A 243,815-nucleotide genomic window follows, 5' to 3' on the forward strand; every position below is an offset into this window, starting at 1 on the left:
GGATTTCCGCTCCATCCCCATACACGTTAACAGACTTGCTTGCTTTTTTTTTGTAATGTTTACAAATATTTACAAAGTTACACTCACCAGAGGTCTCCTGTGTGCCCTGAGGGTCTTGGGTGAGTTCGGGGGTTACTGGTTCCAGGTCCAGTGTCACAAACATATCCTGGCTGTTGGGGAAACCGGTTTCTCCGCTTCCTTGCTGCTGTGAGCTACCTACAGTACCTCCATCGTCATCTTCCTCGTTCCCCGAACCGTCTTCCCTGTGTGTTTCTCCAGTGAGAGAGTCATAGCACACGGTTGGGGTAGTGGTGGCTGCACCCCCTAGGATCGCATGCAGCTCCGCGTAGTAGCGGCAAGTTTGCGGCTCTGCCCCGGACCTTCCGTTTGCTTCTCTGGCTTTGTGGTAGGCTTGCCGTAGCTCCTTAATTTTCACGCGGCACTGCTGTGTGTCCCTGTTATGGCCTCGGTCCTTCATGGCCTTGGAGATCTTTTCTAATACTTTTCCATTTCTTTTACTGCTACGGAGTTCAGCTATCACTGCTTCATCTCCCCATATGGCGAGCAGATCTCGTACCTCCCGTTCGGTCCATGCTGGAGCTCTTTTGCGATCCTGGGAGGACTCCATGACGGTTACCTGTGCTGATGAGCTCTGCGTGGTCACCTGTGCTCTCCACGCTGGGCAAACAGGAAATGCAATTCAAACCTTCGCGGGTCTTTTCCTGTCTACCTGGTCAGTGCATCTGAGTTGAGAGCGCTGTCCAGAGCGGTCACAATGAAGCACTGTGGGATAGCTCCCGGAGGCCAATAACATCGAATTCCGTCCACACTACCCCAATTCCGACCCGCAAAGGCCGGTTTTATCGCTAATCCCCTCGTCGGAGGTGGTGTAAAGAAACCGGTTTAAAGGGCCCTTTAAGTCGAAAGAAAGGGCCTCGTTGTGTGGACGTGTCCAGGCTTAATTCGGTTTAATGCTGCTAAAGTCGACCTAAACCCGTAGTGTAGACCAGGCCTGGGTCACCCTACAGCAGATGCTATTTTGCTGCCTGGGAATGGTGCCTGGCTGGCTGGAGTAGGGGAGGGAGGGCTTTTCACTCATTTTAAAGACACTGCCCTGGGATCCTGAACTTCTACCACAGTGTGGCTGCCAAAACAGGCTCCTGGTTTGTTTTTTCTTAATTTTATGTTGTAACTGTGTCAGCTTTCCCAGCCTGCCCCCAGCTGTGCGCTCTACGTGCATCTGGCATAAGCGTGTGGCCTTAGCCCTTGGCCGGCTCTGGGGCCACATCCACCGGCAGAGCGGGTTGAGGGCACGCGGTACAGCCGCAGAAGCAGGCTATGAGTAACCAGCGCCGGGGGAGCAGCTGCCCGCAGGCTGCCGGGGGAAGCTCGCACAGGAGCTGTCGTTCCGCGCCTTTTCCTGCCAGGGGCTGAGAGCCAGCGGCTCAACCAGCAACCCTGGGAGGACGGGGTATAGGACAAGTGTCTCTCCCTGTTTGCAGGGTCTGGACCCAGTTTCGCGCGGAACCCCCCAAAATCTAAGACGGAGGCGGAACCCCAGGCGCTCTCGCCTCCAGTGCGCATGCGCGCGAGTCCTCTTTTCCCCCTCCCTTCTGCCCCCTTACTCTCTGCGACAGTTGAGGCGGCGAGAGGCAGGATTGTAACCCCGCCCACTCCCGCGGGCAGAGAAACCGTCCAGGCGTTCACCCGGCAGCCTCTGCGGCTGGCGTTCTGTCACCCTAGCAACCGGCCCTGAACTAGACGGCTCGAGAAACCGCGCATGGTTCCGTCACATCCCGCACCAAGGCTGGCGCTGGTCGGCCGGCGGCGGGGGGGTGCGTGTGGTAGGCGCGGGGCGACCGGCCACGAGCGCAGGAGGGGATGGGTGGGAAGGTGCTGCCGTCTCTGGGGAGATTAGGGTGATGGGCGGCGCTGGGGCGGAGTGGGGAGGGGGGCACTGCCATCGGATGGCGGGGATCGGGAGGATGGCAGGGGCGGCGCAGCCGTCGATGGGACAGATGGGTGGGGGTGGGCAGAGAGGTGCTGCCATCACACTGGGTTAGATGGGCCGGGAAGGAGGAGGGAAGTGGGGGGAAGGCAGAAGCCTGGGGACTGTGGCTGATGGGGTGGGGAAGGGAGCTGTGGGGAAGGCTGCAGGGTGGCTCCATAGCCTAGGTCAGGGGTCGGCAACCTATGGCATGCGTGCCAAACACGGCACGTGAGCCGATTTTGAGTGGCACGCAGCTCCCTGCCACGGTCCTGGCCTTCAGCCCCCCTGCTCTCCCCTGCGGGGGCAGGAGGCAGACACTTGGTTCTGCAGCAGCCCAGCTTCCCCCCTCCCCCGCTTCTTCCCCCAGCATCGTGCTTTCCTGTGCCTCCTCCTCTCCGCCCCGGCCAATCAGCTGATGGCCCTTGCGAGGGGGAGGGGGAAGAGCGGCAGCGTGCACACAGCTCCGTACAGGAGGCAGAGAAGAGGTAGGGATGGAGCCTGGGGGAAGGGGGTGGAACAGGGCATATCCCTTCCAGCCCCCTTCCATGAGCTGCTCAGGGCAGGGGGCTGGGAGCACCCCCACGAGCCGAGCACCTCAGCCCTCTGCCCTGAACCCCCCCAACACACACCCATCCATCTGCCCTGCACCCCCACAGCCCCATCCGTCTGCCCTGAACCCCCACACACATCCAGCCTTCTGCCCTGCACCCCCCCACACCTTCAGCCCTCTGCCCTGTACCCCACAGTCCAATACCCCCAGCCTTCTGCCCTGCACGCTCCCATACCCCCAGCCCTCTGCCCTGAACCCCCCCACACCAACACACACACAGCCTTCTGCACTGCACCCCCACCGCCCCATCCCTCTGCCCTGAACCCCCCCACACACCCAGCCTTCTGTCCTGCACCCCCTGCCCTCTGCCCTGAACCTCCCCCACACCCCAACACACCCCCAGCCTTCTGCCCTGCACCCCCATACCCCCAGCTGTGTGCCCTGAACCTCCCCACCCCAACACACAACCAGCCTTCTGCCCTGCACCCCCACAGACCCATCCCTTGCCCTGAACCCCCCCACACATTCAGCCTTCTTCCCTGCACCCCCACATCCCCAGCCCTCTGCCCTGCACCCCCCACCCCAACACACACCCAGCCTTCTGCCCTGCACCCCCACAGCCCCATTCCTCTGCCCTGAACCCCCCACACACACTCAGCCTTCTGCCCTACACCCCCAGCCCTCTGCCCTGAACCCCCCACACCCCAACACACACCCAGCCTTCTGCCCTACACCCCACACACATCCCAGCCTTCTGCACTGCACCACCTTCCCCAGCCCTCTGCCCTGACTCCTAAACGCCCACCCCCAGGTCTGGGGTCCTGACCGCAGGCCCTACTCAGCCCGCTGCCGGCCTAGGTGAACAGAACCCCAGGCTGGCAGCGAGCTGAGCAGGCTGGTGGCGTAAGATCAGCATTTTAATTTAATTTTAAATAATGCTTCTTAAACATTTTGAAAACCTTGTTTGCTTTACATACAATAGTTTAGTTATATAATATAGACTTATAGAAAGAGACCTTCTAAAAACATTAAAATGTATTACTGGCATGCAAAACCTTAAATTAGAGTGAATAAATGAAGACTCGGCACACTACTTCTGAAAGATTGCCAACTCCTGGTATAGAGGGGAGAAGCTTGTATCAGCAGGAAGCACTGAAGTCGCATCAGATGCTCTCCTTGCATTTCACCTGCTGATTAGTTTCTCAGACTTCATTTCTTCTGTGACACTTTAATATTGCTGACCTGAGCTGATCATGATATTGGCTTAAAAATAACAAGATTTTTAAAACAATAAATGTGGAGTTGGTACTATGTGTCTTTGGGTGTGGCACTTTTCAAGCTTTGATCCACAACCATGAGAGCTAGAAATGTTTGGGGTTTTTTTTTTTTGTTTGTTTTTGTTTTAGAGAAAGCGTCGATTCTCATGTAGTCACATGAATTCAGGAGCTGGGATTTAAGAAGAACCACAAATTTCATGGGAGTTGGTAACACTGTGCTCTCCATGATTTGTCTCAGCCACTGGCAAAATTCTGGGGGAAAGTTTAAGGAGAATCTACTCAGCCCATTTTTAATTAAATGAGCAGGAAAAAAGTATACTTTCCCCATTAAATAAAACTAAATAAAGTTGTTTTGTACATGTACAACTGAAAGCTGCTGAACTTTAGACTTCGCATGTGGTCAATCCTCCCTAAGAATTTAGGCTGCAGTTGTCTTTTAATATTTTATTTTCATAATTATCAGTGTTTTAAGTGTTAAAACTAGGTTTGGTATTTTTCAGTATTAAATTTTTACTCACTTTAAAGTTGTCTGCTCACTGACAGTACTATAGAGTTGTGTTAACTATTGTGCAACTCCATATTGGTGCGTCTATAGCAATGGTTCTCAAACTGTGGTCAGGACCCCAAAATGGAGTCGCTAGGGCCAGTATTAGACTTGTTGGGACCCAGGGCTGACGCTAAAGCCTGAGCTCAACCCCCACTTGGGGCAGTGAGACTCAGGCTCCAGCTCCCTGTCCCCCCACCCAGGGTGTCAGGGCTTGGGCTCTGCCCCCCGGTCACGTAATAACTTTGTTGTCAGAAGGGGGTCACGATGCAGTGAAGTTTGAGAACCCCTGATCATTAGAATAAGACCTGCCACCAACCCCAGTAATAGACAAATGTAAATTTAAAGTTAAGTTTTTCAATCCTTAAGGATATCAGATACACTTAAAGCATCTTAGGTTTGGTGTAAATTGATTAACTCCTGATAAAAGTGTTTTTGAATTAAGGTTAAGAACTGTCAGTAATTAGTTATTTACGTAAAAGTGGCCAGGAATTATTTCTACAGCTCCAGACAGTGGTGCTGTTTCAGTATGAAATTGACTAGAAATGGGTGTTGAGCATCTTAAACACACTGAAACAACAAACAAAATATTGTGATATAATCATTTATTTTTTGGAAAAATTCCAAAAACAAGAAGATGAAAACCAAGAGGGAGCAGTTGATTATAAAAGAGGAGGCTTCTGTTTATACATAAATGCCTTGTAGTAAATGTGAAAGAAATTGCATGGGGAAAATTACCAAAAATCTCATTAAAGTTTAATGTAAAATATATATTTTTTAACGTTGCCAGAGTTTCTGTATAAAAACACTGTAATCTTATTTGTTCATTTTATTTTTAAGGCACTTTAGAAAAACCACTGACAAGAATATATGGAATTCTTAGTGATATCAAAACAGTTTCTCTGAAAATTTGGCTAATTACAGAATTATGGTTCGACTAACAGTGGATCTAGTTGCTAAAAGCATCAATCACAAAAACCGCAAAGAAGAATCTCTGGCACAGTACCTGAGGAAGATAACTCACCTGAACTTATCAGATAAAAATATTGATACAATTGTAAGAACTTTTTCATAAATCATGAAAATACTACTTTTAATTTTTTAACTCAGTTTTATAGCTGGGGTTTTAGGATGTTTTAGTGCTGTTTTTGATTATTTGTTAATTTTTGGGAGGACAATGCTGATCCCTATATTATATTTTAAAACATTATAATTGACCAGCTTTTTTAAAAGGTCTATTTGAAAACACACATTGTAGCATGCATTGCTGAATTTTTAAAAATAGATACTCCGGGAGAGCCTGCATGTACTTGGTAGTACATAAGATTAATTTGGAATGTACACCTTAAAGCTGTGATAGTACCTGTAGTTCTTGCAGATATTCACACACTTCAGTGTTTTTTAATTCCCACTGACCAACAAAATTGTTCTTCACCATTGGCCTTATTCTGTTTTCTTACGGCAGGCAAAACTCTCATTGAAGTCAGTTGGGATTTTTACCTGCATGAAAGTGGGGGGGTGTAACATATGTATCCAGCACACAGGAAGGATGTATGGGGCACATCAGCTATTTTACCTAATTTTTTTTATTAAAAGAAAAGTATATAAAAGCAATTGCGCTTAGAAGAAGAGTGATGCAATCAGTAGCTTTCTGCCTTTCAAATGTTAAACAATGTTTTGTAGTTTAAGAAAGGTTAAAGTTTAAAATCTCTTTTGTAACATTCCATAGAAGAAGCAAATATATAGTTATTGTTTTAAAAATGAAATTAGTTTGCTATCTTTTAATTTAATTTGAGACATTTGCCACCTTATTAAATTCATGAAAAATGTGAGCTGTAAAGCTTACCCAGTGCACTGATGCTAATTAGGGACCTTTGGGCATTGCTGCAATGCAAATAATACCTAATAAAAGTACTGTAACTAATTAATGACCAAGAGAGGAAGGGGAGAACAGAAACTCTGCAGCTCAGATTTTTCATTATTTTAAAGAGGTAGTAATAGTCTCAAATGCTGCTAAAATACAGCACTATTTTCATTTTTAAATAGCTATTTTTTCTTCTCTTGGGAATCTTATGGAAGAGTTGTTAACTTGTAGCAAATTCTTTGCACTTGCCTATGATTTATTCTCTGCATTTTGGAGGAAGGTTGGGAAGAGGAAGGAGAGAAACAGGATGGGATATAGGTCAAGTGAGGCTAATAAATTTGGACCAGTATGATGGTTGTCCAAAATTGCACAGGTTATACTTTTCATTAGTGAATTAATTTGCTCTTTGGTCTAACCATTTTAAAAATAATGGTACTTAATTTTAAAAGAGTAAACCTGCAAACTGTGAGCTCTATCCTGCTCCTTTTCAACATAAGGATGGGAGTTTTGCCATAGATTTCAATGGGGCCTGGATTAGTTCTGATTTCCCTCAAGATACTGACTAAACTCAAACCAGGGATGGATTTCTTAAAAACAAAGCATTAAACTCGGTTTTGAACTGTAAAGGTATTACACCCTGATCCTGTGGCTGGATTCTATGTAGGCAAACACCTGCACCCTCATGGAGCCCCACTGACGTTAAAAGAGCTAAGCCCAGGAGCAGGGGTCTGCCATGAAGATCCAGTTGCAGGAGAACAGGTCTTTAGATACCAATGTGACAGATGCCTTAGGAATACTTTGATATAAATATGCTAGCAGAATTTTATATATTTTTCAGGTTATTTTTAAGAATGTCTTTCAACGAAGGGTCAGATTCTGATGAAATCTTAAAAGAGGAAATATAGTAAAATACATTCAACGTTTTTATACTTTCTTAATTGAAAAACTGTTTTCCATTACACCAATGACAAGGTAGCTTTCAGTTTGTTTGAGGCAGCAATCCACTGAACAGATGTTTTCCTGAAATGTACTTGAAGAAGGCAGGGAAGACAATGAGATCATAAACTAAGTCATGTTCACAGGTTGGGGAGAGCCATGAGTCTCAGTTTCAATACAGCAAAGCATTAAAGAGAAAAATCAGTGTTTGCCCCAGGAGACAGTTGCTTAATTATGTTTACTATAAATGGTGAATTAAAGTTAGTGTTTGTCAGTGGTGAAAATCTACAGATAGATCATACAGCAGAATTGAATCTAAGGCAAAAAAAAAACAAGCTCCAGAAGTTGATTATAAGGGAGCTGAATATAATCATTTTATTCTTTCTTCCAGGATGACCTCTCTTTGTGCAGAAATCTTAATGTCCTGTATTTGTATGATAACCAAATTAGACAAATCCATAACTTGTGCTTTGCTTCAAATCTAACATACCTGTACCTGCAAAACAATTGCATTTCATGTATAGAGAACCTCACATCACTGAAAAAACTTGAGAAACTGTAAGCGAAAATTGTCTTTTATTTTGAAAAAATAAAAAAATGTTATTGTATGCTATGTATATATTAATAAGAAATTTAAGAAAAAGTTAATCATTGAAGTCCTGTACCTGTAAGTAAGCTAAATGTTGTCTTTCAAATCCGTGATAAAGTCAGATCTGACAGCTATAAGAAAGTGGTTTGTTTTTTGTTTTTTTTTACAGTGGTTGCAGGGAAAGGAATGATAAAAGCTAGGGTGCAGGGGAGAATGTTTGATGAGAATCAGATCTAGGAGGTAAAACCAAGCAAGGCCTACGTGCTTGAATATGTACCGCCACCTGGAAGTATTAAGTAGAGCATTTAACCTCTCTGGATGCTAAATGGATGCTGAATTGGGTTGCTCAGACCAACTAAAAGCTGAAGCTTGTGATCTATTTGTTAATATCAACTGATTGTTATTTAGTACCACCCAGAATGTGGTGGAAGGCAGGTATATCAATCCTAGAATGGTGAAGGCTCTTTTTCCTATGTACTGAAACAAGGTTCCCTCAGGTTAATTAGAGACACCTGAGTCCAATTAAGTGATGCTGGTGACCTTAAAAAGCCCCTCTTCTGGTGAGAGAGAGGGATGCCAAACAAGCTACAGCAGGGTTAAAGGGTATCAGTGAGAAAAAGCTTCTTCTAGGTAGAAGGCTGCCCTTCTCCCTATAGGGCAGGGGTAGTCACTCATTTTTTGTCAAGGTCCAAATTTCTTGGTCAAGGTACAGTCAAGATCAATACTCCAGCGAAAATAACAACAATAATGATAATAAGTAAATAAAAAGATTTTGGGGTCCATTCAAAAGCACTGGAGGTCCAGATTTGGCCCACGGTCCGCCTGTTGACTACCCCTGCTATAAGGGAAACAACTAAGTTTACTTCTGTTTGCGGAAGGGTTGGCAGCCAGATGCCAGCATAATAAGTCAACGCCTTGGAGAAGGACAAGGAAATATATTTCTTTTGTGTTGTGAGTGCTTAAGAGAACTACTTGTGCCTACCTTGAGGCTCATCTTGTAAGCATTGGGGAAAAAAGCCCAAATCATTCAAAACCTCCAAAGTAGGACTGATTTACTTTAGGCCTCTACTGCCAAAGCAGAAACTCGGGCTGATGAGGCAAAGGAGGAGCCTTACCAGAAATCATAAATACCCTTCATTGGCTATATAACATTTCCATTCAAGTGTTTTGTGACCACATACACTGTGTAGCAATGGATATTATTTGAAATTTATCATTAGACTTACTCTGTTTGAAATACTGTCTTCTTTTCCAGAAGATTTAACAAGAGTATTATTATCTATAGACTAATAGAATTAATAGACTAGACTTGCATCTATTAATCTATAAATAGTACAGTTGGATACAAGTCTGTTTAAATAGGAATTCTTCACTCAGTTGCAATTCCTTAACACATTAATTGCTACAGTTTAATAATGCCTGTAAGGGATTCATTTCTATTTTGAGACTTGAGTGTGAATCTGCTTTGTTTTGTTTTTCTTTTACCCTCAAACTGCGTTAAGTCCCATTTATGTTGTTTTCTGCAGGTATCTGGGGAGCAATTACATCACAGTAGTAGAGGGCTTGGAAACATTAGAAGAACTGAGAGAGCTACATGTTGAAAGCCAGCGGCTTCCTCTCGGAGAAAAGCTCTTGTTTGATCCAAGAACTCTTCATTCCCTGGCAGTAAGCATATATATGAATTTTCTGACAAGCAGTGACAATAGACCAGAGGTCAGCAACCTTCAGCACGCAGCCTATCAGGGTAATCTGCTGGCGGGCCGTGAGACATTTTGTTTATGTTGCCCATCCGCAGGCATGGCCCCCCGCGGCTCCCAGTGGCTACGGTTCACCGTTCCCGGCCAATGGGAGCTGCAGGAAGCAGTGTGGGCGGATTACCCTGATGAGCCACGTGCCAAAGGTTGCCAACCCCTGCAATAGACTTATGAAAGAAAGGAAGTGTGGATGGCTCAATATTTTGTACATTGCCCCCTTTTCCTTAGTTATAAGGCCTCCATTCAAGTGGGATCTGTAAAGGGTTGATTTTTTTTTCTCTCCATGTAACTTAGAAAGTAGCTAGGAAAAAACTGGAGTGCCATGCAGAGTCCAGCAACCTGTTTGCTTGTTTATTTGTGGAATGTATTTATTTATTTGCCTGAAGCTGAAGGATACATTTTCTTTATGCAGAAGAAATAAACAATGAATAAGTTGAAAAGAGAGAAGGGATTTATTATAGAGAAGTCAATTACTCAATTCTTGAATCCAAAGCTTGCAAACTTTTTCAGAGGTGGCACTTAGAGTTAATAACCCAGCAGCCAATGAATTTGGCAGCATTCTGGGGAAAATCCTTATGAAAAGATGAACAGTTTTTTCAGTCTATGAAATATAATCATGTTTTTCTTCAACCATCTTTAGAGTGATGTCTTTTGTCCTTTTTGTACAAAGTTAATCACAGTATCTATTTTTGCTCTTCACATTCGTTTCCTCTCCCATCTGTTCTTGTTTCTCATGGCTGGAAACAAGGAAAGGGCCAGAAACATGAGCCCAGTCATCTCTCCATGGATTACCAGCTATTGTTTTGCCAACCAGTAGTGGTCCCTGGACCACTGTTTGGGAAGTTTGGGGTTATTAATTGTGTGCACAGGAAGAATGGTAGAGCTAAAACTTCTGTCCTTTTCTGATATGCAGAGCTCACTCTTCAGATCCAGTTCTAGGAGGGATTTAGGTTTCTAGATTTGCACTGCTGAAAGAAACAGTCAATGGTCAAGCAATAATTAGTCCCTTTTCTAGCCTAGATTTAAACATGCTAGTTCAATATTCCTCTTTCCAGTTCCTAAACGCATAAGTGCCTTTTTTTCCTTTGACATAAAAGTATACAATATTTTGCTAATTTGGATAAATGTTACCTGAACTACATTTATTTTGGGGATAGAACCAGGGCCAACGAGAAGGGGGGGAAGCCGGTACAAATTACCAAGGCCCGGCGGTCCGGAAGGGGGCCCAGCTTCCCCGGCTTCCACCCTCCCCCCTCGTCGGCACCCCCATTTCTGCGGGGCCGGAAAAAATTCCGGGCCCGGCTTTCCCCCCTCTCTCGTCGTCCCTGTTTAGCCAGTCCGCCCTTGCTGAGGGGCCCGAAAAAATTCCGGGCCCAGCTTCCTCCCCCCTTTCGGCTCTGTTTAGCTGGTCCGCCCTTGCTGGGGGGCCCGAAAAAATGTTTTCACCGGGGCACGAACCTGCTCTCGGCGGCCCTGGATAGAACAGCGGGCTCACCATAGGTACTCTAAAAGAGTGTTACATGATGGATTACCTCGTGTTGTCTAAAAGGCCCAGGTCATGTTTATTCATTGTTGGACTCATCAAGAGGGTAAGTTCCAAAAGAAAGGCTAAGGCAATAGGCAATAGGACTGTGCATATGAGAAAGGAGTGTGCATATGAACAAGGTTTGTGAGATCAGGTCTGAAAGGAAGGCAACATAATCTAGTGGTTAGAGCAAGGAATGTGGGAGCTCTTCTGTAGACTTGGTGTGTGACCATGGGCAAGTCAATTAACTTCTGTGTCTCAGCTCTGCGTCCGGAAATTAGGGCTATTAATACTTATTGTGATGCTTTCATGGCCCTCTGACTTGTGAGGCACTACTGTACCACCAGCCCTTAGCACAAGGAGGCCCACAGGCAACACAAGCACTCTTCCCTAGGCCTTGCAGGCCCCACTGTCACTCAGGTACAAATTGAGAGATTGTGAAATCTACAAGAGAGGAAAACAACAGGAAGAAACAAACAGCAGGGGGTGCCCTATTTATGAATAAAGTTGAAGAATTGGTCTGGTATATCTTGGAGTGCAAAGAAACACATGGAATCCTTCACCTAGGAGGCAAACTGACAGCTTGCATGTGTCTGAAAAAAGGGTCACAGCCTGCTTAGCAGTGCATTGCAAGAATTTGGGGTGAGCAATACTTTATTACACATGAGTATCTTGTTAATTTAGTTTGGGCTCTAGAATGTGTTATAATTTTATTTTATATGTAATCTTTTGTTTCCAATACTTCTACTTGAATCTCTATTCTTTGTTAAATAAATGTATGCTTGATTTCACTATAAATAAAACTAAGTGCTTTGAATTAAGCTGAGTGGTGATCTAAAGTGAAACTGGTAAGCTGTTTCTTTGGAAGTAGTGGATTGGTGAATACTGTGAGTGTCCAGGAGGCCCAGGAGTTGGACACTCCAGGGAGATGCTCAGTGGGCTTGAGGGTTGGAGTGTCCCTATCACTAACCTGCAAAGTAACAGCAGGGCCTGCAAGGCCTGGAGTCAACTGCTGGTGTTGCTCGTGGCTGGTGGAGTTGGAGAACTGACCCCTATCAGGCATAAATGAGGCTTCCTCACGCTAAGGGCAGGTGGCAGCAAGTTGCCTTACAATCCTGAGTACCCCCAGGAAGCGTCACAGCATACAATACACAAATGACGAGACAGGGAAATAAGTGTCAGTTACCTTCTGCCTGAAAGGAACATCTGCAAGGTATGTCACCCCCTGGTGACTTACCTTAACTCCAAGACCTCAAGAACATGATTTTCAGTATAGATACATAGCTCCTTAATATTATCTACACATACATTTTGCAACAATTATAATGTCCAGGGGGCAACTGGTTCACGGTAGAGACCTCACATGCCACCCTTTGGTGAACTGTTATGCAGTATCTGATCCAGTGGATCCCTGTAAAGCCTTCTGCACCCCACGCCGTCTGCCAGTTGGCACCAAGAGTTCTTTGGGTCATACTTACCCACCTTTATACAGCAGTTTGAAACATTCAAATTAAAAATGCTATATAAATGCTAAGCATTATATTATGAAAACAGTAGAGATACAACATTGTTGCAGGTTGACTTCATGACCCAAAATACATATCCTTGTGGGGACTCTCAAGCCCCTATACAGAGGACATGCACATCCAGCATCAAAGGTTATGTGAAATATTAGACGATCCTGTGTAGTCTCATTTACATGTTTCAGCCAAACCTTACAAAATTCACAATGTGGCCCTGCTGACAGAATTTTCTCAAAGGAATTACTGTTACACTTTTGCAATGTGAGAAAATAATTGTATTTTTTTTCCTTTTTTCTTCCAGAAATCTTTGTCAGTGTTGAATATCAGCAATAACAATATAGATGAACTGGGAGAATTAGCACTTCTGGAAAATATTTCTCATCTTATAGCAGTTGACAACCAACTTCACCATGTGAAGGTATTAAAAAGAATGTTTTTTAATATTTAATATGAGTGAAATCAAAATAATCAGACTGATCATTATTATTAAGGTATTTTAATAGCCAGTTCAACATTTGTTTCATTCTAATAATTTATTGTGAGTTACGGAGCCTGATCCAAATCAGATTGAAGTAAATGGGAATCTTTCCTCAGACCTCAGTGGACTTTGAATCAGGCCCACAGTGCAAAGGCCCCATGGCATCAGAATGTTGGATTTGGCTTGTTTTTAATTAACTTGCAAGTAAATTTTACCACATTAAAATTTTTAGTTCTCTGTCTTGGGATAACTGCCATAAATCCCCACACATTAGTCAGCATTTTTATTGTAAATGAGTTAAGGCAGTTCTTAGATATTTGATCGGCTGGCCAGTGTCTCAGCCCTTCTTCTCATCTTCAAATTACACCAGATATTTTATTTCTGCCAGAATATCATAAGAAGCAGTGGTCATGAAAGTGGCTACTGAATTTCTTTCCTTTGGGAGACATGAAAACTATAGAACCCATTCCCTTTTTGGAGAAGGACCTTAGTGTCTTCTAAGCAAGAGCCCTTATCTTGCATAGTAGCAGTTATAAAGAAATCTACATAATGAGACAGAAAGTGAGGTCTTGAGTGCATTTACAATCTCTTTTTGCGGCAGTGAATGTAGTTTAAATAAAATGCATTAAACAAGGTTTCTGGATCTATATTTTCAATAATACAGTTTATCTTCTTAGAAGGGATTTGCCTTGTCAACTGTCATATACTTATGTGAGATGTGATATATCCTCCCCCCAACATTAATAATAATAAAAAAAAAAATAAACAGTATCTTTTCTCATATAGATATCACTAATGAATAACATTAGCACATGAGACTGAAGTTGAAAGATGTGATGAACGTTTTGTGATGTCCAGACCCACACAGGCTGGGGGCATCACAGGAGGGTACATTTTAAATAAATGACTATAGAAGGACATTGCATGAATAGGTTTAATATATTTTACTTAGGCCATAGACATTTACAGCAAAGGCTAATTTTCTTCTGAAATTGAGGGTTAGGTTTTTGAAACTGAACTAAATACTAAAGGCAACAATTCCAATTCTCTTAAAGGAATATATTCCTATCTAAATAAATAATCCACTGTTAGCCTTCTTTCTGATTCAGTAACTGAGGTCTGGTCTATACTACCCGCCTGAATCGGCGGGTAGAAATCGACCTCTCGGGGATCGATTTATCGCGTCCCGTCGGGACGCGACAATCGATCCCCGAATCGGCGCTCTAACTCCACCAGCAGAGGTGGTAGTAAGCGCCGCCGACAAAAAGCGGCAGAAGTCGATTTTGCCGCCGTCCTCACAACGGGGTAAGTCGGCTGCAATATGTCGAATTCAGCTACGCTATTCACGTAGCTGAATTTGCGTATCTTAAATCGACTCCCCGCTGTAGTGTAGATGTACCCTGAGAAAAGAGAAAAAGAGGAACAGCAAGCCAAATCTATGTTATTCAATCCTGTACATGTAATGTTACAATCCTGTGTAATAATATTATTCATACAAAACAACTAAAACTTACCTGGGAAGGAGAAGAAAATAAAAATAAGTGGGGGGAAGTGGTACATTTAATTAGTCAATCAGAAATTGAAGTTTGGAATATATCTTTACTTGTTTTCTGCAGCAGTGAATTTCATGGCTGATGTGGCTCATGTTTTTCTGGAAACTATAGTTAAAAGGATGGTACCTGATGTAATAATAAAATGAATAGTAGAGGGTTGCACATTTTATTCCTTCTGTAGGTTGAGCTCTTTCCCCATGCCAGTGACTCCTTGAATCCCTCCATTCCCACAAGCTCCATATGTGCCACCCTCCCATTCCCCTCTTTTTCAGGGACTCCTGCAACCTCCAACTTCATCTCTCATGCCAGAGGTTTCTCCCATTTACCCCCACCATTATTATTTCTTTTCTTTCTGCCTGGGAGAACAATTTAAAATTTATTGGGAAGAAGGGCAGAGATGAGATGAGGGGTGGTATTGGCTGCCATCAAGCAGATAATTACAGACCTGGTGAAGCTGATTGGTCTGCTAACTAGATGCCATGCGCTCTGTGTCCAACCCCTTTCCCCCCACCTTCTCTTCCCACCCCCATTTTCCCATGTCCAGTTTCCGATTTTAACCAGACTCAATAATGATGCCTAAACTGTTTATTGAAATTTTGGAATTGATTGAATGCAGCATTCAAAAATTATTGCATTCCAGACAAAGCCATGAATTTGAGTGTAGAGCCTCACTTTGCCTGGCCAGTTATGGTTGAGACACTGACCACCAGATTGTGATATTCAAAAATTGAATCACAAATTTTCCTTTCCAAGGCAAATTGCTGTTTTCAAAATGATTGTAATCAATTCTAAAACAACTGTCAGATGTAAAGTCAGCTTTCTTATCCAAAGAGGAACAGAGTGTATATGTAACATCAGGGTTCTCACTATGTCACTAGAGATTTGCAGCAGATTAAAGTCCATAGATTTCCTGCTTATAAAATCATCAAGGAACTCTCCAGTTATACAGAACTGCTCCGTTCATGGTCAGCATCAAAATGAAAGTTCTTCCAAATACATTTGTAGGAAGATAGCAAATCAGACACCTAAACATGTACAGTAGCTGCTTTAAGTTCAGATCCTTGATGGTTTACCTTTTTTAAAAACATACCATCATCATTATGGACAAATTACTTCTAAAAGGCTGCAGTTTAAAATATATATACAGGTTTAAAAATGTCAAGCTTGACAATTTTTTCTATACTATAACAGGAAATGGCCTCTCAGCCACATCAGAGCCTTTATATGGGAAGACACATAGTTTGGGACAGTTCTTTTACATTTATGTTATCACCCTTATTTTTCTCTCTATGACTTCACGGGAAAATATTTTTGTGTAACCTGTCTGGATATGTTAAATTAGTTAGAGAGATATAGACTTTGGAGCTATGACTCTCTGGATTAGAAAAGGTTGACGATAGGAAACAGTAGAAATATCATGTTAGTGATCCAGAACTGGAGTGAAAACAATCAGCTGCTAGGTTCAAATACTGCCTTTGAAATGACTTCTTATGTGGCGTTGAGCAAGTCACTTAACTTCTCTGCCTCAGTTACCTCTGTATAATGAGGCTAATAATAATTACTACATATTAGCAGTATTCCTGCTAAATCAACATGTCATTATTTAGCTTTTGTTAAGGAAAGTCTCAGTAGTGACACTTCTCTTTTCACTGGTGTCTTTTCACTGTTTCTTCAACATAAAAAAAATGAAAAGGAAAGTAGATTTTAAGTCTTTACTGTATATTTATAATTTAAATCAAGTAACAACAAGGTGCAAAGATTTGGATGGCATATTAAAGTTGTACTTTCCCGCTGTGCGGGAGAGGGGAACAGCAAGAAGACCAGATAAGGAAATCAGGTATTGTTAGATGTTGTGGGCAAAAGTTGGAAACAGTAGTGCAGGCAGAGGAGAGAGGGCAGAAGGCCTCAGAGTCTGTGCAGTGGTGAGAAATGACAGGCAGAGAAGAGGAGCGGGGGCTAGAAAGCCATCAAGGTTTTTGCAGAGTTTAATAGCAACAGTGAGAACATTAAGTAGTCTGTGCAGGAGAGGTAAATGACAGTGGGAATGGAATAGTAGTCTATGCAGGAGAAGAAAGTGTGAAAGGCATAACAGAACTAGGTGACATGAAGCATCTCCTCTACACCCTTTTCACTGTTGTATGAAGTTTGTCCAGTATAACTATATCAATTATCTTTTTCTCTGAACATAACATTTTAGTTCAGTTTTGTTATGGCAGCATAATAAACCCACTCCCCGCACCTGTGCTGTGCTTGAGCTCAGCATAATTGAGGATTAAGACTAATAAATTCATATACTTGAAGTTTTGGACAATTAAGGGAATTTTCAGTTTCATTAATAGACATGAGGGAACATGACCCTGTTTCAGATAAGTGAGGTTTGGATAATCAAATGGGATCTGAACTGCACTGACAGCAATTTTAACAAGACTTTAGATAATTTTCTTTAATTCTTACCAACCAACCAACTTTATTGTTGTAAGACCATAAATTGCTGTACACTGATGCCAGGAAGCTGAAAATAAAAACAACAGACAAGCTAAAATCTAATGAACAACTTTGATTTAAAAATCACATTTCTGCCTGAACATTTTCTACATACTGTTATAAAAGTAATACCTAATATTCAAATAACTGAAGATAATTAAAGAAAAATATATTCTCTATATTTGTTTATTTGGATTATTTGACAGTCTTTCCCTTTCCTAAGTGTAGTTAGCTAATTAGTCAGTTTTCATTTTTGTTTTTGTGAGTGTTCTGACACAGCAACAGGGAAAAGAAGATCATTTTTAAGAAAAAGAAAATGTTGTTATAAAACCACAAAAACTAGCAGGAGGCAGCCAGGTTCATGTACAGTACATGAAACTACTTACGGCTGTTTTTTTAAAATTGGCTCACTTATAAGTTGATGTATGCTTAGCATGCCTTTTACTAACATTAGCAGCACTGTCAAGAGATAACTTAGATAACCACAATTTTAAAAAAGCTCTTTTTATCAATAACACCTGGGATTTTTCCAAATTAAATATTTAAAAAAAAAAAATCTCTTTTCTACTTTTTCCTATTTCTGCTTGTTTGCTTTTTCATTTCTCTATGTCTGGACAATGAAAGTAAACTAGCAATTTCACTTTTGTTTCTAGTCAGGTTCACGCACACTACCAGGATGCTGTTTTGTTATGTTTGGGTGCAAATACTGAAAGGGATGTTTATTTGCTTTTAAAAAAAACCTGTTTCGATTAGAACTTTACTAAGTGCTGGAAATATTCTGTTGTTTTTATAAAAACTTAAATCAACAAACCTTTATTTTGAGAAGAATATGACCTAATGTCTATGTAAATGTTATGTTTGATATAGAAAATACTGAAAAGACCTATATAAAACCATCTGTATGTTCGAAGTCTTTAATTTATTCAACCTCTGGCCAGTATTGATTATGACAAGAAGATATCAAAAAAGATGAATTCATTCACTTCACAATTCAGTCAGGAGCAAGAGAAAAATTATAGATTTTTTCTCAAATAGATTATGACAGGTAGTCAGAATGGTGACAAATTGCTGTCTGTAGATGTAGTTAGGGCAGCTGAGCTAGACATTTCCAATAAAAATTGGAGCACACTGGTCAAATACTAGTTCTTAAATGGCCATCATTAATTGTGAAGAAGGTTATTGCCAGTACTACAGCAGCCTACTGAGGCACTCACACCTCCTATATGTGGAATATAATTTGCTCTTCAATATTTTGTAGCAGACCTCAAAGTGATAGCATGACATGATCATTTATCAAACAGAGACTGCCCAGAAAAGTGTCTGGTCCCTTTAGTACAGTTTATTGAAAGCTGGAAAGTGAAAGCACTTTATTAGAGACAGGAAGGCAATGAACAACTAGAGCATATCGAAAGGCTAATCATATTTCAGCACAGGATTAGTGTGTTCTTAGATAAACATACACTAGACTGAGTATGTTCTGGGTCATTTATCAAGTGAGTAACTGCTCATGAAAATCTACAGCACTCTGTACATTCATCAAAGTTTAGCTGTTTACATGTTATGGTTTTAAGTAATATACAGTTTTGAGTTCTAAAAACCTATATTAATTGTATTAATTCTTTTAAAGGGAAATCTAATACTTATTAAACATTTTTCAAGACAATGGCTGATTGCCCAGATACGAACAAAATAATAAATTATGCTGGCTAAATATTTTCTTTTTAAATAAGCCCAGGCAAAAATGTCTTTTTCCTAAAGTTATTTAACACTTTTTTGAGGGAGAGGGGGGTATACACTGAATCTACTAAACAGTTATGTTATCACAGTATTATGCAGACAGATACTGATAGAGTCTTCCTTTGTAATTAATGTTATGGAACTAACAACGTTTCCCTAGGTGGACTGTTCCCACTTGGGAAGTTCCACAAGAAGAAAGTTTTGTGTCTCCATACTGCAGCTGTCCCTCTCGGACTTCCTTCAGCACTCACTCTATCAGCATGGCTTCTCCAGGAACTGTTCTCCCCTGGGCTTCCCACAGGCTGCTACTCCAGATCTACCCTTAAACAGTTCCAAACTATGGAGTGGAGAAGTGGGTGTAAGCATTACCTTACCTGCAAAAGTCCCATGGGTTTTTGTTGGGAAGGAGGAGGTTCATGCTGCCTTTCCCTTTGTCCCCTTATTCTCTACCCAGGAATCCTAAACCACATGGTACACCTACAGAATGGCTTTCATCAGATTGGGAGGAGAGTGGAATGATGCAGTAGAGTATCATCTTCTGCATCCCCCCTGGATTTAAGTCCCCTCTACTCTCAGAGACAGAATAGATGATAGGGCACATTGTTATTAATTTTGCAGTCTGAATTTGAAGGAGGACCTATGAACTTGGATTAGCAGATATTTGACTTTTGCTATCAAGCCATGAAAATTGTCCACATTTTCTGGTTTATGAAATGCTGATCCTCATTGAGCAGATGTTTCTACAACTATGGTACATCAGTTCTAGTATTATCCACCCCTTCTCTCGCTCTCATACATAGCCTTTAGAATCTCCTCTCAAATGCTCTATACAGCCACATACTATATGGATTCATATTCAGAGTAACATTGGAAGGAAATTTTGGACCATGTGTATTTCAGAAGGTAGGCTCTTTGAATAGAATGCAGCAACTTACTAAGCACTTATGAATAGCCTTCAAATCTTGTTAACTTTAATATATTGAAGTTAAAAGACAGAAAAAGTTTGATCTAGGTCATATTGCCCTTGATTTACCAGACAGAAACCCAGACTGCAGAAAGGTACATTTTAAATGTTTCACTATTTGGGCCAAGAATGTAACTGACCACCCACAGATATATAGGGGAGTTACTATGTCTTGTGTAAATTATATTTTTCCAGCATGATTTGCCAGATTTTAGTTTTATTTTTTTAATCAATTTTTGCATGAAATGTCCACTGCCCTATGAATTTCTGAAGCCTGTACAGGTAGAATTATATTTTAAGGGCCTTTTATGATGCAAAAGGCTGTATATCTTCTCCTCCTATGTGTGATATAAAAACATATGCATATGTTACTCACATTACTGTCTTCTTGACTGGCTTTTCTCCAGTGTCTGGCATTTAAAAGTATGATGGCAAAGACAATTGTCTGCAAGTAACATTATTATATCCTAAAAAACAGAGGATCTTTCTTGTGTTCAGCTACCAAGTGCTAACATTTTTGTTGCCTGGCATCAGGACCCTATTCTGTGGTCTTCCCAACTAACCCAATAGAAGTTTCCATGCTCTCCCACAAGAGAAGCATGATGAAGATAGACCAGATTTTATGCATGTCTATAAAATACTGGTTTTCAGGCTAGCATTCTCAGCTAGAGCCGTTGTTGGACCTGAGCTTTCCTGTCATTGCTGATCACTGGTGCTCTGAGTTAGAAAATCTTTAACACCTCCAAAAATGCTTCTTCAGCAATCAATTTTTCCTGCATGAAAATATGGTAAGCACTAGGTGGAGGTCAATAGACTTATTCCGATAACGTCTCTGCTCTATTTGGCTTTCCAGAGGCACTGCAAAATCAACCAAAAGAAACTTCTGCCACCAGCCAGAGCTTTTGCAAAAATAGGCTCAGAGTGTATGGAAATCTGATTAGACAACATCAGAGCCTGGACTGAGCATTTACTATTTAAAATGATAGACAACATCTTACAGTTCTAGGATAATGAATGTTGTTGTTAGCACCAAGTCCAGTACAAGCAAAGCAAAACCATGGGACTGGTAACCTAATACCTTTATGGAAAGATTTGACCTACAGCTTGTTGCATTCCCCATCTCTTCTTGACCCGGAGTCCTCTTCTGTTACAATATGTCTGAACCAGTCCTACTTAGTACTGTTGCTTTCTGGCTTCTTTCCATAACCATATTCCTCCCATTTGGAAGCGCCTCAGCTAGTTGAGGATTTTTATCATAGGAACTAGTGCTAGACAATTGTCTTGGGATGTGTAAACCTGACTCTAGAGGGGAGTATCAGAAATAAAGAATCAAAACCAATGGATGATGATTGGCATGTCAGCTTGCCATCACTCACTTTGTATTTGATCGTAAATGTTTCTGTCACTGCCTTCCTATTTCTGTTATGTAAAATACTGTGCTGCATTCAAAAAGTGTCATACAAAGCCCCAGTCCTACAAACACACATACTTAATTTTACACCCAGAAGTCCAAAAGAAGACTTTTCAATGAACAACCAGCATGATTACCGAACTCTATCGTCTGCAGTCTCAAGATAAAGCAACAGTCTTGGTTTTTCTCTTTTCTTCTGTTAATTGCAGGATTTGGAGTTTGTATTGAACAAATGGACCAAGCTGTGCAGAATGGATCTTAAAGGGAATCCTGTTTGCCGCAAACCAAAATACAGGGACAGGCTTATTATACAGTCAAAAACTCTAGGTAAAAGAGTATGGTTAGAACTCTTTCCACTTAAAAAAAATAGTTGGCACATTATCTATTTTTGAATTACAGTGAAACTCCTATGAAACCAAGTAATGTCCTCCACATTAATGTCAGGTGGTAAATATAATTTTTAAAAGCTATTGTACAAGTTATATAGTTTAAATTGATTAATAAGCTAAAAAAACCCTGTTGCTTATTATGACTCAACTTATTATTATTAACAAAAGTACAGTTTACTAAAAATGAGTGATACTATGGCATATCCATACAATTATAATTCAAGCTTTTCTGTGTTTGTGGTCCCAAATTAGGCGATACTGATTTTTAAAGATATCTTTCATTTTTTTCCCCTTGTAGCATTACTGCAGGGTAGAGTTAAGGTAGTTTGGGTGTCTTAACTATGCATTTTATGTTGATGCTTCTTACATTGATGGAAGAGGTTTTTCTGTTGATGTAGTTAATTCACCTCTCCAAGAATGGTAGTTAGGTCAACGGAAGAATTATTCCATCAACCGAGGCATGTCTACATCAAGAGTTAAGTTGACCTAACTACGGCACCCAAAGCACAATATTTTTCACAGCCCTGAGCAATGTAGCTAAGTTGATCTATTTTTTAAGTGTAGACCAGGCCTAAGTTGTAGTCAAACAAGAAACTTAATTTGGAAATGTGGATGGAGTCAAATCATGCTAGAACTGTGGGTCCTACTGCACTACAGAGTAAGTGAAGTTATGATAAAGGATCAAATCGTGCTTTCTTACATCATACAGGTGGCCCCAAGAGGTCAGTGGGACTATTTGATGAGTAAGGCAGGCAGGTTTTGGTTGCAAATGTGTACTTCCTTATGCCCTTATAAATGTATATGTCCTGCATAAATGTATGCTCTCTTTTTAGACCCCTGCACTCTCACTATCACGTCTTAATTTGGATATCAAACATTCTCCTTGCAAACCATACAAATAATTGATAGTCTCTTTCCCATGCATTTGAAAACTGCCATGTTACACATTAAATTCATTTCTTTATGAATAATTTTCAAGATATAATCTATCACTTGATTTCTTTTCTGACAAAGTTAACTAAAATGTAAGCAATTTTTGGCAAAAGGAAACTTATCAGTGTACATAAGATATTTAATAGTTTAACCTTTTAGTTGACTAACTTTATTATGAAAAGTGTGTGTGTGTGTGTTTTCCTTTTTCCTCAGAATCCCTTGATGGGAAAGAAATAAAAGAAATAGAAAGACAATTCCTAATGAATTGGAAAGCATCCAAAGCCTCTAGGAAAAAAAGCAAGGAAGAGAGTATGACAAATGAACATGCAGCTTATCCACATTTCTGTAAGCAAACTAATCAAGTACTCCATTTACAATATGATCATTTACAACATTATAACAACCCTAAAATTTTATCTCTCAGCAAAGATGTTGGAAACAAACTTCAGGCTGAAGAATGGGCCAAGATGGAAGGTTCAGATTTAATTAATAAATTCAGATTCCAAAGCCAGAAGGGACCATTATGATCCTCCCATCTGACATCCTGTATAACGCAGGCCATAGAACTTCCCCAAAATAATTAATACAGCATATTTTTTTAAAAGCATCCAATCATGATTTAAACAGTATCGATGATCTTTCATGACCCTTGACAAGTTGTTCTAATAGTTAATTACTCTCACTGTTTAAAATCTATGCCTTATTTCCAGTCCGAGTTTATCTAGCTTCAACATCAAGCCATTGGATTGTGTTATATCTTTCTGTGCTAGACTGAAGAGCACAATACTAAATATTTATTCCCCATGTAGGTACTTATGGACTGCAATCAAGTCACACCTTAACATTCTCTTTGTTAAAGTAACTAGATTGAGCTCCTTGAATTTGTTGCTGTGAGGCATGTTTTTTAATCCTTTAATCATTCTTGTGGCTTTTCTCTGAACCCTCTCCAATTTATCAACTTCCTTTTGTCCACTCAATGCTTCCTAAATAGGTTATGACCATTGATTTTTAACATTCCAGTCATGGGAATCATCCCACCAGATTTCAGTAATACCAACTAGATCAAATTTATGCTCATAAATGAGGAATCCACTTCTACTTGTTTGTTACCCAGGCTCCTATCATTGGCATATGGGCAATTAAATAATTTCTTCTCTTCATGTCCTTTGGTTCCTTGATTTAATTTTGTTCTCAACATCTCAATTTTGTGCTGAGTGCTCATATCCTCCCTCTTTTTATCCTCCCCTTTTTTTTTATTAGTTTAACACCCTCTTGGCGACTCTAGTCAACCTGTCCCAGAGAAGATTGGTCTTGTTTCTAGTGAGGTGGAAGCCATCTAAACTATACAGCTCCCTCTCCCTATAGAAGGTGGACCAATGTTCCACAAAGCCAAATCCCACCTACACCACTTTTCTAGCCAGCGTTTCACTTTCAGAATCTTCTGCCTTGTGCCTTCCTTTGCTTGTGGGACAGGAATGATCTCAGAGAATATCACTTGGACATTCTTCAGCACACTTCCAAGTTCCCTGCGATATCTGCGAGACGTCCCATGACTCAGTGTCATTAGTGCTCTAACAAACCAGCACCAATGGATCCCTTCCTGTCAACTTCAAAGTCTATCCAATTTTAGAGCAACATCTAATGTTATGTTCTGGGAAGGCAATTCATTGTCCTGTTGTCTGCCTGACCCTTGCACAAAATTCTATTAATACTTCGGAATATTGAATCCCCAACAAGGATCATCAGTTTTCCTTGGACAGTTGAAGAAATCTTTGTGAGGAAGCTTGATTTTCTTACAGGTTGGGCTAAACTGCCATCCACAGTTGAGTCCCGTACATGTCTCCATTTCCGTGACCAGCTGGATCTTGAGAGGTATTTTCCACAGTTTCCAAGTTGAGGGCCTGGCATCTATTGGAAACTTCCAGCTACGTGGAATTCTTCCTGGTCTTCTTCTGTCTGGTGGCCACAGCCTGCCCATCCTTGTCGATCTTCAACCATGTAGACTGTCTCAGTGACCTCTTGCCTCTGGTAGTTACGAACTGCCAGTCTTCCTCTCTGACCTCCTCTGTCTCCGACTCCTTGGTGAGCAGCTCCTTTTTACCTGGGGTATTGATGTTTCCTGAACCTGACTGTCAAGGAACTCCTCAGCTTCTCTGATCAGGAAGGTGTAGATCTTCAGTTTTTGTTCTGACTCACCTCTATTTTAAACATGTCAGCCTCACGGTAAGGATAGGCAAATAGATTTTGAGCCAGTGATGGTGAATGTTCATGATAATTTTGTAAGGCTGATTTTCACACATAGAAGAATGCTTGTCCAACACTTTGGGATAAGTACACACACAATCAGTGCAGTGCAGGAACAGTGACCCGCGGCCACTGGGAGCTGCAGGCGGCAATGCCTGCAGACGGTCAATGTAAACAGTGTCTCGTGGCCTGCCAGCGGTTTACCCTGACAGGCTGCATGCAGCCCGCGGGCCACAGGTTGCCCACCACTGATGTAACTAGATATGAGAGTTGGCAAATTAGTTCATATTTAGTATTATCACTTGGTTTATATTCATTATAATAATTTGTCTTTGGTACTGTAAAGACACACAAGAGGATTCTGTCCCTCCCACAGGAAGTTTACAGTCTGAATAGGCAAATAAAATAAGAACACACCTCCCCAAAAATATATTTAGGTATTAAATTCAAACAAGCCTGAATTAAACTTTTTTTGAGGTTTAAAAAAATTAACTTTTTCAATTTTCATTTTTGTGTGCTTCTGCTTTTCTCGATTTCAAGTAGGACTGGACGCATAAATAAATAATTAAAATGATAAAGGCTATTTTTCACAGCATTTCCAACCCAACTGGATGCAGGAAGTACTGATATATAAGAAAGCTTGTGAAAGAGACTGTTCTTGCAAGATTTTAAGCCTAGTCATTAAAACTCAGGTGGCTCAAATAGCTTGTAAATAAGCATTTATACATAAATGAACTAATGGAAGTTCTCCAATTGCTTCTTGATAAGCTCTGATATGTAATTTTAGCGACAGGACTTATTGTGATCTACAATCATGCCATATCAAATTGCTCTCTCATGAGATCTCACAAAATAAGGGTCTGATTGTAGGAGGTGCTGAATAGTCTCACCTCCCACTAAGACCATGTCTACACTACCATTTAGTTTATTATTTGTACATAACAAAAAATATTAAAACTTGCAAGCCATATAATAACTAGCAAAATGTCATACTTTGTCTTGAAATATTACATTAATACTTAATTCTTTGTATCCTGCAGATGACTTTGGAACAGGCCATCCCATTGTTCCTGTTTATTACAATCCTTCTGGAAAAGGAAAACCAAAATTTGTTATTTTATCTGAGCTACATAGGTCTCCACATAACCGAGAAGAACCTCTGCAAAGACCCCAGGAAGGAAGTAATGTTAATGTTAGCAAAAAATTCAGGTATGTTCCCCTAAAAGATCCTGGGTCCAATTCTGCTATGTACACTTGTATGGCTCTCACTGAAGTAGTTGGAACTAAGGGTACGACTACACTATGAAATTAGGTCGAATTAATAGAAGTTGATTTTTAGGAAGCGATTTCATACAGTCAGTTGTGTGTGTCCTCACTAAGCACATTAAGTCAGTGGAGTGCGTCCACAGTACCATGACTAGCATCGACTTTCGGAGCGTTGCACTGTGGGTAGCTATCCCACAGTTCCCGCAGTCTCCGCTGCCCATTGGAATTCTGGGTTGAGCTCCCAATGCCTGATGGGGCAAAAACATTGTCGCGGGTGGTTTTGGGTACATGTCGTCAGTCGCCCCTCCCTCCGTGAAAGCAACGGCAGACAATCGTTTCGCAACTTTTTTCCGTGTGGGCGCCATACTGCTTTCAGCAGATGGTGCAGTAGGACTGCTAACTGTCGTCATTGAACGACCACTTCTGCTGCCACTCTGCTCTCCTGCTCTGGCCACAGACGGTGCAATAGGTCAGAAAAACTGGTCTTCCAACCACCGCTTCCGCTGCCACTCTGCTCTCCTGGTGGTCTCGCAGGTCCTCTATATGACCGTTGTCATTCGCCGCTTCTGCTGCAACTCTGCTCTCCTGCTCTTGTCTTGCCATACCACGGCAAGTGTGCAGCCCACTCAGCTCACCTAACGGACACCGCTGCTGTTGTGTCCTGGCAGCAGACGGTGCAGTAATCTGCAAAACTGGTCTTCCAACCACCACTTCCACTGCCACTCTGCTCTCCTGCTCTCCTGCAGACGCCATACCACGGCAAGCATGGAGCTCGCTCAGATCACCGCAGCAGTTACCTCGCACATTTTCTTGCAGTATGTGCAGAACCAGAACCTGCAAAAGCAGGCAAGGAGGCGACAGCAGCGCAATAATGAAAGTGATGAGGACACGGACCCAGACTTCTCTCAAAGTACGGGCGCTGGCAATTTGGACATCCTGGTGGCAATGGGGCAGGCTCATGCCATGGAACGCTGATTCTGGGCCCAGGAAACAAGCACAGACTGGTGGAACCGCAAAGTGTTGCAGGTTTGGGATGATTCCCAGTGGCTGCAAAACTTTCGCATGCATAAGGACACTTTCATGGAACTTTGTGACTTGCTTTCCCCTGCCCTAAAGCACAAGAATACCAAGATCAGAGTAGCCCTCATAGTTCACAAGCGAGTGGCGATAGCCCCCTAGAAGTTTGCAATGTCAGACAGCTACCGGTCAGTCGGGAATCAATTTGGAGTGGGCAAATCTATGGTAGGGGCTGCTGTGATCCAAATAGCCAACGCAATCACTGAGCTGCTGCTATCAAGGGTAGCAACTCTGGGAAATGTGCAGGTCATAGTGGATGGCTTTGCTGCAATGGGATTCCCTAACTGTGGTGGGGCGATAGACGGATAGGGAGAGAAATAGACTGCATATCCCTATCTTGGGACCGGACCACCTTGGCAACAAGTACATAAACCGAAGGGGGTACTTTTCAATGGTGCTGCAAGCACTGGTGAATCACAAGGGACGTTTCACCGACATCAACGTGGGATGGCCAGGAAAGGTAGATGATGCTCGCATCTTCAGGAACTCTGGTCTGTCTGAACAGCTGCAGCAGGGGACTTACTTTCCAGACCAGAAAATAACCGTTGGGGATGCTGAAATGCCTATCGTGATCCTTGGGGACCCAGCCTACCCCTTAATGCCATGGCTTATGAAGCCATACACAGGCACCCTGGACAGTAGTCAGGAGCTGTTCAACTATAGGCTGAGCAAGTGCAGAATGGTGGTAGAATGTGCATTTGGATGTTTAAAAGCGTGCTGGCGCAGTTTACTGACTTGCTTAGACCTCAGTGAAACCAATATTCCCATTGTTGTTCGTGCTTGCTGTGTGCTCCACAATATCTGTGAGAGTAAGGGGGAGACGTTTATGGCGGGGTGGGAGGTTGAGGCAAATCATCTGGCTGCTGATTACACACAGCCAGACACCAGGGTGGTTAGAAGAACACAGCAGGGCACACTGCGCATCAGAGAAGCTTTGAAAACCAGTTTCATGACTAGCCAGGCTACGGTGTGAAAGTTCCGTTTGTTTCTCCTTGATGAAAACTCGCCCCCTTGGTTCACTCTACTGCTCTGTAAGCCAACCGTCCTCCCCTCTCCCCTTCGATCACCGCTTGCAGAGGCAAAAAGTCATTGTTTCAAATTCATGCATTCTTTATTAATTTGTCACAAATAGGGGAATAACTGCCAAAGTAGCCCAGGAGAGGTGGGGAAGGAGGGAAGCACCGGGTGGGGTGTGAGAGGAGGAGGGGAGGGAAGGACAAGGCCACACTGCACTTCAAAACTCATTGAATGCCAGCTTTCTGTTGTTTGGGCAGTCATCTGGGGTGGAGTGGTTGGGTACCCGGAGTGCCCCACCCCCCCTCCCGCGTTCTTGGGCGTCTGGGTGAGGAGGCTATGGAACTTGGGGAAGAGGGCGGTTGGTTACACAGGGGCTGCAGCTGCAGTCTGTGCTCCTGCTGCCATTCCTGCAGCTCAACCATATGCCGGAGCATATCAGTTTGATTCTCCAGTAACCTCAGCATTGCATCCTGACTCCTCTCCTCTTGCTCCTGCCACCTGTCCTCTTGCTCCCGCCACCTGTCCTCTCATGTGTCCCTCCTGTCCTCGCATTCATTTTGTGCTTTCCTGGACTCTGACATTGTCTGCCTCCACGCATTTTGCTGAGCTCTCTCAGTGCGGGAGGACTGCATGAGCTCAGAGAACATTCCATCGCGAGTGCGGTTTTTTCGACTTCTTATCTGCGCTAGCCTCTGGGGCGGAGATGATAGGGGGAGTGTTGAAACATTTGCAGTTGTGGGAGGAAAAAAAAGGGAGAGTAGTATTTAAAAAGGCACATTTTTTAGAGAACAATGGGTAGACTCTTTCACGGTGAACCAAGCTGTTAACATTACATAGCACATGTACTTTCGGGACAAGGTCACATTTTGCCTCTTATTTTGAGGGCCTGCCAGTTTGATGTGAGAGATCACACACGCAGGGCCGGGCAACAGAATTTGTGCAGGCAGCCATGGTAAGCCACAGTCTTTTGGCTTCTTTAAACTTCATAACATGTGCGAATGGTTTCAAACAGCAGCGCCCTCAATTCCCATACCAAGCACCCGTTGGGTTGACCATTTAAAAGGAGGGGCTGCGGTTTTCGGGTTAACATGCAGCACAAACCTAACTAAATCCCCCCTCACACCCAATTCTCTGGGATGATCGCTTCACCCCTTCCCCCACCGCGTGGCTAACAGCGGGGATGATTTCTTTTCAGCCACAGGCACGCAGCCCAGCAGGAACAGCCACCTCTGAATCTCCCCTTAATAAAATTCCCCTATTTCAACCAGGTAACCATGAATAATATCACTTTCCTGAGGGTAACACAGAGAGATAAAGAACGGATGTTGCTTGACTGCATTCCAGTAGCTGTGCTGGCCGAGAATGCATCCCAAGTCTTCAGGGCAAATTAATCATTAAACATGCTTGCTTTTAAACCATGTATTATATTTACAAAGGTACACTCACCAGAGGTGCCTTCTCCGCCTTCAAGGTCCGGGAGATAAACAGTTCCTGGCTGTTGGGGAGAATGGTTTCTCCGCTTGCCTGCTGTGTGCTACTCTCATCCTCCTCATCATCATTATCTTCCTCGTTCCCAAAATTCTCATCCCTGTTGCATGAGACTCCCCCCTTGCAGGAGTCCACGAACAGGGGTGGGGTAATGGTGGGGGCATCCCCTAGAATTGCATGCAGCTCATTATAGAAGCAGCATGTCTGGGGGTCTGACCTGGAGCGGCCGTTTGCCTCTTTGGTTTTTGGTAGGCTTGCCTGAGCTCCTTAAGTTTCACACGGCACTGCTGTGGGTCCCTGTTGTAGCCTGTGTCCATCATGCCTTTGGAGATTTTTTCCAAATATTTTGGCATTTCATCTTTTGGAATGCAGTTCTGATAGCACAGATTCATCTCCCCATACAGCGATCAGATCCAGTACCTCCCGTTCGGTCCATGCTGGAGCTCTTTTGCTATTCTGGGATTCCCTGGTCACCTCTGCTGATGAGCTCTGCATGGTCACCTGTGCTGATCAGCTTGCCACGCTGGCCAAACAGGAAATGAAATTCAAAAGTTCATGGGGCTTTTCCTGTCTACCTGGCCAGTGCATCTGAGTTGAGAGTACTGTCCAGAGCGGTCACAATGGAGCACTCTGGGATAGCTCCCGGAAGCCAATACCGTCGAATTGCATCCACACTACCCCAAATTTGACCTGGCGATGTCAATTTCAGCACTAATCCCCTCGTCGGGGAGGAGTACAGAAATCGATTTTAAGAGACCTTTAAGTCGACAAAAATGGCTTCATTGTGTGGACAGGTGTAGGGTTAAATCGATCTAATGCTGCTAAATTCAACCTAAACTCGTAATGTAGACCAGGGCTAAGTGACTTCCACCAGTTCACTGGTATGACTTTCTTTAAAACATCATCAGCAAACATATTTCTTGAATGGTTCTTATTCCCAAACTGGGTCTCTTTTACAGCCTGCTTCTACTATAGGTTTTCCTTTGTAGTGAGAGAATGGTATGGTAGATCTCAAATCAATGAAGGCTACACTCAGAAAGACCTCAAGTCTTCTGGAATATGCTGCTCAAACAGTTTCACTTTTGTTTCTACTGCCTGTCCCTCCCTTCTCCCATTTATCTCCAGACTTCTTCTCCTTGTCCAGATCTATTCCGCCCCCAACAATCTTCTAGTCATTGAACTTTTTGAAACTTTGCACTTTTAGAGAGAGGTAAGGGATTGACTATGTGTACACAAATTTGCAGAGGGACAATAGGGTTGAGGTCTGTTATTTCTCACCTGTATATATTATTTATTTATTTATTTAAAATATTTTTGCTGTTAACAAGCATGTTATCTCTGGAGACACAAATCCACAGTTTGAGAACTGCAAAATTAAACATCTCTGATGGTATCTTCTAGACCAGGGATTCTCAAAGTGGGGGGTCAGGACCCCTCAGGCGGTCGCAAGGTTATTACATGGGGGGTCACAAGCTGTCAGCTTCCACCCCAAACCCCACTTTGCCTCCAGCATTTATAATGGAGTTAAATATATAAAAAAGTGTTTTTAATTTATAAAGGGGGTCGCACTCAGAGGCTTGCTATGTGAAAGGGGTCACCAGTACAAAAGTTTTTGAGAATCACTGTTTTAGACTGAGCACTGAGTGTACTGTGTAGATAGAAAGATTAACCTAAATAATCTATTCAGAAGCCCCTGGAACCGTATAAGATTGGATCCCTAATCCATGAACTATTGGAACTCATTTATAAAACTTTTCTTAAACATTTCATTTAATATATTGTCTCATACTATAGAATTAGAATTTATAATCCCTATTCCATTATAAGATATCTTTGAAATATAATGTATCTTAATTAAAACTATCTTTAGATAGGCTTTTTCCTCAAAAAGCATTTTATCAAAAAAAAATCTGATTTTTTAAATCATTGATTTTTATCCACCCTGTCCCAGACCCTTTGGTTCTGGTCTGCAGAGGTAGCCAGCTGAACCCCGAGAGTCTGATTGAGTCTTTCCACTACCCCATCAGTCGTGGGTATGCTGGGGTTGTACGAGTTTTGTGGAGCCATAGAATTTCAGAAACCCTATTGGAACACTTTGAATTCAAAATTTCTCCCTTGAGCTGTGTATAATTCAGGACCCAAAATCTGGTGAAGAATTCATTCACGAGAACCTCTGCTAGTGTCACAGCATCTTGGTTCTTTATTGGGTAAACTTCAGACCATTTTGTGAAGTAGTACATAGTTATATTGATTGCCAGACTCTGTTTCAGGCAGGGCCCAAGCACATTGACAGCAGTGTGCTCTTTTGGGGCCCCCCACAAGATACTGGACCGATCCCACGACAAAACTCTTTGGCCAGAAATGGAAAGAATGTGCTTGCAACAAAACGGAATGGTGTGGCGTCGACTTGCGTTCTGTGGAGGAATGGACGAGGACAAGCCGGACAAAGGTGACAAGATACTGCTGCACAGGGGTTCTCCCTGTCATAGGGGGACTCTTCTCTGCCACACAAACATTACATTTCTTGTATCAGTTTTCTACATCCTGTCTGCATTTCATCCAATAGAAATTTTCTCTTAGCTTGACTGTGGTTTTTGCAACCTCAAAATGTCCATCAGTTTTAAAATCATGACATATCAGAACCTTCTTTTTCAATGTATCTGGTGCAACCAGCTAGTACCTGTACCCATTGCCCATTGTTTTTTCCCATCTCCTGTACAATATTCCATCTTCAAACTCCGAGCTTTCTTACTGTGACCAGAAAGCTTTTACTATGGTCTGTGGAGATACTACATTCCAGTGTGGCTACCTTTGCCAAATGTTTTTCCAATCACACACTATCCTGATGTCCGTATCCTCTCTTTGGGAATCATTTAACTGCTCAGAAGTCCATTCTTGCAATTCTGCATCCACTGTTCCAATTGGTGAACCAGGAACATTTGTACTGCAAATTATAAGAGGAGAGGAGACAGACATCTCTTCCTGAGCACACTCGTTCCCTTGAGCAACAAATTCCTTGTTCTCCTGCTTAGAGCAGAGTTTGCAATTAGCCTCTCAACAAGGCCACCCGGACAAGGGTGTGTATTACCATGCTTGTTCCCAGGTTTGTGTGTAATTCTGAGATCATAACTGACATTTTTCCAACCAGATGGCAAGTTGTCCCTTAGGATTCCTGAATCTAAAGAGTAATTACAGGGATACATGGTCTGTCTTGACCACAGTTTTTCTTCCATACAAATAGCGATGAAAATGTTCTTTAGATTTAAGCACAGTCAGTAGTTCCTTTTGGGTGGTGCTATACATTCTCTCCAGAAAACTTAAACTTTTGCTGTAATAAGCCACCACCCTCTCAAGTCCTTTATGTTCTCTTGTCATTACTGTCCCTCAAATCGTAAGCACTAGCATCTATATCCAATATGAATAGGGGGGTTGAAACATGGATAGGCTGAAACAGGTACAGTCCACTCTGAAAATGTGAAATCACACGCTGCTACTCACTGAAATTGTTTTCCTTTTTCACCCAACTTACACTATGGTTTTGAAATATTGGCAAATCCACAAATAAGCCTTTTGTAATAGGAGCCCTACAAAACTTTGCACATCTATGAGTGTCTGGACATTTGACCAGTTTTGTACAGTTTCAATTTTCTTTTTGCCAGTGGAAATTCCCTCCTCACAGATTGTGTTCCCAAGGAAAATTACCTTTTTTTTTTTTTTTTTTAAACAACTCCTTTATTTGGATTCACACTGACAGCCTTAAGCTTATCATAGACTATTTGTAAATGTATCAATTCCTGCTCAAAGATTTTAGTATGCACCAGAGAGGGGCATGCCATGCAGCATGCTCTCCATTACTTTCTTAAATGTGGCTGGTGCATTACACAGGCCAAAAAAACTCACTTTAAATTGCCAGAGACCTTTTTCTTTCTGTGAAAGCATTTTTTTTCCTGTTGTTTGGATCCATTTCCACTTGCCAATACCCACTTTTAAGATCCAGTATGGAAAACCAGATTGAACCTGCTGCAGCATCCAGACTATCATCTATTTATAGTAAAGTGATTTAATTTAGTTTTGTATAGAAACTAGTGCTGCCATCTTTTTTTCTCAACTGGAATTGTGAGTGAGGCCCAAGGACTAGATGAAAGCTCAATCATTCCTTCCTTATAGATTTCCTTAATGGCCTGTAAAGCCTCTTCCCTCTTTGCAATTTGTAAATGGTCTGGTGGCTGTTTAATCCCATAAATATGAATGCACAGAGGCAGCTCTTGAAGAGTGGGAAGGCACCCCTCTTCTTGTAGACCTAAATTGATTTTAAGCCAAAGCTGAGCACAGTTAAATAGAAATCTGTATAGAACTCCCACTCCACTGCTGCAGAAGGCACAGTCATCCCAAAGTGACCCAGCATTTTTGAGACCATCTAGGATTTTTTCCTGTGACTAAATTGGTTTCTGAATCCAGTAATTCATTCCTTTTAGCCTTGTTATTTAATAATAGAGGACTCTAAAAATGGGGAAACTTTACATTAGGTGAGTTGAATATTAACAGAATGATGACATTTTTCATTGTAAAACAGTCGTCGTTTGACCCATCTAGTTTATCAGATACTTTTCCAAATGAATATTTCAATTTTTGTACAGTTTGGCTTATAAATTATTTTATGATGCTGTGCTGCTTAGAAGAGTTTCCAAACATAACATAATTAAAAAAACATAATATCAAGTAATTCACAATGTCATCTCTTAAAATGTTTTCATCAAGTAACCTGTCTTTTGAAGCCTTAGACAGTTTAGTATGTGAGGATAAGGAGAGGAGAACAAAGTGGCAATTTTGCTAATTTACAATCTGAAAACAATTGTTCCTTATAAAGACTATCCTTTACATGTTCAGATGGTGGAACACACTTTTTAAAAAGATGAATAAGGCTCCTTTATAGCTTCTCAGCAGCAGTTAGCAATTGAAAATTTTCCATCAGATCCATAGGCTTCTCTCTAAACAGCAGGCTTTTTCCTTAATTAATTAACTTCTAAATTATAAAGTCTTGGTGATATTTCTCAAAAGTGTGAGGAGATTGTTTACCATCAGCCATTCTAACAGAGAAAGAACAATGTGCTGCAGTGGGAATTCTGTAGCTGCAGGCTCCTGCCTCTTGGCTCTCTGCTCTCACAGTTCACTTAATGGCTTTGTTTTTACATCTGTCAATGAACCAGCACGTATATTCACTTGAGTATAAAGCTCAATGAAAGGGCAATACGTTGTTTAAAAACAAAGATTAGTGTTGCCCTAAAACAAGGTAGTAAAGTTAATCAGCCAGGGGTTTTATATATTTTCCAACAGCATAATTTGCTTGTGTTCAACTTTTGCACTATACGTCAAGCATGATGCTGATAGCTTAGCCTCTAACATGAGACATGAATGATACAAGAGACAAAAAATGCTATTTTAACTCATTCCAAATTAGTAGCCCTAAAATATTTTATAGAATGTAGGGCCTATGATTTTGTGACTCTTATACGCTTAAAATTTCATCAGTACTTTTAAGTAGAAATTATGTTGGTTATTATAAGAACATATGTTAAAAATGAAAACTGTCAAGTGGAAATACTCCTTGAATGTAAGCGTTGATAGTGAAATTGTATTTAGTTAGACTGGTTTGCTAAAGATAATAAATAGGCATTTTATATGTTAGAATGTGCAGCTTTTAAACAACTTCAGTTTATGAAAATTCCCAATAATTTAGCAAATCACGGTGAAATCCTGGCCCTATTGAAGTCAATATGAAGACTCCGATAGACTTCAGTGGGGGCAGAACTTCATCTTCAGTACTCTACTGGAATAAAATATCAGTATCTGCTTTATTGGTAAATGGAAATTAATACCATTTATTTAAGTGACGTCTTAGGAGCAGTCTATAGGTCTTTGTGATTCATATAAAGAGGGCTGTAATGAACTTCAGTCAGATCATCTATAGCGATATTTTCAACAATTAGTACTGTAAACAAGGCTTTTATTAATCCAAGTGATGGTGGAGCTCTGGCAGACATGCCCAAAAAAGATGGCATCACTACCTTACTATATGCACTGCTATAATAATAATTTGGTCTTGCGTAGTTCCTTCCAAATGAGGATCTCAGAGCACTTTACAAATATTATTGAAGTAAGACTTCTCTCTGAAAGCTAGGTCTGCATATCCTCAGTGTGGCATCATTGTCTATTTGTAGCTGTAGGAAGCAGAATCAAAGCTGATTGGATGGCTGATGAGGGACTAGCCCCCACCTTCTGGATACCTCCTCAGTTTTGTTCTGCCTTCTGTTGCTACTGGCTGAGTGGGAGAATCCAGTGCAAGAGAAAGAATTCAAAAATAAATAAATAAGAAAAGAAAAACCTGAAGAGACGGTTTGTCTCCTGCCTGGAATTACCACAGCAACATTAACCACCCCACCACTCAAGTAACAGGCTAAGAGGATGGTGGAGAAAGGTTCAAAAACAGAAGACCAAGGTTGTATTCATCCTGCTCTGTCTCTCTGCCGTAGTGTGCAGAAGGAGAGGTTTGTGTTTCGTTCACTGCAGCTGCCTCATTCATCAGGTTAGAAAGGTTTTGCTTTGGTTGCCTTACTCCAACCCAGGAGCCTGGTTCCCACCAGCAAGGAGTCTCAGGGCCGGATTTAGGGGCAAGCAACCCAGGCAACTGCCTGGGATGCTGGGCTTGGGGGGTATCAGGTTTAGGGTGCTGTTATTGTTGTTAGTGTCATAAAGGAATATAGAATGTTTGAAGTAAAATGTTTCAGGTATTCTGTCTGTGGATTTATTTTTCACTAACCTCCTAGAATGTTCTGGACATTTGTAGAATCTCATGGAACCTTCCAGACTTTCTGAGAACCACATTTTCCTCCAACCTCCTAGAATGTTGTCAGCCATGCTCTTGCAGGTATATAAGGGGCGAGGCGTCACCAGTCAGTCAGTGAGATCTAAGAACAAAGTGAAGTGAAGTGAGAGCCCAGCTGCAATATTGTGAACCTTGTTTTATAGCTCCACTGCTCCGGAGCTGCTCCGCGCTCCAGCTCCAGGCTCCGCTCCAAAGCCCTGATTTTTAAGACATGAAGAGTGTAAGTAGTGACTAATAAAGTACATATTTAGTGAGACGCCAGAGATATCTATCAAACCCCTATCTACTCAACAATATAAAAGAAATACTGTTACTTCTTTTGCCATGCTTAACATGTAATGTTTGATGACTTTCTAAGACTGTGGAACATAAACTTTTGCTATCCCTAAAACTGTCTGCTTTCCCCCGTAGAAAATAAAAGATGCCCCTGAAGAAGCCTTCAGGAGCTTAGTATAGGAAGTGAAAAGCTCAATTGCAATCTAGTTTGCAGCAAGGGGCAAATTTGATGGGAAAATATCTCAAACAGAACAACATAGTGCAGGCTTTAGGCAGTAGCAAGCATCCCAGTGCAGAAGAAAATGAGGAGTGAAGCGTAAATGATGGCAGTCCTTTTAATAAGGAATTAGTAGAGTTACCTAAAGATAAGGAATGGAGGAGAGTGAAGATAAAGAAGAATGTGGTTCACACAAAAAGGAGAGTAATGACAAAGAAAAATCTGGTTTATATGAAAAGGAGAGAAACGATAAAGAAGAATCAGCCTTGCATGATGGCAGATATAGCAGTGAGAAAAATTGCACACCACAAATCAATGCATCAGATCCTGCTTTTTGTGGCCGGCGATCCTAAAGTCTGCCAATATTGATCGTACAATTTTGAACAGGCCAAGCAAAAGCCAGGATATGATGTTTCCAGTAAATTAGCAGAAATGACACTTCTCAAAGTCACTTTGCAAAAGAGTGCTCGAGAATGGTGAGAAAGAGTATCAGTGTTGGCCAGTTTACTCAAAATCAACTTACAAAGTGTTCTGTTTTTGTTGCAAAATATTTAACAAGAATGCCAAATGATTGTGTGCGCTTTCTGCATATAATTACAGGCATAAGTTAGCTGAAGCTCTGAAGCAACATGAAAAGTCACCTGGCCATTTCTGAATAAATACAGAAAACCAGCACATTATTAATGTAGAAACTCTGCATTGGAGGAATGTGCTTGATCATCTAATCTCAATTACCCTCTTCCTTGCAAAGAATAATTTGGCTTTCCAGGGCTCATTGGATAAGTTGTTCACTGAACATAATGGTAACTTCATCAGTTTGTTAGAGCTCTTCGGGAAATACAATGATGTTGTGTGCATATTTACATGGAGTAGTTTGTAAAGAAGCTATGGGCCATTACTGCAGCAAAGCAATTCAAAATGAATTGATTGACCTTATGGCCAGGAAGGTGCTTGATAACATATTGACGCAGCTCAGCAAAGCGAAGTATTATACCATAATAATGGACTGCACTCCCGACATTAGGCACAGTGAAAAGATGTAATTTACAGTAAGATTATTTGATGACGAGGATGGGTGTATCCATGTAAAGGAACACCTTATCTGTTTCCAGTACATTGATAGACTCTACTGGAAAAGGCCTAACAGAGCTGTTTATGAATGTTTTGAATGAGAATAAAATAAAGCTTCAGGTCTGCCATGGCCAAGGCTACGACAACAGCACAAACATGAAGGGAAGAAACAGTGGCATCCAGACAAGGATCCTTGTGCTGAATCCAAGAGCTTTCTTTGTGCCTGGTGGTTTCCATTCCCTCAACCTGGTTGTGTCAGATGTAATGTCATCTTTAGATTCAGTATCTCTCTTTGGAATACTGCAAAGGATATAAGTTTTCAGCATCAACTATTAAGTGGAAAATCCTCACAGACAGTGTTACAAATCTGACTGCGAAGTCACTAAGCGACACTCACTGGGAGAGCCCCATTGGCAACATAGGGCCAGTAAAGTACCAAGCCCTGATGGAACTGGCGCAGTCGAGTAAAGCTGAGACCGGAATGAGACTTTAATGAGAAGCTGCCTTGATTTTGTTGTGGCCTACAGAGACAACAGATTAGAAGATGCCATCATTGCTGCCAAAGAAATGGGAGAAGACTTAGGAGTTGAGCCTGTCTTCAAGGAAACTCATATTCATTGGAAGAAAAGACACTTTGGTTATGAGGGCATAGATGAGATGATGGAAAGCTTGGAGGCAAAATTCAAGAGTTTTTTTTGCTCGCTCGTTAATACTGCTTGAATGTTTATCGAAGAAGAGTTTGGATAAATGAAGCCCCCAAAAAGACTTGGGGGCAGGGATTGTATGACTCTAGTAAGTTCCCAGTGGACAGGGAGGGGGGTTAGTTTGGTGCCTGCAGGGATCTTCCCTGATACCAGCCACGCGGTGGGGGGGAGGGGTACAGCGATCATCCCAGAGAATTCATGGCGAGAGGGGGGGGGGTTAGTTTGTTTTCTGGTGCTGCTGAATGTTAACAGAAAAACTGCAGCACTCTACTTGCCTGAAGGGGCCCAGACAAGCCCCCCCACACTGCCCCCCCCCCCCAACTGGCTGAGATTGGACACAGCTCGTGTGGAGTGCTGCCACTTCATTTCCCAATTCTGCAGCACTCTACAAGCTATGCTTGGTATGTGGGAAAGGAGGGCGCAGAAGCTTACCATGGCCGCATGCAAGCCGAATTCTGTTGCCCAGACCTGTGATCTCTAGCAGCAAAGCCACAGGCACTCAGCATTAAGAGGCAAAATGCGACCTTGCACAGAAATCACATGTGCTATGTAATGTGAACAGTGTTCGTCACCGTGAAAGAGTATAAGCATTGTTCTGCAAAATGTAGCTTTTAAAACAATTCTCTCTTTTTTCCTCTCCCTACAGCAGCTGCTGGAAAACAGACTGCCGCTTCAGCCCCTGTTCCACCCTCCCCCCTCCCCATGTTCCGTATCCTCCTCACCCAGACGTGTAAGAACGCGGGGGGGGAGGCTCCGTACACCTTCCCATTCCACCCCAGTAGACAGCCCAAGCAAAAGGCTGTCATTTTTTTAACCTTTTCTTTGTGGCTTTTTCCTTCCCAGCAATCCTCCTCCCAAATACCACCCGGGTTCCCTCCCTCTTTTTCTAATCTATTAATAAAGAATAAATGATTTTTAAATGATAGTGACTTTATTTGGTTTGAAAGAAAGCTGGGGGAAGGGGCAGGGTGGGTTCCTTACAGAAAATCAGTCAGTAAAGGGGGAGGGTTTTCATGAAGGAGAAACAAACAGATATTTCACACGGTAGCCTGGCCAGCCATGAAACTGGTTTTCAAAGCTTCTCTAATGCACAGCGCTTCATGGTGTGATCTTCTAATCGCCCTGGTGTCTGGCTGCGCGTAATCAGCAGCCAGGCGATTTGCCTCAGCCTCCCACCCCGCCATAAAGGTCTCCCCCTTACTTTCACAGAGATTGTGGAGCACACAGCAAGCAGAAATAACAATGGGGAGATTTCTTTGGCTGAGGTCAGAGCGAGTCAATAATGATCTCCAGCGACCTTTTAAACGGCCAAATGCACATTCTACCACCATTCTGCACTTGCTTAGCCTGTAGTTAAACAGCTCCTGACTCCTGTCCAGGCTGCCTGTGTATGGCTTCATAAGCCATGGCATTAAGGGGTAGGCTGGGTCCCCAAGAATAACTATGGGCATTTCAACATCCCCAACGGTTATTTTCTGGTCCGGAAAGTAAGTCCCTTGCTGCAGCCCTTTAAACAGAGTAGTGTTCCTGAAGACGCGAGCGTCATGAACCCTTCCCGCCCAGCCCGCGTTGATGTTGGTGAAACGTCCCTTGTGATCCACAAGTGCTTGCAGCACCATTGAAAAGTACCCCTTGCGGTTTATGTACTCGGTGGCTTGGTGCTCCGGTGCCAAGATAGGGATATGGGTTCCGTCTATTGCCCCACCACAGTTAAGGAATCCCATTGCAGCAAAACCATCCACTATAGCCTGCACATTTCCCAGAGTCACAAACTTTCGTAGCAGCACCTGAGTGATTGCTTTGGCTACTTGCATCACAGCAGCCCCCACAGTAGATTTGCCCACTCCAAATTGATTCCCGACTGACCGGTAGCTGTCTGGCGTTGCAAGCTTCCACAGGGCTATCGCCACGCGCTTCTCAACTGTGAGGGCTGCTCTCATCTTGGTATTCTGGCATTTCAGGGCAGGGGACAGCAAGTCACAAAGTTCCATGAAAGTGCCCTTACGCATGCGAAAGTTCCGCAGCCACTGGGAATCGTCCCAGACCTGCAACACTATGCGGTCCCACCAGTCTGTGCTTGTTTCCCTTGCCCAGAATCGGCGTTCCATGGATAGAATCTGCCCCATTAACAACATGATCTCCAAAGCACCGGGGCCTGTGGTTTCACTGAATTCTGTATCCGTGTCTGTGTCCATGTCCTCATCATGCTTGTCGCTGCGCTGCCGCCGCTGCTGCCTCCTCGCCTCGTTTCTCTGGTCCTGGCTGAGCATAAACTCCACGAGAACGCGCAAGGTGTTTACAATATTCATGACTGCTGTCTTGAGCTCAGCGGGCTCCATGCTTGCCATGGTATGGAGTCTGCAGTGTTCACCCACCCAGGAAAAAAGGCGCGAAAATGGTTGTCTGCCGTCCGTTGCTTTCATGCAGGGAGGGAGGGAGGAGGTGAGGCTGTACCCAGAACCACCTGCGACGATGTTTTTTGTCCCATCAGGCACTGGGATCTTAACCCACAATCCCAATGGGTGCGGGAGACTGCGGGAACTATGGGATAGCTATGGAATTGCTACCCACAGTGCAACGGTGCAGAAATCGACGCTAGCCCCGGTACTTGGACGCACACCACCGAAGTAATGTGCTTAGTGTGGCCGCATCCATTTCGACTTTATACAACCTGTTTTTCAAATCCGAATTATCTAAATTCGGATTAATCCCGTAGTGTAGACATACCCTCAGGCTCATTAAAACATATCTTTGATGGATGATGGCCAACAAGAGACTGACATCGCTTGCTATTTTATCGTTTGAAAATGCCTTTGGAAAGCCTTTGGATCTCTCTGATGCTGTGAGGACAAAGGCGAGAAAAGTGATTTTTTTGAACTAAAGGACTAGGGTTAACATTCTAAGGCTGTCACCTATTGTAACACTTTTTAATACTGGTCCATCCAATGTGGAACACAGTTCAGTTATTCTTAAAATTAAAAAGTTTTTATAAGCGTAGAGGAAACAAATTTTTAATTTGCTTATATATGGCATGAATAAATACAGATTTACAGATCCTAGCATGCAAATTTATTGTCTTATGACAAGGATAAATCATGCATGCAAATCATGCATCAAAGTCGTGAAATTGGCTACAAATACATGAAAAGTGAGATATTCAAAGGTTTAATAAATGGAGGGAGGGAAGCGCAGAAGATGTTCCTTGAAGCCTGAAGTGCCCTTTGGTCTAGGGCCAGCCCTGGGGAGTCTGACAGCTGCGCTGCAAATGTCTTGAAGGATGACAGAAAAATGAAGTTAACCTTTTGGCTGCCACAAGTGGTTACATCAAACGGCAATAGCCCAGCGTGGGAAAACCATAAGCAGGACCAGCTGAATCTGCCACAGAGCAAGAAGCGGCTAGTGAAACCATTCTGGGCACTCGTCCTCCCGCAGTGCAGATTTCATCATCCCTCTGCCTTCCTTCCCTCACTGGGCAATTTTGTCTCCTTTCCATAGCCCCAGGGGAATCCCAGAATTTTGCGCAGAGGAGAAAAGAAGGGAATCCCCCTCTCAGGAAGAAATTCCTTCTTGTGCTAGAGAGCAGCTCTTGGATTTGGCATGAAAAGTGCCTTTACCTCAGATCCTGCCATCTTTTTGTGTCTACTCCTCACAGTTTGGACTGCAAGATTACAGCAAAAGCAACTGGAAAAAGTCTAAGCCCGAAAAGGGGAGAGACCAATCTTCCCACAATGCAAATTCCAATACTAGAAACAGTGCCTGACTATGGGCAGTAAACTTCTGACCTAGTGGGAGACTATTAAAATTCAAAAACCAATGACCTCTCTCCATATTAGACAGACAGGTCCTGGATATGCATCATAGAATTTTCAAAGATACCAAATCATCATTTTTGCCCTTCTTGAATACCCTCAAATCCCCAAAAGATTTGAAAAATGCTAAAGGCCATAGATCAGATTTTTCAAATTGGCATGATAGAGAGAGATCCTGAGGCAGAGATGTTCTCTGGCTACTGCTCAGTTTTGTTTCTGGTACCCAAGAGTTCCAAGGAGGACAGAGTGGTGCTTGGCTTAAAACACCTGAACAAGTTCATAAGAGGGGGCAGATTCAGGATGGAGATTTTGAAGTCCATGGTGGCAACAGTCTGCCGGGTGGATTACCTTACATCAATCAATTTGAAGGAGACCTATCTTTGTATGCCAGTTCACCAAGTGTGCAGGAAATTTCTGCAATTCACTCATGGGACCAATCATTTTCAGTACAAAGTGCTGCCTTTTGGACTGTCATCCACACCTTGAGTATTTACAAAAGTCCTTGTTGTTCTGATGGATTTTTCTCAGACAGAAAGGGTTACAAGTCTATTCTCTCCTGGATGACTTTCTAGTGAGAGCCTTATCAAAGGAGCGGTTCACTCAAGCAACTAAACATTGAAACAGCAGGGATTTCTAGTAAATTTTGGAAAGCGTCATCTTCAACCAATTCAGCACCTATTTCATCTTGGAGTGTTGATAGACACATAGGCCCACACAATATATCTGCCAACCAAAAGATCAGATAAGTTGAGATCAGCAATTACTCTCGTGAGGAGGTGCCCAGTGATGTCGATAGACACCCCAATGGGTGTTCTAGGGATGATCGTGTCCTGCATAGGGACAGTGCCTTGGACAAGAAAACATATGAGGACTCTCCAGTTTCCTTCTGTTCCTTCCCTGCCATTTTCTGATATTTCCATCTTCAAAAGTAAATGTTCCATCATTTGTGTTGAAATTCCTGGATTGGTGGATGAGTCCAGAGAGATTCCCTGAAGAGATGGCCATGGTGAAGCCAGAGAGGTCTGTCATAACAACAGATACCAGTCTGGAAGGATAGGAAGCATTTTCCAAGAAGTTGTGGGTCCAGAGACATGGTCCTCAGAACAAAAGAAAAGCATAAATTTTCTATGCTCTTAAACAACTGACCTCAGCATTGCAGAATGTTATATTCTGGTAATTATGGGCAGTACATCTATGATGGCATATGTAAGCTATCAGGGAGTATGAGTTCAGGGATCTACAAAAGGAAGCAGCATCATGGATGCAGTGAGTGGAGGCCTGTCTACGGTCTGTCAGGGTCTTGTGTATCAATGACATCAGCAGTGTGAAGGCTGACTGGCTGAACAGAAGGAAAATCGATCAGGTGAAATGGAGTCTTCACAACTAATGCTTCCAGTTGATCATCAAAAATTTTGAAGTTCCGATCCTGGATCGTTTTGCATTTAAGGGAAACCAGAAGGGTCACCAATACTTTGCAAGCAAAAGGAAGCCAGGAGCCTTAGGCATAGATTCTCTGTCACTCAAGTGGCGAAATGGACTTACTTTATGCTTTTCCCCCAGTACCCATCTGTGATGTTCCCCTGGTGTTATGTGGACCGGTGATCTGCTAGGTCACTCCAGTCCTCAACTCTGGGAGCCAGCCTTATCCTGCTCTGCTGTGAGAACCCCCACTGCTGGGCTGTTCACTCATAGCATCTAGCATGTAAGCTGCTCCCAGCTACATGAGTGAGCACTTTTGGCCACCCGCTGCTTGGATTGTGCAACTGAATGACACTAGCCAATAGTTCCAGTCACAGACACAACCCTAGGAACCTCCGTCTTGCAGGGTCCAGTTATGCCCGCTGGACGCTGCAAGCTTATGTGAGTTGGTCAATTTAACAAGAAATGGCATCCTTCCCCAGTTTCCTCCTCTGGGCCCCCTCCTAAGACACATTTCTCTGTGCTCCCTAGGAAGGGTTCTATCCCTTGTTCATCTGCAAAACTCTACCAGCTAACAACTGGGACAGTTTCCTTAATCACTGACAACAACTCTCCTGTGCCAAACTACAGAACGTCACACCATCATCATCAGGTAATACAGAAAATCAGAAAGGAAGAAGCGAAAATTATCTTTGTGACCTCCCATTGTCCCCGGAGGACTTAGTTCCCAACCCTTCTACAGTGGTGTAGTAGAGCCAGAATGCACCAGAAGGACAATCCAGCCCCAGTATACCACTGTGCCCTTCCCTCTGCAGCGTAGGGGTAGGGTTAGAAGGTGAGACTGGCAGGGAGATGCTGCAGTTTAAGACTACACCACTGCTTGTGAACATGTCAGTGGAGCCACCATTGTTCTTCAATCCAAGGCCAGATTTATTATCCAGTGGTCCAGTTCTTCACAAGGATTTATCAAGTTAAATCTAGAAACTTGGTATTTGAAAAGAAGTTTCTAGAATGAAAGGGTTACTCTGCTGGTCTCATTGAAATGCTGTTAGCATATAGGAGAAAATCAACAACAAATCTTACTCAAGGATCTGGTCTAAATTCAAAGTTTGGCATAGAGAGAGACATATTTAGCATTAAGTAGCCAAAGTGTTTCATGTTCTGGAGTTTTTACAAGATGGTTTTGGTATCAGGTTGCAGCTAATACCTTAAAAGTATATGTTTTTGCACTGTCTGCAATTTTGAATATATCTAGAAAATCTTCCATTTTCCACCAAAGGGACATATAGTATTTGACTATCAAAATGACCTTTTTGATCACTATCACTTTGGCAAGAAGAGTGTCAGAACTGGGAACTTTGTCAGTTGATCCATCCTGCTGCATCTTTCACAGAGATCAAGCGGTTTGAAGAATGGGTCCCATCTTTATTCCAGTGGGACACCAGATTTCACTCAGTATGAGTGATGGCAGTCTCATGGACTGAGAAAGCAATGAAATCTGTAAAGCTGCAGTTTGGGCATAGATACACTTACCAAGTTTTACAAGATAGATACTCAGCCTTCAGCCAGTGCAGCCTTTGGCAGGCAGGTCCTGTATGCTGTAGTGATTCCTTAGAGTAAGGGAATCCTTTTTCTCTGTGACATTATTTTGTACCCTCCCTCACAGGCACCAACTTTTCAAACTGCTGGGGGATGGTCGACCCCCGGCTCTGCCCCAGTCCCTGCCCCCAACTCCACCTCTACTTTCAAGGCCTGCCCCGCCTCTTCCACCCCACCCCCGCCCCACCTTTTCCCACCCCTGCTCCATCCCATCACTACTTCTTCCTGCCCAGTTCCACCTCCTCCCCTGAGTGCGCCATGTCCCCGCTCCTCCCTCTCCCATCTTCCCTGAATGCCACGAAACAGCTGTTCGTGGTAGGTGGGATGCGCGGGGAGGGAGGAGGCGGCGTTGATCTGCGGGGCCCGCCGGTGGGCAGGAGGCACTGGGGCAAGGAGAGCTGATGGGGGGGCTCCCGGTGGGTGCTCTGCACCCACCATTTTTTCCCCATGGGTGCTCCAACACCTATGCCCTCCCTTGGAATTTTGTCACTGCTGAGAAAATCCCACAATGAGAACCTGTGGACCTACACCTGAGAGAGAGTGACAGAATTTGTGGTTGCTTACCTGAAAATGTTCCTTTCTTCAAAAGCATAGGTCCACAGATATAGCCCTCCCTGAAAAAGTGAGATCTGTTTAACTTATGGTTAAAATTCTCGGCAGTAGTTAAACGTTTCTTGTTCATGATCTTCTGGTATTGAGTATTATTTTTGCAAGGTGCTGATGCAGGACAAGAGATTCATTATTTGTCTCACAGCCCAGAAGGGCTAGTTTTGGAAGCATTTCAAAACTGAGAGGGTTTCCGGAATTTGGGAGCTCGTCCCTCATCAGCCATCCAATCAGCTTTGATTCTGCCCCCTACAGCTACAAACAGGTGATAACCCCACACTGAGGATCTGTGTGCATATCCCTTTGAAGAAGGGAAAATTTCCAAGTAAGCAACCACAGATTCTCCTATTGTAACACCTCACTCATGTATCTGCCCTCTCGCTCTTTTAAGAAAACTGCAGTATCTCATCTGAACAATAGTTTTGTGCCAAGATTGCTGCTAGCCTTGCAGATACATAGACCATTCCATTTTGGGTGCTATGCATAGGCAGATTGAATTTAATACTTAATCACTGACTTGAGGCAAATCCTGATCACCTTACTCACATTCCATTGAAGCTAGTGAGTCATGTGAATAAGATGAGGATTTGTCCACATTTTAAAATAAAATGTTTAATTAAAGAATATAAACAAGAAAAAGATAAACCAGAAGAATGTACCTTCTCAGAGCTATGCTGAGGAATGATATAATCAAAAGTCCACGTGTATTCCATTATTAGACCCAAGGGCTTGGGTCACGGGCAAGTCATCCCCATGCAGAAAGTGAGGATACTGAACAAATATATTTATTGTTTAATTGAAATTCAGTATCCGATCAAACTCAATCAGTGAACATTAATGCTGTTTTTTATGTGTTTGTCACTGTAAATAATTCTGACAGATGTTTCCTCTCTTTTCATACATTCTAGGTCATGTTTGACCCTTTGTATCTTAAAAATAGATATTAAATCTACATATAAGATCCACTGAGGATTGTGCATAGCTTGAACAATGAAAAAGCTAATTATTGCTTGATTACTTAAATAGGTCACTGAAAGAGCAATGAACATTAAATGAATAATCTATCTTTTTTGTTAATGTAAAAATAATAGCAATTTTGTATTGGTTAAAATGTTAGTTTTAAGTATGCATAAAGAAATGTGGGTATTGGGGGATGTAATTCAAAGAAAATAAATCATTGAAGTATTTTAAAGATACCTATTACTTCCCAATGGGATACAGCGCTATTAATTTTCCCTGAGAAGTTGTTGAAATTCTGATGTTGTAAAATTAAACTGTAAATATCAGTTTCAGCCCACATTTTCTTGCTAGTAGAATCAATATTTTATAGGTTTGCTATTCAGAAGGTGTGCAGAAAGTCCTGTTTTGCCTATGTAATATGTGTTTATATAACTGGGAATAATGGCAATATCTTTAAATGATGTAACTATCAGGAAATGAGTGGCGAAAACCCTAGTATCTGCCCTTGCACCTATGCAAAATCAGCTCTTCTAGCAACCAGCCATTTCCTGGATGCCTAGTTTAAGAGTTGGAAGTATTTGGGGTGATCAGTTTTACTTCCACATCCCCTCAGCTATTGTCACATGCTCCTTGTCAAACTCAATTGCATACCTGCAAATGCCTTTGAATTGTGTTGTCTGTTCTGTGTATTGTGGTTCTTTGTAATCCCCAGTATGAAATAAACTAAACATATGTATGATCACATACAATTATGTAACATGTTTAACATATATAAACATGTTTTCAGTTTATTATCTCCAGCTGGCTCATATAGTACAATACACACAATGCATATCCTAGAACATTTTTTGTGGATAATTGATAATGAGGTTATATTGATTATGCATCCAAAGCATGACCTTTGCAGTCACACTTTCATTTAATGTTAATTAATAGAATTAACTGAAAGAAAACATGGTTAATGTAGATTTAAGATTGCCTGGTGGTATCTCAGACCTTTCCAGAATGTTGAGTTCAGCAAGACTCAAACCTCTAAAAACCAGTTGAGGTACACAGCAAAGCAACCTTAACTCAGGCCCCCTGGAGCTCGCAATAGCCACTGGGAATTATCTACATGCACGCCACCTGGATTCATTTTGTTAGGTGCAGTTGTATTGAATGATGGAAGAAATAGTTGGAGCAGCTTGGCAAAGCTGTGATTGTAATATGAGGAAATATGAGCAGTCCTGCCCCTCTCAAGAGGGTTGGGTTTGAGCCCTTCTCTCAATCCCATGTCCTCCTGCCATCCCCAGAGTGTGTGATCAGAGGAGAGAGATGCATGTGTACTGTGACAGATACAATATGCCTCATTTCAGTCAGGAGTTCTTAGGATGTGTCAGTAGCAGTCCACAGGGCATAGGGATTGTCAGCAGCTGGGTGGGATGTAAGAGTGATCTGTAGGTTTAATGATGGCTAAGTGAAAGTAAACTGTTAAGTGGAATCCTGAGTGAAAGGTGAAGGGGTTGGTAAAAGGGTTGTAAAATTTATCAAGTGTGGTGGTGGTTCTATAGGCTGAGATTTTGAGTGCAGGGCAGGTAAAAGTAGCTCCTGTTCTGTACTGTTCACCTAAGCACAAGTTTTGCCTTAGGAAAGAGAAGGTGCTGAGACACTGTCCTATTTGCTATTCCCTGAATGTTCTGCACTATCTGCAAAGGCAAAGGACAAGTATGTGTGTTATTGCTGTATTGGGGCATCACTCAGAGGATAGAGCTAAAGTTGCATTGGCATGTACCTTACCTCTTTATCTCATGGTTTTCAGAGGTTTGAGTTTTGCTGAACTTGATGTTCTGGAAGGGCACAAGATATCACCAGGTAACCTTAATACTTCATTAAATAAGGGTTTTTTGTCTGTGAGTTTCCTAGTTTTTTTGTTTGTTTGTTTTTTTAACAGAATGAGAAATATTTTTGGTAGGAGTAGAGTTCATTAAGCAGTTGTAGTTATCACTTAGGTTTGCAGTTGAGGTGGCTAGTTAAAGGTAAAGGATGTTATGTGATTCTTAAGTTGTCTTCCCTTCTCCTGCACACTTCGTCAGATTGGAATGGTGATAGTGGTCATGCTTTGAAATGTTTGGAGGGTGAAATTGCTGACAGGGCAGGTCTATGGTCCAAACTCTTGGCAGTTTTATTCTATGTTGGTTACAGTAACTTTCTTCAATTGAGAGAAGACTGGTGTATGTCTCTCCTCCTCTCCCCCACCATCCCCTGCAACATATATCCCACCACCACCATTTCCAGCTAATCCCTTCCCATCTCATTAAGTCAGTAGTACTTTAAAAGCCATTAGCATGTAAAAAGTTGCTCCTTGCTATCTGGTGGCCTCTGCTGCTGCATAACATACCACAGGCAGCAACTTACTGAAGGTTGCACATTCCCTTGGTTATGTAGCACAAGCAGTATGCCCAGCCAGGTCCTGTGCCTCCACTAGGCCCCACCTTTCAGGTCCCCTCATCTATGCTTTGGCCAGGCCTCCATAGCCATGCCCACTCAATGCCCTCCCCCCACACACACTTCCTTTCCCCCACCCCACATGGGGTGGCAGGTACCTTAACTTTGTATTTCCTGGTTTTCAAATGGGAGAGCAGGCAGAGGGGCTCAGATTCCCCAGATCCCAGCCCTCTTGAGAAAAAGTAGAGGGGCTTAGATGGGATAGGGCCCCCCAACTCACATGGGGGGAAGGGAGAGGGACTCAGACTCCTCTAGCAGGTCAGGGGACCCAGTTTCAAGCACATACACATAGAGGGAGATTCTGATCGCCTCAGAGTGGCAGGGTCCCCAGATTCCAGCACACATACAGGAGGGTAAAATGTGATGCTGATAGGCTGCCTAATTCTCTGTACTGCTCTTACCAACCACCCTCAGCTAAACTAGTAAATGGACCATAAAAACTAATTCTGTACTTAAGTGTTTATTGAGGGAACTGAATTGTTCATGACTATGAACAGTCACCTGTGCAGCTTTATTTTACAAAAAAGTTTGAGATTCTAGACTTTACATGTGAAATCAAGAAAAGACTTTTATTTTAGACGTTGAGGAACAATATATGCAACAAAGCACAGGCACTTCTTAGTTGTATACCATTACTCCTTTTGACTGGAGCAGCTAGTCAAAGTTTGGGTCCCTGTGGATGTTCCCCTTGGGAGTAGAAATTGACGATGGAGTCTGGTATTTTCTTTGATGCAGTCTTGTTTATTTGCAACTGTGGCAGGGTAGACTAGGTTTGGAGGCCTTGTTGCCCTATATCACCCTGCCCCAGAACAGAGAAGAGAGAAGTCCTCCAGACAGTCTAGAGTGGCTGCAGAGGAGCAGCCCAGCAGAGGGGCTGATGGAGTAGCCAATCAGGGGCCAGAAGGGCCCTATATAAGGCAAGCAGCAGAGCAGAGAAATTCAGTTGCTGTGTGGAGCTCGATGAGGGAAAACTGGGTGCCTAGATGAACACCAACAGGACTGTGAACAGCTCACTGCGAAGAGCTCACCAGACAGAACCGAACTCAGGGAAGGCTGCCAAAGACCGGCGCCTGGCTGGCTGGATAGACTAGCAGCAGGACCATGAAAAGGTCAGTACAGACAGGAAAAAGAACAGGAGTACTTGTGGTACCTTAGAGACTAACAAATTTATTAGAGCATAAGCTACAGCCCACTTCTTTGGATGCATATATGCAGACAGGCTGAGCCTGGGGAACTCAGCACAGAGCCTGGCCAGACCGGAGGAGGGTACTGAGTTAGGCCCTGCTCGTCTGGTTGCTGACTGAGCTCAGGGAGGTCTGCTGACAAGGACACCAGCTGAGGGTATTGAGATGGACCCTGACAGAATGGTTGAAGAAGGCAGTGCCTCTGGGTAGAAGTCTAAGAGTTATGGTCCCATACCAGGGCCGAGATAAGAACTTGGACTGTATACCCCAGGATTGGGGACAGTGTATGCAGCTCTGCCAGAGGGCTGAGTCGCTGAAGCCGGGGGAGGGGGGTGTGTGCTCGCGAGAGGCTGGTACCACCCCAATATGAGAACTAAAACCAAAAGCAGGCTCACACCCAACCAACCAAAGTGGGCTGCCCATGAGAGGCGGGTGCCATCCTGAAAAGACTGTGATTGCAGGTATATCGGCCAGAGAAAAGGGAACGCTCATGAGAGGTGGGTGTTGACCCCATTAGAGCAAGGAATATATAAACCCCTGTTTCTCCGAACGCAGGAGTAACCGAAACCAAAAGGAAATCATTTCTTTGCTTACAGACCCAAGCCTCTTTAGCCACCACCAGACTAGAAGCCCCCTCTCTAGCTTCTTCAAAGGTAGGGGCACAATTGTGGGGGGGGTGAAGGCCCCCTTTGGCCCCTCACCAGAGCTGGAAATTTGGTCCAGCTGCCCCTCCAAATTTGAATGGTGTTGCAACTCCATATGCCTGGTTTCCCCCCCAACCTTTGAAGTCCTTCTGGCACCCGGGACACCAGGCATTCGCAGACCCCCATGGAGGAGCAGAGTAGGGGGGCACCAGGAATCCTCAGTCCCCAGGAAGATGTGAGAATTGGATCTGGGCTTTTGGTGGTTCTTGGGGAAGCAGAGATGTGGAAGGATGATAGGGTCTGATGCTCCCAAAACTGCCTAGGCCCTGGTGGGGATGGTGCTTTTCAGCTTGATCACCTCTCTGGATAAGAACTTAGGGCTGGATGTGGGGTGGGGAGACCAAAAGGCTGGGTGTGGGTGGAGACAAGCTTGGACCAGTATGTGTGGGAGAGTGTGGGGCTGGGTGTGGGGCAGCAAGAGGGGAGTATGCATAAAGCTAGGTGCAGGAGGTAGAGGCTGAGCACAGGGCTGGGTGTGAAGGCAGTAAGAGAGCTCAGGACTGGGTATGGGGGAGTAGCTGAGAGAGCTCAGGGCTAAGTGTCGGGGCAGAGAAAAACATGATGGGGTGAGTGTTTGGGGCTGGGTACTGGGGGAGAGTGTGGAGGAGAGAGCTTATGGCTGAGTGCATAGCAGGGGAGGGAGAGTTTTGCGTCCCTCCTTAGGAAAATGTGGGTTGTGCCCTTGATCCAGTCTCATACACCATGTTTGTCAGGCTGTCCCTCTGTCTTGCTTCACTTTTTCTTGTGTGTCTCCTCTGGTGTGCATTCACACACACACACCCCTGGTCAAACAATACCCTGTTGAACCCTCCGCCCCCACGGTGCTCATTTCTGGGCATATTACATTCTGCCTTGTTTTAGGTGGGTCTCCTTAACTTCCTTACAGCTATCTTGAATGCTGTGTTCATGCCTGTTAGTTTGAACAAGGATCCAAACCATTCAGTCTGTCCACAGCATCTAAATTCTTCACAAAATTCTTAGCTGTGGGGGCTGCATATTTAAGGAGACAAGGCATTGTGGGAGCTGCATATTTAAGGAGACAAGGCATTCACATCTATCCATATCTAGACAATTGGCTGATCTAAGTCATGTCCCATCTGGATGTTGCTGCATCAATGAACTTTGACCTCTACTTGTTCAAAGAGTTGGGCCTAATGATAGATCAACCCACTAGAGACAATAGAGCTCACAGGACCTGTAATCAATTCCAAATCAGCAAAGGCATACCTTCCAGAAGAGATTTCAATCTGTCCAGACAATCCTCTCCAACATCAAGATAAATCCATTAATACAGCAGAGAACCTGTTTCAAACTGTTAGGCCACAGATCAGCTTGCACTTACATCAGGGGTCGGCAACGTTCAGCACGTGGCTCACCAGGGTGAGCCGCAGCCAGCATATCCCTCGGCCTGCGCCGCTTCCCGCCGCCCCCATTGGCCCGGGACGGCAAACCGCGGCGAGTGGGGGCTGAGAACCTGCCGCGTCAGCAGGTAAATAAACTGGCCCGGCCCGCTAGGGTGCTTACCCTGGCGAGCTGCGTGCCGAACGTTGCCGACCCCTGACTTACATGATGCCACCAGCCAGACTTCCCCTGTATCCATTTTATGGCTGGCTGAAGTCGGTATATCAATCTATGAAACATCAAATGAACATGTTCATTTTAGTCACACATCATGTCCTGTAGTCATTAAATTGGTGGACAGATATTCAGAATGTTCAAAAAGGGAACCCATCTCCGCCCCTTCACCTAGTCACAGACACATCAAGAACAAGTTGGGGTGCTCACCTCAACCACCTCCAAATGCATGAATATGGTTCCAAAAGGAGATGAGTCTCCACATAAATGTCCAAGAACTCCAGCCAATCAGATTAGCCGTCAAGGCATTCCTCATAGCTTTAAAAATTCCACCATACATATCTTCACAGACAACACATCTTTGATGTATTATGTAAACAAGCAAAGAGGCACCTGTTCATCACCTCTATGTCAAGAAGTGATCAGACTATGGACATGGTGTCAACTTCATCTGATAACTCCAGCTGCTCTTCATTTTCCAGGAGTGAACAACAGCTGAACAGACATTCTCAGCAGATAATCTGTCACCAGTCATGAATGATCTCGGAAGCACTCCATCCTCACATCGATATTTCAACAATGGGGAAATCCCACAATAGACTTATTTTCCACCAAAGAGAAAACAAAGTGCTCGGCCTTTTGCTTCAGGGAGGCCTGAGCCCAGGATCCACGCAAGATGCCTTTTTCATACCATGGAATCAAGGTCTTATGCATGCATTTCCTCCAATTCCTTTAATATCCTGAGTCAGACAGGATGCAGCTATGTTGATCCTGATAGCTCCTTCTGGCTGAAGCAATTCTGGCTAATGGATTTCCTCCAAATGTCAACTCAGTGTTTAGTTGCACTTCCAGACTGTCCAGACATAATATCACTGAACAAAGATCAAACTCTTCACCCAGATTTGAAATTATTGCACCTGACAGCCTGGATGCTGGCTGGTTAAGTGCCACTGATAGATACTGTTCATTACAGAAGCAAGAAATCCTATAGCAAAGCAGGAAGCCCTCCAGAAGAAAAACTTACTCAAAGTGGGAAAGATTTTCAATGTAGGCAACCCAGTGCAACCATGATCTGTTGCATGTTCCTATTCCCAGGATCCTTGATTACATTCTGCAGTTAAAGCTCTTTGGGCTCTCAATTTGTCTGCCTTGCAGCAATTTTGGCATGCCACCCTCCTGTCCAGTCATTCTCATTTTTCCCCCCAACCTATTATCCAGATTTTTAAATGGGTTACTTCACATTGATCTATGATTAGGAAGCCCCCTCCTGAATGCTTTGTACACCACCTTACTCAAGATGGGCTTTTTGGTTAGCCAGAATGGTCAACAAACTACAAGCTCTCATGGCCAACCCTCCTTACACAACATTCCACAGAGATAATATAGTATTGAGACCTCATCTTAAATTTATTCCCGGAGTTGTTTCAGACTTTCATTTTAATCAATCTTTTAATCTCCCCAATTTCCAAACCCCCACTTCTCCCCTGGGGAAAAGAATCTTCATACTTTAGATATTTCCAGGGCCTTGCTATAGTACCTGAATAGTACAAAGCCCTTTAGACAATCCCTCCATCTTTTTGTTTCCAAAAGTAGCACTTCTGAAACACAAGCCATTTCTTCTCAGGGAATATCTAAACAGATTACCCAGTGTATTTCAGTCTGTTATCATAGGCTGATATCTCTTCTTCTCAATATCAAAGTTCATTTGACTAGCACTCAGGCTGCCTCGTTTTCATGCTTCAGAAATATCCCCATATCTGAGTTCTGCAAGGCAGCCACTTTGAGTATTCCCCTCACTCTTATTAAATATTATGCTCTTGACCTGACCTCAAGATCAGATGTCAAATTTGAGAGAGCAATGCTAGAATCACTATTTAGTTAGTGTCAGCTAGGACTCTTCAATCCCACCTTCCAGATAGGGCCCTGCTTGTCAGTCACTTAAGGTATGTCTACACTACGAAATTAGAAATTGATTTTTAAGAAGCGATTTTATACAGTCGATTGTGTGTGTCCCCACTAAGCGCATTAAGTCAGCAGAGTGTCCACCGTACTGTGTCTAGCGTCGACTTTCGGAGCGTTGCACTGTGGGTAGCTATCCCACAGTTCCCGCAGTCTCTGCTGCCCTTGGAATTCTGGGTTGAGCTCCCAATGCCCGATGGGGCAAAAACATTGTCACGGGTGGTTTTGGGTACATGTCATCAGTTGCCCCTCCCTCCGTGAAAGCAAAGGCAGACAATCGTTTTGCGCCTTTTTTCCGTTCAGACATCATACTGCTTTCAGCAGACGGTGCAGTAGGTCTGCTATCCATCATCATCCAGCCACCGCTTCTGCTGCAACTCTGCTCTACTGGTGCCATGAATCGACCTCGCAGGTCCTCTCGTCGTTCTTTATAAATATCTATTCTCGTGGCATCTGTGACGAACTGGGCCTGTTCTCACTGTGGTCTGTGAATGCTGACAGGGGAGTGTGGCTGGGATAGTCTGCATTGGAGGATGGGAGACTGCCCGAGGGCGCATACCTGAGTGTGTAACATGAGAACCCAGGAAGGGGTTGAAGGCCAGGTGACTCCTTAGCCCGGGAAACTGAACAAAGGCTGTGGGAGGGGTCGCTGAAGGGGAGTGTGGGAAGCAGGCTGGAGAGATGGCTGGGAGGCAGAGATGGCTCTGACCTCCCAAGGGGGGCTGGGCTGGGATGCCCTGGGACCCCAAGATGGACCTAACTGAGGGGGTCCCTGTTGTCTGTGCCTGCAAGACCTGTCTTGGACTGTATTCCTGTCATCCAAATAAACCTTCTGCTTTACTGGCTGGCTGAGAGTCGCAGTGAATCGCAGGAAGCTGGGGGTGCAGGGCCCTGAGTCCCCCAATACTCCGTGACAGCATCCCGTCATCTTCCACTGCAACTCTGCTCTCCTGCTTGTATCTCAATAGCGAATTTCTCCATGTTGTCTGTCATGGGCTCCCGGGAACGCGTGTTCTTCCTCGGGAAATGTGCACGGTGCTGTCGTCCTCCACCGCTTCTGCTGCAACTCTGCTCTCCTGGTGCCATGAATCCGCCTCGCAGGGCCTCTCGTCGTTCAGTATAAATATCTATTCTCATGGCATCAGTCATCATCCACTGCTTCCGCTGCAACTCTGCTCTCCTGCAGATGCCATACCACGGAAAGAATGGAGCCCGCTCAGCTCACCGCTGCTGTTGTGAGCATTGTAAACACCTCACCATTATCCTGCAGTATGTGCAGAACCAGGACCTTGTTGGGGTGAGGAGGCAACGACAGGTGAGAAGGCAATGACAGCGTGATCACGAGAGTGATGGACACAGACTTCTCTCAAAGTATGGGCCTTGGCAATTTGGACATCATGGTGGTAATGGGGCAGGTTCATGCTGTGGAATGCCGATTCTGGGCCCGGGAAACAAGCACAGACTGGTGGGACCGCATAGTGTTGCAGGTCTGTGATGATTCCCAGTGGCTGCGAAACTTTCGCATGCATAAGGGCACTTTCATGGAACTTTGTGACTTGCTTTCCCCTGCCCTGAAGTGCAAGAATACCAAGATGAGAGCAGCCCTCACAGTTGAGAAGCGAGTGGCGATAGCCCTCAGGAAGCTTGCAACACCAGGCAGCTACTGGTCAGTCGGGAATCAATTTGGAGAGGGAAAATCTACTGTGGGGGCTGCTGTGATCCAAGTAGCCAACGCAATCCCTGAGCTGCTGCTATCAAGAGTAGTGACTCTGGGAAATGTGCAGGTCATAGTGGATGGCTTTGCTGCAATGGGATTCCCTAACTGTGGTGGGGCAATAGATGGAACGGATATCCCTATCTTGGGACCGGACCACCTTGGCAGCCACTACATAAACCGCAAGGGGTACTTTTCAATGGTGCTGCAAGCACTGGTGGATCACAAGGGACGTTTCACCGACATCAACGTGGAATGGCCGGGAAAGGTACATGACGCTCGCATCTTCAGGAACTCTGGTCTGTTTGAACAGCTGCAGGAAGGGACTTACTTTCCAGACCAGAAAATAACTGCTGGGGACGTTGAAATGCCTATAGTTATTATTTGGGACCCAGCCTACCCCTTAATGCTATGGCTCATGAAACCATACACAGGCACCCTGGACAGTAGTAAGGAGCTGTTCAGCTATAGGCTGACCAAGTGCAGAATGGTGGTAGAATGTGCATATGGATGTTTAAAAGCACGCTGGCACAGTTTACTGACTCGCTTAGACCTCAGCCAAACCAATATTCCAATTGTTATTGCCACTTGCTGTGTGCTCCACAATATCTGTGAGTGTAAGGGGGAGACATTTATGGCGGGTTGGGACATTGAGGCAAATCGCCTGGTCACTGCCAGACACCAGAGCGATTAGAAGAGCACAGCAGGGCACGCTGTGCATCAGAGAAGCTTTGAAAACCAGTTTCATGACTGGCCAGGCTACGGTGTGATAGTTCTGTTTGTTTCTCCTTGATGAAAACTCACCCCCTTGGTTCACTCTACTGCCCTGTAAGCCAATCGCCCTCCTCCCTTCAAGCACCGCTTGCAGAGGCAATAAAGTCACTGTTGTTTCAAAATCATGCATTCTTTATTAATTCATCACACAAAAAGGGGGATAACTGCCAAGGTAGCCTGGAATGGGTGGAGGAGGAGGGAAGCATCGGGTGGGGTGGTGGATGAGGGGAAGAGGGAAGGACAAGGCCACACTGCACTTCAAAACTTATTGAATGCCAGCCTTCTGTTGATTGGGCAGTCCTCTGGGGTGGAGTGATTGGGTGCCCGGAGCCCCCCCGCGTTTTTGTGCGTCTGGGTGAGGAGGCTATGGAACTTGGGGAGGAGGGCGGTTGGTTACACAAGGGCTGCAGCATATGCTCCTGCTGCCATTCCTGCAGCTCAACCATACGCCGGAGCATATCAGTTTGATTCTCCGGTAACCTCAGCATTGCATCCTGACTCCACTCATCTTGCTGCCGCCATCTCTCATCTTGCTCCTGCCACCTCTCATCTTGGTTGTCCCTCCTGTCCTTGAGTTCATTTTCTGCTTTCCTGGACTCTGACATTGTTGCCTCCATGCATTCTACTGAGCTCTTTCAGTGCAGGAGGACTGCATGAGCTCAGAGAACATTTCATCGCAAGTGCGGTTTTTTTCACCTTCTTATCTGCGCTAGCCTCTGGGATGGAGATGATAGGGGTAGCGTTGAAACATTTGCAGCTGCGGGATAAAAAAGGGGAGCGTAGTATTTAAAAAGACACATTTTAGAGAACAGTGGGTAGACTCTTTCACAGTGAACCAAGCTGTTAACATTACATAACACATGTGCTTTCGGTACAAGGTTGCATTTTACCTCTTGTATTGAGGGCCTGCCAGTTTGGTGTGAGAGATTTCACATGCAGAGCTGGGCAACAGAATTTGGCTTGCAGGCAGCCATGGTAAGCCACAGTCTTTCAGCTTCTTCAACCTTCAAAACATGTGGGAATGGTTTCAAATAGCGGCGCCCTCCTTTCCCATACCAAGTGCCCATTGGGTTGGCCATTTAAAAGGAGGGGCTGTACTGGCCGCGAATGCATCCCAAGTCTTCAGGGCAAATTAATCATTAAACACACTTGCTTTTAAACCGTGCATTATATTTACAATGGTACACTCACTAGAGGTGCCCTCTCCAGCTTTGTGGTCCGTGAGCCCGCGTGGGGAGGGTATTGGCTCCAGGGTGATGAACAGTTCCTGGCTGTCGGGGAGAATGGTTTCTCCGCTTGCGTGCTGTGCGCTATCCTCATCCTCCTCCACCTCCTCATCTTCCTCATCCCCCCAAATCCTCATCCCTGTTGCATGAGACTCCCTTCTTGCAGGTGTCCATGGACAGGGGTGGGGTAGTGGTAGGGGCCCCTCCCTAGAATTGCATGCAGCTCATCATAGAAGCAGCATGTCTGGGGCTCTGACCCGGAGCGGCCGTTTGCCTCTTTGGTTTTTTGGTAGGCTTGCCTGAGCTCCTTAAGTTTCACTGCTGTGGGTCCCTGTTGTAGCCTGTGTCCATCATGCCCTTGGAGATTTTTTCCAAATATTTTGGCATTTTGTCTTTTGGAACGGAGTTCTGATAGCATGGATTCGTCTCCCCAAACAGCGATCAGATCCAGGACCTCCCATTCGGTCAGTGCTTGAGCTCTTTTGCGATTCTGGGACTGCATGGGCACCTGTGCTGATCAGCTTGCCACGCTAGCCAAACAGGAAATTAAATTCAAAAGTTCCCGGGGCTTTTGCTGTGTACCTGGATAGTGCGTCTGAGTTGAAAGTGCTGTCCAGAGCGGTCACAATGGAGCACTCTAGGATAGCTCCCGGAGGCCAATACCGTCAAATTGCGCACACTACCCCAAATTCGACCCGGCAACGTTGATTTCAGCGCTAATCCCCTCGTCGGGGAGGAGTATAGAAATTGATTTTTAAGAGCCCTTTAAGTCGACAAAAATGGCTTTGTCTTGTGGATGGGTGCAGGGTTAAATCGATCTAACGCTGCTAAATTCGACCTAAACTCAAAGTGTAGAGCAGGGCTATGAGTGGGATCCACATGTACAAATACTCAAAGAAGAAAAGTGACTTGCCTTGCAGAGTAACAGTCCTTCTGCTAAATGTTTTTTCACTGTGGCTCCCACGCACTGCCTTCATCCCTGCTTTTTTGAGTTTTCCTTAAACTGAGATTCTGAATTAGTGAGGGAACTGAGCTGTCGCTGTGGGTGCTCTACTGTTTATGCCATTGGTTGTGGGGAGGTGTGGATGCAGGTGTGTCTCAACACACACTGCTGTTCAGAGATTCTGATCTTGTGCCTGGATATCTAAAATAGGATCCACATGTACAAAACATCTTGAAGAACCATAGTTACTGTATGGTAAGTAACAGCTTTTCTCTAAAATGTTTCTAGTGTATGTGATTGGACATGTCCATTACCAAATATTTTGCAAGTGTGTGTGTGTGTGTGTGTGTGTGTGTGTGTGTGGTGGAATTTGATCCAGCTGAGTGCATATTTCAATGAACCCCATGGCTTGTTTCTAGAATGTAATAAATTTATTTTAACAATGAGTAAGAATTGTATAGCTGTAAAGTGCTCTGAGTTCAGATGCATTAAAATGTTTTTTATAAAAGTAAGTTTAAAATACTGTCAGCTTCTGAGCACACCATGTGTTGTCCTTCAAGCTCTGATCCTGGGTGACATTGCAGCTTCAACTTTCTGATGCAGTAGGCTGCATTAGCAAGGGAGCTAAGTGTCTGCGCTGAGACAGCTCTTCAGTGCTGGTGCCCTGGTTCACCCAGGAGTTGAGGTACCAGTGCAGTAGGTAGCTGAGTGGCTCTGTGCCAAGGCATTGGTTCTTGAAGGGCGACCAGGCAAGTTACTTGTCTGCACTGAGGCATCAACACTTGAACTCTCTATAATGCTGCTTTGACCATCCATACAATACACCAGCACGCATGTACATGTACAAAATTCAGTTCTGCAATCTCTACATAAAACTTAGTGATTGATCTACATTTGGTATTAACAAAAAAGCAGCTATTTTTAATCTGATAGTATAATCTCACTTAGATACATGGATACAAAACTATGCACAGAACTTTGTATAATACAATTATGAAGCTACACCAATCCTGTAACACATGATAAAATAACCAATAAATGTAGTCAGAGTTCAGGATTGCTTATTGATTGTTCAGGATGATGATACATATATGTGAGCTATCAGTATTAGAAAGGAGGTAGTCTGCGATTCAGAAGGGGAACTGATAAAATGAGTTCCAGAAAAGGTTTTGAATGATGTTTATTTCCTTGCTATTTTTATGTTTTGCCTTGGTGAGTTCTGCAGTCTAGCAAGCTTAACTCAGAGTTAAAGAACTTTTTTGTGGGGGATTGATATATAAGTGCACATCAGCACATGCTATGTTTGTGCATGTGTATGTGCGTGGCATTCATTCAGGGACAATGAATGGTAAATGTTAAACATGATTGTGACCAACGCATTTGGCTTAGAAAAAATGTGATTGTGCTTAACTGTATATTTTTATTTTGGTAACAGTCACCTGACCTTGAAAGACTCTCAAAGTTCACTGCTAATAAAAGATCTAGCGGAACCTCATCTCCTCAGTTAGATACCCCTGTAACCAGCGGCTGCAGAGACAACTACATCTTTCTGTTCACTTCATTCTCAACAGAATTTATTGCAACATCATAATTAGAGTATATCAGAGCCAGTGATGAAATGATCCAAGCAAGAGCCTAATATTTTAATTAAAAAAAACACTAAATATTTTGTACAAGAAGATTTTTCCTTTTTTGCTCACATAGGAGAGTGTGACCACTATTTTGCATAATACGTGTGGATGCATTAATTTATGCCTATTTTATGGTAACATCTTTTGAAATAAAAGGCTTTCAGTTTGGTGATAGTTTCATTTATATGAGAGAAATGCTATAACTACCAATTATACAGATTTTGCTTCCATTAAAATCTGAAAATTATTAATGGCTATTTGAATACAAATTTACATGGATAATCTTGACAATTATCAGTCTGTTTTGAACTTATATTTTTGAGAAATATTTGTTAAGATGTTTGTGGTGAGGCAACTCAATTATGGTGATTCCAGGTAATCTGCTTTCAAGCCTGGGCATGGTACAGAAACTGCAGCAGTTGCATCGATTTGACCTCCTGGCAATAAATGAAGACCAAGTGTCCATGCTGATTTTTCTTAGATCTATCAGCAGTCTCTGATGACACTGATCCTAAAATTTTGTGTAAATGATTGTGGTCCTGAACAACCTAGTTAAGACTGCTCTGAGGGGCTCCCTCTTCTAACAAAAAAAAAAAAAAGTCAGAGCTGGGCAATTGCTCATCTTGCCTTAGGGCTCTCTCTCTCATGTGAAGTACCACAGGATTCCATCTCATCACCGCTCTTGCTCAGTGTGAGGCTATTAAGGGTATGTCACCACTGCAATTAAAAACCCACGGCTCTGTGTAGGCTGACCCAGGCTCCTGGGGCAGGGGTTAAGGGGCTATTTAATGGCGGGTGTAGACATTTGGGCTCAGGCTGGAGGCGCATCCTAGAGCTTGGGCTCCAGCCCAAGCCCAAAAGTTTACACTGCCATTAAACAGCCTCTTAGCTCAAGTCCCATGAGCCCAAGTCGGCTGACACGGGCCAACTATGGTTGTCCGATTGCAGTGTAGACTTACCCTGAGAGTGTGAGTGAAGAATTATGGTGACTTTGATATGACATTGACATTTAGGTCTACATTTCATTTAGTCTGACCTGACTCATGTAGTTGAGTTATTTACTCACTAGAGAAGCAATCAGAAGAAATGGCAGAGATTATATCAGCCCTCTGATTGAGCAAGTTCGTTACTCGGGTTTGCAGTATGAGGGTTCTGTTAAATATTAGCAGCTCCAGGATGCCCAAGTTACAGCTGAGGGCAAGACTGATTTTTTTCACCCATGCTCACAAAGGAGAGCATTACCTTCTCTTTTGGATGCTGACCTCTCTTTGGGTATTAGTGCCTTTGTCATCTCAAGATTAGACAGCTACAGTATGCTCTACATTAATACTTTTAAGTAAGGCTGTTGATTAATCGCAGTTAAGTCACGCGATTAACTCAAAAAAATTAATCGTGATTTTAAAACATTAATTGTGATTAATCACAGTTTTAATCACACTGTTAAACAATAGACTACCAATAGAAAAGTATTAAATATTTTTGGATGTTTATCTACATTTTCAAATATATTGATTTCAATTACAATACAGAATACAACGTGTACAGTGCTCACTTTATATTATTATTTTATACAAATATTTGCACTGTAAAAATGATAAGAAATAGTTTTTTTCAGTTCACCTCATAGAAGTACTGTAATGCAATCTCTTTATCGTGAAAGTGCAACTTACAAATGTAGATTTTTTTTTGTTACATAACTGCACTCAAAAATAAAACAATGTAAAACTTTAGAGCCTACAAGTCCACTCAGTCCTACTTCTTATTCAGCCAACTGCTAAGACAGACAAGTTTGTTTATATTTACGGGAAATAATGCTGCCTGTTTCTTATTTACAATGCCACCTGAAAGTGAGAATAGGCGTTCGCATGGCACTTTTGTAGACGGCATTGCAAGGTATTTGCGTGCCAGCTATGCTAAACATTCATATGCCCCTTCATGCTTTGGCCACCATTCAAGAGGAAATGCTTCCAAGCTGATGACGCTCGTTAAAAAAAATGTGTTAATTAAATTTTGACTGAACTCCTTGAGGGAAAATAGTATGTCTCCTGCTCTGTTTTACCCCCATTGTGTGACGTATTTCATATTATAGCAGTCTCGGATGATGACCCAGCACATATTGTTCGTTTTAAGAACACTTTCACTGCAGAGTTGACAAAACGCAAAGAAGGTACCAATGTGAGATTTCTAAAGATAGCTACATCACTCGACCCAAGATTTAAGAATCTGAAGTGCCGTCCAAACTCTGAGAAGGATGAGGCGTGGAGCATGCTTTCAGAGATCTTAAAAGAGCAACACTCTGATGTGGAAACTACAGAACCCAATCCACCAAAAAAGAAAATCAACCTTCTGCTGTTGGCATCTGACACAGATGATGAAAGTGAACATGCGTCGGTCTGCACTGTTTTGGATCGTTATCAAGCAGAACCCGTCATCAGCATAGACGCATGTCCTCTGGAATGGTGGTTGCAGATGAAGGGACGTATGAATCTTTAACGCATCTGGCATGTAAATATCTTGCAACGCCGGCTACAACAGTGCCATGCGAACGTCTGTTCTCACTTTCCGGTGGCATTGTAAACAAGAAGCAGGCAGCATTATCTCCTGAAAATATAAACAAACAGTGATTGGCTGAACAAGAAGTAGGACTGAATGGACTTGTGGGCTCTAAAGTTTTATATTGTTTTATTTTTGAATGCAGTTATTTTTTGTATATAATTCTACATGTGTAAGTTCAACTTTAATGATAAAAATGCATTACAGTACTTGTATGAGGTGAATTGAAAAATACAATTTCTTTTGTTTTTAAAGCACAAATATTTGTGGTAAAAAATAAATATAAAGTGAGCACTGTTCACTTTGTATTCTGTGTTGTAATTTAAATCAATATATTTTAAAATGTAGAAAACATCCAAAAATATTTAAATGGTATCCTATTATTGTTTAATTGTGCAATTAATCACAATTAATTTTTTTAAACTCTTGACGGCCCAAATTTTAAGACCATTCGAAGCTGTAAGAATGTGGCTGTTTATTGAAAAGCAGAGCTTCACATCAAGAGCATGTAATAACACCAGTGCTCTGTAATATGCACTGGCTGCCTGCTAGTTTTCCGGATGCAATTTAGAGAGTTGCTTTTGTCTGATAAAGTCCTAAATGGTCTAGAATCTGGCTGCTCGAAAGCCTGCCTCTCTCCCTGTATGATACTTGTGCAGTTATCATCAGTAGAGGTGCTCAAGCTAACAGCCCTGTCTTTCAAAAGGGAAGGGAGCTAGTAGCAGGGTTTTGTTGAGAGGGGTCTTCAACTCTAATAATCACTTCCTCTTGGGTTTTGACAGAGCTCTAATTTGTTGATGCTCAGGACGTACGCCAAGGCCTAACTATTTGGGGGGTACTTTTGGTGAGGGGAACGGAGTAGCTGGAAAGGGCAGCACTATTAGATTTGTGATCCATCCTATTGGTTAATTTATATTGTTGGGATTAGTATGGTAATCATCATTATATACTAATTTTAGTTTGGGTACTTTATCTGTACAAGCACCTAGAGCTTCTGGTTAGGTGCCTTTTATTAGTCTGAATAAATAAATGGAAGTACCTTTCATCCAAGAATCTCAAAAAAAAATTTCAAGGTTGGGGAAACTGAGGCACTGATAGTAATGGCCACTGGAATAAAACAGGTTTCCTGATTCAGTCTTTGGCTCTAGCCATTAAGTCACATTAAGACCAAATCTTGCCCCCTTAAGCAAAATTCTCGCTGAAATCAAGTGGAAGTTCTGACTAAGTAAGGAGTTCAATATCTGACCTTCACAGATTGCACACATGTATGTGGTTTGTTTTATCTCTTGTCATTTGCCTGTCATCAAAAGAAATTACATGTTTCTGAACAACCAACTTAGCTTATTTCTATATCATTTAAGAATGGCGTTAAATGCCTACATTGAGGGGAGAATAGACCCAAAAGTAAGACATTAATGCAGAGTGGTGTTCTCATTATGAACCTGCTATTGCTCCTGTTAAAATCAATGGGTAATATGCCATGAAGATATGAAAATCTGAAGGTAGATGTATATGTCTGAAATCACACATTTGTAAATGCTATTATTTTTGGGTCAATTAAGCCAACATTTACTGGAGTGTGACACTTCTAATTTTAACTGTCTTTCGCCATGATACTCAGGTCAGGGGACAAAACTATATAAAAGAAGAAAGTTGCTTCTTGTATAAAGAGCATCCCAAAGAAAAAAGTCAATACTGTTGGGGAGTGGGCCTAATTGACAACAGCTGGATTACTGACTCAACGCAACATGTTAGCAAGTCATGCCCTGAGCTCTGTAGCAGGATGTTATTTGGAGGAAGTCTTTTTCAACCTTGTACTCACCCTGCCCTCCCCCTTCCACAAAAGTGACGGTTTTAAGGGTTTTGAGGGTTTTTTGCATTTGGGCATCCAATATGAGCTGGCTAGCGTTTGATTTTTTTCAGAGGTACTGCTCACCTGCAGCTATCACTAAAGACAACTTGAATTGTGGGCACTCAGCCAGCACCTATAGATGGAGGCACTCATTACAGATGTCATCGATTTTAAGACCAGAAAGAATCATTATGATCATCTAGTCTGACCTCTTGCACAACACAGGCCATAGAATTTCACCCAGGGATTCCTGCAGCTCGCCAAGCAACTTGTGGTTGAACTAGAGCATATCATTTAGAAAAACACCCACCAGTGAATTAGTGGACAGCTTTTAAAATTTTGGCCTAAGTGACTTGTCATATAGAAAAGCAGCGTGTGTGGAAGATACAAAATGAAAATACAGTGTGCTCTCTGCCAGTCTCTAGATCTTTCAAGAAACTTTAATATTCTGCTCCTACAACACAGACACAAACTACAGCTTTTGATGGAATAAGCTTTCCTCATACACATCTTAGATGCTTTTTGAAATTTGCAATTCTGTAAAAATGATAAACGAAATGTAAAGTTTTGGGTTTTGCCTGCTTTTTTGGCAGTTATCTTACATATGGTGATAACAAATTGGGAAAAACGAATAGTGAATTTGCCTACCCTTTTTTGTGAATCGCCTTATAATAACAAAACTATTGTGTGGTTTTCTAAAGTTAATAAATTCACTACTTTTATTTCAAGATGACTGGATCTATGTTTTTAGGATGGAGGGTAGAAAAATCCATGTTGCTGATAGCACTCCCTTCAATTAAGATGTGGTTGGAAAATAGCTAAATGTGACTCTCTCTTTTTTAAGGGACAGACATATGGTTATGGTGTTAAAAACAGACTAAATAGCCTCACTAGAGCTGGTCAGAAAAAAATCAGCAATTTTCTGTTAGAAAAGCCATTTTACAGACCAATGATTTTGCAAAATCATATTGTTAGCAGAAAGTTTCTATTAAACATATTACATTTAAAAAGTTCATGTGGAAAAAAATTCTGAAAAAATATTGAAATTTCATTTCAATGTAAAATTTTAATTTTTAAATATATTTTTCCCACGTCTATATTTTTCATTATTTGATGACATGGCAACCACCTACTAATTAGAGGAGCAGGTGTTTTCACTATCCCTGTGTTAGACTGATATTTTTCTAGGATGTTGAAAACAGATGCTTTGCCAATTAGTACATTGAGTGCCTACCTTGTTATCTTGTTGGAAGTGTCAGCGTCAAACTATTTCATTACAAAACAAATAGGCACATTGAACAAAACAAAAAAAGATAAAATGTTTTAATCTGTAGTAAGTAGCAGTTCCCCTTAATGGTTTTTTAAATAAAAATACAATACAATTTTTCAACTATTATATTATGACATGACTTGATATGAAATATATTCGTTAATACTACTACATCATGAAATAAAGTAAAAAATAATATAACAAAACAACAGATGGAACAAAACAAATGGAAATTCTGGGTTTTGACTAGCTCTGATCTTCACATGCTTACCTGTTCCCTGTGGGCCTTGTCCTGACTTTGATTTGCTATGGAACTTTAATTACCATCAGTAGGAGTTTTGTGCATGGATCAAAGCCAGTGTATGGCTTTAAGTCCCCTTTGAGACATATCTGCTTATTTTAATAAATTAGCTTTTGCTGTAGTCGAGGGAGTGGAATTAGTATTGCTACTGTATTACCTCATAAATGGACAAACTTACTAGCTAAATCCTGGTCCCAGAATTGGCTGTTGGGGAGGATAAATAAAGCAGAAAGAAAGCAGTTTGTATGTCACAGACCGCATGGCACTTACAAAACCAGAAGATTATCCTTTAATTTAAACTGAGCAGATTTTTTTATGTGGTAGCCACTGCTGGAAGAACTGTTTGTTAGTCCCTTTTCTTACCAAAATCACACTGTAAGTGAGGCTCCCGTTTAAACAGCATGTTCTCATTTAAAATAGGCCCTGGGGAGTTGTGGGAAGGGGAGGCATGATTTACCAGCCCTTCAAAAAGAAGGTTGCAGTTGCCTTAAATCTAAACCCTGAGCTGACGAGAGGAACATGCATTGAGCCAGGTTTGTCATTATAAATTAGGGTTCTCATGCCGGAAGAAAACCTAAGCAGGATAAGAAGCCGCTGTATTCTTCTCCTGGTACAGAAACGAGGCAGGGCTGATTTCCTGAGTAATCCCTGCAGCAGCCAGGGTGGGCTGTCCAACCAGGGGTCGATGCGCCCCCCACTGGCATGTGGTCCATTCTGCAATGAACACTAGGGTCCATGTGGGCTTGCTGCGACTGACGGTTTCCTCTCCAGGCGGCAATCGGCGAGTAAGCAGAGTTTAGCACAGGAACAGGAAGGCAGGCGTAGATTTAAAAACCTGTACCCAGCCACAAATCAGCCAGTGGCCCCACAGGGGACATGTGTGGGAGGCGAGGGGCAACGCGTCGGTTTGGTTTCATTCGGGTCCTATCTGGGCAGCACCAGCAGCTTACGGGACCCCTGTAACCATCTCTTCTAGGTGATCTGCCAGTTTGACCCACCGCGTGGGCAAAGCGCCTCAGGCTCTACCCTACTGGCCCCCTGTGCCTGCGGAGACGTTTTATCCAAATCAAATATTGGCGAATAACCTTTGTTTCCTGCCATCTCAGTTCACAAGAAGGGAGCAGGCAGGGAGCGCGGGCATGTGCATGATGAGCATCGCTGCCAGCGCCCATGTTAAGTCCAGCGGGCTGGGCGCTTCAGTGTAGGCTTGAAGGTTGGCTGGGGTTTCGGATGGCCGCAGGCTGCAGACTCTTATGAAAGCGATGAGTTTCTCACTTACAGGAGGAGTTTTTTGGGGTTGGGTTGGGTTGTTTTAATGCCATTGTGGGGTGGGGTGTCGATGAAGTGTGGGGTCTGTAACTTTCAGTAATGTTACTGCAGACGGCTACAAGACAATTTTCGACTGAATAAACTCCCTCTGCAAGAACGAGAATGCTACCATAGAGATTCACTTACATACAAAAGATGAATATTAATAATACATAATAATATAATAAATAATATCGGTTCTGTAGTATTCTTAGTATTTAATCTCAAAACAGTCTCGTTTTCCTTGCAACAGCCTGGAAAAGGTTACTACTTAATATTATTTCAGACTTGCACTAAGAGGGACTAGTGGTGATCACTGACGAGCCAGGAGAACAGAGTATGTAAAGGCAGCTCCTCACCTAAATCGCCACCGCTCTGAAGTAAATGGCGCTATGACAATACACCGCCTGAGGCTCTAGTCCAGCAAACACAAGGAAAATATCAAATGCTTTATACGATGCCCCCAGCTCTCTGCCTAGTGAATCACTTCAAATATGCAGATTTGATTTGCTTAATTTAAAAAGAATCATAATGAAGTAATTACTACTCACCTCTCAATATTAGGAGTTCCCTTCACAAGGTCCTTTACCAGGCAGGCATGGCTCTCAAACTAGAACATCAAGGGCAAAAATAAATTTAAAAATGTATCTTTTAGAGTCAAATATATTTGTCCTAAATTATTAGGACTATTTTTGAACATTCTGTCTTAAATAACTTATTTAAAATGGACAAGTCAGTCATATTAAAATAGACCAGCCATTTGAACTAATGGACATTGGTGAAGGAGAAAAACAATGAACTGTACTTTGAAATAGATCTAAAACCCAGTTCTTGTTTTCATCAGTCTGAGTTTTCTCTTCATAACTTTGACCAGTAAAAGGCGAAAGATTTATAAGATCTGAAAAGAAACCAGAGATTAACCGGTAATTAATTTGCTGGCTCAAACTACATTGTGTAACAAGCACAGAATGTCATATGTTTTATTCTTTTTATATGGTAGTAGTAATATAATCTTGCTACCTAGCGAAACAGGTCTGTTTTAAACTTATTGAAAGAGTCTCTTTGGATAAACAGGAAAAAGAAAGCTTGAAATAATATTAAATAAAGTGGTTCTGTTAGACAATGAGTCCAGTGGCGAGAACATGATGAGAGTAAAATCTTAGTTAATATCTTAGTTGTAGGAATACAACTATTTTCATATCACTGTAAACCAATCCAGTTGTACAGCGGATGGCAGCATCATTTTCAGACCGACAGCTGTCTTCCTATGTCTTGCCTTTGTTCTTGAAAGGTGGATCTGAAATACAGGTTGATAGAATTCCTTGCGTTCTGCACCCTACACGTCTCCGTCCCTCATCCTGTTAATGTAATGTCTAGCTCATTCTGAATGAGTTCTATGACAATATATTTTCATTTCTAATTAAAGAGCACCTCATAAACATTATATATATAGTTTAAAACGGCTATCTCCACCTATTTTTGTTGGTTTGAAATTTTGGGTTCTCATGAATACTGCAGGAGCCAAAGCCCCCGATGGAAATATTTGGCTTAGCCATACACCCCGTGAACCCTGTCCTCTAAATCATCCCTCTCTCCCCACTTCCTTCCTAATATTTCAAATTATAGCCAAAGATTAAGCTCTTAATTTTCTTGGCTTCAAAAGCGGTAACAAATCGTTCAGACTTTATTTTTCTAATAGGTCCAAGATTTGATTTATTGTGTCTATGTTATCACACAATCAAACTTCATTCAAAATGTTGTTCTGGGATTATTCTATACACTGCATATTTATTTTGAATGTCTCTTCTCATTAACGTTACTAATATTTAATTACTAGCCATTAATTTTGAAATCAAATATTCGCTCTCACTGTCCGGTCACTTTCTTTCTTTCTTTCAACTGTGGATTATTTTTTCCCTCGTATATTGGGTATTTTGGAAGAGTCATGACCCTGTTTCCTTTGGGTTTATAATATTAATATGAAAGGCGAAAGAAAGCTTATTAAGAAAGATAGAGAGCTGTGACTTTTCCACTGCTTGGAAATGCAAGGGTCACATCTACCAAATTATAAAAAGAAACAGCAAGGGAGTGAAAAGAAAGAACTTGCTTATTAAAAGATTGTTTAACCTCCAAGCCCAACGTTTAAATTACTCCCCTCCAGCAAAACTGTTACTTTATCCTAACAAAAACAATATTTATAAAGAACAATTTCAGCATTTGCACCTAGAGACTATAGTCATTCCTTTCATTCGCACAGAGACTCCCAAGGCCAGACTTTCAATAGAAAGATGATTAATTCATTGGTCTCTGAACTATTTCCTTTTTCTTGCATGAGATTACGTTTTTGTTAATGTTTTGTTGAGAGCATCCATTCGCACTGTGCTCCGTATCTCCTGCTCAGATGTAGCCATCAATAGTTTTTAACCCTATGTACCAGCTCTGTTTCTTTCTACGGAAAGCTCACGACAAACTTTTAGTTCAAATACAATCTGGCAGAGGGATCATTTTCTCAGTCCTGGTTAATAACTGCCAGGTTTGGAGAAAGAAGCAGTAATGACAATAGAAATTAAATACGCACAGGAAATGATCAGTCAGGGTGCGCTAATGACAAGCTGTGAAATCATACAGCTAAAACCGAAATAACCTAATGTTTTTAATAGGATTTATCGGTCCTAAGACCTGAACAAATCGTAGCTCTAGGAATAAGGGAGTCTGTTTCCCTCTTCCCCCAAACCAGAATTTCATTAAGATGGATTTCGAAATTATTGGAACGAAGCCCCTCAGAGCCATGTTTTGTAATAACATTTCCTGTTAATTTCATTCCTTTAAAGCTGTATTTTGATTGATAGGTTCCCAGTAAAAAGCTTGTGCCTAGAGGTCTTAAACTTTGCTCTTTAATATATTGCATGCGATGCACTAAAGCAGAGGAGGCGATTATTATTAATTATTTCACTTGTATTATAGTATTTGTTAATAGGACGGGGTTGGGAGCCATGATCTCAGTGTTCATTTATGCTAATTGACAGGCCTGTTTCTTTTGTCAGCTGTGGCAGGAGCCCCGTGCTGTTACGGTGTCACGGGAGTCCAGAATCCAAGTGTAGCAATGGGAGAGAATCTGCCCAGCTATCGGGCTGTGGCTGGCTGCTCTCAAATCCCCCAGCTCAGAGCCGCGGTCCCCCCGAAGGAAACGGAAAGGACCCCGTTTGCTTTCTTAGCTCCAGGGTCCCCCCGCCATTGCAACGCTGGAAGAAGTAAAGTAGCGCCAGACTTCCTTGGCCCAGATTTCCCAGGCTGGGAGCCAAACGGCCACTTCTCTCAGGTCACTGACGTTCATGGGCAGCTGTCCCTGGTCCTCTCTCTTTGCCCCGGGGAGACGCCTGGGGTGTCTCCCGGGAGGAGGGGTGGCCCCGCCCCACTCCCTTGCCGCTGGACTGCAGCTTGATTAATGACTCGTGGGGAAGTGGGCGGCCGCTCCCGTAAGCAGCGGGCTGCGGAGCGAAGGGGACTGGCGTTCAGGTGAGCTCCGGGTTCCCCACTGCAGGCAGCCCTCCCCGTGCCTTATAAAAGGCTCTGCCGGCATCTGTCTGTGGGAGACAAGGGACAATGTGACCGCAGAAGTAGGGAGGCTGCAAGCTCCGCGCAGACTAGACAGAGCTCCGCTCCCAGTCCGGATTGAATCAGCGCCCGCCAGCCCTCCCCTTCCTCCCTCCCTGCTCCGGGCAGCGCCAAGAGGAAAAAGTAAGTCACCCTTCAGTAGCGTACTGAGATCTCCCTAGCATTGGCTCTGGGATCAAGCTCCACGAGGGGTTTTGCTTTATGAATTCCAATTATAATATTTTATACAACACAGAACATCCTGTTTCAATTAATATTACATAAGAGTTAGAGCTGATTTACCAGTAAGTCCCGTTCAGACTCAATGCCTTGAGGCTTCCATCCTTGAGCTCGCCTCTGTTCCTGAGAGTCTGAAAGAGGAAAACATTTTGTTTAAAGTTGCACTGCTGAAAATCCTGTACAGTAAGAAGCAATGTAAGTTACAAAAGTACCACCATTGCTGTCAACTCTTTCTGTTTAGTGCAATAGTCAGATAAATGATCACGTGGGTCCAACAGATAAAAAAGGACATTTATAAAAGTTTTTGCTGGTCTCAATTATTTGAACGAACTAAAAATAAAAGACAAGCTTTTCAAAAGAGAAAGTGGTATTCAGGAAAGCTGATGTCTTTAGAGGAATGCGATCAGTCCAATAAAAATATCACTCTCCATTTTTTTATAACACTTTATATTAAATTAAATAGATTTTGCCGCAGAGCTTTTAAATTGCTGGCTTCACGATTTAAAATTAAAATATTCCTTTAGTAAAGCTCTTCCTAATTCATACACTGTATTGAAGTCTAACTTAATCAATGTAAGTTCCATAGTATTTATTGTAACAGAATAGATAAAACTGTACTAAATTGCACAATTTTTAGTAAAATTGCACAATTTTTAGTCCATTTAAATATCCCCTCTTTAATATATACCAACCTGATCCTTTGTTAGCTAACAAACATGCCCGAGAAGGGGGAAGGCTGTTAGGCAGAAGTTTGGGGTGGAGGTAGATAATGCAGATAAAGATCCCAAGTATTTAACATTGAATAGAATTACACCTCATTTCTTTATCATTTTTCAATTTTAAAAAAATCCCCTAAAAGTTCAAGTCAATGTCCAAAGCTAGAAAAAAATTGCCACATCTGTCCAGCCAAGAACTCGTTGTGTGTGCCAACTTTTGAATGTTTGTATGTAATTTTGTTTGTTGATGTACCAGAAATAAATGAAATCATTAGCATCTGAAAAAATCCCACAGGAAGGGAAGTTGTCAAAAGTAACCTTGTCTAAAATGTGGATTTAAATAGAAAATGGTATGCAGAACTGGGACAAATCTATTTGCAAAGAGAGAAACAGATTTTGAAAGGAAAGACTTGAGGTATAATGATAACACATTAGCCACAATTGGAATTTTTTTTTAAGACTTGTGATAAATATTTAAAAGGTAATATTTAACTTTTTTCTGCATATATAATAAAGGCCATTGCTGCACATTCTACATAGATTTCTATTTAATAGTGTGTATTACTTTGTGTGCACTTACATGTTGTGCAAGGCGTGTGTGTGTATATATTTAAATTGACTAATATATATATATACACACACACACACACATTGTGCAAAATGTATTTTTTATATATATATATATGTATATAAAACATATCTTGCACAATGTGTGTGTATAAATATATGAAACACGTCTTGCAGAATGTGTGTGTGTGTATATATATATATATATATATACACACACACACACACACACACATCTCATTCAGACATACAAGTATTTAATGTTTCATTGTGTAAGATCAAAATATTTCCACTTAAACGGTCTCAGACAGATAAAATGGACATCATCGGTTTAAAAAAATCAGTCTGAAATTTTTATACCTATTATTGTTGCAATTAACACCTGAAGAGTGCTCTAAATCAATTACCAAAATGTTCTCTCCATATTTTTCCAGTTTGTTTATTTTGTACACTAATTTTCACTGTTTTTCTTGTACAGTTAACTAGATAATCAGATTCCCTTGTTGTCTGAATGTTTCTCTCACACAGGAACAAGGGAGAGAAAAATATTTTGCAAATAAGAAAATGTGATTGTAAAACCACAAAAAATGGGCAGAAGGGCTTAGGAATGATGTAGTACCTGAAACTACTTTTAACTAGTTGTTGTTGTAAATTGACTAGATTTCAAATTGATGATGTCCATGTAACATCATACATTTAAAGCATATACAAGTAACACCTTAGACTATTAAAACAGAAAGATGTTTTTCTAATTTACTTTCACTATTTCATTTTAAGATTAGTCTGTACACAATGCTGTAATGTTTGGGTTTGCAAATACCTGTATGGCAAGGGAATGTTTTATTTGTTTAAAGCAAAAAAACAAACAAAAAAAAAAAAACAAAAAAAAGCTGTTTCCAGTGGAATTTTAAAAACAAATTAAATGGGAAATTTTTGCTAGCCATTGGCTTTATACATTTTTGTTTTCAAATAGACTGTATTTTGGAACATGTCTCTTTAAGAGGCCCATTAAGGAAGTCCATGTAGAAAATGTTGGGTGTGCAGAAAATGCAGGATCAATCCCAAGTATGAAATTTGAGCACACACATTTGAACCTCTTTGGAAACAATTAATCTATTGAGCAACACTTCATAACAAATACAGTCTAGCTCTGGGTTCAGAAAGCAGCTAACTCATTGATTACGGATGTTACTATAAACAAAAATACTTTATATTTTTTGTATTTTCCCATTTACACTTTTTTGGGTCTACACTACAGGGTACTGTTACATACTTGATCTAAAACCTAGAATCAGTGCACAGGTAAAATCTTGGCCCTACTGAAGTCAATGGGAGTTCTGCCATTGACGCCAGTGGAGTCAGGATTTCAGCAAATGTACTTTGTGGAGTGCTCCCCACCTCAGAGAGTGAGAACGAGAAAGATGAGGAAACTAGGTTTTTGGATATAAGTTACCAGGGTATAACTAAGCTCCATTGTACCAGTATAACTCTTTATCAATCCTCAAGTCTTTACTTACAAAAAGTTCACAGGGACTACAGTGAGAGTTCTTACTTACATAATTAATATTTTATTAATTTTCACAATGAAAGATTAACACCTATAGGGAGATTTTCCTCTGAATTACAAGCACTTACAACCCAAGTAAAAGTATTTTGTAAATAATAATAATAATATCATACTCTAAACAAAAATGTAAGTGAACAAGTATATTCAAACATATTATCTGATATATTCTTCTGAGCCAAACTAATTCCAAATCAATCACAGCAAAATAAACAAAATAACATTCATGCATGCACCCACATACACCATCATCAAATTAGAGAGGACAATGTAAAAGAGCTGAGCTATAAGCCTCATTCTTCTATTTCCACTTCTTTTTTTCTTTTCTGCCTGTTCCTCTCTGTCTCTTCCTCCCCATAGCCCTTTTGACTTTGTTCACTACTGTCATCTCCATCCTATAATATGATGACTTCAATGGGACTTAAGCATATGGTTAAATGCTTTGCAGAATCAGATTACAATGTCTTTGGATTTAACTTTTTGTTTGTTTTTGTTTACACAGGAGAGCACTAATGACTGCCGATCTCCAACTTGGGAGAACCAGTCCCTGTCATATATGAAATATCTGGCATACATTCAGTAGTTTTGCCTGAGCAAAGGCTGCAGAATCAGGTCCTTCAGGAGGTATTATTTTACAGAGAGTGGTGAATTGGTGAAAAGGACTGCCAGCTGAGATGGTGGAGTCAAGTATAGTAGTAATGTAGTTAAAGCAAAACTTGGGTTACTATATGGGACTGAATAAATTAAAGGAATATTAGTCAGTTTTGTGACTGGGATTATCTGACAGTCCTTTCTGAAAGTCAGGAAGGAATTTTTCACTGACTGTTCTGCGCTTCTCTCCAAATGATTTTTGTTTTTGTTTTCAAGGGCCAGTTTTATGTCCTCTGGCACAAAGACAAAAAAAACCAAACTGGAATAAAGTTTACATTTAAAATAAATTTAAATGTAGAGGACAGAACTAGCATAATGATCCTTAAACAATTTCAGACATGAAAGGATTCATGGCCTGTTTCTGGTCTTACATAATAATGGGTCAAATTCTGCCCTCATTAATTCGTTGCTTTCTGTCGGCTCTCCACCACTTCACTGAAGTATGGCCCTATGAGATTAGAAAATAGATTAGAAATGGGATCTTTCATGAGACATGTTTTTAAAATATCAAATAACAAAACAGAAATTATAAACAAAAAACTGGTATGCAGTGTTGTTGTAGCCATGTCAGGATATTAAACTTGTCTCTCTCACCAACAGAAGTTGGTCTAATAAAAAGATATTACTTCACCCTCCTTGTCTCTCTAATATCCTGGGACCAACACAGATAAAATAACACTGCATACTAACGCAGTGATCCACAGTTCTGCAGGTAGGAATCCTGCTGTTTGCTCTAGTTGACATCTTTTGGGGTTTCTATTCTATTCCTTATACAACAACCAATAGTGCAAGTGACATTACTGGCATCAGTCAAACATGGTCTTTCCTTCTTTCTGTCTTCCCTTTCTCAGGGAGAAAATCATGTGAGAATTTATATAATATATGATGTGTTTATATTAACAAAGACAAGGTTGAAGAAGTGAACCTTCCAGTTGAATGGAAGGTGTTGAGGTTTTGGTAGTTCCTAGATCCTGTGGAAGTTGTTTCCACAGTCTTGGACTGATTCCTAAGAAAGCTCTCTTGTACACATTCTTGCTGTAGACAGGTCCATTGTGTCAGAGGAATGAAGTTGTCATCCACAGTTCCTGTCCCAGTGTATTAGATGGCTTATGTTACACTTGAGTACATGCATGTGGGTTTGGGACAGAAAGGTTTTGCACTGCAAGTGAAGGTCTATTTGCTCTCTTGCTGAAGTTTTTGAGCTTCACCATGGGTTTGCAGCACTGTTACTGCTGCAGGGGTTGGATGGTTTCAGAGCTGCTCTTGTTGATTACAGGTCCCTGTCCACCTGGGAAGTCACAAATGGACTGTAGAAATGTATCTGAGAACAGCAAGGAGATCTCCAGCTCTTGTTTGGAGCCTGACTCACTGCTGCCCCCAGCATCTGGCAGTGATTCCTGCTCCTCCTCCTCAGCCGGACAACGAGTTGGGGCAACTGCTGGGAGACCAGCAGCTGCAAATGCTGCCCGGGAGCGTAGCCGAGTGCAGACCCTGCGCCATGCCTTTCTGGAGCTACAGAGGACCCTGCCCTCTGTGCCACCTGACACCAAGCTCTCCAAGTTGGATGTGCTGCTCCTGGCCACCACCTATATTGCACACCTCACCCGTAGCCTACAGGATGAGGAAGAGTTGCCTGGGGAGGGCTTGGGCACCCTGAGAGGGGATGGCTACCTGCACCCGGTCAAGGTAAGCGGCTGAGGGACAGCCAGAATCTTCATATTTACCTTGCTAAATCAAAAATAACGTCTAATAGGAGTAGTTCCAATCACCACAATCTTTAGGCACCAAGGACCAGATCCTCAAAGGTATTTAGGCTCCAAACTCCCACCGATTTCAATGATCCTGATCCAAAACACATTGGCGTTAATGAGAGTCCTTCCACTAATTTCAATGGGCTTTGGATCAGGGTTTAAAATACAAAAGCCCAAGCTCTTTAGCATAGTTAAAGCTGGCACAACTGAATGAAATGGGCAGCAGTAGGACACTGGGGCCTAGTGCAAAGGCTCACTGTTAAGGTAGTAATAGAAGCCCAGAGTATGGGTCACAAAATCTTTTAGTACCAATTCTAGTGACTATACGTGGGTATAAGATGATTCCAAACAGTACAGTGCTTGGTGCTATAAGTAGGGTTGTTCGCTTTCTCTCACTGATCCAGTCGCAGGTTTAGGTCAAGATGTTAGGTGGGGCACTAATTCTTCTTGGCTGCCTATGCATTCAATATATAAGGGCACTTTAAGGTCTCTTTGTTAAGCATTCACTCTAGTTTTTAACCATAGTGTTAGCTCTCCTTCAGAAAAACTTGTGAGGCTGCAGGGCAGGGGGGGGGGAAGCATTATCATGAAGGAGTAGTTTGGGATAAAAAAAAGTTCTCAAATGCATTGGACAGATGAATTTATATATCTTCAATTATTTTCCTTCAATTCTAATGTCATGGGTTTTTTTTGTTTTTTTGTGTGTGTTAAGAATACTTTGGTTTTTTTACATGTAAGATTCTGGTGAATTCAGGATGATTCAATTAGGACTAATCTTGAAATGTTCTCTGATTTCCCACAAGGTCCTTGAATATTAATTCCCAAGACAGTTAAGGAGAGTTCATGTTCATAGTACTGAAACTGTAATTGTTCATACTTTAAAAATAAATGTACATTTTCAGAGATGTAGGTTACTGGTTCACATGGCATTATAAGCACAAGAGATTCACTTAAATCAGTTAGAAAAAGTAGAGACTTAAGAAAACAAAACATCTAATATTTAATCCATTAAATCAAGTTTTAACTTGAAGTTGGCTATATTTCATGGAATAGTCACTATTTGTATTTCGGGACAGATTCTGCCCCTTACTGACATGACTCACCCCACTGACTTCAATGGAACTAGCTGACTGAGTGCAGTGAGCAGGATTAGCTCTTGTAATATTTGGAAACCATTAAAAAAAAAAAAGACAGAATCCGGGGAAGCATTTAATGAATATGGGCAGTCAAACTATACAGATGCACAGTTCTCTGGCTACTATAATAAACTGAATAGTTGGCTCATTTTCTAATCCTCTCAATAGTAATTTTGTTTTTAAATTGGTGTTGGTAATACAAAAAAGTATGTTGTGGTCAAATCACAGTATTCACTTTTAATAAAGCTCTAGATGTGAACATTTGAGATTATCAGATCTACAGTTACAATACACAAGCAAATATTTACCATACACAAATGTATGAAAGTTAAAATAAAAATGCAAGTACAATTTATATATGCTGAATAAGAAACATGATTACATTTAAAGATATTAACATAGATAATTTTCAGATACCTTAATAGATAGTGATCCATTTCATATCTCATAATATCAGATTTGTTGTAATAAAAATGTTGAGAAAGATATTTTATTGCCTTTCAAAGTGAGCCAAATATCCTTGTTTTTATTTTATAATTTTAAAATTAATAGACAGTTGTAGGCCTGGCTTAACATAAGTAATTAAACTAGAATTCTTTCAGGGGGTCAACAAGCATGTGGACCAAGGGGATTCAGTGGATATAGTGTACTTAGATTTTCAGAAAGCCTTTGACAAGGTCCCTCACCAAAGGCTCTTACGCAAAGTAAGCTGCCACGGGATAAGAGGGAATGTGCTCTCATGGATTGGTAACTGGTTAAAAGATAAGAAACAAAGGATAGGCATAAATGGTCAGTTTTCAGAATGGAGAGAGGTAAACAGTGGTGTCCCCCAGAGGTCTGTTCTGGGACCAGTCTTATTCAACATATTCATAAATGATCAGGAAAAAGGAGTAAAGAGTGAGGTGGCAAAATCTGCAGATGATACAAAATTACAAAAGATAGTTAAGACCCAGGCAGATTGCAAAGAGCTACAAAAGGATCTTACAAAACTGGGTGACTAGGCAACAAAATGGCAGATGAAATTTAATGTTGATAAATGCAAAGTAATGCACATTGGAAAGCATAATCCCAACTATACATATAAAATGATGGGGTCACCACTCGAGTAAGAGATCTTGGAGTCGTTGTGGATAGTTCTCTGAAAACATCAGCTCAGTGTGCAGCGGCAGTCAAAGTGAACAGAATGCTGGGAATAATTAAGAAAGGGATAGATAATAGGTCAGAAAATACCATGTTGCCTCTATATAAATCCATGGTACGCCCACATCTTGAATACACCTCTACCCCGATATAATGTGACCTGATATAACACAAATTCAGATATAACAGGGTAAAGCAGTGCTCTGGGGGAAATGAGTGACAGGGGATAGATCACTTCATGATTACCTGTTCTGTTCATTCCCTTTGGGCACCTGGCACTGACCACTGTGGGAAGACCGGATACTGGGCTAGATGGATGTTTGGTCTGACCCAGTAGGACCATTCTTACGGGTAAATCCTCATTTTTTGGAAGTTAGCATTAGGAGGGGAAATAAATTATCAGGTTAAAAACAAAATGTCTGTGGTAACTAAAATAGGTAAATGAGTCAATAAGCTAAAAAACCAAAATGTTTGAACTAACTACAACAAGGGGAAACACCCTAAAAATTTACAATAAACAAAATAAGCCTAAAACATAAAATAAGGTAAAGAATAAGTCACATATGAACAGTGTGTGAACAAAGCATGCTGTAAAAAAATTGGTTCCTACGAAATAACTAAGCATGTAATGCAATGTATAGTAAATGCAATGTTGTGTGTGTGTGTGTGTGTGTGTATCTATAAGGTTTTCTGTATAACTCTGGATGTGTGGTACACCCTAATCAACTTAGCATAGTTCTGCTGTATGCCAAATAAAAAATACCTAAGTAACAAAATCTAAAGTCTAAGTACATTCTTAGAAAGTCAAGTAAAAAATGGTCTTAAAAAAAATCCTAACATAGGGTTCCGTGACTAAGATTCCAAATTCCATTCATCTGGAGCAGGTAACTTAGTTTATTATACATGTAGTTTTACTCTCAAGGATTGCAACTCAGCAGTTTAGCAATGGCACTGAAAGAATTTCAATTTGAGGAGGTTTCCAGGGCACTGGAGGAGTGGGTTAGATTTAAAGGAGGTTCCTATGGACTCAACAGGAAAGGGATAGGGACTGGGTGGAAAATGAACTCCAGAAAATAGTATTAGACAAGAAATGCAAGAAAAAAATCCATGTTACTAAAATATAGTATAAAATTCTCTCCTAAAAATTCAGTAACATAAAAAAATGTACTTTTAATACCTATGGAAAAGAATGCTTGGTAGAGCACAAAAAAGGTCTGTTAAATGCCACTAACATTTAAAAAAATAAAACCCGGGGCAATCATAAAAAAAAAAGTAATTGCAGCTAAAAATATGTGCAAAAAAGCACAAAAATAAGCTCAAAGCCACCAAAAACATTGGCTAAAAACGTCACTTTACAATTTTTTTAAAGTAAAACGTTAAAGCATTTATGCAGAAGTTAAAAACTTTACAATGTGCTAAAAATATCAAGCAAGTTAGTACAATAGAAGTATTAAACATAAAAGTAAATGTAAAGATTGCTTAATTTTAATAATAAAACATGGTTACCACAGTACAACTTAGTGCATTCTCGCCTGGTTAAACCCTCTTAGTCAAATAATGTATGCAATGAAAGGTCAGGTGGTAACAACTACCACCACAATGCTTTTGTCTCCAAAAACCTGTACAGCCATTCTAAAAAAAAAAAAAAAGAGACCATTCCTCCCCCCCCCCCCCAAAATGGTCTGTAAATAATTACTGTAGGCCAAAACAAAACAACAACAAAACCAATACTTCTAATGATATAATTATAAACAATTTAGTCAAAATGACTAAGAAAAAAGGGGGAGGTTCCATTTAAACTTAACTGCCTCCAAATGTACAAGTAAAAAATGTAATCTGGGTATAGTTATCTAAAAAATAATTTGAGCAACACCAAACGTATTAAGCAAAATATTTAAAATACATTTTTGTAATTATGCAAGGTTTTAAAACCTAAACAAACACTCCTGGATTGTAAATCACCATTTGGTATGCTTAAAATTAATTAGCTTTTTAAAAATTCCACCAAAAATCCATTTAAATCTTTCATTCAAAGTTGCAAAAAACTAACCAACACACTTTTTAAGCAGCTGCCAATGTTTCCCAGCAATCTTTGCTGAATTACTATTTTTTCCCCTCTCAAGCCAAACACAAGTAGCTAGTTTTATCTGGCTTTATTACCTCAATGTTTTTATAAAATTCAATATCTTTTTACATAAAAACTAAAAAACATAATATATAGCAAAAACCAAAATTAGAAAAAAAAACCCTCTAAATCCTTTTATAATAAAACAGAAACTACAAAAGCTGCAGAAATATAAATTTAAAAAAATGCACCTCTACAAAAACAGTGGGGAGACGGGGAAGGGGGTTGCCACAAAAGTAGCAATGTTAAAAATATTAAGCCATAAAGTGGCTATAAATAAATAAATACCCCCCCCAAAAAACTGTGTATCTAAATCCCCTGAACTGCTTTGAAATCTTAATCACTAACTTTTATTTAAAAATATGAAATAGAAAAATAGGTTCCGTATATGTGACAATGGAAACTCAATTTTGAAGATGAAAATACACAATAATTTTGAAATTGGAAGATTAATGGTTAAATGCCCTGCACTACTTTGAAATCTCAATCAGCATGTCTAATATTACAAAACCAGGATATAGTGGTACCATATATGTGATAGTAGAAATTCAGTGTTGGATTTAAGACATGAGAGTGCTACTCTTACACCAGAACTCCTCAATGAAATTATGCCTATATATCCATGTTTGTTTATTTGTCCCTCTTATTTTACTGATATTAAATCTGAGTTTTCTTGATGGGTTCTGATGCCATTATAAACCATGGATGATATCCTGGCCCTACTGAAGTCAACCTCATGAGAATGACACTGAAGGTGCAGCTCTGCTCTGAAAAGTGTCATTGTACAAATAGCATCGTGTGGTGCCTTATTTATTGTGTCTCAGCTATTTCTATATCAAATGTCTAGAAAAGGTTGGCTTTTCTAATGCCCAGCCCTACAGAATCAACCCAGAATCCGAGTTCTTTCCTTCTCATGCATCCTAAATATCGTCCTCATTTGTATCTATGTAATTCCAATACCTGAAGTTATGCCCTCAATGCCAACTGTACAACCACAGTGCTGTCAGTAGATTTGTACAATGTAAATTATTTGCCGTGTAATTGGAAATAAGTAAACTGTTCTGATAATGAACAAGAAGAAATACATTCCAGCTTTCTCTCCTAGAACTGTGTTGGCTCTGCAAGAGCCAACAGGAATAAAAAATCGTGAGTGATCAGATATGATTTTGATAGGGAGCAGAGATATTGAGTTAAGTGCCATTGTTATGTAGTCAGTTTTCAGGCTCCGATACAGCAATTGATAGCATGTGGAAAAACTGAAGTCAACTGGGTTCTTCATAGATGCAGCAATCCGCCCAAACATTAGGATGACGGCCTAAGTGATTTGTCACCACAAGCTCAAAATAGAATTCCCGTTGCCATATACAGGAATGTTCTGTTTTTACCTAATATACAGCTACAACATTTGTTTACATTCTGCACATGAATACAATTTACCATTTTTTTCCTGTTGGTTCATGGGGATTTTCAGCAACTCTACATTATACAGTGAGATTACATTATACAGTTTTCAATAATTTTGTTCATTATTATTTGAGCACTGACATGAAAACCAAACATTTTTGGAGATAACCATAGACTTTTTTGTATCTATTTTATTGTGACTTCATTACTGTTTGAAGTTTTGCATTCATTTATATTTCAGAAATCATATCACATGTTTTAGAGAGACTCACTTTTTGGACACCTTGTTTGTATCCTGTCTTTCAGAAATGGCCAATGCGATCCAGGTTATATATTGGAGCTACAGGACAGTTTTTGAATCACTCAGTGCAAGCGGAAAATGCAAACCAAGGAGAAACATCAACAAATTCACAAAGCTAATCTACCTTGTCCTTTTTGAAAATTATGATATTTATTACACCAGATATATTTAAGTTAAAACACATTTTCAGACAAACTCTAATTTCTGATATATTGTTAATGGATGAGAGAGAATTGATTCTTAAATGCATGTAAAGCCACATCAAGTAAATGTGAAATTTAATTTGTCCCTAGCAGTGGTGGAGATTGGTGATGTCCAAAATGGGTGGGCAAAACTGACAGACAATTGCACTCAGAACTAACTTAAAGCAGCGGGCAATGCAGTGATACTCTTAATGCATCAATACAGAGTAGGTACTGTACCATACCCAGAACGAAGGATTCACAGAATATGTTATGTAGGAACAAATGCAATATAAAACTATATACAGTGCATTGCAAGTTTCAACTAAAAAGCAAACACAAGGATGTCTAAAGAAATACAAACAAGTCCAAAGAGATATACACTTTCTACACTGTGGATGAAATCCTGGCTCCACTGAAGTCAATGGCAGAACTCCCACTGACTTCCATAGGATCAGGATTTCACCCTAATAATCTAAGATCTTAAATTTCTGAATTTTCTCTGAAAATGTGAATGTATGTTCATTGTCATGTGAAAGGTGTCCTGTAATCCACACCCCCCGACACACATAAACAAATGCAAACTGCTTTGTAGATTAAATGTAGCAGTAATATATGTTTACAATATAAATTAAACATTGCTTGTACTGGTCTGTATTATGGTGTCACACGTTACATGGTTTGAAATGTACAAAATGTGTTTGGGGATTAATTCAAAGGTATAATTTGTTTGCTTACATAGCAGGAATTATTTACTTTGTCTTTAAGGAATGTGATGTATTCAAGAAAACTGAGCCTTTATGTTAGGCTGATTCACGACACCCTGTTCAGTTCAAACATTTGCTGTAAATAGGCAACTGTATCTGAAATTAAATACATAGTGAGATATCATTCAATAGTTTCCATTATGTAAAACTTTGTACATGGTCTACACAACTTACTGTTGATGCTAAAACTAACATTTTATTAAATATTCTTAATTAGAAACTTCTACATAAATTCAGCTAGGCTGCAAATTAATTTTTTACAATCTGCATCAGCTTAATTTCCGATTGCACAGGAAACAAACTTTTATAATAATCATACTTTGCACCTTTATAGTAACTTCCATCTGAGGCTGTCTTAATGATTTAGGCCTCACAATTCAATTTCACAGATTAATGAAATTAAGCACTGAGAGATCAAGTTTTGTAAAAGTGCCCACTAATTTTGGTGCTTCAATTTTTGTGTGTCCCACTTAGGACACTTATGGTCTCGCTTTCAGAAGAGCTAAGCATTTCAGTGGGAGATAAGAATGCTCAGCCCCTCAGCAATTTAGGTCCTAGGTGTCATCCAAAATCAGAGTGGACACCCAAAATCAGTAAATAAATTTGTAATAGTGGCCTAAGTGAGTTGCCCAATGTCATATAGGAAGCATGCAGCAAACCAGGAACAGAACACGGATCTCTTGACTCCCAGTTCTGTGCTTTAACTACAAGATCAGCCTTTTCCTTTAAAATATTTTGTTACAAAACTATTTTTCAAATATGTATAATTTAAAGATGGTGTATTAAGAAATTAATAACTACTGAACTTCATTGATAATATAACAAAGGTGAGAATTTCTCTGACAGATGGAACGTTCTTCTAACAACACAACTCCTGAAAAATGGCCTCTCAGATTCAAGATCTCTCTGAGACCTGTAATTCTTTTCACTATTTTTTTCTTATCAGTGTGAGATTTCTCCCCAAGATGCATAACAATACTTACTAATGATAGAGCCCTTTACAAGCATTAACCCTCACAACACTCCCATCAGATAGGAAAGCATTATTATTATTTATTTGTATTACCAGAGTGCCTAGGAACCCTAGACATGAACCAAGACCCCACTGTGCTAGGCACTGAACAAGCAGAAAAGATGGTCCCCCAGAAAGCTTACAGTCTAAGGCTACATGGACACCACGGCACTTACAGTGGCGCAGCTTCATGGCTGCAGCTGCACTGTTGTGCTTGTGGTGGAGCCACTCTAAGCCGACGGGAAAGAGCTCTCAAATCTGCTTCATGATTCCTGCCACAGAGAGAGGCAGTAGCTATGTCGGTGGGAGAAGCTCTCTCGCCGACATAGCGTGTCTACCCCAGCGCTTAGGTCAGTATCACTTACGTGACTTGTGCAAAGGTATGGCTCATCCACACCCCTGAGCGATATAAGTTATACCTAAGTAACCTGTAATGTAGACAAAGTCTAAGTAAAACACAAACAACAACAAATGGATGCAGAAAGGCCAACGGGGGAGTGCAAGGAAACAATGAGACAATAGTGGTCAGCATGAAAGGCAATGGTTTCAGCATACCAGTGGCTTAACTGCTGTCAAATTTTTTACAGGCCTCACTGAAAAGAAGAGTTTTGAGGAAGGATTTGAAGGAGGATAATGAGGGAGCTTTGTTTTTGGGGAGCACCTCCCAAGCATGAAGGGTAGCATGGCAGAAAGCACAAAGGTTCTTGTTTGAAACTTTAACAAGTGGGCAACGGAGGTTGGCATCATGGGCTAATCAGAGGCAGAAGTCAACCTTTTGATAGTGAATGAGATGAGAGGTAGGGTGGGGCTAGGTCATCCATCAAGAGTGTTGAAAGTGAGGGAAGTAGCTTATGTTTGATGCAGTAGCGAAGGGGGAGCCAGCGGAAGGATGCAAAGAGAGGAGTGATGTGGTAAAAGCAAAGGACTAGGGAAATGATGTTTGCAGCAGCATTCTGAAGGGAAATGAGTGGGACATGTCTGAATTTGTCAAGGCTAAAGAAAAAGATGCTGCAGTAATTGAAACATAGACAATGAGAGCCTGGACTAGAGTTTTAGCTGTGATGGATAGGAAACAGTGTATATTAGAGTTGTTATGCAGAAAGACTCAGAAAGATTTAGATACAGCCTGGATGTGAACAGACACAAAAAGAATGAAGTGACTCCAAGGCCACATAACAAATCAGTGACAGAGTTGAGAAGTGGAGGAGCTCTTGGCTCCTAGTCCTATATTCACTCCTCTATAGTAAGTTGCCCTTCCAGAGTATGTTACCGTTTTTACAGAAAGTTCATTTCCAACATGCTTTGTGATGAAATACATGCAAAATGGTAGTTTTACATACATATATATTCATACAGTAAAAGTTTATTATATTTTTATCAATTTTCATCATGGAAAAAGGCTAAAAAAGTGAAGTGCCACAGATTCTGTACCAGGACTGGTGGTTTTTAATATATTAATGATCTGGAAGAGGGGTTGAGAATTAAAATGATAAAATTTGCAGATGACACAAAATTAGTTAGGTTGGTCAAGTCTGCAGAAGAGTGTTTTTCCAAGTTCGGGTCATGACCCAGTACTGGATTGAGGCATGTAAGGCACTTGTAAGGCCTGTAAGCATGTAAAGCCTTGCTCAGCGACCCATTGGCTCTGGTCAGCACTGCCGACCAGGACAAAAAGTCCCATTGGCAGTGCTGCTCAGCTAAGGCAGGCTAGCACCTACCTGCTCCGACACCGTGATGCACCCTGGAAGCAGCCAGCAGCAGGTCCAACTTCTAGGCAGCGCGGGCACTGGGCTCTGCGGGCTGCCCCCGCCCCAAGCACCAGCTTCACACTCCCAGCCAATCGGAGCTGGGGGGGGGCGCAGTGTCTGCGGGAGAGAGCCACGTGGAGCTGCTTGCATTCCTCCACCTAGGAGCCAGACCTGCTGCTGGCCGCTTCTGGGGCGCAGTGTGGTCCGTGGTGCCAGGACAGGCAGGAAGCCTCTGCACCCTGGCTGCGTTGCTGACCAGAAGCCGCTGGAGGTAAGTCCGCTCCCCAACCCCTGCCCCAGCCCTGAGCCCCCCAAGTCCCAGCCCAGAGCCTGCACCCCCAGCCCAGAGCCCTGACCCCTCCTGACCCTAACCCCTCCCCCAGCCCAGAACCCCCTCCCACACCCTGAACCCCTCATTCCTGGCCCCACCACCTCAGCCCTCACCCCAACTCTCTGCCGCAGCCCTGAGCCCCTCCAATACCCCAAGCTCCTCATCCCCAGCTCCGTTGGGTCATGGGCATCAACAATTTTCTTCCACTGGGTCCACAGGAAAGAAGTTTGAAAACCACTGCTGTAGACAACTGTGAGGAACTTCAGAAGTACCTAACCAAACCAGTCGAATGGATAACAAAATGACAGATGAAATTCTATATTCAAAAAATGCAAAAGAATATCCACTGAAGAGAATTATTTGAAATTCTCACACACCTTATGGGGTTCTAAATTAATGCCATCAGTTAAGGAAAAAAGACATACGGTGAAATCTTGGCCCCACTGAAATCAATAGCAAAATTCACATTGATTTCAGTGGAGCCAGGATTTCATCCCTGGGCATCACTGTGAAGAGCTCAATGAAGAGCTCTGCTCAATGTGCAGCAGAGATTAAAAAAGGAAACAAAACATGAGGATGCATAAGGAGTAGGAGGGAGAATAATATGAAAATATTATATAAATCATGGTATGTCCTTACCTAGTATATTGTGTGCAGTACTGGTCCCCCATCTCAAAAAGCACATAGCAGAAAGAGAGGGAATTCAGATAAAGGCAATGTAGTGGAGTAATCACCCAGCTCCGGCCCTGGAAGGGTAAAAGCAGCCCTGGAGAGGGCTTCAGCAGGGTAAGAGGAAACAGCTGTGAGAAGCTGAGTGAGTCGCTGACCTGACCACAGCTGTGGCCAGCTTAATCAGGGCCCAGCTGGCCCTTATAAGAGGGCTGGGGCCAGAAGCTAAGGGGAGATACTCTCTCTCGCCTTTTGAGAGGGAGAGACTTGGCTGCTGAGCAGGGTACCTAGACTGGAGCAGGGCTAGGGGAAGGCCAGAGTAGCTGGGGAGCTCTGGCCTGGAAAACCCCCAGCTGCAGGTCTTGCTAAAGGCTGGAAAAGGTATGGGGGTTGCAGAGGCAGCAGGTCCAAACCCCCCTTGCCAATGAGTGGTATAGACTGCAGTCTTCCCCAGTGAGATGGGGATAGATGGTGACTTGCAGTAGCCACTGAGGTGAGGTGGGGCTAGGGGGCTGGGGATTCCCTGGGGAGGGGAGACCCTGAGAGACTGTGGGGTACTGCAGGGGGCAGAACCCTGAGAGAAGGGGTCTGGGAGGGACATGGGGGGCCAACAGCAAGGAGAGACACCTGGAGGCTGGCAAGTTAATTCCCGGGACGACCAGCAGGTGGCGCTGTGCCGGTGAGTTGTCACCCCTGCTATAGGCAACAAGAATGATTAGGGGCACAGAAAAACTCTCATGTAAAAAGCAATTGAAAGGTTTGGACTGTTTGTTTTAGAAAGCAGATGAACAAGAGGGCACATGGAAAAAAGTATACAAAAAATGATGTAGGAAAGTAGGCTGAATAGAAATTCCCAGTCTTTCTTAGAATATAAAAACAAGGGGACATTCAATGACATTTGAAGATGGATAAATCAAAACTGATAAAAGGAATTATTTTTTTCATACAAGGCTCAATTAGCCAGAGGAACTCCTTGCCAAAACACATAATTGAGGCCAAGAACTTAGCCGGATTTAAAAAAGGACTGGATATTTTTATGGATAATAATAATATCCAGTGTTATAATAGTAAATATTAAAAAAATAATAAGATTCAGGGGATAAGTCCACATGTGCATATATTAGGGTTAGAAGAAAACCTTTTCTTGCAGACGGTTATTCCATAACTACTTATTGCAGGGTTTTATGCACCTTTCTATGAAGCAACTGGGGCTGGCCAGTGTCAGAGACAAGATAGATTGACCTTGGGTCTGTTCCAGTATGGCAATTCCTATGTTCCAATGCCCCTAAATGAAACTTAATGTTTGGGTCAGAACAGTTTTGGTAAATATGCAAAGAAAGTCAAAATTAAAGGATGATTTGGTGATTTGATATATATATTTAATACATTGCATTTTTTAAAATGGCTTTACAGCTAACTAGCTTTTTTGTTTGCATTGAGTCTTGCGTTAAACCTCAAAAGATCTGATTTTTAATTAACTCTGCATGTATGGAGTAGTTTAAATGTTTTAATAAACCTTTACTGCCATCATCAGTTTCTCATTCAGTACGATATTACATTTAAACTAATCTACAGATAGATAGATCTAAACACATGCACACAAATAACCTGGATATTCAAAACCTAATACATAGTCCTTTTACCCCATACATACAGCTATACCCCATACATACACTATGCCCTCCAGTTAAATGTTTTCCCCTGTTAATATATGCCCTTCCAATCGCCAGCTCTTTGAGATCACTAAGAGGAACAAAACATTCATTCTATTTGTGCAAATTGAAGAATGGCAAAATTAAAACAAAGATGAATTTGCTATGGTGTTTACTTATATAAGACAAGAATTATAACTCACTGAAAATTGGTCTGTGTTGTTTGATATAAAAACAGTCTGTAATTGGCTATTACACAGAGTAAACAGAGCAGTTTCATAGCTATTCCTCTTACACCTATATGCTGAGACATCACTAAATTATTGTTTGTTTTTTTTTGGGGGGGAGCGGTTTGGGGGGGCCAAACTGATAAATAAATAAAAGGGTTAGCTTAAACTGAAACAGATTTTTTTTTCTTGCAAAAAAAATTAAATAGTAAAAATTTGTGTTGAAATGTTTTGTTCAACCCAAAACTAAATTTAAAAAAAAAGTTTTGTTTATTTTTAATAATTAAATGCTTGTTTGAACTTTGTTTCAAAACATCTTTTGAAATAGTCAAAATAACCCTTTGTAACGGTCAAAATGAAACATTTCAAAATGAAGAAAAGTTAAAATATTTCCATTTGAATGGCTGAAATGAACCATTTAGAATTTTTTTTTTAAAGCCCCCTTTTCTCCCCCCGCCACTTATTGATCCAGTCAGTAATAAAATGCCAGTCAGGAATCATCAGTAACTTGGATAATTTGCACAGAAATTATTTCAGTACATTTCGTGTTCCTAGTTTTGGTGGATTAATTTTCCATCTGATCAGAGCCAAAGTTTCTGGCATATACACCATGGACTTTTCACAGATTTGGAACTTTGATCTTGAGCACAAGTATAAATGCTATTGTTTAAGTGTGTATTAAAATAAATAACCATCCCATCTGAAGTAAAAAGAATCCATAGACAAATGTCATACACAATGACAATGCACTTATGCTTTGGGTCATTTCCACTGGTCAGGCATTAACTCCATTTTGATATGAGTAAGGGAAAATTCTACTACAAAGGCAGTCATCATGGGCAACTTCCTTCCTGTTACAACCTAACTTCCTAGTATAGGCTCCTTGGGGACCTAGAAGATTTTCAGAGGATCAGAACTATTCACCACTCTTGAACTGGGGGACATATTACTTTACTAATTAAATTTAAATGTGTAAGTATCGCTCCTACATCTTGACAGCTCAGAAGAAAAATAAACATTGTGTATTATATACAAAACATGTTAAGGTTGCAAAGTCAAACACTCGAAAGCTATGAAATGCCACAATTAAGATTGAACATACAACATTAATGCAGTCCTCTGATGTCAATAGTTCATGGATTAGGGACCCAATCTTATGGGGTTCCAGGGGCTTCTGTACAGATTAATTAGAATCTTTCTATCTACCCAATGGGACTCAGTGCTCAGTCTAGAAGATACCATCAGAGATGCTTAGTTTTGCAGTTCTCAAACTGTGGATTTGTCTCTCCAGAGATAACAGCAACAGTTTTTAAATAAATAAATATACAGAAGTGAGAAATAACACACCTCAACCCTATTGTCCCTCTTCAAATTTGTATACACAGAGTCAATCCCTTACCGCTCTCTAAAAGTGCAAAGTTTCCAAAAAAAAAAAAAAAAAAAAACATTGTTGGGCGCAGAATAGATCTGGACAAGGAGAAGAAGTCTGGAAATAAATGTGAGAAGGGAGGGACAGGCAGTAGAAACAAAAGTGAAACTGTTTGAGCAGCATATTACAGAAGTCTTGAGGTATTTCTGAGTGTAGCCTTCGTTGATTTGAGATCTACCATACCATTCTCTCACTAGCAGCAGGCTGTAAAAAAAGACCCAGTTTGGGAATATTTTAATGAAGTTCCTCTACCTGTGGGTAAAACAGGCATGCGTGTGAAATGCAAACAGTGCCACAAAGAAATGCAAGATCTAGTTGCCCGAATAGAGCCACATTATGAGAAGCGTTCCTTCTCAGGAGGAAGCTGCGTTGAAGATGATGAAAGAAACATGTCTGAACATGCAGGATTTTCAGATTTGTAAACTTTTATATTTCATACTTCTTTCTTAAGGACTGCCTGTCTTCCTTCTGGACTATTCTTGAATTCTCATGTTTGAGCAAAAAATAGTTGTTACTCTATGGTACTAACATTTTAGATGCAGTTGTGATCAAAAATAAATAGCTGAAATAGGCAGATCTTCCTTTTACAATTTCACCTTTAAAGTAGTACTGTCAGTGAACGCAATGAGTAATACTAAAGGAACAGTATGGTAATAATAATTAAATAACTGCATTGACTTATTTTGTTTAGGGGAATCCAACCTCAACATCCAGGATTCTGAAGACCATCCACCTTCAAAATCACAGTCATTTTCTATAGTTTCAGAGTTATCTGCCAATGACAGTGTTTTAGTCACATCATGTATGTCACATAGCCCACAGTATATCACCTGTAGCAAAAAGAAGAAGAAAAATCTCCATCACCCAGAAACAACCATAGAGAAATTTTCGATAACCAGCAAATTACAAAAAGAGGTAACTGATGACAAAATTGCCTGGTTTGTTTATGCAACAAACTTTCCTTTCCGTATGATTGAGAACCCACACTTCATTAACATGGTTCAGTTATTAACACCAGGATAGAGTCCACCCAACAGAGCAGATGTCGCAGGCAAATTGCTGGATAAAGCATATGGAAGAGAAATTGAGTAGTGTGCAAAAGGTCTAGAGAGTGAAATTGTTAACCTGATGGGTGGAGCAATGTCCACAATGATCCTGTTGTATGTGCTTATGTGACAACAGAAGAAGGGAATGTCTTCCTTACAGAAACAATGGATACATCAGGAAATGCACACACAGCAGAATACTTATCAGAAGTAGCAGTAAAAGCTATAACAAACTGGGGGGGGAAAAAAGTTCAAATGTCTAGAATGCAGCTTGGTCACAGACAATGCTGCAAATGTATCTAAGATGAGAAGAAACTATTTAGAAGAGAGCCCTAAGCTAATAACATACGGTTGCAGTGCTCATTTGATGCACCTCCTAGCCAAAGACTTCAGTGTTCCAGAAATAAAGGCTAATGTTGTTGAAATTGCAAAATACTTTTGTAACAACCACTTTGCAGCAGCTGCTCTGAAAAAAGCGGGAGGAACCAAGCTAACTCACCCACAAGACATGCGATGGAACTCTGTAGTAGACTGTTTTGAGCACTATATCAAGAACTGGCCTAATCTGAGGAGTTTGTGAACAAAATCATGAAAAAATAGATGGCACTGTCACAGCCAAAGTTTTTAACATTGGGCTTAAGAGAAACATTGAGCACATGCTGAGTACCCTGAAGCCTATTTCTGTAGTTTTGAACAAAATGCAGTGAAATAGCTGTTTTATTGCTGACGCCGTTGAAATATTGAAGGAACTGAGAGATCTTAAAAAGAGAAAAATGCAATGACAGAGTTAAATTACAAGCATTAAAAAAATGAATGGGACACGCCCTATCTCCAGCTCTTTTCTTGCAAATATTTTCTATACTCAATACCAGGGTCAAACCTTAACTGCTGAAGAGGAGTTGGCTATGACGTGGACATCCAGCAATCATCCCTCCATACTGCCAACTATAAAAAACTTCAGTGCTAAGGGTGAACCATTCAAGAAGTATATGTTTGCTGCTGATGTTTTAAAGAAAGTCACACCAGTGAACTGGCAGAAGTCACTTAAGCACTTGGATTCAGAGACTGTTGAAGTGAATCTCACTTTTAACAGCAGTAGCTTCTTCTGCCGATGTAGAGAGAATATTTTCGTCCTTTGTACTAATTCATTCCAAATTGAGAAATCGTTTGGGACCTAAAAAAGCAGGAAAGATTGTTTATAATCTGGAAGAGAAAAACAAACATGAAAATGAAGGTGAAGACAACTGGGTTAGCTGCAGAAGCCAATATTTGAAGTTTCTCATGTTGACCTGGCTGACATAGTCTATTTGATTTTTTTTTAATATTTAACTTTTAGTTAAACAATTGAAACAAAAACAAACCTGATCTTTAAAAAAGAAAAAACTTGAATGTTTAACTAAATTCAAAAATTCATATGCTTGTTTTGTTAAAATATTATAGGTTTGCTGTGGGGGGGGGGAACGCCAGAAGACAACGTTGTTGCTTTAGTTAAATAAAACAACTTATTGTTTTGGTGATGTTCTTCTCCTAATACAGCAGGGCAAGAAAATCCTCCAAAAATTAACGATTAAGTTGTTGAACGAGAGATATTTATGAAGTCATTGGGAGGTGAACTATCTGCTTCAATTACCTTTGGTAAATGAAATAACCAAACAATCATTCATTTTTCTGATATAGCTGTAAAATGAATCTGAAAAGTTTTCAAAATAAATCACTTAAAAATATATAATTATGCCTTCTAAAAATGAAACCTACATCTATCTCTGAGTTGTGAAGAATATGTATTAAGGTTGTAACAACCAACAAGAATACACTTTTATGTGGAAATCCATGATTAAATCGAGTCTTCCTGACTAGTGGATTTAAATAAAATTTAAACACTTTCTAACAGGGTGGATTTAGAAAAAGTGTTTCATTCTGCATGCTTTTTCTTTAATAATGTGGCTGGTAAAACCTTTAAAGTTAGTGCATGTAGTTCATATAACTGCACCTACCCTACAGCAATATAGCATAGTGACAACTGCTAGTTTCTTCTCTAGATTGTCAATAAACAGAGCTAGCATGAGACACAATTAGTAGTACATCTTTGCAGAAGGTGTCAAGTATCAGGGGGTAGCAGTGTTAGTCTGTATCTACAAAAACAACAAGGAGTCTGGTGGCACTAGGGTGACCAGAGCACCCAAGTCAAATATCGGGACGTAGGGGAAGGGGGGCTGCGAGCACTTCTGGGCTCCAGGCTACGGCGCATTTCCTTTTTTGTCCAGTGTCCCGACGGCACGTCGGTCGGGAAGCGGGACAAACAAGGAAATATCGGGACAGTCCCGATAAAATCGGGACGTCTGGTCACCCTAGGTGGCACCTTAAAGACTGACAGATACATTTGGGCATAAGCTTTTGTGGGTAAAAATATCCAAAGAAGTGAGGTTTTTACCCACAAAAGCTTATGCCCAAATATATCTGTTAGTCTTTAAGGTGCCACCAGACTCCTTGTTGTTTCTGCAGAAAGGTGATTCCTTCAGTAATTCAGCCAAAGGTATGGGACAACGCCCTGGGATAACAGAGTAGCCTACAACTGCACCCGCCCCAGTAATTTGAAGGATGAGGCAGTGGCTGCAGTACACGTGTCAGGGTGAATTTTTAATCCCCGCTCCCTTTATTTGTACGTGACTTGCCTACAGCTTCCCCAAGGGCCTGGTCCTGTCCGCAGCCTAGGCAGCCGCTGTGTGCGCGCTCCTGGTGGCTCCGTGTCAAACTATCAGACGCCCACGCCGGCCTAGGGCGCCTGAGGGCAGCTGGGCGGCAGCAGCAGGCTGGAAGGACCGTCCCCCGCGCTGGCAGCTGGCTCGACGGTAGCCTGCCCGAGCCGCTCCTGGGTGGGACTCTCGCGGCCTGCGCTGCTCGGCGAGGCGCCCGCACAGCCGGCCTAAGGCTTAATGACAACACAGAGCTCCCCAAATCCCCACGCGGGGCACGAGACAGGGCTGCATACTCCGAGGAGCCACGCGGGGATTCAGCGCCCGCCGCACGTTTAACGGTCACGGGCTGACCCCGCCCACCTGGCCGGCCTTGCCTATGCCTATGCGTAGTCAACGTGTGTGTGAGTGGTATTGCACCGTCGCGGCTGCGCATGCGCAGAGTCTGTAGCTAGGGGAGGGGCGGAGCCCGGCACTGCGCAGGCGCATCTCTGACCTCCAGTTCCCATTACTTTAGTGGGACCGGTTCAGGATACTGCGGAGCAACACAGAGGTTGGCGTTCTGCCATACTTCCGGTCACGTGGGGCGAACGGAAGCGGTGTTTGTCACGTGGCTCTTTCTGGGCTCGTTTTAACTGGGGAGAATACAGTTCCTCCTTCCGTTCCTTTCGCGGGTGCACGAGAGGCAGCTGGAGAGCGGTCAGCGGCCCACGAGGTGCGGGGCTGGGGGAGCAGGGACGGACTGGCGGTCTGGGCTGAGGGGATCCTGTGGGTCGGAGAGGTCTGTGCGGGGCGGATTGGAGGGGCGAGGTCTGTGCTGCGGGGAGGGAGTTCTCTGGTGGGTTGCATGGGTGTGCGTGTAGGGTGGGTATGTGTGGAAGGAGGGGTTTAGGGGAGGCTGGGGGGGCGAAAGCAGGGATGGGCGGTCTGGGTGTGTGGGGATGGGTGTGTGTGGAATAGGGTGACCAGACAGCAAATGTGAAAAATTGGGATGGGGGTGGGGGGTAATAGGAGCCTATATAGAAAAAGCCCCCAAAATCAGGACTGTCCCTATAAAATCAGGACATCTCGGGGGTTGGACTAGATGTTCTCCTGAGGTCCCTTCTGACCCTGATATTCTATGGCTCTAGTGTGGGAGGAGGGATTGGGGGATCTGTCTGTGCTTGTTGTGTAAGCACTCATTAAGGTGGTTGGGTGCAGAGTTGGCGCGAGTGCCTTGGTGAGGCAGTTGGTGTGTGTCACAACAACAGCCCTGTGGCCAACTAGCCAGCTCCTGCATGTTTCTGGCAAGCTGCTAATGTACTTTGAGGCCACTGAGACTGTCTCCCTAGAACCTGAGTGTTGCAGAGCCCAGAGAGTAGTTTCCAGCCCTGGGTGAAGCATAGATGCCCTGGATATGCCTCTGAGCTCTTGGACGTGGAAAGCACTGTTAGCTCTGAGAGCCTCCTACTGGATTCCAAACAAAAACTTAAATGGACTCATTGTTAATTGTCACTCTGGCAATTCCATTACAAGACTCACACTAGTTGATAGTTTTCTTTCATACGCGGTTGCTGGCGGCAAGAAGTTTCATGCTTCTCTCTACAGAGAAGACATTGCCAATTATATCACTATAATGTGCCAGTGTGGTTAAACTTCTATAATTACACCAATGTAACTCCCTGTGTGGGCACTTAGCCCTCAATAATGTTGGCTTTTTTGCCTTTGCTTAATTGCTCTCAAAGTAACCTACAATAGGTTAAAATACATAAATGCATTCATACTGGAATAAGAATGTCCATAAAGTAACCTAACTGGAATAAGTGTGTCCACACAGGGAGTATAGCAGTCTAAATTCACACCCTGTATCATACCGGTATAACTTTCCCATATAGAGAAGCCTTAGTTTCTAGCCCTATTGGTTACAGAGACAAGCTTAAAAACATGATGCAAGTGCATCCTAATATCTCAGAAACTAAAAGACAAATAAGAGAGAACTGCTGCTAGAAAGTATTGGTACAGTAACAGCTGACCGACTATTTAGTCACCACAGAGAATTTGTAGATTCTAGACTTGGTCTATACTTAAGCTTTGCTGGCATAGAAATGTCAGTTGGATGTGTGAGACTTTTTTACACACGTGGCCAACATAGCTGTGCTGACAACATTCTGGTGTAGACAGTTCTACTGGCAGAAAGCTATTTTGCCAGTATAGTTCATTTTGTTTTGGGAACTGGTATAAGATAACCTGCAAAAGAATTATTGTCAGTATAAGCTAGTTCTACACTAGGGGAGTTTGTCAATATAGAAACTCCTTGTAGATCTTGCTGTTTTCTATAATATTCAAGCTTGCATTAAGAAAATTTCTACTATAGCTCTCATAGGCTTGGTCACATCCCTCACTGATGTACCTCTGCTGATATACTCCTCAGTATAGATGCAGCTAGGTTGATGGATGAGTACTTCTGTCAATCTAGCTAATATTTAGGGAGGCAGTGTTCCTATAGCAACAGAAAAAACGTCACTGTAGGTTGCATCTACACTATGGGGCTATGTTGGCATAGTCTCTGTAGTGTGGACATACCCATAGGAAAAACAATGCCAGGAGAGGTGTACACCTCTCTCCTGTAGTCCATCTTGATGTGCTTCTAACTTTGTATTAATATGCAGCTGTTCAGAGCTCTTCATACTGGAAATATCTACCCACTGTCTAGTGTCATTGCAGCTTTGTCTACACATAGACTTTCCCTGGTTTAACTGAACATGTTATTTTTAACTGATTCAGAGCTGTTCGACACTACAGAGTCAGGCTGGTTTAACTATATTGCTCAGGGGGCTGTGAAAAATTTCACACCCTGTGCAATGTAGTTAAGCTGACCTAAGCCCTGTGGTAAACACCACTAGGTTGATAGATGAATTCTTCCATTGAGCTAGCGTCCCTTGAGCAGTGGATTTACTACAGCGGCAGACGAACCCCATCTGAAACTGTAGTACATGTCTACACTACAGCAATGCTGCTGCAGCGTTTCTAGTGTGGACATATCTTAGTTGTATGTAGATGAAGTCTGTAGCTCAATGTATTAATTTGGATGGTTTGGCATAAAACAATCTTCTGATCACTTAAAATGGGGTTTTTTTCCCCTCAGGGTTACTTTGAAGTTAAAGAAAAAATCACAAACTCCAGGCCCTGATGGTTATAGTATCAGCTAAGCAAGTTTAACTTGGGTGAGATAGATTACTGTTTAGCAAACCAATTTTGGTGTAGCTGTGCAATATTTTTCAGTGACCCACATCATTTTTGTAATGCTACCGCTTAGTGGTATTTTAAAATATGAATACGGAAAAGTAGAATAGGAAACAAAGTTAAATGTTTGCAAACATCTGTTGTCTCAGATCAGGAGTACCAAGCAATAAGAGTAAGTATTTCAAGAACAATCCTTTGTTCTATTACTTTGAATTAGAAATCTGATTTGGGCAGAAAATCAAAGCCAACTTGTTAAATCCCCTGACTACAAAGGAGACTAAATAGTGTACAGTACTATTGCTTTAAGGATAAATTGTAAAGCAAAAATATCTACAAGTCATGGGGAAAATGAATTAATACAAACCTAATTTGTTGGAAATTGGCTTTCAAACTAACTAGTAAACTGCCCTCAATATTTCACATAAGCACCCAGTATACTTTCCTATAATGAGAGAACAAATATTGAGTGAGAAGATCTTCAAATTCTTAAACAAAAGGATTATAAAAGATCACATGGGTTTATTTAAAAAAGGTACCATACTCCCTCATCACATTAAGTTTATTAATAAATATTTAAATTGCAGTAGCACCTAAAGACCACAGTGAGGTTGGATCCCATTGTGCTAGGCACAAAAAGTTGACAGCAGTACAATTCTGAATAAGACCTGGGGGCATACACCCCAAATAGCCATATTTGCCTTGTTTGCTGGGGACCTTGCTAGCATTGGGAGAGAAAGGAACCCTCAATTCTAACAAATGTTATACAGATAACCAACTTGTTTTCATTTTATGGTATGCAAATATAATTTCAGAAATTCTGCTACTTGTGGGGTTCTAAAAGAGAAGAAAGTTGATGTGATGGTTTTATAAATTGGAAAAGTACTTTTTAAAATATAATGTTAAAGTCCTGAGAGATGAGCTACAGGTTTCTTGGTTTCTCTTTGAACGTGTAATTCCACAAGTATTGACAATTACAGTGAAAATGAGAGTTTAGAAATCAGCTACTTCTTTCAGACCTCTGGGACCTTGTACAGTATCTCTGGCAGAGAAACCAGGAAGTATGTAATTTTAACTAAACTTAAATTCTAATCTTGACACAACTTTAAAAATGGAGTGAATGTAATTTGCACTTTAAAAATAAAAAATGGGGTAGATGACCTGCCAACATGTTTTATATACACTCTGATTTGAAAGGATAGAGTTTCTAGTGGAAATGAACAGAGGTAATTTCCTATTATGCCCTCCTCATAATGACATCTCCCACCATTTCTGAGACTAATCAAATGTGATTATAGTTGCGCTAACACTTTATTTTGAACAAACTGCTTTGTTTGATTGCAAATGAAATCGCTGATTTCTTATTTGAGACTTGCTTTAAGACACTTAGTTTATTTTACTACAGTTTGCATATGTTCTGTGAAATTGAGCTGGATTTCATTAGGCAATAGAAGACATTTACTATTGGCAAATCATTTTTATTGATTATTTTGAGTTATTTTCAGTCTTTCAAGTGTTCCAGATAATGATAAATTGGACAGCTAAATAACCTTACTGCTGTTGATATGTCTTCATAAATCATTTTCATCAGCAGCTGGGTGTCCAAATTCTAATGATAAATTGCCCCTTTGTCACTGGGGAGTTTAGTTAGAGAGTTGTCCAGTGGTCCTGACCATGCCCTTTCCATAGTATAGTGACATACTTAAGAGCATTAGTTGTCTTGGGACTCCATTGTAGTGGGATCTTGGTTTGGTAGTCTCAGAGGCAGCATAATCTTGGTAAGAGTTCTGACCTTGAATTGAACCTTCAGGGAATGTGCCATTGTGCTTACACGGAAACCTGTGCTCCCAAAGCGAGGTAAATATAACCTTTAACCTTAGTTCATCTTTCATACTTGTCAAACCCAACGGGACAAAAAAAAGCAATGGCTACTCCTTGGGAATATCATACTCTTGTAAAATCAATAACTCTGCATAGTGGAACATGCTTAAATATATAGACTTACCCACAACACATTCTTTTAATGGGCAACATTAATGCCTTCTGTTTAACTGCTTTTTGTCTCTTAAAAAATTGTGACATTTTACTGAACTTATCCCAGAACTCGCTTCATGAAAATGGTTTAATATTAAATTGTCACTGGGATCAGTGTTGCTTTACTGATGTAATAATCCTTTTGGCCCATTTTCCAAGTGAATGATGAGAATTCCATTTCTGTCAACTGTTCAAAATGTCTGGAACTTTTTTCTTTTAGGTAATGAGGATAGAGTCAGCAGTTAGTATTTGTTTCTGATGGTATTGCAAGTTTCCTGTCTCGACTCTGCTATGCTACTCCTTTGTAACCAGCAAGATGTCACATGAACTGTTAAAGAAATAAGGCTGTGAGTATATTGTTGGGATTTTTTCTTACTGTAAATACACAGTGCTTGGAGAGCTTCTGCAAGCTAGCAACCAGGAAGGTGTTTTCTGTTAAATCCAGACCCAAGTCACTGTGGTTTTGAACATTTTGATTTTGAAGGGGGCAAAAGAAGCAAGATGGCAGTGGGAAAACCCTTACTTGTTAGTTCTATTTTTCATGTGACTGAGTGTTCTGCATTAACAAATGCAAATTACTGTAAAATATACACCTACGTGTTGGCAAACTGTCCTGAGTGGCTGAGATGCTGGGCAAAGTGCCCAGGGGCATGTGTTTTCATAGCTTGAAGTTAGCCTTCTTCCATGCAGTAATAACTGTATCAAAGATAAGAAGTTGTTTCACTGGCATAATGATGACTTCCTTTTTGCCGTTTACCCAACTGAATGTCATTTCGTTGATGTATATTTCTCAATCTGAGATGCCAGCACTTCTGTTAAGTAAACCAAATAACGAGGAGTTTGTAGAATCCAGTCGGCTGTGTGGATTTCTAATTTATTTTTTCTCCTAAACACCACAGATGAGCATTGGCCTCAGATTTTGTTGCTCTGTCCAGAAATCCTTATATTGTGAGATGGGCTTTCAAATGCTGCTTACCTGAAGCCTGCCAGCTCTCACCTGAACTGCTGAGGTAATTTAAATGCTTCTCTTTTGCATCTCAGTACTAAGATACTAGAGTATTTGTCTATGCAATAAGCTTCTCAACAAGTAATAAATTAATCAGATAGCAGAATTCACTCTGGTTCTCCTGAACAAAAAGAATAAATCCCAGAATACTCAGATACAAGCTGTTCTCTTTAGAAACCAGAGAGCAAAGATAGCTACACTTCACCTGGCCATTCATCCCCATCCTACACTGGTGGAGTCCACATGGTGACAAGTAAGTATAATTACCACACTTGTGACTAAAAATGTGGAGGTAACTCATTTCTTAAATGGTTCTGAAGCTAACAGGCAGTCTGAACCTTTAATTCTAGTAAAGAGATTTATGTACTAACGTGGGACCTGATCTTCAGACTGTGGCTTGCTTTTGCACTTAAAATGAATTGCTGAAAAAAGCATGATTAATTTTGTGGATGCAAAATTAAACTGCCGTTTGAAGGCCAGGCTTAACTTGTAGTACTAGGATGCTTATTTTATACTTCTAAAGAGATGTCACTATATTAATATTTTCTTTGTGATCAAATACTTACTTTTAGTCTCATAGCATTAAATGCTCATCATAGACAGGAAGTTGCTTTGTTGGCATAATTTCTTTTTGCCATTTACCCAACTGATTGTTTTGACGTATCTGAAATGCCAGCCAAACACTGAATAAACCAAAAAGTGCCTGTGGATCAAATTCATTGTTTCTGATATGAACATTTTATTTAAAATAGTGAGAATTGAGTCAGTTGTGACGTTTATTTCAAATGTTTTTACGAGACCCATGTACTTTGTGTATAGCCAGCAAAATGTCCTATCAACTGGTAAAGTAATAAAAATGAGTCTGTTGCTTTTTTTTATATCAATACCAGAAATCAGAATCCAGTAAGAGTCAAATCTTCATCTGGTGAAAATCTGCACAGAATTGGTCCATGATGCTTTTCCATGATGTCCCTGAAACTATGTTGGCTTACACCAACTGAGGATCTGGCTTGGTGGTCAGGGGTTTCATTAGGCCAGCAGCTGGGAAGCTCTTCCTATTTTTATCTAGCCCCTGTCATTGTAGTGATCTTTTTTATTTCTGTTATAGCAATCTAAAAGATAAGTTGGAAACTGGAATGGGTGGCAAAAAATTGTACTAGCTTTGTGCTTTTATATTGCAGAAAATAATTGAAATTCAAGTCTTTTAAAATATATGCATTACACAGTGGCAAAATGACATACTGCAGAAATATAGTTCTTGTCCAGATTATCATGCCACACATACTGCAGGAAGACAAGTTCTCATCTTGAAATTAACTACCTTTCATTAAATCAGCACCGTAGACAACATGATGTTACTGGCATAATGATGATTTCCTTTTGCCGTTTACCCATCTGAATGTATGGTGATGTATATGTTCAAATCTGAGATGCCAGTAAAGGTTTGGATAAGTTCAGTAACTTAGTTTGTCAGCGTGATCAGTTTTATACATTTTTATTTCTGCAATTTTTTCAGTGGGAAATACCTTCGTTATGTGATTTGCTGAGCTCAGACACATTCAGAAATGCCATTTTCCTGACTTTGTTCTGCTCTTTGCAGCCAACAAGATGTTGGTTGAATTCTCTTAAGGTAAGTGGCGGGGGGAGTATTGTTTTTGTGATGCCTTTATATATATCTCTATGCTGAAAAGAATGAAACCTAGCACAGCTAAGGTAGGTAGAAGTCTAGGTTAAAATATGTGAACCAACACAACAAATGAGTCATGGAGAGCAGTCCTTTAAAAAGTTGTGAGGAAATAACCCTCTGACCATTCTGGGTGAGGACTCAACATTTTGAAAAGCTTAACAATCTTTCAGATTCAGCCCAACCTAAAACTAATTTCAGAAACTTTCATGTGAATATAAAAGGAAAATATAGTTGATTTCAAAGTCAGCCAGACCATTTTGAGTTCCAAATATTTGGGTTACATGTGATCATGTTAATATTTCTTTGAGAAAAGAGAGGTTTAAATAAGGACAAAGGATCTAATTTTGTGGAACTGAACCTCTTAAATTGTATTAAGATAGCCTCTTCCCCATATTCATAATTGTCCATGAGACGACTAATAAGCTTAGTTTTAGTCTTGGGTGGCAGACTGTTGCTTTGATGGCCTAATGATGATTATCTTTTGCCGTTTACCCAGCTGATTCTTTCTGGAGAGAACATCTGAGTCTGATGTGCCATCTTAATGTTGAGTTAGCTAGATCACATAAACTGTGACTCCAATTTAAGTGTATTTCTTATGCCTTTTCTTTTCAGAACAAGAATTTACATCAACCGTGGTGTTAAATATATGTTGTCTAATGTGCAGTTAACTTGCAGCTACCAAGAAGTCATACAGTTTTCAAGGTATTTTGAATGTTTCAAGAGCTAATTTTTCTGTCATATCTCTGTTTTGTTTTGATATTTTCATATTTTAACTGGATCCTAAAGCGATTATCAATCTGAATTGATATAATGAAAACTGATCAGAACCTTTTCTAGAGCAGGTTCTTTATTGTAATTAAACAACATTGCTGGGGGAGGGGGAAGAGAGAATGGATAAATATATTCTTAATATCAGCCTTCAACATAACTCTAAAATACATGGTAACACTGTCAATTTCTGATTTAAAAGCAGTTACTTTTAATCTACTGTCCCAAATGTATTAAATCAGCCTTTTAAAGGTAAATGTTTTGCTCATAAAAGATGCTAGATTGACTGCTCTAATGCTTGAGTTTTTTTATCCAGAGGCCAGGCATAATGTGGGCAGTAGCAATATGAGCTTTCCTAATCCCAGCCTGAGTTGACAGGAGGACCACTAGGGGTGAAGAGGGTAATTGTGTTCACACCCATTCAGATCTTGTCCTTTGCTTTGCCTGACAATAAGCATGTAAGATATGATGGTGGTTTTGTAGTGCAGCCCTGTCTGCAAGAAACGATCCTGAAACTAACAAATTGTGTGATGCTGACTTAGTCTTGTTATAAAGGCAAAGGGAAAATTCAAAAGCAAATTCAAGTTACTATTACTAATCTGTTATCAAGAAAATCTTCCAATCGCAGGACATTTTTCTTTCCAAAAGCACAATGTTTACTCGGTTATAGCTACCTCCCTTCATAGTGAGGATAGCCTGCTATGTAATCCCCAAAAGACCCAATTTAGACTTATTAAAAAAACAAACAAAAAACCTTGCATTAACATGCTGGAAACAACTCCACACTTCTGTATGAATAACCTTTTTTACATCAAATCAAAAGCTCACTAATCTGAGCCAGTTCCTCAACATTACATCTGTTTCCAGTTTCCTCAACAACATTGTGTCCATATTTGTCATTTTCTTCAATCTTGCAATATTTCTGGCCACTTGGGCTTCAGCAATGAAAATCCATCTCAGCTGCTTGCTGTAACTATTTCTGCGAAAAGTCTGTTTCACGCAGTATCCTCATACCTACATTTCACTTCTCTTTGGTGCATAATTTGTTTCAATTTTTGTTTAATTATATCCATACAATTCAGTTCTCATTCCTTCTGAGTTTGAAACTGATTCCCTTCACCCCATCTTCTCAGGCATGTTGTGGGAAGCAGCCCTGTGAACCAGGGAAAAGATGAGTGTGTTCTGTCTTTCTGCACCAAAGAATCTGCGGGAGTATAGGCATGTACAGTACATACAGGTATGGTCTGACCTGAAAAAGCATAAATTTAATTAACTTCTTGTGGTCAAATGTGGTAGTGAGTTTGTTTTCGTCTTGATGACTTTTTTCACTAATAGACTAATAATTTGTCATTCTAATTATAAGAGGCAGCACTGGCTAGGGGCACTGGACAGGGAGTCAAGAGACCTGGGTTTTATTCCTGACCTGTATGACAGTAGGCAAATTACTTCACACCTCTGTTCCCCCTCCTCTCCTTTGTCTCTTTTGTTTACAGGGCTGGCACTAGCAAAGAAAGCAGGTTCCTGGATGGCCAATAGAAAGGGGCAGCAGTCCGTCTGTTGGGGTGGCACATCCAGGTCAGTGGTGGCATTTCGGCGATGGTTCCTTCGGCGGCAGCTCAATCGCTCCTCTTCAGTCTTCAGCGGCACTTTGGCAGCGAGACCTTCAACTTTTTTTTCCCCTTTGCCACTTGAGGTGGCAAAAAAGCTGGAGCCAGCCCTGTCTGTTTAGACTAGAGTATGAGCTCTTCAATGCAGGGACTGTCCATATTAGGTGCCATACAAACAATGGGCCCTAATTTCACTTTAAGGCCTCTAGGTGCTACTGGCATACAAATAATAAAATAGGTATCATACCTCTAATTGTGTCTGAATGAAAAATATAGTTGTACATACTAAATGTTTTTAAACATACACATGTACAGTTTTTATGAAGTACTTGTGACATTCTATGTCGTTGAATTGCAGCAGCAAAAAAGCCCACAGAATGCAGACAAAGTTGGTAAAGTTTAATCACTAGACTCTGAATAAATTGTTCTACAAACTACCTTTTAGTTTATAAGCCATTTGACAGCATTGGTTATTTTTTAAACCATTTTTATTTAAACTTTTGTTTTCCTCTTATTCCCAATATAAGTTTTTCACTACCATTCCCTGGGTACATTTTAATAGTTGTGGGGGTGTGAGCATTGTCACCTACTTAGTATTTACAGCAGCATGAGTATGGTGCTTTGCTTTTCTTCTCTGGGTCATCTTATCTTTAGAGGTCACAGCTTTGAGAAGCCACCAGTCTAGTGATATGCTAAGTCTGAGAAACTTAATGTGCAATATCGTTTAATTTCGAGTTGGCTTATTCGTAGGAGTAGCAATTTCATAAAACATCAACTTTCATATACATTTTGCAGTAGCAATACTCTAAAACTTATTAAATTTGTTTACATTTTCCCAAAAAAATCCCAACTTTATGATGAAATAGGAACAAGCTCTGTTTTCAGAATGGGGTCTTTATTCTTCACTAGTGGTAACGTGTGTTCCAGGGCCATATGTGGCAATAAACTGTAACAGTTGCTGATGGCACTGCATCAGATAAACATCTCTTTGCTGCAGAGAGTTTTCATCAATGAGGTCAAATGGAAACACTGCATTTGGAGCCACACAAAATACAGAGGCACCTACACAAAGAAGAATTGAATTGAAAATGTTATGTTAATAGATTCCATACGTTCCTGGAAAATCCTCTTGGCCAACTGTTCTGCTTCATCTTAGTGATATTTGAAAGGATGACTTATGAAATGAACATTAACCACATCTTATAAAGTAATATTTCTACCTCATTCTCAAATTTTCTCTCTCTATTTTTAAAAAAAAAAAAATACTCCTGGGGATTTGGTATTGGATATGAGATTTACACTTCTGGTTTGAATTTGGTTCAGCTCAACAGCAATCTGTCTTGAAATTCCAAGAGGCAGGTAAGATACTCCATTAAGCTCTTGCACGTGTAGGTTCTGACACTCAGATCCTTTAATGAGTTCTACTGCCAGAGGGATCTGCAGGGAGCTCATTGCAGGATCAGGGCTCATGACAGGAAATTCCCAGGTGAGAAGGAATTTTTCCTAACCTTATAATATATCAGATCTTGTTTGTGTGGTTTTTAAAAAAAAAAAAAAAAAAAATTGCGATTATCACCCTTTACTGTTATAACTTATTAATATAGAGAAGAAAAATTGATTTAAGTCTAAAACGGTTGGTGCTTATTGCCTTTGAAATGTAATGCTATGCCATAAATTTGAATTAATCAATATTAAGCTCCTGCCATATTAATGGTATCTAGATTCTTTGGTAGATCCAGTCTTCTAATAAGGAAATGAGTACGAGGAAAGCTGTAAATGTCCGAGAAGCCAGCTACAGCCAAAATAATTCTTGCTTCTCAGAGTGGTGTTTTGCTCTTTAGCATTCTGTCCCTATCAAGTCAACTTTGCTACTTTACTCTTAGCATGGAAATGGTGCTTTAACTAAGAAAACACAGATATTTATATCCAAATTTGAGATGCCTTAATTCAAACTTGATTGCATCTTTGATCTAGTTTAATTGTGTTTATATTACTTTATATTTAATGTTAAAAATTACCTATCTACACATTTAGACCTAATACTCGACTAACAAATGACCAGTCAGTTAAAACATAATTATTTTTACCATGTTTTAAAGTGAGAGATGATTCAAATAACAAAACAGCAATCAATACATCTTCCTCAAGTACTTTCTTCCTTAAACTCAGTTTAGTGTGTGCTTTAGACAATGAAACCCTAAAAGACAAAAACGCCAGGGTCTCGGAAAAGTATATTACATAAAATACATGTGTATGCACTGACTACATAAAAAGCTAACTATAGTGGCAATCAGTAGCACCCCTATAGTTTATTTTCCATACCATACCCAAATTTTATAGATTTAAATACACTGGGGGGGTACTCAAATGATTTCAAGTGAGCTAAGTTACATACTGTTTGTTCTATCACAGCCAAATATGTACACAACTATTTTGTGCATCACTTGTCCCACAATAGTCTGAGAATAAATGTTATACAACTCCCTCATGAAACTAGTAGGGGACTATAATTATTGCATTGCTCAAGCACTAAGGAATTCAGGATACTGCAACAATCAACTCAATTTCTTTATTTTTGTAATTTGTTTCAGTGCTAATTATTTTAATGGTGAGGTTTGGCTTTTAAATAGCCATTATTTTTCATGCCTGGCAAATGAGCAAATAAGTTTATTCAAATAGAGATTTCTGGAGATATTCCAAGATAAATTCAGGAACTCTGAACATCCTACAACTATAAATACTATGTAAACTACTGTACAGGACCTAGACCGGGGAGGGGCAAACTATAGCCCAGGGTCTACAACCAGCCCTTCAGATGTTTTAATCTGGCTCTTGCTGGGGAGCAGGGTCCGGGGCTTACCTGGTTCCACGCGTTTCCTGGAAGCAGTGACATGTCCCACCTCTGGCTCCTACACTTGGGGCAGGAGCAGCAGGCGGAGCCCCCTGGCTGCCCCTAAGTGCCACCTGTGCAACTCCCATTGGCCGGGGTTCCTGGCCAATGGGAGCTGCAGGTGCGGCACCTGCGGATGGGGCAGTGTGTGGAGCTGCCTGGCTGCGCCTCCGCGTAGGAGCTGGAGGGGGGACACATCGCTGCTTCTGCAATTTGCTTGAGCTAAGTGCCACTGGAGCCTGCACCTGTGAGCCCCTCCTGCACCCCTGCCCTAATCCCCCTTCTGCCCTCTGAGCCCCTCGGTCCCAGCCCAGAGCACTCTCCTCCTCCCCAACCCCTCATCCAGCCCCATCCCAGAGCCCACGCCCCCAGCTGGAGCCCTCACCCAACCCAACCCCCTGCCCCAGTCCAGAGCCCCCTCCCATACCCTGAACTTCTCATTTCTAGCCCCACCTCAGAGCCCTCACCCCCTTCCACATCCCAACCCCCAATTTTGTGAGCATTCATGGCCTGCTGTACAATTTCCACACTCAGATGTGGCCCCCTGCCCTAGACTGAAAACTTGAAGGATCTTGTATCCAAAGATCTCCATGTTTTTATTTAATAACTTAAAAAAAAGCCTCAACTCTCAAGTAGGCAAGCACTAGTACCATTTTTACAGATGAAGAATTTGAGGCATGAAGAAGTTAAGCAATTTAATTAGGAAAATTAAAACGTACAGGATTTTCAGTGCAGATGTTGATAGTTTTGATCCATGAATAGAATCTGTTCTGACTCTGCGACTTGCTAGGTAGTAGCCATGAATGAGTCTTTCTGCTTCTGAACTGAGTTCTACTTGCAAATTCTTAGCAAATACAATAAGCTAAAAACAGCATACATTTTAAATATTTAAGGAATACTGTTGAAAACTTACACCCAAAGGTCATTTTGCTATTCATAACATCAGTTGCATAGTATTAATATATCTAGACAATATTTTCCATATTAACACAATTTTTAGAAAGGATTATGACCATTTATACAGCAATATGGCTATGTCTCAGGTGTAGAAACAAGTCATTTGTTCACTAATCTAGTAAATTTAAACAAATATGCTAGAAACTCCCTCAATCATTTTAAATAAATATTCTCTAGTGTACTGAAATAAACATACACTATACTAATAGCTTCTAATCTTGTCCACACTGCATACTGGAGATCTACTTTTTAAAAAATTACATTTACCAACACTATTGCTTCAAAAACTAAGCAAACAAATGGAGTTTAATAATTTGGCTCTTAAAAGGAGTATATAAATTACTTCAAATGTATACAAAACACATTAATTTTAGTATGAGAAGGGTTTAGAACACTGAACATAAGAGTTTTGTTACTGTCAATGCTCAAATTTGCATGCTATCCTTATTTTTAATCTATACATGTATTTTAGGACATTAGTTGTGCATGTTTAGTTTGTTAGCCTATAATTATGAAACTCTGGGCCAAAATCAGTTGTGGTGGCTGGGGGTGAGGTCACTGGAAATGAACTTGCTTGTACCAGATCTGAATTTGGATGATGTTTCAGGGTTAAACTTCTAAAACCCAATTTCTATCCCCTTGAATGCAAATAATAGTTAATCAAAAATTGATTTAAAAATAGTTCCCCATATTATTGGTCACTATCTTGGGATACCTGTTGCAGATTTCGTTGCACTGGACAGTCAGATTACCTCTAGTTTAAATTTTAAGTACTAGCTGTCAGCCAGACAGTGGCCGGTTGAACTTATTTACTGAGCATCTGCTATCACTAGAATCTCTGACTGAACAACAAAGGAGCTGTGTACCTCCTGATGGCAGTGGTAGCCAGTGATGTCCGTAGTGTTTAAAAATTAGTGTAGAACTCCCAAAAAGCAACCTGATACATAGAAGATACAAAATGAAGTTGCTTGTCAGCATATCCATTACTTTTTGAAAGATGCTATTTTTCCTGCTAATAGACATTTTCTTACTGTGATTTAGGGTGAAATCAGATTAATTGCAATTAAAGTTTTACGTTTTGAAGTGCCTTGAGTGGTGGAGGAACATGAATATTGTATTAGTATCAAATGTGCATCAGGTCACTATGGAGTTGGACCATGTTCCATTCAATAAGTATATTGTCCATCCTGCACAATTAGGCTGCTGTGAATTTTAATAAGTCAGCCTTTTTTGTTTTCCATTTTTAAAAAAGTATTAAATGATCACTAGTGTTTTGCTTATACTCCACTAATATATACCTGCATTCTCCTTCCTGGAAGAGGTACACACATCCCTGTGCCCTCAGAAAGTGGTTCTTCTGGAAATAACATGATTAAATCTTTTGTTGTAGTATTAAGTCCTGAGGTGGTGGTTTGTGGAACAGATACAAAGAGGGTGTTATCCCCACTAGATAAATTTTCAGAAAACACCCACTAACTTATAGATGGGGAAATTGATTTTATCAGTGAAAATAATGGCAAAACTCATTGACTTCAGTGAGACCACAAGGGGGCATGGAATCGTAAGTGAATATCTGCATGGCTGGAAGTATACAAGTCATCTCAGGAAAATCACATCATGCCAAGTAATAGAGTTAAATTATAAAATACAATTTTGTTCTGAACTACAGCTAGTTACCTCTTCATAATCTTGTGTTCTGAACTGCTGGGAGATGGTATAAGGTACTTCTTCTGCATCAATGGCTTTTTTCATGATGTGATCCAGAAGAGGAAGAGCTCGTTGGCAAGAAAATTCATTGCAGTGTATCAAAAGCCCAAAAGCATCTATAAGGTTAGCTGCTATTGATCTCAAGTCCTAAACAGAATAAAACCCAAAGCAATATGACTGAAAAGCTCAACTGCTTATTTTTCAAATAGAAAAAAATCAATTTACTTCTGAGTATACTGTACAGAAAATGACAGGCTCTAGCCCTCTCTGATAGGTGTGCAAGTGCAAAGGTATTTTGAGTGAAATTACTATTGTGGGGGGGGAAATAGGGTAGTCCAATGTCACACATGTGCACACTCTACAATCCTGTTTGTTCAGAGGCTGTAGGAGCAACATAAAACCCTTGAATAAACAAAGGCTTCATGTTTAGAAAAGCTGGTCTGTTTTTAGAGGATATGGGCTTTAAAGTGACTTCACTGTGGCTTGTGTGGAGATGTCACCTCTTTGTGTTGGTCTCCATTGTTTTACATGTAGAATTGTCTACATCTCCAGACTTGTTACATAACTTTGCCATAACAAAGTATATGTCTTACCAACTTGCCAATTAGAGTATTATCCTTTTGTACATATGTTTTGGATGACAAATCCTCATCTACAAAAGTCCAGAAACTGGTCTGAATTGGAAGGATAACTTGCTGGTCAACATCTTCTCCATACTTCTTTCCAGGAATAAATACTGTAGTGGTTCTGCTCTCCAGCACTATCAGGTCAAACAATACATGTTACTTAAATTAAACTACTGTAATGTAACATTAAATCTCCAATACTAGTTATAGGGTCTGAGGATAATTCCAATTACATACTGCACTTAGTTTTTATGGAAAAGTAAGGATCTCTTCAAAGTAACTGATGCAAAAATGTAAAAGTAATCATAATGCATTTAGTGCAGGGGGGTGGAGAAAATGCTTATGCATCCAAGAACCTTTGTGCTCTCCAGCTAAAGATTTTCATATCCCTGTGGAAAGAATATGCCATCTAGTCCTCTTTGCAAAAACTTTCACTTACATAAAACCAATTCAGTTAGCTAGGTGTATACAACACCATGTAACGCTGCAGTCTATTGGTAAACTAACTGGCGCTAAGATGCCACCCTTGGTCTGTACGTAAATTAAAACACAGAGAGGGTTATGTTGTTTTGCTTTGTTTAAACTACTATAGCTGTGATACAGACAAAGGAGTGCTCCATCTTCAAAAACAGGCTCTCTCTCTAAAACTTGCCATGCCATGCTAAAATGTGCTTGCATGAACTCCTAAATATAATTTGAGGGCTCTCCATTGCCAGGACTTGTATCCTGCATAAGCTAGTTTTCTATAATTTAAGTAGTTAATGTAGTAGGTACCTCTTCTGCCCTAGTAAGTCTGTGATCCTATCATGCCTTGCTTTAAGCTCCATTCATGTAAAAATCTCACTACTCTTCCCCAGTTAATATCCACTCACTTTTCTCCCTATCTGTGGCATATATGAGGTTTTCTGATGACAGAGAAGGTGATTTTCTCAGCAATTAGTGAGAAATTATAACATCCCTGTCAAGAGTGCATGAGAGTAGGGTTGCAGTTAGGCTTTAAAGGCCACTGGACAAATTGTAGAAACTAGCTTCCTCGAGGTCTGGTGGTCCCATCTCTCCTAGTGTCTAGCCCTGGCTCTACTTGTCTCTCCTCTAGCACTGATTTCTCCCCTCTTCTGATTGCTCAGTGTATGCAAAGTGGCTTTGTACTGGTTACCTGACTGCAGAAGTTCAAGTTTATCCTTTTTATGTGACAACAAATCTCCTATGAAGCAGATACCACCTTTGGCCAGCAGAGCACTGCATGCCTGAATGCTAGCAGTTCCAGTTCCATGCTTATCTTTGGACACAGTAGGAAAAATGTCATTAGATGCTGGGTGCCGTATGCCACGGGCTACAAGACAAACACTGTAATTCAAAAGCCTAGGATAAAAATAATTGTCAGCAATTTGCAACACATGCAAAAAATGTAGTTACAATTAGTTTTTGTAAAAGGAAAATAATTTATTTATAAAATCGGTATTAAAAGCACACACATTGGAACTTCATTTGAATAAGGTAGAGCACTTTAAAATCATTTTATAGGAGTATAAAATATTTCTGAATACTAAGATAAAACCCAGGGTTTCTTATACACAACCACAAAAGGGGCAGTATTTGAAATGGTTGCTCCTATTTATCTTTAATAGTTTCCTTCTAGTAGCATTAACTACATGAAGAAGCATAACTTCCAGCTGTATTCTAATTTAATATTCTTAAATTGGTCTAGCATACAAGGCAAAATTCTGAATTGGGTCAGAGGAGAGATTGAATTATCTTCCCACATTGCTAGTGCCTGATTCTGCCCCATTGAAGGCAACAGAAGTTTTACCATTGACTTTAAAGAGTGCAGGATCAAGCCTCTACTAACCATTTTGCCTCATGTATGGTGACCGGGGACAGGTGTGTGGATTTACACAATAGTGGACCCAAAGACTCTGAGGCATGGGTGCAGGGCCCTCCCCTACTGAGCTGTGTTCTAGGGCATGCAGAGTGGTCAGCCCAAACGTTATCTCCCACATGCAGTGGAACCACATTGATTCCATTGCTCATGCTTGCAAATGGTGGAGGTGGGCTTTGTCCCAGTATTAATAAATGACATGGTGTGATAACATGTATATGATGCAGGATGCCACCATCTTGACAGTCTAATGGCATCCAAGCCAGGCAAAACTCAGCATACTAAAGCATGAGAGACAGGAGAGGCTGAGAAGAAGGATGGTCCAGTGGTTAGAGTATTGGTTGGAGACCCAGGTTCAAATTCGTGCTCTGCCAAAAATTTCCTGTGTGACTTTGGACAAGTCACTTATCACCCTGATTTTTAAAGGTATTTAGGCACCTAAATAAGTTTAGCAGTCTAGTTCTTAGTCTCTCTGTGCCTCAATTCTCCAACTGCAAAATGGGGATAATAGTACTTCCTTACCTCACAGGAGTGTTGTGAGGATTAAAGCCATTTAAATATTGGGCGATGCTTAGATATTACAATAAAGGGGACCTATAAGTATCTGAGATGAGATTTGTAAGGTACTTTGTATTATATATATATTTTTGTAAGTTACTGTAAATAGTAAAGGCCTGAGGGAGAGATTGAGGTGTGGGCTCTGGCCAGACAGCCTTTACTTCAGGCAGCTCCTGGCCAGTGGCGCAGCGGTGCTAAGGCACAGCTCTGCTCTGCACAGCTCCTGGGAGCAGGCACCATGTCTGGACCCAAGGCCAGCCAGCTCTGCACGGTGCGCACTGCCCGTACCTGAAGGTGCTGCCCCCACCGCTCCTATTGGCCGCAGTTCCCTGCCAATGGGAGCTGTGGAGGCGACGCTTGGGGCGGGGGAAGCATATGGCGCTTCCCTGATCACATCTGCTCCCAGGGGCTGCAGGGATATGCCCGTCGCATCCAGGAGCCACGTGGAGTCAGGGCAGGCAGGGAGCCTGCCTTAGCCCTGCCAACCAGGTCAGCGCTGCTGATTGGAGCTGCCAGGGTCCCTTTTCGACCGGCTGTTCTGGTCAAAAACTGGACACCTGGCAACCCTAGTCCAAACAACACAGTGATAAAAATACCAGCAGCCATTTGGACCTTGTTAATCACTGATGGAGCTGAACTGGAGGTCACAACAGTGTGACACTTTTGACAAAATAGCTAGTTTAGAAAAAACTAAAGTGCTATATCAGAGTGACTTAAAGCTTGAGAGGGGCAAATCTTTGCTTTTATAGCCACAGACTGTAGTCCTTTCAATAGCAACTTCAGAAGGACTATAGTTAGGCCTCTGCTAAACAGGGAGGTGTTAGAAATTCGGCAAGTTAATTAGAAGATTGATCATTAAATGCTTTACTCGTTAAAAGCAAAGCCTTAAATTTCACCATAGACATAAGCAGCAGGTCAGTTAATGCCACTAGATCGCACATGCCCCACGTGACCATCACATAGTTTGTTTCCCTCTCAGCAGTATAATAATGAAGACCTTGCACACAAATGACAAAGGAAAGGAGAGTTCAGAAATCAAAAATGTAAAACCTTTATTTAAAAAAAAAAGTTATTTTGCTGAGTAAAACCCCAGGATACACTTTAAAGTGTGAACTCTGTTTTCCTTTTGAGAAAATATCAAACCTCTCTATATAAAAACTTGGCAAATCTTTTATTTAAGGTCAAATATACTTGTAAAAAAAATACAGGTGTCAATTTACCTATCTGCTATTAGGGTGTCACTGGTCACAATCAAAAGATCCAGGTAATCTGCTGTCTCTCTCTCTCTGTCACATGTCTGGACTAGACTCAACAGTATGGACAGTTTAAGAGTATTGTAAGTGCCTGGTGGGACAACTTGAGAAGCAAAGATGTTGGCAAGTATGGCTGTAAACCTCCAACATGAACTTGAAGTCAAGGAGAGCAGATACTTAAAATTCTCACTGATACCAGAAGTACCTAATATAAACAAAGGATATCTTAATCAACACTTTTAAACAGAGCAATTCATATAATTAAAACAAATCAGCATTAGGTAGATCCTATTATCAGAAAAAAATAATTAAAAACAAGGTATGTTTGGAATTTATTTTAGCGTAACAAAAATTCAGACTTGTGAACAGCTTAAAATGTTAGTTTTACTATTATTAAACAGGTAAAGGACACTGTGTCCACTAATACATACTGAGTAAGAGTGCGAGTACATGAATTGAAATTGTATGGCCATCTAAGGCTTGGTCTACACTACCCCCCCCAATTCAAACTAAGGTACGCAACTTCAGCTACGTGAATAACGTAGCTGAAGTCGAAGTACCTTAGTTCGAACTTACCTTGGTCCACACGCGGCAGGCAGGCTTCCCCGTCGACTCCGCGGTACTCCTCTCGCCGAGCTGGAGTACCGCAGTCGACGGCGAGCACTTCCGGGTTCGACTTATCGCGTCCAGACTAGACGCGATAAGTCGAACCCAGAACTTCGATTTCCAGCCGTCGAACTACCTGGTAAGTGTAGCCAAGGCCTAAGATACAATCTAAATATACCTGTGACAGACTGACAATATTTGCATCATCCTGGACAAACTTTATGGAATTAAGGTAAATTTTATTGAATTAAGTTAAATCTTACTGAGTTAGGATTGATACCTTTGGGGGCCATTGTATTAAAAATGCAATTCTGTATGTATTATTGTGGAGTTGTATGTAACTCCTCTAGGAGGAGGGAGAGGTAATGTAATTCCTTCAGTTATTAGCCCCTGTGAAGCTACCCTCTGGTAAGTTCCTCATATAGTAGTTCAAACTGGGTTCTCCAGGGACCAACAGAAAAAGAAAAGATTTTTGGTTAAATAGCCTGGTTTTAAACAGGCTCAGTGCCTTCTTCCAGATCCAGCAAACAGACAGGCCCCAATCCTTAGGGGAGGATTGGAAGGATGCAGCCTACTGAAGCCCCATAAGACTGTGTGCTTGTTCTGAGCTAAAGCTGTGATGAACTTGAAACCACAAGGAAACCCCTTTGGTGAGGTATTGAAGGACTGCCTCTGCCAGAGAGCATGTTAGGGATGAAGTGACCTCTAGTAAGCTTATTAGAATGCATATAGGTTCTTTTATTGTTTTCTCTGTAATGCTTTTTATCTTAATAAAATAGACTTACTTAGAAAGAACTGTGTGGTAACTTACAACGGTGAGCAGTCACACTGTTAACCATCTCTGAAGAGAAAGCAAGCAGATGTGCTTGGGCAGCCTGTCTCTGATGGGAATAACACAGTGAAGGCAGAGGACTGTGCAGCCTGGAAATACTCATTAGAAGGTAGTGAGACAAAGGTCTCCAACCAAGAAAAGCCACAGCTGGAGACTGGAAGCCTGAGGCAAAATCCAATTGCAGTTGCCATTGGTCTGAACTGAAACAATACCCTCTAATGAAAAGCCGAGCTTAGAAATAAGATGATAATGGAAAAGCACATCAATAAATAATGTCCTGCACTTTCCTAAATAGAGAAGTGGACAATAGTATTGTGTGTGTTTCTTGGGAGACAGCAATATCATGGCAAAAAACCAATTGGGACAAGCCCATACTCAAGATTACTGGATTGAAAGTACCAAAGTGGCTTCCAAACCTGGATCCTCATGTACTAGCAGACTGCACTAACTGCCAAGCCTTTGATCTAATAAAAATATCTATTTTTAGTAATTTTAATTTACTATACAGTTGTCTTACCTTCTGGACTACAGAGCTGTATACTGTTGACTTCTATACAGACTGTAACTTGTGAGCAGTTTTGTATGCAAGCCGGAATTCCTATAAACCTATACCTGTTTCCTATTTTCATTTTGTTCGACAATTCATCTAGAAAAAATAAATATACATGGAAATATAGGGATTTATTAGAAAATCCAAAACTTTAAGATTATAAAGTATTTTTATATGTTAAACTAGTGGTTCAGATTAGAAAATATAATTTAGGGGAAGCAGCACACACAACAGTTTGATTCAATGCAGCCTTAAAGAATGGAAATAGAACTATGCATGTAGACAATTTATAACATTTTAGGGCAGCAGGTGAGGGAAGTGAGTGGGACGAGCCACTGGATGATTTTCTGTTGAGAAAATGGATAATGCAGTTAGTTTTGAATTGAAACACAAAGGAGAATATTTGTACTCTCAGATCTCTGCTCTGAGATTTGCAGTGTTCTCATGATCATTTATTATCAAGTAAATGTGATGGCAAAATTCCTTAGTAAAGAATATTAGAAAGACAAGGTTGGTGAGGTAATATCTTTTATTGGATCAACTTATGTTGGTGAGAGAGACAAGCTTTCAAGCTTAAATAGAACGCTTCTTCAGAAGCAAGGACCTAGAATAAATAGATTAAAAAAAATGCAAAAACATACTTGGAAACCTTCAAATTTCTGTTCATGCCATTCAAAACCTGTACTGTTTTTGGTAAGGTTTGTAATGTAAGTTACGTGCAACCTAGTATGGGCCTGAGCTGTGAGATGCTATGTCCTGTCAGTGCCCACTGAAGCCGATGGAAATTGAGGGCACACATTACCTCACAGGATTCAGCCCAAAGGCTTTACTTTGTAATAATACACATACAACATCACTATTTAGTTGTGTTGCTTGTTATTTTGGAGTAAATGGGGGAAAAGGGTTACAATACTGCAAAAATATTTTGTCATAAAACAAGGTTAGTTTTTTGGAGCCTGTAGTTGAATTTTCACATTCCAAATACTGTATTGTTTGCAATGGAAGTTAGAAACCTCAGAAGCCAGAGATCATGAAAAAATAGGGAAAATGGCTAGATTGAGGAAGGATGTTACAAAAAATGTTAAGCCACTGCAAAACAATATAACCAGAGGAAGGAGGAAGAAACAAGTTACACAGAAAGTGAGATAATGCTGAACTGGCCAAGACATTTTAATTAAATAACTAGGGCCCTACCAAATTCGCAGTCCATTTTGGTCAATTTCATGGTCCAAGGATAGCAAACTTTATGATTTCAGCTATTTAAATCTGAAATGTCATGGTGTTGTAATTGTAGGGGTCCTGACCCAAAAAGGAGTTGGGGGGGGGGTCGCAAGGTTATTGTAAGGGGTGGGGGGTTGCGATACTGCTACCCTTACTTTTGCGCTGCTGCAGACAGTGGTGCAACCTTCAGAGCTGGGTTCCCAGCCAACAGCCGCCGCTCTCCATCTGTCCAGCTCTGAAGGAAGAGCTGCTGCCAGCAGCAGCACAGAAGTAAGGATGACATGGTATGGCATTTGCTACCCTTACTTCTGCGCTGCTACTGGTGGAGCACTGCCTTCAGAGCTTGGCACCCAGCCAACAACCACCACTCTCCGCCCACCAAGCTCTGAAGGCAGCACAGAAGTAAGGGTGGCAATTCCACAATCTCCCCTAAAATAACCTTGTGACCCCCCCCCCCCCCAGTCAGGACCCCCAATTTGAGAAACTCTGGTCTCCCCTGTAAAATCAGTATAGTATAGGATAAAAGCACACAAAAGACCAGATCTCATGATCTGTGATGTGTTTTTCATGGCCATGAATTAGGTAGGGCCCTATAAATAACACATCAAAATAAATATGAATGAACCAATGTTTTGACATGTGTTGTCTTTAACTGCCTGGCTTACAACACGGGATTCCTTTTCAAATAAAAATGACATAATCAACTAAATATAAACTATCAGTATTTTCACCATTTTGTCCAGAGAAATGAATATATCAGGAAACTGTAAGGATTTGTTCCAACTAAAAAGCCATTTTACAGAATACCATTCATTTCAAAAACATTTCTGTTTAAATAGATAGATCTCATTCAGTTTTATCATTATATTAGGATAGATGAATACACAGCCTACTCACCTCTTAGGAAAACTGTAAAAGACTGAATCCTGAAATGTGGTTTGTTGTTGGAATATCCTTGGAAAGCACTCAGAGCTTTTGCATCTATCATTTCAACTAGCTGTTTATCTTACAAAATAAACAAGTGTAGAATGTTATATTTCTTAAGAGTGGTACTTTACTCTTTAAAGAATAAACTAAGTAAATAAAAATGTATCAAAAGTAGAAAGATAATTTAGAACTAAAAATAAAACTACATAATTCTTACCACCAAGTACTCTAAATTTCATGTCTTCTCGCAGTGGTGAAGCACATAAACTGCATACAAAATCATTCCTCACTGTTGCAGACTCTGTAGCTCCAGGGATATGCACTCTTATATAATTAAACCCTAATAGAAAGCATTACATAGACTATACAGCCAAATATTTCTTCACATTTAGTCATAATAATTTGTAATGGACTTTACTTAAAATATATAATTGGTTTTAAATGCAGTTTATTTCAGTTTACTATATGGTAACAAATATAAGCTCTGAAAATTTCCTGGCTCTTTAAAAATGGCACACAGCCTTCATTTTAATCCCCCAACCAGAGTGGTAGAGTGAGTAAAGCATTGAATTGAGAATCAGGAGTTCTCAAGTGTCGAATTTTTCTGTTCTTAAGATGAACAGCTTTATTGAATGTTCTGTGTTTCTCTCATGACTTGGGAGTCTGTCCCCCTGCCACCAAATAAAAATCAACAATTATGGTGTACTGGCCCTCCGAGCCACATACAGCAATCATCAGAAGTTTGAGAGCTGGGGCACACCTGCTGGGAGCTGGGACTCAGAGCTTCAACCCCACTCCTGTTGAAGCCCCAAGCCCCGGCAGGTGTGTCCTGCAGGGCTGATGCCCTGAAACCCCTCTCCCCGCTGGACAGAAGCCCCTACCCCCGCCCACCCCACTGCACGGCAGAGGTCCCAAGCAGCCCCCTCCCAGTCTGGTAGGCGGAGAATGGAGAGGGGGGTTTGCGAGCCACATTTAATGGTAAAAGAGCCGCATGTGGCTTGTGAGCCACAGTTTGGCCACCCCTGGGTTGTAGTTTTACCACTGGATGGCAGAATTGCTTATTACAGATTCTTAACCTCATCGTGTTATCCTGGTTTTGTGAGAAGCAGTCAGAGAGATATGTCCCTATGTGCTCCATTCAAAACTACATGAGGTCTCTGTGTTTATTATTATAAATATGTCTTCTTGATTAAAAACATAATTACAATGTGTTCTAAAATGAATATTCTAACATTGGGAATTAGCTTCTCTTTTATACCTTCACAGTCACTATGATTGTGAAAAACAATTTTAGGGGTTAATCCTGCAAAAGCTTTAGCACCAGAGTAATTTTATGCAGGGGAGAATAGTCTCATAGAAATCAAAGAAGTTATTAAAGTTAACAAGTTCTAGACTGCTGTGAAGGAATCAATCCTAATCTAGTCCTGCTGTATAGGCAGGAGTCTGACACTGGCCAGGTCTTCACTAGAAACTTTTGCTGGTATAAGAACATTGGTTAAGGTATGAGTCTTTACAACATTTTTATACAGGCAAAAACCCCTAGTGTACATAGTTTTCCGGCAAAAATGTCCTTTAATTAGTAGAGCTTATTTTGTTCAGGGAACTGTTATAAGCTATATCGGCAAAAGAACTTGCCGGTATAAGATGTCTCTACTTAGGGGATGTGTGTGTGGGGGAGTTTGCTGGTATACAGGCAACGCTTTGTAGTGTAAATCTGGCCACTGACCAGAATAAATCAGAAAGTTGTGATGTTCTCACTACATCAAAATGCATCCTGGATATGCAGTTCCCTTGAGTAAATTACATACAAATCTATACAGGAAAATGACAAGTTTGTCTAGATTTTAATGTAAATAATGAGTTCGAGTTAATGGGCTAATCAGTCAGAGAATCTTTTGAGTCTAGAACTTTCCTCATTTTACATTTTTTTTCTTACCTTCAGAAAATGGACAGGTTTCCTCAGAACAAAGGAATCTTGCTCCTTGTGTGTATTTCGTTACAGTTCCCATTGCAATCACTATTCCCTCTGACATATAAAATCTCTGAGACATGTAATCAAGTGGAAACTCACAAAGGCTGAGAACATAACTTGGCAGAGGAGGCAAGTGTGTTGGTTTCAACACTATATTAATCTCATGAGAGAAAAAGGGTTGCATTAAAACAAAAATCTTTTTTATTTGAAATGTTTAGTATAAATGACAAATGCTCATGTACAAAACCCAATGTGGTCCATAGTTACAAAAACATATTCCAGGGACGTGCCAAATAAGGTGAAAATAGCTCATAGTCACATATATCCACCTACTCATACCCAGAGTATGCATGGGTAAGAAGTTCCAACTATTTTTTTTTAGATTGATAGGACTGTTGAATGAAAGTGAAAATTAAAACTGAAAAATTAACACCAAAAAGATCGCTAAATACAACTTAATATTGTTTGAAAATTACTTTATTTTTATGTAAGCTGGTAAAAAGTTTAAACTCACTTGGGCCTCTGTCTGTAATTGTTCAATTAATGACAGTGTTTTAATAGCTATGAAACAGACCTGTAATTAAAAAATAAAATGATTTTGCAAAGAAAAATTTGGTTTAAAACGTTGAATACATTTCTGCCTCTGTAAACATACAAATTCACTTACCGACTGAAAAATCTGTGCAGCTTTCATGGGTTTGTGTAGAATCTGATTGCCAAGAGCTGCATCCAACTCAGCAATATCAGAAGGATTTATCGAAATAATGAATCGATAAACAGCATAACTTTGCTTTGAGTCTGTAAGAGCAGAGAGTCAATATGCAAGTGTCTCAGAGCACAAAATATAGAAATAAGGTATATTTTTCTTTAAACTAACTTTGTTTGGTCTGTCAATATTAATAGAAGGTTTACTGAACAAACAGTACCATTATATCGTTTGCAATCGTCCACAAATTTCTGAAGGCCACCACTCCTATCAAGGTAAATAAGGGCAACCTCTTTCATTCTCAGAAGATCTGGTCTCATCTTCCAATGAAGTTCTATGCTCTCTTTTATCAAAATGTTAGAATATATTAATATAAATCATAGGTGGTAGAATTAGAGTCAGAGCTCAAGAATGCTGTAATAATAAAATAAGTAAGGATAAAACATATATAATAAAAAGTTTCAGAGTAACAGCCGTGTTAGTCTGTATCCGCAAAAAGAAGAACAGGAGTACTTGTGGCACCTTAGAGACTAACAAATTTATTAGAGCATAAGCTTTCGTGGACTACAGCCCACTTCTTCGGATGCATATGCATCCGAAGAAGTGGGCTGTAGTCCACGAAAGCTTATGCTCTAATAAATTTGTTAGTCTCTAAGGTGCCACAAGTACTCCTGTTCTTCTTTTTTTTATATATAATAAAGACATCATACCTGTCAAAAGTGAAACCAGGTGCCAAGAAACTAAGCAAAGACAAATATTGCCTTCTATAACATTACAAACAATGTAACTTTCAGAAATATTTTTGTCTGACTTCCCCTTCAAAATGGAAAATCCCTTGCTCACAAAGAAATACAGTATTATGTTGTTACTGTAATTTTTCTAATAATAATGTTCCAGTATTTTGCGACAATGAACTATTTTGTGACTTTTAGAACTTGGAGACCCAGAAAAGTGTCCCATTCTTTAACAAAAATTCTAAGGTTTTTGTGTAGTATAGAGTTATACCCACCATAGGAAAAAAAAATCACACAATATTTCTGTGCATTAACTAGATGATGCCTTATGGTGAAGGGCAGTACAACCAGTCAGTCACAAGTTTTTACACAGAGTGAAATTGCATTACATAGATTAACATTTAGATTAATGTTGTCATTTCCTTTATGTTTTCTAATTTAGGCCCTGATCTGTGCAGACGCTTATGCTAGTTTTAATTTGAGTAAAACCAATGGAAGTACTCATATGCATAAAGTTAAGTATATGCATAAGTGTTTTCAGGACTGGGATCATATTTTGTAAGCTCTTTGGGGTAGGCTGATTGCACTTTTATTTGTTTGGTCTATATTGTACATTAGGCACATCAATGTTGTTATACAAACACAATAAGTAATAAAAAATCATATATGTTGTCTCTTACTTTAAATTCTCCTTTCTCCAAGTATCCAGGTCCACAGATTCTTTATTGGATTTTCATGTCCCCTGCAAACTTAAGGAGGCGGAACCAGACCAGTCAGTCATCACGGACCTGGAGTTAAGCTCTGCACCAGAAGTGCCTATTTCCTATTCTCCTCTGCATCCAGATCCACAGATCCCACAGTGTGATTTTCACAGGATGCAGCACAATCAGGAAAAGTTACTTAGTCTAAACACTCATAAATATTTACAATTTTTTTAATTTAAAAAAATATATTTTTACTAAGACCTTACACATGTACACCTTCCAGCTAAATGTGGTTTAGATTGAAGATTGTTAGTCCAGTTTGTACGTCTGTCTAGTTTGCTTCCTTCTAGATCTCATCTCCACAGAAATTCATTGTGATGGAATTCACCCCTGGGTTCAAACCTCACACACTATTATAATAATCTTTGTACAAGGAATGCCTTGTGAGGTCTCATTAGAAAACTCGTAATTTGATGATCAGTGATATCATGGTAAAATGTGTGTGGCAGCTTTATGCATTAAGTTATACATTTCCTCTGTTTGATGTTAAAAATACATGTGCAGACTCACATATCACCAAACTGGTCAAACAGACCTGTTTTGAACAAAGTATATGCTTGTCTTAATTGGCATTAACACAGTAAACAGTCATCAACCAGAAAACGGGAAAGGAGAAAACAAAGGGAGCTCACACAGGTGAAAAAGCCCAGCAGGGAACAGCCTTCCTCCAGTAGACTGCCTGTCTCCTGGTTCTCAGCTGGAAATGCTTTTCAAAGAGGGACTAAAACACTATAAAAAGGCAGGGCAAACACCCCAAGCCACCCCTCTCTTCCCTGCCCACTGTATTCTCCGCACCTTAGAAGGCAACGACAACAACTGTTGGATGTTAGGGGCAGTGCTCTGACCTGAAGAGTTTGGTCAGTAATGCTGCTGAAAGCATGTGTTGAGAAACTATGCTTGAATCTAATATAGTTTGTTAAATTAGGCATTAGAAAGTGTTTTATCTTTATTTTTCTTGTAATAATTTCTGATTTTTATGCCTCATTACTGGTACTCACTTAAAATATATCTCTTTGTAGTTAATAAACTTGGTTTATCTAATCCACTGAGTTTATATGAAAATTTCTGGGTAACTCTATTTAAGGTAGTAAACCGTTGTATTCCCTTAAAGGAGTAAGAGATTTAATATATTTGGACTGTCCAGGAGAGAGCTTGGCAGTACAAGACATACATTTCTGGGGGGAAATTCAGGAGTTGGGAGTTTGTTGGGATCACCCTGCAGCATAACCAAGACTGGTGAGAGCCAGGGTGTGACCCACTTACACAAATACACCTGGGAGTGACCTTCCTGCTGGTGGCTGTTTCTGAGCAGGCCAGGTTGGAGGAGGAATTGCAAGGCACTCCAGGTTACAGGGCAGGAATGACAAAGCCTCCCAACAAGTCTGGGGAGCACCCGGGTATATCACATTCACCCTGTGCAGATGGCCAACACAAGACACCACTTAAGTCTTCAAAAATAGCTCTGGCCATCCACTGCAATTGAGGAAGCAGAACTGGTGGGCTTTTCAGGGGGGCAGAGCTTACTCAAGGAAGATCTGTAGTATTTGTGGAGCTAACTGCATTTTCCCTTCACATTGAGATAACTGGATGTTTATGGAGAGCTGTCTGTAAGGTGGGATAAGGCAAAACTATATATTGTGTGTGTCTTGTGGGCCTGTGCAGGGGAATATGAAGTAAGGGCCTGAAGTGTTAATATGAAAACTGTAACTGCAACGTGAGGAATGATTCCATTAGAGTGTTCTCTAACTCCTGGGAATTGCTCCCACATGACCTGCAGCTGCTTTGATAAATGCTGCTCTGTTCCTTAAAACCTCAAGGAAAATTGAACACATTCCATTAAATTCAAGCCATGCACATCCAATTTAACCACAGCCGGACAGTAACCATGCACAGACAAATCCAGCTACCCAGAGTTTCTTTCCCCCACCCCACTGACACTACACTGCTGCAGAGAGAAGAAAATATGGGACTACTGCAGTTTAAAATACTGTTCATGTTGTTCCTAGACACACTTTGAACACTAGCTGGATACCCTGGCATGCTGAACTGTCCAGCCAGCGACACCCCCCCACAATTATCCTCCCTGCTGGCACCACTACCCCCCTTACCTGCTGGCACCTCTACACCCTCCCCACTATCTCCCCACCTACACATCACCACTGGCATCACTACACCCCCGCATTGACGCACTACTCCATCTTACCTGCTAGCACCTCTACACCACCACTGACTCACTACCCCCCTTACCTGCTGGCACCATTACACCCCTCCCCACAGACCCACTACCCCCCCTCGCTAGCTGGCACCATTGCCCCCCTTCCCCTACACTGACACACAGCCGCACCTTACCGCTGGCACCGCTACACCCCCACCCCACACACTGGCACCCCTGCTACAGCGCTGCCGTGGTACTTGCACAGCAAGCAGGTCAGGCGGAGGGGCGAGAGCTCCCACCGGGGAGGCGGGGGCAGGCGAGGGGCTGGAAGGGGGCTTCTTCGGGCGCAGCCTCTGGCGGACCGGGGAGGAGCCCTGCACCCCTGCCCCCGGCCGCTCACCCACAGACAGGCGTGGGCCTGAGGCGCCTGCCGCCTCCCTGAGCTGAGCTGGGCTCCACGAGGCTGGGAGAAGCGGATCGGAGTCCGGGCGCAACAGCGGCCCCAAGCGGCCGACGGGCGTCGTTGCACATGAAAAGTTCCTGGCCGGCGGGTGTCGGGGGAGGGGGCCTGAGCCCAGCCTGCCTCCCTGCTCGCGCCCCTCACCACACCCGGGCACCTGCTGATCCAGCACAAGACAGCCCCCTTCAGCGTGGGCCCGGCCGGCCTGCCGCAGAGCACCTATGCTGATGTGCCCCCCCGCCCCACGCAGAAAGGCGCCTGCTCTGATAAGTCCCCCCCACACACCATGATGGGGAGTTGCCCCCACACTGATGCGCCTTCCTCCCCTCCCCCCTACAGCGGAATACGTACTAACGCAGCCCAACGTGCGCCAGCCTAAAACCCTAATTCCTCCCAGTGCAGGATGCCCCCCGCCCATCCAAGGCACTCCCACCCAGGCCCAAGATTGATGCATCTACAGAGCCACATCGGCTGTGACCGCCCCCCCAGGCTGTTCTGTCCCCCAACATAGAGCCCCCCCCATTACCCACAGACAGGGCTTAAATTCTCATAGAGCATTTCCTGAGCCCCCATGCCTCCTCCTCCCCCACATGCTATGAAAACTATGAGGAGGGCAGGACTTGAAAATGTTTATCAGCGCTCCACTCGGGCCAGCTTCCGCTGAATTTAAGCCCTGCCCACAGAGGTATTCCCACCCTGGCCTTAGACACCCCGTCCTATGTTTCATGTGCCACATGCTGTGTAACAACATTGGAGGATTCCATGTTTCTACAAACTGAACTGGCTCTTTATTAAGAAAACTAGTTATAGGGATGCTGCAACTGGTGCCTGCATTCCAGCCCCTTGCACAGACTGACCTGGTGCTTCCTCCAAACTCTTCCCACCTGAACCTGTGCTCCTTCCAAATTTTATGCTGATTTGTTATCTTTCCTTTTAACAATTTTTTTTCCTGGACCAACCTCTACAAAAGAGCCAACTGGAGCACAGGACAATGCATGGTTGGCTGCAATGTCACTACTACCACCATCACCACCCCATGTCCCTTATTTACACCAAGGGAGATTGTTATGAAAACTTTACAAAAAAGGTAGGCAGGCCAGCAGCAGCCTTCTTTAGTAGCAGTAACTCCTAGTATTACTGCTAACAATGTCATTCTAAGTATTTTTCCTGTATAGATTTGTCCTTTATCTAGGAAAATGTTAAGAAGCAAGCTACAGCAACCAACTGGATCAAATCCCCTCCCCCCCCCCCCATATTCTTACAAAACAACCAAAACACCATACTCAAAGATGCAATTCCCTTTTCTAGGGCCAGTCTCCAAATTGGTCTTGAGTATTTGAAATTCAGATTTTAAATCAATGAAAACTTCTTGGGAGTTAGAGGGCAGCACTCAGGCTTCAGTAAGGAGTGCACAATGGTTTGTGTGTTCTGCTAAAGCTTGCTATTTCATAAGACTTTGCACTTTATATAGTGCATTACACTTTGCATTCAGTCTATGAATTAGTTTTAAAACCTATAATGAAATCCTGGTGTAGGCAGAGTAACTTTCGGTTTTAGATAAAGAAGTGTAAAAGCAGGAAAAATTGATTTACTATTAGGTTCAGCCATACATGATGGATACTCAGAAAACTCCTGTTCTGCAGTTACAGATTTTCTCTTTTGAGACTGAACTGAAGGGCTATATAGTTTGACATTTCACCGCTTGGAAAAAATCCTTAAACTGGCACATTCCTCTTCTTGGTAAAGCAGTGATATCACACCCTATTTAAAATTAGAAAGTTTAGGATACAAATAGCCAAGGAGATAATCTTTGCAAAGCCAACACCTCATAGAAAACATTTTATTGAAAAGAGGACGATGGAGGCTGAAATTAGCAGAATTATATCCCTTTCATTCCCTCTCCTTTTACTACTACTTCAGTTAGCTAGCAGAGGTACATGAGCAGACAGACACCTTGTGTCAATTCTTCAGTGTTTCATCAGTGTTAATCATTGTGCAGGTGACATACAAAGGATTATTGCTTCAAGTGAGAAATTCACTTTGGTTTAACCTTCTGAGAATTTTCAACTGACATAGCATTCTAGGTATATTATTACTTTTTACTTACAGGTGTCCTATTAGAAATGCTACTTTCCCTGATCTTCACAAGGGATTCTATTCCACTGCAACAAGATCTGTAGCTTAATGTTTATCTTAATTACTTGGATTTTGTTTTGTTAGCTATGACAGACAAGTTGCATTTTTATGATCAGAGAAACTTCACTGCTTAAATTTTTTTTTTTAAATTTCTTTCAAGGAGTTAAGATCTCATGGTGATCCAGTTAAAGGCACTGAAATGCATTGTGAAAAGTGTGCACCCACACTTACCAAGTGACAGACAAACCTGTTATTTACAACCAAAGTAAATCACAAAATATTATTACTGCTATAAGTAAGTCACATTAAAACTGGAGCCAACTTTCAGGATGTATTGTGTTTAAAAAAACCCAAACGAGTTGATCAATATTAGCATTTTGGTTATATGTGCATATCATAAGAGGCACACACTGTGTACTCTCTCTCTTCACATTCTTAAAAGTAATCAAAAGATAGTTTAATAGTTAGGAAAAATAACTATCAAGCGAAGATTTAAGAGCTGATACATTAGAATATAGAAAGACAAGAAACTATGAATTCTGATACAGTTCATTTAGAATATAAATTAGTATTCCAGATACACACGAAATAATCCTAACTTTTGGCACCATCTCCTCTCTATAGGGTCATAGCAAGACTGCCTTTAAAAGTAGCAATGATTATTGCCCTCCAACTCTTTGGAAAAATGGAATTTTAATGCAAAATAATTTTAGTGCAGTTGCAATTCAGATATTTCTTCATCAGAAAAGAACATTATAGACAATGTATTTAGTAGTGTTACCAAATATTTTGGGCTAGTTTGTGCTACCCTTACTCGCTTTGAGTAGTGCTTTATTTCTCAAATAATCCAGTGGAAATTGAAAGGAATACTTCAGAAGGTATTTACGAAGAGGAGTAAGGATGGCAATTTGATCCTAAATGAGCAACTTTTCAGTGTGCAGATCCTTAAAGTATGTACTTATTCTTCAATGAGGAATTAAATTTTAGAGTAAGTGCTGTAAAGTAATGAACTTATATTTCAAAAGGTGATATAACAGGGGAAACATTTATCTTTTTTTAAACAATGATATACAAAAGACAATTGCATAGTTACAATTCAAGCACAAAGTCACTGTAAATAGTTACAAAGGCATTTATAAATGTGCTAAGTTTGCTGCTGCTGAAAGACAACCAAATCCTGGATAGGTATTAATGTAAACCTGGAGAAAAAACCAGTCAGTGTGTTTGCTTAAAAACAGATATTGTAAAGGAACAGCTTTTAGAGATCTTCATTTTAAAAATATTTTTATGCAGCAGGTATAACAGTTTAAATCCCAAAGAAAGCCATCTGAAATGCCCAATTTCCTCATATACAGCAGAAAATGTTTGTTCATTGGTTTCAACCCTACATATAAAATGAGGCACTAGTTACACATATTCTGGACTATTTCACACTCATGTTTCAGTCCATCTTCAGACTTGTACTTGTGCAGCACTTGTTGGCTCCTAGCCTCCTAGGGAAACAAGTCTTCAGAAGGTGGTGCATAAGAAAATCCAACAAATGCATCATCTGCCTCCAGCACACTGGCATTTACAATGTTATAACCAGAGGAAATGCAAACTGAATAAGGAACCATTTCTTCCGTAAAAGCTGCATCAAAATTCCTTATATCATCTGGGCCAACCTAAGAATGAGATACACAAACCAGCATTAATCATATTAATATGGCATTTGTATTTTTAAATGCTTTTGTCTGTTAAATATTTTTCATTTTAGTAAAATTGAAAGTTGTCTACGTTATGAAGTTCTCCCTTTCATAAAGAGAGCAGTTAAGTAAATCCCATCACTCTGCCTGAAAACAGCTTTTGAAGCGTTTTTTTATGGGGTGTAATTCAGGCCAAAAGATCAAAGTGTCAGTAAATTTACCAAATCCACATATACTGTGCAGTACTTCCAGAAGGAAAAAGACAAAGAAGTGCTGCTTAAGAGATGGTGAAAAGAGATACAAAAACAAGAAACCAACACCTCCTTTTTCTTCTATTCACCCTCCTTCCTAGTCATGCATTCTCCTTTTTAAATTTTTTTTAAAAAATCACTCTTCATTTTCCTGTTTTTCTCCCCTGTTTTTCTCCCCATTTTCTCTTTCTGCCCCTTTTCTTTACACAGGTTTGTACTGTATTAGTATTTTTCTAAGAGAATTTGAGCTCAACTATCTGTATGTCAACTGGCAGCTCTCCTGGAATCAGTTTAGTGACTGACAAACATGGATTCCACTAGTGACAACAACTGCAGTATGACAATAACTACACAAAAATGGTACCTTTTGCACCTCTTAGTGGGGCCTCAAATTTAAAAAACGCAACTTAGAGGAGTGTTCCCTCACTACCTAAGCACACATAATGCATCAAACCCTATTGGGTAGGAGCTGCCCATCACCCAAACAGTTGGAGATGTAGGGGGAAAGAAAGATCTCCCCTTCCCAGTAGTCAGGGTGGAAAATGGGAGAACAAAAGGTGGAGAAAGGTCTCAGAGAGCTGTAAAACAAGTCATAGTGCAGTATTCTGACCCTGTGCCATGACATGCAAGTCACGAAAGCACAACTTTATCACATTCTGATCCAACACTATGACAAAAGCACAATGCAATGTCAGGATGGCATGCTGCTGATCTCATTCAATAACAAAAATGGCTCTCTAGCTCTTCTAATTTAAGAACCATTGCTCTAAACAGTTCAGAAACGGTCACCAACACTGTTTGAGAGGTACTGGGGTTGCCATTCTCTGCAACATTTAGATAGACGTTCTCACCCCATAGATTCTGCCCCACTACATGAAGAGATTCGGGACATATAACCTAAATATACAGATTGCACCTACCACATTAGGATTAAATGGTGGTGGAATCTTCTTTTGGAGAAGATCAGCCCAGCTGAGAGATTCAAAGAAAGGATGCCTTTGAATTTCAAGCTGCAACAGTGAGCAAAGATAAACTTGGTTATTTCCATGATATACCCTACAGCACTTGAATACAATGTTGTTTCAGAGATCCTTCCAGCATGCTAGAGTAAAAGAGTTTCTTGGATTTGGTGCAGGAACCAGCAGGGGTGAAAGTAAGGCGGTATGGGCCAGTACAGCATACCGGTAAAAAGCGGCAGCTGGTACCAGCCCGTACAGCTGACTTTAAAGCCCTGCCGTGGCAGCACTTTAATGTCATTGCCCCTTTTCCCGCCCCTGCGTTCTCCCTCCCCCCAGGTCGCTGCTGCCGGAGGTGGGGGGAGGGTGGGGGAAAAGGAGCAGCTGCCCAGGGCTGGCGATTTAAATGGGCCTGGGGCTCCGGCTGCCGCTGCCACAGCAGCAGCCCCAGGCCCTTTAAATCACCACTGGAGCCTCAGGCAGTGCGGGCCAGGCAGCGCAGATAGGCTGGCTGGGGGACACTGACCCCCAGCCCCGCCTCTTCTGCCCGAGGCCCTGCCCCTTCCGGGGGAATGGGGGAGCTCAAAGCCAGCCTCCATACCAGTAAGAGTTCAATTTTACTTTCACCCCTGGTAATAATAAAGTTCAAGCCCATTATTTGTTTTACAATTTGTATTAAAAGGTATGGCTGGAGTGGCTTAACATTTCTGAGAAGGCTGGCCAGTACATTTTATTTTCTGCTTAAATCGATGTCTTAACCAAAACCTGGTTTCAAGAAGGTTTTTCAAGTAGTATTTATGTTCATGTTCCTGCTCCAAGCTAACAAAACTTACTAATATGAGCACTGTTCCAGATGGAACGCCTCCAGGAAATCAGCGGTATGTTTTCTGTTTATGTCTATAGTAAACAGTTATGTCCTCCCAAACATAACTGCCTTTCATTTACTGTGTGCTGCAAAAAATGTAAATTGTACTGTAGCAATCTAACAGAACTTTTAAGTTTGTGTATGACTAGATCAACACATTACAGAACATTAATAAGACTCTAAGCCTAAATACATCAATCGGGTAAAACTGCAAGATCATTTGATATCCTGCCTGCACAATTCTATGACAACTTCTCTATGCATCTTTACACAAACTTAAGGAACACTGTCAAAATATTATTTGATAGAAGTTTGCAAAACACTAGCCATTATTTGTAAAGCCATTTTGGAAGCCTGAAAAAATAGTTGTTTCCTTGCCTTTTTCTTATTTGACAAATAGCATTTTTCTCACCATTGAAGCTGACTTTACCAAAAAAGAGTAGCTCTTTTTGTTTTGGTAACTTCCTTGTTTGAGTACTAGCATCATCAATTATATCAGCACAGCTCAGGGAATATGATGTTAGGAAATGTGTTTCCTTTGCTGGCAGGTATTGCAGCAATCAAGCTCAAACCATTGTAAGTTCTGCATAATAAATGTGTCTTCCCCTGCCCTTCAGGTTTTTGGTGACAACTAGGGTATTTTGTTTTAAAGTTGATATTCAGCATTCAACGGACATTCTCTACCTGTTTCTTACAAATAATGTTGAATTGTGGCCTTAAATTTGACAATGTCCCTTTAATAAATTAGTGCCCGATTAATTCATTGCCAGGAAATTACATACAAAGTCTTCTCTTGCTCCAAGTCTCTTTTGCCTGTCTTTCTCCAAGAGTTCTTCCAGAATAGACCAGGCTGTAAGACTGACTCCTGGGCGCACATATAGAGGTTTGTGAAGAATATTTTCATACATCTCAGCAACATCACGGCAGTAAAACGGAGGCTGAACAAAAACAAAATGAAGAATTGAAATGGGGCTTTGAAACGGTACTGTTCAATAAAAACTTTTTTCAAATGTGAGAGTAAACTGTTCCATCAGAAATGCCAATGATTAGCAGTGAAAAATAGTTTCACCTAGTGGCAGTCTGATTTCAGATAGAAATTCAATTTTTTAACCAGAATTCTTCCCTCCCCGCAAAAAAACCCCAACTCCACACTTCTTCATGAATGGACCAATTCCTTTATCCTCACATAGCACATGCAATGACACCAGGATTGCATTCCTCTGTTAGCGCTTTCCTGCATCTCCTGTTCTCTGCCCAGGTGCGCTCACATTCATTGGTAGCTGTAGAAGTTATCCACATTTAAAAATCTTACTGAATGTGAGCAAAAGAGCATGAGTGGTTGAACAAACTTTTGCATGTTTTCCCAGGTGAAGTAAGGAAATTCATTTGCATGTGAGGAGGGAATGTCGTTTGTGAAACACAAAACAAGCTGTTTTTAAGGAGGTTACAAGAAATAAACCCTAGCTTAAGCGTGGAAAGATTTGTTTTTTACTGCTGTATTAAGAAGTAATCTGGGGGAAATTGGAAATGTTAGGGTTAAAAATCCTTTGCTAATGTCTTTGGTACCACTTTTGGCTGGTAGTACTTTACTTTTATAGGGCAGCACCACTGCTGCTTCAATAGACTCTTGCATTTATGCTGGGTTAAATCTGCTTGACTCCACTGGATAAGAATTATTAATGTCACATCAGTTTGGAGAGCAGAATTTGAGACATCAAAACAAAATTCAAGAGACAAAACTAAATAGTAAGTTAGAAAGTTACAAAACAAGTTATTCATCAGTTAAAGTGTGTTATAACCGTTTTGAAAAGTTATATATTATTAACTATAGTATTCAAGTAAAAAGTTTGAAAGGAAAAAGATAAAATACTTACCAACCCATAAAGCATTTCATATAGAACCGCACCAAGGCACCACCAGTCTACTGTGTTGTCATAGGGCTGTTTTCTGATCACTTCTGGGGCAAGGTACTAAAGAAAAAAAAAGTTAGGCTGGTTATATTCAAATCTAGCCTTTATCCAAGCAACTATTTTACAATACATCTTTAGGAAAGTTACTGTATAGATTACTAAAGATTTCTCTTGTCCTTTAACAAACTCGGTAAATCTCTCTGACATCCAGCCGATTGTTTAAATGGACAGCTGTTGTTTCCCAGCTCAAGTTATCCTTTATACCCATTGACAATTTGCCAAATTACTGTGCCATCTCTAATCTGACAATTCTTTCAAGTTTCAGGGAAAGGTCACTGCACTGTAGCTTCACAGACAACTAAGCAGCAGCTGAAGCCACAGTGTGGGAATCTGCAAAGGAACAGTTTCCCTCTGCCAATGGCATCTCTTTCTCAAGGGCAAGTTGTTCATTAACCAATCCTGTTGCCCCCCCTTGAATACTGAATGAGGGGTTTAAAAAGTGGGAAATAAAGTGGAAGCATCTCATTCTGCTTCAAACCAAGAAAATGTTTCTTACTCCTCCCTACTGTTACGGCATAATCACATGATCTATATTTTAAGTTTCAATGAGGCTTCAGACGAATAAATCATCAATTGTGAAAATCCAGAGATTTTTTTTTGTCACAAATTAGTCAGGGGACACAGATTTGAAGGACACATTCCATACCATGGTTTGCCATCCTTTTACATCAATTACTGGATGGCAACAAGACACTACCAGGTTTCTAGGTGCCTCACAAAAAAGTTTATTCAGGATTTAGGTACTCATATGGTTCCCAGCACCATAATAGCTAAGTAGATACATCTGGTACAGAATCTCCTAGGCCCACCAGGCTATTCTGTACAGATACACAGTTATTTAGAATTTTGACGATATGGCTGGATCATTCTTGTTCTCACAGCCCTGACCTGCAATGCTTTTGCTCCTTCAGTCCTTGCCTCTCCTCCCTCTTAAGCAGAGATTGCCGATTGTACTTTATAGTCAGTTACGTGATATGGACAAATATAGGGACCAGAGGGAGATCATACTAGACACAGGTACCGTTGTAACGAGTGGAGTTTAAATATTAAGCTAGATCATTAAACTTTTAGCAGCTCATGAATGATCTGAATCCAAGTCTCAGAGTATTCAGACTGGTACACAACCCACAACGCTCAAACTCAGTAAAAGGTTTTTATAAACTGGGGCCTCGGGCCATAGTGTTTCAGTCCTCTTGTGTATGTCCAATATGTATTACACCAAATGTGTTAAAAAACTTGCTCTTAGGACAAGTCAAAGTTTTTTCTTTGCAATCCATTTCACAATTGGTCATAACAAATGTTTAACCACCAGTGCTCTATATTTTGGCATTCAAATTTTCCAACGAAGTTCGATAGACACATTGTTTCTCTTCAGGTTTGATTACTATATGTTTTATTTTATGGACTCGTAGATAGATTACAACTCACATAAATTGCGGCCACAAGAGTTTTCACTGACAGACATTTCACCATTTGTACAATCCTTGTCAACTACAAAACTTCTAATTCATGCAAGATTATCTATCTGTCCATCAACTTTGAAAACTACCAACACTCCCCACCCACCACCCCAAAAAATGAAACCCTCTCCCCCAGTTTGTTGTGGCAATTTGCTTGTGCTGGCTAAAACTCAAGGAAATTAGCTTACTTCTGGTGTCCCACAAAAGGTTGCGGTGGTGTCCGAGATAGCAATCCCTTCTTTACAGAGTCCAAAATCTGTTAAGACTACATGTCCCTGTAGAGAAAAAACAAAAACAAAACAGATCTTACTGAAAATAAAATCAATTTGTGACTGTATCATAACATTTTGCATTTACACAACGGTAAGTGTTCATGTAAAGAGACAATTTTGGACATCTGATAGGATATGCTTACCAGTGAGTCTAAGAGAATGTTTTCTGGTTTCAAATCCCTATTAAAAACAAAGTCTTATATTAATCCTCCTATGAGTGTAATCAAAAGATGAAGAGAGAGAGTTTTATACTAATAAGTAGTCACTTATTTTTTAAAAATTGAGTCAGACCTCTCTTTAAAAAAACAAATAAATGGTAAGCTTAAAGTCATAAGTCCACGTGTAACTAGGTTGAATAAAAACAGCAAATGCAGCTTTTCTTGATTTGCTACATTTATCTTAATGCAGAACAAAAGTAAGTTTTAGGAAATGGTTACCTGTATACAATATTTATGGAGTGCAAGTAGCCCAATGCACTGGCTATTTCAGCAGCATAAAATCTGGCTCTCTGTTCAGGAAAGGAGCGTTCTCTTTGTAAATGAAAGAACAGCTGTAAATATACAAAGATGCAAATGATAAGACAAACTGGCATAAAAATATCAAAATTACAAAATGCAATCCTTTGCAATAACAAGCAAGTCACTTTCAGTTAGCTTTTTTATGACAAGCTAGCAGAACTGTGAAACAAATTAATTTTTTTCCTTTTACATAGCCATTTATATCCTTCCTTTAGCCACGTCTTTAATTTTCTCACTTGTGTAACCCCAGTGGTACTTAGAGTTAATAGACAGGAATACAGGATGTTTCCCAGAAAGCCAAGTCCAGCCAATACAAATTTACTCCTGAGGGCATTCTGCACCAAAAAATTAAAAATTCTGCACACAATATTTTAAAATTCTGCAAATTTTATTTGTCAAATAAATGTGGAGGCTCCAGCATGGCATTGGGGAGCACAGGCCACTGGCTGCACAGAGATGGAAGATTACTGTGCAGCTCCCTCCTCCCTTTCCTCCAGGACACGGACTCAGCGGTGAGGCTGCACCCGACCCTGACACAGCGCAAGGACCAGGCCAGGTGCACCAGGTGGGGGTAGGCAGGCTCAATAAGGCAGGATCCAAGTGCGGAGGGGCTTAGTGTCAGGGGATCCAGGTGTGGGTTGAGAGGGTTCTGTGTGGGACAATCTGGGTGTGGGCTTCTCAGTGGGGGGATCCAGGTGTGGTGGGGCATCTGGATGCACAAGGGCTTGTTGGGGGGTTCTGGGTGCAATGGTAATGGGACTCTGCAGGGGGGTCCAGGTGAAAGTGGTTGGGGCTCAGAAGGGGTGTATGTGGGGGACATAGAGCTTGTCAGGGGGGTCTGGGTGTGGGGAGCTCAGTGGGGGGGTCCAGGAAGGCTGGGGGAGTGGGGCAGGGATCCAGGTGCAGCTGGTTGGGGCTCAGTAGGGTGGGGATCCAAGTGCAGGTGGTTTGTTGGGGTGGTTCAGGTGCTGGAGGAGCGGGGCTTGTCAGGGGAGTTCTGGGTGCAGGGGGAGTGAGCCTCGGCATGACAGTCTGGGTATGAGGGGGTATGGATGCACGGGGGTTGGGTGGATGGGGGAGCAGCTCCCTGTATAGTGATCATCCCTCCCCCTGCAGCTGAAGAGTGATGGGTGCAGGAAACAGGGGTGGAGGGAGTTTGCAGAACTTCCTACAGCCGGGGGAGAAATCTTGGGGTGGATCTGACACAGCCTCAGATGCTGTGCAGGGGAAGAAGTCCTGTCCTCCCCAGCCCAGCCAGGACTAGCAGCTGAACCCAGCACAGGGTAGGAGCCAGCAGCTGGGTCTTCCCCAGTCCCCCCACTTCTCCACAATGATTTACCTCTCTGCTGGCTGTCCTAGGCACCCAAAAAACTTACTGCTGGGGAGGAATGCATGACCACTCATGGGTTTCCTTTGCTTCCCCATCAAAAAGTCATTTTTCTGCAGGGAAGCAAAGAAATCTGTGGGGAACATAAATGCTGTGCGTGCACAGTGGCGCAGCATTCCCCCAGCAGTACAAATTATTACACTGATGACAAAGGCAAGCTGGGGAGTAACTTATAGTCAGATCTCTAGCCTTTTCTATTTTAGAAGATAACAAATAGCATAATACTAACTAACTTGACAACTGCCTATGTGCAGAGCACTTCAATACAAGTACTTGCATAACAGTCTAATAAGATTACATTCTATTCTGAGACCACTTGGAGGAGTTTTATATTATGAGGATACATTCTTCAATCCTACAAGTTACTTGGTGCAAGTGGACCCCACGGGCTCACAGTCTTCAGCTGATATATACGTGGGTGTAGGAATCTACTGACATGGAGTTACTTGTAGGGGTGGAGACTACCTTGCCATGCACAGAACTGAAAAGTTTGCTATAGAAAAAGACAGTTAACTTTTCTGTAACTGGTGTTCTTCGAGATGTGTTTCTCATGTCCATTCCATATTTGGTGTGTGTGCTCACCACATGAATCGGTGCCAGGAGTTTTTCCCTCAGCAGTTTCCACAGGGGACCAGCTCTGAGGCCCTCTGGAGTGGCACCCACATGGCTCAGTATAAGGGGCGCCACCGGCTCCCCACACCCTCAGTTCCTTCTTGCTGGAAACTCAGACAGAGGGGAAGGACGACGGGTTGTGGAATGGACACGAGCAACACATCTCGAAGAACAACAGTTATGGAAATGGTAACGGTCTTTTCTTCTTTGAGTGCTTGCTCATGTCCATTCCATATCAGGTGATTCCAAAGCAGTACCGCTGGAGCAGGGTAGGAGTTCCAGGATGTGTAGATTGCAACACAGGTCTGCTGAACCAGCATCATCTCTGGCCTGCTGAGTGATGGCATAATGAGCAGTAAACGTGCGAACAGAGGAGCACGTTGCAGCTCTACAGATGTCCTGGATAAGGATGTGTGCCAGAAAGGCCGCCAAAGATGCCTGCGCTCTCGTCGAGTGGGCTCTGACAATCGGCAGCAGCGGAACCCCCACCAGGTCATAACAGGTCCTAGGCACAAGGTAATCCAATTAGAAATCCTCTGCAAGGACACCAGGTGACCTTTCATTCTATCCACTGTAGCGATGAAGAGTTGAGTCAATTTTCAGAAAGGCTTGGCCTGTTCTAAGTAGAAAGCCAAGGCCCTCCAGATATCCAGGACGTGAAGACACCTCTCCTCACTGGTTTTGTGTGTTTTGGGACAGAAGACTGTGAGAAAGATGTCCTAGTTCATACGGAAGTTGGAGACCACCTTTGGCAGGAAGGCTGGGTGGGGATGTAACTTTACCTTATCTTTGTAGAAGACGGTGTACGGAGGTTCTGAGGTCAAGGCTTTAATTTCAGAGATCCATCTTGCCAACGTCACCGCCACCAGGAACATGACTTTCCATGACAGATGGGAAAGGAAGTAGGAACCCAGCGGCTCAAAGGGCAGGCCGGTGAGCCTAGAGAAGACCAAGTTAAGATCCCACTGCGGGACAGGAGTCCGTACCTGCAGGAAGAGTCTCTTGAGCCCTCTGAAGAATCTGACCATCATGTCATGGGAAAACACAGTTTGTCCTTGGATCCACAGGTGAAAAGCGGAGATGGCCACTAGATGAACTCTAATGGAAGAGTGTGCCAGGCCCTGGTTCCTTAATGGAGCAGGTAGTCCAGGACAGCCTGTATGGAAGAACATGAGGGAGAGATGCCATGTTCGGATGCCCACCGGGAAAACCTCATCCACTTGGCCAGGTAAGTCAGTCTAGTTGAGGGCTTCCTACTAACTATGTATAACTATTTTATAGGATTTTAGAGTTTGCAAGAACAGAGAAAGAATCAATTCTAGCTGAAGCAGCAGACATTCCAGCACCGTCACTGGCTGCAAGAAGGAAGTGAGGGTGAGGGGAGCCGTCAGCACCCCTTATACCACGCCATGCGGGCACCAGAGCCGGTCCTCTATGGAAACTGCTGAGTGAAAAAACTTCCGGCACCAGTGCATGTGGCGAGCACCCACACCTAATATGGAATGGACATGAGCAAGCACTCAAAGAATATTTTCTTTCTAAAGTCATCTTGTGACGCATAGCTAGAAAGGGTTAAACATCCTGCAAAATAAATAACCCTCAAAAGATAAGTGGGGAGATAATGTTTGTGTATTTCCATATGTATGAGTAAGGTCCACAATGTAATCAACAGTCCCTGTCTATGCTTTATTCTGATAATTCAGAGATCAAAAAAACATCCGATCATTTAAATGAATTGTAAACACGGGATATCTCTGTATTCATCTCTCTTTGAAATGTATGGAGAATGGTGGAGGAACAAGCAAACGGCCTTATGTTAATTCATACAGCTAAGTACTGGTTATGGACCTCCTTCAAAGTCATCCCAATTACCTTTTGTTCCCTGAGGAACTCCCAACTTGTCAAAGATGACATGAAATAGTATAAAAGATCCTTGGGGCTTGATTCTGTCATCTCAGATCTGTTTAGGCTTCATCAGGGGAAGTTTGAGTCGCAAGACTGAGGTCCCAGTTATGCTGGTTCGCCCTATGAGATTTAGACATTGGACTCTGAACTATTTCTGAAAGAACTCTTTGCAACTACAAACTCACCATCTCTGCTATGAATCTGAACCTCAATGAATTGAAGTAATGTCTGTATGTATATTGATCTTTTATCCATACTCTCTCGTTTTTTTAATAAATTTTAGTTTAGTTAATAACAATTGGTTCTAGTGTGTATTTGGGTAAGATCTGAAACAGTCATTAACCTGGGAGGGAATGTGTCCAATCCTCTGGGATTAGCAGAACCTTTTCTTTTATATGATGAAATAAGATTACAGAAATTTTCATCATATTTGATGTGGGTACCTGGATGGAGGCCTGAGGCTGGATCACTTTAAGGGAACTGTGTTGTTTGGACTTGAAGCTGTTTTATGCTGTCTTGGCAAATCTAAGTATTGGAATATTGACCAGCTTTTGGGGGATTGTCTGCCCCATTCTTTGCAGTTCACCCTAATTGAGTGACCACAACTGGCTCCCCACTAGGACCCCAGTCACACCACTACTGGAAATGAATAAGCAAGCAAGATTCCAAGCATTCCAACTTGACTGCAAGAAGGAAAACTTTTGTATTGTATTTATTTCTATCACTGTTGGTGTTAGATTTGCATACTTCTTAATGTGTGTAAGTTGTACAGAGTTCAGAAAAACAGCATTGTCTGGCCACACTAGGGGGGCCAGGGTGGGGAGGGGGAATAGGAGGCAAGGGATGTGGTTTAATTAGGCCACAACTTTATTCAGTTAAAATATCTGGGAGTACCCAGCAACAAATTGTACAGTGCAGGTCACCATTCTTTCCTTAATCATTTCCAAATAATTCCCAACTAGGTCCCACCTATCCTGCTGCTGGGACCCTGCCGCCCTCCCCTCACATGAGGGCAAAGGAAGCTATAAAAGGAGAGGGGTCACTGTTCAAGATGTGGGAGTCCAAAGCCCCCCTTACTCAGTTCCATTAAGGGATTATTTCCTTTAAATCCTCTTCCAATCCATTTGATCTGATAACTACACCCCTTCCCCACTGAGTAGCTGCATTGGACACCTGCCACAAGTTTTACATATTAAGTTATGACATTATAACCTAACCCTCCCCAATCCACCTAGTCCCAGGACCACTGTGGGGAAATGTGAAAAAAATTCACCCTACCTTGGCCAATCTGGTGGTGAGGGAAAAATTCCCCCCAAGCCCACCAAGGGAAAAGACACCTAGTATAATGTCCACTGCAAGTCAAGGGGAACCCAGTTCTTTTGCCCAGTTCATGGGTGGGTGGGTGCTGCTAGCCCAGTCCTGGTAAAAGAGAGCCTCTAGGGATGCATGGGGTATAAAACCCTCCCCCACTGCTCCAGTCAAGCAGGAAGGGCAGTGTAGTGACCTTCTCCTGACCTGACTCCAACTGCTTCCTGCCTTTCCTGTCCATCCCTGTCAGCTTTCCCCCACTCTTCCCACCCATTATAACAGAGCCCTTAAAGATCTCTAGCCTCTTCTATTTCTTATAAGAAAAGGCAGCACCCCTTTTCTTCCAGCTAGCCAGACAAAGACTCACCCCCTCCCACCCCCACCCCCCCCCACACACAAAAGCTCCACTGGGCACACTGTATGGAAAGGAGACAAACACTAAACAAAAATAGAAGAACACGGGACATGGGAATTACCATCCTGGACCAGACAGAGATCTATCTAGTCCAATATCCCACCTCCAACCATGGCCAGCACCAGGTGCTTCAGAGGAAGGTGTAAGAACCCAGGAATAGGCAGATGCAGGATAATCTTCCCCCAACATTAGGTCTCATCCTGATCTCTAACAGGGCTGGCTTAGCCCAAAAGCATAAAGTTTAATGTACATCCCATTCATTTTTTGTTCTCATTAATTATAACAACTCTGGATACTGCTATACGTATAAAAGGTCCAGTCCTTTTTTATTTTAGTTTTTGGCCTCAATGACTTCCTACAGCACTAAGTTCCAGAGTTTACATGTTCTGTGAAACAGTATTTCCTTTTGTCAATTTCCCACCTTTTAATTTAACTAAACGTCCCCTTGTTTGTGTGTTATGAGACAGGCAGAACAAAAGTTCCTCATCTACCCACTCTATACCATTCATTATTTTATATATATATATATATATATATACACACACATACATACACACACACATATACATACACACACACTTGTATCATGTCCCCTCTTATTAATTTCCTTTCTACTGTAAACAATCCCAGTCCTTTCCATCGCTCTTCAAATGAGAGATTTCATGCCTTTGGTCATTCTCATTGTCGTCCTCTGGGCCCTCTATTTCTGCAGTATCCTTTTAGAGATGGGGTAACAAGTATTGTACATAGTATTTCAGATGAAGCTACACCACTGATCTATATAAAATGTATTGGTATATTTCCATTTTATTCGCCATCACATTATTTTTTAAATGTAACATCTTGTTTGCTTTACTGACTGCAGCTGCACATTGAGCAGAGGTGTTCATTGATACCCAGGTGTTTACAGCGATACCCAGGTCCCTTTCTTGAGTTGACAGTCAATTGAGACCTACAACAGAACCTCAGAGTTATGAACACCAGAGTTGCGAACTGACCAGTCAACCATACACCTCATTTAGAATGGGGAGTACACAATCAGGCAGCAGCAGGAGAGAGAGAGACACACAAAAAAACCCAATAATGTTTAACACAGTTCAGTAACTACTAAAACAGTAAAGGGAAAGTTTAAAAAAAATTGACACAGTAAGGAAACTGTTTCTGTGCTTCTTTCATTTAAATTGAGATGGCTAAAAATCAGCATTTTTCTTCTGCATAGTAAAGTTTCAAAGCTGTATTAAGTCAGATCAATTATAAACTTTTGAAAGAACAACGTTTTGTTCAGAGTTATGAACCTTTCAGAATTACGAACAACCTCCATTCCTGAGGTGTTCGTAAGTCTGAGGTTCTACTGTATGTAAGGCACATGAGTAGCTTAAATTTTTTTCCCCTCAAATGGGCATTAGTCAACATGAAATTCAGTTTGCCATCATGCTGCCCATTCACTGAGTTTGTCTGGGGGTCTCTGGTCATGACAAACCTGAATAACTGTCTCATTTGCAAGTTTTGCAACCTCACTCCCCTCCACTTTCCAAATTATTAATATGTTGACCTATACAGGACCTAGAACAGAACCTTGAGGTACCTCACTGCTAGCTTTTTGCCAAGATGAAAAACCAACCATTTATACTTGACTCTTCTCCTAATCCTCTCTCCTCCCACCCCAAGCCAGTTTTTTAATCCATAATATTTTGCCTCTGACCCCATGACTACTTATCTTCTTTAGTAGCCTCTTATGCAGAACTTTGTCAAAGGCTTTTTGGAAATCTAAATTATGTCAACTGGTTCTCTTTTATCTAGTACTTTATTGTATGTTCAAAGTATTCTAAGAGATTAGTGAGACATGATTTTTCTTTGCAGGAACTGCACTGGTCAGATGCTATGCTATCATGATTTTCCAGGCGTTTTGTAATTCTGTTTTAAAATAGTAATTTCAACCAAATTTCCAGGTAAAGATGTGATGCTTAATGGTCTATAATTCCTCATATTACTCCTAGAGCCATTTTAAAATAGATGTAATATTTGCTACCCTCCAATCCTCTGGAGCAGTGGCTGTTAAGGAGATATGGTGTACTTTTATTATCAGCTCAGCCTATTTATACTTGAGCTCCTCCAGAACTCTTGGGTGTATGTTATCTGGGCCTAGTAATTTACTGCTTGTTAAATAATCAATTTACTCCAGCATGTCTGATTAAAATTTACAGATTTCATCCATCTCTTTCACAAGTTCTTCCTCAAATTACGTATGGTCTCCTCAGCTTCAATGTTGGTGCTCAGAGTAAACAATGCTGCAGATCACAAGGCTATTTTAGCAAGAGGTAACTATGGCATTTGAGGCTATGGTGTACAACCAGAAGCACAGTAACCCTGAAGAAGTCAATTCAATTGTTTAAGTCTGTCAAAAAACACCCCCTCTTCCTGCTGCTTCTAGAACAGGGGTAGGCAACCTATGGCACCCATGCCAAAGGCAGCACACGAGCTGATTTTCAGTGCCACTCTCACTGCCCGGGTCCTTGCCACCGATCCGGTGGGCTCTGCATTTTAAAATTTAATTTTAAATGAAGCTTCTTAAAACATTTAAAAACCTTATTTACTTTACATACAACAGTTTACTTATATATTACAGACTTATAGAAAGACCTTCTAAAAATGTTAAAATGTATTACTGGCACGTGAACCCTTAAATTAGAGTGAATAAATGAAGACTCGGCACACCACTTCTGAAAAGTTGCCGACCCGTTCTAGAACTTGGCATCTAGGCTCTTGTTTATGTCACTGGAAAGGGAGGAATTGCTTTAAGTGCTGAAGGAAATATCAGTGTACAGTGAATTCATATTGAAAGTATGTTTTATTTACAGCCATATCCAGTAAAATAGTGTATATAAGGCTGGTGAGAATTTCTGCATTAAAATTGTGTATTAAGGTTTATATTGAGAGTTTAATAAAAATGAGTTGTATGAGAAAGAAGAAACTCTTCAATAGTTGCAAATAAGTTTTTGAATACAAGTCTACAGCAACATCTTAAAAACTGTAATTAGTAGGTAAAATCAATAGGATTTTAATTTACTTACAGAAATAGTAAAATGAGCACATTTTACAGTGGATGATTTTTTTTCTCTGTAAATTAGCCTGAGGAGACAAAAACCTGAACAAATATGAAAACTACTTACCTCCCCTCCATTAACAAAATCCAGAACAAAGTAAAGCTTTTCTGTTGTTTGGAATGAGTAATGTAATCCAACCAAAAATGGATGTTTCACATTTTTCAACAGTACATTACGTTCAGCCATAATATGTTTTTGCTGCAAGGAAGTGAAAGGTCAATAAGTAAATAGGAACAATTTTGTAATTGAAGGGGAAAAGTAAAATGTATTTCCCCCGCACCTCTTTCCTGTTGAGAACAACTTTTTTCTGCAGTACTTTGACAGCATAAAATTTCCCATCCAGTTTTCGTTTTGCAAGAAGAACCTGTGAAATTTATGATGAGAGAGGAGACATGGTTAGCGTAGTTCTCATTCTGATATTAAAGAGTATCTGAAGAAACATGATTAATACAATTACTTCACTGTACAATTTCTTGGCCCTTAAAATAGTTCACAATTATTACCAGTGTCACCAGCAAAAAGAGAATGTTTCCAGAATATGGAATCTAAGATCTTGCACAGTTTCTGCTGAACTGTAATGTCACAATGGAGAGCTTATGCAAGGCCAAATTATGGCATAGGCACTACAGGTTCATGCCTAGAGCCCCAGCTCCTGGAGTGGAGGAGGGCGGAATCGTGGCTCTTTTAAAAATATACATTTCTAGTCTCCATGGTTGTGGTGAAATGCTCAGAAATATGACTAAGGAGCCTCAAACACTAGCGCCGAGATGGATGAACTGCTCCATCTATCTTAATAGGGTGTTGCCACAAAGACCCACTGCTCTGGGGAGCCCAGCCAACACCACCCCAAACAGAGAACTGGGTGTGTGGCTGTAGTTGAGTAAGCCCAGCACGCCCACCCAGCAGATAATGCAGCAGCAGGAGTGCAAGTACTGAGGTGCCTCCCTGCTGCCACTCTTGCTTCTCTGTGGGGAAGGAGGGACCCTAACTGCTCCAATGATAGGGAAAACCTTACTGCTGCTCTTGGTCAGGAGTTGAGGGGGTCCCATGTCACTGCTACTCCAGGTGGAAGGAATGATGCCATGGTATAAAGTGGGGCTGTAAGGGTGGAGCCACAAGGGGCCTTGTGTGCCATAGGCCCCAGGTTGCCTTAATTCAGCCCTGAACTTGTGAGAACCACTTCCCAGTGTTCACCAAATCTAGTGCCAGTGTGCAGTTCTGTCAGGTTGAGAAATGTTAAGAAAGCTCACCTTGCCAAAGCTGCCTTTCCCAATGACTTTCAAGAAATCAAAGTCTGTTGGCTTAGCGCTGGAAGTGATTCAGAAAGGAGGAAGGTTACTTGGGGTAGAAAATATCAACTTCACAATTTTACACAATGCTCAGAATTATATTTAAACAAGTGCTTGAATTGCAAACAAAGTGCTAATCTGAGCCACTATTTCCCTGCACACCATGTCTCACTTAAGGCCTGCTAGTAGCTTGGAGGTTCTCCATACCAGCTCCTCTTTTATGGCCCGCAATCAAACCCTTCTCTGTTTTCACTTCCTATTTTCTGCCAGAGAAATACAATATAAGTGTTAATTTTATTTTTATTTAAATTCTAACACTGACAAAACAGACTCAGCGCCACACTTCTCTGCTCTTTGTTCTTTTCTTCCCCCTCCCCCATCTCATGTTCATTCTAGTCCCTTTTTCTTTTTTTAAGTCTAGGTTTTCCCCTCATACCTCTCTCTTTCCTCCTGGGGCACCCGCTGCTTGAAAAAGGCCTATGACTCTTAAAATAGTTTGTTCCTTGTCCTTCCCCCATTTTCAAGTCTTTGTCTCTCCTTTCTCCCACCACTCCCGCATTCTGTTCTTTGCATCCCATTTTTTGGCATTTCTTCCTCTTCCTTTGTCTTGTTATATAGTCTGCCTCACTGTCCATCTATCTTTCCTTGCTGTTTTCTATCCCTCAGATTAGTCGTCCTATTCTCTGGCTTCTGCAATTCTTCCCCTCACTGCCCACCCTACTTTCTTCCTATGACTCCCTATCTCTCCCTTCCTTCTCTCTGGGAGGCACATGTATTCAGATGCATTCGGCATTCAAGTACCGCTATCTCTTGGCCTTCCAACCTTCCTTCTTCACATGGCTCTTGCCCTCCAATTTGACAATTACCTTACAAGGACCACCATCCACTCTCTATTTGTTGCCCTTTTATTGATTGCACTACCAAAGAGGATTTGGGGCACAATATATAAAGCCCCACACTCTCCCCCAGTGGTGCAGTACAACCAATGAGGAAAGTAGCAAACATGGGGAGCAGATGCCCTAAGCAGGAATTTAGAGGAAAGGCAAAAAGGATGAGGGAGTTGGGAGACACAGCGATGAGAGCAGGAGCCACATAGAAGGAGAGGAAAGACATACTGATTGCATGAGCCAGTTTTTCATATCAACATAATATAGTTCCTTATACTATACTGTAGAAGTTTGACATTAAACACAAGTTTACATTAACACAAGTTGACTTGATTTGATCTATATAGTGGTTCTACATACATCTTCAGACCAAAATCTGTTCTTCTTGAACAATGAAGAAACAACCCTTTTGCTCTCTAGGCTAAGAGAGGCTGGAAACTGCTGAGTGGGCATTTTTTCCCCCCTCAGGAGTCTTTTGGGCAATTAAGACAAGCCATGGATAGACTCCAAACCAAATTCTTCTAGTGAAGGAAGAACGGGAAAAGTAACAATTGCAAACCAGGGCCTAAAAAAATGGAAAGGGAGACAATGGGGCTCCTCAGGGCTGTGTGAGGGTTGCTATGGGCAAATTCTGTCCCCACAACTCTTCCCTCAGTCATATAATAGGGGGATAGAACAAACTGCAATTCTGTACAAGCTTTGGGGTTTGAACTGTTTGTTTGTTGGGGTATATTTTAAAACTGCTGCTATGGCGTTCCAAAGAGGAGCAGTTATCTTGCCTGCATAACATCATCATCTGTCCCACTCGTGTTTGAAACTTAGTAGGTTACAAAACCTGTTAGATAAGAGAAGGGGGGCGGGAGAAGAATAGAAAGAAAAATCTGTAAGGGGTCTCTGTCTGCAGGATTGCAGACACCCTGCTAGTAGCGCTCTGAGGTGGAAAGGGGAGGCAGGTCGTTTGCATATTTCAAAGATACACTCTCCCACCCTAAGAACATTTATATATTCCTTCTATTGTTTAAATGGGGTAAACTATTTCTATAGACATCACGACACATCTCAGATTTGTTTGGGGTACACTACTGGTAAAGAATCTGCTGATTATGCTAAAATCACACAGCATACAACTAATGTGCATGATAATATTTACTTAATGCCGAGTTAGAACCTTTGCTTCTCTCAAGTTGCACAAAGTAGCAAATAAAGGCACGTATCTGGAGGACATTTCATATAGTTAGCAATTAAAGTGTGTCTAACTTTTGGTTTATATTTAACTAAAACCTACTGAGGATTTCCAGATGGTCCCAGGTTGATATTTTGTGAGGTAGAGTTTAGCTGTAGGAAGGAAAAAAAAAAGCAAGCTTCAGATCAGTTTAGATTTGTTTACCCATTAAAAGGAAATCCCATCTTTTATCCTTCAGCTAATATTCATTGCAAAATATTCAATTAGCTCAAACCATCTCTACATTTATATTTCTCATTATTTTCTATATAGTATTTTTAAATATTTATAAAGTTAAAATATCAGAAGAGTTAACGGGAAGGGTTATACAGACAGTGTCAAAGTATAAAGGTAATACAATCTTATGTTCCAATACAGATGGCAAGGATATGAACAGAATTTTAAGTCTCAGCCTTTTTAACAAGTAACTTAATGTCCAAAATTTAACCCATTTTGAAATTGTTTTATCCAGAGAATATTCCTGGAATATTTATTTAAATTTTTAAATCCACTACACTCTTTCCAATATATTATCAAAATAAACACTGCTTATGCAGGACCAGTTAAAGACATTGTGTGTAAAGGCTGTTGTCAACCTTTGATAATCCGACACACAAGGTTAATTATTCCAATTCCAGTAACTCCAGGGATGTTGCCAATGCTCATACACCTCCCTCCCCCACAGCATATAAATTACAGGGAGAGGGAGAAGCTCTTCCAATTTCCAATCTCTTCCCTCTTTAACCTCTGTGGATACCTCAAGAAGCAATAGGCTTAAACTGAAGCCAGGGCAGTTTAGATTGGACGTTAGGAAAAAGCTTCTTGTTAGGTGGTAAAACGCTGGAATAAATTGCCGATATTCTGATCAATTTTCCCAATTTTATTTTATTTTTTAAAATTTATAGGACATCTGAACCATGACAGAGCAGAAGAATGTTAACTAGGAATATGATGAACATTTAAGGAGAAAATATAAGATATTCCATTTCTGATTAGTGCCTATTATTGTATTTTATGATGGATGGAAAATTAAGTTGAAAACATACATCCATTATTGAGATTTTAAGTTACATTTGTCACCACAACTTTTATTGATTTTAAGATTTCCATTAAAGTCTGAGAAATTAAAAAATGGAAGCCCTAATTTCTATTAAAAATGTAACAAAGTGCGATTGTAAATTTAATTAATTCTTCTACCTCCAAAGAGGTGAAAGGTAGAGAGTCTAAAAATAAGGAACAGTGTAGAAAGAAATTATTATACAAGATTTGTAGATTTAGAAGACTCAGTAACTTCAAATGTTCAGCACTGAAAACTACATCAGGAAACTGATCTTGTCAATTAGGACCCAGGAAAGCTTATTAATTAATGCACAATAGAAGATTCAGTGCCCAGAGAAGCGTATTGGAAAAAAATGACTTTTGTGGGCGTTGGAGCAGACCGCAAGAGTGTTAAATGACTTTTGCATGCGAAGAACCCTTGACTATTGGGACATGAGACACACAGAACGGATTAAAATAATTTAATTATTCTGTTATTCTACCCAGCAAGACAATTTTTTTCTACCAATTTTTATAGTAGGACATTATAACTAGAAGTTCTTAAGACAGAGGCTCCTAAATAGACTGAGAGACTTAGTACAATTCTAAACCCAATATAGTGGCTTTAGTAAGAGATTGAGGTTTGAAACCTCGCAGTGTAAAAGGTGAACTGTGAACCAAAGTTATTTTTTCTTTGCGCTACTATAAAAATGGCTTCAAATATTTTTCAAGTTAGAGTCTCCTTTTTTAGTTATTAAGCATTTAAATATCTGATCCTCCTAGCCTTCTCTTTTCTGGATGTCTCTGGCAAGGTCTTTGGAGGACCTAAACAGTGATGTCACATGAACTGTAACCTGAGCCACAGCCCTTCCAGCCCCTAACAAATGGGGAAAACTTAGGGTTACCATATTTCAGCAAGAAAAAAAGAGGACGGGAGGAGCCCCGCCCTAGCCCCGCCCCTGCCCCTCCCACTTCCCGCCCCCCCAGAACCCCCAACCCTCCCCCCGTTCCTTGTCCCCTGACTGCCCCCTCCTGGGACCCCTGCCCCTAACTGCCCACCAGGACTCCACTCCCTATCTAAGCCTCCCTGCCTCTTGTCCCCTGACTGCCCCAACCCTTATCCACACCCCCACCCCCAGACAGACCCCTGGGACTCCCACGCCCCATCCAACCACTCCCCACTCCCTCCCCAGAACTCCCAACCCATCTAAACCCCTCTGCTCCCTGTCCCCTGACTGCTCCGATCCATCTCCCCACCCCTGCCACCTGACAGGCCCCCCCAGAACTCCCAAACACTCCCCCCCTGCTCCTTGTCCCCTGACTGCCCCCTCCTGGGACCCCTGCCCCTAACTGCCCCCCAGGACTCCACTCCCTATCTAAGCCTCCCTGCCTCTTGTCCCCTGACTGCCCCAACCCTTATCCACACCCCCACCCCCAGACAGACCCCTGGGACTCCCACGCCCCATCCAACCACTCCCCACCCCCTCCCCAGAACTCCCAACCCATCTAAACCCCTCTGCTCCCTGTCCCCTGACTGCTCCGATCCATCTCCCCACCCCTGCCACCTGACAGCCCCCCCCAGAACTCCCAAACACTCCCCCCCTGCTCCTTGTCCCCTGACTGCCCCCTCCTGGGACCCCTGCTCCTAACTGCCCCCCAGGACTCCACTCCCTACCTAAGACTCCCTGTTCCTTGTCCCCTAACTGCCCCCTCCTAAGACCCCCCCCCAACTGCCCCCCAGGACCCTACCCCCTACCTGTACCCTGACTGCCCAAAACTTTCTCCACTCCCCCCAAAAAGCCCCCCCCGTTTCTTGACTGCCACCTCCAGAACCTTCCTGCCCCCGGTCCCCCTTACCCTGCTGCTCAGAACAGAGTGTTGGGCTCTGTGCAGCCGAGCCGGACACGTGGCTGAGCTCCCCAGCACAACAAAACCCGGTCTGGCCCTGCACAACAAAACCCGGTCTGGCCCTGCACAGTGCTGCTGGACTGGGCTGCAAGGGAGCTGCCGGCTCAGAATGCAGGGCGGATCCGGCTCCTCTACAGCTGCTCCAGAGTCCAGCCCGGGACTTCCCTGCAGCCCTCCCAGCCGCTCGCTCTGCTAATCCCGGACATTGTGAGTGCTTTACAAATTCCCCCCGGATGCTATTTTTAGCACACAAAAGGAGGACATGTCCGGGTAAATCCGGACGAATGGTAACCCTAGGAAAACTGAGATTGTTAACACTTGTCTTTGCAGTTTATATTTTAGGGAAAAACTGAGTAACCTTATTGGAAAGGAACAGGGAGGAACCTGTTGGGGAACAACTTATTTTGTTGAAAGTTACAATACATATGAAATTGCCCTCATGTGGTTACAGTTTGTTCAAAAGTGCATGATTACTGTTCTACTCCATTCTAGCTGCCTGTTACCTTTTGATTGCTCCTTTCATCCTCATCTTCAGATGGATCTGACTGATGCTTTGGATTGTCCATCTGAAGAAATGCTCTGACATCCGGGCTAGAAATATAATTAAACCTATTAGGACATTAGTAACCTAAACGAATTTGCAACTCATTACTACAGAAGAAGAATTTTTTTCACGTTCACCATCATATTATGCATCTGGTAAAGTACAAAAACCCTTCCAACAAATTGGTTGACTCCAGCCTCTTGTAGCACACACACACACACACGTAGGGCCACACCCAGCTGCGGGCACAGACTGAATTCAGCTGTGTGTGAGAGAATTCTCCCAGCACTCACATGCACACCCCTTTTGGGGAATAAACCCAAAATAATACTGTCTTGCACTGTATAGAAAGATCTGCACAGTGCAAGCTCACCAAAATTCACCCTCCCTCAATGTGAAGAGAGATGCACAACTTCTTCTCCCCCCAAGTTAGAAATTGCACAAACTGAGTTTAATAATAAACAGAACAAATTTATTAACCATAAAAGGCAGATTTTAAGTGATAGCACACAGAACAAAGCAGAGTCCAGATCAACCCCCTTCCCAGCCTTAAAAAGGATTTATCTAAGGCAGGAAACTTTTGTTTGATCCCCATCTCCCTAGAGAGGAAAAGTACCAGCAGTGTCCAAGGTGGTATTTTGCATCAGGTGACATTATCACTTGACTTTGTAGTGTCACAGCTACATCCCAGGACACCTCTCAGGAACAAGAAAGATTAGTATCTTCACAGTCTCATTGTTTCTTCCTAATGGCCCATCAAGGCTGTGATGGCCAAGTGTCTGCTGGGTGTCTCCCAAATACACATACAGTTGTAATTGTTACATAGTCCATATCCCTAACTTTAGATACAAAAAAATACATCCATACAAATTGGATAATCACATTCAGTAAATTATAACCTTTCCAATGATATCTTACATGAGCCAACTTGCATAACGCATGTCTTAGTTATGCCATATTCATATCATAACCAATTTCTATGAAGAATATAGGGTATAACGTCACACAGGGTTAAAAAAAGAACTAGATAACTTCATGGAAGATAGCCATTGATGGACCTATTAGCCAGGACAGGCAGGGATGCAAAACCATGCTCTGAAGTGTCCCCAGCCTTTGTTTGCCAGAAGCTGGGAATGGGGGACATGGGATGGATCACTTGATGGTTACCTGTTTTGTTCATTCCCTCTGAAGCACCTGGCATTGGTCACTGTCAGAAGAGTAGATACTGGGCTAGATGGACCAATGATCTGACCCAGTATGACTGTTCTTTTGTTCTTAGACATACCTGTTCTACCTCTCATCTGAGCTAGTGCACTAAAAATAGTAGCATAGCAATAGTGGAATGGGTAGCAGTAGCACGGGGCTACCTGTGCAGAGTACAAACCCACCTGAATCCTCTGGGTATGTATTCAGCACAGCTAACCCATGCTGCCACTGCCCATGCTACCTCCAGCTATGCTATTTTTAGTGTGCTAGCGCAGATGGGAGCTAGCACAAATATGAGCTGGAAATTGTACCCGTAATTTGTAGTGTAGACGTAGAGAGTGAACTACCTACATTACAAGTCCCCAATTTATAAGTCCGCAATACAGTGTGTGCGCGCTACAAGAGGCTGGAGAGCCTAATTCAGCAAAACAGGGAGAGGGAATCCAGGCTGGTGGAGCAGGCGGGGCTCAGTGAAAGCCCAGTACAACAGGTTGCATCCCAGAGGGAGTTCAACCCGTCACACCTTGTTATAGTCTTGGCCTTCAACATTCTCTGGCAAAGAGTTCCACAGGTTGACTCTGTGTTGTATGAAGAAATACTTCCTTTTGTTTGTTTTAAACCTGCTGCCTATTAATTTCATTTGGTGGCCCCCTAGTTCTTGTAGTATGAGGAGTAAATAACACTTTCTTATTTACTTTCTCCATGCAAACAGGGAAACACACTCCTAGCTCAGTGTAGATGTAGCCTCTGTTTAACTGAGCATGTACACCAACATATGCAGTATATACAATTTTTCCACTTGCAATGACTTGCCCTATTAAAATATAAATGAACATGAAAAGATTGCAGGAGGTGTTCAGTGAGACTATTTCAACTATGCTAATCGGAATTAAGCTTTCCACTTCCTTCACCAATGTTTGTAATTGGTTGTTGTCTTGTGAAATACCACAGGAAAACCAATTTCCTTTCTAACACCTTCAGTATCAGTGTGTCATTTACAGTTTTCTAAAATTAATGAGAACTTATTACCGTATATAGAATGAACTGACATTATTTGTATTCTAAAGCACATCTTGGGTGATAAGTGGTATTATATAATTTCTTTTACCCCATGCATATTGGTAGAATCATGTATTTTAACGGCACTTGTTTTGTATTGTCAAGTCTCAATGTAAAGAAATCCCTGCGTTCAGTAATAGACTGGCCTTCTGCTACCTACATGTCAAGCCCAATACTTACGAAAAAGTGTTTTGCAGAAAAAAATATTACTTTTACTGCCAATGATGATACCCCACAGCTTGAAATAAACCCTATTTGAATACAATGCTTCAGATATCAGGAATGGCAATATACAAAAACCTGTAAGAGAACACTTCAACCTCCCTGGCCACACAATAGCAGATGTAAAGGTAGCCATCTTACAGCAAAAAAACTTCAGGACCAGACTCCAAAGAGAAACTGCTGAGCTCCAGTTCATTTGCAAATTTGACACCATCAGATCAGGATTAAACAAAGACTGTGAATGGCTATCCAACTACAGAAGCAGTTTCTCCTCCCTTGGTGTTCACACCTCAACTGCTAGCAGAGCACCTCACCCTCCCTGATTGAACTAACCTAGTTATCTCCATACTGATTTATACCTGCCTCTGGAAATTTCCATTACTTGCATCTGAAGAAGTGAGGTTCTTACCCACGAAAGCTTATGCTCCCAATACTTCTGTTAGTCTTAAAGGTGCCACAGGACCCTCTGTTGCTTTTTAGTGAAAAAGTGGTACACCAATTTGTGGTGTTTTAGAAAACACAGGCCTGAAGCACTAAGGCTTAGTGGTGGAGAAGATGACGACAGACCACAACTATGTGAAAGCAGGAAAAACTAAAGACTGGGATCCTGTAATCTAGTGGTGTTATATTTGTTTTTCTTAGTTGATGTTGGAACCATAAGGACCCAATTTCTTTTCTAGAATGACTATTGTTCATGTCTCTCACTGCAGAAACTGGCAGTTTATTTAATACAGAGGACACTGCCATCATAAAAGTCACCTAGCGGAGTTATGCTATGTTTAGTTTTTCTCAAGGAGCTACTAGAATTATTTTTAAACTATGCTAAGTCTTTAATGCATTCTATTTTATGCACTTGGTTTTAAGCTGCTTCTTAAAAGGGTGTTCTGATAGACAATTGCACGTATTATCTTTTCAGTAAAGGCCTACAGCTGAGGGGGAGGACGGCAGGATTTAAAGAGATGCTCAATGGATTAGAGCTCAACTGTATTAACAAGAGAATTCCTAGCCTCCTATTCTAGATTAGGAATCAGCAAGACAGAAATGTTAGTTCATATTCTCCATCTTTTCTGAAGCTTTTCTGCAAGGGACCTATAGTCTGTGGAGGAGAGAAAATTCTCTCTAAAATGAAGCAAACAGTAAAAATTTGGAGTCTAAAGCTAATCCACATAGGAACTACCATACTAGCTCAAACCAATGGTCCATCTAGCTTGGAATCCCATCTTTGACAATGGAGGCTAGTACCTGACTTCACAGGAAGATCCACAATTGACCACTATGGAATTTCTTGCAAGTATCTTTCTAACCTGCTTTACAGTAATTGGTTGGCTCATATGCGTTAGCATGAAGATTTGCTTTTGATACAAAAGAGTCAAAGGACAATTTGCAGACCTAAGATAAGGACCCACTGAAACAGAAAAAATTCTCCATATTTCCCAGCAACACCAGTACGGTTTGCCAAAGCAGGACTGGTAGTACAACCACCTAGCACTTGTCTTAATGCATCATGTGGTGTAGCAGATAAGAGCTACAGAAAGTTTATTGGAGTGCACACACAGTACTCAACATTTTTTCTATATATCCCCCATCCCATACTAATTCATTTCATGTTACTAATCTACTTAGTTGAGTGTACACGTAGCAGGTTAAGGAAATAGTGTATAGAAAATAAGTTTGTTTAGGAGGCCATTTGTAAGGACACAGTGGTCATTTCCCCCCTTTAATAGTTAGTTTCCAATGGGAATGGATTTTACAAGAACTTCACTAAAGGCTTGATTTTTGTCTGTTACTAATATTGATTGGTAGACAAAACTAAGGCTGTGGACTTTTATATAAATCAGTATGATTCATTGTGGTCATTCACAAAAAAAGTGGCTTAAAATGTATTTTAAAAACAACAGCAAATAGCGATATAGTGAAATTTTAAATCTAATATTTTAATAATCCCTGCACTGCAAGAAAAAAAAAAAACCACCTGGAATAAATGCATTTCAATCCCATTCTGTACTACACTACAAAGACAACAGCTTGATCCTTCTCTCACAGAAGTAGTTGTTTACTTTAATGAGCACAGGACTAAGCCTTTATTCTCTGTTTGTTCATTAAATACATTTCTAATTAGACAACTAGCTATTGGGGAAGGGAAGGAATAGTAAACCTTAAAATCTTCAATTTCTAATAGTGGACTTCATATTTATACTGGTCTTCACTGGACTGGAATAGTTAGTGCTAGCTTGAAGTACTTAAAATAGATTAAAATCTAATTTATGTACTGTTAAATCTTCTTGAGCTTTTCAGATCAGATTCAAGGAAAAAACATCTGTTCCTATGCTCAAAGAAAAGTTTATGATCCTCATGTTAAAACAGTCCAGTGTCCGGCTTTGGAAAAAAGTACATATAAAAAGCTGTTAATTGAAATGTTTCACAGCTGAATGCTTAAAGAACCAGGAGTAGGAAAAAAGTCTGTGGACTACTAAAAATATTGTAAAGAAGTTTTCCTGTTTAATACATGAGAAAGAATAATTGTTGAAACATAATCTGTTATTTGAGAATTACTCTTCATTGTTTCGCAGCTGAGGACAGTGGTATGATCCACTATGATCCAACACTTTTTCTTTTACTAGAAAATTGTTCCATGACAAAGATTTTCTGTTGTGTCTATAAGCTTTTTCAACTTGTCATTAGGAAGAGTATGCAGAATGCTTTTGATAAAAAGAAGTACATGTTTCAGGTTTATGAGGCCTCAAAGCAGTTCATGAAGCAGAAAAAGAGCATCTGATGCATGCTGCAAATTGTGGCAATGTTCCCCATTTAAGAATGGTTGTTTCCGATCTAAAAGCAGAACATTCCACTGGTATTGCAGATTGGCAAATTAAGTAGAGTAAGTGAATGAAAGCAGAAATCTAAATATACTAAGGGTTTGTTTATATTCAGATTTGCATCATTTAAACTAGAGGTATGATTTTACACAGACTTAATTAAAGCAACGCTGAAGACTGGGGGGACATTTATTTTGGTTTAACTTAAATTGATTAGGAGTAGGTTTAAAATAACTTTGGTTTAAGAGTAGCATTTCAGGTAAGTGTTCTCATGGGATTTGTACTGGTTTAGCTAAATTAGTGTTTAATTAAAAGGGTGGCAAGTTTGTATGCAGAAAAGGCTTAAGAAAGCAAGCCAAGTGTTTACATGACAATTGCATCACTTTGGATCTATCTTAGAGATAACTCAGTATTATAGTCTGGTCAAGTGAAAAATTCTCTAAGTTATTTGCTGTGCTGTTGTAGTTGAGTTGGTCCCAGGAAATGAGAAACAACGTGGGTGAAGTAATAACTTTTAATGGATCACTTTGTTGAGGGAAGAGAGCTTTCGAGCTGCACAGAGGTCACCTGAAGAACACCTCTGTGCAGCTCGAAAGCTTGTCTTTTCCCCCAACAGAAGATGGTTCATTAAAAGCTATTACCTCACCTTGTCTCTATTATAACATTTACCATAGATAACACATTTTGTACCCAACTAAAGAGTATTTAAAGTCAATCAGTCATATATTTTTGGAATGTATCACGTGTCATTTAAATAGCCAAAACAAAAGAGAAGAGGAACTACTTACTGGTTGCATAGCTCTGGCTGTCTAACTAAATTTTGAATGAATTCATTCAGTCCTGCTCGTCTCTGTTTAATAAAATCTGGGGAAGAGGGGAAAAGTGTAATTAGAAAGAATCATTCAATGAATTCATGGCAAAACAAGTTTTTAATTTTGCATTTTTTACATTACTTTAATGGAAGTTAGTTAACAGAAAAAAAGCGTCTGAATATAATTGGGCTTACGCATGAGGATTTTGTATAGAAAAAATATGAAATGGGAAAGAATAGGAGCTCCAGTCTCTATATAACTTTCATTTTATTATACATTTTAAAAAGCAAAAATTTACTCAGCCCAACAGATCTTGCATGCAACAAGAATTCAGAGTGTGCAGTCACAATGGCCTAGATTTTATATTGGAGAGCACACTGGCCCTGATCCTGCTAGCACTGAAGTCAGTGACAAAATCCAACAGCGACAGACCTACTCTATAAGCAGGCATCAACATGTAACCGTTACCAAAGATATTTTAAAATCTTTATTTCTCTCTCCACTTTTGATGTAGTTTGTCTTGCACAAAAGAGCTAACCTAACCTGAAACTAAACAAATGTTTACTTTGGTTCAGTAGTAAGGAAAGGCCCTACTACAGGACTGCAGTCCTTGTTATATCGATCTAAGCTTAATTCTGTGCAAGCAAGATGGATTAAATCCAAAATAAAGAACAAAATAAAGGAATAATAACCAAGTCATAGTCTACCTGGATCAAAATTGTCTCCAAATATTCTTTTAGCTGGAATCTTCAGGTTCATCGTGGGAAATTGTTTCTTCAGCTAAAAAATAAACACCATATGCATACTTAGATATTTGGACTCCAAGGCAAATCCTATAAAGAATTGCTTGATGTAGGCATATTTTACTCTCAATTTGCAGAAAGTTTGGACTTCAGACTACTAGCATCACTTTTTCTGCCCTTAATATTGTCTTTGTTGGGATTAGTACAAAGGGGAGTGTGGAGACAGAAGGCTGACCTGCATATAAACAAATTGTCTAGGCTCCATTTACCAGTGTATTACTATTTGTAACCTGGTTAGAAGACAAGTTCAACCTTGTTGCAAGCAGGGCTTTTAGCATCTATTGTTATTAGAAATGTTCTTTATTACATTGCCTCCTCTGGCCCAGTTTGCTTTTTTTCCCTCCCCTCCCCCACAAAGTAGCTGTCTTCTGGCTAGGAAGACAAGTATTGACAAACTCAGTGGATAGGTCTCTAATGATAGAAGCCCTTGGAGCCCAATGCATTTCCAAACACCTACAACCTTCCAGGGATTGGATGCTGTCACTGCAGCAGACAGACCTATTCAAAGAAGAGACTGGCTCGTGAGAGTGAATCTTTGCCCAAATCCAAATACAACTTAAAAAACAAAACAAAAATTCCACGCACTCGGCGTTGCAGAATAACCTGGTAGAAGAAAAATCCATGTTCACACTCAGACTTTTCTTAGTCACTCCTCCTTGTATATGTATAGCCTGAAAGTCAAGATCCAGGTTTACACCACAGTAAAGCAATCTCTAGGAGCAAGGAGCCCCTAGGCAGGATGGCTGAAATTCAGACACTTTGTCCTAGCTATTGAGGAGCAAACTAATTCACCAATAAAGGATGCATAACGGTAACATGCCTGTGAGAGGCACTGCGTGAACTCATTTGAAAAAAGTGCATCCAGAGAGGATTGCAGATAAAGAATTTATTCATACTATGTAGGAGGCCAAACAATAGAGGGAATAGGAAGGAAAACTAAGGAGTTTATAATATGGTAGAAATCTTAGTAGAGATAAAGACACTAATACATTCCAATTCATTCTCCTTGATCTCCGCAAAGCCCGTGTGTTTAAAAGCCACCATCTAAAAATTGTGAAAGGAGCAGTAGATACATCTCTCTCTGTTTTGGAGACTATTTCTTCTCCTCTGATTTAAGAGCTGGTGGTCCCTTTCTCCAGTTACCCCATAGGCAAGTTTCAATATCAACTCCATTTGGCATTTCACGTTCCTCCCTGACATGCTATGCAGTTTGCAGAGTCCTTTGGAATGTCCAGCTCCCTCCCTTCTTTTCAGGAGAAATTGGGGCAGATGTCCCTTTCACCTTGGCTAATTTCTCTAAGAACCTACACTTGCATTAGAAAGGCTGGGGCCGACTACGCTTCATGACAGTAGTGACATTGTCTGACAATCCAGATGGGTGGGCTATATTAGCATTCTTCAGCCACTGAAGAGGGGATACTTTCTTTCTCCCTTGACCCCATGGGTAGTCTAAGAGGTGTGCCAAGTATGACATGTGGCATCCCAGGCAGACTTCAGTCACCTAGGTAAAACAAGGTGTGTGGACAGAACAGAGTGCATGTCACTGAGGGTGCCAAGGAGGGTGGTTTCAGCAGCTGATGTTTTGTGAACCAAACCTCCTAACACATGTATGTATCTGAGGGGCTGTGGGGAGTTAGTTCCTCTTGTAAGATCTGGAGGCAGTGACTTTAGGTGAGTACATACTAGGACAGAGTGCAGACAGTAGGGTCCCCATAAGTGCATGGCCCTGGATAACAAAATTGGCACATGCCTAGGACTGGCCCAGCTTGCTCTCCTCTAAGTGGAAGGTGGTAAGGTGATAGGGAACAACCAGCATGGATTTGTAAAGAACAAATCATGTCAAACCAATCTGATAGCTTTCGATAGGTTAACGAGTCTCGTGGATAAGGGAGAAGCTGTGGATGTGGTATACCTAGACTTTAGTAAGGCATTTGATACGGTCTCACATGGTATTCTTACCGATAAACTAGGCAAATACAATTTAGATGGGGCTACTATAAGGTGGGTGCATAACTGGCTGGATAACCGTATTCAGAGAGTTGTTATTAATGGTTCCCAATCCTGCTGGAAAGGCATAACGACTGGGGTTCCGCAAGGGTCTGTTTTGGGACTGGCTCTGTTCAATATCTTCATTAACGACTTAGATATTGGCATAGAAAGTACGCTTATTAAGTTTGCGGATGATACCAAACTGGGAGGGATTGCAACTGCTTTGGAGGACAAGGTCATAATTCAAAATGATCTGGACAAATTGGAGAAATGGTCTGAGGTAAACCGGATGAAGTTTAACAAAGACAAATGCAAAGTGCTCCACTTAGGAAGGAAAAATCAGTTTCACACATACAGAATGGGAAGAGACTGTCTAGGAAGGAGTACGGCAGAAAGGGATCTAGGGGTTATAGTGGACCACAAGCAACAGTGTGATGCTGTTGCAAAAAAAGCAAACATGATTCTGGGATGTATTAACAGGTGTGTTGTGAGCAAGACACGAGAAGTCATTCTTCCGCTCTACTCTGCTCTGGTTAGGCCTCAGCTGGAGTATTGTGTCCAGTCTGGGCACCGCATTTCAAGAAAGATGTGGAGAAATTGGAAAGGGTCCAGAGAAGAGCAACAAGAATGATTAAAGGTCTTGAGAACATGACCTATGAAGGAAGGCTGAAGGAATTGGGTTTGTTTAGTTTGGAAAAGAGAAGACAGAGGGGACATGATAGCAGTTTTCAGGTATCTAAAAGGGGGTCATAAAGAGGAGGGAGAAAACTTGTTCACCTTAGACTCTAAGGATAGAACAAGAAGCAATGGGCTTAAACTGCAGCAAGGGAGGTCTAGGTTGGACATTAGGAAAAAGTTCCTAACTGTCAGGGTGGTTAAACACTGGAATAAATTGCCTAGGGAGATTGTGGAATCTCCATCTCTGGAGATATTTAAGAGTAGGTTAGATAAATGTCTATCAGGGATGGTCTAGACAGTATTTGGCCCTGCCATGCGGGCAGGGGACTGGACTCAATGACCTCTCGAGGTCCCTTCCAGTCCTAGAATCTATGAAAAAAGTGTGTACAGTAGTAACAGCCTCTGCCAGCAACGAAACCCAAGAGATCCACTGAATTTGCATGAGTCTGCAGCTGTAAAGGCTTATTTTAGCTGGATCAAGTCTTCCCCTCCAGGAAATCATGACAACTCATAACTGACTTCCAAGTACACCTCTATCTCAATAGAACGCCATCCTCGGGAGCCAAAAAAATCTTACCGCGTTATAGATGAAACCGCATTATAGTGAACTTGCTTTGATCCACCGGAGTGCGCAGTCCCGCCCCCCGGAGCACTGCTTTACTGCATTATATCCAAATTCGGATTATATTGGGTCGCGTTATATCGAGGTAGCAGTGTATTTTAAGAAACAAGTTTTTCAAAGAAGTACAACTATCTATACACTTGTTTCCTTTATTTCTTTGCAAAAACAATTCTAACGCGATTACTTTTTTTTCCTTTAAACAAAGACATATCAAATACCACACACATACTTATTCAATAATATCCACATACCCAAAAAACCCCAAAGTCCCACACCTCTAAATCCTATTAAAGTTGAAACTAGTGAAAAACGGTCTCTGATGGTTTAATGTGGAACACGACTACACACCATAAAGGAATGAATTCAAACCATACAGCAAACAAGCATTCCTTTGTGCGATTTTAGTGTGACTCTTTAGAATGCATTTTACTCACTGTGTTGTACAGTTTATCAAATTCAGCATATCGTCTGAAGACAAACCACTCATTTCTACCAACGGAGACCAATACTTTGTAAACCTGTGGGAACACAAAGGCAGAGTAAATGTCAAAAATCTGTTTCAGAAAAGCCACCTGTTTTGTTTTCGGGGGGCTTATACGTGCATGTATGTTCACACACAAACATATTTCTCACTAAGCTACTTGTTTATTACAACTTCATATAAGCGTTAATCCAATATTAACAAATCCTGTTTTCTGTAAGCTGCAAAATGCTCATTTTGTTTTAAACTGGAGCCTTAAACATCAGTAAAACTACTATATAAACTCCATAAGATGAATACACATTCAGCAGAAGCATCTTGCTACTAGATACTAAAACGCTGATACAGGTCCACTTTGTGGTGGGCGGGTGGAGAATGAGGAAAGCCTCAAGTCCAATGTAATGATGCAAGAATGAAAGCGGCCTCATTCTACAGAAATTTAGTCAGGTCTTTATAAGTTAAGAATATATAAACAAGCTAAATCTATGCATTTGTTTTAAAAGCAAATACAAAGGAAGCAAACCTTCATAGTACTGTTAGCCCAAAAAAAGCACATGGTTGTCACTGAAGATCATCCTGACCCAAGCTTTTGTTGAGTAGCATGTCCTGACGAAAACAGGCAAGTGGGAGAAAGCTGTACATTCAACATGTAAGCAATCACTTATCTGTAAGAGTAACTCCTCTGCAGATTAACTCCACAGATACTGACTGCCTAAAAGTGTTTTTTAGGATGCATCATTATTGGACAAAGTTGACAATCAAGTCTAGCAAAGAATTTATTTAAAAAGAGTAGTGTTTGCCACTCACGTTTCCAGAAAGGCATAAACTCTAAACCTGTTTACATAACCATCCATTCTGCTTCAACCATGCTCAAACCGCAACAGCAGAATTAGACACCTCCCAAAGAGGAGAAGAGAGATGATGCACCCACAGTTACTATTTATAGTTAAGGATTATTCTTCTGAAGTATTATCTATGGATTCATGCTTACACTGCCATGACTAATGAAAGCATATGAGTTAGTGTAATAGGCTATAAACACTCCCCTGGAAGTCAGGCAGGGAGGAGTTAGTTATTTTCCAAGGGAGCCAGGCAAAGCACCTTCTCCAGCCCAGAGAAATTGGCTGGCCTGCCAGCTGGAAAAGGGAGGATCCCCATCTAGGCTCACCAAGGAACAGAAAAAACAGGAAGGAAAAATTGCAAGACAGTTCTGAGAGAGAAGGAAGTCACACCCAGTCTCACTCCTCCCAGATGGGGTGCTGCTGTTGTAGCCTGAAAGATTCTAGAAAGTGGCTGCTTTACCCAAATCCAGGACTGCTCGTTGCTCCAGCCAACCCCAGGAAGGGAATCAAGTCAGGAGACTCTCAGACCACGATGTAACCAGGAGATCCAATGAAATTTAAGTGAAATTTATTCCCTACCTCCCCTAGATTAGGGACAGAGAGAGCAGAGCCAGCAATTTCTGCATTAAGCTAGGGTGGTGGCAGATTTAACCTGGGAAACACACAGATTTAACCATGTCAGCTAGAACTACTCTTCCTTTGATTACCTGCAGCTGAAGTGAGCCTGATCAGGCTCAGCCACCTGGGGAACCAAGATGAGACAAGTCTTAATTTACACATCTATAAAGGGGCCAAAGCAGGGAGGCTGGTGTTTTAAAGGGACAGTATTCTTTTTCCTTTGTTTGCTGGTGTCTGCCACTAGACAGGGCCATCCTCCTATGGCTAAGCACAAAACTAATGGCTGGGCAAATGGATTGTCCAGATCTTTTCCCATGAATCCTAATTTTTTAAATGGAGCACATGCAGATCTCTGTTCTCATTGTAATGTTCAAGCCAGCTTCTGACTTCATCCCTTTTAAAATGAAAAGTCAAACCTCTTAGCAAGAATTATTAATCATGGTAGAAGAAACAACCCTCAGCTATAAAGGACCCTGTTTTAGATTACTCCCCGACATCAGACCTGCAGTGGAGGCCTCTGGCAGTCACAAAATCAGCCAGTCAAGTGCAGGCTGTTTCTTTTTCTTCTAAAAAGACATCTCCTGCCTTCCCTACTAAGGAAACAACTCCTGTATCTTACCACAAAAGCCAAAACACTCAAACTACAAATATGTGGTAGTTTAGCCTAGTGTTAACCATTACCAACTGGTACCATCTTTTTACCTGAGGAGGACACCCCTACCATATTATGCAGACATGCACTTTTGTCCACACTACTGGCAACTACACTGTTCGACTCCTGTGGGGTGAATGGGAATAGAATGGAGTGGCATCCCTAAAGCTTAGGCCTTTAAGACATTATCCTCTCACCTGCTGGATGTTCAAGCAGTTCAAGAAAAGTTACACGTCTAAGTGCAAGAATCTTCCACATCTTCCTTATGGTTTTTACAATAATGCTTTCCTCATGTGTGTCTGTCTCTCCTTTTCGTAATCCCCTCCTGCAGGCTCAAGGAGCAATGCCCAGGGGCTCCAGAGAGTCACTGCAATATGGGTTTGCAAGAGGAGAGAAAATAAATGCAGTATAATAGCCATAAGAATGCTCTGGAGGATGCAGGTCTACTATTGAAATTTACTGCACCCATCGCTTCTTGGCTGATAGTGTTATTAAATCCTAAAATATACATGACAAACCCACAAGCTTTGCTGTGAAAAAAGTATAATTTGTCAGGCTGCTAATTATTCCTGGATATAAAGTGGAAGAGGGCAAAACTGAGCAATATGCTTCCATAGGGAACATTCACCCGGCTAGACTGTGCCTACTGTCACCTCTTCTCTCTAAAATTTCCCCGCTGTTGCTAATGTTGGTGCAGCTCCACAAGTAGGAGTGCCCAGGGAGACAGGTCTCTAGGTTACAGCTGATTTTCTGCCTAAAAAAAATTCTACATGACCTGGTGCTTAAAACTCTGGGGACTGTCATTGTCTTGTGCACTCTAGTGCTGTCACTCGTGAACTTACCACAGCAAGAAATTTCAGGACAAATGTCCAACCACTGACAAGTCTGTAAAGAATTAACATTTAGGTAGTACAATGTGTTGATTTTGTTGTAGGAAGATCAGACTTTTGAGAGAGCTACTTCTTTCAAACTACAAAATCATATGAAATACACTTCCAACACATACCGACCCCCCCCAAACTGCAAGTTAACCAAACACCCTTTTTCTTTTCTCCACTTCCCCCAAAACAGTTACTTCATGATATACTTGCATATTTACATTGACTACATAAAGTAATATTCTTTCCCTTCTGAAGATAAAAAGAATAACTCTGCTGTAGCCTGAAAACAGACATAAACCTTGCACTAGTTTTCATCAGTGAAACACCCTTGGATTTACTAATTCTCTAGAAACATAGAACAAGCTAGTCAGCAGCTCTCAGTTTCAGGAGGAAATTGCACAACAGGGCAATGAATTGGATCACATTTTTGAAAGAAAGCATTAGGATGCATGCTTTATGCCCTAACAGACATAGAAGCAAAGACAAAACCACCCAAAACCACTTTACTTCCTATTTTAAGTAAGATTCTTTGCACCATTAAACAAAACAAGTAAATACTGCCTGCCACCAGATTTAAAAAAAAAAAAAAAAAAAAAGCCTGCATGATGTACAAAATATGTCTATCAGGAGGCCAAAAGGAAACAAAATGAGGGGAGGGAAACTTCCAAGGGCATAAGAGTCAGAGAAAATATATGGGAGAGGGAGGGGAGGGAGTGTAATAAGTGATGAGTTTCCTTTAAAAAATGTATAAAAACCATTAAGAAAAACTGTAAAGATGTAAAATAAATGTGGAGTGTGTATACTCAGGAGCTCGCTTTTTTTTTTTTTTAAGTACACTTCACTCTTTGGGATTTTATGTTTTTCACAGAAAAGATATGGCAACATTTGGATCGTATATGCTAGGGCAACCCCCCCCCCCCCCCCCATTTATACACTAAATGCCAAATATGAAAAAAAAAAATCTGCAGTTTTGTTTAAAGGGGTATCAAGAATTTGTAAACCAGAACTATATCTACAAAAAGTGACAAACTCTAGAATAAATATCCTATTCTGCTTGAAGATTCATTGTGTAAAAGCATTTTGTTCATTATGTCCAGTACATATCATTTGCATTTGAGCAAACACTAATTTCTGTCATCAGTATGTGGAGAGCACAATAATAGTCAAATATTTAAGATGTGTGCTAATGTACAAAACAAAGCACATAAGTAACAAGTAGTCTGTCTAGAGAAATGCTAACATACTTACAGTAAACCTCTTTTTCTTCTCTCTATGTTCATCAGAGCTGGGAATGCTAACACTTGGGCAGCTTTCTTTGAGATCCATTTTTATGTACTCTTTGGCCAAGTTTGTGTCAAGAGACTCCACTCAGTGTATAGCAAACAGAAGACAATCTCAGCGATACTGATCCAAAATGTGAAGCTTTTCTTGGGAAAATTTAAATTCCATCATGCAACCTTAAAATGTAATTAAAAAGGTAAGATTAAAACAGAAACATTGCTCATTTGCATGGTTAGAATTAGTCTGTGAGCTCCTTCTCTGGGCAGGAATTATAACTTCCTATGCAGGTATACAGTACATAGTGCAAAAGTGCCTGATCCTGATTGGGGCCTTTGGCCAGTGGGGACAACAGACACTGCTCATCTCTGCAACAGACACTCAAACGCTGATCCTACAAGATGTTCCATGCTGGTGGGCTTTTGCCCCTTTACAGAGCCCCATTGACTTCAAAGGGGGCTCTGCAAGGGTTCAAGGCCCCGCTGCAAAAACTAGCTGCAGGATCAGGGCCACAGCATGTAATGCACAATTTGGGACAACAAGGCGACAGGCAGATAATTAACATCAGAGTCAAGTTAGTTTTACTCAGCCATAAGAGCTGTATTGAGGTAGAAATAATTTATTCAAGATTATTTCTAAATATCTTCAGATGTTCAAGTCTGTACCTCAAGGCACTGCATACCTGTCAGAACACACAGAGTATATTTAAGGAAAGATCATATGAGAAAAATCTTTCAAATCAAGTTTAAAGGGACAGAGTTAATTTTAAAACGTCACTTCTATCTTTTGTTACAAGTGAAGCATATGACGACAGTAACTCCAGGGCCGGCTCTGGCTTTTTTGCCGCCCCAGGCAAAAAAGCCGCCGGCCGCCCCCCACCCGCACCCCCTGCGGGGAGGGCGGCCGGAGCCCCGGGGGGAGGGCAGGGAGCCGGCCCTGAGTAACTCACAGATTAAGGAGACTTCCCCTAGTTTTGCTTACTTTGTGCTTTTGACAGCACATTGTCTAGAGAGTTTCATCATTTCCCCTGTACAGACTGTTAGTCAACCTCTCTTCATTTAGGCCTTTCAACACAGCAATAGGGAAGGGGGACATTTTAAAAGACAAGAAAATGAAAAAGTATACCTACCAAAATAGGCCGGGGCCAGGTTAGTATTTAACTGGTTTTCTGAAGTTTAGATTTCAAGTTAATGGTGTCCTCTTTCACTCACCATCTCTGGGGCAGGGACAATTTTTGTTGTTGTGTCTGTGTCTAGCACAAAGGAAACTAATCCCCAACTGAGGCCTCTAAATGTTGCCACAATACAAATATGAACTTTTAAGTAACACACAAGAGGACCATAAATAGATGCTCAAATTTAACAAAAGAACTCCTGTTCAGGAATGTATGGATATTTCAGTTTTTTTGTTTTGTTTTTAAACCAAATACAGTTCAACCCTAAAAAAAGGTAACACTAAAATATTAAATATCTAGCTTGTTTCATATCTAACTCGACAGGGAGAAAGCTTTCGGGAGTGAAAAGCTCAAAATTTAACTGCCATTTTCTCAAAATAGGGAAGTTGAATATGAACTGCATATTTCACAGCAAGAATTAAAAAAAAAAACACCACAACAACCCACCAAATAATTTGATGCAATTCTGCTGTTACAGAGACACCCATGTTTGTGTTGGCAGAAGTGACAAAGCCCCTGGTATCCAATTGAAGAGATTTGTTTTTTTTAATATTCAGCTAATAAATCTTAGATGATTCTGGTTTTCTTCTTATGCTCAAAATCCAATCCCCTTGATCTCTTCCAAATCTCCTCTAGTTTCTCCTCAGATTTGAGGAACTTGATCATTAATTATAATTTACAATTAAATAAAAGAAATATTAACATGGTGAAATTATTAAAAATGCAGAAACAGCTATAATCACAGTGAAATCAAGATCATTCACTAAGCAGCCATTTATTCAGTCAAATTTTGTTTTAAAAATGTGACTCCCATTTGCCTTAATGTTTGACTTTCCCATACTTACTGGTAACTCACATCAGAGTAATAGTTTCCAAGTTTAATTCAGATATGTTAATAAGTTACATATTCGAAATACATTATCTTCTACACACCAAATCAGCCACATGTACCTTTGATGAGCCACTGTTAAAAAGCCGTGTTATACTGTAAACCATAATTACTCTTTTATAAAATTATATTTGGGTACGTAACCTGTAAGAAGTGTGCTCCCTTACTCCCCACACCTAGTTTAAAAAATAAACTAAAAATGTTGCAGTTAAATATTATACTGCAGTCCTTCCCCATTACCCCAAATATGTATTATTTGGTACAGAAGGCCCCTAAAGTCAATGAAAGTGGTATAATATTTTCAGTCATGTTTTATACTAGGTATATGATTTACAAAACATTTATGCCCATTTATGGAGCTAGTAGTTACACATATACTGCATTTTTCTCATATTGTTTACTTACTTATTTTCCTGGCCATCACGTCGCATATTAGAACAGCAAGCTTTTTCTGTCTTTCCTTCCCTCATTAACACCATCCTCTGAGCACTGTCAACCTCTCACAAATGGACACTGTGTCTAATCCTACAATGTTCCTGGAATTTTTGCATTCACCCTCATGTCAATTCCACTTAGGGCATGTAAGGTAAAGATACAGGCCATCCCTCTCACATTCTTTAGATTTCAAAGCCATAGCAGAATGACAGGACACTAAGAGTTGCAGTACTACTGAAGAAAAGGCATGGATTATAAGAAGTCATAGTCCAGAGAGCAGTACTGCACAGATTTGATATATAGCTCATTCTCAAATGTAGAAAGTCCAAGAGAAGAGTCACCAAGTTTGATACAGGATGAATTTACTCATCTTGATCTGGTAGAAAAGAATGAGCAGCTATTGAAGACTTCAAAGAACAGCAAACAATAAAAATATTTATACTGCAAGTTGCTTGAAGCTTTGCATGATGCAGCTTGCGTTTGTTTCCCTGAGGAGACTACACTTACAATAGCGTTGCAAAACAACATTAAAATTAGGTGGTAAAATTGGAAAGAGCAATTGCAGCTTGCCTATGAAACTCCAGAAGTTGAAAGCCTTCATGCAGTTTCTATTCACCAGCAGCACTCAACTATCATGGTAACTCCTCAACTGTAACATACATAAGAACTTCATTTCAAAAAGGTTTTTCAATTTTTCTTGATTCCTCCACCCCTACAACACTGCAGATCAGCAGGTTTATTTGCTAATTTCAACAGTGCCTAGCACCATGGCAACTAGGTAATTCAATAAGGATCACAGGTTAGATGTATCACTCATTAAAAAAGACAAAACACAATCAGACCAGACAAGCATTGCAGTGTGCCTTTAAGGCTTTTGTAGACTCAGGCAGACCACCAGAGAGGAGTGAATTTTAAATAGGAGCTGAGAAAGCTCTACCACTGCTAATAGAGTGCTCCCCTATTAGAAACAAGTGCCTTCCTGGTGGCCTCAACTCCCATGACAGGTAGAGGGAAAAGACAAAAGTCTGACAACCAGACCATACACCTTGAATTGCACCCAAGTGTACATAGGAATCCACACTTGGCAACTCACAGCAGCCCAGAGACATTCAGCATCAACTGAAGCTCCCACAGGCTGGAAGGGAGAAAGGTGCAGAAGACATTTGCACACAGATGGGCAAAGCTTTTCCACAGAACATTTTTCACCGAAAAATACAGATTTGAGTTGACTGAATGTTTTGTGAACTAGTGTTGATTTCAGCAAACTGTTTTGGTTTAAATGAAAAAAGAAAAGTTTAGAGGAAGTGGCAGTTCCCCCTTATAAAACTTTAGCCCAGTGGTTAAGGGACTGGGAGACCCAGGTTTAAATCCCTTCTGGTGCAGGGACTTGAACCCAGGTTCTCACTTTGTAGGTGATTGCCCTAACCACCGGGCTACAGTGTATTCCAACGTGGGGGAAATCTCAGAGTTTCTTCTGTTGAAGCTGTTTCACTTTGTATAAAATAGTGAAAGAGTCATTGGACCAGAGACCGAGAATATGACTTACAGCCCTCTGTTTAGGACTCCCCTTTGGGAGGGGGAACATCTAGGTTCCAATCCCTGCTCCAGTGACAATTTAATTAATTTATACATAGAGGAACAGCTTCAAAAGGAGAGACAGAACAATCCATGGATAAATGCCCTATAGCCTGATGGTCAGAGCAAGGATTCAAACCCAGGCCTTCAATATCTCGGGTAAGTGCTCCAGGATAAAGGTTATAGGTGATGGCACTTCCTCCCGCTCCCTGTTTTGTGAATCTAGCCCTTCATTTTCTTTGCTAAAACAAAACAAGGTTAAATGCCCAAAACTGAAATGAAGTTTAGTTTGACCTGAATGAAAATTACTCTGTTTTTTCCCTGCTGAAAATCCCCAAAAAGTTTGATTAAACAACCTGAACTTTAAAAAAAAAAAACAAAACAACCACCACATTTTAGGAACTGCCAGTGAAATGAAAATAGTCAGTTATTTGCACAGCTCTCTGTTGTGAGGTTTGCATTAGAAAAGAATGGGGCAGTCTCCTTGGCAGTTTTAGATGAAAAAACATCAAAAGCAAATACCTAGATCTGTCACAAGAGCAGCAACCGATCCATGAATCATTCTGACAAAACGCAAGAATGCACACTTGTTAGATAGTGAAACACCCGTTTGTCCACTACCGTTGTCTTTTACCAAAAAGCATGCCTTTCATTCTTTTCTGGGTTAACTATATAGCCCAGGGGTAGGCAACCTATGGCACGCGTGCCGAAGGCAGCATGCGAGCTGATTTTCAGTGGCACTCACACTGCCCGGGTCCTGGCCACCCGTCCAGGGGGCTTTGCATTTTAACTGAATTTTAAATTAAGCTTCTTAAACATTTTAAGAACCTTATTTACTTTACATACAATAGTTTAGTTATATATTATAGACTTATAGAAAGTAACATTTTTAGAAGGTCTAACTGTATTACTGGCATGCAAAACCTTAAATTAGAGTGAATAAATGAAGACTCGGCACACCACTTCTGAAAGGTTGCTGACCCCTGATATAGACATTTCAATTTTATCCAGATCCCTGTCTCTCTCAGGAACTGTGAATGCCAGGAGAATAGAACATGGCTGTTACAAAAAGCAGACACACATCTGACTATCCCCATACATATACAACATTGCAGTACAATATATTTGAAAATCTCCTCAAGTGACCTATTATAAAAACTGAGCAAGATGGATCACTATCAGTACATCCACACAATTTCAATTCCATATTAGGATCTGAATCCTGACCGACGGGAATCCAAGAAGTCTTTTCAATCTACCGCTGAAGTTGGCTCATCTCGACCTTCTTGATAAACTTCCTTAAAACTGGAAGATTTGTGAGAGGATAGTAACTAGTGAAGTTTTAATGTCCAAATATGGTTGCATAAGCAAGGTCCTAACCACTTGTCAACCATGGCTAGCTGCTTGCACTTTTGGAGAGAGGAATTAAAAAAGTGTCACCAATGCCCCCTTCCCAATGACCCTCCTGCTGATTTTAATCCTTCACCATGGACAACTCCCCTCTGAAGAGTAGCTGGGTGATATTCTAAGCACCCCCAAAAAGCCCTGTAAATAAAAAGTGGGTGAAAGCCAGCCCCCTCCTATTCTAATACTTTTCCTTGGTGATTGGAAACTTGGCCCAAACTGTACTATGAAAGGCCTCTCAAGTTTTGTATCTAATAAGAGAGAAACATTTTAGTCTAACTATTTTAACTTACAACAGCACCCAGAGGGCCCAATCAGGATCCCAGTCCCATTTTGCAGGATGCTGTACAGACACACTGCAAGAAAAAATGTCCCTGTCCCTCAAAAGCTAAAACTAGATTAGACAGTTTATGTGTACTTCCCATGCCGGCTGTAGCACTGAAATTAACAGCCAAACAGTATGCCCAAAGCTCCACTGACAACAATGCTGCTGGAGTTCCCACACTGTAAAGGAAGGGTACCATCTTCCTTTCAGCACTTTGAGCAATAGGAGGAAGCAGACAGGGAGGTGGAGCGGGCAAAAGGAGTGGGAGGGCAGGTGAAAATAAGAGGATTTTTCCAAATGTATTTGGAAAAGAGAGTCAGCAGGAAAAGAATCTGGCATGTACCTTTTAAGAGGCAATATAAACAAATGACCACAAGGAGAAAGACATTTGGTGGCTACACTAACCTTTCACCTCTGGAAAGCTAGGTCCAAATCCAGGGCTGGGTCACAAGTGAAATCTGGAAGCTCCAGCTGAGACGGATTCTGGTGCAGGAGGGACCTGCAAGAAATAATGCTGGATAAATAGGAGATATTTCAATTATTTGTCATGGTTGAGAGTTAAAAATAGGTTTAATGTTCTCTCTTTAAATTAGGCCATAGTATCAGTTTCAGTACATCAAGATAGGATAATCACAGAAAGAAGAGAGACAGGGACTGTCAGAGGATCATGAGACTTAAAAAGAATATTAAATTTATCCATCGCTAGCTTAAACCCTAACAAAGTTACCTGAATTTCAAAAGAGACCCAAGTCCGCTTGGATTTGTTGAATGACTAACTTCAAAATAATTCAGGTTTCAAACAGACCACCCTTTAATACCATGTGCATTTTCATTTTATGGACCTTTTTGTAAGTTTTAAAGAGTGTTTTCAACTCTCCTGCTGATGTTTACAAAAATCTGTCTAGCAAAGGAGAGTGCAGAGCACTTCCTACATGCCCGGGCCCACCCCTCCTCAGCTCTTCACGCATTCCTGCTGGTTGCCATTTCAGTTCTGCTCCCATTAGTGGTAAATACCCTAGGGAACAGCTTGCACTTGGAGCTCCTTCAGATAAGAGATGATGAAAGCAATGCTAGTTCATAAGACAGGAAGTGCAACATTGGCCTTCTGCAAAATGATAAAACTGAATGAAGACAAACTGCTGTCAAACTGGAAAAAAGAAGAGTGTGAATTGTGTTCCTCCTCCACCCCTTAACCTGTAAACTGCTGCTGTAAAAACAACCCCCCGCCCCCCCCGCCGCCTCCACCCCACCCCACCCCACCCACCACCACCACCGGTCACTCTGCAATAATCTGGTCAAGGTGAAATGTAACTCTTTTGTTATTCTCCCTAGGAGAAAGGAAGAGGACAGAGGTGAGTGAGAAAAGTTAAAGAAGAATGAAGAGGAACAGGAATAGGGGATAATTGCCTACTTTGCATCCCCTACCTCAGTTTCACTGGGTAGAAAGAATAAGGGAGACATTTTCTACTTATAATCCCACTGAAAAGTATGCCTCCCCTAGGACAGCAACACTTATTTTATCTGTCCTGGGACAACCACTAACTGTTACATGTGAAATTTCAACATTTGTATCTCAGGTTGGATCTGTCAGGATTCTTGTTTATTGCAAGACAGAATGCGAAGAACTATAGGCTCCACCACTGTTGAATGACTGTAGTGTGGATCATTACTAACAACTGAGCATGTATTCAGCAAGCTCCTAGATCTGCCTTAAGAGCAGCCCTCTAGAATTGTTAGTGAAGACTTATTTACCCATATTTAGTCCTTAATGATTAATCTCTAGCCATATCCAGAGAATCTGGACGAAGGGATACAACAACTATAAATGCATTAAATTAGTCTCAGTGATGAACTACAGGCAGTAAAGTCCACTTGCACTGGTCATATGCCAACACTTATGTTTTCTGGATTGCTTCCTCAACCTTCCTGTGTAGCAGCTCCAATTAATTTAGGCAAAAATTTTCAAAATTTGGGTGTCTAAGGACAAGCTCATAAATATGGATTTAAAGTTTTGGCCATAGTGCCTTGAGCTGCTTCTGACAGATCTTATGATAAAGCCTATCCCACTTCCTTTGCTTCAACCACTTGTAGGGAGTCCAATTTTGCTTCAGCAGGCAGTCAGGCTTCTGTAAACATCGACCAGAGGGTTGTTATCCCCTTTTTGACTCCATTAACATACATCCAGTCACATAATTTGGAGAGGCAGGATAGTCTAGCGTAATGAATATGGGAGTGGGAGTCAGATCATCGTAAACTCCAATTCTGGTTGGGTTACTGTGTGTGTGTGTGTGTGTGTGTGTGTTTGGACAAGTCACTTTACTACTTTGTCTCCAGTTCCCATCTTTAAAATCATAGAAATGTAGGGCTGGAAGATAAGTCAGGTCATCTAGTTTAGTGCTGAGGCAGAACCAGGTATACCTCCTAGACCATTGAGAATACTGACATATTTAAGGAGGGTGTTGCAATATTTGTAAAGAGCTCTATAAAAGTATACACCAAAATTTCATAACCAACAGGGTAAGAGATCTAGAAAATGGAACGTCTCCAGAACAAAAAGCTAATAGGATATGCAGCATCAAATCTAAGCAGACTCTTCAAATTTAATATCCCTAATTCTGCAGAAGTCAATGGAACAGTTAATACTGCCAAATTCCAACAGTGACAAGGGGTGAGGTAATATATTTGAGAAAGCTTGTCTCTCTATCCAATAGAAGTTGGCCCAAAAGATATTACCTCACCCACCTTGTAACTCTAATATCCTGGGACCCGATACAGCTATAACAAAATTCCAAGAATGTAACATAGTTAAGTAGAACAGATTTGAAGGCAAACCAAGAAGAGCATTAAGAAACTTACAGCAACACAATACTGTGGGCCCAATTCACCCATACCCAACCCTTTGGGTAGTCACACCAGGACAAAGTATTACCAAACTCAGAATGATAGTGTTTTACACCCACTCTGCACTGATCCAAATGTCTACAGGGAAATGGTGACTCAACAGTCTTTCCTCAGAGAATAAGGTCACAATAGATGTCTTAAAAAAAAAAAAAAAAATCTAAGGATATAGAAAGCATCAATCTATGCCTACAATACAAGTTGGTGTCACAATTTCTAATGTGGCACGGTTGTGATTTATAGTGAAAGGTGCTTATGGAAGCTAAGCATCAATTAGACACCACACATTAAGGCTACCATCAAGCAGGATATAGCTGAGGTAATTTATACAGCTTTAAAGAGAGTATCAAAGAAATAAAAATAGCAATCCTTTACTGCTGCATACAAATTAAGCTTAAAAAAAAAACAAAAAAAACAAAAAAAAAACACACTGATCTAACAAGTCTTCCATATTGCTTTTTTTTTTTAAAGTAATACAAAAGCCAATTTTGAAAATCACTACAAACATGCAGACACAAAAAGTTAATATAAAAATACTGAAAATATTAAGATTGTAATAAGCCTACAAAAAAAGTTGCAGTTAAAAAGTTAATGGTATTCCTTCTTTAGTTCCAAAAGGGTCTTCAAGAAAATAGTTACAGGGAATTATTTGATCTCCTCTAAATTTGAATTTTCTTGTTTTTATTAACTCCTGTTACAAGCTTTTAAGATGTATTTTATTAAATTATCTCATTTAGAGTAGTAAATAGCAGTCACCTGAAAGATCAGATTAATGTTCTGGTGAGCACTATTTAAAAAAACAAAAACAACACACACACAAAAATCTATGTTTAGGTACTCATGAGACCAGAACAGTTTCATTGGAGTTCTTCTAGTCTATCGGATAAATGGCTTTTTCAGTTTAAATATGAAACATATAAAGTCAGCATAACACAACAAAACCTCTAAATCCAAATTTAGGTATCTCAGTGTATAATCATGTTAAGTGTATCTTCACTGAAAGCTATGAAACACCTGACTGCATGAAAAATGGAGCTAGTGATTTATCTGTGAAATTCCCAGGAGTGTGGTGGTTGTTGGGAGAAGCACAAAGGTCTTGAAACTGCAGACATAGGTAAATAGTGTGTTGTAATAAGTTTAGCAAGCGATAACACAAACCTCAAAAATAGACAAGTGAGTGACAAACCACATTCCATATTGAGTTATGGCATGTTCAGAACCAGAGAATAGAAGGGTATCTTTTGGATGGCGTAGGGAAGAGAATTGACCAGCTTCCCCTAACATCTGTATGAAAATAAATTAAAAAAAACTCTAGTGTCACTGCAGCAAATCTTTAAATACTAATACCTTACAATTTTGTATTCATGAACATAAATTACATTCCCCCAGGAGACCCAAAGTCATATCATGCCATAAAGGGATGGGGGGAGGATGCAAAGTATTTGTTGTTTTAGAAGTAGCCTTAATGGAGTTCAAACACATTAACAGTTGTACTGGAGTCAGTTTCCCCCCATAGTTGCAACTTTTCCACAAAATGAGCAGTTTACAGCCATAAGCAATTTTGTACAAGACACAAAGAAATCTCCTGAAGATAGAGTTTTATATCATCACACAGAAGGTGGCTGCTCCTTTTCCCCATCCCAGGGACTCTGACAGAAGAGAAGTGTACTCAATACCAGGTCCTACTCCCGCCCTCAACACCTTGCAGTAGGGGCTGGGAAATTCATTGCATCTTGTTACAAGGTGAAGAAATGACATTGATCTGCTTAATAGGAAAAAAGTCTAGATAAACTGAAGTATTTTCTGAATAATGTCTCCTTCACTTTAGGAAGGGAGCGCCTCTTCTACCTCCATCCCCCTTAACCCTGGGAGCCCCAAAGCAGCACCTAAACAGAGTACCTGGCTCCAAAACCCTTCTCTCTTGCACCCTGGTCCCAAAGCTGTATCAAAGACACAGACACCTGACAGCTTGCAAGACAAAGTGCTCAGCTTCCTCTCCCTAGGCATGCCCATCTGGAGAGCTCTGTAAGCAAGTTGTGTACACACACTGGAACTCTTCCAACAACGACTGCAGGAACGAGGAACAGTCCCCTTTCTGATCATCACACAACAGAGTCCTGAGCTGTTAGTGCTCTCTCAGCCAGAGCAGCTCACGCTCCCTATATCACAGGACACTAGAGGACCAGAACGAGAGCCCAATGAAAAGCACCACCCACTCCTACATAGAATCCGGCCCAAGACTCAACAATACTAACCTCAAGATGCAAAAAGTCCCTATCCAGAGTCAGACCTTTCAAGACCTTGGACCAAACCCTAACGAGACAAGACACCGCCCACTGGGGACAGCAGATCAGAAACCGTAGTTAAGAGCCTCCGCAACAGCAGATGTGTCTGTGACCACAGGCAAACCAGACAGCTGACTGGCGCTCAACGCGCACCACCGCACCCGCAAACGAGAGCGTGAAGCCAGTGCAAACCCAGCGCGGGAGGAGCGCCCCGGCCGGCACCACGGAACCCAACACACCTGCGAGACACACGGACTCGGATTGCGAGCCATGCATCGCCAGCCTGTCCGCCCGCGGAGGAAGCGGAGACGGAGGCGCATTAGTGCTGTTTTAACGAGGAGAAGAAAAACTGGCCACCACAGATCCCCGCCGCTGTCCCCACTCCCGGCTGAACCCCATCCTGTGCAGCATCTGCTGGGACAGGCGCAAGCTGCTGCCAGCCCGTCGGGCCACTACAGCGCTGGGCGGGGATGGAGTTAACGCCCTCTCCGCCCCTGGGCGGCGGCACGATGGGCGACCGGGCGCAACAGCGTCGAGGCCAGGCCAGGGCTTCCCCACGCACCTGGCTCCCCCGCGGGGCCCGGCCCTCGGGGAGGCAGCGCAGCACCCAGCAGCCCGCCGCTTTCCCGGCCCACATACCGCGAGCCCGCCAATCCGGGCCCGCGGCGCCAGGTGGCCCCGCCAGGTGGAGGGCGGGGTGGCGCCGCGCCGGCAGAGCTGTGGGGGAAGAGAAGGGACGCCCAGCCGCCCTCTGCAGGGCACAGAGCGCAGGCTTGGCTCGGCTAGGACTGGGAGCTGCCCGCTCCCCAGTGTGCTGGGCAGACCTACCCCACCCACAGCCTGCCCAGCCCAGCCCCTTAGAGCTCTTCCCGTCTGCTTCCCCAGCAGGCACCCCCCTCCGCCAGCCCAGCAGTGTAGCATTTTTCCTCCACCTCGAGGCATGGGCCCCGGGCCTACTCCATCCCCGTGACTCGTTTCCCCTGGGGCATTACTTTCCCTTATAGTGCCAGCTGTAGCGAAAGGCTCTCCCCGCAGGCGTCTTCTCGCTTTTACCTTGCAGCGCACACTGCTCCCCGCTTATACCAGCCAGGCCAGGACTAGCGCAGCTCTTTGAACGCTATGCTACAAGTTGTTCTAGCTCCAGAGCAGGTGGCTTAGGAGCAGCACGAGCAGGGCCTTCCCACAACGTTGTGGAGCAAAGGGAGAAAAGCTCTGCTAGGAAACGGTACTCGTTAGGAGAGCTTGGCAGAATAGGAACACTAGTGTAGGCCAATGTTGCATTCACGCATAAAAGCAGGAAACTATAAACGTAGGTCCTGTAGCTATAGGGAAAAGAGATGGGACAAGCCTACAACAGGGGTTGGTAACCTTTCAGAAGTGGTGTGCCAGTCTTCATTTATTCACTCTAATTTAAGGTTTCACAGGCCAGTAATACATTTTAATGTTTTTAGAAGGTGTCTTTGTATAAGTCTATAATATATAACTAAACTATTTTTATATGTAAAATAAACAAACATTTAAAAAAAAACTTAAGAAGCTTCATTTAAAATTAAATTAAAATGCAGAGGCCCCTGGACTGGTGGCCAGGACGCAGGCAGTGTGAGTGCCACTGAAAATCAGCTCACATGCTGCCTTTGGCACGTGTGCCATAGATTGCCTACCCCCTGGCCTGTAGACTAAACTGACACTCTCATTTTACTAAGTGATAATCCTCATAAAGCAGAGGTTAGGCAAAAAATTAATTATTTAGAATGCCAAGACAACTAGGTTAAAAATAGGGATGGAAAACTACTTTTTTCAGTTTAACCCGTTGCAGGCTTTTGTATACGAACCCACATTTAGCTACACAAGTGTGTGACTTACCATCTAGGATAGCAGGTAGGGTAATCATCCATCCTATCAATTACTTTAAATGAAAGTCGTCTGTAACAGCAGAAATAAAGAACTAATGCAGGAAGATCAGAGAGTTTTGTGCAAATCTGGCACCAGTTTAGGGCAAGATGTTTCCTGTCCTTTACATCTTCCTTGCCAAACAAGCAGCTGTGTGGCTGTAGACAATGTGCTCAGACCCTATTTTTATACCTCCCAAATTAAGGGTCAGGTTCCAATACCCTACTCAAAATTAGTTGCACTTTACTTCATAAATTGTCCTACTCAACTCAAGGTGTCACTCATAAATAAGGATATTAGAATGCAGAATCTGGGCCAAAAGGTAGGTCTGCTTTGAAATCAGAGTCAATGCAGACCTTTACTTTAGCAATGCTATTATTCTGATTTATTCGGTTTGCTAGATCTAGACATGCAGGTGAGCATGAAGTTAATAGACAGCAGGCTAAAACCAGTGGAAAAAAATTACAATTTCTATAATGGGTATAAGAATTAGGAAGGGACTGAGCCATGCCTGTAGTCAACGTAAGTGAATGAGGCCTTGTCTCCATGAGAAAGTTGTAGGGATTGTTACTAATTTAACTACATTGATTATTGACTTAAGCCACAAACTGAAATATAGTTTCTAAGCCAATTTAGTTAAAGTAGGTACAGTTGTATTGTCAAAGCTTAAGAGGCAAATACCCTTTCCAACAGTAAATATTAATATGAATGATTGAAGGGACACCAGGGACCCAGACCTAACTAAGCTTTGTGTAGCTCTAATGGGTCTCTCCCCAAAAATACTTGATCCAATAAAAGATTTCTCTCACCCACCTTGTCCGTCTAAAGGGATACTGATGAGGAAACTAACCCTAGATTGTTAAATAAATTAGATGTTACCTTTATAAATTATAAAAAGAGTATACTCTTTACATTATACCTGGCTTGGATGTGAAAATGATCTAGTCGGTTTCACTTTCTGTTTAGTGTGTGTGACAGAATGATGCAATATCTGAGTTCCAGAAACACTTCAGGGAAATATTTAAATGCCAGTCAAAACTGTTTCCGTCAGAACTTAGAAAGGCTCAGAAATGTTTCTGTTGACCGATTTTGTTTTTGTTTTTTTTAAATCCCTTGTTTTTAACCCAACTTTATTTAACCTGACTAGACATGATATTTCTTTAACTGGAGTCAGTACAGTCTTATCATTGAGTACATAGCAAATACGTCAATTTGTGAGATCCTGTTTTTGAATCTGGCTGTTGACAGTATTTCACTAAGCTGTCATTCATTGACAGTCATCCAAAAATCATCCAAAACATAGACACAGTCTGGCATTGTTGAAATACAAAACGTTAATCAAAACACTGAAGTAAATGCATGCACACAAAAGCTACAAATCAACTCACTAGATCACAGTTTCTCTGCTTTCTGTGCCCTTTGTTAGAAATAGTGTAGTAAACAGTTATGGAACAACTTTTTTTTCCCCTTCCTCTTTTCAGTGTTTATTTTAAAGTGGATATTACTGTGTATCTTGACTCTATTCCTTAGAAACAGTTTGCTTTTCATTTATTCTGAACTGGAAAGGTTTTTGTTCCATGTCACATGTTCATAAAGAATACTTACGCAAACTGTGCTATCATTGGTTTCAGAGTAGCAGCCGTGTTGGTCTGTATCTGCAAAAAGAACAGGAGTACTTGTGGCACCTTAGAGACTAACAAAAATTTATTTATTTAACAAATTTGTTAGTCTCTAAGGTGCCACAAGTACTCCAGAATTAGAATGATAGCATAAAAAGAACCGAAGTTCCTTTGCCAGAAAGGACTGCTGACTTTAAGTCAGTTAAAATAACTTGTTACACCTTTGAGATTGCCAACCAATTTAGTTGGGTTAGACAGAGTTATGTGACATAAAATAGTTCAGTAGCACTGCTCTTCTAGTTAGTCAGTAGTTTTTGGAGTTTATCATTACTGGGTAGCAAAAAACAGGGTCATGGGACTGAGCTGCAGCACAGGGGCCTCATCTCAGGGAAGGCTGGTACTACAACACAATTGGTCTGGGGAGGGGCAGAAAAAACACTGGGTTGAACAGGATTGGAAACTACTTGCTCCCCCAACTGCAGGGATGAAAAAAACAGGCTCTAACCTCTCTTTCAAGATATATATATATATATATATAAATAAAATCAAAAATGCATAGTCTACAGAGGACTGTTGTGCCAGCCTGAGTGACCACGGTTAATGGCGTCACACCAGGCATTGTGTAGTGAAGTTCTCACATCTGGCTTAATCCTGAAAAGCCACAAATCTGCAGGGCAGCCCCATAGGAAGTGCCACATTGAATCAGGGCACATGCACCCCTTTACACATCAATGGAGAATTTGAGAACAGTGTGCTGGAGTGTGTCCCCCATCCTGGCAACATGGCTGAAGAGCATACATTCAAAAACGGTGTTGCATATCGAAGTTGACCAATCTATCAGTATCACAGTGGACCACTGGAATGGAATAAGGTTACTCCTTCCATGGTAATTTGATCACTTTGTGGCAGATGGGCCTATTGACACCGGTGATGACGATCTTGGGTGAGTTCTTTGACAAAAGCTATCCTGTACTCAGTGCCATTCAGTGTTAACACATTCCATGCGATGACACAGAACAAGCCTGTAAGGTCTGTTTTGGACTTCCAGAAAGTTGGGGTCACCAAGGCTGCATCTTCCCTAAGTGGAGTTTGGGTTGTGCCTGCTGTATGAGTGCTCAGCATGCCACTCCTCTTCCTAATAGCAGGGGCATTAGCCCTGATGCTATTGTCATGGTCTATATGGTGGGTTGCCCCTTCATTTTATTCTGCCTCCTTGGAACTGGGAGGCGAGGGAGAGATGTAGAGGGGTCTTATTTTGGGAGACACCAGCCCCTTTCCCAGGAGCTCTTCTGCCAGATGATGTTGGTTCCTGAAGGCATGAATGACCATAATGAAGATCTAGTTGTTCTTCTGCCGTATGCATTCCACGCATGCACCGTTGTGGCTCATCCACCTTCACTACTGTTGGAGAACGTGGCCCTTATCCACTGGGTCCATTGTTGGTCTTCACTTGTTACCCTAAGTGGGGGCCCTTTTGGACCAAAGGCTCACATTGGCATGGAGAACCACACTCTGAATTAGCGCAGCTTACACCACAACTACTCACTACTCAGATAGGGCAGGATCAATCTTATTTTAAGTAGACCCTTTCTCATTATGCTGAAACTATGCTTATTTGCTAGACAGCTTAGTGTTGGCATTTTGCATGTCTTTACATTTAAATTTGTCCAAAGTGAATTACGTAGAATATTTAGCTATCTATTGTAGGATGCTGTGCAGCAACACTCCTGGGAATTGTACAGTTAATTTTTTTATTTTTAAACTTATGGACATTATTCAACAAGCTTTGAGAGGGAGCACTATGACTTTAGTCTAGTCACGATATTTTATTGTAGATTGCGTAACAGATCAAGACATATGTAAAATTTAACTTGCCTTTTAAATGTGGATTACACATTTCAGCATTCACATTTGTCTTTTGTCCACTGTGACTCACTCAAAGTCTTTGTGTGCTGGATAGATAGATACTCTAATATACACCAACAATGACTGGAGTATATTATCCTAGAAGATTAGGGTTGGAAGGGACCTTAGGAGGTCATCTAGTCCAAGCCCCTGCTCAAAGCAGGGCCAATCCCCAGACAACTTTTTACCCCAGTTCCCTAAATGGCTCCTTCAAGGATTGAACTCACAACCCTGGGTTTAGCAGGCCAATGCTCAAACCACTGAGCTATCCCTGCCTCCACCCATGAACCCTCTACAATATATTAAAAATATTCTATTATGGGATACCGCCCCATTTTCAAGTTTTTGCCTTATTTTACACTTTGCTAGAATGAAAATCAGTACACAAGAAAAAAAATGAAAATACTTCCAGGATATGTCTCCAACCCCAGCAAGAGTGAGAAGTAATTGTTCAAAGTAAATGTGAAGGAAAAACAATGTTTATTGACAGTGTTCTTAAATATGTCCCAAATGGCTGCTGCTATTGGCTGAGCTAAAATCAAAATGAGCAGCAGTGAGGAACTAAAAGACAGCAATATATTTTTAAGAGTATCCTAGAAACAGAAATTTGGGATGCAGAGGATTTAGGACATAATCAACCCCATCTCAATGAAGAATTATTCCCTATATGTTCTCTAATATTTTATGATATTGACAGAAAACCACCACCACAAGAACCACCAAAAAAATCCCACATGTGTAAACTGAGTTTTTTAGTTTATATGGATGCACACTGCTTTTTGGGCTGAATGACCAGAAGTCTCAAAATCATTATCCCATCTGTTAATTACGTTCAATGCTTGGCACAATAGCTTTCCTGTTAACCCTCATCTTCAGTGTAAGTATGTTTTATAGATACATCACATATGGGATACAAAGGGCTTCTAAGTTTCTTTGAATTTTGCAGATGTACCTATCCTACGTTCTGAGTATGTTTCACAATTATTAATTTACCCCACCCCTCAAAAAATCAAGTTACACCTTAAAAGAACAGACTTTCAAAGATCACTCCAGCCCCTTAAACAGCATATTATTCTATCCTTTCCCACACTGACTCAGTCTCCAACCCCAGCTCTTCCCCAGAAAAACCTAGAAAGACAGGGGAGTCTTGTCTTACCAATCAGGGCCCTGATTAACCAAGATGAGAAGCGAGTATTCTGGCCCTCTCGAAATACCCTATTTACCAGCTTCTTTCTGAGTAAGCCAACAAAATAGCAAATGAAATTCAATGTGGATAAATGTCACATAATGCACATTGCAAAAAATAACCCCAACTATACATACAATATGATGGGGGCTAATTTAGCTACAACGAATCAGGAAAAAAATCTTGGAGTCATCATGGATAGTTCTCTGAAGATGTCCATGCAGTGTGCAGAGGCGGTCAAAAAAGCAAACAGGATGTTAAGAATCAATAAAAAGGGGATAGAGAATAAGATGGAGAATATATTATTGCCCTTATATAAATCGATGGTACTCCCACATCTTGAATACTACGTACAGATGTGGTTTCCTCATCTCAAAAAAAGATATACTGGCACTAGAAAAGGTTCAGAGAAAGGCAACTAAAATGATTAGGGGTTTGGAAAGGGTCCCATATGAGGAGAGATTAAAGAGGCTAGGACTTTTCAGCTTGGAAAAGAGGAGACTAAGGGGGGATATGATAGAGGTATATAAAATTATGAATGATGTGGAGAAAGTAGATAAGGAAAAGTTATTTACTTATTCCCATAATACAAGAACTAGGGGCCATCAAATGAAATTAATAGGCAGCACGTTTAAAACAAATAAAAGGAAGTTCTTCTTCACACAGCGCACAGTCAACTTGTGGAACTCCTTACCTGAGGAGGTTGTGAAGGCTAGGACTATAACAGCGTTTAAAAGAGAACTGGATAAATTCATGGAGGTTAAGTCCATTAATGGCTATTAGCAACAATGGGTAAGGAATGGTGTCCCTAGCCTCTGTTTGTCAGAGGGTGGAGATGGATGGCAGGAGAAAGATCACTTGATCATTACATGTTAGGTTCACTCCCTCTGGGGCATCTGGCATTGGCCACTGTCGGTAGACAGGATACTGGGCTAGATGGACCTTTGGTCTGACCCAGTACTGGCCGTTCTTATGTTCTTATTTAGGGCTGACATCTTAAAAACTTTACTTGGAAAGCAGCTGGTAGCCATTATAGTTTATTCAGCATTGTACTAGATCATCTTGGTAACAGGACTAAACAAACAAGGTTGTGCATCCCATGCTAGCTGCAATTTCTGACTTGTTTGAAAGCACATTCCCAGGTAGAGTATAAATGTTGCGTAATCTATCCTCCTGGTGACAAAGGCATGGGTAATCAAGGTGAAGTCTGCATCTGAAGAGAAAGAGCATAACCCTTTTCTCAAATCACAGATAAAAACCCCCACCACTTGGCAACCACTGATACATGGACATCTAAGAACAAGTGGGGAATCCAACAAACCCCCAGGTAGTACAGGAACAAACAAACCCCACAAACTAATGGTGCAAATAGGTCACCAACATTTCTTCTTGAGTGCCTCCTATAAGTCCCCATAGTCTTGTCTGAGTTGGGCTTCAACTGGCTAACCCAAATCTGTGCCCAGTCTATGCATAAGCCACTCCAAATATTAGTAGGATCAGAAAAGATGGAAAACACAAAAGCTCTGTGTTTCACATGCTGAAGGTATCCCAAACTGTGTATGTACACAGTGAAGCAGTTAAAACTCTGCTTGAGAGAAATCTCAAAGTAGATCAATTGCCCAATATTACTCCCTTTGGAAACTCCCCCAAAATAACAGATCAGGGCACTCAGAATAATATTGTTAAGGTGTTAGGACCAGGATGTGGGTGTCTGGCCTAGTGGTCGGAGTGGGAGTTGGGAGCCAGGGAACAGGCCGGGTCTGGATACCCAGAGGTCAGAAGGCAGACAGAGTCAAGAGGCAGACAGAAGCAGGTTACCATGATGTCAGAGTCAGGCAGCAGGAATAGGCAGCACAGAGAGTAGAGTCCTAAGCAGGGGAAAACCCAGTTGCATTGACTACTTCCTGTTCCTCTGCTTGGTTTAAATAGAAGCTGGGAATCAATCAGGATTCCCATAGTTTTGCCAATCAGATCCCAGGACTGGAGTTTCTAGTTCTGGCACTTGGTGGTGGGTCAGAAGAGACTGGCTCTGAAGAGCCCTGTGGACCATGGCCCAAGACCCATTGCCCTCACATAGGGTCTTCAAGTACAGCAATATCGTCCGATGGAGTTGCAAGTCAGAAGCTGTTGATGGGTATAAAAGAATTTACATAAACACCTGTTCTCCGTCCATTTTCCACAGGAGGCACACCTCCACCACCACTAGTGCAGTTTCTGTACCAGACAGATCTATGCTTAAGTTCACTGAAATCAAAGAGCCTTGAGGACTTTGTTTGGAAACGGCCATCTCACAATGCTACACTAAAAGAAGTAGCTTCAAGCCATTTGGAGAGACTGTCTCAGTCAATAAGTTGTTTGAGCCATGGTCTATAACCACTGTTTCTTCAGAACAAGTTGGTAACTTGACATTCCTCAGGAAGGCACCAATTATGCCCCCCAAAACTTCCCTGCTGGTTTTCACTAGCTAGAAAGAACACAGATTAACCCATTAATTGTAGCCCTTATATCCCTCCCTCCCTCCCAGCACCTCGGTAAGTACCACATACTGCAATCAAAGCACAGAAGCTCTGTTTTCATCCCCCTCAGAGGGATAGAACTCAGTGTGAATGAAAATGGTATCATTTCACATAATTTAAAAATTCATCAATACAAGAATGGCTCTGTCACCAGATACAAACATTCTAGATTCCATCAGCCACTTGGAATCGTCTCACTGATTGGGACTTCATCGGTGCTCTGACTCAAGCGAACAAAGGTTTTGTTCCCTCGCTTCCAAGAGCGGACAATCAGAACAGGTTGTTTGCCCTTACAGGAAAAGGGCAAGTGGAGAAAGTAATGGTCAGTCCATGACAAAGACAATTTTCCCCCGTTACCTCCAGTCTCATCCAAAACAAGGTCCAAAATGTGACCAGCTACATAAAAGTCACCTGTCAGTCCCATGGATGTCATGATGGTCACAAGATCTTGAGCAAGCCCACAGGAGGGGTCATACATATAGGAATGAAGACCTCCAAAATTAATCTAGACTGTCCCAATACCACTGCTCAATGATCTTAAGCAGCTACTCTAAAAGTGCAATGAAATGGTCTGTACTCTTTTTTCACATTCCCACACTCACCTATAAAATCAATATAGTAGCAAATCTGATTTTGGCTGGAGCATTGAGTCAATATTGGGCCAGCAGTTTCATCCAGAGAGGTCTGTGTCAAACATGGCAAGTCGAGGGTCCCATTCTAAACCAAATAATAGATGGTAGATACTTTACTAGCCTCTGATCTTGTATTTAACAATGTAAATCAAAGAGCAGAGTCATCATTTGCCACCATCCCAAACTCCTGAGATGAGTTCCTAGAAATGGCCTCTGGACTGCATATAAAAATGCTGCACTCTTTGCTTATGTCTCCTCTCTAGTCATCCTCCTTTTCTCCCCTCCAGTCTCATATCCACCACAGAGGCCAGGGAGCCCAGTCCCCCAAAACCCTTTCCTTGAATCACCACATTCCTCAGCTCAGAGCAGCAATGTTCCACAGTCTCGGTTATCTGAAAATGTCCATTTAAGTGTCACAAATGGCACAAATGGATACGCTAACAGTGGTGCTCAAACTTTTATACTGGTGACCCCTTTCACATAACAAGCCTGAGTGCGACCCCCCCTCCCCTTATATATTAAAAACAAACACTCTTTTATATACTTAACACCATTATGAATGCTGGATGCAAAGCGGGGTTTGGGGTGGAAGCTAACAGCTTGCAACCCCCCACCATGTGAGAACCTCACAACCTCCTGAGGGGTCCCGACCCCCAGTGTGAGAACCCCTGCCTTAACAGGAAGGTTCAGGACAGGCTGCCCACCGACCCATCCACACTTGATCCAAGCCACCTTGCATGACAACCAAGACAACACCACTCTGACCACTCCAATATACCCTGTATAACCCCATGGCTCACTCTCTCCTTTCGCTCCAGTCTCTTGGAGATCTTTAATCCTCTCCTTCCCAATAATAGGTAAATTTACCCCTTGTCAGCCAATCCCACCCTAATCCATCCTCCAGAACCCTCAGTCACCACCTGAAAATAGAGGCGCTGGCTGGGATCTCAGTCTTCCTCTTACTAATACCACCTCCACACACCAAACCCTATTTCTCCCCACAGAACTTCCATATCGTGAAAAGGAGGGAGCATTATATTCCAAACCATTCTCTTACAAGGCCAAGTGATTGTACTTCATACTCTACTTCTTTCCACCTGGCTTTTCACAGAGACAACTTTTCCCAATGGGTACAGGCAATGATCTTTTCAGGAAAAAGAGATGATAAAATCTGCAACCATCTGTTTATATATCGGTGCATACTGAGGCCTGGTCCCCACTAAGTCCCTACTTCGGACTAAGGTACGCAAATTCAGCTACGTTAATAACGTAGCTGAATTCGAAGTACCTTAGTCCAAACTTACCGCGGTCCAGACGCGGCAGGAAGGCTCCCCCCGTCGATGCCGCGTACTCCTCTCGGCGAGCTGGAGTACCGGCGCCGACTGTGAGCACTTCCGGGATCGATCCGGGATCGATTTATCGCGTCTTAACCAGACGCGATAAATCGATCCCAGAACATCGATTGCGTGCCGCCGGACCCTCCGGTAAGTGAAGACAAGGCCTGAGAGACAGGCTCATTGAAAGCAATGGGCTAGACATGGGAAAACCCTAGGGAAAAAAAAACTTATTCCTTCCTTACAAAAGTAAAATGTAAGATTGTGATTACATGCACAAAATATCGCAGACATACCTTATTTGCTTAATATTGGACTAGAGAAAGCTAAGACAGTTTCCTAAAAGGTTACAGTTCTTACAAATGGCATAACAGCCAGTTTACTATTTTATTCAAATTAACATTTGAAAAATAAACTAGACAGAGAAGACAATTTTCTATCAAAAGCATTAACTAGGTCTTGATTTTCATACATTAAAAAGTTAAACAAGAACAATAGCTTATGTGGCTTCCATTTCTCGTTATGTAATTGTTCTAGTTCCTTGATTTTGCATTATTTATGCATAACCTCGGTACATTTTTGTACACTTATTTAGGGAAGCTGTTATAGCTTTTTCATACCTCACATGTTATAACTGAGGAACTTTCCAGTAGTTTGATATGGATGTGAGTTTTTGGCACTAATTGCACATAAGTATGATGTGACTGCAAGACAAAAATATCCCAGATTGTCAGAGAGATATTGGTTAGTCATATTTTGCATTTAAACATATGTACCTTAATGTATTTTCTGACTTAAACACCTGTTTTATTGCAATAATCAAACATTTTTATGATACTGTTTAAGTGTAATTGTCAGTGGGTAGTTTTTTTTTTTTAAACACACACATAGTTTATAGTGTGTGTGAGAGACAGATCAGCAGTCTAGTTTCCATGAATAAAAAAATTAAAAAAAAGTGTTAAGATTAGGTTCTGATATGACCTGTTAAAACAAGGTGTTTACAGTGGATGTTGACACAAGATAACAGAAGCAGTGTTTCACAAAGCTCATTGCCGGTCAATAGCCAGTCTTTCAGTGCATCCTCCTATTTTCATCATCACTGCAATGATACTGGGGCACTTGGTTATATATGGGCATTAGAAACAATGATCCCAGTTCTTCCCTGCCGTGCACCTTACATATTCATTTACACCCAGGTAATCTGAAGGTCAAAGGTGTTTATGGTGACCATACGCCCGTTTTGTCCAGGGCAGTCCCTTTTTTAAGCTCTGTCCCAGCCCTCCCGACTTTTCTGACAAAAAAAACGAGCATTTGTCCCGTTTGCTCTTTGGCAAGAACAAACCAACAAATGCCCAATTTACCAAAAAAAGTCAGGTCCGCCCCCTTGGGGGGGGGGGCACAGAGGAAAATTGGGGGGATGGCAATGCGAGGTGCCAGGCAGTGAGGGGGGGGGGGGGAGGGTAAGCCTCAGTCCCCAGCTCCACTGGGCTCAGCCTCGGCCATTGTGGAGTTGGGGAGGGTCAGCCCCAGCTCTGGGTGGCATGGAGCTCGAGGGGTGGGGCGGTGGGTGTGTGCGTGCGCCAGCCCCAGCAGGGTTGGTGGCTCTGCTGAGTCCTGAGGGCGGGGGAGGGGAGGGCCGTGGCTGGGGCGAGTCCTGGCGCTGTCCCATTTTTGCTTTAGGAATTATGGGCACCCTACCATTGTTGGTAGCATATTATACCTTCTTTGCTCAAGTATAAAGTACTACACAGGGTTCCAGGCAGAAGATAATCAGGCCCAATATATTTTATAAGTGTTAAAATACCTTTTATAGGCTCTACATAGATGGGCAAGTGGTATGTATACACATTGCAAAACAAAATCAGATTTTATGTTCGCTATAAAGAAAAATGCTTGAATAAGCTATACAAAACAGGTTTCAGAGTAACAGCCGTGTTAGTCTGTATCCGCAAAAAGAAGAACAGGAGTACTTGTGGCACCTTAGAGACTAACAAATTTATTAGTCTCTAAGGTGCCACAAGTACTCCTGTTCTTCTTTTTGCCTATACAAAACAAACATTTTTTACAATACACGGAGCCTGATTCACTACACAGGTACAAGGCAGTGCTAATTTACATCTAGACAACATGGGCATAAAAAGCCACTACTGATGCAAGTGAGTTGATATCTTAGTGGAGCTGTGGCCCCTCATTTATACTAGGTCAGTAAACACACACTGTAGTAATTAATTATTACCATGAAATTTGAAGCTGAAAGCCATTATAAACAGAAATGTGCAGCTATGCCAATGTATTACCTTGACTTTGGAATATGATCTACAATTCATTCTCTTAACTGAAAGATTCTCTCTTCTTGGTATTCAGTTTATAAACACACTTTAACTCCGTATGAAGACGATCTGAACACAGCTAGGTCTTCTCAGGTTGAACATATGTATGAAAGAGCTTGTTCAATTAGACTTTGCTGTTAAAGTAAATATTCTGAACAGAAGTTTGAAGTGTTATGAACTTTGCTCCTGAGATCTCAGCTGTATTGTCATTTTAACAGAACTGCAAATCTGGACTGGATAAACACACACCTTTTCATGTTGCTGTTTTATGTTATGCAAGGAAAGCCCACCCAAAAGGACTACCAGGCCTCAGTGCAGAGGAAATGTGTGGTTCTCCCTTCCCTTAGAAGAAAAAAAAACCAACCACCCACTGTGTATATTTTTGAAGTAAATTAACAGATCTTATTGTGCATCATTTGCATAGATTCTGTACCTATCAACAAACTTGTGGTGCACTGGTATCTATAGTACACTCACTACGGGGTGAGAGATCTGGATTTGCTTATCAGTCCAGGTTTCTCCTTCCCTGGGCTACTAAGGTCTTGGAGTGTTGTAGCAGCGTGCTTAGCCTCTGGAAAGAAGGAATTGTTTTGTGGCCACCAGCTAAAGCATAGCTCTACCAAAAAAAGGAATTGTGGAGTCCCAAGTGTATCAATGATCTTAACATCAAATTCGCTCCATTACAAAAGCTCCACCCCCACCCCAAGCTATCACATCTGCAAATTCAGCCTGGAATCTGAGATAGTCACACTGTATTCTGGTATCACTAGCACAAAACACATGTGTAATCATAACTCCATTAGCAATATAGCTGAACTGTCCAAGAGAATCCAGCTCGTTCCCCCATAGCTTAGCAGACTCCATGCACCTAATGGAAGTAAACAATAATGATAAAAAAAAAAAATCCACCACTAAAGCAAGCAACTATATGTCTGATGACATAGGGTGGCAGGGAGCTTATCTTTTGAGTAAGGCGGCACCATTTTTAGGTTTTATACTATAAGCATTTTACCAACCATAATTATATAATCTAATGATCAGTGCATATTATCCTCTGTATCCAGTCCATGCAGGATGCAAGTGTACTACCTCTCAGCGTCAGAGCCTGGCTTTTTAACTCAAGTTGTAGAGCCTCATGCATTTAGCTCTGGAAGGTCCTGGGGCAATCACTGGTGCTGGCCGACATGGTGACCATCATAATTACATTTTAAGGAATTTCAGAGACAGGCTTATAAAGGATATCCCCATACAGTCCTCCTAAACCAAAAAAGAGACAGATATGATGCAGGACCTTTGAGACCAGGAGGGGATAAGTGAAAGAAATGAGGTGATCTGATATGGAGATGACAGGCAGTCCCCAATGTATTAAGAGCATATACTAAGATTAAAATTCAGCCTTATCAAAGGTCCTTGGTGATCATATAAACAAGAAAATTGACCTTGGTTTTAACATATTGCTATTTTCCTTTTGTTACATAGCTATATTTTTATTTCTTAATATAAAAAATTAGAATGTTTCCACTGACATTAATTATTGCTCATACCTTATGTATTCCATAGTCTACAAAGTGATAACTTAATAGTTAAACACCACTATGAATTCAATAGCTAAAATTGTTGTTGTTCAATGCTTTATTATGGAATTTTCAGCAAGTGGGACACAAAGAAACACAGTACATGTGGATGTGTTTTAATGGCCCTTGTTTTGACAGACATGTTTGTGTTTCATAATTGACATGCAATTCCAGGAAGCAAAGTAGTGCTCGTATACTTTTTGTTGTTGTTGTTGTTGTTGTTGTTCGAGGGATAGGAATATATTGCAGGTTGCTCCAGTCAACACCACTTGTCCTGTTTCCAAATATTGTATCACAAAACTTCTCTCTCATCTACTTTTAGTTTTGATGTAAATGCATACAAATAATTTTAAAGAGAGACTTAAGATGAATGGATTTTTTTTTTTTAGCAAACTCATTTAATGTTATTATACCTTCCTACAGTCAGTATTCAAGTCAATTTGTCAAATCCCTGAAAAAAAACAAGGAGTCTTAAAGACTAACAGGTTTATTTGGGCATAAGCTTTTTACCCACAAAAACTTATGCCCAAATAAATCTGTTAGTCTTTAAGGTGCCACCAGACTCCTTGTTGTTTTTGTAGATACAGACTAACACGGCTACCCCCTGATACTTGTCAAATCCCTGGTTCATCTCAAGATCTTGCTGCATGCAAATCAGACAAGCTAGTCAGTTTTCCTTCAATAAATAGTGAGAACAAGAATTTTTCTATATTTCAGCTAGAATTTTCTTCAACAAATAGATTAAGATTAAAAGCAATTTTTGTATGTGATAGAGAAATTGTTCTTGTGGGTTCTCCCCCACCCCCCCCCCACCCCACCCCACACACAAACAAAATTTCAGTGCTTCATAACTTCAAAGCAATCTTAGTTGGTGTCAAATTGATCACTGACTTCTCAAAATTTATAATACAAACATTCTAAGAGTTATGAAAATATTTAAACATTTTTGTTCAAAAAGCAAAATAGTATGTCTGATTTACATTAATTTTGCATATTGTATTTTAGATCTTATGAACTGAAAAACTGAACTAGCCATTGTTTGCATTTTATTAATATATCCTTATTGGATTAATTGGACAATATAGGAGCTCTCCAGTAACCTGTGGAATGTCCAGAGAAATACAGGTCATTAACCAAAGACTGTGTAACCTACTGGAAAAGTATATCTGCTTCACATTTAAAATGCTGGGGGTTCAAATCATATTAAAGTAGCACTATTCAAGTGTCTATTTTTTCCTCCATCAATGGGTTTAATTACCACCAGATTTCTAAAGCAACTAACTGGCAATCCAAGACATTTCATGCATAAATATATTAAAAAAAAAAAAAAAAAAAAAAAAAAAAAAACACACACACACAACAACACAAAAACCACACACACAATACTACAAGATCCCTATTAAATAGCCATGTCAGAACAAAATTAGTCTTGTTTAATTTCCCTAGGCCTACATTAGACTACTTTTTCTTAAAATTTCCCACTATTGCATGTCTACACAACATAGTGATCATAATGTAGGGTGTCTCTTTGCACACTAGTGTTCCCATCTTTGCTAACTCCTATAGGAAAGTTGAGGTGGGGTGTCACATTGGACACAGCCAAAGTATTCATAATCCAACAGCTGGAGTTCAGAATTAGGATGGGATGAGCATGACCAAGTTAACTCACAACCATTATAAATTTTCTCTCCTTCTCAGAAGTGTCCTGTCCACCCACACCCAGGTTTGGCCTACACCTAAAATTAAGGTTGACCTAGCTACATCACTCAGGGCTGTGAAAAATTCACCCCAAGAGATGTAGCTAAGCCAACATAAGCCCCAGATAGAAGAATTCTTCCATCGACCTAGTGTCTATCAATTTAGCTACCATCTCTACGCGAGCAGGGGAATCAAACCCCTTTCCATCACAGCATAGCTGTAGCACTTGTAGTGTAGACATACCCTCAGTTCATTCCCTCCTTCTGAATCCTCCCACAATACTTTTCTCTCCCCCCCTCACCACTTTTCCAAACAACCATTTTTTGTGTATTAATGCCAACTTGAGAAGTACCCAGCTTCCTCCAGGTTAAGATAGATGCTATGCATAGCACCTCTTTTAATCTGGGATGGTTTACAGGCATCTTTGAAACTTAAAAAAAAATAATAATTAGGGTCAGAAAGTACAAACTTCCTTTCGGCTCATACAAGAATGGTTCCTTTAATTTTGGGACAAACTAACGCTTAAGTACTGAGAAATAAAGAGGTGCTTGGAATGATGCATAATGCTCACATATAGAAAGACAGTGTGATGATTTGGGGGTCTTGTCTGTAACACTTCTGAACTGTGGATGATTTTATTAAATTGATTCATGAAATTACTGTGTCATGAAAAACTGATGTGGATCCATCAAAAGTTAGCAGGGTTGCGTTACATCTCTACCGTGAGTGAGTGATCAACACTCAACAATAAGTGTATACCTTCCACCAACAGAATTTGGTCCAATAAAAGATATTTCCTAAACTATCTTGTCTCTCTTATTCAAGATAAACACACTTTGGGACAATAGGTTTGCTCTGGTTGGGAGGACATTTCCTCCACTTGTCTGAAAGGAGGATTTGAGAGTAAGGGAAAATTATCAGGAAAACAAAAGAAGCAGATGACCCCAGCAGGAATCTACAAAGGGAACCTGGAAGGGGGAAACTGAAGGGAGAGCCAATTTGTAAGATGAGGCAGGCTGCTGCAGGGGCAGGATAGGCAAGGGGGCAGAGGACCCTGCCTGCTGGAACACAGGTGGTCCCTAAGGTCTCCCAAGGGAAGGGTGAGTGAGTGAGGGACATGGTGTTTAGCATATTTTATTGTTTTGTATGATCTGTATTGTGCTGTACATGATTAAGGATAAAAGAGCATAAAGGGGGGAAGAAGGGGTGGAATGGGGGCGGGGCCTGGGGCAGAGCTAGAGGTCGAGCACCTCCCAGCACATTGGAAAGTCGGCACCTGTGCACTGCCCCAATCTTGAGGTCCCTAGACACACTCTCAGGACACAGACCATCTATCTGGGACCTTTCTCTGAGTGTTGGAACACACCATCCAGCTGCCTAGTCCCTCTGGGTGAAGCACTGACCCCTCAGGCTCTTCAGTATTTAAACACACCCCTCTCCCAGAACTCCACCCCAAAGCTGTGAAGCTTCTGGCTTACAGTTTAATTCTTTCAGGGGCATGCAATGGTTGTGAAGCAGTCAGATTGTACAAAGTGCATGCATGCTAATATCTTTATTCCACATCTACAGTATGAGCTAGGCCTGTGATTCTTTAGCTTGCATACACATACTTGAGCTAGCACAAGTATAAAACAGCAGTGTAGCCGCGGTAGCACGCAAACCTGCCTGAAACCAGTGGGTATGTACTCAGCCTAGCTAAGCTGTGCCTGCACTGCCACTACCCGTGCTACTGTGGCTATCCTGCTATTTATACTTGTTCTAGCATGAGTACATGTACACGAGCAAGGTAATCACACACCTAGCTTGCACTGTAGACGTAGGCTTAGAGACTGCCTATGCATGGCTGGTTAACAGTGAATGTGCATTTATTTACATATTAAACATTTTATCAGCCTAGTACAACTTATTTGAAAATACATTTTAAGTTAAACCCACAGTAAGTCTTGTTTCATTAGGAGACATGTTAATCCGTGTAAATGTAAATGAATGATTTCTCATTATGTTTTGCTTTCCAGACTACCTCAAAGAGGCATTTTGACAGAAAGTAAGAAAAACTGGCAGAATTCTGCTCACTGCTCTTAAACATATTGTTTTGTGCTGGATACTTCCTTGATCAGTTGAATGGATTATGCCCTTGTGGCAGGGAGAGTCTTGATCGGAGAGGTCATTGCCATCTCTGATGATCTTAAACAAGTTAAACGAACATGAACTACCTGCAACCTTAAATAAACGTTTTTCCCATCTCCACACACACACACACACACACACTCTCTCTCCCCAAACAATAAGATCAAATAAAATTATACACAGTAGGAAGTCAAGAGACATGGACTTCTGCTACACTTTTATTGTTACCTCATCCTCCCAACTCACCCCCCATCCAGTTTGTTTTATCTACGTGCTGCATCCTGCCTTTCAAGTAGACAGAAAAGCTCCATGGGGCAGGGACAATCTTCTTTGTTATTTGTGTCTAATGTAGCTAGTGCACCCCTTGACTGGGTTTCTAGATTCTACCCCATAGACATAACATGGACATTATGGCACTACTTCAATATTTTTTTGTCATTTGTTTTAAATGGGGAATTGTCTTAAAACATTTTATGACTAACTATTTAGAAAGATCTTCAAAGTGGAAGTTTTTGGTGGAAGAAATGTTGGAAGTTTACCATTTAATTATGAATAGATTCATAGATTCTAGGACTGGAAGGGACCTCAAGGGGTCATTGAGTCCAGTCCCCTGCCCGCATGGCAGGACCAAATACTGTTTTTTCCAATTCCAGTTTGTTGGATTCAAGTCAGGACAACCAGCCCCCTTTTAGGAAGGTGGCATTTGTAACAGCTTTAATTCAAAAGGGAATGTAGCAAGCACTGACTTCCCAATCAGAGAGAATTAAAAAAAATTCCTCATATTGTATGCTTGAATTATTCTGGATTCCAACAAGTTTCAGTGTCATCACCTTCATTCAGGCTGAACTTACAAGAGGTTAGTTTGCTTTTGGTATTGGAATGCAGCACAGTGTTCTCTTTTGAACAGGAGCCGTGTGAAGTACTTAAGTTAATTGCTAAGGTCACCTAAATCACAGAACAGTTTATTCTAATAAGGTGCTTTTGTAAATCTTTTGCCATTTTATACAGTCACAAGTATTGGAGATAGGTCTGAACCAAAACCCCAGAGCTCAGTACACCTTGGCTTTAGAAAAATCTGGAGGCTGAATCCAAACGTTGTAACTCATGTTCCTCTATGGTTGTTAGAGATTACATCAACTTGTAGTAAGATGTATTACAATTACTGCTGAGAATATGCCTAAAATAGGCATCTACACATTTTTTTGGATGACTCTCCTACTGGGGCAGATCCACCAGTACTAACAACAGTGGGAGTGCAAGTGCTGACAAGCTGCCTAAGTTGGCATATCGGGCCTAGCACAGCATTTTGAGGAATGATGTATTATAATTTGCCTGGTGCCAAGAAACATGCTCAGTGCCTCACAAAGATGTGGGCCCTGCTGTGAAGAGTTTATGATCCAAAAATTAGACAAAAAGACAAGTAGTATATTAAAGAGATAGGACAAGGGGAACCCACGGAGAAGCTTTATTTGGACATACACCCCTGAAAGGTGTAGAAGGTTTTTTTTAATTAAATGTTTATAGGTAGAGTTACAGTTGATGGCAATTTTATTTTCCATTTAGAATGAAGATGGTGGTGGCAGACAAAAAGTAGGCAAGAGAGGACAGAGGTGGTGGTGTGGTAGGAAAGTGGTATGTGGACTAGCAACTAAAACCAACCTCTGAAACGTATTGGGCACTAGACATTGATCGTATTAGTCCACATATTGATATTTCCAGTTAGTTTACACAAAAGGATGCCATTACTTGGGCCTATTAGATAACGTATAGGTTTTTAAAGAAGTCACCTACAACGTTATGGGGAGAAACACACGTATACTGACAAGCTAGCAGTGTTTCTCCCAGTAATGCTGGAGTTGACCCAGCCTGCTCTAGGTCCTTCCTCCCTCCCTTCCCAGGTGAATCTCACTACTGTACTAGGCCCAGAACTGATCTGGAAGATCAGTTTAAAGAGGTCCTTAATATATGCTTCCACAACAAAACCATCATACAACAGCTACATTTGTTTTAAATAAAGTTGTTTTAAAACACTGTTACATATTTTGTTTAATCTTTCTGACTTTAACATTCCAGATTAACACAGCTGTATGTGCATAGTAAAAAACAAAACAAAACACCACAACAACAAAAAGACCCCTCACCCTACAAACATTACCCCTATTCTGACACATACCAACAATTCAGATAAGGCAGTTCCTAACTTCAGCTCTACTTATATAGTGTAGCTCCTGGGGTCTCCTGTCTGGAGGCCTCAGACTGTATTACATAATATGAGCTGAAATATCTAAATGGCTATAGCCAAGAACAAAGGGTGCACTTGAATTTAAGGATAGCGATTGTATCTGGCTTTTATAGTTTATATTCAGCCAGTAGTTGTGTGTGTAAAGTTTTACATGTAACCTAGCATTCAAATAGTGGTCGCATAGAGAGTGAGTTTTAGTTGATTTAGGAACAGAGAGTCCTGTGGCACCTTTAAGACTAACAGATGTATCGGAGCATAACCTTTCATGGGTGAATACACACTTCGTCGGATGCATGAGTTGATTTAGGGGATCTCATGTTCACCCCTTTTTTGTCTAGTCTCAGATTTTAGTCAGAAATAAGTTATTGTGGGGCTTTTAAATTACCACAAATATACAATAGATACTCACACACTATGTGAAATAGAACATTCAGAAACACATCTAAGACATTGCTTACCCCCTCCATACAACGCCTTAGACACCCCAAAGTAACACTGAATATAAGCTCATACTCTGAATATTGTAGTTACGGTTTTAGCTGACAAAGTGTTTACTTGGCTTCTGTGCTTAATCACAACTTACCTGTCCCTAACAGCTTGACACAATTTCTAGTATGGGTTAGTACAATTTCTAGCATTTCAGGCTTGCTTTTCATTACCTACCTATTGTGAGAAGAGTAGACTTGGAAATTTTTGCAAGTGAATTTGGAAAGACTTGCTCAGAGTTTGAATCTCTCTCTAGTGAACAGTTCTCTGCAGTACTAAACATAAGTACAAGTACATCACTGTTCTCTCATTTAAAATGTAGAATAATTCTAGGATTCATGGCAATGCCAGCCTAAACTTTGCTCTAAAGAACTCTTTGTTTTCAAATAAATCAATGCCTGGCTTTAGATAATTCTATAAAGAATCCTATTCATCCAGCACACAGCATACCAGTTAACATGAGAACAACCACCATCCCTACCAACTTCTCTGAACATTTTAATCTACCTTCATTTTCCTTTTGCATATATCTGGTATAAACACTTATGAGATATAGGATATCATTATAGCTAGAATACTGTTTGCTTTCTACACATAAAGCCTTTATATAAGGCATTTGCAAACTGATTAGTTAATTAGCCAATGTTATGTTAATTATTCCTATGAGTCTATGTAATTTACCATTTTCTTCATTCCTGTTACAAGTATTATCGCAGCAAAACACACCTTAAAGGGACACCATCCTGGTCTGATTTTGCAGTCCCTTGTGCACAAAACTCCTATCAGTTTTCAATAGGAACTCTGAACACAGAAGAAATGCAAAAGGAAGTCATTTAGGGCCAAGTCTAGGTTCTGTAAAACCCCGTATGTTGAGAAGTGTTTTCATGAATTGTTTTTCTACATTTAAATTTAAACTTTAATATTAAATGTTCAAACACTTCCCTGGTGTCCTGAGAACCCAAGTCACATGGTACTATTGAATTAGTTTGGTCAGTTTCACTTTGTGGTTCTAATTTAATTACTCACACGGGAGTAAAATGCAAAAACCTAACCAGTGAAAGTAAATTAGATTAACAATTTTAAAATATTGATGGTATTTTAGTGAGACTGCACTATTTAGTAGTTAGCATTAAGGGAGGGAGTCAGGAGACCCAAGTTTGATTCTAGATTGTCAGTATCTCACCATGCGGCCTTGCATAAGTCATTTAACCTCACTATGCTTTATTTCTTAAAACACTTTTACCCCAGCTGTCACAAAATGGGATCATCCAGTTATTTATTTATTATAGAAAACCCACCTTTAGAGACAAACTCACGTTTTTTCCATTTGAACACCTCATATATAAATATTTATCTCAACTACCTCTCTCTTTCTTTAGCTACCCCTTCCTTTAACTTCAGTTCTTTCCTAGTTTACAACCAAGGTGGCAGAAAAACAAGCCCCTTACATGTTTGAATTACTGGTCTTCAGGCAGTCAGCTGCCCTGGTATATTTTTTGTCACTTAGCTTTTTCTTCTACACCATTCTAATTTTGTCCTGTAAAGTAGTTTTGGTAGTGATCCAAACTTTTATGCTTTAATCTTGCCTTGAGAAAGCAATGTAATTTTAAATCCCATCTGCAAACAGTACAGAAGTTATATAGATGTTAAACAGCTAATGTTGAGAGGAAAAAAATCTAAGACAAAACAGACCATAAAATGGAAGCTTCAGAAGCTGTTTATGTAACAGCATTCATTTTCTGGAAGTTCAGTCCCTAATTTACTAAAAGAGAGTAAAATAATTAAGGGCTTGATTATGATCCCAGATCCCTACATGTGTAATACCAAGAAGCTAAACAGACTACATTTGAGGCAATAACAACTGTCTCTGTATACAACTGTAGCTCTGTCTGGCTATTGCAGACTAAGAGTGAATTAAGACAGATATGGATGTCCAACGTGCCTGTGCTTGAAGAGAATGAAAACAAGCCATGAGAGATCAAAAGGAGGAGGTCTTAGGCCTAAATACCTGTTATTCATTAGTATGTTCACCTCTCTGAATCCAGAAGCACATTTCAGTGCAATATTTTTACAAAGTCATAGGGTATAAACATTACTTATGAGGCTCCTTGGTTGTTTATAGCCAAGTTTTTCAGAAGCATTCACTAGTTTTGTTTGCCTACCTGATGCCAGTGCCTAATTTTCAGAGATACTAAGGACCAAGGATCCTAAGGATACTAAGGACAGCAGATCAGGGTGAGGAAGGAGGGCATCAGTTGGTCACCCAAAAATAGGGTATGGCTCAGTGAATCAGTGGCTCTTCCTCGGTTTCTCTCTGGGCCTTTCAGCTGATCCACCCAGCCCCCAACACCTTCTGGATTGAGGTGACTCAGCCCTCTGGTTAGATCACACAGAAGTTCCACCCCTACAGGATACCCAAAACCCAAACTAAAAATGAACACAAAGAAACAGATTCTGCCCTCCCTTCCGGGAAGTCCCAACAGGCTTTGATCTTCCCTGGTTCATGCCCCAGCCAGCCTTCTCCTCCACAAGGAAAGCTCCAGGTCTTTTCTCCCTCCCAGCCAAACAGCCCTTGAATTGGGTCTCTCTTGTTAGCTCCTCCCTCAAAGCATGAAGCTTGCTTCAGGTGTCACAGAACAGGGCTTACTGGGCCCCCCAGCACACCGTTAGCCTTTCCTGAGTCATGTTGGATTTGTACACTCCATCACAAGGAGAACACAAAAATTAGTGAACACTTCCAAAAAATTTTAAACTTAGTTTATAGGAAGCCATTTACAGATGTAAAATCTGATATGCAAAACCAAAATCCAACAATTGGGTTTTACACTCTTGGTAACTTCATGAATATTCCTATCTACATGAAGCTGTCTCACCTCTGTTACACCCAACATTCTTCAGCTAACAACTTGATAAGATAAAAATAAATACGGTCATTCAACTGTTTCAGAACAATAGGTGAGAGAGGAAGAACACAACGAAATGGAAATTGATTATACACAGTGAAAGAGAAAACTGCAACACTGTGGCATGCAGTATGCTTCATGGACAGTTAGATGTGTCAATCCCATTTCTTAGCTTGCATCAACCTAGGTGGCCCATCAAAGAACCAGACTCTGATATCCCTTTCACTTTTCCAAAAAGGAATGCAATATTCCAAGAAATTATGCAACTTTTGAAACAGCAAAATTTTCTGGTACAATTTGGCTAGGCACATAGTTCTATTGAATTGTTTGAAACTGAAAAGGGGAACTCCAAAGTGTGTGTGCGCGGGGGGGGGGGGGGGGGGGAGGGGGGGGAGCACACAAGTTTATGCTCCTTTATTCAAATGCACACAAACTCCTATTCCTTTCTCACCTTCCCTGTCACCACCCCAAAAAGAAAAAGAAAAAAAAAGATGTTTCTGCTTTAAAAAAAAAAAAAACATTTAAAATATCAGGACTATCAGGTCCCCCTGTTGTTAGAGGATCTTTTCACCATGGAGGACATGAATATTATCAGGCTGTAGCGTGGGTGGCAGCTTTTCGTGCTCCCCAGGAGTGGTGGGAAGTGGATGATCAGTTAGTCTAAGATGGGGAGAGGTACTATGCAGGTTACAGGTGATCTAATTATTAAGGCTCCCCAAAGAAAGATCTTAGGTAAAGTGAGGAGCTGATGGGAGCTTATTTAAAATAAATTAAGCTTTAAGATATTATTTAACCCTTCACTGCTTCTTTATGACAAAGCAACAGTTTTTGCTTTGCAGGTCACTTTCACACACCAAGATAAGCAGGCACACATAATTTTACTTTAAACTGAAAAAAGCATTATGCTCTATAACTTTAATATTTAAGGAGAGGTAACCTTACACATACACAAAACATTCTGTTTGTTTAGACCATCTGTGCCAGTTCTACTAGTGGTTCTCAAACTTTTGTACTGGTGACCCATTTCATATGGCAAGCCTCTGAGTGCAACCCCCCTTATAAATTAAAAACATTTTTATATATTTAACACCATTATAAATGCTGGAGGAAAAGCAGGGTTTGGGCTGGAGGCTGACAGCTCACAACCCTCCATGTAATAACCTCATGACCCCTGAGGGGTCCCAACCCCCAGTTTGAGAACCCCTGTACTAGCCTATAAACAAAATTCACAGTGATCAAGATTTTCAGAGTTATTCATCATTTTGGGTGCTTCAGTTTTTGGATGTTCATCTTGAGGCACCTTAAGAGGGCCTGGGTTTTCAGAAAGGGCTGAGCTTCTACCCTCTGAAAAGGACAGTTAGCGCCCCAGCTTGTTGGACACTAAAAGTTCGCTAGTGACGTACTGCAGTTATTATGTCAATGTGCACTAGGGAACTTTTACTGGATAGTAGCAAGTGCCACATGGACAGTACATGCACAGGACGCTACAGCGCTCTAGATTTGCGCCCCAGCTTGACATGTATTAACTGCTCGTTTAGACAAGACACACTAAAAGGGGCCAACTATGTGAATCTGATTGCAGGATCATGGTCTAGGTCAGTGGTTCTCAAACTTTTGTATTGGTGATCCCTCTTACACTGCAAACCTATGAGTGAGACCCCCCTTATAAATTAAAAACACCTTTTTTTATATGTAATACTATTATAAATTCTGGAAGCAAAGTGGAATTAGGGTGTGGAGGCTGACAGCTCATGACCTCCCATGTAATAACCTTGCAACCCCCAGTTTGAGAACCCCTGGTCTATGTTAAAAACGAGTATAAAGTAGAAAATAAGGCTAGTGAATAACTTGCAGCAGATTTTGCCAGTAGACAGTCTAACCGATTTACCAAATACATACAAAGACTCAGATTATCACAGGACCTAAAGCAGTTCAATAGTATTTGGGCACCTAACTTCTTTAGGCTCCTTTGAAAACCGCATCTTCAGAGAACAAGGATTAGCAAGCAAGACTGTTACTATTAAGATAACGTTAGTTTCTACCTTTAATTTTTGTACATCATTTACATACCACAATGACAGATGGTTTAGGAAAAACCTAAGGTATGGATTAGACTTCTTTTGATTACTGATGGGATTCTTCAGTATTCTGAGGAAAAAAATCAGGGCTGAGATTCAGCCAGTATGCATTGATACATCTCTTTCATGTTGCTCTCTTATTCTCCAAAATCCAAGTTTAATTTTTAAAAAGTAAATCTCTAGCTTTTATAGTTGCTGAGACAGCCTCAAAGACAAACTAAGTGTAATCGATACAGTGATGTCCGCCTTTGTTCGCAAAATTTGAAAATGGGTGAATGGCCCCGTTCATCTCATTAGGGGCTAACTCAGATGCCCAATGATAACAGTGTTGACATTGAAAGGATTAGCTATTCCACTGCTCATCAAAGCATGTAAGAAAGGAGAGTAAAAATTTTACTACAAGGATCTGCACAGTCTATTGAGCGACAGGTCACGTTGGTTCCACAAGTGAATGGGCTTGGGGGAGTACCTCCCACTTTTCCCATACACACTCCAAAATCAAGGAGTCAAACCCAAGCAGTCTTGCAGAGTCCAGTCAAGGCCCATCAAATAGAAGCCAAGTGTGAGAAGCTCAGCAGGGCCCATGAATGTATTTGGACCCCACTGAGGGGGAGCTGAAACTTGTGCGCATTCTGGGCTCCTCGTATTTTGAATAGCTGCCATATCTGCTATGAGCAGTGAGTGAAGCTTCTTTTGTAGGTGGAGTTTGGAAGAGTACCCCTCCCCACACACATCTGACTCCTAAACAATATTCATCTCAGAGGCTGAGATTGTTCCTCATCACATCTGAACAGAAAGCAACCCCCTGCAAGTGGATTTCCCCTTCTGTGCGGAAGGGAGGCTTAGCCACCGCTGTAATACTGTCTTGTCTCCACTCCTCCCCAACCTGGTGCAGAAGAGGTCTCCATGGGGGAGAAGGAGGAGATGTAGAGAGTCAGAGGGATGCAAATCCTTCTCCCTCTAACCTTGTGGTTACCTAAAAAAGATAATACAGCCCCATATTGTTTTAACTTGCTTAGTATCTTTCAGAGGGAAGGTAATGAAAGCAAGGTAAGGGCCACTATTCACTTAAGGCTTTGAGGCTCAGTCTCTCTCAATTGCCCTGAATTTAGTCACGCCCTACCTCCCAAATGTCTGTTGCTTTCACCAGGCACCAATATTTATTCAGGATCATGTAGTGGAATCAGAACATTGGGGTTGTCTACAGTTGCAAATCACAGCCCAAAAACCTCCCAACCAGCCAACCTAAACATTGGACATATGGGAGAAGATCCGGTGAGGTACACAAATAGTAGGTCAATCAACTTAAAGGGAGCAAGGGACACTGTTAGCTTGGTTGGAGGGAGGGAAATAAAGTTTGCTCTCCTGAAATGTACCTATCATTATTACAAAAAACATCTAAAATTACACTAACTGAAAGAAGTTAATGAGCAGAAAATTTCTCAATTTTTTCTGCTTGTTTACTCTGTGCATTTGACAGCACTTGGGCCCCAATCTTGTAATCAGATCCTTTTATAAAGATATTTTCAGTCTCTCCCTTGCTAACAGACCACACAGAGGAGAAGGAGGAACTGAAACTACCATACACAAACCTTGATCTTGCCATTGAATCCATGTGAGTGCAAGACTGCCTAGATGGATCTGATTACAAGATTGGGGCCAAAGTGCTGTCAAATGCACACAGTAAGCAAAGAGGGAAATAGAGAATTTTTCTGCTCATTAACTTCTTTTGGTTAGTGTAATTTTAGGTGGTTTTTGTAAAAATAGCAGGTACATTTCAGAGAGAGTAGGCCCTCTCTGCTCCTGTTGCAAGCTGACAGTCTCCCTTGCTCTCATTACGTTTCTTGTCCACCGTCCTACTATTTAGAGATTGTTAAGGGATTTAACAATTCAGGACAAACTTTAAAAGAAAATAGATTTTTTTCCTGTTAGTGAGTTTTGTTAAAGTTGACAGTCCTTTTAAAATGAGTCTCTTTTTTAAGCCTACTATATGAATCATTTTAGGGATTGCAATTCAATTCACTATTCTAAGACACAAGGGTTAGGTACAACTGAGCCTGATAAACTTTTAGAAAGATTTCATTCCAACCTAGTACCGGAAGGTCCATCAGACCCCACATCACAGATAGCAGACTTTCATCTGGGAACCAATCACTTTATACTGTATTTAAGTTGATGGCAGAATACTCACTGGCTATAAGAATAGGAACAGGCCCCGAAGAGACTATCGGGTTTACTAAAAAGTTATTAAAACAATGAATTTTTAGAAGCATACTTTTACTTTTCACTGTATAGTTTACTTTTTGCATTCCTCTTTCACTTTTAATCAGCTTTCTCTCATGCAAAGTGCTGCAGCCTTCAGATTGCAAACACTGCACCAGAATGTTACAAAAGTGCATGCACAGACTGCAAAACAATAAATAGAAGTACAGGTAACAAAACAAAGTCTACCTTTCCTAAAGCTGTGCCCCTTTAAAAGACACAAACAGATTAACTGTTCCAAAGAGACATGGCATTGAAGCGTAATAAGAACGGAAAGGTAGAGCCTTATGCTTACATTCTGGAGGAAAATGATCTTGCCCTGAGATTTTCTCCTCGTTATTCTCTCCTCTCCCCCATCAAGTAATTTCTTTTATAATCAACATGGGCAGACGCGCGAGGAACCTGAAAACAAGCTGATCTGACCAGTCACTACAACTCCTCTGAAGAATGCAAAGCCAGAAATGCGCAGCTGAGCACAGGGTACCGCCGCACGCTTTCTAATGCCGGTGATAGACCAGGATACGTACCACGCGCCTGTACAGGGCGTTTCTACCGGGCAACTTCCTCGCAATATTCCCTTTCGAGGATTAAATAACCGAGACAGCACTTTTTCCTTCCGGAACTCTGAGCTAGTTCCGAGCCCCCCGACGCGAGCGTTTTGTGCACCCGAGCAGCTCGGGCTTCCTGCGGAAGAGGGAGGCAGGATTTTTTAAAAAGCCTACTTATTTCTAAGTACAAACGAGCAGGGTGCAAGGCCCGCGTTTCCCCAGGTTAGCGCCGCACCGAGCAGAGCCCCAGCAGCCTAAGGTCCCGGCAGCTTCAGTTCTGCGGCCACGTGCGGCTGGACCACAAGCCGCCTGGCTGCCCCGACCCCCAGCCCGGCTCCTCCGCGGCTACACCTACCCCAGAGCCCAGCGCCGGGCTGAGCGAGCCTCCGCCACTTTGCACTTTCTCTTCCTTTTTCCTGGAGCCCGCTGCCGGGGTTAAATGCTTCTTCCCTGACGTGTCAGCGGAGCTCCTCCCGGGGCCCCCGCCGGCCAGACACGCACGCAGCCGCCGGCCAGGGCTGCCCTCCCGGCCCCGCCCGGGGCTCGTGCCAAGGAGCGCTTACATGCCCCAGGGAGCGCTCGCAGGCAGCACCCGCCCACCGGTGCAGGCTGCCGGCCCCGCCCGCGGGATCCGAACTGGTCTCCCCGCAGCCGCCCCGAGCCGAAGGCGGGCACTTGCGCCACCACTGAGCCCTGCCTCAGCCCACACCCAACCCCGGCTCCTGCAGCGGCTTCACCCACCGGCCAGTCACCAGCTTGGCCCAGGCACCCGCCGGGGAGGGTCATTTGAGGACGCTGAATTAAATGTGAGTTTCATGTGACACAGGGAGCGAGCAAGATAGCGGGGCGCTGCGGCCTCTAGCGGGCCTGGAGGCAACTGCAGGCTGCTATGCCTCCGAGAGCCGGTGAGAGCGGTTCGCAGAACATTCCTCCCCTCCAGTGAGTTATGCCTCCTTGTTAAAATCAGATTAACTCACTTGGGGTCGGTCCTGATGGTGCTTCCTTAACAGCAGGCTGCTTTTAAATTAGAAAGACAGCTGGGTAAGGGAATGTCCTTTATTGGGCCAGCTTTTGAGAGAGAGACGAGCTTTCCAGCCATACAGATCTCTTCTTAGCCGGAAAGCTCGCCTCTCTCTCACTAGAAGCTGGTCCATTAAAGGACATTCCCTCACCCACCTGGTCTTTTTACTATCCTGGGACCAATACTGTTCCAAGAATACTGCAAACCGCAACTGAAATGAAAAGTCCTTCCTACTTAAAACAGAGTGTGTATGCAGGGAGAGCTCCAACGCCATAGCACGTGGGTCAAACCAGCAGGCACAAGTGGATCACATTGACATCTAGTTCTCTACATAAATCTCTTCGGGTATTGGGGTTTTAATATATATATATATATATAAAAAACAGAAGAATCAAGTCATTAAAATACAACATGTATTGACATGAAACATTTGCAGCTTTGTACAAGTTTGAGAGTGGGAAACAATCCAGCAGCAGATAAGAAGTAGGCTTTTATTAAACAAAAGATTAGAGAAGCCACTTGTTGTGTGCCATTTTTAAGCTTATTAAAATTAGTGTATGTTCTATGTCTTGTTGTACTTCCATGTTTAAGAACATTAAGGTTTTTATCCTCTGAAAGCTGCAGCCACTTAATAAGATATACTACATTTGTGTGTCTTCCTACAAAGTTTTAGAACTACCATCCTTTAACAGGAAAGAAAAATCAGGCTATCTTAATTGTACTGGGTAAATGGTCTAGATACCGCTTGTGTATAAATACTAGTATAGTAGACAGTCCAAGAAGTGTGAATAAGAAGTTTCTATAGAGAGATTATTTGTAAATTAATACAATTCTGACAAACCTTTATATGTTGGATAGTATGGAGTGATTACACATCAAGGGCATAAGTAAATTCTGAGACCCATTTGCAAATCTATTAGAAATTACCATTTGAGTACCATGTATCTTCAACTCCGGATATCTGAACTCCTCCTAGGCTATCTCAATATATTTAAAAATAAGTAAAATGTAACTGAATGTGATTAATCAGTTGTGCACTTGCCAGCCTATGCAACCACATGTGGAATGGCTTCTATATGAAGAGAGATTAATAAGACTGGGACTTTTCAGGTTGGAAAATAGAAAAGTAAGAGGGGATATGATTGAGTCTATAAAATCATGACTGGGGTGGAGAAAGTAAATAAGAAAGTGTTATTTACTCCTTCTCATAACACAAGAACTAGGGGTCACCAAATGAAATTCGTAGGCAGCAGGTTTAAAACAAACAAAAGGAAGTATTTTTTCCACACAATGCGCTGTCAGTCTATGGAACTCTTTGCCAGAGGATGTTGTGAAGGCCAAGACTATAACAGGGTTCAAAAAAGAACTAGATAAGTTCATTGAGGATAGGTCCATCACGGACTATTAGCCAGGATGGGCAGGGATGGTGTCCCTAGCCTCTGTTTGCCAGAAGCTGGGAATGGGCAACAGGGGATGGATCACTTGATGATTACCTGTTCTGTTCATTCCCTCTGGGGCACCTGGCATTGGCCAATGTCAGAAGATAGGATACTGGGCTAGATGGACCTTTGGTCTTGTTACCTCTTATGTTCACTGTCACCCTTTTCTTCCTCCTTTCTATTGTTTATTAAACTCACTTGTTTAGTTCCTGTCTTCAAGCTAGATTGTAAACTCTTCAGGACAGGAACTGTTCTGTATGTTTGTACTACACCTAGTACAGTGGGGCCCCAGTCTAAATTGGAGCTTCTGGGACACTACCACAATACAAATAAATAATTCAGAATGCTCATAGTGTTTCACTTGTGTCTGCAGACTGCAGGCTCACATCAGGTATTTGGACACCTACGCCCCAGTTTGATGCACAAACCAGGGGAAGACAGGTGTTTCTCTGCCTAACTCACCTGTGGTGCCCAATCTAGCAAGCATGCTCAGAGCCTGCCTACCAAATCAGGCCTCTATAGGCAAGTTTACACAAAATAGCACAGAGGGAGGAGGGGGAAGAAACCGTTTCAACAGGAGAGATTGAGGGATTCCCCACATCAGACTATCCCATAGCACAGTGACTAGGGCACTCACCTGAGAGGTGGCACATCCCTATTCAAATCCCTTCTCTTCCTCAGGCACAGGAGGGATTTGAACCAGGGGTCTCCCACTTGAGTACCCTAACCACTAGGCTACAAGTTATGAGGGAAGACTACATCCTCTAAAAAAACAGCATATGTGCCTAACCCCAAGAGGGGGTTTGCAGCTGAGAATCCCAAGCAGAGGGAGGCACCTCCCTGCAGCCAGCTGTCAAACTCCCTAAGAAGGGCAGGACTTAGCAAACACCCTTGCCCTGGCATCTTCCATTGGTTAGGCAAGGAGCCACCTAGCATTTTGGCTTTGGAAAATCCCATTCTGAGGTCCCCATTAATTGTATAAGGTGCCTAACTCAGACTTTGTGAATCCCAGTGATTTTCTAGACACCTGAAGTTAAGGGTGATGGTGCTCAATGTTGCCAGGCTTAAGTTTCTATGTGAATCAATCTAGCCCTAAGTAACTTATTTCTGCCACCTCCTCCCCCCCCCCCCCCCCATCATGGGTGCTGAATACTTGCTCTTATTGTTTTCAGTGGGAGCTGTAAGTATTTAGCACCTTTGGAAAAAACAACCAATCCTGTCTCCCCTTCAAAAAAACAAAACAAAACACCAGACCACTGCTTAGATGTCTAGCTCGAAGCTCCCAAGTTTGAAAAAATTTGGCCTGCAGGTAGGTCTCAGTGGGGACCCATGAAAGGTTATATTTCCCCCTCAGTGGGAAATCCATGAAAGATTATGTTTTCCAGGCATTGCTTTATCTTTTGTTCTTTGATGGCCATTTTCTGTGTTCTTTTGGCAGGGTGGGTGGCAGAATGATAAATTTGTCTCAAAGCAATGTTGCTGTTTGGAGTTCATATTTTCTATTGATCATTTGTACTACAGCACACTCTGCAATTTCCCTCTTTTGTTATCTCAACATACAGCGTCATACACTCTCTCTCTCTCTCCAAAGTCCCTACCTTGAGGAGCATGCTATCTAATTCAAAGAGCCATACTGAGAACAACAAATCACACAAACGCACACAAGCTAAGAAAATACATTGGGGAGGAGATAAACATTTTGAGACTTCACAAAACAATTAGGTTTTAAAGAGATAGGAGAGGGCACTTGGCACAAAAGATGTAGGAAGTTGCTCTGAGCAGAGGGCTAGCACAAGAGAAGGCACTAAGACGAGTGTCAGAAAAGTGAAGGGAGCAGTTAGACATGACTGAGGCCTGGTCTACACTTGAAAAAAATCAGATGAACGATGTAGTTCAGTCAAGGTGTGAAAGAAGTTTTGTGTCCTGAGTGCCGTAGTTAGTTGACCTAACCTCCCCTTCTCCCTGCCCATGTGGATGCGGCTAGGTTGATGGAAGAATTATTTTGTTTGCCTAGCTACCATCTCTCTATGAGGCGGATTAACTACATCTATGGGGAAAAAAACCTTCCATAGATGTAGGAAGCATCTACACTATGGCATTAGTTGATGCTTTACTATTTCCTGTAAACAATGCTTAATTTGTGCCATGGCTGAGGCCCGGCACCTCTAGGCTCAGCAGTTCATAGCCCCAGCACCTCTGGGCTTGTTACATCAGTTATGAATGTAAAACAATTGCTTGAGCTCCAGCACCTCTTTCATTACAAATTAAGCACTGCCTGTAAACTGTCTTTTCACTCTCATCTTGATGTAAGGATTTCTTTAACACATTTCTTACAACTGAAAGTCATAGCACTCTTGTGTTGTGTCATCACTGTTCCCAGACACTGACCTATACCTGCAGTTCATTTTGGTCTAATTTTTCCTTCTCTAGTCTACTACAAATTTCTAGAATTTTCAACTTGAGCTGTAACTATATTTGTTGTTGGACTGAACATTTCTCTTCCCGATTGACGACTTTCTTACAACTCAGTGACAGCCTGTCCTCTTTTCTCATATATATGTTCTATTGTCATGATCCAAAGCACTACACTATAGTGTTGCAGAGCATTTATTAGAGATGGTTGTAGTACTTTTATACCTCATCAAAAGTTCCATTTCTGATGAAGTCTGCGTACAGTTAATTAAAATACTCATGATTGTGTCCTTGTTTCATCTTTTCTCTAATTATTGACCTTTGGTTCTTACATGTAGTTTTGTCTAAATATTTCCTTCAAAAGGGCAAGTTATCAATAATCCAAAAGAGTTTATACAGTTTGATCTATCCAAGGGAATCCATCTATTTTTCCCCATGGAAATTTTAATAGTTACACTATATTTTTCTTTTATAAAATTATATACGTACAGAATTGTGAACTTGTGGGGAAATGTTTGATTTATACTATTAGAATCCTTCTGGAGGGATGGGAGTTTCAGGGATTTGGTCTTTCACCAGTTCTATCCTGAGTCAGCCTGATAATGACTAAAAGTCATTACTGTTATATGACTCTTTAGTACCCTATGTGAAACAAATTGGTTCTTTCAGTTCAATTCCAAAGGAACATATGTCATACCACATTCGGCATCCTTCTTGGTATTCTTAGCAGAGAGGCCAAGAATTCCTGGATATAGAGAATAAGGTACTCTCTTACCCATAGTCATAATACTTTCAGGTCAGGGCTATAGCACATCACTAAGGCAGTATCTTGCAGTGCTACTGCTTATTCTGTGGATGAATGAAGAATTTCAGACACCAAAGCTCCAGTTTAATTTACCAGCTGTAAAGTCACTCCATTTCTTAAATTTACAGAGTATTAGGGATAGAGTTGGCAAACTCTGAACTGACTCAGCTGCCTGTAAAGAGATGTGTTAGTGCCAGAACTTTCCTCCCACTTTAAAGACATACTGCATATAGGCAGAAGGAGTAAGACCAAAGGAGTGACAAGACAGAATGAGGAAATAAGAGGACACCAAGAAACTGCTTTTATCCATTTGTCAAGACGTTACAAATCCCTTCTTCATGTGACATGAAATCACCTTTCCCATATCAGGCTTTATGTGAAAAAAAGAACAGACCATTTGAAGAAGATGGGCATTCTATAGGCCAAACTATGGATTGGTAGAAGGAATGCCCTACCTGCAGCCACTGTTCCAGCCTGGGGCTGGAGTAACTGACACAGCACCTCTGTACCTCTTCTGCAGTGTGTTGGAGCCACTAGATCCATGTTTGTTCCCAGTTGCAACCCTCTGCACCAGCCTACATGCACTTGCATAGAGACTCCTATATAGCCACTCTGCCCATAGTTCTCCTGGGTAGCCCCAGTACAGGGCTGAAGAAGTATGGAGAACCTCAGCTAGCCTTTTATACTTTGGGTGATTTTCACTCAAGGTAAAAGCCATTTCTTTATCAATCGCCAGTGCAGTCAGTATTATATTTTCTTAACCAGAAAACACATAAAGAACAAGTTTTCTTTTTATTCTAAAAATTTCCTGGTGAGGGGCACAAGTACATACGCAAGATTTCTAGGTCTACCTTATCTATAATAAGCTCTACAACTTTGAGTCCTACAGTAATGTTTTTATAATCTTGAAGCTGAACAAACAAAGCAAATAAAACTGCATGATCTCATCAGTCTTCCTTTATACTTGCAGACACGTTTCATTATTGCTAGTTAAATATAAGTAGGTCAATGACTAAACACTTCACCTGCACCTGCCAGCAATGTGACTGCATAGGTCAGGCATGTTGAGAGGGCCAAGTTCCATTTTTAATTATGGTCCATATGGATGGGTATACATCTAGGACCACTTACTACCCTCAAATCACAGCCAAACTCCCACTGATGTCAGTGGGCAGGTTACACAAAGCTTGAGGGGGAGGATAAAGCCTTTATGTAGTAACTAAACTTTTAGTTATTTACTCATTACCTTATTGTTGCATGAAAAATCACCCAGAAGCAAAATAAGCTCACATTTAGGATCACCATTATTTCTACTCTGTCTCTCTCTCCTCCCCCCTTTCGCTACTTCTTCCTTTTGTATCTCTCTGACTCCACATTTTTTCCCTCTGTATCTCCTTCCCTGCAGCAATTCTCCTCATCTGCTTGAAAACCTCACTCTTCCCCTTCCCATGCAATCAAATTAATAGCAATGGAATAGTTCAGGGGCCTAATATTTATGGTGGGAATTTTCAAAGGCACAAAAGGTAGTTAGGTGCCCAGTTCCTATCTGTATCTTTGAAAGTCTCCTGTTTTTTCAATCACTAGAATTTAACCTTAACAACCCAATACAATTAAGGAAGAAGAGGGAGTTCACACAGCTCACATAGCCTGAAACAGTGGCTGCCTGCACACTCAGGAAAACACCACCACATCAATTACACTCACTTCACATTTGGATGTGTATTTTCACAACCATGATGGCCAGAGACTTTCATTTACAAAAAGAGACCCAACCTAGATTGGATTTACAGAATGTGAATATGCCATACAGGCAGAGCTAGCCCAGCTGTCTAACCACACTCGTATAACTAGAGACAAATGGGTTTGAGCAATCTCTGTTGCTACTAAATTACAGGTTTTTGCAACCCTATCATGAGGTAGTTAGTGTAGCAGCTATTTACCCTAGGTAAAAGAAACCTGTAAAAGTTTAGACAATGGTTCAAAAGACAAAAGGATAGGATATATGCATATTAGGCCTTCTGCTACCAATCTATTGCACACCCCCAACCACTGGAGAATCAAGTGCCTGCTGAAGAAGAGCTCTATATAAGCACAAAATCATGTCTCTTTCACCAACAGAAGTTAGTCTAATAAAAGATATTACCTCACCCATCTTGTCTCTCTGTTGTCAGTTAGGCATTAAAAGTCCTCCTCTATCCTCATTTAGCTTACTTGCTAAATTGTTGTCAGCCAATGTGGCCTCAGGTAATTGCTTCTCTCTAACACCAGTTGCAGCTGTAAAACCTTCTAGTTATATGTGGCAGGATTTTAACTGGTGATAGATGAACCTCCTATATACATACAGGGTTGCAAAACTACTGATTTTACAACCCCTTCTTAGCCACCGTTACCTGCAGGATTTAAACCAATTTTTTCTAAAGGACTTCAGATTTGGAGGGAACTTCCCCTTGCTTTAGTTTTGTTAGAAATATATTAGAAATAGGCCACAGCAACCCCAAAGCTATGCTGATATGACTGGGTAGTCTTTATGCAGTGTATATATACTGTTTTCATCCCTAGCCAAACACCTTTGTATGCTCATTGCTCCTTTTCCACATTCTTTTTCTCATGTAGAATTTAACAGTTAAGACATTATTGCTGAACTTTTAAATCCAGAATATCAGAATGGGTTTAAAGTTAGGCAACAGGGTTTAATCACCCCTAACTTTAATTCCTTCCTTGCCAGGTGCTCTATATGTTTCATCCAGTCCCATCACAAGCCCATTCAGTATTTACATTTAAAAAAAAAATGATTTTCCACTCAGATTATGATATCCATACTCAGGACTGACTATTCATAGTGTGAGATACTATTCAGTAAGAATGCTTGTGGAGTAAGATACCACTCAATACAATCTGGCCTTCAGTGAGTTTAATTTAAATATATTACTTCTGAGGTAAGATTGTTGCATTATTTAAAACCACATATTTTTAAAAATGTTAAATATTTTCTTAAACACCCAGGTAAGGTTCAAAGCTTGTTTCCTTAAAAGATTTATAGGGGGTACTGTGACAGGTGTCACTATTTCTGCTGGTCAAATCATGCCCATAGCTGGCTACACCCTAATTGGAAGACCCAGGATTACAAGATAAGGAGAGTATTAAGGACTTCCTTTAAGCTTGTTGGAGATTCTGAAGTCAAGAGAATTATTCTACCTGCTATGAAGTATAATCTTTGAATGACCTAGTAAATTACAGGCTCTACGTGAAAGACAAATGCCTTTTTTCCCTCTATCTATATGAAGGGAATAAGACTATATACTACAGGCAAGGAAAACCTACATTTACCTGGCACATTGGTGGAAATCTCTGAGAATGCTCAAGAGTTGAATTAGTTTATCAGGGACCCAGAATGAGAGAACATCTCCATTAAGGAGTACCTTTCATCCAGTGCCACAAGGGCTTTTTCTTCCTATCATTGTCAATACAGCTGTGCAGCCATTTTGGGGAGAGTGGGGGAGGCAAGAAGGACTCAGTCTGATGTCCTGTTAGCTAGGGTTACCATATTTCAGCAAGCAAAAAAGAGGACGGGAGGAGCCCTGCCCTAGCCCCGCCCCATCCTGCCCTGGCCCCGCCCCTGCCCCACCCACTTCCCACCCCCCTCAGAACCCCCAACCCTCCCCCCCGCTCCTTGTCCCCTGACTGCCCCCTCCTGGGACCCCTGCCCCTAACTGCCCCCCCCCAAGACTTCACCCCCTACCTAAGCCTCCCTGCCTCTTGTCCCCTGACTGCCCCCTCCTGAGACCCTCCCCCCATCCTAACTGGCCACTTAGGACCCTACCCCCTACCTGTGCCCTGACTGCTCCAACCCTTATCCACACCCCCACCCCCAGACAGACCCCTGGGACTCCCATGCCCCATCCAACCACTCCCCAACCCCTGACAGCCCCCCCAGAACTCCCGACCCATCTAAACCCCTCTGCTCCCTGTCCCATTGACTGCTCCGATCCCTCTCCCCACTCCTGCCCCCTGACAGCCCCCCCCCCAGAACTCCCAATCCCCCCCTGCTCCTTGTCCCCTGACTGCCCCCTCCTGGGACCCCTGCTCCTAACTGCCCCCCAGGACTCCACCCCCTACCTAAGCCTCCCTGCCTCTTGTCCCCTAACTGCCCCCTCCTAAGACCCCCCCCAAACTGCCCCCCAGGACCCTATCCCCTACCTGTACTCTGACTGCCCAAAACCTTATCCACACACCTCCCAGAAAGCCCTCCCCCAAACTCCCGACCCCCCCCGTTTCTTGACTGCCCCTTCCAGAACCTCCCTGCCCCTTCTCCGACCCCCTGGCTCCCTTGTCGTTGGCCTTCGGTTCGCGTAAGGTCTCTCTGGGAGCTTGCTCAGGAACTGTCTGAGCCGTTCTCCTGGCTCGCTGGGCAGCAGTGCGGGAGGAGCTCCAGACTGCCGGAGGCGAATGCAGGGAGGGAGGGAGTGAGCTATGCTGCAGGGGGAGGAGGGACTCGCTGTCGGAGCCACATGTAAGTGGCACCATCGGCTGCCCTGTTAGCCGCATGTGCTCTGCATGGGGCGGGGGGAAGTCCGGACATTAACAAATTCCCCTCGGACACTATTTTTAGTTCAAAAATCCGGACATGTCCGGGGGAATCCGGACGAATGGTAACCCTACTGTTAGCTATTACGAAGCAGCAAGGATGAGGTATTAGCTTTCCCCTCAATAAGGTTTTTCCTATAATAAAACCACAAAAGTGGCCATTAGCTAGAATGAATCGGTTGAAGGAGGTTTTGTTGTAGGAAGTGGGACTAAGGCCCTCTAAAAGGAGATAAGAAAGCAAGAAAAAAAAACTTAGATATTGAGCAGGTAGGAGCTGAGGGCTGTGGTAATGGGAACTGAACTAAGTTGGTAAGCTTCCTAGCCAGGAGGGGTTGTGCAGAAGCCCATGTTCTGTTATGCAGAGACAGTTGGAGCTGGTCATTGAATAAGGTCTGTTTCAAGCACCTTGGACCCACAGTAATTCCTGAACACTACATGTTACCAGGAATAAATTGAAATTAAAGAAAATAACTTGAATGGAGCAGCTAAAAGCTCCAGCAGAGCAGAAACTCTCTGGAAATGTGGGAGACAACTGTAGGAGATTTAGTCAATGCTTCATTTTGTGCCTGTTAGCAATTGGTGCCAGTGAAAAATAAGCCAATTAGAAGGTAGCCTTATTTCTGAAAATAGCAGGTTCTAATGCACTTGATGTGCTTGACAGTTTGCAGGTAATTGAGGCAGAGGAGGCCAATATGAAACAATTGTGTTACAAAAATTTGAGAAGTACTGCACTCCAGGTACAAATGAAACATATGAGAGGTGTTTCAGAGTGGTAGCCATGTTAGTCTGTTTCAGCAAAAACAACGAGGAGTTTTGTGTCACCTTAAAGACTAATAAATTTATTAGAGCATAAGCTTTCATGAGCTATGATCGAGTTCTTCAGATGTATGGAGAGGTGTTTCTACCTCAGGGTACAAAAAGAAAGTGAAACTATTGAAGAGTTTGTGAGTAAGCTAAGTCTGAAAAGCTAATTTTGGAAGGCTGAGTTAGGGTTGCCAATTTGGTAATATTTAAAAACCGGACACTCCAGCAGGAGTGCCAGAACCTCTCCTGGCCCGCCTCTTTCCCCTAAGGCCCCACCCCTGCTCTGCCTATTCCCCCCCAAAATCCCAGTCCTTGCCCCACCTCTTCCCCACAAGACTCTGCCCAATCCACTCCTCTTTCCCCTCTCCCCCTCTCACTCACTGCTTTTCCCCTCCCACCCCGGTCAGGAAGGACTTGCCTGTGGAGTCAGGGCTGGGAGCCTCAGGAGGCAGCCCCGGCTGAGTAGGGGCTGGCATGTGTGATCACCTGGCACCTCCCCAGCCCAGAGTAAAAGACGGTTACTCACCGTTGTAACTGTTGTTCTTCGAGATGTGTTGCTCATATCCATTCCATTAGGTTAGGTGTGCGTGCCGCGTGCACGATCGTCGGAAGATTTTCTACCCTAGCAACACCGGCGGGTCGGCTGTGGAGCCCCCTAGAGTGGCGCCTTCATGGCGCTGAATATATACCCCAGCCGACCCGGCGCCCCCTCAGTTCCTTCTTGCCGGCTACTCCGACAGTGGGGACGGGGGGCGGGTTTGGAATGGATATGAGCAACACATCTCGAAGAACAACAGTTACAACGGTGAGTAACCGTCTTTTCTTCTTCGAGTGCTTGCTCATATCCATTCCATTAGGTGACTCCCAAGCCCAACTTAGGTGGAGGGGTCGGAGTGAGACATTGCTGTGTGCAAAACCGCTGATCCGAAAGCAGCATCGTCTCTGGACTGCTGCACTAGTGCATAGTGAGCTGTAAATGTGTGGACTGATGACCAAACCGCCGCTCTACAAATGTCCTGGATCGGAACATGTGCCAGGAAAGCAGTCGAGGAAGCTTGGGCCCTCGTGGAGTGAGCGGTGAGGTGCGGAGCTGAGACACCTGCCAGGTCATAGCAAGTCCGGATGCAAGACGTAATCCAGGAGGATAGGCGTTGTGAGGAGACCGGTGAGCCTTTCATTCGGTCGGCCACTGCAACGAAGAGCTGCGTCGTCTTTCTAAAGTGCTTTGTGCGGTCAATATAGAAGGCCAGGGCCCTGCGTACGTCCAGGGAATGCAAACGTTGATCCTGGCGAGTGGCATGTGGTTTAGGATGAAAAACCGGGAGAAATATATCCTGGTTGATATGAAAAGGAGAAACCACCTTAGGGAGAAAGGCAGGATGTGGACGAAGCTGCACTTTATCCTTATGAAAAACTGTGTAAGGGGGCTCAGATGTAAGCGCCCTGAGTTCAGAAACGCGCCTTGCTGAGGTGATGGCTACGAGGAAGGCTGTCTTCCAGGATAGGTACAGAAGTGAACAGGTGGCCAGTGGCTCGAATGGGGGACCTGTGAGCTTGGAGAGAACCAGGTTGAGGTCCCACGTTGGAACGGGCTGACGTTGTTGTGGGTACATCCGGTCTAAGCCCTTGAGGAATCTAACGACCATCGGGTTAGAGAATACCGAGGACGCGAGTTCCCCTGGGTGAAAGGCCGATATAGCGGCCAGGTGGACTCTAACTGAAGATATCGCCAACCCTTGCTGTTTTAGGGCGAGGAGATATTCCAGAATGAGAGGAATAGGTGCCTGCAACGGGGGCGTGGCTCGTTGTTCGCACCAACAGGAGAACCGCTTCCACTTGGCCAGGTACGTGGTCCGTGTTGAGGGCTTCCTACTGCTCAGCAGAATCTGTTGGACAGAGTGCGAGCACTGCTGCTCTGCCTGGGTGAACCATGGAGCAGCCACGCCGTGAGGTGGAGTGATTGTAGGTCGGGGTGACGCAGCCGGCCGTGGTCCTGAGAGATGAGATCCGGACATAATGGAAGCGGGATCGGTGTCTGAACCGAGAGTTCCAACAGTGTGGTGTACCAATGTTGTCTCGGCCACGCTGGAGCGACCAGAATTACCCGTGCCTGGTCTCTGCGCAATTTGAGCAGTACCTTGTGGACCAGAGGAAACGGAGGAAAGGCATAAAACAGGTGATCTTTCCAGGGAAGGAGAAACGCATCCGAGAGGGAGCCCGGAGCTCGACCTTGCAGGGAGCAGAACACGTGGCACTTCCTATTGTCTCGAGATGCAAACAGGTCTATCTGGGGAAACCCCTACTTCTGGAAGACGGAATGTATGATGTCCGGACGGATAGACCACTCGTGCGTTTGGAAGGACCTGCTGAGTCGGTCCGCTAAAGTGTTCTGGACTCCAGGGAGGAACGATGCCGTGAGATGGATTGAGTGGGCGATGCAGAAGTCCCACAGGCGAATGGCCTCTTGGCACAGAATTGGCGAACGTGCTCCTCCTTGCTTGTTGATGTAAAACATGGCCGTGGTGTTGTCGATGAGAACTAACACACAGCGGCCACGTAGGAGATTGAGAAATGCCTGGCACGCCAGGCGCACCGCCATCAGTTCCCGAACATTGATGTGCAGGGCTAGCTGGGGTGCAGTCCACAGGCCCTGGGTATGGTGTTCGTTGAGATGGGCGCCCCAACCCAGAGATGAAGCGTCTGTGACCAGGTGCAGAGAGGGTTGTGGGGCGTGAAATGGCATCCCCTCGCAGACCACATTGTGATCTAGCCACCAGGTGAGGGAGGTCAGGACCGAGTTCGGGACCGTGACCACCATGTTCAGGCTGTCCCGATGTGGGCGGTATATTGACGACACCCAGGTCTGGAGTGGGCGAAGCCGAAGTCTGGCATGCCTGGTTACGTACGTGCAGGAAGCCATGTGACCCAGCAGGGTAAGGCACGACCTCACCGTGGTAGTTGGGAAGGCCTGGAGCCCTTGAATGAGGCTCGTGATGGTGCCAAAGCGGTTGTCTGCCAGGATGGCTTGTGCACGTCTGGAGTCTAGAACTGCGCCGATGAATTCTATTCTCTGGGTAGGTTCTAGAGTGGATTTGTCCTTGTTGAGTAGGATGCCCAACTCGTTGAATGTGTGCACTATTATGTGGACGTGAGCTTGAACTTGCTTTTTGGTGTGACCGCGTACCAGCCAGTCGTCTAGGTACGGGAACACCTGTATCCCTTGCCGACGAAGGTACGCTGTCACGACAGCCATACATTTCGTGAACACTCTTGGGGCCGAGGATAGGCCGAAGGGAAGGACTGCAAATTGGTAGTGCACCGCGTTCACCACGAATCGCAGGAAGCGTCTGTGAGGTGGGTAAATTGCGATGTGAAAGTATGCGTCTTTCATGTCGAGGGCGGCAAACCAGTCTCCAGGATCGAGGGAAGGGATAATGGCCCCCAAAGAGACCATGCGGAACTTCAACTTTACTACGAATTTGTTGAGTCCGCGCAAGTCCAAGATGGGTCGCAGACCTCCTTTGGACTTGGGAATGAGGAAATACCGGGAATAAAATCCCCTGCCCTTTAACTCCACTGGAACCTCCTCTATGGCCCCCATAGCAAGGAGCGTAGAAACTTCCTGTATAAGAAGTTGCTCGTGAGAAGGGTCCCTGAAGAGGGACAGGGAAGGGGGGGAGGAGGGGGGGATTGAAGAAAACTGGATAGCGTATCCCCTGTCCACCGTGCGAAGGACCCAACGGTCCGAAGTTATAAGGGACCAAGCACGGTGGAAATGGGAAAGGCGATCTCGAAAGGAGGGGGCTGGATCCTGGGGGATGACTGGGGCGCCGTCCTCGACCGCACCTTCAAAAGTTCTGCCTGGGGCCTGAAGGTGGTCTAGGTGGCCCCTGGTTCTGGCCGGGTTGAGGGCCGGTCCACCTTCTTCTACCACCTCGCCCTCGCCTCCGGGCCGAGTCCTGTCTCTGACGAGGCGGGGGGGGGGGTAGAAGCGCTGAGGCTGCGGCCTAAATGGCCTGCGCTGAGGGCCCGCAACATGCATCCCCAGGGAACGCATGATTGTCCTGGAGTCCTTGAGGCTCTGCAGGCGAGAGTCAGTCTTTTCTGAAAACAACCCTTGTCCTTCGAAGGGCAGATCCTGCAGGGTTTGCTGCAGTTCCTGAGGTAGACCCGAAACTTGGAGCCAGGCGATCCTCCGCATAGCGATACCTGATGCCAGGGTTCTCGCAGCAGAGTCCACTATGTCTAAGGAGGCCTGTAAGGAGGTCCGAGTCACCTTCTTACCCTCCTCTACCATGGCTCCAAACTCCTCCCTGGACTCTTGGGGAACCAACTCCTTGAACTTCCCCATAGAGTTCCAGGAGTTAAAGTTGTAGCGGCTCAGGAGCGCCTGCTGGTTCGCCGCTCTAAGTTGCAGTCCTCCGGCTGAGTAAACTTTACGGCCGAACAAATGGAGGCGCTTCGCCTCCTTCGATTTAGGCGCTGCAGCCTGCTGACCGTGGCGCTCCCTTGCGTTCACTGATGCCACCACCAGTGAACACGGTTGGGGGTGGGTATACAAGTACCCGTAGTCTTTGGATGGAACAAAGTATTTCCTTTCCACCCCTCTCGCTGTGGGTGGGATAGAGGCAGGAGTTTGCCATATCGTAGCTGCATTGGCTTGTATCGTGCGGATCAGGGGTAACGCCACCCTCGATGGGGCATCCGCTCCGAGGATATTCACGATAGGGTCCTGCACCTCCACTATCTCCTCCGTCTGCAGGTCCATATTACGGGCCATCCTACGCAGGAGATCCTGGTGAGCCTGAAGATCTATTGGAGGTGGACCTGTGCATGATGTGCCCACCACTGCCTCATCCGGAGAGGAAGAGGAAGATGCCTCCAGTGGTACAGGATCCAAGGGAGGGTCCTGGTCTCCCTGCTCCTGGGCCGGAGCATCACCTGCGCTTGGGTCCAGGGCGTCAGGTGGTGCGGACACGGAAGCCTCCATGCCCCCTGGCGGAGGCCGAGAGATGGTGGACTCCGGGGCCCTTCTAACAGAGTGACCCGAGCGAGAGGTCGAAGGTATTGGAGCCCCTTGCTCCTGATGGTACGCCCACGGGGTCCAAAACGACCAGTGAGATGGGCCATGAGAATGGTCCTCTGTTATCTCCTGCCAATGGCCCAAGTCCTGTTCCTCGGCTTGCCCTTGAGGGGGGTATGCCGATCTCGATAGGTCCTCCGAGGAGCGAGACACCGATCTCGATGGCCATGGTGGTGCCGAGAGAGTCGAAACGATTCCCGTGGGCTGCGGTGCCGCACGGTGCCGGTCCGGAGATGATCTATCTCTACGCGGTGCCGGCGAACGGTGCCGGGACCGCGATCGGTGCCGATGACCTCGTCGGTGCCGGGAGCCGGATCTGGACCTCGACGAGGACCTGGAGTATGCCCGGTGCCGGGAGCGGCCTCTCGACGTCGAGCGTCGACCGTAGCGGTGCCGAGAACTACGTCTCGACGTTGATCGGTGCCGACGATCATAGCGGTGCCGAGACGTAGAGCGGTGCCGCGACGAAGATCTTGGCCGCGAGTACGACTGGTGCCGAGGTGATATTCGGCGCCGGGACCTGCTTCGGGACCTGGACCGGTGCCGAGGGTCCAGCCCTTGCGATGGAGGGCGCATCAAGGCAGGTTTCCCCCTCGACTGGACCGGGCGAGTCAACGGTGCCGTCGGTGCCGGTGGTTGAGGCGGTGCCGGCTCCGTGAGAGCTATTAAGTCTCTCGCCGCCGCGAAGGTCTCTGGAGTCGACGGGAGGCACTGTATCACCGCCGGTCTCGGTGGAGACGCTATCTGCACCGGACTCAACGGCCTTGGCGCCGGAGTCGACAGTGCTGGAGGCACCTGTTTTCGGTGCTCCACCGGCGGACTCGGCTCTACCCCCGGCACTGGGGGAGCCGGCGTCTTCGGCACGGAGGTCCCCGTCTTATGGGCTTTTTTATGCCCCGGGGATAATGACTGGCGTCGAGGCACTTGCTGTGCTTGCGGTGCCGACGAGGTCCGGTGCCGGGGAGGCTTGTCCGACGCCATTCGCGTGGTCGGCATGGCCGGTGCCACCGGGGCGCTGCGCACCGAGGCGCTAGGTGCCGGGGCCTGACTTGTAGGGGGAGCGTCCGGACTAAGTGCCGCCTCCATCAGGAGTTGCCGGAGCCGAAAGTCCCGCTCCTTCTTGGTCCTTGGTCTGAAGGCCTTACAGATCTTGCACTTATCTGTTTGATGGGACTCTCCCAGGCACTTCAGACAGGAGTCGTGTGGGTCGCTCGTGGGCATAGGCTTAGCGCAGGAGGCGCACTGCTTGAAGCCGGGAGCGTTGGGCATGAGCCCGGCCCCGCGGCCGGGGGAGAAAGGGGGAGACGACCCCCTTAATCCCCTGAACTACTAGAACAACTAGAACAACTTTTAAAAACTATTCAACTATTTAACTATAAACACCAGAACTATAACTATAACTATAACTGCGAATAACTAACTAAGCTAGGGAGAGTGGAGAACAGCTATGCCGCGCTCCACAGTTCCAACGACCGTCAGGGGCGGTAAGAAGGAACTGAGGGGGCGCCGGGTCGGCTGGGGTATATATTCAGCGCCATGAAGGTGCCACTCTAGGGGGCTCCACAGCCGACCCGCCGGTGTTGCTAGGGTAGAAAATCTTCCGACGATCGTGCACGCGGCGCGCACACCTAACCTAATGGAATGGATATGAGCAAGCACTCGAAGAAGAACCGGACATTGGGTGTCCAGTCAATAGATCTGACCAGACACTGTCAGATCCCCTTTTCAACCAGACTTTCTGGTTGAAAACCGGGCACCTGGCCACCCTAGGCTGAGTCCCTATCAAGATATGTCTACACACCATTTTGGAGTAAGCGGAAGCAAGCCTCCCAGCTCAGGTCAACAGACTCAGGATAGTGGGGCTCATGCTAGCGCTCTGAAAAAACGTTGTATAGACAACACTTTGAAGTTGTTGTTTGGGCTCTGAACTCCATCTCCTTCCTTAAACTAGACTTAGATTTGGGATTCTAACTTCTGGCACATAGGATTTCTTTCACTGACATATCTTCCTTCTCTCTTCCCCTTCAAGCAGCTGCAGTGAAAGTGCCTGCCTGAAACTTGCCTTGTTTTGGTTATCAGTGGGTGGGGAAGAGAGACTGAAATCTTTATTTCAGGAAGTGGGTTTACCCCTCCTTCATTTTCAAAAGTACCACTGTGTTTCATTAGCAATAAACAATGTTGAGGCAGGCAGAGTTGTATGGAAGAGATCTTTATTCAACATACATAAAGGCCATTGTTTGTTCAATAGAAGTCTGGCCACCAGTTTGATTGCATTCTATCCTGAGCTCCTACTGGAGTCTGTCACACCAAAGTAGGTTCTTTCTGAAACCCGAGCCTCTATCTTTGTTCCTGCTCATCATACAACAGACAAAAGTGAGTGCTGCATGTAGTCTTAGACAAGGTTGGAAGTTGTGAAGAACGTTTAATTATAGTGCAGCTTTAATTATCTGAAGATCATGAGAGACACTGAATAAGTTTGGATAAATCCAGGGAATTTTCACTGTATTGCAATAAATAGATTTTGAGAGACATGATCCTTTTTTTGGATAAAAATAGTTATTTAAGGTTGCGATATAATCAAATTATCTTATCATTTAGTACACGTGTAACTAGGCCTCTAAGTTAACATACATTAATTCTAAACCTTAGATAGCTGGCTGATAGCTAGTGGTACATGAATATAAAGAGAAAGTCATTGTCTGTAAGCACAATAATATTACTTATTTTTGAGTTTCCTACAGTATGCATGGAACCTCGCAGACCAAATACTGACACGAGTCCTGCCCCAAAGAGCATAGAAACTAAAACTTACCATGACTCAACAAGGGAGGGACCTAAACAGTCGAGAGAGAGAGAGAGAGAGAGAGAGAGAGAGAGAGAGAGGTGAAGAAAGACAATAGTGAGATACATATCTTGATGGTTCCTTGTTTTGTTACCTGTGCACCCTTTCATTTGTCATACACAGGATGACAGAAGTGAGATTTAAGGAGGGAGTTGAATGTGGTGAAGGGGATGGCATTCCAAGTGTAAGGGAAGCATGGAAAGTAGGCAAGGGAGATATAAGAGGATTCACTAGTGCAGCATTTCTCAAATGCAGCTACCAGGGGTTTTTCATGCAGCCATGACAGCCTCCTGGGCAGACATGGGGGGAGGGAGCAAAGCATTGACCCCTCCCACTCTTTCCCTGTTGCTCCTGGATATGCTGCCCTGCACTGCCTCTGGAGACAGGTGGGGCACAAGCAGGAGCAAGGTGAATTCTCCACTCACCTTGGAGGGAGGGACGGTGGGGCTCAGGCTTCATCCCTGGGGTGGTTGGACACCCACCCTTAGCCCTGGCCATGCAGCAGCAGTGGGCTCTGACCTCTGGCCCTGGCAGTAGGCTCTCACCCCCAGCCCTGGCCACTCAGTGGCAGCGGGCTCTGACCATTAGCCCCGGCTGTGTGCTCCAACCCCCAGCTCCGGCTGCACAGCAGTGGGGCTCATATCCACTTCCCCATCATCCCTGGTCCCCGCTGCCTCCCCTGGCCCCACATCCATCGCCCCTGCTCCTTCCCTCCCTCTCACCCACCCCGCATTCAGGGCTTAGTTTGTCCTGGGGCTTGCTGAGAAAAATTATATTAATAAACATGCAAATATTATTTTTCACAGCAGACTTATTAGCTAGCTAGGAGGCTGTGAAAAATGATTCTTGTATGTTTGTTAATATAATTTATCGCTTTTCACACCCGTCCAGCTAGCTACTAAATTTGCTGCAAAAAGTGTTATTAACAAACATACAAATACACCTCTACCTCAATATAATGCTGTCCTCGGGAGCCAAAAAAATCTTACCGTGTTATAGGTGAAACCGCGTTATATCGAACTTGCTTTGATCTACCGGAGTGCGCAGCCCCGCCCCGCCCCCCGGAGCACTGCTTTACCACGTTATATCCGAATTCGTGTTATATCGGGTCGCGTTATATCGGGGTAGAGGTGTATTACTGTTCACAGCATTATTTTTATTATTGAGTCCGCAAAAAAAAAAAACCTTACAAAAATTAATTACAATTATTTGGATGGGTATATGTGCATATTTATTTATTTTTCCTAAAGTTAATTAAGTATTTTAGGAAAAAGTTTCAGTGCGGCCACCAGCAAAAGTTGGTGGCTGCATTCTGAGACCACCAAAAAATGTGTTGTGAGGACCCCTGCACTACAGGGGTGTGCACTTTGTTGCTTCTGTAGGCTAAGTGCATTGCAGCGGGGCATGGATCAGCGTTCACATTGCACTCCCCATCAGTACCCGGCCTGGGCCGGGGAAGCTAATGATCCAACTAGCGGACCAAATTTGGTGATGAATTCTGGTCATGTGCCACCTGAGGCATGTTGCGTATACGCTAAGAAGAAGAAGCGCATTGCACGCATCAGGGGCTCGTTTCCCTCCATTCCCCTGCACAAGCTGCCTGTATGCCACTATCCCATCCCGCTCTATTTCAGGGACTCCCTGCAACCCCATTCCAGCCCTCATACTAGAGGCTTTATATGTCCTCCCTATACCTGTCTGCCACATGCCAGGGGCTTTGTGCCTGCCATGCCCCCAGCCTCTCTTTCCTCTCATACCATGATTTTCCATTCTTCCCCCATCAATGATTCTGTGTGACCCCTCATTCCTCCCCATACTCTCATTCCCCTCTTCCCCCAATACCAGGAACTCTGTATGCCCCCCATTTCCCCTTCTGCCATATGCCAGGGGCTCTGTGTGCCTTCCTACTTCACTGCCTCTTCCATTTTCTTTTCTTTTTTGTTTGGGAGGGAGTCTCTCAGGGTGTCAGCATTTTAAACTCTATTGAATGATGGGCAGAGCTGAGATGGGGTTGTTGTTATCCTGAAAGGTATTAATGGCTGTCATCCACCAATTCTTTGATATATAGACCATTACAGAGATGGCTGAAGCTGGTAGCATTGCCCATCAGATGTCCAGGGCTCTGTAATCTCCCCTTTTTCCGCTTTCTTTTTTATTTTCACTATAAGCAGTGGGGTTCTACTTATTGTTGCCTGGAACATTACCTGAAATTTTGGAATTGATTGGGTGTGGCACTCAAAAGTTATCATGTTACAGACAGAGAGTTGAGTTGAGTCTCAGTCATTGCTTTGCATGGTCAAAAAAGGGGGTACTGAGGCTGAAATCAAATCAGTGGTAGGATAGGAGGGAACATGAAAGGAGACTAAGTCAGAAACATCTATATGCATCTATATGCATCCGAAGAAGTGGGCTGTAGTCCACAAAAGCTTATGCTCTAATAAATTTGTTAGTCTCTAAGGTGCCACAAGTACTCCTGTTCTTTAAGTCAGAAACATTAGCAAGAGCTGTGTAATATAAGCTTTTGAAGGCCAGGACAAGAAATTTTCAATTTGTTTAGTAGTTGAAGAAAGTGATGGGAGTCAAATTTCCCCTCTCCCCCAGCCAGTTGGAATAGGGAAATTATTTCCAGCAGAACTGAACTTGATTTTTCACATGGTATCAATGGATCAAACTTTAGTACAGGTTTTGAAAGCCTCAGCTAGAGGACTTGACCTACCAACAATACACCCATATAAACCATTAGAGAGAACACCAGTGAGGGCTAGTGGAAACAGCTGCAGAGCCATGGATGTTTCCCAGAGTTTTCCCAAGGAGCAGCAATGGTCGCAAGCAGATGAACTCTCTTTTTCTCTGGTTACACTGTTGGATTTGCTCTTATACAAACTTGTCATTAGTCCAACACATTTGTTGTGACATACATTAGGAAGTCTGTATCAAGGTTGTTTCTAGAATCTGAAATAATCAGCGTCAAGACTTAATTGGCTGGGTTCTGCTGACACCTAGTGCCAGGGCTAAAGTCTAGCAAAATGACACAAGATAAGATTTTGCCATTGTAATATCTTATGTCCCAAATGACTATCCATGCAGTAGTCTTGAACTATCCATGTTCTCTGTATGTATAAATATCTTCTTTCTGTGTGTTCCATTCTGTGCATCCGAAGAAGTGGGCTGGAGCCCATGAAAGCTTATGCTCAAATAAATTTGTTAGTCTCTAAGGTGCCACAAGTACTCCTGTTCTTTTTGTGGATACAGACTAACACGGCTGCTACTCTGAAACCTATCCATGCAGTGCTTTGGAGTCAAATTAGTTATCATTACTCCACTTAAAGAGGTATATATTATCTATATTTTTTATGGAATTAATAGAAATAAAGGTCAAAAACTGTGATGACTCCTGATGTACTTGCTGTTCTTTCATTAGTAAATTACTCCAGCATAGGAGTTCATTTTACAGGAGAACAGCAACACAATAAGTGCAATTAATGTTATGGCTGGAAATAAAAAACCTATGAAAGGCTAATGTTGGAAAACCTTAGCCTTTTTGCACAGAGAGAAGAGAAGGCATGATCTGAGTACAAGGAGATAGAAATCCTTGAGTAGTAAATTTTGGCTCTGATACTTATTCTCTGTGTGATATTGGACAAGTCACTTAACTTCTCTGCCTTGGATCCCCATTTCTCAACTGGAGATAAAATACCTAATTTCCTCACTGGGTGCTATGAGATGTAGTTGTAAAACACTTTGAAGGATCAAGAGCTAAGCGTTATTAATAATAAAATATTAATTTCAAAAATTAATATTAGTAAAGTTAGTGTTATCTTTAAAATGATGTTAAAATGTTAATTACTCCAAATGGGAACACGTGACAAATTGTAACAAATAATAAATTGTATCAACTGCAAACAGAACACTGAGTTTGATTTAACTTTGGAATTTGCTGTAAACAGCTTAATGCAGAGCTTTCTGGAAACAACTCAAACTCAGTGGTAGGGAACTACTTCTTGCAGGCCTTCCATTTAGCCATTAAAATAGCATTCAGAACAAGAAATGTTTTGGACACATGATACTGAATCTTAATAGCCTTCCAGCAAGCAGGGAGTTAATTTCCCCATGAAGACCAAATCCAACAATGAGCCCCGCAGAGGTTCACCCATATGGAACTCATTGCCATAGACATCACACCGGTACATTAGGTGGAAGGCAGAGCTGGGGACTGAAGAAGCCATCAGGCTCTCCCAAGGAACACTGGAAACTATTAAAACCCCAAAAAGAACAGGAGTACTTGTGGCACCTTAGATGAAGTGGGTTGTAGCCCACGAAAGCTTATGCTCTAATAAATTTGTTAGTCTCTAAGGTGCCACAAGTACTCCTGTTCTTTTTGAGGATACAGACTAACACGGCTGCTACTCTGAAACCTGTCATTAAAACCCCACAATTCCTTGTGGTAGGGGAGTGTGTGAACTCTGAGAAGGCGGGATCATGTTACACTCATTTGTTATAGGGCAGAGGAATAAGCAAGGCAGGAGGGTTTCTGATTCCATGGAATCATTTAGCTTGCTGCAATCATTGTAATCTAATAAAATCAAGGATTAAACCCTTGAGGAGAAAACTTGAAGACCAAAACACTGTTTTTTGTTGTTGCTTAACTAGCTGATGCACCCCCCCATCTTACAATTAAACACAGCTGACATATGATTTTTTTATGTCTTAAGCAAAATTACAGAATCTCCACCTGACCCTTCCTTACAATTTCAAAGATAGTCACAATCCGGACATCTGTCCCACATGTGCTAGACATAGTAAGTATTCAGTGATCATTTTTATTATCATCCATTTGAATTCTTGACCCACTCCTCCTAACTGGATATTGGTGAAGACAAAATAACTGAAGGCCAGAATATAAATGAGGAGATATTTAGACAAATGGAAGTGTTATATAGAGTTAACTAAATCTTTAACAACTGCTGAGATCATAGATGCCGACTCTGTGGGTGCTCCAGGACTGGAGCACCCACGGGGAAAAATTGGTAGGTGCTCAGCACCCACCTCCAGCTTCCCGCCCAGCTCACCTCGCCTCCGCCTCTTCCCCTGAGCGCACTTCCCCCCTCTCCCTCCCAGCACTCGTGCCACGAAACAGCCGTTTTGCATGGCTGGGAGGGAGGGGGGAGAAGGAAGAAGGCGGCACGCTCAGGGGAAGAGGCGGGGCTGGGGCGGGGATTTGGGGAAGGGGTCCAATAGGGGCAGGGAGGGGGCGGAGTTGGGGACTTTGGGGAAGGGATTGGAATGGGAGTGGGGCAGGGGTGGGGAAAGGGTGGAGTCGGGGTAGGGCCGGGGGTGGGGGGCGCGAGCACCCACCGGCGCCGGGGAAAGTTGGTGCCTATGACTGAGATCACTGATTCTGTGTCCAGTATGAACACACAAATCCACCTGAGAATGAGTGTGCCAGTGATTCAAGCTATTTTATTTTTAGGAGTTAATCTCACAGTATATTGACAATGTACCAGTCCTTCAATCTGCATGTAAGAGAGCAGTATGGATGCTAGATAACATTTGCTGTGAATATTTACTGAGATTTTTATACATGATCAATCTACACATTCCAAATCCATAATGCATATACTCTGATTTTAAAAAGTAACTGTCAAGATTTATAGCCCCAAAAAGTTATTTACCTTGACATTTGTACCATGCTGGAAACCCTGAGGGGTCCCTATTATCAATTGCTTTTTTTTTTTTAAGTGCCTTTCACAAACCTCACGGATTTTTCAGGATTAAAAACTGTGGCCTTAACCTTGCAAAGAGATCTCAAATAGACCTTATGTCCATTCTAGTAGCTGAAAGCCGGTGCTGTGTCATGGGTGTAATTCATACAGTCATGTGTAAAAGAGCCAAAAATGGGGGGCTCTTAATTCCATGTGCTGTGTTGTAGTGAGCAATGTCCCTGTTTGTATGTGCTCCCCCACTTTGTGCACAGTGGCCCCATGTCTGGAGGCACAACATCTCTTTGTCCCCATGTAGCTGTTCCTCCCACCTTCTCTGATTCACTGTCACGTTACAACCGGCACAGACCCTTTGGGCCCCAGAAGTCTATCTGGTTCTCACAGGACCCAGTGATGACTGAATCTGGCGATGCTCTGAGCAAAGAGAGGTCTCAGCCATGTTGTAGCTGCTACCATCACTTCACACTGATTCAACGGACATTCTAGGCTTCAGAATGACAGACAGAGCAGCAGTCCTGGGAGATTTGTGTGGATGGTGAAATAGGGGTGTTTGCTGCGATGAGGGGTTGTGTGTATTTTGGGTTGTTGTATATGCTGGTTGTGTTGTATGGATTGTGTTGATTTGCAACTGGGGATGTTGTGCTAGAAGATTTGTGTTGATTTGTGGGGGTAGCAATTGTGCACTTGAATGGGGCAGTTGGGCCAAGTAATTTACCATCTGCGCTGTTGCCCTCATACAACCGATGAAATTATTACATGCAAATTAGCTGCAAAGTAAGGGTGGTGTTTTGTTACCTCTGATATTACAGTAGTCTAGGACCCTTGGCATGACATCAGTACATGTCTTAGGGCACGTCTTTACTACCTGCCGGATTGGCGGGTAGTAATCGATCTATTGGGGATCGACTTATCGCGTCTAGTGAAGACGCGATAAAATCGATCCCTGATCGCTTTGCCGTCGACTCCGGAAATCCACCGCGGCAAGAGGCGGAAGCAGAGTCGACGGCGGAGCGGCAGCGGTCGACTTGCCGCCGTCCTCATAGTCAGGTAAGTCGACCTAAAATACGCAACTTCAGCTACACTATTCACGTAGTTGAAGTTGCGTATCTTAGGTCGACCCCCCTCCCCCCCGGTAGTGTAGACCTAGCCTTAGTGTAGCTGTACACTGCATAGGTGTAACTTGTAAAGTCAAAACGGCTGAGAATGTAAAAATTGGACAGTAACAGACTGTGACGCCCAATGATGATTGAACCTGGTGATATTCTGAACAAAAAGTGCTCTCAACCATGCTTATAGCTGTTTCCATTGCTTCACACTGACTCTACAGGCATTTTAGGCTTAGAGTGATACAAAGAATGACATTCCTGGAATCTCATTGTATAGATAATTTTTATGGTGTTCAACTGAAGCCAGTGAAACTCCTTTGCAACTTTTGGCCTAAGGCATAAATGGCCCCAGAAGAGGGGGTAAATTAATACTTGCCGTGTTCTCCATCCATAGCCCTTCTCCGCTTTAAATACAGAGCTTATTCCTATTCTGAGCAGGAATAATATGTGGAGACAAGGGGATTGGAGGCTAGGGCTGCATGTGCACCAACATACAGACAGTTGCCTCCACAGCTGAAACCCTCTGAATAGGTTATTTTGGGGAGTCAGATTCGGTGTGTGAAATCACATCTACCCTGCCATTCCCCTTCCTGCATGTTATTTTTCTGACATGCACATAGATCCCATATATTAGGCAATCAAAATTTGGCCCTTTATGTATACAGGGATCAGATCCATTGTCATCAAAATGCCACTGCCACTGGTGTGGAATGCAGCAGACATTATAGTGGCAATGATAGCACACACCGGTTTTGGAGAGGAACTGAAGAAAGAAATCTTATCCTTTGGTAACTATTGGAGAGGAAGAATTTGACCAAGATATTTGGGTTAACACTGCACCTCTTAAGAAAAGTGCTAGGTGATCTTTACTGAATGCAAGTGGTCAGGACTCAGGACCTTAGTATTAATTCAATGCCCCATGGCTGTATCAATGCAGATTTACGGCTGCCTACTGATATCTTGTGTCCTTCCAGAATGTTGAATTCAGCTACAGTCCAACCCAAGAAAACCAAGAAATTAGGAATTAAGGTATATGCCACCCCTGCAATGCACAATAATAAACATACTTATTCATCATAATAAAGGCCCAAGCCAACTCCTATTAAAGTGAATGGCATTCTTTCCTAAAACCCTACACAACTAAATTAAAATGTGGAGGTTAATGGCATTACTGCATTGAGAGCACAATTCACATGAGTGCTCTGAAGAATATTTTAAAATTGCTGAAGACATGTATTGTTCAGGAGCTTGACTACAACTAGGGAAAAATATGAATTTTTTTTGCTTTTGTGCCATTGTGCTGATTTTTTTTTTTTTTTTAACTTCTTATTAGCCCCTTAGTGCTGTGGGTTGATATAAGATCTGAATATTGATTAGTACTTACTGCTAGCATCTTTGGGCTAATAAGTTAATAAAAGAGCCCAAATAAGCTTTATAAATTAGCTTTTTTAATGACAGGAAATGAATGCTTAATTAGTTCAGAATGGGCTAAAATGACATGGGAGCTATATAGGAACATTTTTTTTTTAGACCACTGACAAGCAATTGAAAAATTCAAAGGTAGTCATCTAGGTTCAGTACACAACCTGGGAATGCAATCTAAAAGGTATATAAATATGATTCTAGAGTACTTAATGGTGTTATCTCAGGAAATTAAATCACTGAAGATTGCAATCTTGAATGTCTGCAATGAAGAATTTATCAATCCGTTTAAACGTAAGGAGAGCAAAGAAACTGGAATGCTCCGGCCCAAAATGCTTGAGTTATCTTGTTTACTGTCATGTCTAGACTCCCTACATTTGTATGATTTGTTGATAGCAATATAGATAGCATGTCAGAGGCTTTTAGAATCTCGTGGAAATAACAAGTTTTTTTGCAAAAAATAATATTGCTGCTGAACTGTGCTCCTCAAATATTCCACAGGTAGAAAGTGTATTGCAACAAACATTCAGCCTGACTTGTTGATTATCATTTTGCACGTACATAGCCTTTCATCCACAGGTCTCAAAATACTTCTACAAATCTTAAAGGTGAACCATTTCTTATGGGTAAGAACCATGGTGGATGGTGGAGTGGAGAGACACATTAATTACAAGAGCCAACATTGCACAGGGCTGGCAACTGCACCACATGGTAGCATACACACTATTTCTTTGTAAAGGAACAATGTATATCCCTGGCTATTGGTTGCAGCAGATAGCACTGTCACAGTACAGGGCAACTGTACCTGGATTACCCCTCTATGGTCCAGGTAGGGCGCCCATTCTCAGGGCTCCCAGCTCCTCAGCTGTCACCTCTCTTGGGCAGAGACCTGGTTAGCATTTAGGCCTTCAAACCCCACAAAAGGGTTTTTCCCATTGTCACAACTTCATCACAGCTTCAACTCAGAACAAGCACACTCATGAATCAGTGAGTCAGTCCCTCCATTATCCAGTTTGGATCTTTGAAGAGACTCTGAATAGTTAATCAGCCAGACAATAGGTTCCCCCTCAGGGCAAAGCTTCAAAAGGCTAAGTTCTTGCATAACTGGAGCAGGTGCATTCACATACCTCTTAAGGGAAGTTTTTACATAATCTCACCAGAGTATATCAACATTTGCATTTTGAATACAATGAACTCCTAAAATACTTAAACTTAATTCAAGAAGGTTTTGTCCCGGATATTGTCTTATCTACCACAGACACCATATATGTTAGCCAGTCAGGGGTCCTGGTTATGCTCCTTTTTGACACTCAGACACCATGGCAATGAGCACAGAATAAATACCTAGACAGCTAGATATAGTAGGGTTCAGGGTGAGGATGTGCTCTCCTAGTGCTCTCTCAAGTACTAAACTGGAATCTACCCTGCTGCTAGGGCCAATTCATACAATGCTGCCAAACCTGCAGGCCACAGAAAACCATCACCAAACCAAAGACTGGGTGTAAAACTTTATTCATCATGCTCCCATGCTGCCTGGTGTAGAGTGCCTATTGTTTGTGCACCATAATAGCTCCATGGTGATGATAAATTGCACCTCCTGGAAAGTCAGGACATCTCCCTATCCTTCACAGCTTGCAGGTTCCCCCTCCTACTGTTTAACAGAAAACTTCTATTCCTTATTCCACTAACTCCCTCCAAAATACACAAGTCTTTTTCAAGTTCACCTCTACCTCGATATAACGCTGTCCTCGGGAGCCAAAAAATCTTACCGCGTTATAGGTGAAACTGCGTTATATTGAACTTGCTTTGATCCACCGGAGTGCGCAGCCCCGCCCCCCCCCCGGAGCACTGCTTTACCGCGTTATATCCAAATTCATGTTATATCGGGTTGCGTTATATCGAGGTAGCGGCGTACTACTATATTTCCCTGGAGTGAACCATTCCCCCAGTGTCCAGGACATAATAGTTTGTGAAAGGTGATGAACAGATCTGACTTTGATTCTTAGGCCTTGCAGCCAGGGCATGAAATTACAGGTTTTGTGGCGATGTAGGCACATTTACTTAAACCATCACTGCCTGATGCAGCTCAAGAAGCAAAAGGCTCCCATGCAGCACAGGGTAGAATTTATCCTGCTGCTGATAATTAACTACTTTTCTAAGCTGTCGAGAAAATAATTTAAAATTTATACAAGAGTGATATTCAAGTATATGGTACATTTGAAAGTAACATTAAATTTCTTAGCTGTGATGTTCCTGCTAATCATTGAGAATGTGGAGGCTATTGCTGTGATCTCTCCTTGGACTTGTCTTTACATTTCCGTAAGGACTCTAATAACAAGTTAGGTAATTCCTACAGAATTTGCCTCTAAGAAATTGATCAGATTTTGTTACTCACAGGACCTTTTAATCAGTGCTGTAATACAGAACTTTCTCATCCTGGCTTCCCAGCTGTACCTTATAAGCTTATATATAAATATGCATCTCAATTAACTTGCTAGAAAGTTGTCTTTGTTATCAATGACTCTGTGATTAAAATTAATTGTTGCAGAAATTGTCTGAGTAATCATTCATGATGGGAAGTCTGCATGCAGTTGCAATACCTATAAATATTCTTTTACAGCTAGGGTGACCAGATGTCCTGATTTTTTAGGGACAGTCCTGATATTTGGGGCTTTTTCTTATGTAGGCACCTATTACCCTCCACCCCCGTCCCGATTTTTCACACTTGCTATCTAGTCACCCTGTTTACAGCCTTCATGTTAATTAGGTTCAAGTTACCAGAAAAGTAAATTTCCTGCACTGAATATAATTTATAATTGAAAACAATGTAGTGGATTAAGAAAGAGAAGTGCATTTAATTTATCAAGTAAGCTCCAGTGTAGGACTTTCATAAAAAGTCACACTACAGAAATAAACAATGCATTTGTCACTCTTTTAATGAAGTCCATGTTTCCAGCATAGTATTATTTTGTTTTTAAATAAATACTTTACATTAAATATTGACAGAAATTTACATTTGGCATACATGCGGGAATGGATGTCTAAGAAGATTGGCAAGGGGATACAAAACTTTCATCTATAGGTTATTAGTTCAAATGGAAGCCCGGTTGCAATTGTTACCAGCTAATGTCTTGCTAGTGATCCATGCAAAATCAATTCAGTGGTTCAGTCTAGTTTCCAGTAGACAGGTATCTATATTACAAAAATTACCACCATCATTAGCACCCTTGTCACTGACAGAGGAAAGGCCAAGGATTGAATGGGTACAGACTGAACTGTCCTTTCATCTTTATGGGTAGTCACTTCAGGTCTGGGTGCTACCCAAACTGTGAGTGTCATATGGATAAATAAGAATCAGGTCACGCTGGGTTTTCTAAGACACCCAAACAAAGAAAGGGCTTTTGGTATGAAAAGCTAAGATTGAACTGACAAAGCACCTTCATTTGGATTCAGCAAATGGACAGGACCTTCTGTCCAAGGGTGGCGCGGCCCCAATCCTTTTAGAAGGGTTGGAAGAGACGCTGACCTACCAGGGCCCCATAAAGATGGGTGATTCCTGGTATATGTATTAGTAACCATGTAGGAACTTTTATTACTTTTTATATGTCTACTCTGTGATGCTTTTGTACTTAAAATAAATGTATTCTGCTGAGAAAGAGTTGTGTGGAACTTGTAATGGCTTGCAATACACTGTTCATAGCCTCGAAGAGAAAGCAATGCACAGGCACTGGCCATTAGGCAGACTGGCTTGCTGGGGATATCACAGTATAAGGAAAAACCCCTGGTCAGAAGGGAGTAAGACAAGGGTTCCTATTCATAGACAAAAACAACAAGGAGTCCGGTGGCACCTTAAAGACTAACATATTTATTTGGGCATAAGCTTTCGTGGGTAAAAAGCGCATCTGAAGAAGTGGGCTTTTTACCCACGAAAGCTTATGCCCAAATAAATCTGTTAGTCTTTAAGGTGCCACCGGACTCCTCATTATTTTTGTGGGTACAGATTAACACGGCGACCCCTCTGATACTGTTCATAGACAGGTAATGCCAGGAGTCCCAAGACCTGACTAGGCATTCCTGGAGTGAATCACGGAGGGAGAATACAGGTGCAGTTGCCCTGAAACTGTGACAGGTATCCCCCTTGGTAATCTTCACATTTAAAACTGGAAAAGACAAAGTAATAGAAAATGTACAAAATTCTGCTCTGACTTCCTAAGGCAAATAGGCTAGTTGATTTCATTTCTATGAAATGTAGTTCAGATGTTGATAAAAGATAATGCATGCAGCTGACATTTAAATGATAAAGGCTTAGATGATTAATTCATAAGCAGGGTTTCTCAATGTGTGTTTTATCACAGTCTGTTAAAACCAAAATGGGATCAGAAAAAAACACACCAAAAAAACCCAAAAACCTTGTAAAGCTGGCTTCAGTCCTGGTCCTTGCAAGTGCTAAGCTCTTCCAATTCCCACTGAAGTCAATTAGAACTGTAAGTGCTCCTTACCTGTTGGGATCACATCCTAACTTCTTTTAGATGTAAATTATCCCAGATGCAGAGGGAGGTGGAAACTCCCATTGTGAAATGATTCCTGTTATAACTTCCAACGTCTCAAAGCTCAAATATGGGACAAAGTAATCAGCACAAGAAGGAAGCTCAATTAATAATTAATACTTAACATTTATATAACTTGCTGCATTGATTCTCACAACAAATTAATTGAATTAATTATTCAATTAATTATTTAATGTTTGCACAGCACTTTATCCAGAAACTCCTGAGTTTTAGTCCTGGATCTAACACTAACTCACTGTGACTTCAGGAAGTCACTTAAACTCACCATGTAAATTGTAAAATGGGGATAATCGCAGATTAACAACATAGGATCCATTTCTTTAGTATAATATTCTCAGAGACAACGAGATATAGGATATGTTGGCCAGGAAGTACAAGAGCTATTAGTCACAGGACAAAGACCACAAGGAAGACCTAGAAAAAGGTGGTTCAAGACGCTGAAGGGGGACATGAAGAAGGTAGGTATCATGTTGGGAGATGCACTTGAAAGGAACATTTGGAGATGAAGAAGAAGAGCCACCAACCCCAATTGATGGGACAAGGCAAAGAAGAATTATTCTCTATAAACTCTAGTCCACAATTTTACATTTCTGATGTAAATAATTTACAATAGTAAAAGTGAAATAACATTTTAAAGTGGTTCAGGTAAATTTGGGGCTAAGGATGATTTAATTCAGAGGCATGTTACCTGCCATAGATATGCAACTGTCATGTGATTTTGCAAAGTAACAACCAGCAGCCTTTACCAACAAGGCAAAGCTTCAGTGAAATTAAGTAGAGTGCACTGAGGACAGTCGATGGGCCCAGTCTTGCAGCCCTAGCTCATGAGCAGTTCCATAGGTCTACTTATGAGATAGCGGGCATATGTAATATGGGCACTTGCTAACTAGAAATTAGAATAAGACCATCATTTCACCTTTCACTAAAAAGAAGAACAGGAGTACTTGTGGCACCTTAGAGACTAACAAATTTATTAGAGCATTTTTTTTTTTTTTAGCTTTCGTGGACTACAGCCTACTTCTTCGGATGCATATAGAATGGAACATATATTGAGGAGATATATATACACACATACAGAGAGCATAAACAGGTGGGAGTTGTCTTACCAACTCTGAGAGGCCAATTAATTAAGAGAAAAAAAACTTTTGAAGTGATAATCAAGCTAGCCCAGTACAGACAGTTAAGAAGTGTGAGAATACTTACAAGGGGAGATAGATTCAATGTTTGTAATGGCTCAGCCATTCCCAGTCCTTATTCAAACCGGAGTTGATTGTGTCTAGTTTGCACATCAATTCTAGCTCAGCAGTCTCTCTTTGGAGTCTGTTTTTGAAGTTTTTCTGTTGTAATATAGCCACCCGCAGGTCTGTCACTGAATGACCAGACAGGTTAAAGTGTTCTCCCACTGGTCACCTTTCACTGGGCACCAAAAACTGATGACTGCGGCCCTGGATTAGATTTGTGTCAGCAGCAAGGTGAGAAAGTTTGAATAGGTCTTTGACAATCACCTAAGCCATTCAGTTCTTTCTACTATGTGTTTTTGTTTTCAGCCTATATGCAGCAATGTAAATTATGGCCCCAATCTTGCAGTAAGACACAGGCAGACCTTTGTGCCCACGTGGAGCTTCAGGGCACCAGGTGGGTGTATTTTGTTGCAGGATCTGGGCCACGGGCCTGATAAATTGACCACTGAAGAAAATGGGACCCCTTCCATTAATTTCAATGGGTACTTGATCAGCCCTATAGTTTGCACTGCAGGATATTAGCTGAAAAGGAAAGTACATAGTAGGAAGGACTGAATTAATTAAATCATGAATTTAACCTGGGCATCAGGACCATCTTCCTGTTCATAATGGCTAGGTGGAGGGGGATGCTGACATTTTTTTCTGTTGTACCATGGGGTTATGGGAGTGAAAAGTTAAGAATTACTGGCTTAGACAGTGGGTAAAGGGCTATACAACTTCTTTTGAGTCATGAATTCAAACCCAGTCCAGAGCTATAGCAATCAATATATGGTGCCCTATGAAAAATGAATGAATTTGTTTCAGTCCAGTACCTAGTGAATAGGTGCCCACATGAGTTAAGGCTGCAGAATAAGGCCCATAGACATAGGGCTGCAGGATTCAGCCCTACAATGATATATACACACAGGCAGATCTGTGCTGCTTCTCTGGAATTGTTTTAGTTCGTGGAGGAGTTGTGATAACCCTCCCCCATGGAGTAGGACACCATCATACAGAAAACATTCATAAGTTCAATACAATGATCCCCAAAGATACTGCATGGGGTTGCAATATCTGTCACAATACCAAACTGGGTGAGTTAGAAGGAAATGAATCAAGTGGACCAGGGAGGGACTGACACCAGCTACTTCTGCTGGGGAGTCTGGGAAGAGAGAGAATGGTGGAGGCAATATTTTGGCCAAGTGCAGAGCAGGGGGAGAGGTGGACACTTTTGCTCCCTCATGAGTAGAGTATGTAGCAGTCAGGGTTGGCAATTTCCTGGGAAAAACTAGTTTAGGACAGGGCACTGGTAAATACTAGCTTAAACCCAGTTTAAACTGGGAAAAATAATTGCATCAGTGTCCAGCAAGTATAGAACAATTTTTTTTTTCCAATTTTGGATACTTTAAATTCCGAACTGAGGAATAGGCTGGGTCTGTCCACTACATCCAAGTAGGTTTTCTGCTACAGACTGCTGCATGGCCAAATGGACTTGGACTAGTAGTCTGAAACTCTGCATGCTTCTGATTCATTAATGCTTCAAGCCTACAATGCTGCATTATTGTCATTTTCATAAATCAAATGTTTTTTACCTCTGTTTATATAATATTGAAAACTGAAATATGAGTCATGACATGGATAACTTCCTTGAGAAAATACCAAACCAAAATGTATAGACATTATGATATTCAGTATGATAATTACATATTAGTATTATGCCCAAGCCAATTTTACTTTTTATTTGTACAAGCCTAAATTAACCTCTGAATCTAATCTTATGTAACCACAATTTGACTATGTAATTAAAACTAAGTGTAATGTGGTGTGTATTAATTAAACAGTTTTTAAAATAGAAAATGTCTTAAACTAGAACTAGCTAGTTGTTCCCAGGGCTGTAAAAACCATGATTTTACCTGGTAAAAATTACCTCAGGTAAATACTGTGCCATCCCTGACAGCAGTATCATGTACTAGCACCTCACTGGAACATTATCTTGTTCACCAAAATCTCAGCTTTCAGGTTTTGAAAAAACTAAGTATTTATTTGTTTGTGAAGAAAACTTAAAAAATGTGAAGCAACGGTAACTCTTGCAGAGATGTCCACATGAATAAGCAGAGTCAATAACAATAGCTCAGAGAGGTGTGAACTGCCCCTTTCATCTTAGTGATGTTATTTCAGGTGTCCAGTGATGATAATTTAAATGCCAATACTATTACCTAAGTCTCTCTGCGTTCTTACCTGAGAAATGAAAATCACAGATCTGCACAATTTACTGTGATATCTCATTTTGGTGCCACAAATAAGTGACAAATGGGAGATGCTGCCTTTTCTTTGTTAATCTCCCACCCTCCATTTGAGAAGGAGCCAAGCCCAAGGAGCCTAACATGACACTTGAATATGCTTGAAGGGGAGCCAAGCTCCAGGAGCCCAGTGGATCTCACAAAGCATGCACAATTGTATTTTGAATATCCACACAATCTACTGTGAGCAGTGTCTCATTCTGATGACTCATGGGATGGGGCTGAGTTTGGAAGAGTATGGCCATCTTTCCCCCCTTTAATAGAAGTCCTGCCTGTGACGCCACATTTATCCTTTTGAAATACTGATTGTAGCTTTTACTAGCATCCAGAAAACTGCCCCAGCTCAAGCCTGCAGTGATCCTGATCTGCCGAACCAGTTCAGCTACCATCTGCCGCACCATGTCTAGATTGTGAGATGCCCTGTATAGATCCTAAGATGCTGGAAAACTCTTGGCCATTTCTCAGTCTAGCTCCTTTCTCAGTCTAGGTCCCTCTATCGCAACCTGTTCCCCTCCTTGCCTTGTCCCTCACCGAAGCATTGCATGGAGTCCCCATGATGCCCAGTGGCTTGCTGGGGCTTATAGAAGGACAAATACTGAAGATTCAGTACCCTCGCAAAGTGCAGCTCCTTTCTAATGTCTTCTCTCCTGCTCCACCTGTATGATTATTATAACACTGGCCCTAAAGCGCCTTCATCTTCTCGTGGCCCAGCTGGCTGGGGCTCATCAGCCGCAGTCAGAGGCGGGCAAGGAGAGAGCCAGGCGTTCCTGGCCGCCGGCGACAAGGATCTGCACACTGGGAGCGC

At 41.9% G+C, this 243,815-nt stretch overlaps 4 protein-coding genes, 1 long non-coding RNA gene and 3 other non-coding genes across 17 annotated transcripts; 6 read left to right on the top strand and 2 right to left on the bottom strand.

The window, feature by feature from the left end:
* Positions 1-1,747: 1,747 nt before the first annotated feature.
* Positions 1,748-61,499, top strand: PPP1R42 (protein phosphatase 1 regulatory subunit 42). Of its 3 annotated transcripts, XM_054017155.1 has the most exons (9): positions 1,748-1,835; positions 5,202-5,418; positions 7,553-7,719; positions 9,277-9,415; positions 12,854-12,970; positions 21,389-21,506; positions 22,715-22,846; positions 25,786-25,954; positions 61,136-61,499. In XM_054017155.1, the coding sequence occupies exons 2-9, from the start codon at positions 5,290-5,292 to the stop codon at positions 61,206-61,208; spliced, it is 1,044 nt and encodes a 347-aa protein (XP_053873130.1). In that variant the 5' UTR covers positions 1,748-1,835; positions 5,202-5,289; the 3' UTR covers positions 61,209-61,499. The 3 variants fall into 3 exon arrangements, with proteins under 3 accessions (XP_053873130.1, XP_053873128.1, XP_053873129.1); XM_054017153.1 differs by lacking the exon at positions 61,136-61,499 and having other exon boundaries at positions 25,786-26,051; XM_054017154.1 differs by lacking the exon at positions 61,136-61,499 and having other exon boundaries at positions 1,777-1,844; positions 25,786-26,051.
* A 10,695-nt stretch (positions 61,500-72,194) lies between these two features.
* TCF24 (transcription factor 24) lies at positions 72,195-85,502 on the top strand. Of its 2 annotated transcripts, none has more exons than XM_054019525.1 (3): positions 72,195-72,353; positions 77,224-77,633; positions 83,810-85,502. In XM_054019525.1, the coding sequence occupies exons 2-3, from the start codon at positions 77,250-77,252 to the stop codon at positions 83,921-83,923; spliced, it is 498 nt and encodes a 165-aa protein (XP_053875500.1). In that variant the 5' UTR covers positions 72,195-72,353; positions 77,224-77,249; the 3' UTR covers positions 83,924-85,502. The 2 variants fall into 2 exon arrangements, with proteins under 2 accessions (XP_053875500.1, XP_053875499.1); XM_054019524.1 differs by lacking the exon at positions 72,195-72,353 and adding an exon at positions 75,822-75,920.
* Positions 85,503-96,172: 10,670 nt separating this feature from the next.
* Positions 96,173-106,134, top strand: LOC128832008 (uncharacterized). 3 transcript variants are annotated; one of them, XR_008443873.1, is made up of 7 exons: positions 96,173-96,275; positions 101,034-101,160; positions 101,713-101,823; positions 103,336-103,449; positions 104,119-104,208; positions 105,408-105,511; positions 105,768-106,134. It is a non-coding gene; the product is annotated as an uncharacterized LOC128832008 (long non-coding RNA). The 3 variants fall into 3 exon arrangements; XR_008443871.1 differs by lacking the exon at positions 105,408-105,511; XR_008443872.1 differs by lacking the exons at positions 96,173-96,275; positions 105,408-105,511 and adding an exon at positions 96,318-96,341.
* LOC128833290 (small nucleolar RNA SNORD87) lies at positions 101,536-101,621 on the top strand. Its single transcript, XR_008444180.1, has one exon. It is a non-coding gene; the product is annotated as a small nucleolar RNA SNORD87 (small nucleolar RNA).
* Positions 103,177-103,257, top strand: LOC128833293 (small nucleolar RNA SNORD87). The gene has a single exon (XR_008444181.1). It is a non-coding gene; the product is annotated as a small nucleolar RNA SNORD87 (small nucleolar RNA).
* Positions 103,965-104,044, top strand: LOC128833295 (small nucleolar RNA SNORD87). Its single transcript, XR_008444183.1, has one exon. It is a non-coding gene; the product is annotated as a small nucleolar RNA SNORD87 (small nucleolar RNA).
* A 221-nt stretch (positions 106,135-106,355) lies between the features above and the next one.
* Positions 106,356-122,968, bottom strand: MCMDC2 (minichromosome maintenance domain containing 2). The gene is made up of 14 exons (XM_054019004.1): positions 122,786-122,968; positions 122,527-122,657; positions 122,374-122,433; positions 121,824-122,019; positions 120,105-120,227; positions 119,858-119,965; positions 117,707-117,835; positions 115,719-115,956; positions 113,218-113,423; positions 112,029-112,195; positions 111,406-111,582; positions 109,491-109,633; positions 107,969-108,078; positions 106,356-106,943 (listed from the first exon to the last, which is right to left on the bottom strand). The coding sequence occupies exons 1-14, from the start codon at positions 122,883-122,885 to the stop codon at positions 106,777-106,779; spliced, it is 2,055 nt and encodes a 684-aa protein (XP_053874979.1). The 5' UTR covers positions 122,886-122,968; the 3' UTR covers positions 106,356-106,776.
* A 5,534-nt stretch (positions 122,969-128,502) lies between these two features.
* On the bottom strand, positions 128,503-208,422 carry SGK3 (serum/glucocorticoid regulated kinase family member 3). Of its 5 annotated transcripts, none has more exons than XM_054019298.1 (18): positions 208,040-208,422; positions 173,577-173,670; positions 167,340-167,548; positions 163,052-163,135; positions 159,233-159,305; positions 158,502-158,577; positions 152,370-152,457; positions 148,984-149,033; positions 146,773-146,830; positions 145,803-145,886; positions 145,589-145,720; positions 136,711-136,823; positions 136,417-136,453; positions 136,190-136,276; positions 134,446-134,541; positions 133,354-133,509; positions 131,671-131,760; positions 128,503-130,478 (listed from the first exon to the last, which is right to left on the bottom strand). In XM_054019298.1, the coding sequence occupies exons 3-18, from the start codon at positions 167,415-167,417 to the stop codon at positions 130,308-130,310; spliced, it is 1,473 nt and encodes a 490-aa protein (XP_053875273.1). In that variant the 5' UTR covers positions 167,418-167,548; positions 173,577-173,670; positions 208,040-208,422; the 3' UTR covers positions 128,503-130,307. The 5 variants fall into 5 exon arrangements, with proteins under 5 accessions (XP_053875273.1, XP_053875276.1, XP_053875277.1 ...); XM_054019301.1 differs by lacking the exon at positions 208,040-208,422 and adding an exon at positions 207,432-207,504; XM_054019302.1 differs by lacking the exon at positions 208,040-208,422 and adding an exon at positions 178,917-178,939.
* Positions 208,423-243,815: the final 35,393 nt, after the last annotated feature.

Source organism: Malaclemys terrapin, chromosome 2, assembly GCF_027887155.1.
Source record: "Malaclemys terrapin pileata isolate rMalTer1 chromosome 2, rMalTer1.hap1, whole genome shotgun sequence".
In the NCBI taxonomy this organism is placed as follows: Eukaryota; Metazoa; Chordata; order Testudines; family Emydidae; genus Malaclemys; species Malaclemys terrapin.

Excerpts from the sequence above, each read along its gene's own strand:
- MCMDC2 (XM_054019004.1), bottom strand. The coding sequence starts at position 122,885 with ATGAGACCAGATCTTCTGAGAATGAAAGAGGTTGCCCTTATTTACCTT. Across the intron at positions 119,966-120,104 it reads GAAATTTAGAGTACTTGGTG|ATAAACAGCTAGTTGAAATG; the intron begins GTAAGAATTATG and ends TTATTTTGTAAG. Across the intron at positions 108,079-109,490 it reads ACATCTGCACTGAAAATCCT|GGTTTCATTGTCTAAAGCAC; the intron begins GTACGTTTTAAT and ends TTTGTCTTTTAG.
- SGK3 (XM_054019298.1), bottom strand. The coding sequence starts at position 167,417 with ATGGATCTCAAAGAAAGCTGCCCAAGTGTTAGCATTCCCAGCTCTGAT. Across the intron at positions 152,458-158,501 it reads CAGCCAGAGCTATGCAACCA|CCCGGATGTCAGAGCATTTC; the intron begins GTAAGTAGTTCC and ends TTATATTTCTAG. Across the intron at positions 130,479-131,670 it reads CACCATTTAATCCTAATGTG|GTTGGCCCAGATGATATAAG; the intron begins GTAGGTGCAATC and ends TCTCATTCTTAG.
- PPP1R42 (XM_054017153.1), top strand. The coding sequence starts at position 5,290 with ATGGTTCGACTAACAGTGGATCTAGTTGCTAAAAGCATCAATCACAAA. Across the intron at positions 7,720-9,276 it reads CTGAAAAAACTTGAGAAACT|GTATCTGGGGAGCAATTACA; the intron begins GTAAGCGAAAAT and ends TGTTTTCTGCAG. Across the intron at positions 12,971-21,388 it reads ACCAACTTCACCATGTGAAG|GATTTGGAGTTTGTATTGAA; the intron begins GTATTAAAAAGA and ends TGTTAATTGCAG.
- TCF24 (XM_054019525.1), top strand. The coding sequence starts at position 77,250 with ATGGACTGTAGAAATGTATCTGAGAACAGCAAGGAGATCTCCAGCTCT. Across the intron at positions 77,634-83,809 it reads GCTACCTGCACCCGGTCAAG|AAATGGCCAATGCGATCCAG; the intron begins GTAAGCGGCTGA and ends CCTGTCTTTCAG.